Source organism: Caenorhabditis remanei, chromosome I (genome assembly GCF_010183535.1).
Source record: "Caenorhabditis remanei strain PX506 chromosome I, whole genome shotgun sequence".
NCBI lineage: Eukaryota > Metazoa > Nematoda > Chromadorea > Rhabditida > Rhabditidae > Caenorhabditis > Caenorhabditis remanei.
The window spans coordinates 13,099,195-13,378,350 of NC_071328.1; the positions used below are offsets into that span (position 1 = coordinate 13,099,195).

General features: G+C 38.3%; 49 protein-coding genes across 49 annotated transcripts; 26 read left to right on the plus strand and 23 right to left on the minus strand.

The window, feature by feature from the left end:
• Positions 1 to 10,203: 10,203 nt before the first annotated feature.
• Positions 10,204 to 19,486, plus strand: GCK72_002915 (uncharacterized protein; the record flags this gene model as incomplete). Its single annotated transcript, XM_053723688.1, has 11 exons — positions 10,204 to 10,469; positions 11,459 to 11,523; positions 11,587 to 11,705; positions 12,311 to 12,564; positions 15,342 to 15,446; positions 15,499 to 15,585; positions 15,736 to 15,912; positions 17,108 to 17,334; positions 18,302 to 18,547; positions 18,604 to 18,781; positions 19,315 to 19,486. 11 exons carry the CDS (start codon positions 10,204 to 10,206, stop codon positions 19,484 to 19,486), a joined length of 1,896 nt encoding a protein of 631 aa, XP_053592333.1.
• A 2,011-nt stretch (positions 19,487 to 21,497) lies between these two features.
• Positions 21,498 to 25,645, plus strand: GCK72_002916 (uncharacterized protein; the record flags this gene model as incomplete). The annotated part of the gene is made up of 9 exons (XM_053723689.1): positions 21,498 to 21,522; positions 21,944 to 22,022; positions 22,769 to 23,116; positions 23,596 to 23,715; positions 23,966 to 24,061; positions 24,109 to 24,186; positions 24,811 to 25,146; positions 25,436 to 25,543; positions 25,591 to 25,645. 9 exons carry the CDS (start codon positions 21,498 to 21,500, stop codon positions 25,643 to 25,645), a joined length of 1,245 nt encoding a protein of 414 aa, XP_053592334.1.
• Positions 25,646 to 25,813: 168 nt separating this feature from the next.
• Positions 25,814 to 26,386, minus strand: GCK72_002917 (uncharacterized protein; the record flags this gene model as incomplete). The annotated part of the gene is made up of 3 exons (XM_003090979.2): positions 25,814 to 25,906; positions 25,969 to 26,169; positions 26,240 to 26,386. The coding sequence occupies 3 exons, from the start codon at positions 26,384 to 26,386 to the stop codon at positions 25,814 to 25,816; spliced, it is 441 nt and encodes a 146-aa protein (XP_003091027.1).
• Positions 26,387 to 27,326: 940 nt separating this feature from the next.
• On the plus strand, positions 27,327 to 31,368 carry GCK72_002918 (uncharacterized protein; the record flags this gene model as incomplete). Its single annotated transcript, XM_053723690.1, has 17 exons — positions 27,327 to 27,637; positions 27,688 to 27,792; positions 27,845 to 28,130; positions 28,181 to 28,237; positions 28,308 to 28,382; positions 28,518 to 28,580; positions 28,833 to 28,898; positions 28,943 to 29,023; positions 29,110 to 29,178; positions 29,259 to 29,372; positions 29,426 to 29,506; positions 29,554 to 29,696; positions 29,755 to 29,837; positions 29,886 to 29,941; positions 30,216 to 30,369; positions 30,839 to 30,946; positions 30,995 to 31,368. 17 exons carry the CDS (start codon positions 27,327 to 27,329, stop codon positions 31,366 to 31,368), a joined length of 2,226 nt encoding a protein of 741 aa, XP_053592335.1.
• A 5,384-nt stretch (positions 31,369 to 36,752) lies between these two features.
• GCK72_002919 (uncharacterized protein) lies at positions 36,753 to 40,850 on the plus strand (the record flags this gene model as incomplete). The annotated part of the gene is made up of 7 exons (XM_003095012.2): positions 36,753 to 36,891; positions 37,401 to 37,533; positions 37,925 to 38,056; positions 38,335 to 38,457; positions 39,208 to 39,349; positions 39,397 to 39,530; positions 40,688 to 40,850. 7 exons carry the CDS (start codon positions 36,753 to 36,755, stop codon positions 40,848 to 40,850), a joined length of 966 nt encoding a protein of 321 aa, XP_003095060.2.
• Positions 40,851 to 43,435: 2,585 nt separating this feature from the next.
• Positions 43,436 to 47,812, plus strand: GCK72_002920 (uncharacterized protein; the record flags this gene model as incomplete). Its single annotated transcript, XM_053723691.1, has 6 exons — positions 43,436 to 43,557; positions 43,609 to 43,663; positions 45,511 to 45,690; positions 46,676 to 46,805; positions 47,678 to 47,750; positions 47,797 to 47,812. 6 exons carry the CDS (start codon positions 43,436 to 43,438, stop codon positions 47,810 to 47,812), a joined length of 576 nt encoding a protein of 191 aa, XP_053592336.1.
• On the minus strand, positions 45,101 to 46,840 carry GCK72_002921 (uncharacterized protein; the record flags this gene model as incomplete). Its single annotated transcript, XM_053723692.1, has 4 exons — positions 45,101 to 45,355; positions 45,400 to 45,893; positions 45,937 to 46,338; positions 46,390 to 46,840. The coding sequence occupies 4 exons, from the start codon at positions 46,838 to 46,840 to the stop codon at positions 45,101 to 45,103; spliced, it is 1,602 nt and encodes a 533-aa protein (XP_053592337.1).
• A 941-nt stretch (positions 47,813 to 48,753) lies between the features above and the next one.
• On the plus strand, positions 48,754 to 50,369 carry GCK72_002922 (uncharacterized protein; the record flags this gene model as incomplete). Its single annotated transcript, XM_053723693.1, has 4 exons — positions 48,754 to 48,921; positions 48,965 to 49,051; positions 49,128 to 49,261; positions 50,180 to 50,369. 4 exons carry the CDS (start codon positions 48,754 to 48,756, stop codon positions 50,367 to 50,369), a joined length of 579 nt encoding a protein of 192 aa, XP_053592338.1.
• Positions 50,370 to 51,733: 1,364 nt separating this feature from the next.
• Positions 51,734 to 57,165, minus strand: GCK72_002923 (uncharacterized protein; the record flags this gene model as incomplete). The annotated part of the gene is made up of 13 exons (XM_053723694.1): positions 51,734 to 52,030; positions 52,117 to 52,185; positions 52,233 to 52,310; positions 52,644 to 52,724; positions 52,767 to 52,886; positions 52,940 to 53,089; positions 53,137 to 53,217; positions 53,426 to 53,703; positions 54,300 to 54,709; positions 55,253 to 55,308; positions 55,361 to 56,206; positions 57,014 to 57,029; positions 57,092 to 57,165. The coding sequence occupies 13 exons, from the start codon at positions 57,163 to 57,165 to the stop codon at positions 51,734 to 51,736; spliced, it is 2,556 nt and encodes an 851-aa protein (XP_053592339.1).
• On the plus strand, positions 56,909 to 57,264 carry GCK72_002924 (uncharacterized protein; the record flags this gene model as incomplete). Its single annotated transcript, XM_053723695.1, has 2 exons — positions 56,909 to 57,037; positions 57,082 to 57,264. 2 exons carry the CDS (start codon positions 56,909 to 56,911, stop codon positions 57,262 to 57,264), a joined length of 312 nt encoding a protein of 103 aa, XP_053592340.1.
• Positions 57,265 to 57,414: 150 nt separating this feature from the next.
• On the minus strand, positions 57,415 to 57,972 carry GCK72_002925 (uncharacterized protein; the record flags this gene model as incomplete). Its single annotated transcript, XM_053723696.1, has 3 exons — positions 57,415 to 57,524; positions 57,591 to 57,771; positions 57,820 to 57,972. 3 exons carry the CDS (start codon positions 57,970 to 57,972, stop codon positions 57,415 to 57,417), a joined length of 444 nt encoding a protein of 147 aa, XP_053592341.1.
• Positions 57,973 to 59,554: 1,582 nt separating this feature from the next.
• On the minus strand, positions 59,555 to 59,992 carry GCK72_002926 (uncharacterized protein; the record flags this gene model as incomplete). Its single annotated transcript, XM_053723697.1, has 1 exon — positions 59,555 to 59,992. One exon carries the CDS (start codon positions 59,990 to 59,992, stop codon positions 59,555 to 59,557), a length of 438 nt encoding a protein of 145 aa, XP_053592342.1.
• A 2,665-nt stretch (positions 59,993 to 62,657) lies between these two features.
• On the plus strand, positions 62,658 to 63,434 carry GCK72_002927 (uncharacterized protein; the record flags this gene model as incomplete). The annotated part of the gene is made up of 1 exon (XM_053723698.1): positions 62,658 to 63,434. The coding sequence occupies one exon, from the start codon at positions 62,658 to 62,660 to the stop codon at positions 63,432 to 63,434; it is 777 nt and encodes a 258-aa protein (XP_053592343.1).
• Positions 63,435 to 73,785: 10,351 nt separating this feature from the next.
• Positions 73,786 to 74,330, plus strand: GCK72_002928 (uncharacterized protein; the record flags this gene model as incomplete). Its single annotated transcript, XM_053723699.1, has 3 exons — positions 73,786 to 73,933; positions 73,979 to 74,116; positions 74,164 to 74,330. 3 exons carry the CDS (start codon positions 73,786 to 73,788, stop codon positions 74,328 to 74,330), a joined length of 453 nt encoding a protein of 150 aa, XP_053592344.1.
• A 621-nt stretch (positions 74,331 to 74,951) lies between these two features.
• GCK72_002929 (uncharacterized protein) lies at positions 74,952 to 81,009 on the minus strand (the record flags this gene model as incomplete). Its single annotated transcript, XM_053723700.1, has 10 exons — positions 74,952 to 76,345; positions 76,393 to 76,488; positions 78,267 to 78,547; positions 78,600 to 78,706; positions 78,762 to 78,954; positions 79,584 to 79,672; positions 79,716 to 79,877; positions 80,016 to 80,169; positions 80,653 to 80,855; positions 80,908 to 81,009. The coding sequence occupies 10 exons, from the start codon at positions 81,007 to 81,009 to the stop codon at positions 74,952 to 74,954; spliced, it is 2,781 nt and encodes a 926-aa protein (XP_053592345.1).
• A 506-nt stretch (positions 81,010 to 81,515) lies between these two features.
• Positions 81,516 to 83,777, minus strand: GCK72_002930 (uncharacterized protein; the record flags this gene model as incomplete). The annotated part of the gene is made up of 8 exons (XM_003095011.2): positions 81,516 to 81,593; positions 81,727 to 81,777; positions 81,834 to 81,971; positions 82,182 to 82,343; positions 82,401 to 82,557; positions 82,601 to 82,871; positions 83,501 to 83,676; positions 83,728 to 83,777. 8 exons carry the CDS (start codon positions 83,775 to 83,777, stop codon positions 81,516 to 81,518), a joined length of 1,083 nt encoding a protein of 360 aa, XP_003095059.2.
• An 867-nt stretch (positions 83,778 to 84,644) lies between these two features.
• GCK72_002931 (uncharacterized protein) lies at positions 84,645 to 88,386 on the plus strand (the record flags this gene model as incomplete). Its single annotated transcript, XM_053723701.1, has 7 exons — positions 84,645 to 84,669; positions 84,717 to 84,837; positions 85,840 to 86,298; positions 87,618 to 87,780; positions 87,845 to 88,003; positions 88,049 to 88,186; positions 88,246 to 88,386. The coding sequence occupies 7 exons, from the start codon at positions 84,645 to 84,647 to the stop codon at positions 88,384 to 88,386; spliced, it is 1,206 nt and encodes a 401-aa protein (XP_053592346.1).
• A 497-nt stretch (positions 88,387 to 88,883) lies between these two features.
• GCK72_002932 (uncharacterized protein) lies at positions 88,884 to 95,139 on the plus strand (the record flags this gene model as incomplete). The annotated part of the gene is made up of 9 exons (XM_053723702.1): positions 88,884 to 88,989; positions 89,039 to 89,261; positions 89,693 to 89,774; positions 90,322 to 90,454; positions 93,662 to 93,721; positions 93,765 to 93,835; positions 93,885 to 93,977; positions 94,837 to 94,906; positions 94,952 to 95,139. The coding sequence occupies 9 exons, from the start codon at positions 88,884 to 88,886 to the stop codon at positions 95,137 to 95,139; spliced, it is 1,026 nt and encodes a 341-aa protein (XP_053592347.1).
• Positions 91,742 to 92,720, minus strand: GCK72_002933 (uncharacterized protein; the record flags this gene model as incomplete). Its single annotated transcript, XM_053723703.1, has 2 exons — positions 91,742 to 92,591; positions 92,641 to 92,720. 2 exons carry the CDS (start codon positions 92,718 to 92,720, stop codon positions 91,742 to 91,744), a joined length of 930 nt encoding a protein of 309 aa, XP_053592348.1.
• Positions 95,140 to 96,071: 932 nt separating the features above from the next.
• On the minus strand, positions 96,072 to 97,529 carry GCK72_002934 (uncharacterized protein; the record flags this gene model as incomplete). Its single annotated transcript, XM_003095005.2, has 3 exons — positions 96,072 to 96,360; positions 96,666 to 97,409; positions 97,456 to 97,529. The coding sequence occupies 3 exons, from the start codon at positions 97,527 to 97,529 to the stop codon at positions 96,072 to 96,074; spliced, it is 1,107 nt and encodes a 368-aa protein (XP_003095053.2).
• Positions 97,530 to 98,558: 1,029 nt separating this feature from the next.
• Positions 98,559 to 101,339, plus strand: GCK72_002935 (uncharacterized protein; the record flags this gene model as incomplete). Its single annotated transcript, XM_053723704.1, has 6 exons — positions 98,559 to 98,689; positions 98,737 to 98,862; positions 98,917 to 99,062; positions 99,422 to 99,489; positions 99,540 to 99,709; positions 100,679 to 101,339. The coding sequence occupies 6 exons, from the start codon at positions 98,559 to 98,561 to the stop codon at positions 101,337 to 101,339; spliced, it is 1,302 nt and encodes a 433-aa protein (XP_053592349.1).
• A 1,163-nt stretch (positions 101,340 to 102,502) lies between these two features.
• GCK72_002936 (uncharacterized protein) lies at positions 102,503 to 102,919 on the plus strand (the record flags this gene model as incomplete). The annotated part of the gene is made up of 3 exons (XM_003095009.2): positions 102,503 to 102,649; positions 102,695 to 102,807; positions 102,853 to 102,919. 3 exons carry the CDS (start codon positions 102,503 to 102,505, stop codon positions 102,917 to 102,919), a joined length of 327 nt encoding a protein of 108 aa, XP_003095057.2.
• Positions 102,920 to 103,139: 220 nt separating this feature from the next.
• GCK72_002937 (uncharacterized protein) lies at positions 103,140 to 103,437 on the plus strand (the record flags this gene model as incomplete). The annotated part of the gene is made up of 2 exons (XM_053723705.1): positions 103,140 to 103,321; positions 103,371 to 103,437. 2 exons carry the CDS (start codon positions 103,140 to 103,142, stop codon positions 103,435 to 103,437), a joined length of 249 nt encoding a protein of 82 aa, XP_053592350.1.
• A 2,366-nt stretch (positions 103,438 to 105,803) lies between these two features.
• On the plus strand, positions 105,804 to 107,742 carry GCK72_002938 (uncharacterized protein; the record flags this gene model as incomplete). The annotated part of the gene is made up of 4 exons (XM_003095007.2): positions 105,804 to 105,949; positions 105,996 to 106,120; positions 106,626 to 106,853; positions 107,321 to 107,742. The coding sequence occupies 4 exons, from the start codon at positions 105,804 to 105,806 to the stop codon at positions 107,740 to 107,742; spliced, it is 921 nt and encodes a 306-aa protein (XP_003095055.1).
• Positions 107,743 to 110,179: 2,437 nt separating this feature from the next.
• On the plus strand, positions 110,180 to 110,483 carry GCK72_002939 (uncharacterized protein; the record flags this gene model as incomplete). The annotated part of the gene is made up of 2 exons (XM_053723706.1): positions 110,180 to 110,217; positions 110,261 to 110,483. 2 exons carry the CDS (start codon positions 110,180 to 110,182, stop codon positions 110,481 to 110,483), a joined length of 261 nt encoding a protein of 86 aa, XP_053592351.1.
• A 5,938-nt stretch (positions 110,484 to 116,421) lies between these two features.
• Positions 116,422 to 117,299, plus strand: GCK72_002940 (uncharacterized protein; the record flags this gene model as incomplete). Its single annotated transcript, XM_003095029.2, has 2 exons — positions 116,422 to 116,569; positions 117,055 to 117,299. 2 exons carry the CDS (start codon positions 116,422 to 116,424, stop codon positions 117,297 to 117,299), a joined length of 393 nt encoding a protein of 130 aa, XP_003095077.2.
• A 154-nt stretch (positions 117,300 to 117,453) lies between these two features.
• On the minus strand, positions 117,454 to 128,880 carry GCK72_002941 (uncharacterized protein; the record flags this gene model as incomplete). The annotated part of the gene is made up of 12 exons (XM_053723707.1): positions 117,454 to 117,582; positions 118,166 to 118,781; positions 119,910 to 120,143; positions 121,035 to 121,163; positions 122,132 to 122,353; positions 122,404 to 122,541; positions 123,501 to 123,847; positions 124,043 to 124,303; positions 125,898 to 125,963; positions 127,735 to 127,899; positions 127,998 to 128,083; positions 128,685 to 128,880. 12 exons carry the CDS (start codon positions 128,878 to 128,880, stop codon positions 117,454 to 117,456), a joined length of 2,589 nt encoding a protein of 862 aa, XP_053592352.1.
• On the plus strand, positions 123,343 to 124,268 carry GCK72_002942 (uncharacterized protein; the record flags this gene model as incomplete). The annotated part of the gene is made up of 3 exons (XM_053723708.1): positions 123,343 to 123,429; positions 123,477 to 123,834; positions 124,051 to 124,268. The coding sequence occupies 3 exons, from the start codon at positions 123,343 to 123,345 to the stop codon at positions 124,266 to 124,268; spliced, it is 663 nt and encodes a 220-aa protein (XP_053592353.1).
• Positions 128,881 to 137,735: 8,855 nt separating the features above from the next.
• On the minus strand, positions 137,736 to 138,740 carry GCK72_002943 (uncharacterized protein; the record flags this gene model as incomplete). The annotated part of the gene is made up of 2 exons (XM_003095028.2): positions 137,736 to 138,609; positions 138,661 to 138,740. The coding sequence occupies 2 exons, from the start codon at positions 138,738 to 138,740 to the stop codon at positions 137,736 to 137,738; spliced, it is 954 nt and encodes a 317-aa protein (XP_003095076.2).
• Positions 138,741 to 139,137: 397 nt separating this feature from the next.
• GCK72_002944 (uncharacterized protein) lies at positions 139,138 to 141,535 on the minus strand (the record flags this gene model as incomplete). The annotated part of the gene is made up of 8 exons (XM_003095013.2): positions 139,138 to 139,331; positions 139,427 to 139,589; positions 139,650 to 139,726; positions 139,774 to 139,833; positions 140,020 to 140,155; positions 140,219 to 140,300; positions 141,178 to 141,379; positions 141,427 to 141,535. The coding sequence occupies 8 exons, from the start codon at positions 141,533 to 141,535 to the stop codon at positions 139,138 to 139,140; spliced, it is 1,023 nt and encodes a 340-aa protein (XP_003095061.2).
• An 823-nt stretch (positions 141,536 to 142,358) lies between these two features.
• GCK72_002945 (uncharacterized protein) lies at positions 142,359 to 152,714 on the minus strand (the record flags this gene model as incomplete). The annotated part of the gene is made up of 6 exons (XM_003095025.2): positions 142,359 to 142,547; positions 143,343 to 144,326; positions 146,558 to 146,883; positions 150,298 to 150,439; positions 151,677 to 151,972; positions 152,564 to 152,714. 6 exons carry the CDS (start codon positions 152,712 to 152,714, stop codon positions 142,359 to 142,361), a joined length of 2,088 nt encoding a protein of 695 aa, XP_003095073.2.
• A 12,596-nt stretch (positions 152,715 to 165,310) lies between these two features.
• GCK72_002946 (uncharacterized protein) lies at positions 165,311 to 171,520 on the minus strand (the record flags this gene model as incomplete). Its single annotated transcript, XM_003095008.2, has 8 exons — positions 165,311 to 165,421; positions 166,333 to 166,962; positions 167,906 to 168,058; positions 168,249 to 168,375; positions 168,972 to 169,119; positions 169,394 to 169,499; positions 169,933 to 170,087; positions 171,385 to 171,520. 8 exons carry the CDS (start codon positions 171,518 to 171,520, stop codon positions 165,311 to 165,313), a joined length of 1,566 nt encoding a protein of 521 aa, XP_003095056.2.
• Positions 171,521 to 176,975: 5,455 nt separating this feature from the next.
• On the minus strand, positions 176,976 to 178,017 carry GCK72_002947 (uncharacterized protein; the record flags this gene model as incomplete). The annotated part of the gene is made up of 2 exons (XM_053723709.1): positions 176,976 to 177,891; positions 177,938 to 178,017. 2 exons carry the CDS (start codon positions 178,015 to 178,017, stop codon positions 176,976 to 176,978), a joined length of 996 nt encoding a protein of 331 aa, XP_053592354.1.
• A 1,747-nt stretch (positions 178,018 to 179,764) lies between these two features.
• Positions 179,765 to 180,465, plus strand: GCK72_002948 (uncharacterized protein; the record flags this gene model as incomplete). The annotated part of the gene is made up of 3 exons (XM_003095003.2): positions 179,765 to 180,023; positions 180,072 to 180,185; positions 180,233 to 180,465. 3 exons carry the CDS (start codon positions 179,765 to 179,767, stop codon positions 180,463 to 180,465), a joined length of 606 nt encoding a protein of 201 aa, XP_003095051.2.
• Positions 180,466 to 180,729: 264 nt separating this feature from the next.
• On the plus strand, positions 180,730 to 180,999 carry GCK72_002949 (uncharacterized protein; the record flags this gene model as incomplete). The annotated part of the gene is made up of 1 exon (XM_053723710.1): positions 180,730 to 180,999. The coding sequence occupies one exon, from the start codon at positions 180,730 to 180,732 to the stop codon at positions 180,997 to 180,999; it is 270 nt and encodes an 89-aa protein (XP_053592355.1).
• Positions 181,000 to 185,681: 4,682 nt separating this feature from the next.
• GCK72_002950 (uncharacterized protein) lies at positions 185,682 to 185,957 on the minus strand (the record flags this gene model as incomplete). Its single annotated transcript, XM_053723711.1, has 1 exon — positions 185,682 to 185,957. One exon carries the CDS (start codon positions 185,955 to 185,957, stop codon positions 185,682 to 185,684), a length of 276 nt encoding a protein of 91 aa, XP_053592356.1.
• A 218-nt stretch (positions 185,958 to 186,175) lies between these two features.
• Positions 186,176 to 186,546, minus strand: GCK72_002951 (uncharacterized protein; the record flags this gene model as incomplete). The annotated part of the gene is made up of 3 exons (XM_053723712.1): positions 186,176 to 186,193; positions 186,257 to 186,453; positions 186,501 to 186,546. 3 exons carry the CDS (start codon positions 186,544 to 186,546, stop codon positions 186,176 to 186,178), a joined length of 261 nt encoding a protein of 86 aa, XP_053592357.1.
• Positions 186,547 to 186,548: 2 nt separating this feature from the next.
• GCK72_002952 (uncharacterized protein) lies at positions 186,549 to 186,921 on the minus strand (the record flags this gene model as incomplete). The annotated part of the gene is made up of 3 exons (XM_053723713.1): positions 186,549 to 186,614; positions 186,663 to 186,722; positions 186,781 to 186,921. 3 exons carry the CDS (start codon positions 186,919 to 186,921, stop codon positions 186,549 to 186,551), a joined length of 267 nt encoding a protein of 88 aa, XP_053592358.1.
• Positions 186,922 to 189,986: 3,065 nt separating this feature from the next.
• GCK72_002953 (uncharacterized protein) lies at positions 189,987 to 190,847 on the plus strand (the record flags this gene model as incomplete). The annotated part of the gene is made up of 1 exon (XM_053723714.1): positions 189,987 to 190,847. One exon carries the CDS (start codon positions 189,987 to 189,989, stop codon positions 190,845 to 190,847), a length of 861 nt encoding a protein of 286 aa, XP_053592359.1.
• A 1,045-nt stretch (positions 190,848 to 191,892) lies between these two features.
• Positions 191,893 to 194,054, plus strand: GCK72_002954 (uncharacterized protein; the record flags this gene model as incomplete). Its single annotated transcript, XM_003095010.2, has 8 exons — positions 191,893 to 192,001; positions 192,048 to 192,255; positions 192,938 to 193,019; positions 193,084 to 193,219; positions 193,405 to 193,464; positions 193,514 to 193,590; positions 193,642 to 193,804; positions 193,861 to 194,054. 8 exons carry the CDS (start codon positions 191,893 to 191,895, stop codon positions 194,052 to 194,054), a joined length of 1,029 nt encoding a protein of 342 aa, XP_003095058.2.
• Positions 194,055 to 196,584: 2,530 nt separating this feature from the next.
• GCK72_002955 (uncharacterized protein) lies at positions 196,585 to 197,658 on the minus strand (the record flags this gene model as incomplete). Its single annotated transcript, XM_003095021.2, has 3 exons — positions 196,585 to 197,061; positions 197,106 to 197,400; positions 197,447 to 197,658. 3 exons carry the CDS (start codon positions 197,656 to 197,658, stop codon positions 196,585 to 196,587), a joined length of 984 nt encoding a protein of 327 aa, XP_003095069.2.
• Positions 197,659 to 199,508: 1,850 nt separating this feature from the next.
• Positions 199,509 to 201,087, plus strand: GCK72_002956 (uncharacterized protein; the record flags this gene model as incomplete). The annotated part of the gene is made up of 3 exons (XM_003095020.2): positions 199,509 to 199,714; positions 200,248 to 200,542; positions 200,587 to 201,087. 3 exons carry the CDS (start codon positions 199,509 to 199,511, stop codon positions 201,085 to 201,087), a joined length of 1,002 nt encoding a protein of 333 aa, XP_003095068.2.
• Positions 201,088 to 203,579: 2,492 nt separating this feature from the next.
• On the plus strand, positions 203,580 to 204,694 carry GCK72_002957 (uncharacterized protein; the record flags this gene model as incomplete). The annotated part of the gene is made up of 3 exons (XM_003095004.2): positions 203,580 to 203,791; positions 203,837 to 204,131; positions 204,176 to 204,694. The coding sequence occupies 3 exons, from the start codon at positions 203,580 to 203,582 to the stop codon at positions 204,692 to 204,694; spliced, it is 1,026 nt and encodes a 341-aa protein (XP_003095052.2).
• Positions 204,695 to 205,032: 338 nt separating this feature from the next.
• On the minus strand, positions 205,033 to 208,840 carry GCK72_002958 (uncharacterized protein; the record flags this gene model as incomplete). The annotated part of the gene is made up of 7 exons (XM_003095030.2): positions 205,033 to 205,120; positions 205,953 to 206,093; positions 206,422 to 206,619; positions 207,006 to 207,144; positions 207,548 to 207,666; positions 207,725 to 207,929; positions 208,666 to 208,840. The coding sequence occupies 7 exons, from the start codon at positions 208,838 to 208,840 to the stop codon at positions 205,033 to 205,035; spliced, it is 1,065 nt and encodes a 354-aa protein (XP_003095078.2).
• Positions 208,841 to 209,084: 244 nt separating this feature from the next.
• Positions 209,085 to 209,336, minus strand: GCK72_002959 (uncharacterized protein; the record flags this gene model as incomplete). The annotated part of the gene is made up of 1 exon (XM_053723715.1): positions 209,085 to 209,336. The coding sequence occupies one exon, from the start codon at positions 209,334 to 209,336 to the stop codon at positions 209,085 to 209,087; it is 252 nt and encodes an 83-aa protein (XP_053592360.1).
• A 23,220-nt stretch (positions 209,337 to 232,556) lies between these two features.
• GCK72_002960 (uncharacterized protein) lies at positions 232,557 to 238,802 on the minus strand (the record flags this gene model as incomplete). Its single annotated transcript, XM_053723716.1, has 9 exons — positions 232,557 to 232,628; positions 234,479 to 234,573; positions 234,625 to 234,706; positions 235,625 to 235,842; positions 236,137 to 236,242; positions 237,105 to 237,307; positions 238,289 to 238,535; positions 238,592 to 238,660; positions 238,719 to 238,802. The coding sequence occupies 9 exons, from the start codon at positions 238,800 to 238,802 to the stop codon at positions 232,557 to 232,559; spliced, it is 1,176 nt and encodes a 391-aa protein (XP_053592361.1).
• A 10,882-nt stretch (positions 238,803 to 249,684) lies between these two features.
• On the plus strand, positions 249,685 to 254,772 carry GCK72_002961 (uncharacterized protein; the record flags this gene model as incomplete). Its single annotated transcript, XM_053723717.1, has 6 exons — positions 249,685 to 249,818; positions 250,469 to 250,604; positions 251,841 to 252,116; positions 252,163 to 252,295; positions 253,540 to 253,885; positions 254,583 to 254,772. The coding sequence occupies 6 exons, from the start codon at positions 249,685 to 249,687 to the stop codon at positions 254,770 to 254,772; spliced, it is 1,215 nt and encodes a 404-aa protein (XP_053592362.1).
• Positions 254,773 to 257,461: 2,689 nt separating this feature from the next.
• GCK72_002962 (uncharacterized protein) lies at positions 257,462 to 258,372 on the plus strand (the record flags this gene model as incomplete). Its single annotated transcript, XM_053723718.1, has 5 exons — positions 257,462 to 257,498; positions 257,546 to 257,666; positions 257,714 to 257,786; positions 257,842 to 257,977; positions 258,023 to 258,372. 5 exons carry the CDS (start codon positions 257,462 to 257,464, stop codon positions 258,370 to 258,372), a joined length of 717 nt encoding a protein of 238 aa, XP_053592363.1.
• A 181-nt stretch (positions 258,373 to 258,553) lies between these two features.
• Positions 258,554 to 258,959, minus strand: GCK72_002963 (uncharacterized protein; the record flags this gene model as incomplete). The annotated part of the gene is made up of 2 exons (XM_053723719.1): positions 258,554 to 258,610; positions 258,714 to 258,959. Coding segments are annotated over 2 exons (303 nt in total), but the record flags the coding sequence as incomplete, so codon positions are not given.
• Between the last annotated feature and the right edge of the window lie 20,197 nt (positions 258,960 to 279,156).

The following is a 279,156-nucleotide window of genomic DNA, read 5'->3' on the forward strand; positions in this document are numbered from 1 at the left end:
AGACGCAGAGGAGCGAGAGTGTCTGACTTCACTGCGTCTCTTCTTGTTTTCCTGGGCATTCCCTTTGAAGACGCGTATCTCGCGAAGTAAAAGAGTTATCAAAAAGCTGTCAACTACACAAATGTGTACATTTTTATGTAGATCATTTTTGTAGTTGACAATTTTTTTGTTGAGGCTTTCTCTAAAAAATTATGAACGAAGAAAAAGGCAAGAGTCATCTGTCCGTTATAGTTCTGACAGGCAAAACTAGAAAATAAAATTTTTTTGAAAAAATGTTTTTTTTTCCAGATTTTTAGCTAAAAACATCGTTTTAGAGCTAAAAACTCGATTATTGATGGTTCTAAATTTGATTCTTGCGATTTTCATCAAATGATGAGTCAGAATTTCTAATACATATTTACTTTAAAAATTCGAAAGAAAAATTTTGAAAAAATGTATTTTTTCACATTTTTAGCCTAGAAACATTATTTTAGAGTTACAACCTCGATTTTTGGGTTTCTAGATCTGATTTTTGTAATTTTCAGCAATTTTTTAGTCAGGAAGGAGATTTGTAGCATACTTGCCAAATGACGAGCCGGCCCGTCTTGTCAGGGATATGGGATTTTTGAGAAAAAATTTCAATTTTTTTCCATTTTTCAATTTTTCATGCGGAAAAATTGACAAAAAGACACTCATATTTTTCTATGACAAAAATCAGAGTTCATCTTAGTACACCTTTAATCAAATTTAGAAAAATTTTTTTTTAATTCTCTCCAAAAAGACGGGCCTGGCCGGGCCTGAAGTTTTGAAAAAAAAAGCCCGGCCCGGCCCTTGACAAGTACTAATTAAGAAAATCTGAAAATCTTGAGATTTCCACGGCCCTTGACAAGTATGATTTTTAGCCTTTGAGGTTTCTAACCCCGATTTTTATTTTATTTTTTATAGTTTCAGTACTTAAAATAACCTATTCTAGCCATCTCCCCGACCAATTCCATTTTTCAATCTCCAAACCTAATCCAATCTTCTCCCCAACTTCCAGTCTAACCTAATATCTTTTTCTATATATACTTTTTTCTATCTTTTTCTGTCCCCCTATATATAGCCATGTTTTTCTGGGGTCCTCCCCCCCTCTCTCCTCCTCCTTTTTCTCAGCTATACAACATCGATCCTGGGTTCTTTCCCCTCTTTTTTTTTCTGGTCTACTACTACTACTTGTTATGTGCTTCTTCTTTTTTCTCTTTTTTCCCTTTTTCTTCTTCTTCTTGCTGAGCAGCTTCTAATTTCATTTCCCCCCTCTCACCACCACCCTCACCTTCTCTTCTTTTTCCTTCCTTTTTTTTCATCATCTCATCTGATTCCGATGGAGAGAAATGAAATGTGCAGATGTTTTAGAGCTTCGCTATACTTTTTATTACTTTTTACGTGTTGAAATTTTGAGAAAATTGTGTGGAAAGGGATTAGCTCTTGTCTAGACTCGCATTTTTGTAGTTGATCACTTTTTTGTAGTTACTCAAGATTTCGAGATATCCGGCTTTAAAGTAAGGGACCACTGACGGAGGAGACGCAGACAGTTAGGCAGTCTGGCTTCTCTGCGTCTCACCCTCTCTCTCTCCTTTCCTCTCTGAGCGCTTATATCTCCAAATCTTAAAATGGTATCAAAACATTGTCAACTAGTAAAATGTGTAAAATTTTAAGTACATAATTTTTGTAGTTGACAACTTTTTTGTAGCTATGCAAGATTTTGAGATACACTTCTTGAAAGAGTAATGTTCAAAAACGAGAAAGAGACTATCAAAACATTGCCAACTAGTAAAATGTGTAAAATTTCATGTAGATTATTTATTTCACTTTTGGTCAGTGTAATTTGTCACTGTAACATAATGGTCAGTGTAGAAAAAATGGTCAGTGTAAAATCGACCAACTTTGAGAGCCTGTCATGACTTTCCATTTTATCCGTTTTTGTCAAATGTATATTTTTCGTGTAGATCACAAACAGGGCTACATTTTTATAGTTGACAACTTTTTGATAGCTCCGCCCACTTTTGAGATATGAGCCTTTAAAGTTGATTGCTCAGTTGCGGAGACGCAGAGAAGCGAGAGTGTATGATTTCTCTGCGCTCTCTCACCTTTTTTTATAGGTTTTTCTTTGAACACGCGTATCTCGCGAAGTAAAAAGGCTATCAAAAATTGACAACTAGTAAAATGTGTAAAATTTTATGTAGATCATTTTTGTAGTTTACAACTTTTTGATAGCTGCGCCCACTATTGAGATATCCGGCTTCAAAGTACAGTACCTCTGTGGCGAGGGAAAAAGAGACGCAGAGAAACGATACTATCTGCCTTCTCTGCGTCCTTTTCTCTCTCTCTACACAATTAAAAATTCCATATGGATCAAAAAAGCGAGAAAAGGAGAGAAAAACTTATAAATATTTCACTAGCAACTTTTTCCGATCCCATATGAAAAGGGGTTGCAAAAAAAAAGACAGATGCATTTTTTTTCATTCATAACCCTTTTTGATCTGAATTCCTAATTTGTTTTCTTCTTCTGAATCAAAAAAAGCTAAAGTTAGTATATATTTGTGTCCCGAAGCCCCCCTGTGTGACAATAAAACGGAGGAAACGCGCAATTATAGAAATCCTTTTCGACATGTGTTCTCTCAGGGAAAAAAACGGAAGGACTGGCTTTATTTGGACTTATTTTTTGCAAAGCTATATATTCCTATTTTAAGAAAAAAAAGAAGTTTTTAGCTAGTAGAGTTCAGAAACGCGTTGGAGGTGCCCCAGACTTGATAATTTCTATTTTAACAAGAAAAACGCGGCGTAGGCACCCCAGGCACTCAAAATATGACATATTAACTACTAATAGTAAACTTCCAGAGTCGATTTCTCGCAATTTCAACAAGAAAAAACGCGTCAAAAGCGCCCCAGACTCCAAAATTTCGTCATTAAGGCAGGAAAACGCGCCAAAGACGCCCCATCTAAAATAAAGCTAAAAACTATTTGAATAATCTACATAAAATTTCACACATTTTTCTAGTTAACCGTTTTTTGATAGCTACAGTAACTTTTGAGGTATACGTCTTGGAAGGTTGACGTTTGTCCGCGTCACCTTCATCTTCTAAGACGCATATCTCAAAAGTGGGCAGAGCTATCAAAAAGTTGTCAACTGCAAAAATATAGTCCTGTTTGTGATCTACAAAACAAATGTAAATTTGACAAAATCGGAAAAAATGGGAAGTCATGACGGGCTCTCAAAGTTGGTGGATTTTACACTGACCATTTTTTCTACACTGACCATTATGTTACAGTGAAAAATTACACTGACCAACTTACTTGGAAGATAGAGGATAAGAATATGTTAATGGTAATGGTTACGTTGTATTGTTGTAGTTTGTAGTTTCTACGTGCTCCCCAATAACTAATAACAAAACAGATAAGGGAATCCGGTTGTAGTCCATTATGAAATAGTGCAATAGTATGTATGTTGATGATGAGTGATAGGGGCTTGAAAAATAAACAAAGGTGTACCCCAAACAATGGAAAAGGTTAGAACTCATCATATTGGCACAATGCCAAATTAAAATGTCAGATTCTGAAGATTATAGAAAAAGAGTAATGTTTGAGACATCGTCACGATCCTAAATATTGTTTCGGTATTTTGAATTTATGTTAGTTATATAGACAAAATCTAGCTCTTCATTTTTGTAGTTGTCAATTTTTTGGTAACTCCGCCCAGTTTTGAGATACGCGCATTTAAAGCGGCAAGTAAGTTGGTCAGTGTAGTTTGTCACTGTAACATATTGGTCACTGTAGAAAAGATATTATCGGAATAAAAAAGTTCCGACATTTTTTACCGACGCGCAAGGTTCGCGCCACTGATCTCCGGGAACGCCCACTCATCATAAACATTTCTTCTGCAAGATCAGGGCACAGTTTCATTGATTTCGCGGGTTAAGCTTTGTTTAAAAATACAACTTTAAAAATAAAATTTGACCTATTTCCTTTAAAATTTGATCTTTTTTCTTCAAACTTCATGGTGGAAATGAAATTTTAAAGGAAATAGGTCAAATTTTATTTTTAAAGTTGTATTTTTAAACAAAGCTTAACCCGCGAAATCAATGAAACTGTGCCCTGATCTTGCAGAAGAAATGTTTATGATGAGTGGGCGTTCCCGGAGATCAGTGGCGCGAACCTTGCGCGTCGGTAAAAAATGTCGGAACTTTTTTATTCCGATAATAGTCAGTGTAAAATCGACTAACTTTGAGAGTCCGCCATGACATCTCATTTCATCCGATTCTATCAAATTTACATTTTTATTGTAGATCAAATCCAGGGCTACATTTTTGTAGTTGACAACTGTTTGGTAACTCCGCCCACTTTTGAAATACTCGTCTTTGAAGAGGAAGGAGACGCGGACAAACGTCTAACTTGCAAGACGTGTACCTTAAAAGTTACTTTAGCTATCAAAAAACGGTAAACTAGAAAAATGTGTAAAATTTTATGTAGATTATTTTGATAGTTTGTGGTGTTATTGTAGATCTCTTAGTTTTTGAGATATGAGCTTTTAAAGATGGTAATGCGGCAAGGAGACTTGAATACCCATATCTATATAACCAACCACACAATTTTTAGCTTAAAAATATTGCAATATTCATCAATCTTAACCATTACCATTACCATTATGTCTACAGTAACCCGTCATACGGCACCTTCTTACCTACAGTAACCCATCCCCTCTTTTCTGCAAACTGTTCCCCCCCTCTCCTCGTCACTTTCTTTTCTCACAATTTTCCCTCAATACCGCATGACCTCTTCTCCTATCGAAAAACCCCTAAAATTATCACCGAAAACTGCTCCGGCTGTGTCTCAGAGCATTCTGATAACAACGAGATAGCATGCAGAATCGAGAGAGTGCAGAGAAAAAGACGAATGGCGTGAGAAGGGGGAGGGAGAAGCCGGAACTGTCTTCCTCTCTCATTCTCTTCTGAAAATGATTAGATAAGGAGAGAGAGCGAGAGACGCAGAGAAGCAGACAAACAACTTCCTGGAATAGTTTTTTGGTAGATCAAAAAAAATCATTTTTCGCGCTTTTTTCCTTGAAACTTTTCTGACTAGAAAACTATATTTAAATAAAAAATCTAGCCTAGACTCTGACTAATTAATTCATTAATTCCTTGTTCCGTTTATCACAAGTCAGACTACAGTAGGAAGCATAAATCGACCAACTTTGCGACAACACTGTGGTGCCTGACACTATCAAATTTACATTGAAGTTGTAGATCAAAAATAGGGTTATATTTTTGTAGTTAACAACTTTTCGATAGCTAGTCTAGATTTTGAGATATCCGGTTTTGAAGTAGAGGACTAGGGAAAGGGAGACGCAGACAGTGAGACAGTCTCGCTTCTCTGCGTCTCTCCAACTCTCTATCTCTTTGTAATCTTTGAGCGCTTATATCTCAACACCCTGAAAAGCTATCAAAAAGTTGTCAACTACAAAAATTTGATCTACTAAATATAAATTTTAAATTCTAACAATTTCTGAGTCCACTGCAACACCTATCTACCCAACAAACTTAAAATCTTTAAGTCGAATGTTCATCAAGTTTCTCTCTATTTTTGATGAAAATTTTCCTGGAGAGAGCCCTAAATGAAAAAAAGAAGCAAAACACAAGTCAGCTTGACCTTTAAAACCCAATCTCCTCCTTCCCATCAAAAAACCACTGAAATTCAATCCTTTTTAAATGGCAAGGCACAGAAAAATCTGATCTTTGACTCTGTGATTAATGTTTTTCATGGATTAGGTGGAAGATTGGCTTCCCCCATTTTGTGAGATTATATTTTGTGACCAAGTAGAAAAAGAAATTAGAAAAAAGGGGAACTCGTGGGATAGGTAATCTCTTTAATTGGAGTTGTGTGAACTTTGAGTATGCGTAATACTATCACATGATGCCCCACACTTTTGAGTTTGTTGTAGATCAAATCTAGAGCTACATTTTTGTAGTTGACAACTTTTTGATAGCTCTTTTAGATCTTGAGATATAAGCGCTCAAATAAGACAGAGAGAGAGAGAGGGAGAGGGTGAGACGCAGAGAAACCAGACTGTCTCACTGTCTGCGTCTCCCCTCGCCAGGGGGGCCCTACTTCAAAGCCGGATATTTCAAAACCTAGAGTAGCTATCAAAGAGTTGTAAACTACAAAAATATAGCCCTGTTTGTGATCTACAACCCCAATGTAAATTTTATTATGTCAGGCACCACCGGACACCACTGTGTTGCCTCAAAGATGGTCGATTATCTGTGCTTCCCTCGCCACAGGGGTACTTTACTTTGAAGCCGGATAACTAAAAATCTAAAATAGCTATCAAAAAGTTATCAACAACTAAAATGTTGCCCTGTTTATGATCTACAAGACAAATGTAAATTTGACAAAATCGGATAAAATGGGAAGTCATGACCGGCTCTCAAAGTTGGTCGATTTTACACTGACTACCTTTTCTACAATGACAATTAGGTTACAGTGACCAACTACACTGACCACATTCAGTGTGCTCACTTTTCTTCTCTCTCTTTCTCTGACGCATACCTCAATAACCACCCAATCAACTTGTCACATCATTCCCCTTTTGTCTATTCCTCCCAATCGTTCACTAAAAAAATTTCAATTCCGATCTATAAATTTAAGAAAAAACGAGGAACGTACTGTGTGCTGTTCTCCTTCTTTTCCTGTTTACAAAAAATTTATCTTCTTTTTTTTGTTTTCTGATTTCCCACTCTCCATCTTGTGCCCCCTTCTTCTTTTTTACTTTATCATTTTAATCATTTCCCTCTCTCCTCTCTTAAACTCGTCATTTTTTGATGCATTCATCATTCTTTGAAAGTTTTTTTCCCTTAACAACTCTCTCTTTCCCCTCTACTTTCTCAATTCGAGGTAACCATAAAACTTCTGAAAATGACAGTTTTCGGGAGCAAGTGGAGTCTAGTACACATGGAGTCTTTCCATTTTTTGAAGAATTTAGTGACCTCACTTTTATTGCCTTTCAGCAGCGGGAGTTCCGGTTACAGATGTCTTTCACGTGAAATTGGTGTTCTTTTTTTCATAGTTTTAGGAGGGATTTTGAAATTTTTGGGGAGTTTTCCGTTTTTTTCTCACTTGAAGGGTTTTTTTTTCGGTTTTTCACCAATTCTACCGTTTTTTTTAGAGTTTTTTCGTTTCTGACGGTTGTCTGAAAATCGCTCTAAACGCCACAATTCCCGTTCTCCTGAAGCTTTGGTGGAAGAGTTTTTTAAAAGCCGAATTTTCGAGAAAGTTTTGAAAACTTTTGATATTTTAAAGTGTTTTTGATGGTTTTGACATTTTTCGAGCTTTCGACGTTTTGGCGAATTTAATGGACCTATTCTCGACCTATTCACAAGGTAGCAAAAAAAGCAAAAAAAACTATTTTTTACTACTAGCAAAAAATAGTTTTTTGCTTTTTTTGCTACCTTGTGAATAGGCCCATAACGTTTTAAAAACACTTTCACAATGCTCTATGTCTTATTTTCGAATCTGGCTCGTTTTGGAACCAAGACATTTCGAAACGGTGACTTCCAGGGTCCGGTTTCAAAAGTTCAAATGTTTCACCAAATGTTTTGGTTGCCAAATGTCTGGTTTCGAAACGCCCCTAAGCCGTTTTCCGATTTTCTTTCTATTAGCTCGTCACAGTTCTTACAACTGCGCTCCACCGAAATGTCCTCCTTGAAAAATGTCTATTTTTCTCTGACTCTCTCAATTTCGCAGGTGGAGCGCGGTTGTAAGAAGTGTGCCGTGCTAATAACAAAAAATAATAAAAACAAAATTTTCGCTTTTTCTAGTGAAAAGGATCATTATTTACTCCGTTTCCTTATTGTTTTATATCTCCCAATTCCCACAATCAACTACAGTATCCTCTCTCCAGAAAACTACATTTTCTCCTGTCTCTAGTCTGTTCTCATTTTTTTCTCAGTTTTAGTCAGTTGCTCTCTCTCTCTCTCATTCATTCATTTCCGTTTTTCGGTTGATAACCAGTCCGTTTTCTCTCCTTTTTGTTGTCCGTGTATTGCGCAATAGAAAAGATCGAAAAGAGGGAAAAGAGAGAGAGAAAAAACACGGTTAGCTATGCGTACAAAAGACCAATTTTCTTGGCACAGTTTCGCTTTACGTGTGGGAAATTTTAAGAATGATTCAGGAAATTAGTATTCGCGTCGGTTTTATCAGTGCCATTGGGTAAATTCTTTTCTGGTTAGACGTGTGGTGTAGTGGTTATATATTATAATGCTGCTGTTTTATGAAATTTTGGTTTGGGGTTCGATTCCTCGAGGGATCAAAAAGGCTCAAAACTTTTTTGTTTCTTTTTTAATGATAGTTTTTGAGATTCAAATGAGTAAAAATAGTTTTTGTTTTCAGTTTTTAAAACTCATTTCGTCAAAAAAACCATTTCATTTTAACCTGACATTTTCAGAAGTTTCTATACATCTTCCTATATTTTTCTAGAATTATTTTTCCTCGGACGCGGCCTCACCGCTTTGCTTTTTATAATTATGGTTCAAATTTCCTAAATTATATTCCAGAGATTTCTCCTCCCAACCATTTTTGTTTTCTCTAAAACTGATTCTACCCCTCCCTCACTTCTCAAAATATAATAAAATCCCCCTCCTCTCATTCTTATTTACATGCTTCTCCCAATAAATTTGTAGCTAACAAGATTATATTCCATCTCATTTTTCCTAATAATCTCCTCTAATTTTCAAAAACAAAAATATAAGGAAACAAACAACTCTCCCCCTCTCTTTATCCCATCGCCCCCGGAGTCTTCTTTATAAATTTTATCCCTTTCAGTTTCTTCTTAATCCTAAATCCACCTCTTCTTTTCGTGCTAGGCACCGATTGAGGCTTCTTCTTGTTTTTTTTTGGGAGATTTTCTGTAAACAATTATTGTTAGCAAATCTCAGATTTGAAAAAAAAACCGAGATATAGGCTGACAAAGTTGTCTCAGGTTTCAAAACTTGCTAAAATTTGATTAGCTTTGCAAGCTTGTAACTTTCTTATTTCTATTCATAATTGGAAAATTTTTTGTTTTCCTGATATATCAATTTTACCTGTACGTTTTCGTAGTTGACAACTTTCTGATAGCCCTTCACGTTCTTGAGATACGGAGGCTCAAAGTTAGTGTCCTGAAAGAAGGCGAGAGAGTGTGCGGAAAGAGGAGGGCGTCTCGCTTCTCTGCGTCTCCTCTCCTCGCTCTTTGGGCGCGTCCATTTTAAAGCCACATATCTCAAAGGGGTGGAGAGATAGAAAAAAGTTGTCAACTACGAAAATAGAGCTCTAGGTTTGATCTATTAGAAAAGTGTAAATTTGTAATATGGGGACAAAAACTGAGAACAGGGGAACGTTTCGAAGTTGATAAATTTTTTCATTTTTCTTGATGTGAATTTTATTGAAAACCCACCGAGAACCCCCTCTAGCCATGAAACATACTTGTTTCTCCATCCTTCTCCATAATTTTTGTCCTTTGTCCTCGCTGAAAACGGAAAAAGAGTCAAGATGCTCTCTAAGAAGATTATAGTTTTTTGATGATTGTGGAGTAAAGTTCCGTCTAGAAACGAGAGGGAAAATGAGACTTTGAACAACAGCTCACAGGGTAAAGGTTCATTGGAATTTCAAGAATTTTTCTTCTGCAAAAACACAAAAAAGTTACCATATAGTAAGAAATATACTTTTCAGTTAAAAATGACCAATTTTGAGAGGGTGCTACGGTATAACTGATTGCTCCACAGAGTAATTTTTTTAATGGATCTTATAGAACACATGTAGAGCTTCATTTTTGTAGTTGACAACTTTTTTGTACGGACACCACCTAGAGAGTTACATATCGACAAAGTATTTTCAGTGCAAAATAAAGTGATTTTTGAGCTGTCCCTTTAAATTGACCATAACTCTCTAGGGTGTGCCCGTACAAAAAAGTTGTCAACTACAAAAGGTTCTACCTTTGTTCTGTAGGATCCATAAAAATGTTTACTTTTTGGGACAATCACTGATACCGTAATACCCTCTCACAGTTAGTCATTTTCAACTGAAAAGGCCAAATTGTATTCTCTACGGTAGCTACCGTAACCCTTTTACTCTCTGTATTACTCTCGGTTTTCTTGTTTTCTCTCTCTCTCTCTCTATCTCCCATCCTTCTTATCATAAATCCGCTTCTATTTCCAGATGGATTCCCCACGAAGCCACGCCCCTTTGTGCCGAACAACAGGTGGAACAGCAGTCATCAGTAATCAACGAGGACTAGGCACACGTCTCAATCCATACTACCAGTCTACACCACATCAACCAATGGTTCAATCAATGTCACAACCTGTTAATTACCCCAATTATGGAGTGGGCGGAGTCTCGAGTAGTGGACAAGTACTCTTGCAAGGACCACCTCCCGGACTGGCACCCGTCGGACAGTCGCCTGATTTTGATTCGTGTTATAGGTGAGAGCCATGCACTTCCTTTTTTTCTTTAATTCCCGGAAATTAGTATTTCTAGTACACGCCTAATTTGAAAACGTGAAATTATGTAATGGCAAATTTTTATGCTTTCGAAATAACTGATATCCCGGAAGCGGTGAGAGACGACAACGTGCAGATCTCCTCATTTGATGTGCCTCCCCTTTTTCATAGGTCTTCCTGATTTATATCCATTTTTTTAGATAGCTTGTTATGAGATTATTTTTCTCTTTAGTGTTTTTTTTGCGGCCTGCGGACCACCATGGGAAATGTTTGGAGGTGTTTTAGTGTCTCATTGAAATTGAAGTGTGTCAAAACTATATTGAATGGAAAGAGCAAGTCAAGAGCTCCATTTTCATAGTTGACAACTTTTTGATAGCTCCGCCCACTTTTGAGATATGCGCCTTTAAATACAGGTGGCTCTTTGCCTAATGCCCGCGGCTGCCAACTTTGAAAGCGTATATCTCAAAAATGGGCGGAGCTATCAAGATGTTGTCAACTACAAAAATGTAGCTGTAGACATGATCTATTTATTGCAATTTATTTTAATTGAATTGGACCGTGCCATGCTTACTTATACTCATTCGAAGATTCAAACTTATAGGCTGTCAAGCGTTTGTGCAGGCTGCTTTATAAACAATGTTTGGAGTGTTGTAGCGGACTCAGAAATTGTCAAAATTCAAACTTTTTTATTTGATTGTGTAGACCAAAAATAGAGCGTCCTTTTTGTAGTTGACAACTTTTTGATAGCTCCGCCCACTTTTGAGATTTGCGCCTTTAAAGTTTGATGAGTTATACTTATCCTGAAAAGCGTGAAATGCGCAGAACCTCAATTTTCACGGGTTTCAAACGTTTTTCCTCATTTTTAGAAAAATTTTGGAAATTACATGAGAATTCCAGAAATAGTGTTTGTTTTGAGATTACTAGCATACTTTTTTTAAACTTTTTAAAACCCAATTTCCTTTGATTTCCAGCTCTTGCGACGACATCTCCCATCCGTCGCTCAGCCGTGAATCGTCCGATCCCAGTAAACTTGATGGTAAGTGTTCTAAAAATCCGAGATCTTTTCCGCATCATTTTATTTATTTCTTATAATTTCCAGATGACCAAAGAACCATAAGATATCCAGCACCGGAAGTTGTCGAATTCGCGACAAAATTGGGCTATTCCACCGAACAGCTCAGTCACGTTCTGAATCAGATTGGTGTCGACTCGAAGACGGTTAGTGTCTAGTTTGCACACGGTCATTTTTAGAGTTCATTTGAATTTAAATTCCCGCGAAATCGAGAGTCTAGTGAAGAGCGTTTGCACACGACGCAGTTTGTCAATTGAGTCGCCGCTCAGTCAAATCGCGTGCTTATAACGTGGACGAGCGATAGGGAGTTAAATTTTTTCGACTTTTTTTGGCTTTTATACGGTTAAACATCGCACAAAAAATTATCGAATTCATCAAAAATAGGAAACATACATAATTGGCCCGCAGGCCCGGCTTCAAAAATGACCCGTTTTTTTTCCAATTTGTTAACATTTGATGATTTTTCAGTTTCTTCAAATTCTGAGTAATAGTCGAAAATTTTACTTTTTCCAGAATAAAATTAATTTGAAAAATTTGAAAAAATTTTCAAAAAAAAGAATTTTGGCGCCTACCTGGACCTTACCAAGTATGGAAAAGCATCAAATACCTATACGCCCTTCGGCCCGGCTCACGACATGTGTCCGCATGGCCGACTGGTTTACAGTTTTGGGCGCGGGGCATACGACGCCGGTTCGATCCCCACTGTCATTTTTTTTTTCTTTTCGTCAAGTATTTACAAATCTAATTCCAGGACGACGTTCTCTCGGAACTTGTAAAAATGGGCCTCCCCAATGGGAAATCCAATCTGATGATGAGCTCCCAACCATCCTCCTCGTCCTCTACAAATCATCGTCCCGTAGCTCCTTCCTCATCTGCCCCTCCATCATCCACAACGTCTTCTTCAAATGTGACGTCAGCCTCCAACTACGCATCATTATACCCACAGTATACACCGGATCCAAGTTTAAGAGCTGTCATTGTGGATGGATCGAATGTTGCCATGTTGTGAGTTTACGCAGAAAAAATATTTATTTCAAGTTCTATTGTTTGAAACTATTTCTTCAATTTTGTTGGAAACTACTTCTTTTTAAAATGCTATCCAAGCTTACTGTAGGAGTTTCAATCAGGGTTGAGCAGCGGAATTCCGCCTTCCGCCTAATTTAGTCAGTGTAGTTTGTTACTGTAACTGATGGTCAGTGTAAAATCGACCAGATTTTTTGCCTTGAGAATATCAGGTTGAAAAATTTCTCGAAATTACTGATATTTTTTGAGTTTTTTTGCAGAAAAAATATCAGTTTTTACCAAGAAAATGTATTTGGTCAGTGTATTTTGGTCAGTGTAATCTCGTCACTGCAAAAACTTTTTCTCGAAATTATATCTTACTAGGACTAATTTGTACTATTATATTGACAATTAAACATTTAATTACCCTTAAAAGATTTTCACCAATTAACCAGACTTTATGAAAGACATACTTTTAGCTACCCGCCTTCAACTCCACTGCGTATCTCAAAATTTACGTGATAAATAAAACAATAGTTAATTACGAAAAAAATCATTATAACATTTTACATGTTTGTAGACTAAAAACTATTTTCAGCCGCAGGTTTTAGGCTACAGTTGGAAGTATAAATCGACCGACTTTCAGACAAAACTGTAGTACCCGGTGGTGCCTGACATCATCAAATTTACATTAGAGTTGTAGATCAAAAACAGGGCTATGTTTTTGCAGTTGAAAACTTTTTGATAGCTATCATTGGTTTTGAGATATCCGGCTTTAAAGTAGGGGACTACCGGGGGAGACGCAGACAGTGAGACAGTCTGGCTTCTCTGCGTCTCACCCCTCTTTCTCTCTCGCGCTTCAAGTTCACCAACTTTGACAGCGCGTATCTCAAAAGTAGGCGGAGCTATCAAAAAGTTGTCAACTACAAAAATGGAGCTCTAGGTTTGATCTGTTAAATGCTCAAAAAATTTACTTTGTGCGACTATGAGTGAGGCTGTTACAGGCTCTCGAAGTTGGACATTTTCAACTGAAAAAGGCCAATCTCTCCGTCTCTTCTCCTCACTGTAACAAATGTGTAGAGCTCTGTGATCAACCGTGACATCATGACACAATTTAAATGTTTCATGATTTATGCCAAGTTTTTCCGGAAACCTGTAGACAAAAATCTCTGTGTTCTATTATTTTTGATCTTTTTCTCTGATCTTAGAATGACCACACACCGCCCGTCCTCCTCCTCTTCCGGAAGCAATCTCTTGTTTTTTCTCTCTCTCTTTGCTCCGGCTCCGCTGCTTCCGCGCCAAAATAGTCTATTATTTTTGCCAACTTTCGCTCCCCTCTGCCGATCGTTTTCCGCTTTTCTAAATCTCTCATTTTCCCATAGTATTTCTGGTTATGACAAACAAAAAGTTTTCTCCGCGCGGAGCTCTCTCGCTCTCTCTGTGCTCTGCCGGAGAGAACCGTCTTTATTCGCGTTGCCCGGGGATTGTGCCGGGAGACGAGAAACATAATGTCAACAATGCATTTTTCTCTCCATCCTACGGCATCATCGTTCCACCACCTCCAGGCTCTTTTTCTCTGCTTTCTTGGCCTCATTTTTGACAAATTTCTTTCTTTTGGTTTTCAAGTAGGGTTACTGTAGGGATACTGTTTTTGTGTATGACTGAAAGTAGGCAGAAACGAGCTGTAAGCTTTTTTCAAAATTCTAATAGAAATTTATTTTGAAAAATGTTTAAATACTCTGGCATACTGTTTTTTGGTCAGTGTAGTTTGTCAGTGTAGTTTGTGTAATGTTGGAAACCCTCATATTTCAAAAATTTGCTGAAGTACTAATTTTAATATGCTTAATAAGAGTATATCAAAATTTTAAATTTTAAAATCCTGCTAATTTATTTTTTCCCCAAAATTTTTTTGATTTCAACTTATCTTTTTTCACTATTCAGTCTGAAAAAATCGTATTCAGACGGATCTTATGAAAACGGTTAGCTCGACACAGTTTTTACAACTGAGCTCCACCGAAATCCCCTTAAAAAATGTCTCTCTTTCTCTGAATCTCTCAATTTCACACACACAATTTTGTTCGGTTTCGGTAGAGCGCGATTGTAAGCCGCGTGTCGTGAGAGACCGAATTTTTAGAGTTCAACATGTTATAAACCTCGCTCTACCGAAAAATTGATCTGCATTCTTCAAAAGTATTTCGGTGGAGCGCATTTGTAAACACACCAATTTTTTTTGAGATTTTTATTTTTTTCGGTCAGTGTAGTTTGTCAGTGTAGTTTGTCAGTGTATTGGTCAGTGTATTAGGACGGCATGCGTCATACAACCGCGCTCTACTGAAACCAGAGAAAATTGTGTGCGAAATTGAGAGATTCTGAGAAAAAAGACATTTTTCAAGGGTATTTCGGTGAAGCGCGGTTGTAAGGACTGTGACAAGCAAATAGTCCGCCTGAACCCGATTTTTTCCCATTTTGAAAAATTTCTCTATGTCTTATAAAGTCAATGTTCATAATTAAAAAAAAAAAATTTGAAAAAATTTTCTGCTGCCAGCTCTTGCTCTCCGCGCCGTTCCGGTGTCAGATACCGGTCCAGCCGCTTTTTCTTGATATTTCTCATCTTTCAACTGCGCTCCACCGAACTTTCCTTGAAAAATGTCTCTTTTTCTCTGAATCTCTCAATTTCGCACACAATTTTCTTCGCTTTCGGTAGAGCGCGGTTGTAAGAAGCGTGTCGTGATAATATTCAAAAATTTGAATTTTTTCTTCCTAATCTCAACGTTTTCCAGACACGGCCGCAAAGAAGTATTCTCTTGTGCAGGTCTCCGCTCGTGTCTTCATTATTTTCTGGAACGAGGCCATCCTGAAGTTCTCATTTTTATTCCCCAATACAGGTAAGTCTTTGAAATTTAAAATTAATAAAAAAAACAAAATAAAATTTTGCAGAAGAGAACAACCACGATCGGATAGTCCAATCACAGATCAACATATTCTACAGGAAATCGAACGACATATCATTTATACTCCGTCTAGGTAAGCGCCCTCTGACCCCCTTTCACAGTGTGTCCGCATGGCCGACTGGTTTACGTTTTTGGCGGCTGGGCAGTGGGCCTCGGGTTCGACCCCCCACCACCTCTCACTCTTTTTTTTTCTTTTCTTTTTTTTTAAATTAAATGTTTCCAGAAACATAAACGGCCGTCGTGTAGTCTGCCACGACGACAGATACATTCTCCGAACTGCCGAGCTGAAAGACGGTGTGGTGGTGTCAAACGACGAGTATCGTGACTTGACGAAAGAGAATCCGGCGTGGCGGAAAATTGTCGAGGAGCGACTTCTTATGTTCACTTTTGTCGAGGATAAGTGAGTTGACGGGGACATTCTATAAGCCCAACATTTTTATTACAACTGCGCTCCACCGCAAACGAGAGAGTATCGGCGAGAGACGCAGAGTTTCACAGATTTTCGCATTTTTTCATAATAATTTCCAAAAATACTATGAAAAAATGCGAAAATTGGTCAAAAACTGGTCAAAATCTGTGTCTCTCGCCGGTAATCTTTCGTTTGCAGCAGAGCGCAGTTGTAATAAAAATGCTGGGCTAATAAAACTTTCGAAATCGCCTAGTTCCTAAATGATGTTCATCACCCCATGCTTTCTGAGGTGTTTCTTGTGTTTTTTCGCCCTCCACTCCTCTCTAAATATTGACAAAACAACCTGTTTTTGTGTGCTCGCGAATGTCTACGAACAAAAGAGCAAATGACGGATGAGAAGAGAATTTGAATGCACTTTTTCTCACTTTTGGAGAAGAAGAAAAAACTGTGATTTTTGGAGTTTTAGAGTTGCCTAATAGGGTGTCTTGTTGAGAGGGCGTGGCCTAATTTCGAAAATGTTTAGTTCGGGTTGTGTAGATAAAGTCAAACTCTATATTTTTGTAGTTGATAACTTTTTTATAGCTCCGCCCACTTTTGACATATAAGCCTTTAAAGCTGCAAAAAAATTGGTTAGTATAGTTTGTCACTGTAACGTAATGTCACTGTAATGTAACGTGACATTGTCAGTGTAAAATCGACCAACTTTGAGAGCCCGTCATGACATCCCCTTTTATCCGATTTTGTCAAATTTACATTTTCTTGTAGATCATAAATAGGGCTGCATTTTTGTAGTTGACAATTTTTCAATAGCTCCGCTCTCTTTTGAGACATGCGCCTTCAAAAGCTATCATCTTTAAAAGCGAATATCTCAAAAGTGGGCGGGGCAATCAGAAAATTCTAAACTACAAAAATGTAGCCCTTCTTTTTATCTACAAGAAAAATGTAAATTTGACAGAATCGGATAAAAGAGGATGTCGTGACCGGCTCTCAAAGTTGGTCGATTTTACACTGACAATCTTTTCTACAGTGACAAACTACACTGACCAACTTTTTTGCCGCTTTAAATGCACATATCTCAAAAGTGGGTGGAGCTATCAAAAAAATCAAAACTACAAAAATGTAGAGCTTGACTTGCTCTACCTAGTCATATATACAAATAAATAAACTAATGTAAACTTCATTACAGATTTATGCCCCCAGATGATCCATCAGGTCGTCATGGTCCACGAATCGAAAGTTTCCTCTCAAAAGTGCCAGTCGTCTCGTCGAACCCACTGATTTGTCCATACGCCCGGAAATGTACATACGGAAATAAATGTAAATTCTATCATCCGGAGAGAGCGAACGGACAACATATGAGTGTTACGGAGAGGTTGATGAAAGAGAATCAACAGAAAAAGTCGTTGGGAGCAGGTGAGACATTTTTGAATTTGATTGGAGACTAAAAGGGTTTTTTCCGAATTCAATTTTGCTAAACTTTATATGGTTGTGTAGATCAAAACAAGATCTTCATTTTTGTAGTTGACAACTTTCTGGTAGCTCCTCCCACTTTTAAGATATGCGCCTTTAAAGACGAGGAGCATTTAGAGCCCACGCGACTACAGTAGTCGTTCTTTAAAGGCGCATACCTAAAATGTCGGCGGAGCTATCGAAAAATTGTCAACTGCAAAAATGGAGCTCTAGGTTTGATCTGCACAACCAGAAGAAAAAGTTTGAATTCTAACAATTTCCGAGTCCGCCACAAAGCTGTCTACGTTGACTAGCTACAGAAAAGTTGAAAACTACACAAATGTAGCTGTGAACTTTGCCAGCACACACAAAGAAAGTTCTCGACGATCTAGCTCGGAGGATTCAACGATTTTCACAGAAAGGATAAAACAGTGAACTTTCACTTACAGTTGGCTGTTTTCGGTAGAAAATGACTAACTTTAAGTTTGACAGTGTATTTCGGTGTCGCATAATTGTCCGATAAACTCAAATTGGTATGGGCTGAATAGAGCAAAAATAGCACAGCATTTTTGTAGTTGACCATTCTTTTGTAGGGACACTACCATGAAAGTTACAGGTTGTCAAAATCATTTCTCCATGAAATCGACAAATTTCAGTTTTTTGGAGCTTTTCACTTTGACACCCTGTAACTTTCATGGTAGTGTCCCTACAAAAAATGATCAACTACAAAAATAATATGCTAGTATTGTTCTGTCTAACCCATACAAAATTGAGTTCATCGGATAATCAGGCAACACCGAAATACACTCTCAAAGTTTGTCATTTTCAACTGAAAACAGCCATAACCTTTTGAGCGGTACTGTACTCCCTAGAGATCACTAATCTACTAGAAAACTCTCAAAATTTGAAAACAATCATCTCCTAATTCCAGTCAAATCAATGCAATACGAGATGTTCAAGAACAAGCACGCCGCCTTATCCCGTACTCAATCCCTGAATGTAGTCAAACCACTGACGGAAAACATCTCTCAACTACCTCCAACCCCCGAGAGTCCAATTCAAATGTCACGTCAACACATGCAATTACAACAGGCTAACAGTGCTCCATGGCAACAACACAGTGCAGTGCAAAGACACGGATCGTCTCCATTGACACCAGTTAACCGACAGATGAACGGTTAGTTATCAATAGGGCGCGTTTGTCAAAATTTCAATCCTCTTTTTCTTTTCTAGTCTATCCCGAAATGTACAACTATCAAAATCACCAACAAGTGCTTCCACATCAACACGGAGTGATTGGAAGTCAACGACCACCTAAAATGACAACTACAGTATCTCAAACGCATCTTTTCGCACCCTCAACTGCAGTTTGGGGACATTCGGAACTTTCGGTTGGACCAGTTAATACCAAGTGAGTTATCCATTCTACTGTCTTCCACACTGCGAAAAAGAACTGCAAGAAACGTGAAGCCGATGTTTTTTGCACTGAAAATGCAGTATTTTTAGGTTTTCAGACGACGAAATTTATGAAAAATGGTCATATCCATCAGAATTGTCGAAAATTAAATTCTCTATCTTATAGGCCAGAAAACGTAAATTTTGGTAAGAAATTGACTTTTTTTAATACAAAAAAAGATTTTCAGAAAAAGTTATACTCATTTTTCTGAAAATCTATTTTTCTATATCAAAAAAGTCAATTTCTTAACAAAATTTACGTTTTTTGGCTCATAAGATAGAGAATTTAATTTTCTACAATTCTGATGGATGGGACCCTTTTTTTTCATTGCGAAGTCTGAAAAACTAAAAATACTGGATTTTCAGTGCAAAAAAAAATAAAAGAATTGAATTAACACGTGAAAGAATCGGCTTGTTGCAGTACTTTTTACGCTGTGTGGAAGACCAATCGCGCTCTATTGATAAATTTTATTTTCTAAATTTTTTCAGCGCCGAAACGAATGAAACGCACTCAGAAGCCCGTGCACGTGTACATTTCCACCTTTGCCATATTTTTCCCCATGATTACGTCGAATCGGTGATGGCCGCCAACCCGGAAGAAGTCAACGCCCCGGTACTCTGTGAGCTCATTATCCGAGCTCAAAAAGACTATCGCAAGTAATTTATTTATTCATTTTTCTATATTTATTTGTATTTTCCATATTTTCCAATCCCAACCCCCGTTCCATACTCGGTTCCTTCACAGAGAAAGTGTCCCAGTGTGAGTGATTGCCACGTAGAATCATTCTGATTCAAGTTTATTTTTTCTTTTCAAATGTCTATTTGATTCAATGTCGAATTCTTCTTTCTTTGAGAGAGCGTATTTTTATTTTGTAAAAAATAAGAATTTCTTGTAAATTTTAATAATAAAAAGATGAAATTTCATTTTTTTTTTCAACTTTTCAAGTCATGATAAAATTGCGAAATTTACAGAGATTTTTCAGAAATTTGAGGTGATTTTCAACATACTTGTCAAATGACGGGCAGGCCCGCCGGCCCGGCCCGGCCCGGCCCGTCTCGTCAGGGATGTGGGATTTTTGAGAAAAATTTTCAATTTTTTTTTCAATTTTCAATTTTTCATGCGGAAAAATTGACAAAAAGACACTCATATTATTGGCTCCGGGACGTTTCGACACCAGACATTTCGACACCATTGAAAATCGAGTAAAATTTGCCTCAAAAAGGCGATGGTTTTAGGGTTTGAAGGGTCCGGGGTTCGACCCCAGGTGCTTGAAAAAGTGGTTTATTTTTATTTTTGGCTTTTTGGTACCAATCTGACAACCAGGGTTCGACCCCCACGGGTACAAATGTTTTTTGTTTTTAACATGTTGGTACTAATCTGACGACCGGGGTTCGACCCTTGATGCTGGCAAATCTTTTTTGACTTTGATTTCTGACATTTTTCTTCATGTAAGCTAGATAGAAGTATAATTGCGCGGAAGATGGGAATAGCACTTGGTCAAACGACTTGTACATGTTCTTGAAAAACCATTCCCTATTTTGTATGTTTGAAAAAGTTTCTCCGTATTCCGGGAGTGGTTTTCTCGAACATTCGAATTATCATCATTTGAGTTGATGCACGCACAAGTTGTTTGAGCAACAGGTATTCCTACTTTCCTCGCAATTATACTTCTATCTAGCTTACATGAAGAAAAATGTCAGAAATCAAAGTCAAAAAAGATTTTCCAGCATCAAGGGTCGAACCCCGGACGTCAGATTAGTACCAAAATGTTAAAAACAAAAAACATTTGTACCCGTGGGGGTCGAACCCTGGTTGTCAGATTGGTACCAAAAAGCCAAAAATAAAAATAAACCACTTTTTCAAGCACCCGGGGTCGAACCCCGGACCCTTCAATCCTAAAACCATCGCCTTTTTGAGGCAAATTTTACTCGCTTTTCAATGGTGTCGAAATGTCGGGTGTCGAAATGTCTGGTGTCGAAATGTCTGGTGTCGAGTTGTCTGGTGTCGAAACGTCCCGGAGCCATATTATTCTATGAGAGAAGTCTGAGTTCATCTTAGTACACCTTTAGTCAAATTTGAAAAAAAAACTGAAAAAAAAATTGAAAAAAAAATTCCCTCCAAAAAGACGGGCCTGACGTTTTGAAAAAAAAGCCCGGCCCGGCCCTTGGCAAGTATGATTTTTAACAGACTTGCAACGGGACGGCCCAAAAGTTCAGTACTGAAAAATATCAATTTTTTCTGGAAATTTTCCGAAAAAATCTTATCAACGATTTTTTGTAGGTTTCAAAGGTTTTTGAGGAACATACTAGAGAAAAAATATGGAAAATTTTCAGAAAATACATTTTTGCAAAAAAATTGTAGTGAAAAAAGTTCAAAAATTCAAATCCGGGCCGACCCGAAATTTTGCAAGCCTTATTTTTAATTTCCAGCTATCATTTCTGTAATTTTTCGAGAACTTGATAATTTTATTTACTATTCGTAGCTCTAAACATAGGTAAAAGTAAAAAATATCTCGCTGAAAATCAACAAAAATTCTCAAATCTACCGTAATCTTGAAGACGCATGCTCATAAATTTCTCGCAGGTCTTGCAGCGATTACTGAAAATTGTTCAATTTTTTCTATTCAGTTTCAAAATACTTTTTTTCTGTTTCATTTCATGAAAAGGAGAGTATGCTTTCGGCGAGTCGATTAAATAGTGAGTTTATAATGAAAATTATGTGAAAATCAACAAAAATCTGCGTTAAAATCATTCAAAATGCTATGAAATTATCGTTTTAGGAGGTCTGCGAACAATGGGTGAAAATTTTCATGAAAAATGAATATTTGTCGGGTCAGAAAAGTTTTTTCCAAACAATTGCACAACAAATTGAGTATTTAATTTTATAACCGAAAAAAAACGCCTTTTTCAGATCCGGAAGACCCTCGAAGTCAGCGGATTTTCCTGATCAGACACCTCAACGATGCGACAAAATCTTGCTTAAAATTGAGTTATCAGTCATCTTTTCGGCCAACGTACACAATTTTTCCGTATCTGGACGAAACATCTCAGAATGCTGCGGATAAATTGGCGGAAGACGTTTATAGAAATAAAAAAGATTTTCTAGACAATATTACAGTGTTGGGTCTCGTCGCGCTCGTTTCAACGAATTCAGATCTGTATTTCAAGGTGCCTGTCGTCAATTTGGCCATCAAATGGTAGGAATTCGAAGAAAATGGAGAGAAAACGCAAGAAAAATGATAAAATATGGTTTTCTCGCGGAGATCGGCAGAGTTTTTTACTGCTTTTGACCTATTTTCGCTGTTTTTCATAATAATTTACCGAAAAAATTATGGAAAATAGCGAAAATAGGTCAAAAAAGTGAAAATTTGTGTCGGCGCAAGAACAAAATCTGCGTCTCTCTCGTTTGCGATGGAGCGCAGTACTGCAACGTTGTACAACGTTGTAATAAAAATGCTCGACTAATACATGATTTTTCAATAAAATTGAACTATCAATCTGGTAGCTGAGCTTCTCTGAACGCTTTGGGACAGTTTTTCGAAGTTTTGGACGCTTAATTTCGAATTTTTATGAAAAATTTCAATTTTCCACAATTATTTTTCTTTGGATTGAGATATTTTGTCAAATTTCCCTGAAAAAAAAGACGGAAACTGAGTTTTCAAGCGGAAATGCCGAAAATTCTCGTTTTAGAACTTTCTCGCGACGTTTCGAAACCGTTGTGCAGTAGAGCGCGATAGCCAAAATGATGCAAAAACGAAAATGTTGAAAATTCGAGCTTTTTTAGATTTTTTTTGCAAAAAAGTCAAATTTTCGACTGTTTTTTGAAATATCGATAAAAACTCAAGCGTATATAGGTTTTTAAAACTATTTTTGATAAAAATTTTCAAAAATTTTGTGAAAATTTTAATTTTTTTTTTCGCAATTCACAAATTTTAAATTTCAGGCTTCTCCTCAACCCGGTGCCCGATGAAACCCTCCATTCCGTCCTGTCGAGTATTAATATCCATTGTATCACATTTCCGAAACTCGCTCGAGTCCGTATCGCCATTTATTTATATCTGAAAACTCCTGAACTCTATATGTATTTTGATATCAATTTCGCGGCCCCTGGAGTCGTTTTCATTCGGAGAAAATCGGGAATTCCGAATGATTCGGAGGAATATAATGATCAGGAGAAAATGTGGATTTATAAAGCGATTAATTCGATTACCGATGGATATGTGAATCCGAGTTATCCACAGGGGACGAGACGAAACGATCCGGACGGTGTGAAGCCGAAATCTGGGAAATTGTACGGTTTTTTTTCAGGGAAAACCAGACTTGCCGGGTCGGACCGGCCCGCAATAGAAGTTTTTCGAAAATTTTGGATTTTTTTTTTGCAAAAAAGTCGAATTTTCGACTATTTTTAAAAACTCGATTTTACCTCTCAAAATTGCCCTGGAAGGGGCCGAGCTTTACAACAGATTTTACAAAAGCCAACGATTTTAGACTCCGCCTACTTTCAGATGTCAAGAAAGGTGCGTGTCTTAGATACGAATTTTCGAGAAATTGAAAAAATTAAGATGTGACGCTCCGCCCACTTTCAGACAATGTGTGAATTTTGGGGGCAATTCGTAGTTTAGGCTTTATTTTCTGATTCTGAGCTGAAAAAATTGGAATATTGCGTTTTTTAATATAAAATTTCTCGATTTTCAGGATTTTTCAGTCAAAGTTATAGTTTTGTGTGATTTTTGAGCCGAAAACTGACAATTAAAAGTGATATTTTTGCAGAAAATACACGGAACAATTTGCTGACGTGGCGAAAGAGTTGGAAAATCCGATTTTCAAGTGGGATTTTGAGAATAAAGGGACCGCGTATGTCCACAAAGAGCCGGTGGTTCAGGATCCGTTGTGAGTTTGTTAAAAACCAGTTTTCAACCGAATTTTGTTGTAAAAAGCTTGCCCGGAATCCAAAATGTGCACAATTGGGCGGAGTCTAAAATCGTTGCAAGTCTGAAATTCTCCAATTTTTGCGAAATTTTTATCGAAAATCCTAAGAAAACATATAAAATTCGACTTTGTTGCAACAAAAAATCGAAGAAAATTCAAATTTTCAAATTTTTGTCTGAAAATCTTCAATTTTTCAAAAAAGAAATTCCAGAACTGCTCCGCATCCGATGGAATTTGCTCCACCACGACGTGGATTCGTGGAGTACTACAGTCCCAAAAAAGAAGAAAAGAAAGTAGAAGAGAAACGGTTGATAATCTTTTTTTGGAATAAAATAATTAAAAATTTTATATCAGAATCGAGAAATCACCGCCGAAATCACCACAACAACAGCCTCTTGTACCCCCGGTGGTCCAAAATGAGTCAGTTCGAAAGTGAGTTTCTGAGAAAATGCGCCTGGACCGATTTTTGCAATTTTCACCCAAATTTTATCGATTTTGCTCATTTTTCTCTTGAAAAACCATTAAAAACAAGTTTTTCACTCCAAAATAAATTAAAAATCGACGAATTTCACCCAAAGAACCGATGTCGGGCGCGCCTTTGACGCGTTTTCAGAATTTGTCGGTTTGCAGTTTCTGGCGTGCCTGAGTCGCGTTTTGAACCGATTTGAAAAATAAACTTTGTGTCTGGCGTGTTTTTGTCGCTTTTCAGATCCAAAACATTACAATTTTCGAAAATTTGGCGTGCCTTAGACGCGTTTTTTACAGCAAATAATCAATCGAGAGTATTTTCAGACTGCCCTCCGTCCAGACGTCTTCTAGTGGATATCATTCATTATATTCAACGGAAACTAAGAGGAAATTGCAGTTTACACCTACAAAAAGTAAAGCAAAAACCTTAATAAATTAACTTTTTCTGACTTTTTTCTAGTTTCAGAGCAAGAATTCGCGTCCAGATGCTCCATTGGCACCCCATTGGTAAAATCAAGCATCCATTTGGAAAAGCAAAGGTTGAATAACCAAGCAATCGCGCTCCAATGTAAAGTTTTTAATTTTCAGGCCAGTCTCCAATCCAACGAAACCAATCGATAATAAACAGACACCTGTGAGAAGACTTGGACCGAGATATGGAGATAAAATAATACCGCTGACCATACGTCCAGGTGGCAGTCCTCCGAAAATTGAGAGGAAGGAAACGAGAATTTCCACGAAAATTGAGATCAAAGAACTGAAAATTTCCACAAAAATTGAGAGCAAGGAAGCCAAAATTTCCACCAAAATTGAGAGCAAGAAACCTGAAATTCCCATAAAAATTGAATTCAATGAACCCAAAATTCCCACAAATATGAAAATCAAGGAGCCGGAAATTCCTCAGAAACCTATGAAACATCAGAGGTTTGGACGAAAAAATCGGCGCACTAACGCTTTGGAACTTTTGGGATTTAGAACTGCTTTAGCATTAGAGCGCGCTTGCATTTTTTACTCAATTTAATATTTTTTAACCTTTTTCCATTTTTTATCAAAAAATTGCTAAAATCCCTACTTTCTTGCATTAAAACAAAGAAAAACGGTTCAAAATATTAAATCGAGTAAAAAATGCAAGCGAGCTCTAATGCCAAAACAGTTCCAAAGCGTTAGTGCGCCAAAAAATCTTGACCATTCTCGAATTAACCCAAATTTTCAGCGTTGACCGTAAGAAGCAGATTCCGCCATCTCCACAAGAACCAAGAATCAGTATGGAGGCATTGAATCAACGTAGAGATAAATTGATCGAGAAAAAAATCGGCCAAAAGTTGGTTTTTTGGCTTTTTTCACTGAAAAATTCTATAATTTTTCCAGATCGGGACCGAAATTCTACTTCGACTCAGTTCGTAACGTCCTCGACATGATTTGAATTCAAATTTTCTATCGTTTTAATTCTTTCATGTTACATTTTCCATCATTGTAGCTATTTTTCATGTTGAATTGACTAGAGTTAATTATTTTTGTTTTTTTTTGAATGGTTTGTTTGTTTTTTGTTATTGTCTTTATTGCTTCAAATTTCCAATATATTATCTGTTATTCACTTCTTGGCGACAGTTTCGATGAAAGTGGCCAATTTGACATCATTCTGCGACAAGCCTCCGCAGTCGTGAGTGGAAAGAGTGATATCGACCTGAAAATTGAGGAAATAATTTATTTTTTTCAACTTTTTCAGGAAAAAATTAAGTTTCGTACCTTATTATAAACGTTGAACCACTCTGGATGATGGTTCATCTGTTCCGCTTTCAGCCCGACGCGAGTCATGAATCCGAATGCCTCATTGAAATCTTTGAACTGAAATTCCTTTTGAATAGCGTCACGTCCTTCGACGAGTTTCCATCCGGCGGATTTCAAGCCCGAAAGTTGATCATTTCGCTCGGATTCCGTGAGAAGTGGCTGAAAAATTGATTTTCATTGAATAAATTTCATGGAAAACGTAAAAAAGTATAATAATATCTCTACTCACCATTTTCTTTCTTGCCGACACTGCGATTGTTGACGAGAATAAACGATGCGAGGTGGGCGGGAGAGAGGACGAAATTGGGGAGACGCAGAGAAACGAGACGGATGTCCGAAGACGTTGGAAGAAGGGAGAAATAAATAAATGGCGCATGAAACCAGCGCCAGTCAACTGTAATGATAGTGTCAATGAAATTGGATAGTTCAAGGACGCATTGTCGTGATTTTTGGTGGTTAATGATCGAGTTTTGAACAGTTGTTTTTGCAAAAAACGTTATTTTTGCAATGTTTTCAACATTAAACGGTGGAAATTTATGATTTTGGACAAAATTTTGGAGTTTGAACAGAAAAATTTTACTCAAAAGTGTGTAATCACCATCACGGCCAATTGCACAGGAAGTGTAATGAAGGGAACGTAGAGTTTTTGTGAAGAAGATCTATCGGAAATAAGGAAAATTGAGAAAATGAGCTTTCAGATCGTTTCGGGGCATTTCAGACAGAAAAAAACTCGCAGTGAATCGACAAAAAATGAAATATTACAGATATTCTGTGTTTTTAGCTTGAATGAAGTTGTTATTATTTTATTTCTTGACCAGTATTTAATTGGGAAACATTAATTCCAGTAGTTTCTCTAAATTTTACATTTTTTCAGGACATTTTCAGCGAAAAACCTTCTTTTGAACACATTTTCAGTGAAAAACCTCTTTTTGAGACATTTTCAGCGCAAAGCCTCATTTTAAAGACATTTTCAGCAAATTTTAATTCCAATTTGATAGTTTCTCAATGCTTCTTTGCTTTTAACATTCAGAAAATAGATTTTTTCTTGGATTTTCTCGCAAAAAGTTTTAAAAAGTGATTTACACGCCTCAAAAATGTGGCGGCGCCAGTTTTTGCTATAAGACCTGCACATCTAACTGTCGCGCAAATTTGAATTTTGAAGAAGTTTTCTTTAAAAATTTTCGCTTTTCTTCAATTTTTGGCTCAAAACCTGATAAAAAACAAACATTTTGGCTTTTAAAATTTGTTATATATATTTTGCATATCATTTTCTCTGAAAAATTTGAAATTTCTTCATTCCAGGGTATAAACCAAGCATGGATCGGCTGAAATGGCTATATCAATTTGTAAAGCATAAAATCGACAATAACGAGCGTTGTGATCCAAATATTTATATCGTTTTGAGTGGAGGATTTACGGGAAATTGTCAAACCGGAGACCTTCTCGTCGTTATAATCAACAAAATTCGAGAATCTGCTTATTTGACTAAAAGAGTCGATTATCCGAATTTAGTACTCGTTCAGTATGCGGAAAGTGTTCCCAGTTCTTCCAATCAAATCGTATTCTGGACAAATCCTGCTTACAGTGAATATGCTGAAAGTCAATGGAAAGATTTAATAAATTTGTTGTAAGTCAGCTGCAATCGCGCTCTATCGAATTCTTTTTTTCTTTTTTCAGCGACGGTCCATCTGTCTTAAATCCATTTCTTCAATGCGACGGATTTTTAACAAATCAGTATGGCCCAGAACGAATGAGAGTGGATTTCAATCCTACTGGACATGAGTTTGTTTTTTTTTGTTGCAAGAGTGCTCTACTGCAATTTCTCAATTTTAAGATCGAAGCACCGCCTATTCTACGACAGCATTGAACAAGTTCATTATAATCACTTTTCGACGTTTCAAAATCTTATTCTGTTATTATTCCAAGCCCAACATTGTGACGAATGCCTTTTGATTATTCTGAATTCTCTGAGAACTTCTAAAGAAATTGATAATTTCGTGTGGAAAGTGGGAAGAGGAGTGTGGAGTCCGAAGGAGAAGAGAGATATGGATAGGTGTATTGCATGGGTTGACGATAATTATGAATTGTATTGGCCAAGGTGTTGGAGATATAACCTGCAGGTTTCGTGTTAAAATTTGAATTTTTCAATTCAGTATAATCCATTTTTCAGGAAGAAGTGCAGCCACAAACCAGCCACATGACCCAGAATGATATTCGATTAGGACAAGTAGTTTTTTTAAAACTTGCTAATGCAATCGCGCTCTAACGATAATATCTATCAATACAATATTTTCCAGGTGCTGCTCCCATCGCCACCTCCTCCAACAGAATCGCCTCCATACTACAATGACAGAAGGGATTTTGTTGGAAATGTAGATATTTTAATTTAAGAAAGTGTGTCTAGTAATCGCGCTCTTTCGAAGAAGTGAACAAATTGTTATATTTCTCAATAGAGCGCGATTTCTTTGCACTTTTGGTATTTTCAGTTCTAAAACTGTTTTTTTCAGGCTCAATATCATCCACAAGCATCCGTTCCTTCCCACACCGACCCCAGAATTTCCTATAATAAAGTATATTTTTTGTTAACTTTTGGAAACAAATTTAGTTGTTTTATTAGCTCAACACAGTTCTTACAACTGCGGTCCAACGAAATCCCTGTTGAAAGTGCATTTTTTCTCTGCCTCTCTCATTTTCCAATGCTTTTTCTCAATTTCGGTAGAGCGTGGTTGTAAAGACTGAACTGAACTAATAATTGATTTATTTTTCCATAATGTGTACTTTACATTTCTTTTTGATTTTCTTAATTTCGATTCTACCTTCAGACTCAGCCAAAACCCTTACCATCCCCGCAAAGACCGGCTCCAACCAAGGGATTCCATCCTGAAAAAGTACATTTTTTCGATTATTTAAAAAAATGAAAAAAAAGTTTCAGGTTTCAACCCTTGCTCCACCGGTACTCCTTCAATCAGCACCGGAACCGTCCCTCAAACGTCTAACAGATGTTATTCAAATTGTATAATTTTCTCATTTCTTTACGCCTTATTGAACAAATTATCAATGGGGCGCGTTTGCAACAACGTAAATTTGTCGTTTTTGTAGGTAGTAGACCAAGCGAAGTCATCACCAACGACTTCATTCTTCAACGCCACGAAACCCATAATTAAAAATGTATATTTATTTTCATTTTTTGCGCTCTACTGACACGAGAGAAAGAAAGTTGTCAGTAGAGCATCATTGCTATATTTCAGAATACTCCAAAAACTCCATGTAGTCAGACATCGTCTACGTCAACTACAAATACTAAATTTGCTTCGAATTCCCAAAAAAATGAGAGAAAAAGCTCTGAAGAAGAAGAAATAGAGGTTTTCAGAATTTTCAGAACTCGACAGTTTCATAAGAAAACTGAAATTTTCAGAAAATCCGAGAGGGAATGAAAGATATCCAGAAAAAATGGCATCATAACGCGAGGGTTAAAACGTCGAAAAAATTTAAAAAGGTGCGACCCAAATTTCTAGTCAAAAATACCAAAAAATGGATTTTTAGCTGGAAGAACAAGAACGAGAAGTGATTCTGAAGCTGTTGAGAAAAGAAGGCGTGGAAATTGAAGAAATTGGATTCAAAACTGATAATCCAGTTGTGGATAGAGAGTTGGAGACGGCTGTGTTGAAAGTTTTGAATTCGAACCTGTATGTTTCTTTTTACAGATTCGTTTTTATGAAAAAAAAACCAACATTCTAATTTCAGTGCACTAGAATTCCAAACAATTCTCCGAAAAGCCGAAGCGAATGCTTATTCGTATTATATCGACCCGAAAAGTTCAGTGGACGGTAATTTTCGAATATAATTTTTTTTCCCAAATCTAAATTTTTTTCCAGTTGAGACTATGATCATGACTGCGATCACCGAGAAGTTGCGAGCGGTTTATAGTGATGTAAGAGTGATATTTTAGCAAACGCGCTCTACCGAACATTCTGGAGTTGTTCTGAAAAAATTTCCAGATTAATTTACAAAAAAAACAGCGAAAATAGGTCAAAACCTGTGAAAGTTCGAGTTGGTGCGAGAAAAAAAACTCTGCGTCTCTCGCCGATACTCTCTCGTTTGCGGTGGAGCGCAGTTGTAAGAGAGGTGGGCTGCTATTATATTTTTCTCTAAAAAAATCTCGGTAGAGCGCGCTTGCACCACTCCCAATGTCTCTTATATTCCAGTTTAAAAACAAGAATCTGTACAAAGAAACGTCTAGTCTGTATATCGATCTTTCTGATGACGAGGAATATGTGCCAGAAACCAATCAAAACGACGTCGAAATGAAATCCTCTCAGGATACAGAAGACGATGACAATGATGGATTTTCTACGACAGGTATTAGCACGCCACGCTTTTCACATCTGCGCTCTACCGAAACCGTAGAAAATTGTGAGCGAAATTGAGAGATGCAGAGAAAAATAGACATTTTTCAAAGGAATTTCGGTGGAGCGCAGTTGTAAGAACTGTGCCGAGATAATAAGAATTCCCGGCTTCAAAAATGAACCAATTTTTTATCGAAAATGTGAAAATTTTTGATGATTTTGCAGAATTTCTCCTAATTCTGGATCATAGTCAAAAATTCAAAATTTTTCAAAAACGTTGAAATTTTTGGAATTCCGGCGCTAATTACACTCTCGGCACAGTTCTTACAACCGCGCTCCATCGAAATGCCCGTGAAAAATGTCTCTTTTTCTCTGAATCTCTCAATTTCGCACACAATTTTCTTCGGTTTCGGTAGAGCGCGAATGTAAGAAGCGTGTCGTGCTAATACGTTTTTGATGAAAATCATTTAAAATAATTGCAGTAATCAGTGACGACACTTCGAGCGAATCTTCCACCCCAATTCGATCGGCATCACTTCAATCAGTGCTCTCCGATGAGCCAGATGAGCCAAGTCCACCCCCCGCTAAAGGTGCTCCCCACTCCTTCCGCTTCTCCAGCCCAAATTGCCAAATTCCAGACGAAATTATCACCGCCTACTACAGTATCACCGATGTTCTAGATACTAAAACATTGAAATTGCCTATGAATCGAAAGAAAACTGACACATTCTGCGCGTTTTGTATCACTTTTCACTCGAATTCCAATCATTTGTGTTTAGTTTTGAATGATGCCGAGGCGTTCGTTGTGAAGGAGGTTAATATGTCGTTTTTCAAGAAGGAAACAGCTGGAAAATTTGATATGAATATGTTGAATAAGTTGAAGAAGTTTATTGAAGAACAGATTGATTCATGGAAACAGAAACAGCCGAGTGGAGAGAGAATTGTGGAGGAGAAAACGGTAGGGAAGTGGTTGAAACCATACTTGCACAAGCGGGCCTTGTGCGGGCCTTGAGATAACTCCAGGGATGTGCCTATGGAGGCGCTTTGGGCGCTGAAAGATTTCAAAGTGGGCGAAAATGCGACGAGAGAGAGTGTGTAAAATCGAGAGAGCGTGTCTGCGTCTCTCCATTTCGCACACTCTTTCTCGTCGCATTTTCAAATTTCGGCTGAAAATCCGAGGCGCTCAACGCCACCCGGGCACATACCTGGATAACTCGCTTCAAAATGAAAATTAGGAGTCGATCAACCTGTCGAATTGTAGATCTCGGTGAGCTCTACTCAAATATATTTTCACTTTTTTGACCGTGCCGTGAACAGCCGGCCACTAAATGGATTGTACTGCGGCTCTCACTAAACTTACAGTGAAAATGAAAATATATTTGAGTAGAGCTCACCGAGATCTACAATTTGACAGGTTGATCGACTCATAATTTTCATTTTGAAGCGAGTTATCTCAAGGCCCGCTTGTGCAAGTATGGTTGAAACAGAATTTTCTGAAAACTTGCAAAAGCTTGGCCCAGATCCAAAAAATTTACAAATTTTTTAAATTTTTCTCAAAAAAATAGTCAAAAATCCCCGAAAATTCGACTTTTTTAGAAAAAAAATCAAATGTTTAATTTTTGTACTGAGACTCGGCCCGTTGCAACTCTGATTTTCAACATAACTGAATTCCGACTGAAATCTCAATTATATAGTCCAGAAATTGAGCTGATAACAAAACGATAGTATAAAAGTAGGCGGAGCCAATTGGACTCAAAAATGAATGTGGGCGGAGTCATGTTAACTGTAGACGAACAAAGGGGCGGAGCTTATTCGATTTCAAGCAGACTTGTCAAAAATCGGGCCGTTTAACTCATTTTTACCCACATTTTTTGAAGTTTTTTCGAACATTTCAGAGTAAAAGTGCCTTGGATTTTAAATTTTTAGTTGAAAACTTGACTTTTTTTTCCCAAAAAAATTCGAAAATAGGGCCGAAAATAATTTTGATATCGGCCCGGCCCGTTGCAAGTCTGATTTTCAGCATAACTGAAATTCGACTGAAATCTCATTGATATAATCTAGAAATCTTTCAAGTTCTCAGATTTTTGAGTAGAAAAACTCAGAATTTAGCGATTTTGGCATTTACAAGCATACAAATGCCCATTTCCCACAGTCACCATACATTTTCTTGCCAAAACTTCGATTTCTGTTTAAAAAAACCTAATTCTAGTCACTTTTGACTAATAAATGAACAAAAATCAGTTGAAAGTCAGATTTTTTAGTCATTTCGACAGGAAAAATGCCAAAAATCCGGTTAAAAATGTTGAAAACAGTCTGAAAATCAGAGTTCCATACCAGTTGGACCCCGTTGGCCTTCCAAAAGTGAATTTGGGCGGAGTCATGTTAACTGTAGACGAATAAAGGGGCGGAGCTTCTTATAAAATTTGTTGAAAATTTTCTAAAATTCAGAGTAAAAGTGCCTAAATTATCATACCTTTTAATTAAATTTTAAATTTTTAGTCGAAAACTTTTTTGAAAGAAATTAAAATTTTCATTAAAAACGGGCTGAAAATAAGTTTAATTCCATTGCGAGGGCCCATTGCGAGTCAGATTTTCAGCATAACTGAAATTCGACTGAAATCTCGATAATGTAATCTAGAAATCGAGTTGGTAACAAGACAAAACTATAGGGCAAAAGTAGGCGGAGCCAATTGGACCCAAAAATGAATGTGGGCGGAGTCCGATGTTAACTTTTGCCGAGTCTGAAAGGGGCGGAGCTAATTCGAGAAATTCCTGTTTTCAGCAAGCCACAACTCCGAAAAAGAAGTCACCTCCAAGTGCAAACCTCTCAAAAAGCAAGGGAAAACCCCGAAAACAGTCTCGAAAAAACTCAGATATCGATTGGGAACCACCTGTACAACCACCTTCGAAAATCACACCGACTATCCCGACAGTCTCCATCATCGACTCATCAATTGAACAACCGACTCAATTACTATCAGCAACTGGGAGACCTCTTCGAGCCACTCGTTTGGCTCCGAGACAAGTGTACAATATAGAGGAGGAAGTCAAAAAGAAGACACGAAAGAAGAAGAAGAAGAAGGAGGAACCGACGGAATTTGATAGAGATGTGGATGAGACGAAAGAGGAAAGACAGAAACAATCGATCAGGGCGGCGGTGAATTGTGGATTCAGAATGCCTCCGTCAGGTTTGTAATGATGACTGGCGCAACTTGGACGCGTTTTTAGTTTTTGAAAACTTGTTTCGAAAAACCGCGCCAAAGGTGCACCAGACTTCACTAAAACTCAGAAATCTCGAGTTTTACTAATGGCTGGCGCATCTTCGACGTGCGTAGCTATTACAGATTTTCAAACTGTCTGGCGCGCCTTGAACGCGTTTTTTAGTTTTGGAAAACTCGTTTCGAAAAACCGCGCCAAAGGTGCGCCAGACTTCACTAAAACTCAGAAATCGCGAGTTTTAATAATGGCTGGTGCAGCTAAGACGCGCGTAGCTTTTACAGTTTCTAAGATTTTCAAACTGTCTGGCGCACCTTAGACGCGTTTTTAGTTTTGGAGGACTCGTTTCGAAAAATCGCGCCAAAGGTGCGCCAGACTTCACTAAAACTCAGAAATCACGAGTTTTAATAATGGCTGGCGCGCCTAAGACGCGCGTAGCTTTTACAGATTTTCAGATTTTTAAACTGATTTTTTTTTCAGTCTGAAAGTTTCAGATTACTTTGCTCCTCCACTGCCAGCGGATAAATCTCAATGGACGCGTGAGGACTATCGAATCCATCAATTTGGAAATGTTCAAGCCTCCCTCCGAGACTTTAGACCAGACTATTTGGACAATCGGAGCGCTTTATTGCACAAAATCGAGAAACGTCTTGAAAGTAGTGATGAGGAGGAAGAGGAGGAGGAGACAGCACCTTCCAGTGTCACTGATTCACAGAATTCAGAATCTGATAATGAGTCGCAAAAGGAGATGGAGGATAGAGGTAATTAGGATGGAAAGCGGGCTATATTGGACTTTTTTGTTTTGTTTTCTGACTGAAAATTTGCTGAAAATCGCAAATATTTTGTACTCAAAAACTGGTTTCGGGGGGAGGGTTTATTCCTACTGGTTTCATACAAATTCAAGATTTTTGCCTACGAAAATCTCTTTTTTTTCAGACAGTTTTCTTGAATTTTTGGTCCAAAGTTTTCGAAAAAGTTTTTTCACACAACCCTGATTGTGATGGAAAGTGTGCTCTATTGGAATGAGAATTTTTGCCAAAAATTGGCTTTTCGACACGGAAAATTAGGTTTCAAACAGTTTTCAACATTAGAAATTGAATTTTGCGGTTATTTTGATGTATTTTGATGTAAAAATCTAATTTTGGCGTTAAAAATCATCCGTTTTAGCGAATTTTCAAGTTTAAAGGCACATATCTCAAAAGGGCTCCGCGACAATTCGCAACTGCGACATTTCGCAACTGCGACATTCCGCAACTAACGTAGGTTTCGCAACTGCGACACTTCGCAACTGCGACATTTCGCAACTAGTCATTTCGCAACTGCGACGTTTCGCAACTACGACATTTCGCAACCACGACGTTTCGCAACCATTAAACTAGCAATAGTTTAACCTAGTTTTGTCTAAAAGTGGGTCAGATAACTTTTTCTTCTATTTAATTATTTTCAAATATGTTCCCAAGCACTTTGGTACACTCAACATTTTTAGCTGACCCAAATATGCAAATGCCCAGTGGTTGCGAAACGTCGTGGTTGCGAAATGTCGTAGTTGCGAAACGTCGCAGTTGCGAAATGACTAGTTGCGAAATGTCGCAGTTGCGAAACCTACGTGAGTTGCGGAATGTCGCAGTTGCGAAATGTCGCAGTTGCGAATTGTCGCGGAGCCCTCAAAAGTGGGCGGAGCTAGAGTAAAACTGTCAACTACAAAAATGTAGCCCAGGTTTTGATCTACACGAATATATAACGGCATAAAAATTGAGCAGATTTCTGTGAAATTTTTGACAGAAAAATTGGAAAAACGAGTTTTCCGAGGGCCAAATTGCTTCCAGAGACTATCATTCAGAATTAGAGAAAATTCTGACTTCTTACAACTGCGCTCTACCGAAACCGAAGAAAATTGTGAGCGAAATTGAGAGACTCAGAGAAAAATAGACATTTTTCAAGGGGATTTCGGTGGAGCGCAGTTGTAAGAGCTATGCCAAGTTAATAAATACCGAAACGTTTTTTTCTGAAATTTCAGAGAACAACAATGTATCCGAACCAGAAGAACAACCATCCTGCTCAATGGATCAGCCGTCACAGTCTCACGGTACTTTTTCATCGATAAATACCTAAAAATCTGAAATTTCCAGCAATTCCCGATTACGACTACGACGACGACATCGATTGGTCACAACCGAGTACGAGCACTGCGCCACCACCAAAGAAACCGAGATACGATTCACTTCCGATGCTTAAAGACAGCAACTTCTGGGGATGATAATTTTTTCTAAAAATTTTCACATATTATTTACAGTATTCCTAATCATCTGTTTATATCATTATAATTATTATATTTAGCACGCCACAGTTCCTACAACTGCGCTCCACCGAAATGCCCTTGAAAATGTCTATTTTTCTCTGAGTCTCTCAATTTCGCACACAACTTTCTTCGGTTTCGATAGAGCGCGGTTGTGAGGAGCGAGCCATGCCAAGTATTCTCATAGTATTAACTCAAACCCTGTCAAAAAGAAGAATTATATATCATTATTATAATTTTTAGCATACTTGTCAAGGCACGGGCACTTGGCGCCAAAGTTCAAATTTCAAAATTTTCGAATTTTTTGAAAATTTTTCTTGCAAAAAGTCAAATTTCCGACTAGTGTTCAGAATTAGAGGAAATTGTGATAAATCATCAAAATTTTCACATTTTCGATAAAAATTTCAAAAAATTGGCAAATTTTTGAAGCCGTGCCTTGACAAGTATGATTTTAAGTATTAGTATTATCGTATTAATTCGAATTCATTTTCCCCTCATTTTACCCAGCATTTCCCTGTTAAAAAGAAGAATTTGACCCATTTGAACCCGTTATTTCTCTTTGCTATCTCTCCTCACAGAGAGACGCAGACAAATGAGAGATGTTTACAATGTGTGTTGAGTGAGAGAGACGCAGACGGAGGACGGACGGTTTGAATGCGGACAGAAATTCTCTCCGTTATGTGTCTTTTTTGTTTTTTTGCCTAACTTTTCGCTGAATATTCGCTTTTTTTTCGATTGTCGAATAGTGAAATTTGAATTTATTAAAAAGAATGAGAAATTTTTGTTATTTTTTCGCTTTTTTCAGGGGAAAAATGTGATTTCCTCGCTTTATTCTATTTTTCTATTGGTACTTCTCTGAAAATTTGTTCAATATTCATTCCAGAATGCTTGCCACACGACGAATTCTACCGAAAATCGTGGCGTCGACGACGGCGACGTCTTCTGGAAGTATTCAGAAGAGAGACTACTTCACTCGACACGTTCCTGAGCCGAAAATGCAAATTCATTTGCCGAAATCGCAAGGTTTTTGAACGAAAAATGTTTATTTATCCGAAAAATGATGAAAAAAAAAAATTTTTCGTTTAAAAATTGAGAAAAAGAGTAAAATTTGCTCCAATTTTGCAATTTTTCTATCTAAAATCCCATTTTTCATGATTTTTATCGGGTTTTCGCAAAATTTTTGTCATCTTTTCACCTTTTTCCAGAAATATTCTTGAAAACTGAAAAATGTTGTCTTTCCTCATTTTGCGACGAAAAAATGTGGAATTTTTGGATTTTTTGTCAAAAAATTAACTTTTCTTTGATGAATGATGGTTTTTTAATTAAAATAAAGGAAAAACTGAATTTATCCTTGAAAAATAGAAAAAAATAATGAAAATCACTCCAAATATGCAAGTTGCTACGAAAAATCTGAAATTTACGAGTCTTTTTCCGAAAGATTAAATTTTTCTTCGATTAGAAATGAAGTTTTTGGTAAAAATATGTTTTACCACAAAGATTTTGTCAAAATCAAGATATTCCCTATGTTTCAGACATGACAGTGGACTCCCTAGTACTCGGCGACAGTCATCACGATGAGAAGAAACCAGTGATTCTGATGGTTGGATGGGCGGGAGCAAATCCGAAGCATATTGATAAATATATCAAGATTTATAATGATGAGGGGTACATTTTTTGAATAATTTTGCGAAAAATATTTCTAAAAAATATATAATTTTGAAAGAAATTTTGCGAAAAATGCGATTTTTGATAGAAAAATTACACAATTTTTACATTTTTTTTCCATTTTTTCCAAAAAAAAAAGATTTTAAAAGAAAATGTAGTATTTTCAAACAAAAAATTCGAAAATTTCCACCTTTTTCATCGCAAAAAGAGGAAAGACGACATTTTCCAGTTTTAAAAAACAATTTTGCAAAAAACCGCTAAAAATTATGTAAAACTGAGATCTTGGATAGATAAATTGCGACAACTTTCACTTTTTTTAAATCAATTTTCGAAAAAAAAAAGGATTTTGACTTTAAAAGTTCAGTTTTTCTCGCTGAAATTTGAATTTCAGCTACCGCGTCGTCTCGCTTTGCCCTCCATGCTATCACTACAGTATACCGAATTCACGTGTCGGCTTCTACATGTCTCCATTATTCAGAGCAATCGATGCGAAACCTGGAGATTTCAGATCTTTTGCACAGTGGTAAGGGCTCGAACATTTTTTCAATTTTTCTAATTTTTTCCGCAGAAAAAGTCAAAATTTCGACTATAATTCAGTATTAGAAGAAATTTTCACATTTTTGAGAAAAAATTGGAAAAAAAATTGATATTAGCACGACACGATTCTTGCAACCGCGCTCTACCGAAACCGAAGAAAATTGTGTGCGAAATTGAGAGACTCAGAAAAAAAGAGACATTTTTCAAGTGCATTTCGGTGGAGCGCAGTTGTAAAAACTGTGAAAGAAACTATTCAATTTTCAGCCCAATCGTTGTGCACTCGTTTTCAATGAACGGTGTCCGTGGACTGATTTCATTTTGGAAATGGACTGAAGCTGAAGAGAAACCACAGTTGAGAGACAGAATTAAGGGAATCATTTTTGATAGGTAAGAGGCGTTTTTGAGGAGACAATGAAGAAAAAAAGAGAATAATTGGGTTGATCGGAAGGCGAAAAGTGGAATAAAATGACATTTTTAGAAGATGAATTTGGCCTTATTTTGTTGTAAAAAGTCCCTAAAAACTCAGACTTATCAAAAATCGGGCCGAGCCGAATTTTCTCCCGGACTCCAAAGTGGGTACCCATTTTTTACCATACTTGCAAATCGGGCCGAAACGGGCCGACACGGGCCGGCGCGTAACTCGCGTCAAACTCAATATTATGAGCTCAAAAATATACCTAGAAAGGCTTTTTGGCCATTTTCGCGTTTTTTGGAACTTTTTCCCGGCCCGCGGCACATTAACGAATAGCCATCCGGCCCGTAGTAGGCCACAAACATAGAACTCGTCGAGATCTACATTTTGGTATATTTTTGAGCTCATAATATTGAGTTTGACGCGAGTTACGCGCCGGCCCGTGTCGGCCCGTTTCGGCCCGATTTGCAAGTATGTTTTTTACTAGAATTTTTTGAAATTTTTCGAAAAAATAGAGTGAAAATGCTGAAATTATCATAAATATTCATATTTTGATTCAATTTTTAAGTTTTGGTTAAAAACTATACTTTTTCCGAAAAATGTTCAAAAAATGTCAAAAAAAATTCAAACTTTTTTCAAAAAAGTTTCAAAACGGCCCGGCCCGTGACAAGTCTGAAAAGAATAGCGAAAAATGTATGAAAATCTTCCAAAAAAAATGTTTGCAGTGCGCCATCCCGCCCGTACGGAAAACAAGACGCCACCGCAATGGTCATCTCCACGCCTCCAATCGATGCATTGGAACGATGGATCAGTGAACAGACGAGAATTTCACTCCTCACTTGGTATCTCAATTTGAGAGGCACTTTGGTAACAGAATCAGAAAATTTCCAAAAAAAAAAAAATTTATTTTTCAGCAAATTCCACTGCTCGCAATGATTCCATTCCTCCGTTCGTTCATGTCAATCTATTATTATCTTCAAACACATATCACTCTTCCAAGAGATCAATTATATTTATATTCAAAAGCCGACACCATGATTAAGGCGAAGTGAGTTCCGATCAGAGACTCCGCCCATTTTCAGCGGTTTTATAGACAAAAATCAGAGTCAAAATATCAGAAAAACGACCAAAGTTTTAGATCAGGCTCCGCCCATTTTCAGCAAATCTATAGGCAAAAATCGAGTCAAAATCTCGGAAAAAACGACCAAAAAAAGTTTAAGGAATGTGAAAAGGGGGCGGAGTCCAGTATCAGACTTTGAGACATTTGGGAACCAGAAATTTCGAAACCGAGACTAAAAAATTACTTAAGAATGAGATAATTGGCGCCAAAGTTGAAAATTAAATGTTTTTCGAATTTCTCGAATTTTTGAAATTTTTTCGCGAAAAAGTCAGATTTTCGAGTATGATTTAGCATCAGAAGAAATTCTGAAAAATCAGCAAAAATGTTCACGTTTTCAATGAAAAATAGAAAATGAAGTGAAACAAATTTCCGTACCCGTGTTTTTCTGGGAAAAATAATTAGTTAACGCACAGCAGTGCAAGGAGTAAGGTCGTCAAAACGCGATCCGTCGCACAACGGTTGGCATGGTGCCAAAAAGACTTGGCTGAATTCCAAATTCAAGTTTTACGTTTTTTTTTTCGTGTTAGCTCGGCACAATCATTACAACTGCGCTCTACAGAAATGCCCTTGAAAAATGTCTCTTTTTCTCAGAATCTCTCAATTTCGCACACAATTTTCTTAGGATTCGGAAGAGCGCGGTTGTAAGAACCGTGCCGAGCAATCGATAATAATTGATGAAAATCCCTTGAAAATCGAAAATTTTCAAATTTTCCTCCAAAATATTACGGTAGCACTCGTTTTAGCTATGATCACACAATGGTCGAGTTGACGGATTCTAGGCCAGCGACTGCGTTTTATACCCAATGGTAACAGAATGTGGTCAGTGTAAAATGGTCAGTGTAAAATGGTCACTGTAATCGGTTGGTCAGTGTGATAGCCGAATTGGCGGATCCTAGGCCAGGATTGTCTCTTTTATACAGATTCCCATAGATTCTTCTATGGGCGGAGCCAGTCCAAAAATTTTTCGAAATTTTCATTAATTCAAGACCGCCCGTATCCTGCCCCCGGCGACCAATCTGTCAGCTTGCACACTATCTTGTTACATGTTGCAAATAGTCTGAAAATGCCCTTTTTATCATTTCCAGACACGTCGAGAAGTTCATCAACAAACAAAAAGAAAAGGGCAATTCGGTGACATCCATTGATTTCGTCGACTCGGAACACGTGGCACACATTCGAACTCATCCCGAAGAGTACCGTACCGCCTGTCTTCAATTCGTGAGACACGTCGAGGCGACTTATAAATAAATTGGATTTCCAATGATTTTATGTTTTTTGAAACGGGTCTTTTCATTTTGTATTTTTAGGTCGAAATGATATTTTACCATACTTGTCAAGGCCCCGGTAATTGGCGCCAAAATTCAAATTTTTTGAATTTTTTGAAAAAAAAAGTTTGCGAAAAAGTCAAATTCTCGACTAGCATTCAGAATTAGAGGAAATTCTGAAAAATCATCAAAATGGTCACATTTTCGATGAAAAATTGAGAAAATTTTCAAATTTTTTATGAAAAATTCAAAAAAATGTTCACATTTTCGTTAAAATAGAACAAATCTCAAAAAAATTTTGAAAAAATTGAAAAAATGCTCACATTTTTGTTGAAAAACTGAAAGCATGTTCACATTTTTGAAAAAAAATGAAAAAATGATCACATTTTCGATGAAAATTTAAAAAATGTCAAAAAAAAAAATTGAAAAAATTAGTAAATTTTTTGAAGCCTGGCCTTGACAAGTATGTATTTTACATTACCATTTCGACCTGAGTTCTCTCTTCCCCCCCAGTTATGTTTTATGTATTTTCCCGGGTGCTGTGTCAATAAATTGTGTAGATTTACCCCCTGAAATATCCTTTTGAATTGAAAAATAAGCGTGAACTTTATTATATAACTACAACGTGGTCTCTAATCAATATCCCCCTCTCATCTAGAGAACATTTGATAAGAAGAACACGGCGTCCCAGAAGATGATCAATATGATAGCGAGACGCAGTTTTGGTACGTTTTCTGTCTTTATCATTCGGGGAGGTTTTATTGACTTTTTGGTTTTTTTAAATGGCTTATTTCGTTCCAAATTAATTGCAAACTTTTTTCAGAATTTGCCTTTCGAAATTGATTATGATATTCTAATTCAGCTCGCTGAGAGCTTTCAGAAAAGTATAATCATGCCCACATTCCGTTCCAGTTGGGTCCCACCACGAAAACTACAGTACCCCCGTGTAAAGGCGCATATCGTAACCTCGTGGATTATACTTTTCTAAAAGGTCTCAATCAGCTGGATACGAATTACAGTGGAAAATTAGTTTTTGGCGGAAGAAATAACCCCTTTCTAGCCAGAAATTGGTCAAATTCGGTCTCACCACTTATAACAAATTGATGATTTTGTAGTTTGATAATTTTCTCTTCTTTTCTACTTTGAAGTCTCTGTGATTGATATTTGATAATTTGAACAAGTTGTATGAGACGAACATTCCAGAAGAGCAGTCACACTTCACTCTCATTTTACTATCTTACTATCCATCGAGCACCTGTCAATCAGAAAAGAGTTGGAAAGCATCAATGAGCATTTTAGAATATTTCAATTCCAGATACTCATTCTTTCAATGTCTATCGGTTTCATTCTAGTGCCTTGTTACCGTAAATCCTCCGATTGACAATATTCTCTTTGAAGACGCATATCTCAAAAGTGGGCGGAGCTATCAAAAACTTGTCAACTACAAAAATGTACCAAATTTTATGTAGATCATTTTTGTAGTTTACATATATTCAATATAGTTCAAAGTGTTTGAGATATGAGCTTTTAAAGACAAGTATCTGAAATTTGAGAAGGAAGCTCGTTTTGTTAGAACCAATGTGTCTTAAAAACCATTATAAGAAATTTGTTAAGAATAAAAATAGTGTAAATAACATTGTATTACTAGTTTACGACTATTTTTTAAATTAGAAAACCAGGAGAGCGCAGAAAAGTCATACACCCTCGCTTCTCTGCGTCTCTCTCTCTCACTTTGAGTGGTTTGTCTTTGAAGACGAATATCTCAAAATCTAAAATAGCTACTGAAATGTTGTAAACTACAAAAATAATCTAGATGAAATTTTACATTTTTTGTTAGTTGACCACTTTTTTGTATCTATTCTAGTTTCTGAGATAAACGTCTTCAAAGACAAGAAGCGATAAAGTGAGACGCAGAGAAGTCATACATCCTCGTTTCTATGCGTCTCTTCCTCGTACTTGCAGTCTCTTGTCTTTGAAGGAGCATATCTGAAAACCTAGAATAGCTACTAAGAAGTTGTCAACTACAAAAATAAAGATCTTGACTTGATCTTCATTTTGCAATAAAATTTTCAATCGTCCGACAAAACCTGGCACCGTGACGCTGTCTCAAACTTCACCGACTTCTCTCCCTCGTACTTTAAGTCGGTTATCTTTAAGAGCTCATATCTCAAAATCTCGAATAGCTACCAAAAAGTTGTCAACTACAAAAATGTAGCCGTGACTTTGGTCTTTCCAGATTATTAACATTTTAAAACGTAGCCCCATACATGACACTGTCTCCCATCTGTCAATCAACCAATTTCACTTCCCCATACACTCCAAAGTCTCTCTCTCTCTCACAAATGTTCTTTGTTTTACCTCTCTGTTATCAGTATCACCGAATCGAAAACTGTACAGTTTTCCACCCATTTTCTGCTTAATGCTCTCCGACTGTCTACACTGATAACCTCACTTCGAGAGAGTTGGGGTGTCCAGTTTGATAGAATTTCAGTTCTCGCGACTTGTTTGTACAGTTCCTCATTCAGACCGCCCGTATTTTTAAATTCTTTTTATTTTTCAGCCAAATTCATGCAGAATCCGAAGCCTATCGTAACCCATGGAAGGAATGACACAATTGTGACGTTACTTGGATGGGCGGGAGCTGCCGACAAGAATGTGGCAAAGTATGCGGGTGTCTATCAGAAGAAGGGGTAATTAGAAGAGGTTAATTATCTCCTGGTAACTATAATTTGGTTTTGTAGGTATACGACAGTGCAATACACAGCGCTAGCTGCTGCGAAGGGATGGGGGACTAAGGTAAGGAGTGTCGTATCTGCTTAATTAAAAAAATGTAGAACTGAAAATTATAAATATTTTGTAAATTTGTAACTTTTTAGTAGCTCTGACGGGTCAATAGATGTGGAGCATTGAAGTTTTGGGAGAGTTTCACCAATATCTCAAAATCTAGAATAGCTATCAAAAAGTTGTCAACTGCAAAAATAAAAAGGAGAAAATTTCACACATTTTGTTAGTTGTAAACTTTCTGATACCTTCTCTAGATTCTGAGATACACGCCTTCAAAGAAAGGAAACAATAAAGAGAGACGCAGAGAAATCAGACAATCTGTTTTCTCTGCGTCTCTCGCAGTATTTCACCCTCGCCGCCGAAGTCTACTGTCTTTGAAGACAAATATCTCAGAAACTAGAATAGCTATCAAAAAGTTGTCAACTAACAAAATGTGTAAAATGTTCCCCTTTTCATTTTTGTAGTTGACAACTTTATGACAGTTATTCTAGATTTTGAGATCTTAGATATCCCCTAAACAATAAAAAAATATTGAAAAAAAGAGGTTTTTAAAGTTACACTGACCAGTTTTGTCAGTATAACATGTTTTTGTCAGTGTATCTTCAAAGGCGTATATCTTAAAAGTGGGCGGAGCTATCAAAAAGTTGTCAACTACAAAAATAAAGCCTTGGATTTGATCTTCATTTTGCATTAAAATGTTCAACAGTCCGATAAAAACTGGCCACGTGACGCGCTCTCAAAGTTAATCGATGTTCAGCATAGACCGTAGTTTTCTATACCAGTAAACCTCAACGGATTTAGAATTTTTGAAAAATCCGGAAACAAAAAAAACCCCCAGACAGACATACTATAGTCTAGAACAATCCAAAACTATTTCCAATTTCAACGAAACAAAATTCCCTTTCTACTTTTTCCTTATCATTCCCCTCTGACGTTCTTACAGGGAAGTTCATGAAGAGGCGGGTTGAACTTTTTCTAAAAATTTTACCCCTGGTACTTTCGACTCTGCTGATTCCAAAACTACAAAAAAAATCAGCGAAATGCTCACGTGGACCGAGTTATGAGCCGTCAAACTTTTTGGTTTTTTTCCTATGGTTAAGAATTTCCCGTGAACTTTTCACATACCGAAGAGTGTACGGAAACATATCCTCTACATTTTCATCGGTGGTTTGGTAAAGTGGTAGAAGGTTCGGCTAGTGGGTGGGAGGTTGTGAGTTCGGTTCTAGTCTATGCCAACGTTTTTTGGTTTTTTTTCTATATTTTGGTTTTTTTTTCAAGTCATAATATCTAGTTCCAGTCAACTTTTTTTGAATATTTTCAACATTTTTTACTTGTTTTAGTATGTTTTCAAACGTTTTTTAACAAAAATATCACATTTTATTTTTGAAGACATAATCACAATTCTGCCATCAGAAGATAGTGAGAATTTTTTCCAACATTTATTCTGGCTCAAACACATCTGTGTTGCTCAATTATCATCTCTTGAAAGCAGATATTTGTGGAACAGAACGGGCACTGAATCATTGAAAGCCTTTTGCATCCTGGTGATTCGCATTTTCCGTAGACTTTGCGATTGAAACAAAAGTCTGTTGGTTTATCAGCTCGAGGTGGACAACTATCAACATATCCACCAGCATACCACGCATATAAGCGCCACTCTTGAAATATAGGAGAACCCAACATCCAATATGTTTGGCTCAGCATCTGGAAATGAAATTATGAGTCGGAGTTCCACATTATCTGTTTACCAGTATGATGCTGTTTCGTTGATGGGGAAGAAACTCCGGGTGATTTCGTTGAGCATACTCCGTTAAGTTCTTCATGAACTTCTTGAAAGTTCGGAAGATCCCAATATCCAGAGGTTGGATTTGTCCAGTGGCACCAGGAGGAATAATTATGAGTTTGATCTTCTTCTGTGGGGGTCGGACAGAGTCGATGATGTCATTTCTCCTCCAACATGGCCAAGAGTCACCCATACAAAGAATATCATCCTCCACATCATCGGCAAATACTACACTGTCAAAAAAGTCAGCCATCAGGTCCTTTCCCATAATATGACCCTTTGCCGCTCTCAATACCAAATTGTCGGTGTCCACTGGTGGATTGTTTCTCGGAAACTCCCCAGTGGGTTCAGCAAAGACTACGTACAGCTTAGGATGTAGCAGTCCATCCAGTCGAATCATTGGCAACACGGTATAGCTATGCGAAATCCCAGTAGTTACCACTTCGACTGTCTGGACGCCTGTAAAAACTGAAGTAATGGAATCGACTTGAAAGATTAGTACCAGTGTTTGTCAGGGTCCTTTTGGTGTAGAGTTCCTTTTGGAAACCGCTTTGGTCCATATTGTAGACGCGAAGTGGGTCGTACTTTTGGAATTCTTCACGGGCGTGCTTCACGAATGCATTCATTTTTTCCGCCATTTTATCTTTCTCTGTGAATCGCTTTCTGGATGTAAAAGTTGTTATGCTGCGTGATGAAATTCTGTGAGCTCTTTTCCAGTTATTGAGCCATCCATGAGATCCATAGAAAGTGGTTTCAATTTGAAATTCTGATATTATCTCGGAAATCATAGAACGAAGAACCGAATCATGTAGAATATGACCAGAGTTGATGGCAGTCAATGTTCTTTCGTATAATTGATCAGAAATAAAAGCCAGAATTGATCTACGGTCCGGTTTTATTTCTCCTTAAAATCATATTCAATATACATATTTAGGAGGAAAAAGAAAAGAATTACCCGCTTTTTCATAAACAACAAGTTTCCCCAGATCCTTCTCATTTTTCAAAAACTTGAATTTTGAAAACATGCAACTCGGTTTTCTTCTTTTCGGGGATCCATTATTGTTAAAGCCAGGAAGTCGATAAAATCGGATTGCGTCCCATACTCGATCAATTGCCACTAGAATTTTACCAAACAATACCACTTTTGGTGCGCCAATTCCGTTGAATTCCTGCTCCTGTTGCTCCATATCCGATTCTACATCATAGTCATCATCCAATTCGTCATAATCAGTGCTCGTCAGACTTGTTTCGGTGGTAACCTCAAGTTCTTCTTCCTCATGTTGTTGAATCAACGTGACAATTCGGTCGGCAAACTTCTGGTCGCGTCTATCAAGTCTCGGAACTTTCTTACGATCATGAACCATGATGGAGGTAATATAGGCAAGAATAAGGGGAATGGAAGTCATATTTGAATGTCGTCTAGTGGATTTCATATGCCTTTTATACGAAACTATTGCGTATTTCCAACTCATCCGACAACTCATCCGCCTCAATTTGTCACGAGAGGTCAAAGTCAAAAAACGAAAAAAAAATATATATTTAGGAAAAATGTTGGAAAAAATTCTCACTATCTTCTGATGGCAGAATTGTGATTATGTCTTCAAAAATAAAATGTGATATTTTTGTTAAAAAACGTTTGAAAACATACTAAAACAAGTAAAAAATGTTGAAAATATTCAAAAAAAGTTGACTGGAACTAGATATTATGACTTGAAAAAAAAACCAAAATATAGAAAAAAAACCAAAAAACGTTGGCATAGACTAGAACCGAACTCACAACCTCCCACCCACTAGCCGAACCTTCTACCACTTTACCAACACAGGTAGTTGGCGTGCGGTCCGCATGCGGATTCAGTCTCATTTTCCGTCCGTATAGAGTCCGTGGCGGAAATATGGCCCGCTGCGGACTCTATATGGACGCAGTGTGGACTTCGGGAAAGAAGGGGGAAGTGGAGGGTGGAAGTTCGCGCGCGGACTCAGCGCGGACCGTATATGGATTGGCGAAATAGTCCGTATGGACTGGCCGCGGCGGCCGCTTGCAGCAGCTCTTCCGAAGCTCTCGGACTCCTCTCGGATAATGATAATTTTTTAATCATTTACGGAGCTTTTACGTTTCTTTCCCTATTTTTCGAAAGTGTCGCCTTTCTTTATGTTTTTTATATTGAAATTTCTTTTAATTAATTTTTTCCGTGAAAAATTCTCGCATTTAACTGTGAATGATCGAAAATTTAGTATGTTTTCAGTCAGTCCGATGATCCCAAAAAGAGAAACAGCGGCGATAGCTGAAATGGAACCAATTCTTCGATTTCCTCAGAGGTTTGTGATAGTATTCAACATTCTCTATTCAAAATAAATTTTTCAGTGAGGAAATTCGATAAAATTGGCCGGAACTCCTTCTCAAACACGACATCTGTATTTGTTCGGAGGAGGAACCCTTTTTCGAAAGTAAGTTAACTGAATAAATATTTTTTATTCCGCAATTAATTGATTTTTTTCAGAAATACAAAGGGAAAAAACGGAAATCAACGACTGAATATTGCTTCTACGACAATTGGATTTCGTTGGATTTAAAGGACACGACTGCCTGACAAACTTGTGATTTTTATGTCTAATTTGCTATGTTTTCTTCTTATTATCATTATTTTCAATGTTCCTTTTATCTTTCTTTAAATAAAATAGTAATTTTATCACTAATCTTCCTTGTTAAATGACGATCTCAACCGGGAAACAAAAGTAGGGAGGGGGCTGGCGGTGGGAGGAAGAGAAGCGACTTTTTCGGCGCGCGGACTCGACACGGACCGTATATGACGCACACATATCGTCCTTAGCTACTTCTTTTTGAGTCCGGCGCGGACGCGTATATGGTCCGTATTTCGTCGCTGGCCAACTACCTGTGAAACCACCGATGAAAATGTAGAGGATATGTTTCCGTACACTCTTCGGTATGTGAAAAGTTCACGGGAAATTCTTAACCATAGGAAAAAAACCAAAAAGTTTGACGGCTCATAACTCGGTCCACGTGAGCATTTCGCTGATTTTTTTTGTAGTTTTGGAATCAGCAGAGTCGAAAGTACCAGGGGTAAAATTTTTAGAAAAAGTTCAACCCGCCTCTTCATGAACTTCCCTTGTTAGTGATAACAATTATTACTTTCGTGTCTGCCAGTTCTTGGTATCATATCACACGGAGAATTATTTCCGCTGGCGTGCCTTCGACGCACTTCACTTATTTCAGGGAGGTCGAGAAGTGGAGAACCTTGCGAAAACTCTGGATACCGTACTCCTATCCCCATCGAATCGTATCATATTCCACGTGTTCTCAATGAATGGATTCTTAACACTGACGTCACTGGATTCAGAATATCCAGAGTTGAAGGCCATCGAGAAGTGTGATGGGATATTTTTGGATTCTTGTCCCGCGTGTTTCACGTTTTCATTTGAGAATATGTATAAACATTCTTTGGTTATGAATCATGTTTATGATGGATTGGTAGGTCAGGGAAATGTAGATCAAAAAGATCAAAATTTTGTAGATCAAAAACTCCAACTTCATCGTTGGAAACGTCTATCGAATCTACAAGAAATGGGAGACCACTCGATTCGGATCGCGCCTTCTTATGGTAATCTATTTGGCTCCGCCCCTTTTTACTGAGGGAGCGGAGCTTATCGGCTGAAAATCAAGAACTCTGATTTCAGGACGAATTGATGATAAGAGCTGGAATTGTGACATCTGAAGACGCGTCACCATTCCATTATCTACTGAATCACCCTCACTTGCCGAAGATTATCTTCTCGGTTTTCTCGGATGCTGATATTGTTTGTTCGGCGGAGTGAGTCTTGGAAGAGAGATTGAAGATTTTTTTAATTAGGAAAATTGAGTTCAACTTGAGTAGAAATTTTACTACTTCACGGTCTCCAACACGGCCAAATAAAACTGCAAAAAAATCAATTCTTTTATTTTCTGCACTGAAAATCCAGTATTTTCAGGTATTCAGACGTCGAAATTAATTGAAAAATGTCCCATCCATCCAAAATACAATTCTTTATCATATGAGCCGGAAAACTTGAATTTTGGTCAGATTTTAACTTTTTTGATACAGAAAAACCTATTTTTAGAAAAATGTGTATAACTCTTTTGGCAAAAAAACAATATTTTTGAACAAAAATTGAAGAAAAGGTTAAAAAAAAAGTAAGTAAAATAAATATTGGATTAAATGTCAGAAAACCCGTTTTTCCGTATCAAAAAAGTCAAAATCTGACCAAAATTCACGTTTTTTGGCTCATAAGATAGAAAATTGTATTTTCTAAAATTCTGATGAATGAGACCTCTTTTCATCAATTGTGACGACTCAAAACCTGAAAATACTGGATTTTCAGTGCAAAAAAAAGAATTGAATTAAAACGTGAAAAAATCGTTCTTTTTCGTAGTGTGGGAGACCGTGCACTTGAAAATTAAGTGTTTTCTTTAAATTCTTGATGAAACCCTGAAATGTTAAACGGGAGAGTCGGATGAGACTGAAACTATTATCACGCCTCGCTTCTCACAACCGCGCTCTACCAAAACCGAAGTAAATAGTGTGCGAAATTGAGAGATTCAGAGAAAAAGAGACAAGGGGATTTCGGTGGATGGCGGTTGTAAAAATCGCGTCGAGCTGGAAAAATGTAGAGCTAGGTTTGATCTACACCACAAAATTTGCTACAAACACTCTCAACGTTCCCTCCTTCCTCACTAAAATGAATTCTTTCAGAGAAATCTCGTCATTCAACGAGCTAGCCGCCCATCGATCTGACAAACGGAGAGATGTCATAACTACCCGTCTGAAAGATAGTGCACACGTGGAACACTTCAAAAAGCATCCAAAATTGTATTTGGAGAGAATGGACGAGTTCTTGCAGAGAGTGGAGAGACTCAGGAATGGAGGGAACTCGAAATTGTGAAAGAGAGAGATCAAATTTATTTAGAACTGTCTGTAAATACATTTTTTGAATTTACATGTTTAGTTTATTTCGAAAAAAAAACCATTGCAAGCTATGTAAAAACAACAAAATCTAAAAAAAGTAAAATCAAAATTAAACTTCACTAGAAGAAGGTGGAGCAGTTCTGAATGGCCTGTGTAGTCAGACAAGATCGCATTGAGAATAAGAAGTCAGACAAGATCGCATTGAACAAATTAATAGAAGAGTAGAAAGGCCTGAATGAGTAGAGGCTATCAGACAACGGGATACGTTTAGTGAAATGAGGGGAAGAAACTAGTCAGGAACAATGTGTATGTATGACAACCACTAGGAGTACAAATGTATTCCTGGCAATTATTCCTGGCCCACTTAAACAATAACGGCCCGCCCACAACTACTCTCATGCGAGATGAGAAAGATAAAAACGTATGAATGACCTCTAGTGGAAAAATCGGAATAAAATTTCCTCATCTCCCAATTTTGAATTTTGGCATTCTAGGCTGGTACGTGGTAGAATAATACACTGATTAGTTTGGAAAATCTCAATATTGGTAAAAGTTGAGGAAAAGTTCAGAATTAGGAAAAGATCAAAACATTTTCAAAATAGTTAAAGTTCGAAATTTTAGTGAATCAGTCAAATAAAATAATAAAAAAGATCACCTAGCTTTGCGAGGACAAAACAAAGAAGTGAAGATAAACAACGACAAATTTTGAGAAGAGCATTTTTGGGTTTGGGAGACGGATTTTTAAAACATTTCGAACCAATTCAAATGTATCAAAAGTGAAGTCAATATCAAAATGGTCAAATGCAACCTGTTGCTTAGTCGTATTCTTTAAATCCAGTACTGTTGTACCATCTTTTGGAAGGTATGTAGATCATTCACAGAGCTTTACTTGTAATTTGATCTTGAAGAATACGTGACGAGAGCACAGGGGTGCGAGGCGTAAGGTCCGCAACGAAAAGTTTTGAATTTACCGCTTCGATCGCGATGCGTGTGCGTCGCGTTTTTCATTGAAAGATACAACAAACACACGCTAAACTTGAACTTGGCACTCAGCCAAGTCTGTTTTTGGCACGGTGCCAACCGCTGTGAGACGGAGCGCGTTTATGTGACCTTGCGTTTTGAACCCCTGTGCGAGTCCTTTTCAAGTATAAATAAATAAATAACGTTTCTAGAGAGTCCGGCTAGAAATTAGCCAACATTTTTCTGGAATTTTTCACTTTAAACTCTATCAATTTTTATTCAAAAACACATAAATCTAATTAATTTTTAAATTTTAATCCCTGACCATGAATCTGATTTTCAATCATAAAAAGAACAAGTAATTGAGACAAGAAGTTAAAATTAGATCCACAAAAGTCTTCTCCACCACCAACGATTTGGTTCCACAACATCCTTGGGATCCAGTGCTTCTTCGTCATCAGTCCAGATGGTATATTCATAACTGTCGTAATCAGAATCCTCGATATCACGGAGTGTTTGGGGGTCGTATGGTTTGTTATGAATAACAACTGTGGGTTGGTTCGGCTCCTTCATCAATATCAAGCCATTTCTATTGTGATGAAAAACGGTATTCGGATGGTCAAGTGGAAGTTGGTCGAGAAGAGTCGGTGGAATCTGGGAATAGTTAGAATTGGGTATCTAAATATCAAAGATGTTAATGAGATGTCAAAAGTTCCTTTTTTATTCCTTTTTTATTCCTTTTTTATGTCAGAAACCCCTCTTACCTCGATTTCAGTTTCAGTTTCTTCCTCCTCAATGCCCTCGTGATCGTTACTCTTTCCAGTCCGTTTAAACTGAAAATTTTGAGATTTTGATCCATAAAATATAAATATTAACTTACCAAATTCCAGAAACAATTCGGCTTCCATTTGAAGACACCAGTTTCTCGCTTTACGATGGAAGAAAGTGAAGAATTCGTCTGGAAAATAGAAATAGTTAGTGAGGAAATCGGCGTTTCGACACCAGACATTTCGAAACCAAAAGTGAAAAAAATTACTTAAAAGTCGGAAAATTTTTTGTTCAATTTCACTGATTTTTTCACTTTTGGTGTGAGCCATGGTTTCAAAACGTCTCTTAGCCAGGAAAACGCGTTATCCCAATTTTTAAGCGAACTTTTCCCCGACCGAAAAACTCATAATTTCACTAAATTTGTTTATTAGCACGACACACTTCGGAGCGCAGTTGTAAGAACTGTGGCGAGCGAATAAATTTAAGCTAAAGTATTTCCCTGCCCCATTCCGATCCAACTCACTGTCTCAATATCCGAACCAGTTCTCTTTCGTGAAGAGCTCGAAGTAATTTGTTTTGTTGATGCAGATTCGGATATGATAGACTGAAAAGAAAATATGACTGAAAAATTTGAAATTAGACAGACCTCTGCAGTTTTGTCGAGAGTCTTTTGAGATACATCTCTTGCAGTTGAAAGCGCTTTTTGTTCAATTCTATTCACAGCGTCCTCAATCTCCTCCAAACTCATCATGTCTGCACTGCAGTCCTGCAATCAATCGATAATTGATAGACCTCAACATTTCAAAACAGAAAACAAACCAGTGTGAGTTCAGGATTTGTGCAATTGAGGTAATAGAAGTCGTTCTTCATTTTCGTCTCCTTTTTTCGGAAGTCGGCAAAATACTTATCTATATCCTCATCATTCTTTTCAATTTCCTCATCACTCTCGTCGGCAAAGTCTCTCAAAAACTGAAAAAAAGTGAATCGAACCCCCAAAAAATTAAATAGAAACATACGGATGCTGCAGGCCAGCAAGACGTGTTTTGGCATCTCTCGGCGTTCTTTTTATTATGGAAATTCAAATTTTTATGATCAATCTGAAATGTGTAGTCTGTAGTGAAAAATTCAATTTCAAGAAATATTTTCGATTTTCCAAATCAGATGAAAGTTTAAAAAAACGGTTTTCTATTTTTTTCTCTTGATTCATCTTGAAAATAGATTCTAAATCTTATTTTCAAAATTAAAAAGTTTGAAAAAGTTATCAGAATAAAAAAATTCAAAATACATTTTAAAAATATGACTTACAACATTGTCTCTCTGCCTCTGATTCTCTTTTCTAATAAGGTGGGGCGGGCAACCCAGTTGTGCTAAATCATGCGTACGTTTATCGCACTTTTCTTCGGTTTGATCCTCAAAATCCTCCAGTACATCATCCAATCCCTCATACTGAGCTGAATTTGGTGCATCTTGGTCGTCCAGAGAAGGTTGTGGCTGTGTTTTATTCGTCCCTTTCTCCTTCTTTTTAATGACCTTCTTCGTCTTTTGTTTTTTGGATTTTTGGATGATACAAACCCTCACTCCTTCTGAAAAGTATCAAAAGTTGAAAGTAAATCGTAACATAATTTTTCCTAAATTTTTTTTTTCGAGAAATTTTTCGAAGATTTTCGAAAAAGTACTGGGGTTTTTGGGAATTTCTGGAAGTTTCTAGAAGATTCTGGAAATTTCTGGAAAAATCTGGAAAGGATGCATTTGTTGTTAAAAAATCCTGATTTTTCGTGAAATGTTTCGTGAAAGAACAAATCAAGTGGCAGAACCAACTTATCCGAGGACCAACAGAAATGTGCTCCGGAATCCTAAACAGTATATTCTCAAGCAAAATCACTCTTTCCAGATTTTTTCCCAAATTTCCAGAATCTTCTAAAAACTTCCAGAAGATAAAAAAACCTTTTTCGAAAAGCTTGGAAAATTTCGAAAAAATCCTCAAAAACTCTTTCCAATTCAAAATTTTTCGAAACAAATATTTTTGAAAGCACACACTAGGTAAAGGACCCCCATTTAATACATTTTTGCAATATAATTTTATTCACTATTCCAATTTTATGCATTGTTTGCATTTTTATGTCGATAAAAAAAGAAAAAAATTCAAAAAGATTTCTAACATAAAGTCCCCGGAACTCACTGTCATCTGCGTGCGCTTCATAATTTGCTTCTTTTCCGACAGACTTTATTGGCCTCAACTTGGCAGCAGGATCCGCAACTTCTTCATCGATTGCCTTTCCTTTTTTCTTTCCTTTCTCCCCCGATTTCTTCGGAATCTTAACCGTCGTCGGTTTATTCTTTGGATCTCCCGAGATCTCAGAACTCTTCGATCCCTTTGAGTTCGTGGAGACCGTCGAGTTTTTTGAGACTGTTGAGTTCTTCGATTTCTTCGAGGAAGTCCGCTTTTTCCGATCAGGTTTTCCACCCTTCTTCTCTTTCGAATCATCTGGCTTCTTCTTATTGAAAAGCGGAATTTTTGCACGGCAGAAATAGCAAAAGACCAAAGCTATCACAAAGGCAAGAGCAACGACGCCTCCAATGACCAACCATCTGAAGAAAATGAATAAATAAAGAGTAAAAAAGGAAAGAAGAGCTACAGTAGTGGGCAATGAGATATACCTTCAATTCAGGTCTTTTCGGTTGAAAATGCTCCACTTTGAGAGGTTGTTACGGGATCACGATTGTCCCACAAAGCAAATTCTGTATGAATCATACAGAACAAAGGTAGAGGTTCATTTTTGTAATTGATAACTTTTTTGTACGGACACTCCCTAGAAAGTTATCACTATATTTTGCACTGGTTGATCGATTTGAGAGAGAAATTACTTTGTTGATACCTAAATTGCGAGAGACTGCCCCTACAGAAAAGGTGTCAACTATAAAATTAAACTACATTTTTTGATCCATTAAAAATTTACTTTATGGGACAATCAGTGATACCATGACACACTCTCAAAGTTGCGCATATTCAACTGAAAACATCAAAATTGTATTGCTCATTGCACGCTACTGTATTAGCTTTGAAAAAATGAAATGGAATGTTTGTCCCGGTTTCGAAATATCTCACAAAAAACAATTTCTCAATAAACTTACGTCGTCGATGAAGACGATGCTTCGGTTGTCGGTGCAGCGTTGCAATCTTTTGTGGCCTGTAAAATTAAGATATAAAAATTAAAAATTAAGCAGTTCTAAGAAACTCACGCATGGATCAGTATCTTTTTGCGGCAAAACTTCTGGCTTCACAGCGAAGATTGAATCGAAGTATGATTCGAGCTCTTCAAGAACCTTTCCAATCTTTGACTTCTCGTAACCGGCAAATCTCAAATCGATTGGTCCCAATGATTTCAGACTTGTAGCCAAGTTCTGATCGCTGATCTTTCCATCCAACGAATCGGCCAGATCCTTGAAGTCGATTTGGGATTCTTTGACACCGGCAGCCAGTTCGAATGGAATTTTGAAGTCGGAGATATTCTTGACGTCTTCCATCTTCGCAACCTCATCAGAAACCTTCTTCGCCGTCTCCAGATTCTCCTTGAGCGCACTGATTGACTCCTGATTCCACATCTTCTTCAACTGATCATTTTTCGTCGAATCCGTGATCCCATCAATTGCCGAATCGATCGTGGAACTTCCTTCGATCAACTTCATAAGATCATCCTTCATTTTCAACGAATCACTCATCTTTCCAATCACTGAAGAGGCGTCACCGAGATCTTTCGCAGCTGTTTTGGCATATGTGAAGTCTGGAGAAGAGCGCTTCAATCGAACCACTTTCGGAAGAGTTGCCGCGATTTTGTTCCATTCGGTCACAAGATTTTCAAGGGATTTGACTTGTTTTGCCGTCGATTCCACGAGTGGGCTCTGTGAGTTCAGGGAAGAAAGACTCTTGGCCACTGGATTCAATTCCGGAATCTTCGCAGAATCGGTTTTTTGGATGCACTTCATCGCTCCAATGAGACCAGTTTCCTGAATCCATGTTCCAGCTGCAGCAATTGAACCAACCTTGATATTATTCAGCCACAGTTCAGTTTTCAACGTTGTAATCGCCTGGACGTTAGTGTAGTGTTTGGGACAAAAATTCTCCCCCCCGATGAGTCATCATGAGATAAGATCTCCGAAAATGGAGGGATACACCGTGTCGGAGATAAGATCTATGGAGGGATACCCCGTAGCGGAGATTACAATCTCCGCGGTTATGATATGTTATGATAAGTTATGATAAGTCATTATGATTATTAATTATGATTATTAATTATGATTATTAATTATGATTTTTTTGAATGAAATTTCAAATTTTTTCACAATTTATTAAAATTTTGCACATTTTTAGATTTTGGCTAGAAATTTCAGAAAAAGAAAACTTTTTACACATAAGGAAAAAAGTTTTTGCATTTTTGAAATTTTCACTTCATAATGCTCATGACCTAGAAATCCAATTGTTAGGCCGAGTGCAATTGTAGGTATAATGCCCAGGTAAGTTCCTTCCAGTTGGGGATACTGTACATTATTGAAGAGACAGGAGAGACGACAGAGAAATGTACGAACGGACACCGACACAAGATTTTTAAATTATTCTTGTGTAGGTGGTCGAGATTAAAATCTAACTCTTCACGTTGAAAAAAAGACAAATCATTCAATGTCAAAAAAAAAACTGTTCGTGACCCGAGGAGAAAAGAATCAAATATTGTTCGTGACACGTGGAGAAAAAAAAAGTGTTGACCTTTTTGAGAGAAAAACAAAATGTTTGCAATGCTGGAAATCAGTTCTCTCTCTACTCTGTGTGGAATGGCAGATTGTCAATATTGCCCTGTTGGATCGTTCTGCAGTGAAGAAAGTGGCGTATACTTTTGTTACCAAAAGACTCTCGCATCTAAATTTGTAAGTATTTCAATCTAGGAAATACATTTTTAAACATTTTTCAGAAGCCGTTACCTATCTTCCTCATCCTTCTCGTCATCATTGTCATCGCGTCTACCCTTGTTGCTGTCGGATACTACGCCTATCATCGTTGGATGAAGAAGTATCGTCACACCGATGCATCGACTGATGAACAAATCGGAGACCAAGAAGACAAAAAAAGTGTCGAAATCGAATCTCTTATTTGAGCGTTTTATCGAATAAATTGTTTATTATTATAATGAGAATAAAAAAAAAACACTGAAAAAAAAGATACTAGAATAAGAAATCACAGAAATTAAATGCTTGGGATAATCACGGGGAAAAATTGGATAATCATGAGGGGGAAAAGAAAAAAATCATTCTTCGGCGTCATGCTTCTCCTTGATATGTGGCAACACGTGGTGGAAAAACTGAGTTCGTCGATGTGCATTGAGGTTGTCACGGCAGATCCGGCACAAATTCAACACTGAAATTAAATATTGTCGCTTAGAAATAGTCAGGGGCATCTCTGGAAAACTTGAATGCAACAGACCCAATTTCTCCCGCTCATCATCGCCTTCCACTGGAATTGTTTTTTCATTTCGAGACTGACGGCAGCAGTCATAACACATATAGGCGATAAACATTTGCTCGTTAAACATATACTTTGGTTCTAGAGCTGCATCGTCGGCAGTCGGCAGGGATACTGTCTTTGCCTTTTCACGAAGATAATCCTACAATACACTAGGTAAAAAAACAATAGGTTCGATAAAGGAACATACCTTACGCTTTAACGCTTCACTTTGCAATTCCATATAATCATCAGTTTTCTCAGCGGCACTCCTTTTCATGGAATCATCAACATCTTTCGGGACTTTGACTGAAGTTTGTCGTGCATAACGCTTTGCTGGAGGTCCAGAATTCGGCAAAACCATAGTAACAACAGGAAACAAATTTGAATAATGATACAATACACTGCTCTTGCCTCATTTTTATACTTCACGAATGGGCGTGTCTTTGAAATACGTCATTAGTATTACGAAATTTATTCGAAAAAGTCATCAATTAATACAAAAACATCAAAGAAATTGAAACGGTTAATCCGATCAAAGATGTAGGTCGCGATAAATCACTTGATGGGGACATGAAAAAGTGGAATATTCAAATTTAATGGTGACGTCACGAATCAAGTATTAGTGTCTAATATTGGGTTTCTAAGGGGGTCAAACGCAACAAGCTGATCAAACTCGGCATATACTATACAATAGAGTCCAGTAGAAGGGGTTTTGTCTTTGAAATCGATACGGATGCTCACGTTGGTCTGACGAATTAATTCGAACAAGGTATTGTCTTGGGCGACAGGACTCAATTCAAAACCATATATTGTATATCCACTGTCTTTAAACATTGGGGCGCTGATTGAATTACAGCTAATATTGTTTCTAGCGTGACCCAATGCTTCTTGCATTAAAATGTACGCTTCAATATATTTGCTATTGGCATAATCGAGATTCATTGGTCGTCCTGGTATAGTCTGACCACAATAGTCAATGTGAATATTCGTTAGGCCATAAGGTTTGAAATCAAATGGACTTGTTCCAAGAGTACCATTATACGAATCACTCGAGACCAGTCCAATAAACATCCGTCGGGGCATTTTGCTAGTGAAAAGGGTATTAGCTGGAGCGTCAAGACGATTTGGTTCAATGTAGAATGATCTGACTTGAGAAGAAATTACAGGATACTTGATCAGTTTGTTTTCAATAAGAGCCGCTTCCAATTCGTTCGAAAGACCATCAGTCAAATCGAGTTCGTTCACAAGCGCGTATACATCGGTTATATTCAACTTTAATGTTTGTGCACCACGGTTATAAGATTCAATAAGGAAGTCACTCTTGTTAGGATACGCGGTGAGTTTAACGTTGCAGCAGTTGAGTAGAACACGTGGTTGATTCATCATATCAATGGAAATATTTGCAGCCACTTGTACAGATTGGCCATCATTAACCAATTTTGCTCTATTCAAAAATCCGCTACCATCCTTGTCACCAATTGCAGGGTCATGATAAAACCCAGCTGCAGATAGTGTAGAATCTTTGATCTCTTGTCCATACATTAATACATTTTCCAAATACGCCTTGTATGCATAATTCGTAGAGTTGTGGTACACGAGTTGCGAGTTCACATGCAGAGTAAAGTTTTTCACGATAGAATGGGCAATATTGTTGATTGGGGCATAACGTACAGTATCCTTTTCGTCTGTCATAGACACTGCATTACCGGCAGCATCGGTAATGTTGAAAGTAAATACTAGATAGGTTCGTTTAAGATTGAGGTATGATCTTGAATTGTTGGTTAATACAAATTCCCAGGGACCGTCTGGCTGATAGGCATTTTTAAGATTAACAACGTTCCAACGAGAGTTTTGAATACAAGCTTGAGTACCGGGCATAGAAGTAAAATCCAACTCGTCAACGATAACATCGTGAGACTTGGGGTCCATACGGCTGAGCATTGTCAGAGAAAGTTAACACGGTTCGTGTCGGATACCAAATGAGGCTTCAGAACAGCTATACTCTCTCCTTTTATCCTTTTTCCGCGTCCACCCTGGCTGATGACAGGCTTCTTCTTCTTTTTGCCAACACCTCTCTTTTTACCACCACCTCGGTTCGCCAAATTTTTCAAAGTTTGATTCGCAACATTTTTCAAACTTGATTTAAAATCATTACCATTTGCCATCTCGGAAGCCAAAGACTTTCCTGCTGTTACCAACTGTTGACCAGCAAAAGATTTCAGAAATGCAGGGAAAACGGCTGATATTATTCCCCCAAGTCCAGAACCTCGTTGTCCTCCTCGCTGATACCGCATACCAAGATAGTGGCCGTTCCCAGGAACATTATGTCGAAGGAGAGCCTTGTAGTCAATTTTACTCAAATCTACCGGTACTGGAGTCATTATAAAAGAGTAAAAGTAGGAAGAACTGGTAACAGAGAGCTGTCTACTTGCCTATTTATACATGTTCTCCCACGAGATTCAAAACATTCTATCAAACGATCCATTTTCGAGAAAAACGTTTTTGGGCGTCTTCAGTGCTGACGAATTAAAAGGACTCGCAACTCCCAAGAAGAAGCGATTTGGTTTTATTGTAAACACAGACACTCGAAATAGACCAGGAAGACATTGGCAGAGTGTTTTCGTCGATGAATTCAAAACTTGTCATTTTTTCTGTTCTCTGGGAGAAAAGCCGAATCATCACATTAACGAGTATTTGGAAACGTTTCCTAGAGTGGTACGCAACAAACGAAAACAACAAAAACCTAGCCAAGTTACCTGTGGAGGATACTGCATTTTTATTCAAGCAATGATGTCCCGAAATTACAAATTTACCCTGTTGTGTGATATATTCGACCAGATGAAAAACGACGACGAATTTATTAAAAACTATCTAAAGGACACTTATGAAATTGTTGGATTGAATTGATCACTTTTTACTTTGAATAAAACATGTTTAAAGTCTTTTTAAAATGCAATACAATTATAGAACTACCCCAATTGAATTGAATGGGTTTGGCAAACTCTGAGAGCAGTTCCACTTTGATGCTGTCAATCGTGTTGGACATTATTGGTAGGTAGCGTGGTTGGGGTATAGTGTGGTGAATCATTTCTCCATATTTACCACTGCATGGAATCACTGCCAACAAGGAATTCTTTTGGTCTCCAACAATGATTGGATCCACAATGTCGCAATATAGATATAATGTACTCACATTACCAAACAAGTCTATTTTACTTGGGGCAGCACCAGACTCTAACACAAAACTGTTGTGAAAACCAAGAAAATAACCGCAAGCATCTTCAAATTCAACAAAGGCAATGTCGTCTCGCAAAAAGTCAATGTGAATTCTATCCTCGTTTCCTCTAAACTGTAGGTATCCATGAGAGTTGAGAGCCTTTTCAGTGTAAATTTTGGAACGACTCTTTACAAGTCTACCTTTCCATTCTTCAACAATCTGCTTGTTTTTATAATTTACCATGATTTGCAACACGGTCTCCATATATTCGGGGAAATTTTCAACGTTTGATATACTGAAATCGTGTGCCCGATTCCATCCTTCGATAGTATTTTTGGCATTCGTCGTCTTTCGATTTTCAGATTGCGACTTTGCTTGTTCATACTGATCCTTGGCCTCCTGCTCCAATCTTTTTGTAGTTTCAATTACTCGTCTCGCCTCATCGTCAGCCTTCTGCTTGTCTTCCTGTACCTTCTTTTCTGCAGCCAACTTTGCGTCCTCGTCAGCCTTCTGTTTCAGTTTGGCTTCCTGTTCTAGCCTTTTTGTAGTTTCAATCACTTGTCTTGCCTCATCATCTGCCTTTTTCTTGTCTTCTTGTGCTTTTTTAGCATCATCTGCCTTCTTCTTGTCTTCCTGGGCCTTTTGTTCCGCAACCAACTTTGCGTCCTCATCAGCCTTCTTTTTCAGTTTGGCTTCCTGTTCTAGCCTTTTTGTAGTTTCAATCACTTGTCTTGCCTCATCATCTGCTTTATTCTTTTCTTCCTGTGCTTTTTTAGCATCTTCAGACTTCTTCTTAGCATCATCTGCCTTCTTCTTAGCCTCATCTGCCTTCTTCTTGTCTTCCTGGGCCTTTTGTTCCGCAACCAACTTTGCGTCCTCATCAGCCTTCTTTTTCAGTTTGGCTTCTTGCTCTAGTTTTTTTGTAGTTTCAATTACCCGTTTTGCCTCAGCATCAGATTCTTCCTTTCTCTTTTCTGCTTCCTCCTTTTCCTTCAATTCTTGGGCCTCTTTAGCTGAATTGTATTGTGAAACCACAGCGTCCCCCTCTTTTACTTTTGCCTCATTGTCAGACTTTAGCTTTTCAAATTCCTTTCTAATATTGTCACTTTTCTTTTCTGTTTGGTCTTTTGCACGGTTATATTCATCCACAACTCGACCAGAGTGGTTAGCACTTACAACTGTATTGTGTTGGGAAACTGCCGCATCCGTCTCTTTTACTTTTGAATCATTTTCAGACTTTGCTGCATTGAATCCTGATATTATAGCTCCACCCTCAGCTTCGTGTTTTGCCTTTGCCTTGTTAAACTGATCCCTTATCGAGCTGTCTCCCATCGGAAATGTTAGAGGCTGTACTACCGCTGCTCTTTTAGCTCTACTAATTTCATGTTCCAATTGCGCATCTGCTGCACTTCTTTTTAAACGACCACTGTGTTCATCGTTCAATGTTTTCACCACCTGATCCACATCTACATACTGGTTAGCGGGAAAAGTCACATGAATAGGAGGCCTGTTTGCTTGCGGTTTAAAATGAATCCAATAGTCTAGAGGGCGACCGACATTGAGAAAGGAATAGGGATAGATTATATCTGTCACTGCTACAGAGTACTTGTCCTTTTCCAAATGTAACACTTCAGGTAGACGGGTAACATAGCGGGAGGATGTATTTTCAAATTGAGTACTTTTTACAGACGAAGGGAGCGTGATGTAAAAATCTTCCATCTTGAAAAAAATGAAAATGTAAACTGTACTGACGTCTCTTTTTATAGGTTTCAGTGGGGTCAAGAAGAAAAAAGTATAAATAGCAATCAGTCTTTGGCTTCTTTTCAACAATGTCCGACTTTTTCATTGCTCTCATACTTTGGATCCACTTTTCATCGTCACTACAATTGGTCATTTTCACAAAGACAGAACCTGCCTACCGTTTCAATGAAAGCAACCTGCCTGTCGAAACTAATTTTTATGGAAATTTTTACGGCTATGATCAATCTGGAAAACCATTAATGAGAACATTTTACAAATTTGAAGAGACTATAGTGGATGACTCCCAAAGGCTGTATGTTGCCAATGACGACTGCTATTTTGAAGTTGTGGCACCTGAAGATATGCTAATGCATTGTCAATTTCGGCTGTATCGTGTAAAAGAAAAGACAGTGTCAATTGTTCATCAACCGATTGAAAAATTCACTTTTGACCATGTCCAGCGTTTGATTTATGTTTTACGAGGCGGAGATGTTATCCGACTCTCACACAATTCTTCAAAGGCAATGTGGAAAGTGAATAATGTACGAGATTTTAATGTTGTGGATGGAATCTTGACTGTACTCCATGAAAACGGAATTATTGCAACAGAAAACGCCACATTGGCCAGTGTGGACCCTCGAAATTTCAAGCGACTACCAATTTTTGCAGCTCCAGATTACATTTACAAACCAGAGAAAATTGAAGTTACAATTGGCACCGATTCAGAAACTGATCAGTTTTTTATATACATCATTATTGTTATTGCAGTTTCCATTATTGTCTTTGTCTGTGAAACATTGTCCTGGCAAATCAAAAAACGTAGAAAATTGTATCGCACAGAGGCCACGAGTCGATTAATAGTATAAATACGTTTCTGTAATTTTCATTTCCCTTCATAAACATGTCAAAATCTTCAGTTCCTGGCTTTACGTTTCGTTTTCCTTCCCAAACTACAATTATTGGGGCTACACAATCAGGGAAAACTACCCTGTTGCGGAAGATTATTGAAAATACAGACACAACATTTAACGTTCCAATCGACAACATTTTTTGGTTTTACGGGATGGATACTCCTGGAATTCCTCGTCATTTACCAAATTTGCATGCAATTGAAGGGATGCCTGATGTTGAATTGCTGAAAAAACATAAACTCCAGAACAATATCGTAGTTTGCGACGACTTGATGAATTTTTTCGCCAGGGATAGAAAGTCTTTGCACTTGCTAAATGATTTGTTTTGCGTCTATGCTCATCATCTGAATTGTGCAATCTTCAATCTGGTTCAGTCTGCTTTTACTCTCCCTCCGACGACCAGGAGTAACAGCACATATCTCATTTTGATGAGGAATTTATCAGATGCTGCCCAAGTTAAAAATCTACTAGTTCAGCAATTTGGAGACAAATGGAGAGGTGCATTTCAAGCGTACCAAGATATAATGTCGAAACCATACCAAGCAATGTTAATCAATAATGATCCCCTTGCCCACAATTGTATGCGTATTTTATCAGACTTTTCTTCAGAATACCCCGTGGCGCATGTTCCTATATAAGCACATATTTTTTTCGTATTCTTCTAGTTATGGCCGCTCAACTTATTGTTCATTCTGATTTTTTGAATAAAGTCTTGAAACATAACAAAAGTGCTATTCGTCAGGCTAATTCAAAACAAATTAACATTGTGGTAGAGATTGTGTACAATTTACTGCACTCTAAGAATATTCCTCTGAGTACCCGGGAAGTGTCTGTATTACGTCCTGTTCATACCCAATTGACTACACTTTCACGTACCAACAGCGTAGAAGAGGCTCGCAAAATACTATTTAAGCTGACGAAGGAGCAGCTTTCTTCATTCATTATTCCTGCTTTGGTTGCTACAAAGTTGCGACAATGAAACTAGTCAAAAAGTATCATGTGATTCCGTACGAAGAGGGGTCTGCTACCGAGGCTGCCACACGTTTTTTGGAAAAGATTTTAAATGATCCCGAATTGGATGACCATGACAAGTGCCGATTTTATCAAGATTTACTCTACCGTATTCGACGACACCGGGATTTGCCAATTATAAATGATGAAATTACCTCAATATTGCGAGAAAATCTTTCACAACAATTGAAAACAAAGAGGAGAGACGTCGCTCTTTCCTCTGGCCAACCAGATGAGGACGACGATAAAGACGGAAACAATGACCCTTACAGACTATTTCCTGGTGAATTTGATATTCCAAATGTAGATACACTGAAAAGGGAACTTAAAAGTGAGGACCCTGACAAAATTGATATACCCAATGATGAACATTTGTATGGAAGTGTAAAACCTAAAGCGGAAATGTATTTGGATCCAAACTCTGCTGCAAATTTTCAATACAACACGTACAATAATCCACACAATACGTTTCATCCAAAAGCTCAAGGACCAGTGTTTCGAATAGCAAGAAAATATCGCAGCGCACCCCCATACTCTGTTCCAACAAGAATGGAACGTGTTGCAAATCTCAAAAATCGAGTCAGAGACGAAGGAGGGAGAAGCAATGTAGATAGGGAACTCTTTCCAAAATTGAAAATGTTCAAGCCTGACGTGAGAAATGTAAAGAAGGAACCTATTGTGAAAAGGGAGGAAAACGACTCTAAGAGGGACATTAAACCAATTGTGAAAAAGGAAGAAACGGATGTTAAACCTAACCCCTTGGCAACTGCAGGGAGACGCACCATAAAAAAGGAAGAGCCGGATACCAAACCAAGCGTCAAGCCTAAAGTAACTACACTGAAACGTTCAATCAAAATGGAAGAAGACTCTAGTGTTTCTCCTTTACACAAGAGAGAAAAGTCTGTCAAAACTGAGGAAATTGACAAAAAATTGAACAAAAAGAAGAAACGCGGAAAGAAGGAAAAACTAGCAAAGGCAGAGAAAAAGAAGAAGAGAAAAGCTATCAAAAGGGATCAGCAGAAGGTATTTTCACAAGAAGAGCTTCCAAATCCTGAAAAGTTGCCGCCTCGAATGTTAACAAAGCGAAAATGGTCCAATTCTGACGACGACTTTGACGTGGTACCTAGAAAACGGAGGACAATTCGCGGCTCTGGTGTCTCGGCACCCGCTGGTTCACGCATTTACTGTAGGCTTTGGAAACTATAAAAACTAGTCATTTTCTGTATTTGGTCATTTTTCTATGGAAGCTGCTATTAAAGATGCTTACACTAATGAATCTAACCCTTGTGCATATTCATCTGTCACCAATATACATAAATTTTTAAAACCACGATTCAAAAATCTAAAGTACGAAGATGTGGAGCGAGTTTTGGAAGACTTGGAGTCGTTTACCCTTCATCGACCTACACGAAAGCGCTTTCCTCGATTAAAAACAAGGGCAGCCGGACTCTATAGTGATCTTCAAATTGATTTGGCCGACATGTCAAAGTATAAAGCAAAGAATGATGGAACCACTTTTCTTCTCACTGCTATCGACATTTATTCTAGAAGACTTTTTGTGAGACCCTTATTGTCAAAAAAGGGAAAGGATGTGGCGGTGGCACTGTCTCAAGTGTTTGAGGATATGGGTACTACACCAGTCAACATTTTTAGTGACGATGGTAAAGAATTTTACAACTCTGAAGTCAAATCACTACTCGAGAAGCATTACATTACTTTAATCAGTCCTAAAAGTGACTTGAAATGTGCTGTCGTGGAGAGAGCTAATCGAACTCTAAAAACAAGACTGGCAAAGTATATGACTGAAAAATACAACCACCGTTATATAAATGTTTTACAAAATGTAGTGTCGGGAATTAACAATACCGTCAATAGAGGGATCGGAAAGAAACCCAATGACGTGAAACACGGAGATTTTCCGATAAACTTGCCAACATCTAGGTCAGCCAAGATCAAATTCAAATTGGGAGACCATGTGCGAATTTCCGCGAAAAAAGGACACTTTGACAAGGGCTATGAACAAGGATGGACAACAGAAGTTTATGTTGTGAAAAAAGTTATTCCCGGGCATCCAGCTGTTACATATAACTTGGTAGATACGAATGGCGAAGCAATTGAAGGCATATTTTACACTAGAGAGTTGACGAAATGTACCTACAGAGATGATGCAGTATACAGAATCAAGGAAATTCTCGAAACTCGCAGATGGAGAGGAAAACGTCAGCACAAGGTTCGATGGGATGGTTATGGTCCTGAATTTGATTCTTGGATAGACGCAGACAGTTTTATAAAGTTGTAATTTATTTGAATAAAACTATATTTTAAAATAAATTTATTAATACTCGTAATTGTGTTAATACTCGTAATCGTGAATGAGATTTGTATTTTCATCATCAAAGCCAAATGGTTCGTAGCGTCCCTCCGAAGTGAAGAATCCCTTATCCGTGACAGGTCTCAGACGCTTTCTTTGGTGAATGGTGGTAATGTCGTCCAAAATTCCTGGACCCCTCTTGAATCGGAGCTGCGAGGCGATTAATGGCTGCACAGAACGATTAGCAATGTACTCTCTCATCTGAAAACAGTTTTGTTTGGATAAAATTAATATATTAAATAGTTCTTACCATTGTTTCCAGTGCTTCAAAATTTACTTTCTTGGCCGTTTCCGAGTTTAGCGTCACCCCTTTTGCCTTGACGAAATAGTCTTCTTCTCCTGTGGCAGTTCTTCTAACCAGTGTTCCATATACTTTTGATGCTACCGTGACCACTTTTACCAATTCACAACCCGATGCAATCTCGTTGGTCATCATTCCGAGACTCTCTCCTTTCAAATCTCCGAGTAAATCTGTTCCTCTGTCCTGACGGAATATAACAGAATCCGTGTCTGAAAAAAAGATCATTTCTCGCGTTTTGTAAAGCACGCATTACCACAATAAATGAGACGGTCAGATCCAATTTTTTCGAGAGCAGTGTAGAGGCGAATTCGTGCAGCTGATGTGGTGAGTGCCCCGTAAACGACATTAGTCAGTTGTCCAGTTTTCACGGCGCTATTGGTAGCTTTTCTAGCAACGAGGACATGATCTTCATCCCATTCATCAAATCGCTTTGGCTCATATCCCGGTTCGTTGAAAAAGTTGCCAATAGCAATGTGATCCTTGGTCTTGATGATTTTGACTTCCACCTTTCCGGGTCTTTGCGCAAATTTGCCTGTAAAAGTACACATTTTGATAGTTTTTCTGATACATACTAAAATTACCCCAAGTACTGTTGAGAAAGAGCTTGGCAAGACTTCGAAGTGCTGGATTCAGTGCAATCTTACAGCCATCAATTTTTACTCCATCATTCAAATAAATGTTTTCAATGTGGGCTTCCTTTTCCTCGTCAGTCATGTCAGGGCGCGGCCATCCAGAGGCTTCGTGCTTTTGCTTGAGAAGAGGCTTCATGAAACTGGCAAAGAATCCACCACGGAACCACTTTTCGTCTGGCCAATGCCACACTTCGTGGTAACGGAGAATTTTGTATCCCTTATCCAAAGCCAATTGAAGTTCGTCGCTAACACCATACTCCAGTCAGGCAGCGGTCAGAAACAGATTCATGGCAACACTTTGCAGTGTTTTTGGTTTCCACACAAGTCCGGCACAGTGGGAACACGAGTTTTCCCTCATCACGGTACGGAAGCACGGGAGTAGCCAAATCTTTGGGTGCTAGAGCACAACAAAACACGAGTCCTAAACGTTTTAGAGTTACAAACCTTGCTAACATTTAAAATTACAAACCTCGATACGGCAATACAATGGATGAGACTGATTCAAAATCTTTTGTGATTCGGATCGGCTGGCCTTCTGGATACATGGCTCCCATGATATTGACCCAAGGGTATACAGAACAATAGTCATAGTACTCGAGTGTACTTGCGTCGTCAGCTTCGGCAATGGATTGGAACGGCTGTGTTCTTCCACCATACATGGCATTACGGGGAATGAGATTGTGAGCGTGGCGACACTAAACATGTAAAAATTGAAAACGTATAAATGTAGTAAAAGACTCACATTTTTGAAAAACTTGTTCATTTCTCTATTCTTTTTCAGCTCTGACTTGATTTCGCACTCCCAGATTGATGACACTGTGAATCCTTCCTGCTCGAGTAGAGCTTTTCTTGCCATTGTTCCATCATACAGTTCTTCCATTGTAACATCAATCCTTTTTGGACACTTTGCCTCACGAGCTGGATAACAGAATTTGCACCCGTGCCACATGCATCCATACACCTAAATTTGCAAGTAGAAAAAACATTTACATTTTCTCGTTACCTCGAAAATTTCCCGTGTTTCCGTATTATATGCGTCCACATAATACTCGTGTCCCTGTACTGTGATTTTTTCCTCTCCTCCTCTCAGAGCATGCACGAGTTTCAAATCAGGGTCTAGGTGTTCTAACCATCGAATGTATTTGAGCGCAATTTCAGAATTGTTACGCCCAACAAATCCATTTTCTGGTATGTACCCCACTACGCCCTTTTTGATGTGCTCGTGCTTGAGAACAAAGAGAATGAAACTTGCCAACGTACAAGACTGTATGAAAGGGGACCACCCATTGAACATTTCTTGACATAGCTGAATAAAGAGTTGGTACATTTTTGAAAAAAAGTAAAAGAATTACCTTCATGTATCGACAGACAGAAGCGGTTAGGATTTCTACATCATTGATGCAGTACTCTCGAACTTGTTTATTAAAGTCAAATTCCTGACCATAATTTTCCTCGTACCATGTCTCCAATTTCTTCTTTTCCTTTTCCGACTTGAATTTTGGGTCGTAAAACTCTATTGGAGGCAGAGTGGGCAGCACCTTGTTGTAGTTTTCCGGCGTGTTGAATAGGTACGGAAAATGACCCTTGTCTGCGATCGCAAGTCCAAAAGCTTTGGGCATGTCGGCGAGTCTCATTGGCATGAATCGGAGAGAATCTCGAAACGTCAGCACGTTTCCCGGGGCTACCTTGACAGTCGCGTTGAGAATGGTTGATCCATTGGAGATGAAGTCTGGGGTTGACGAAAATCGTTTTGTCATTGCCTTGAGCAAAAAGATGTGGTCATATCTATAAAAAGCTTGTTTTTTTAAAAGAATACGTGTTTTAGTACATACCCTCCTCCATTGTGTGCGACAATGTAGGCGTTCTTCAAACGCACATCACTTGATAAGACGTCAATGAACGCATCCACTACAGATTCTGTGTTTTCAAAGGAAATGTATTGGACGGGTCCACAGTGCTGACAAGAATCTCCGAAACATGTCTCGCATACAAGACGATACGCCACAGCATTAACTTTGTGGGGAAGTAAGATGTCATCTAGAAAAAAAAAAAGGTACTAACAATTAGAATACACCAATTTACCTTCAAGATCCTGTCCTGATTTGGCCACGATGCATTCGAAATCGTAAATCACCATTGTCCATTTTTTCTGCTTCTCTAGAGCCTTTTTTCTTTCTGATTCTGTCGGCAGAGAATGAGTACACTCGTGTTTCGTTGTACGAAACTGTGAGCAAACTGGACAATAGTGGGTTGCATGACATTCGTGTTCTTTTTTTGAATATTCGTTGCGTTGATGAATTTTTTGACACGTGATGCATCTATAAGACCCTACATGGTAGTGAACACGAGTATTTGCAACTTACTTTTGGTATTTCTTACAGTGAGGAAGAGAACTTTTTGAACTTGGCAGCTTGTGAGCATCAAAACATTTTTCGTCAAGAAAGTAAATGTTGCAATCGTCACAATAAAACGATTTAGGGCCTCGAGAAGCCTGACAGTTGTAGTTACCGCAACGCTGACACTTTGATTTGCATTTTTTCCAGTGTTTCGCGTTGACTAGCGATGAACATTTGTGACAGAACCTAGGGAAAAACCGTTTTTATTCAAATTACGTAATTTAAACACTTACCTCAGGCCCCAGTCATCAATGGTGGGCTTGAAAAATTCATAATGGTTGTCGGCAAAAAACAATCCTATGAAACCCTCTCCGTCAGTGCTGATGTTTTTGTCGTCCTTGGGAACGCTTGTATCCCCTTCGTTAGACCACAAACGAATGCGGTATTCCGATAAATGTGCGGCAAGCTTGTCAAAATCATCAAGAGAGTGTTCCTCACAATCGGGGTCCATTCCTGCATCTGTCAACAGTTTCTTGGCTGCTTCGAGTTGTCTTTTTGCTCTGCCTTCAGCACTTTTCTAAATACATTTTTCAATGTATTGATTTCTCATGTAAACAACTTACGTCCATCCGGGTGAGACTAATGTAGCGACGGTGCAACTTTTCTTTTTCGATTGGGTCTTTTTCATTTTTGTAATCACTCCACACGATACCAACTGCCAACGCCTTGGGAAGACAATGTCCTTTTCCGGCAATGAGCCCCCATTTGATACCAAACTTTGTCTTTAAAAAGTGTTTTACAATAGATTGTGTCGATAATTCAACTTACCAAAACTTTTGAACCCAGCGACTCTTTTGGCATACTTTTTCCGCGCCCCGTCATCGCCTTCTTATCTCGTTCGAAAATCTTCATCGAGATGGTCATTGCATCATCCAGCTTAATGTTTTTGTTTGATTGCATGTGGTTTGCAATCGTATTGCAGAGGAAATGACCATCGGCAACCGCATAAGTCTGGTGCATAATCCAGAACCCATCATTGGCTCGATAGCCTGGATTGCGCAAGCTAAAAATGAAAACATGCCTTCTCTGTTAAATAAAAAATTACTTACTTTAGCCAGTATTTTGTACTGGTGAGGTTTCCTCCTGCTTTTTGAATTGTTTTCCGAATGAAAATATCAAAGACTTTGGCCATGTGTTCGTTGAGGGATACACCTTGAGGGAGATCATCCAGATTTTTGAACTGTAGACGCTGCGGAGGCATCTTTATCACATCCAAATTCAGTCTCTTAAAGTTGAAATCCTCTGCCACTTGTGCATACCTCCTGAGGTATGACAACTCTTCATCAGACGGGAACTTTGTGCTCTTGACGCTTCTCCGTGGTGGAGGAGCAGGACTAGTGATGTTCGAAGGACCAGCTCCATCTAAACACGAGAAAATTATTAAAAAACAACTAGTGAAAAATAACTTACACTGATCAAGACTGTAGTCTTGTGGGGGACAAAATTCATAGTTGATTGGTGACGAAGGGAATGGCAGCTCTTCATCAAGACAGTCAAAATCAAATAGCCAGTCTTGCGGACTATCAAAAGTAAATTCGGGAGAAAAGGAAGAGCTATTTGGAACGGGTTCCATTGCTGGTTTCTTGACGGACAAATGAAGATTTCGCAGATTAGCGTCCTTTTAAATGCCCTAATTGTCCTTGAGGTGGGAGGAGGGAGGTGTCAATCATTGACATGTGCGTAGCGTTTTTTTTGCGCACTAATGAGGGCGCCTGTAATGATATCTATAGATCTGATCTGAGATAGGTAACAAATTTATTCAAATAATTCAAACAAGTGGAATGATGCTGGCCGCTTCGATCTTTCGTTGTTCTCCAAGCACTTTGCGGTTGTACTTGATGTACGTTGGGGTTGGTCCTACAATGTGTAGACCCTCAGCCGATCGCACTCTGCTGCTTCCCACATAGAACATTCCATCCATCATTGAGTGGTGCGTGTCGATGAACACGTTCCTAAGCGTCATACCCTGCACCTTGTGGAACGTCGTTGCATAGGACGGACGGAATGGCCAATACATGGCCCCTCGTCCGTTCGACCGAATCTGTCGAATTTTGTATTCGACACCGTTCTCCATTCTGAATATTTTATTTTTTTATTTTTTTAAAACTGAACAAGAACTTGCCTGACGGAAATGGAGGTCACAGTTCCAGACGGAGGGGAAATGGCGAAAACGACTCCTATCGTGCCATTCAATACTCTGGAATCTGATCCGTTGAACTTGTTTTCCTTGTCATCACAGCTGGTGGTGAGGATAGCGGCATTGTGGCTCTCAGTGATGAGAATGCGCATGTCAATGCACACGACTGCTGGAGGAGCTTTCAGGTTCGTTGAAGACGAAGGTTGCGATGTGGTGTGTTGGACAAGCTCTCGAATCTCCCTTTTGCTTAGTCCTTTTCCGAATCTTTCCATGGTAATCTGAAAAATAAACGACATCACACTCATGTAAATACTGTATGAGATAACATCTGTGAACACAAAAACTTACGGCATAGTTCATCCAATCAACCACGAAGTTTGGATGGGCAACAAACATTGTGTCGTAGTGGTCAACCGAACCAATGAGGTTGTTGATTATCTCTGCTACCTTCTTATAATCGTTCTTGGTAGCAAGACGATTAACCACGGCCTTTTGATTCAAAAACAGTCCATCTTGTTTGGAGAAGACACCTTCTCTCCAGCGGAGAACAAGATCTCCATACGATGGGTCCTCACTGGTCCTCATGTTTTTTGTGAGATGGAGGGTCACCACATCCTTCCAGAAGTAGGCTAAAAAATGTTTGTAAAAAGTGTACTTTGAACAAATGTAAACTAACAATCGTAGATGAACTTTAGTTCCTCTTTTTGGTCAGAAGTGTTTAGCGGCGACAGTTGTAAGAAGTCGCCAAATAGCAGGGTTATCATCCCCCCAAATGGACGGTTTGGGTTCTTCGCTTTTCTTAAGATCTCATCAATTCGATTGATGAGATGCATATCTAACAATGTCACTTCATCGATGATTAGAATGGAAAACCCATCAAGTTCTCCATCTTTCAGCCAACCACAAATTTCTGTTCCGATTGGTATCTTGAGGGCAGAGTGGAGGGTTCTTCCTCCTATGGCTAGGGCAGCCTTGGCCATCAACGATGTTATCAAAGAAATACTCTCATATTTCTTCTTGATCTCCGCAATTATGCGGGATTTCCCTACGCCTCCTGCGCCCGTAATGAACGCAATTACCTAACAATGATCATAGTAAATACACGGGGGGTTTAAAAAAGAGCACTAACCTCCAGGTTTAAAATAACAGCATTCTCGATCCAGTTCATAATATAATCCTGTTGCGAATTCATTTCGACAAATTGGCAAGTAGTCCGATTCTTCAAAGGAAGCGAAGTCGAATAACCTTTTGGCACAATGAAGATTTACGATAAAATCTCTTCGAGATACTTGAGGCATTTTTTCACCGCCCATGAATTTTTTTTGAATCTGAGATTTGTTACACCTAGGACTCCGCCCACTTTTTTATGTCAGCAATTTTTTTCTGGAAAATTATGATGAAAAGCTTCATTCTTGCTTTTTTCCTCGATACAAACCGGTGACTGTTTTTATTGCTCTCATGGATTTCCTGAACCCAAGTCCTACTGTTTTCCCGACGGTTCAGCCTTTGCAAATTCCGCTTCCTCCTGACCAGTATTCCCCTCCATCAAGCCAATTTGTTTCTGAACATGACGGAGAATCGATTCCAGACTCGCAAAAAGATTCAGGTAAGAACGATTCGCCAGTTGCTTTAAACTTATTGTCTTTTGCAGGGTCGATGGTAAAGAAGCTCTTCAAGAGTAGGAAGCAACTCTTGGAAACGCCTGTCAAGAAAGTTCCCATCTCGAGAACCCGGGCAACAAAACCAAAGAATATCACGAAGGAACAATTTGGAGAAATTAGCTTTAACGGTACTTGCTTTCTGTATGCAAAGTTTTTATTCATCTTGATATTTTAGATGCCCCACTCAGAGTTCTTGACAAGTCAAAAGGGAAGCTGGATGTAGCTGTGATGAAGTGTTGTGCTGGAAAGCTGGTCTGGACGTTTGAAGAAGGTCGAATGATTCTTAAAATGTGTAATCGATGTGTGGACCTCAATAGAGGATATGCAAGAATTTTGGATTGAATAAGTTTTTTTTTTGCAATAAAGATTTTCATGGTCACGAACAGTCTTTTTTTTTTTTTGACATTGAATGATTTGTCTTTTTTTTCAACGTGAAGAGTTAGATTTTAATCTCGACCACCTACACGAGAATAATTTAAAAATCTTGTGTCGGTGTCCGTTCGTACATTTCTCTGTCGTCTCTCCTGTCTCTTCAATAATGTACAGTATCCCCAACTGGGAGGAACTTACCTGGGCATTATACCTACAATTACACTCGGTCTAACAATTGGATTTCTAGGCCATGAGCATTATGAAGTGAAAATTTCAAAAATGCAAAAACTTTTTTCCTGAGGCGTAAAAAGTTTTCTTTTTCTGAAATTTCTAGCCAAAATCTAAAAATGTGGAAAATTTAAATAAATTGAGAAAAAATTTGAAATTTCATTCAAAAAAATCATAATTAATAATCATAATTAATAATCATAATTAATAATCATAATGACTTATCATAACTTATCATAACCGCGGAGATTGTAATCTCCGCTACGGGGTATCCCTCAATTTTCGGAGATGTTATCTCCGACACGGTGTATCCCTTCATTTTCGGAGATCTTATCTCATGATGACTCATCGGGGGGGAGAATTTTAGTCCCGAACACTACTGACGTTCTTTTTCAGATTTTCGAGAGTGCCAGTGACAGAGGTGATAACGGCTGCGTCGTTGAAAGTCGCAGTCAGTGCATTTTTATTTTGGATATTTCCCATGATACTCGTTGAGAATGTCGTAACTGGATCCACCGATATTTTGAGGTTCAAAAATGTTTGAATAGTAGATTTGAGTTCCTCGAATTCTGCCGTAGGGTACGTAATATCTCCGGGCTGTTGTGTTCCATCAAATATGTAGTCGGCTTGTTTCAGATTCATAATACAACTGGAAAAATCTACCGTAGTCTTGTTGAGTTTAGAGATGACGTCCGATTTTCCCGACAGCAGTTGTTTGATGCCGGATGGATGGAATCCAGTGTCTTGTTGAGCCGTTTTATAAGCTGCATTCAGAGGATCGAGTTCCAGCTTCAGATTCTTGAGTGTAGCCAGTTTTGATGAGATGTTATTCAAATCATTTCCAGAGCTGAGCAAGTCCATCAACCACTTGTTTTCACCATCCTTCATCGCCATTTCTACGTCATCGAGACCATGTGGAAATCCAGCAATAAGTTTAGAATTCGGATTTGACAAGAATCTCAAAGAATTCAAAAAGTCCAACTTTGTGTTGATTGCATTGAGACCATTGGCATCAAGAGCTTTCATCAGGTTGTTTTGATTTCCCGTCGTGGTGGTCAAACCTTGTCCCAATTTAACAATATTTTCGGACTGAAGTTTATATTCGGTGGCGATTTTTTGAAGAGGGCCGATTGCAGCAAACTTATTTCCAACATTTTTCACGACTTCCTCAGTGACAGCATCGATCAGCGAAGCACCAGTTCCAAATGCAGCCAACATTGCGAACATCTTCTTCTTGTTGGCGGCCACGTTTGCAATTTTGATAGTAATATCATCCTGATCTTCAGTCGAGATAGTCTTAACAAGGCCATTGATTTGAGTAATCATCTCTTCAGCAATGACAGGAATATTTTTGATATTGCCGACTAGTTTGTTCAATTTGTTCAGCGCTTCGAATTCTTTTTTAGAAGAGGCGGCGAGAGCTTTCTCCAAATCAGAAACATGCTTTTGGAATGAAGCGATCGTATTCATCTTATCAGTGACAGAACTTGGAATTCCACATCCATTATCTCCGGTGCATTCTTTTGAGATGTTACTCTGAATCGTGCCAAGATCCGTAATCAGTTTTTTGAAATCAGATTTCGAGAGAGAATCCAAAGTGACACTTGGTCCCAGATAGAACAGTTCATCAATTAGTTGTATTTTGTCTAACGTCCCATTTGATAAGCTCTGTCCAAGATAGAGTCCATTCACGAATCGAGCCAGAGTCGAACTTTTTTCAGAGAACTGTTCCAGAGTGAAAGACGGAGAACGTTTGGCTGAAGTTTTTTTAATCTTAGTAGAATGAAAGAAATATTTTATTTACCTGCAACATGGGGAAGACCGAAAAATCCGACGACACCAAGACAGGCAAATAAAGCAAAGACCAGGAAAACAGAAGTTAGGGAGCAGTATGAGCCATCTGGAAAAAAACAATCTTAATTACCGTAAATACTGTATTATAACGGCATGCCGTTCTATTTTTCAACGGGTTCCAAGAAAAATTTTGTGGTTTCAGAAACTATTCATATAAGAAATCGGAGATCTGGCTCCTTCATCCGACCATAGAGTTGATATTTTGACAAAAATCTTCTTTTTTTTCAGAAACTCATTAAAATTAAACGGAAAAAACTTTTTTGGGGTTCTATTTGCTGATCTAGAAGTTACTAATCACCCTGTTTCTGATATATTACAGGTGCCGTTATAATACAGTATTTATGGTTAGTTAATAGTCAACAGAAAACAGGAATTCGTCAGAGAGCGAATTCAATCTTTTGATTGAATATCTTTAAAAAAATCAAGCTTCCTAGTCCCTCCCTTTCAATTTTTTGAAAACCAATGAAGCATTTATTTTTAGGTTGAAAATCATAAAGAAAACAACAAACAAGACAGTTGTACATACTTGTCAAGGCCCGGAATAAGACGGCGCCTGAATTTTTTGAATATTTTTGTGAGAAAGTCGAATTTTTTACTATATTTCAGAATTAGAAGAAATTCTGATAAACTATCAAAAATTTTTTTCATTTTCGACGAAAAATTGAAAAATTAAAAAAAAAAGTCTTCCAGGACCTTGCCGGACAGGGCCGGGCCTTGACAAGTATGCAATTTTATTTCAAAAATTTAGCAATCCGGCTCGTATTCCACAGAATTCCACACGTGACATGTTTCTCTTCGACGCATCGAAATTCTCGGTTGAGTCGTGTCTGTTGCTCATGCGAGTCCCCCTAAAAGGCAATTTCGAAACGAAAACTCGAAGAATGGAATTGAAAACATTTCGGAACGGCCAATAAATAACTGAAAACAAGTAAAACAAAATACTCGAAAAGCTCAAATAACATTAAAAATTTCTGTGTCAATTCACGAAAAACAGGACGCGTGTATGTAATTTAGAGTGTCGCGACACATGCCGTTGCGAATTGCAGCAAGATCAAGTCGCTTCGACATAGTGCGAGGCGTAACGCCACGGAAACGCGCTCCGTCGCACAACAGTCAGCACGGTGCCAAAATAGAACGAATATAAACCGCGACGTTAACGTAACGCGACTGCGAAGAATCAAATCGGTTTTTTGCTGACCAGAGTTGTACGGAATGTCATTTTTCATTTTCCGGAATCCGGAATCAGGAACCGGAATGAGATTTTACATTTTCCGGAATCCGGAATCCGGAACGGGAATTGAATTTTCAAAATCCGGAATCCGGAATCTGGAACCGGAATGTCGAAAAAACCAGGAATTCCGGAATTTCGGAATCCGGAATTCGGAATGATTCGATAAATTTGCTAGACCAAGTCTTTTTTCGAGTGTTTTTAATGAAAAATAAAGTTTAAAACTACTTTTTAGAATCAAAACCGGAAAAAAGTACTATAGTTGTCTTTTGAACTCAAAAAATTATAAATTTCAACTTCTGGATTTCAGAAAAATTAAACTCAAAAAACCGGAATACGGAATCCGGAACCGGAATGAAAATTTCCATTTTCCGGAATCCGGAACCGGAGTGCCGAAAAAACCCGGAATTCCGGAATTTCGGAATCCGGAATCCGGATTCCGGACAACTTTGTTGCTGACCTTACGCCTCGCATTCCTGTGATTCATTACAAGTCAAAACATCGGAATTCTCAGCATAGCTACAGTAAGATTCTGACTTTGACAAGTGAGGGAGAATTATTCGCCCAGTGCCCAGCGTACCCCCACTGAAACAAACCTTTTTTATTTCCGGTTCCTGGCTCATCCTCGTCATCTGGATCTGTATCTGAATCTACATCAATTGCCACTTGTTTATTCTCATCAGATTTCCCAGCATCCTGCCGAACAGGCTCGACGGATGGGTTCTTGGCCTTCTTGTCAGGATTCTGGTCAGTTGGATTCACTTCTTTTGTTCTTTTGACTCGAACAGCTTGATGTTTCGGAATTCCTTTCGCCGGTTTCACAACTTTCCCCTCTTCATCATCGTCAACGGAGTCAACTTTGACTTCCTCGCTGACACTGAAAATTAAACTGAAAATTGGAAATTAATTTGCAAAAAAAAGTGTCTTACAGAGTATTCTGTTCCTGTCCATCAAACTCTTTCTTGTCAGTTTCCACAGCGTACAAGCTTCCAGTGATTTCCCAATTCTTGGAGATTTTCAACACGCCTGCCTTATTCTGAAAAAGAAATGGATGATATATAAAACTAATGGAATTTTATATAGACTCTTACATGAGTTTCCTCGTAGGCGGGTGCCGAAAAAACGGTGATCACATGCCGACTGGCGAACGTACCATGTCCATCACAAAGAGAATGAGAGCGGATGGAAAAATCGAATTGGAATTTCTTAAGCCACTCGATAGCAGCATCTTCGGTGAATTGAGTGCCGGTTCCACGGTCTCGATTGAAGTAGAAACCCAGTTTTCTAAAAAGTTGAATCAATTGAAGAAGGTTCGAAAATCCTAATAATTTGTTAGAGTCCTGCTTTCACCAGCTTGCCATTATCAAACATTGAAAAATTTAAGGAGGACTGAAGTCGTATTTTGTTAATTCACATTCCGATAATTCAGTTGATTCTAAGAAACATTCTTCAATAGAGCATAAGCTAAAAATTGCTCTAAATGCAACAATTCCCGTTCTCCTGAATCAAAATGAGCTTTGGTGGAAGAGTTTTTCCACGTGGTCGTGTAGTCCTCTCGGACATGATTTTCGCTCAATTCCTCGTTTCCCCGCTTTTCTAACAAATTTTCATAGTTTTTCAATTAATTTCGTGAAATTTATTTTAAAAAACGACAAAAATCTGTTGGAAAAGCGCGGAAACTAGAAATTGAGCAAAAATCTTGTCCGAGAGGACTACACGGTTGGGTGGAAAAACTCTTCCACCTAGGCTCCCTTCAGAGCCAGGGAAACTGGTGGTTAGAGCGACTTTTAGCATATGCTCCAATAATGAAAGTTTCCTGAAATTGTCTGAAATCGGAATCTGAAATTTATCAATTATGAGTTCAGTCCTCCTTCAGAGAAGCATCTATGTATAGCATCCATGGTAAAACTTACTTGACCAGCTCGATGATATGTTTCGGATCTCCCCAGACCAAATCATTAGCAATGGTACCGTCTTTCATTTTACGAATTGGTCGCGCAATCTGAAATATTAAATATTCAAGGAATTCATTCAGGAAAACCTACGTTGGCAATCTGCTCCACAAATTTCAGATTCTTTGGGAGTCCTCCATGACAGCAGAAAGCTCTTCTACCAATAATTGCAGCTAGTGGAAGACGGTCACAGACGAATAGAGCGGCGTCATAAATTTTCGACCAGTCCTCTCCCCAATCCCTCTTCAGCTCATCCTGAAATATAAGATTTTTTTAGAAACCAAACAAAATTGGGGAATTCGGGATTCGAACTAGAGCAGCTTATGGTGAGAAATGAAAATCGGATTTCGAATTCCATCTGACCTAAAGGATATTTGAAATTCAGAAACGAACCAAGAATCCATACGCCGCGTTGATGTTTTCAAGTTCATGATTTCCACGGTTAATGAATACTTTATCTGGCCAGATCAATTTCAGCAACAAGATGAGCAAGAAGAGGCGAAGGCTTTGAGTTCCACGATCGAGGATGTCTCCGTTGATCAAAACTCTGTGATAATAGAAAGTTGGATCACTAATCACGGGGTCTGGGAGTGAGTACTAAAACCAACCGCGCTCCGCTGAAAGCGCGAAATTCAAAATAATATTTTTATTTGAAAATTTAATTTAAAAAAAAATTTAAGCTCAGACGAAAAACTGCCCAAAAATGCGTGAAAACTGACATAAATCAGCTCAAAAAGTGGTCGATTAGGCTACGTATCAAAATTCCACAGCGAAACAGCGAATTGAAAAAAATTAAAATTTGAATTTGCCCCCCAGTCTGGTGGAGCGCATTTCATATAAGTACTCACCCTTAGACCCTGTGAATAATAGAACAATATGGTGTCTACAATGGCGCTTTATCGAAGATCAAAATGATGAAAAGAAGACAAAATGTGTTGGAAATGAGATTCACTACTAAACTGGTTTTGAGCCAGAAGTTTAGAGCAAAAACTTCGAAAAATGATTTCATTTCAGAAAATCCTGCACTCACTTTCCCTTCTTCCACTTTATCAGCTTAAAATCAAACATCTCCTTCTCGAACATCGCTTTGAATGTGTCAAATTGTCCATGAGTGTCACCCCAAATTTTGCAAGGCAAACCAACATGTTGCAGAGTCGGCCCTCGCTCAAATTTGATACCCGCGGAATAGAGGATGTTGACGATCGGAATGACACCCAAATTATTGGAACTGTCCTAAAATATTGATTTCGTGCTTTAAAAACAACGTTTCTCTTTTTCCACTCACCCAGTTCTGATTAGAACCACTCGTAATCTTCTGGAGCCAGCAAACTGCCTGACTTTTGCTCACTAATTCGTATTCCCGAACCACTTGTTTCGGGCACACCATGACGACGCTAATCGAAATTAATTTGTCAAGAAATGCCCCTCCGTTTTTGTTTATTCAAAATAGCCACGCGTTGCGACGTGGCTTCGTGTTTTTGTTTTAGATTCCGCGTGTACAGTACCCTCCTTCTTTTAAATATTTCCACGTCATTTGTTTCACAGATATGTTTGATTTAGTATATTTTGCCTCGCTCTTTCGAGGAGGCTCCAAAAATTGAATATAATACTCAGTGTTTGTTCCTTTGCACGGAAATCTTTAGTAAAAGGCGAAAGATTTTCACGGTCAAATGCAGAGGAACCAGAGTTGTCGCTGTTGAGAGAAGGAAGGAGGTCATTCCGGGCGGCGGCCGACATCTCACGGGTTCCGCCGCCCGCTATGTTTTGTGTGCGGTGGGCGGAGTTCGGGAGGAAAATGGGAGAAGCGGATTTTTAGATTTATCAAAATTGAAGCTTTTTTCTGAAAAAAAGAAAAAAAAATAAGCGAAAAAGGTTTTATTTGCTCCGAAGTATTCAGTTCGATTTCTGACTGGTCTTCCTGGTAAAACTTTTCACCAAAAGCCCTCTTGTGTAGTTGTCACGGACGCCTCTCTGAAAAAAAAATTAGAAATCAATTAATTTGATCAAAAATGTATTAAAATGTCTATTTACAAATAACTAACACGCTCTACCGAAATTGTGCAGAAAATAATTTCAGCAGAGCGCGTTTGTCATACCCACATACCAAGACACTCTGCTGATGGAATGCGCCATTGGCAGTGAATTCTGGACTCGGCTGAAAAATTTTAATTAAACTTTTTAAAAATTTGTAGTCCTAAAATCTCTCCTCACATTCTGTATCATATCCCTCTGGAAATCCGCGAAATGATAAGTGATGATGCAAGCGTGACTCGCCTCTTGGAGACTTCCAAGACGGTTATTATGCGCCACAAGAAGAACATTTTTGACGTATTCCAGATCTTCATGATTCTGAAATTAGTATTTTTAGAGATACAAAAAAGAAAAAAGAAAAATGAGTCGGGGGAATCGAACCCGCGATGGGGCGCGTAGGAGTCTACTACGCTACCGCCTGCGCCATGCCTGAGGAAGTGCCGGCGAAAAGAGGAGGCTGTATAGGTGCGCGCGGTTTTGATGGGATTTCCTTGAATCGGACAGCGGGAGCACCGCCTCAAAACCCACCTTAACCAATTCCTCATAACAATGTCTTTCAATGGATCCAAGAAGTTTCCGTTGATTCGGTCCACGTCCAACAATCAACGTGAGCTTCACAATTTCATCTGCCAATTCTGGAGTCATGATGGGTGGTGGGTGGTAGGTTTCAGTGAGCATCCAGGTGATAGCCTGGAATCGGAATAGGGGGTACTGTAGCTCAGGATCTAGGATCTATAGCTGACTGACCACTTCAATAGCCTCCAAATGTCTTGCTCTCAACTGAAAATGTGTCATTTCAGCGGTCAAATTCTTGCGAAAATAGGGAGAAGCGACGAATAACGCCTCCTTATTACACGGGAATCCCTGGCCAGTTGTGGTGATCAAATGGAAATTATGGAACTTTCTGAGAACATTTTTCAAAGGGGACATGTTTTAATGGTACATACTGATTCATCAACAAGTTATATCTGAAATTCAGTTCAACTGGCATTGGATTTCCAATCGATAAATTCAAATTCTCCATACTCAAAAAGTCTTTCACATCGAACACAATAAGGGTTTGGATGTCAAGATCGAAATTCTCCAACAGTTTCACTCCGATCACAGACTGTAGGAATTCCTGAACGGGTCCACGTTCTGGGGTACTGTAGCTCGAGTTGAAAATGTGCCGACTGGGGAAACCAGGTGGATGCACATATCGGATGGGACTCATGATTTCTGAAAGGCGTTTGAAAACTGAGACATTTCGCAACCATGACATTTTGACACTACAAAATTGGTGTCATCCCGAATAAGAAGTTCCCAATAAGACTGATAAGTTTCAAGAAAATTGTCACATTCAAACCTTTAATTTTTGCATTTTCCTAGAAGATCAAATCCAGAACTCCATTTTTGCAGTTGACAACTTTTTCATAGCTCCGCCCACTTTCGAGATATGCGCCATTAAAGATTGGAGGGCGAGAGAGTGTGTGTTAAACGAGGAGGGCGTCTCGCTTCTCTGCGTCTCTCCCCTCTCTTCTCACTGTCGCTTCCAAGTTATCATCTTTAAAGGCGCATATCTCAAAAGTGGGCGGAGCAATCAAAAATTTGTCAACTACAAAAATGAAGCCTTTTTTGTGATCTACAAGAAAAATGTAAATTTGTCAGAATCGGATGAAACGGGATGACGGGCTCTCAAAGTTGTTCGATTTTGCACTGACCACCTTTTTTTTACAGTGACCATTAGGTTACAGTGACGAACTACACAGACCACACTACACGGAATTCTCATAAAGGGTAGCATTAAGAATATACTAAAAACTGAGGCTTTTTCTGTTCAGTTTTACGTCTCGGAACCCCCAAAAAACCTTTATCCCCAATGTCCACCACTCGAATTTTGAACTCAATCGATCGAACCGGAGGGCACTTTTCTCTGAGTCCAGCTGTCTGAAGAACAAGTTGAAAAACCGACTGATCCCTTCGATCTGGGTCAATAATATTTCGAATGAAGCCAGGAAGTCCCGACTCGGAAATCTCGATTTGCCTGGAATTTTGTATACTGAAATAGACTAGAAAAATGGAAAATGACACCTACCAATTGATCAACGAGTACTGATGAACAGTGACAAATTTATGGGGCATCATGTGTTTGACTTCAGCGATTGGAATACGAAAAGAGTGTACAAATGATACGGTATCAAGTGGATCCGGCGATGAAGTTTCTGGAAAACATAGGGTGATTTGTGTCGAGTGACGTCATTTTTGGGGCATGATACCACGATGGCCAATTTGTCGGATCCTAGGTCAAAACTACCCTTTTTTACACCGATTTCAAAAATATAAGAATTTCGGTCACTGTAGCAATTTGGTCAGTGTAATATTGTCAGTGTAGTTTGTCACTGTAATTGGTTAGTCAGTGTGATGGCCGAATTGTCGGATCCTAGGCCAGCACATTTTTGAATAGAGATTTTTTTTTTCGAACCCAAAGTAAGAGGGAGAGAAGCTATAGTGTCTAACTTCTCTGCGTCTCTCTTCCTTTCTTGCTGTCTTTGAAGACGTTTATCTCCGAAACTAGAATAAGTATGAAAAACTGATCAACTAGTAAAATGTGTAAAATTTATACTGATTATTTTTGTAGTTGACAATTTTTTGATAGCTCTTTACGCTTTCGAGATATGAGTGTTTAAAGTTGAACCATGACAGAGAGTGAGAGAGACGTAGAGAAGCCAGACACTCTCGTTTCTCTGCGTCTCTCTCCCTCTCAATTCACTCACTCATAACTTGAGACATTTTTTGTGATGAATAGCGGTGGAAAATAGGAATGATTATTTACAATCAGTTTTTAGAAATTTTTGGAATTTTCAGAATTGTGAAAAAATTTAAACACGTGGCAATATCAATCGATAAATCTCTTCCACGTCATTATTTTTCTTTTTCGAAATATTTTTTCCCTTATAATTTTAAACATTTCCAATTTTTTAAACCGATTTTTCGCCAAACCGCAATTTCAAAATGAAGGCGATTCATATGGAACAAAGTGAGTGTTATCCAATAATTTTTCAATTTTTGAATAAAAATTTCTAGAATACCAAGAAGCAGATAATATAGTCACGTTCAATCATGTACTCGATTTCAAGATGGGACCAAGAGAAATGAGAGCGAAAGGAGTGTTCTCGACGGTTTTTGAGAGCACCATGTTGGATTGGTGGGTTTGAGAGGAGGCTGGGAGGGGATAGTGAAATTTTTTTAAAGCAAAAAATATATGGTTCGGAAGATAGAAATATGGAGATTCTGTAACAGTTTTAAAATTGGAAATCAGTTGGGAAGGAGCTGAGTTATGTCGCTTTTAGTTATATATCTAGTTCGCGCTAGTTTGTTCAAAAATTTATTTTTACTTGATAACTTTGGCAGATTTTAAATTAATTTTTAATAGATAAACTGTACTGATTTTTTATATAATTTTATAGAACAAGTCAAGATCTTTACTTTTGTAGTTGACCACTTTTTGATAGCTCCGCCCACTTTTGAGATATGCGCCTTTAAAGATGGAAGCGCGACAAGGAGGGGGAGCGAGTGAGAGAGTGCAGAGAAACGAGAGTGTCTAGTTTCTCTGCGTCTCTCTTTCTCTCTCGCCTCTAGCTATGAACATGTACAACTATGTACTTGAAGTTTTGTAGTCTTTTGAAAATGTAACGCTGGAGAGGATGCAAAGAAGTGAGACACTCTAGCTTCTCTGCGTCTTCCCTAACTTTTTTATCAGTCGTCACTTTTCAAAAACGCGTATCTTAAAATCTAGTAATGCTATCAAAAAGTTGTCAACTACAAAAATAATCAGTATAAAATTTTCTATATTTTATTAATTGACCACTTTTTGATAGGTCCGCCCACTTTTGTGATATTGAAAGACAAGTGACTGGTACCCAGGGCCCCTGTGGCATCTTTGAAAACGCATATCTCAATAGTGGGCGGAGCTATCAAAAAGTGGTAAATTACAAAATTAAAGATCAGGTTACGGTCTTTGATTTTAAGTAAACAACTTTTTTGTAGCTCCGCCCACTTTTGGGATATGCGTCTTTAAAGATAGGAACCTTGTTTCGAAGTAAGAGGCTTTGAAGATGCATATCTCAAAAGTGGGCGGTGCCATCAAAAAGTTGTTCACTACAAAATTAAAGACCTAGACATTTTCTATAACAGTGTTTGTTTCCAGGGACCTGAGTCTCCGCAAAGAACTCTTCTCCCGTCGGGAACCATCGTCTCGTGATTCCGTGTGGGCAATCACTCTTGAAGGAAACGGATTCCGTGATCATTACCCACCGATTCGTCGTGTTGATTTCAAGTTGAATGTGATAGATTTCGATGGAAGCGTTCAGGAGACACTGAAATATTTCATCGACGGACAAATGATGACACAACAGAATTTGAATAATCAGAGAAGACGAGGAGCCATCAATAAGATGTACTCAACTCAGAACAACAATTCCTTGTTTTTCGACAGAAAATTGGCAATGTTGATGGATGAGATGAAGAAGAAAGAGTTGAGTTTGCAGCTGGAGACTCGGTTGGAATTCAGGAAGACGGATTTGATGGATGAGAAGTTTTTAGTGGGAGACGGAGCGCCTGGAGTGCCGGAGAAGTTGGACTACTTCTTTGATGCGATTACTAATAGGTAGGTGGGCACCAGAGTTGCATGGAATCCGGATTCCGGATTCCGAAATTCCGGAATTCCGAGTTTTTTCGGCATTCCGGTTCCGGATTCCGGTTTTCCGAGTTTCCTTTTTCCGGAATGCAGAAGTTGAAATTTATAACTTTTTTGAGTTTAAAAGACAACTATATCACTTCTTTTTCGGTTTTGATTCTCAAATATAGTTTTAAACTTTATTTATCATTAAAAAACACTCGAAAAAAAGACTTGCAAATTTATCGAATCATTCCGAATTCCGGATTTCGAAATTCCGGAATTCCGGGTCTTTTCGGCATTCCGATTCCGGATTTCGAGAATTTGATTCCGGTACCGGATTCCGGATTCCGGAAAATGAAAAATGGCATTCCGTACAACTCTGGTGGGTACGGACTTCCAACTTTCGATAAATTTTGTCGACGAGTTTATCGAAAGTTGGCGGTCGGAACTTACACTGACAAAAAGTTACACTGACAAAAAGTTACACTGACAAAAGTTTTCGTGACCAAAAATGATTTTTTTTTTTCAAAATCTTGCTGATTCATTCATCAAAAACAGTCAATGCATGCTTGAGTTTTATCGATCGAGGTAGTCAAAAATCGACAGTTTTGCAAAAAATCGAAAAAAAAATTCAAGTTTTTATTCTAACCCAGGCAAGTCTGCTATTTTAGAAATGTTTCATAGTTAAGTCAATAAATATGCATCAAAAACTAAAAATTTCGTAAATTTTGACGTTTTGGGACAGTTGGTTTCGCAGAAGTTTCCTTCGATTTTATGCGAATTATTGTTTTTTTCGGAACCAATGTTTTCACCGACAAATTTCTCAGAAATTACCGTTCCGCGCGTCTCTGGGTACAGTAACCCTGCAACTGTGTGGTACGGTACTTACAGTAGTTCGTGGAGCTGTAGGTCGCCATCAATCAGAGTCAAAATCCTTTTCGAGCAGACAAAACTGCAATTTTCGGTTACCGTAGTCATAGCGACCTGAAATGCAAACGTTCAAGCTACAGTACTCTTAGCTAAGATAATAGTGCTTACTGTAGTGTCATGGTATTAGCTCAGGGCACTTCTTACAACTGCGCTCCACCGAAATGCCCTTGAAAAATGTCTCTTTTTCTCTGAGTCTATCAATTTCTCACACAATTTACTCCGGTTTCGGTAGAGCGCGGTTGTAAGAAGCGTGCCGTGGTAATAACTACAGTCACAAATACCCCCGGTTACCGTAACAGCCAGCCTTACAGTAATCAATTTTAAGCTACCATAACTACTATGATTCTACAGTACCCCACCGTAACCCTTTTCTCCAGATCCCGACATGACATAAAATTGAAAACATCGGATGGAGGCCGTTTTCTGATGACAAACAAAGAAATCCTCTGCCTTGCTTCTTCATATTTCCGGCAAAATCTCAAAGAACAAACCATCGAGTATACGGTAGCCAGAGCGGATACGTTGGAGAGTATTGATATTGTAAGTGAAAATGCGCTCTATCGATAAAAGTTGTCAATGGAGCCTTAGTTTTCTACTATTATAGTGTTTGACCTACCTGGTAACTGGACGATACAAAAAACCGAGAGAAATGACACCGCGACTCGCATTCGAAATCATTAGCTTGGCTAGACAATGGAAAGTTTTCGAAGTGAAAATTCTGCAGAATTCACTCGAAAGGCACTGCTATGAGGAGTTGATAAAGGTATGGGTGGCCTAGGAAAAGTTAGGCCACCACATGATTTTTCAGAACCGCGAAGACTTTCTCTACGTTTGCAACCTTCTAATCATTGCGGATGACTCTCAATTCTCAAATATTGTGAACTGCTGTTTGGCCACTATCATCTCCTATCATTTCCATCAATTTATGAAGACTTTTGTCAACGGGGTGTGTAGGGGGGGGGGGGGGGGCGGAGCTTCTTTCCTAAAAATATTATACTTTTTCAGAACCACCCACTCAAAGAGCGCCTAACTCAACGTCGTGAATTCCAGCGGCCCTCTTTGGCAATGCAAGTCAAACGGTCGTTTGCTGCATCGATTGAAACGAAAAGCTTTATTAAATTTCTGCCCGCGTTGGGAGAGGATTAGGCTCCGCCCACCTGGAAGATAGAAAATAAATGATTTTTACTTGGATACTGTAGATTTGATAAACATGGTGACAGGGGGGGACTGGGAAGAGGTGTAAATACGGGTTATTGGAGTGATACCGACCAGAACTGCATGGAATCCCGATTTCAGACTTCCAAATCTCGACAAATTTTGTCAGCGAGTTTATCGAAAGTTGGCGGTCGGAACTTACACTGACAAAAGTTACACTGACAAAAGTTACACTGACAAAAGTTACACTGACAATGATTTTTTTTCAAAATCTTGCTGATTGAAAAATTGGTGGAAATACTAACTAAGACATGATGAACACTTAATTGCAGAAATCAGTAAGTAGAAAGCTAAAAAACACATTCTTGATACAAAAGTCCAAAATAAACCATTTTAATCCCAATGATTTCCGCGTGATTTCATTTTTTCCAATCCACAAATCCTGAGTTTTCTAAATCACTTCATATTATTTTTTTGGTGAAAATTCGATGAACTTAATTGTAATCATCTGTCTAATTGCACTTGTTGAATCTCGGAAATTGACGACCGAAGAGAATGAGAAACGTCTCGAAGTATGTGGATTGACTGGGAAACGTAAGTCTGTCTGTGTGTCTGTGCATGTCCGGATGTCTCCACTTTTCAGCAAAAGTGTTCAATGGGAGGCCGACGAAAAGCAGCGAAGCGCCATGGTCCGTCATGGTTATGACCAAAAAAGGAGATGAGGAAGGTGGATTTTGTACGGGAACGATTCTATCGCCAAGACATATTTTATCAGCGACACATTGTGCTGCAACTGGAGATGAGAACGAATGGACGCATACAGATGTGAAGTTTCCGTCGCCGAAGGAGAAATGTGGAGAGCATGAGTGAGTTGGGGAGCATAATTAAGAAGTTGACATTCAGGAGGCGCCAAAGTACTTAAAAAACATGTTCTGGTTTAGAATTTTATATGGTTGTGTAGATCAAAAATAGGGCTACATTTTTGTAGTTGACAGTTTTTTGATAGCTCCGCCCACTTTTGAGATATGCGGGTTTAAAGATAGACGGGTAGGTAGGCGAGAGAGAGGAAGCCGAGGAGGAGACGCAGAGAAGTCGACCGCTCTCGTTTCTCTGCGTTTCTCCACCTCTAGCTTCCAATCTTTAAAGCCGCATATCTCAAAAGTGGGCGGAGCTATCAAAAAGTTTCCAACTACAAAAATCTAGCCCTTGTTTTGATCTACACGTTGAACACAAATTCAAAATAGCTCAACTAGTCGAAACACTGTTAAAACTTTTCCAAAAAATTGGATTTTTCCAGCAACCTCATCGTAACAGAAGTGGCAGCCAGCAGAGTTCATGTGAGTAGCAGAAATTTGACTCTATTGGGAAGAGCCAAATATGTGAGTTTTTCTGGTGTGATGATCCTATTCCAAACTGTCCCGAAATAGAACTGGATATGAATATACCATTTGGATGTTTTCAATGAGAAATAACTAAGTTTGACAGTGTATTTCGGTGTCACTTGATTGTCCGATAAACTCAGTATTGCATGGGTTTGATAGAGCAAAAAAAGTTCATCAGTTTTGTAGTTGACCATTTTTTTGTAGGGACGCTATCTTGAAACTTACAGGTTGTCAAAGTGAAAAGCTCCAAAATTAGTCGGTTTCAGGGAGAAATGACTTTGGCAACCTGTAACTTTCCAGATAGTGTCCCTATAAAAAAATTGTCAACTACAAAAACTATGTACTATTTTTGCTCTGTTCAGCCCATACAAAATTGAGTTTATCGGACAATCAGGTGACACTGAAATTCACTGTCAAAATTGGTCCCACTGAAAGCAGCTATTTTGAGCGGTACTGTAGGGTTGTCGGTTCAGATTTCTACCAGTTCTGTTTCAAGACACCACCGTTTTCCTCCAAATTCAGCCTAATCTTATGAATCTTTCAGCTGCACATGTTCCAATTCTGTCGTGTAGTCAATAAAGGCGAGTATGAAGTACAGTATGCAGACGATATTATGATTATTGAGTTGGCAGATGATATTGAGTATTCGGAGAATGTTCAGCCCGCCTGTACTGCAAGTAAGTCAACAAGAAATTATCCGATAAGTCGAAGTTAGTGAAAATACAAGAGAATGCACATTTTCGAGTTTAGAAAAGTCCGTTTTTTTGTTTGATTTTGAAATAGAGATTAGGGCTGTACGGAAGTAAAGACGGAAGTGGAATGTATTTCGACAATATGAAACTGACGGCAATAAAACAAACTTAATTAACTGTATTGAAGGTATTGTAAAAGGCAGGATGCGCCATATAATCTTTTATTTCCTGGTATAGCAAGGAGAAGGGCTTGCCGTCCTTCTCCCGCCCCAGTGTAGTATAAACTGAAATATTAAGAAGAAAAAAGGGACTCTCGGCCGGCCGCGTGGCTGTTTACCAGAGTTGTACGGAATGCCATTTTTCAGTTTCCGGAATCCGGAATCCGGAACCGGAATCAAATTTTTTAAATCCGGAATCCGGAATCCGGAACCGGAATGATATTTTACATTTTTCGGAATACGGAATCCCGAACCGGAATCAAATTTTCGGAATCCGGAATTCGGAATGATTCGATAAATTTGCAAGGCCAAGTCATTTTTTCGAGTGTTTTCGATGATATATAAAGTTTTAAACTACTTTTTAGGATCAAAACCGAAAAAGAATTACTATAGCTGTCTTTTAAACTCAAAACAATTTCCAAATTTCAACTTCTGAATTCCAGAAAAAGGAGACTCAAAAAACCGGAATCCGGAATCGGAATAAAAATGTTCATTTTCCGGAATCCGGAATCCGGAACCGGAATCATATTTTAAAAATCCGGAATCCGGAACCGGAACCGGAATGTCAAAAAAACCCGAAATTCCGGAATCCGGATTCCGGACAACTCTGTTGTTTACGCCCCGCTGAGCCGAGAGCAATACGTCATCTCAGTCGAGAGAGAACCCGAGGAAAAGAGAGAACAGACAGGTCAGAGACTGGCCTGTGACAGTATAACTACCTGTCGATCATAATAAACCCCTTATGTGTTACCAGTGGACTTGGAAAAGCAGCTGAATTTGACAAACGGAAGTCGGAAGCAGAGACTTTTTTAGGTGCACTGCTACGAGATAAGTAAAATGTTGGGATATTTTATGGTCGAATAGTAATTATACCTTCAATACAACTAATCAACTTTGTCTTATTACCGTCAGAATCATACTGTGAAAACACATTTCCCTTCCGTCTTTACTTCTCCACATTTCTGCTCGCAGTGCATGCTACTGATTTTCTAAGAAAGCTAACAAATTGAATTAAAAATGTTTATTATAGAGTTCTCATTTTAATTTGTAATACTTATTCAAATGGAGTCACAGATATTTCAATACCTCCTGAACCAATGTTAATAGTAGCCTTCTTTGATCCATCATTAGATTGGATAACCATTCCGTTTAAATCCCTCCAATCCATTCCCAAAATATGTTCTCCATCATCTGTTCGCCTCAGCCTTTGGATCCTCAGATATTTTAGATTCGGAAATCCTCCAGTCATCCATTTTCTGAGTATCTCATCCAAATCCTTGTTTCCCAGTCGAGACTCCTCGAGTGTAATGCTACTGCAAGTGCACGACAAAAGAGATTCCAGAGTAAACCAGTTGCAACCAAAGATACTAATTTCTTTTGTTGGCCATGAAGTGAAAACTGGTGTGAAACCAGAATTCATATTATCGAAAAAGATCTGAAGATCCTCAACCAGTCCCAAATTACTGGATATCTGGTTCCACAAGTTTTGATATTTTGATCCATCAAATAGGATACAAAGCGTCTTGAATTCCAGTTGTAGATCAAAAAACATTAAAATTGTTTGTTGAAATGAATCACTATCACAACAACTAAAAGTAGTTGTAATCTTGCATCGAAACATTTTTAATAGATGTGAAATAAAAGACAGAAATCCTTCTTGCTGATTCTTCCAAAATGTGTTGATTCCCGTAATACAACATGAAATATAAAATTGTTGAGTATTTGAAATGTCGCTACTCCAGGTATCAGGATAAATGAAAATGTCAAATTTATCATTATAATTTTTAGTGTGAACTCTGATTCCTTGGTTGAACATGTCTAGACTGACTATAACTTTTTGAGAGTACAAACGATCATTATTGATTTGAATCGCGGTTTTCTTGGAGCAGAGGGAGAGCATGATCCTGGAAATAGAGGACATCTAGTTCGCTTAGGTTAATAAGGTTTACTTACTTTTCTCCGATACTCAATGCTTTGAACACAGCGAACAGGGCCAATCGAGGAAGACGTAGGAGGGGAAATTGGGAAGTCATTGGGGGCAGAGATAGAAGATGTATGAGGAGAACGGGAGGAATGAGACTGAGGATTGGAAGTGTGTAAATATAATGTGGGATTGGAGGAGTGCCGGCGTTTCGTGGCGAGACCACAACAAGCCTATGGGAAAATAAGGGATCGACTTTGTGCGCAATGGTTGCTGGGGTCGGTCGATCCGTTAATAGTCAGGATTAGATCGTCTTGATGTGAAATCTGTGTACTGGAGGGAGAGTAATGAGATTTGTAAATAGAATGTGGGTATGGAAGGGTGTCTGCGTTTTGTGGCGAGTCCTTAGATGTCTATTGGGAAATTGGGTCGATTGATCCGTCATTTTCCCCATAGACATCTGAGGTCTCGCCACGAAACGCAGGTACTCCTCCAACCCAAGTTACACGGAAGTCGGAAGTGAAGACTTTTCAGGTGCACTGCAGAGTTGTCCGGAATCCGGATTCCGGAATTCCGGGTTTTTTTTCGGCATTCCGGTATTTTGAGTTTCCTTTTTCCGGAATCCAGAAGTTGAAATTTAAAATTTTTTTGAGTTTAAAAGACAACTATATTACTTCTTTTCCGGTTTTAATCCTAAAAAGTAGTTTTAACCTTTATTTATCATTAAAAACAATCGAAAAAAAAGACATGGTCTTGCAAATTTATCGAATCATTCCGAATTACAGGTTCCGAAATTCTGGAATTCCGGGTTTTTTCGGCATTTCGATTCCGGATTCCGGATTCCGGAAACTGAAAAATGGCATTCCGTACAACTCTGGTGCACTGCTACCGGATAAGTAATCAGATTTGAAAATTTGGAAATCCCAGCCGATTTCCTTTCTTGACCCATAACTCCATCTTGACTGGGAATTATATACTCGGAATTATACCGATTCATTCATCAAAAACAGCAAACTCTGGTTTTTTTCTAATTTACATATTTGTCCGTTTCAGGAGACACAATTGACAATGAAATCGGAACACAATTGGACTTCTTCGGATATGGAGACAACCGTAAGACTACGATTCTTTCCATTGTTATATATTCTTATTCCAGCACCTGCCGACATGCCAAAAAGTCCACCCAGAACGAGAAACGAGATACTTTTGCTGCATCACAAAACCTATGTAAAATATAATTTTGTTTTGCAACATTCGTGCTCTAACGCATTTTTAGGTGTCGCATATGGTCAAAGATGGCTATCAATTCAGTATGGACTCGAGAATCTTTGCGACGAAAAGTGTGAAAATGAATACGATCGCGTGTCCGGTAGGTTATTTTGTAGATTGAATCTACGGCTTCATTTTTGTAGTTGACAACTTTTTGATAGCTCCGACCACTTTTGAGATATGCTATGTGTAATTTGGTCAGTGTAGTTTGTCATTGTAACATAATTGTCATTGTAGAAAGGTGGTCAGTGTAAAATCGACCAACTTTGAGAATGACATCCCCTTTGATCCTATTTTGGGAAATTTACATTTTTCTTGTAGATCAAACACAGGGTTTCATTTTTGTAGTTGATCACTTTTTACTAGCTCCGCCCACTTTTGACCTACGCGCTTTTAAATATGAGAGTTTTGAATCTCCATGACAAGTCCTTTTGGTTTACTTGGCGGGTTGGAAAATTTGGGTTGGAAAATGAGGGCTTCCACCTGAAGTGTATTGGATAGTAATGCCAAATTTAAAATCAGTGCAAAATTTACCGTATATACCTCATTTTTAAGTCAAACAACGTCAAACGAGCGTTTACAGTACCACGTTGAAAACTCCTAAAAATTTCGAGAATTTTCTGAAAATCAGGCAACTTTGATGGGGTGTCCTGAACACCGGTATTGTACAAAATTGAATATTTTTGTTCGATTATGTAGATATATCCTAGGACTTCATTTTTGTAGTTGACAATTTTTTGATAGCTCCGCCCACTTTTCAGTTACACTTCTTTGAAAAAGGTAGCAGGGAGCACGCGCTCAAAACCTTAAGATTTTTAAAGGCGCATATCTCAAAAGTGGGCGGAGCTATCAAAAAGTTGTCAACTACAAAAACGTAGTTCTAGATTTGATCTACACATGTATTATTAATTTAAAAATATCTAACCTAGAATTGACCCATTATTTGACTCAATTGACAGGGCGACTCTGGTGGTGGTGCAATCAGAAAAATTGATGGAAGGAATACGGTGGTTGGAGTGGCTATGCGAGGTAATTATTATTATTTTAATTAGTATTTTAATAAGTAATTTTCAGGTAGTTGTGAAAAAATGGTACGAGGAAGAGATGGATTCGAAATTCACGCATCTGTTGGTTATAATCATGATAATATTTGTGAATCGACTGGAATTTGTAATCCTCCGAGACCGGATTCCAGTCAATTTATGAGTTGGATGCTCGTGTTCATTGTGGTTTTTATTGGTGTGTTGTGGCAAGAAAAATGAAGATTTTGAAGGGAATAATAAAGTTTAATATTGAAAAAGTGTTTTCTAGAAAGAGCCTGTTACACTTTTTGCTGCAAATCTATTTTGCTAAATTTTCAAGTAGATCAAAAATCGGGCTACATTTTTGTAGTCGACAGTTTTTTTGCTCTTCACGTTTTCGAGATAAGAGCGTGCAAAGCTGAATCACAGAGAGAGAGTAAGAGAGACGCAGAGAAGGCAGACATAATACAGGTTTATTGATTAATCAAACAGTATATCTGCAGTAAGTGTAATAAATGAGGAAATAAATCAAATCAAAATGAATCAGGAGGAATTGAGTGATTGACAACAGTTGGGGAAGTTAGTTGTAGGAACTCACGATTTGATACAAGCGCGAAAAGATAATTGCAATAGAATACAAGCACAAGTGAACGGGAGAACTTTTGATATCAATACAGAATATGGTGGTATTTCTTGGTACAAAATCAGTGTCGGGCATCGATTCAGTTCATTTGAATCATACTTGTCAACCGGGCCAAAACGGGCCGACACAGGCCGGCTCGTAACTCGCTTCAAACTCAATATTATGAGCTCAAAAATATACCAAAATGTAGATCTCGACGAGTTCTATCTCCGTGACGTACTACGGAGCGGATGGCTATTCATTAATGTGCCGCGGGCCGGGAAAAAGTGCCAAAAAACGCGAAAATTGTCAAAAAAGCCATTCTAGCCCGGCCCGCGGCATATTAACGAATAAACATCCGGCCCGTAGTAGGTCACGGACATAGAACTCGCTGAGATCTACATTTTGGTATATTTTTGAGCTTATAATATTGAGTTTGACGCGAGTTACGAGCCGCCGTGTCGGCCCGTTTCGGCCCGGCTGACAAGTATGATTTGAATGAATTTTGGTTCAAAAATTTTGAAATTTCAACCGTCTTGCATTATGGAAATCACCAAACAATAATTGATAACATTTGAAGATAATATGGTTTATGCTCTTTAACAGGTTCTCCCTCATTTTCCGGCTCTTCAACCCTGTTCTCTCTCGCATCGAAATCAATATTATCCTCCATCTCATTAACATCTTCATACTTCTGAATCCATCTCACTGGAACTGGCGAGCAGTCACTGTTTCTTTTATACTTGTGCCATTGCAGTGTTGCAGTCCTACCGTCACTCAGTTGAATGTCATAGCCACCGAATATCCAGTTTGAATATGTTCCTCCCCAAAGTTGTGTTCTGAAAATGCATATACATACTCATGGAACCGATTTCCAAGTTTTCACCGGCCCGGCCCGGTCAACCCGGTTGGCCCGGGTTTTCGAAAAACGTGTTTTTTTCAGGAGTGATTTTTGAAAAAGTGGTTTTTGGGGCATTTTCTGCAAAAATTCGACTAAATTGATGATTTTTATTAGGTCTACAGTGAATTTAGTGATAAAAAAGCACTTGAAAGTTTTTTTGGGGTGCAAAAATTTAAAAAAAAAATTCCACCCGTTCCGACCGGGCCGGGCCGGCCCGTCAAATGACAAGTATGCAAAACTTACTCAAAATATCTCTTTGTGTTTCTTGGATCTCGTTTGACAACTGGAATTCCTTTTAGAATAGTTCGTAAGTTGATTGTCTCTTTCACTCTAAAAAACGCCAGCTTCAATCTCGAATTCGTGCGTCCTGATGTCCAACTTTTTAAAAACATGTTCAAATATTCATTGGTCAATACACTTTTTCGAATGTCCATTTCCACAGTATTGAGCATAGTTAGTAGATCTCCATCACTCAAACAGATAGTGTTTAAACACTTGTATAATTGAATGGGAGATGAGTCTGAGATGGTTTCGCGGACGTAGGTCTTATCACGTATAGCATATAATTCTAAGACTTCGATTGGTTTTTTGTTAGACTGCAATAAATAATCGATTTGCTTTGTTTTGTCGCAATTATAGTATAATTTCAAAATAGACTCTTGCTCCAGATTGTTGATATATTTGAATATCAAATTCATATCTTTTTCTCCCAATTTTGCATCAATGTGAATTGTCTTAACAGATGCGTTGAATATATTCAATAGATGCTTTAACACGTCCAAAAATCCTTCGATTACGTTTTCAGTCGAAAAGCGGAAATGACGGAAGCCATCGTTGAGAGCAAAACAGTGTTCATTATACGGTTGGAGCTGGAAGACAAGTCTAACATAAAGTTTTGGATCAAAAAATATTGTTGCTGATGTGGATTTTTGAGTGAGCGACTTCGTGAGATATTTGGTGCGTTTTGAGATTAATGAGAAATCAAATCTGAAAAAAATGGTAAAATGATTATTTAGAGAATAAATCAACATACATCTCATCGGGATTCCAGTAGCTCAGAATATTTTTGAATGCTAATAAGGGTAGTTTCAGGAGCCGGAATGTCATCGATTTTGAAGGAGAGAAGAGCGGAGAACTATCGATTACTCAAATGGGTACTCAATGAAGGTAAGGTCAGTAAACAGCGATTACTGTGTGATTCTCACCTGTAGTGTAAATAGGTAACCGCGACGCGACCGCGACGCAACCGCATCTCATCGGTCCTTTCTGAACAAACTGGCCCTCGTCGACTGCGTAAACACATACCAGAAAATTGCCTCCTACTGTTGCATACTTGCTATTAGGACAGATCCGGGCATCCACGTACTGGCACGTACCTCTCTTCAAACAGCGATGATCTAAAAATTTACGCGGAAATTGAGGATAGTAGTAGTAACCAGAGTTGCATGGAATTCTCACTTCCGACTTCCTAGCACTTTTTCCATTCCTACTTCCGACTTCCGAGTTCCGGATAAGAAATTTGACTTCCGACTTCCGGATAAGTAATTTTATTTCCGACTTCCGACATTCCCTAACTGTGAAAAAAAACTTCCGAAATTTCCGTCGTTTTCCGGAACTGTTTTCCGTCGGAACATTTCCGAATTTTATTTTCGGAACTTTCGGAAATTTCCGAAATTTTCATTATCTGTTCGCCGGCACATTGACACATTCTGGTGACATATTGTCCTCAGTAAGTGAACGAATGACAGGAAGACGAGAATGATCACCGAAAAATTGCCAAAAATGCCAAAATTTGTGTTTTTCTGTGTTTATAGACAGAAAAATAGTGAAAAACCGCAAAAAATCGATCGAAAATGAGTTTTAAAGCGAAAAATGGGAATTTGGATTTCTAGGCCACTGATGATTTTTTCACTGTTTTCATCAATTTTTGCAGTCTCTAAGAGGAATAACAGTAAAAAAATATGAAAAATGGCAAAAAAGGTCAAAAATGAGTTTTATTGCGAAAAATGGGAATTCAAAACCATTTTCGACGTGACCTTTCTAGTCTTGTGCCCGGAAAACGTGTCCCATGAAACGACTTGAGAAAAAAACTCTCAGTTCATTATTCCAACCAAATCACTTCAAATTGAAGAAATAATGGTCTCAATTGGAGTGTCCCTGGTACTCTTCTCTTTGATTCCATTGATTTTATGTACGAACGAAGGATTTCTGAAGATAAGCGATACGGAGAATGAAAAGAGACAACTAGAGTGTGGACACCTCTCAAAGTGAGTGATGGCCGTGCATTTTCTAGGCCATTCATCCGATTTTCCAGATTCGTCGAAGGCACCAGTACCGTTCTCCAAAAACCCGTTGGATCCTGGATATCACCTTATCATTTTATCACTAGCATCACCTCTGTATCGAACAACAAGAATTATAACGACTTGGAGTGTGAAACGTGAGAATTCTCAATGGAGCGCGTTTGCAATTTTAAAAATAAAAAATATTTCAGCCGCGGACACATGGTCACTAGCTTCTACGAGCCAAAAGCAAAATTTGCTGCAAAAGTTGTAGGAAAGTGCAATAAAGAGGGCGTGGTTTTGGTGGATACTCATGCGGAATACGATAAGCCACATAAGAAATTCTTCTGTCTGAAAGGTGAGTTGAGGCCTGAACGGACTACTGTAAGTACCGTACCACACAGTTTGAGGGTTACTGTACCCAGAGATGTGCGGAACGGAAATCGATATTTCCGACCAGGGTTGCGCGGAATTCCGACTTCCGACTTCCGGGCTGTTTTTCACTTCCGACTTCCAGCTTACGACTTCTGTTTTGAAAATTTTACTTCCGACTTCCGTTTTCGGATGTTTACTTCCGACTTCCGTTTTGAAAATTTAACTTCCGATTTCCGACTTCCGACTTCCGTTTTAGAAAAAACCACTTCCGCGCAACTCTGTTTCCGACATTGTTCGGACCTCTTTTTTCATTAAAAATTTCCGATTTTTTTTGAATTTCAGAAAAAACTCCAAAAACCGGAGATCTCGTCGATGTTGTTAATGATAAAGGAGTCGAAGAACCGGGAACAGTAAGTGTGCTCCATTGAGACGTTTCAGTAGGGCGATGTTGCATTTGCAGGTCGTCGATTGCCCAGACCCGAAGAAGAAGTCAGTATTTTGCGTGGCTACGAAGAAGGCAAACAAACATGGGCACGTTTTCTCTGGAGATAAAGAAAATTATTCACTGATCGGGGTGACACTTGGACATATTGAAAGTAAGATTCAGAACATTTTTGAGAGAAACTCAAGGTTTTAGAAAACAAGATGATTCTGGAGGTGTTCTCCTTGGCAGAGCATCACGATGAGATTTGTCAAACAACGGGAGTTTGTAATACGTGAGTGAATAGGGGAAAAAATCCGCTCTGAACCTTGGAAAATTGGTGGAAATAGTAATGAAAAAATGCGGAATAATCTAAAATCAAGATTTACGGTACCATGGAGTAAGATATAGAAGTTGCATCGATTTCAGTTGAAATCGGCCAGCTTTGAAAGGGTGTTACGGTATCACTGATTGTCCCACAAAATAAAATTATTTATGGATCCTACAGAACAAAGGTAGAGCTCCATTTTTGTAGTTGATAACTTTTTTATACGGACGCTCCCTTGAGAGTTATAGACATTTTAAGACGACAGCTCAAAAACTCGCACCATTTTGCCCTGAAATGAGAAAATGACTTTGTCGATACGTATCTCTCTAAGGAGTGTCCGTACTAAAAAATTTTCAACTACAAAAATGAAGCTCTACCTCTGTTCAGTAGGATCCCATTGACAACTTTTTTGTACGGACGCTCTCTAGAGAGTTACACATTGACAAAGTAATTTCTCCCTTAAATCATCCCATTTTAGTGCAAAATAGAGTGATTTTTGAGATGTCGTCTTAAAATGACCATAACTCTCTATGGCGTGTCCGTAAAAAAAGTTGTCAACTACTGTCGAAAAATTAAAGTTTCGACAAGGATTTTCAAAAAAAATTCGCACGCAAGCGCATAAAGTTGCGGGCGGAGCTTAAACTGCAAGCTTAATTAAGCGGCGCGCGAATTTTTTTTTGAAAATCCTTGTCGAAACTTTATTTTTTCGACAGTACAAAAATGATGTGAGGCAATCCGTACCACCCTCTCAAAGTTGGTCATTTTCAACTGAAACAGGTCAAATTGTATATCTCACTGCATGGTACTGTAAAAAATTTTACAACCCAAATCTTCATTTCCTTTTTTCCAGAAAACCCTCCAAACGACTTCCCGTCCCACCACCAACACTACCACCGGTTGTCAAGAAAACAACAGTTCCCATGACTAACACTACGGTAGCGACGGAAATCACAACTTCTTCTGAAGACTCTTCATCAACCAACACTCCTTCAACGAAGCCAGCAGAGAAAACGACAACGTCAGAAGATGTTGCAGAAGTTACAACGACAGTTATAGCAAAAAAAGAGGAACCAACGACTAAAACTGAAAACAAAACCGATGCTGCCACTACAGAGAGCGCAGGAGAATCCACAGAAGATCCGATTCAAGATCCAACTACTCAGAAACCAAAAGATCCATCTACTAAGCCACCAGTTGTTCCATCCACATCGTCTGAAGCTCCAACTTCTGAGCCTGAGCCCGTTGCCACTATTCCAGACACCCCTCAATCTACAGCTTCCTCCCCGGGATCCCAACCAACTTCACCACCTGCTAGCTCGGTGACAACTGCTTCAGCTCCTGTAGCCACTGACTCCAAACAACATCCTCATGCTGAAGCACTCACGGACTTTTCGGATATCGATTGTGAAAAGGAGAACTTGTGTTTCGATGAGGACATTTTTGCATCTGCAAGTGCTAATGGAGGGATTCTTTTGATTATTTGTGTTTCTGTGGTTTTTATGGGATTTTAAATGAAAAACAATGAATGTTTCTTTAGATGATGGAAAATAATAAAACTTTTGAGATGAAAAAGATCGAGATAGAACTGTACCGTGGTCTTTTTCAGATGAAAATAACCAGGGGTGTTACGGTATCACTTGATTGTCCTCCACAAAGTAAATTATGTATAAACCACACAGAACAAAGGTAGACGTTCATTTTTGTAGTTGACAACTTTTTTGTAGGGGGACTCCCTAAAGAGTTATGGTCATTTGAAGACGACAGCTCAAAAATCACTATTTTGCACTAAAATGGGACGATTTTAGGGATAAATTACTTTGTCGATGTGTAACTTGCTAGGGAGCGTCCGTACAAAAAAAGTTGTCAACTTCAAAAATGATTTTTAAAAAAATCAAAAATCTACCTTTTTTCTGTATGGTTTATACATAATTTATTTTGTGGGACAACCAGTGATACCGTAACACCTCCTGGTTATTTTCAACTGAAAAAGGTCAAATTGTATATCTTACTGCACGGTACTGTACGAATTAGAGCCTTTGGTTAAACTTTATTTGTAAACCAACATACCTAGGCAATAGACGGTTTTAATTCAAAATTAAAAGTGAAGAAAACATTGAAAAATTAGGCGTTTTCTTGCCAATTTTGACTCATTTTTCAATAATTCTTTAATAATTGGCAATTACTAATAGGTAAGTGAGCACACACAGGGTTGAGCGGAATGCGGTTGTTGAAATGGCGGAATAAGAAGTAATTTTTTAGAAGACGAAAAAATGATTTAATTTGTTTTAATTTTCGTTTTTTTTGTTGGTAAAAACGGATAGTTTTTCTGCAAAAAACATCAAAAAATATCTGAAAATTCGAATAGGCAAACAAATTTTTCGAGCTGATATTCTCTAGGCGGAAGGCGGAATCCCGCCCAACCCTGCTCCGGTTTCGAAATTTTCAGGTTGCCTCGGTTTCCAAACGTCTCGTTTCGAAACGTGCCTGAGCCGACAAACGCGCTCTAACAACAGATAAATTTTGTAGTTTTATGTTTTTCGAAGTTTTCTCATGTTTTCCTCTCCAAAATCCAATTTTCTCAACTTCTGAATCACTCCCAAAACATCACCGGGACGCAATCAGGAAGTCAAAAAAACTATATAAAACGCCACAAAACTCCCAACACAACATAAACATGAAGTTTGTTCTTGTTGCTATTCTGGTTCTTCTCTCCGTCGTTTCAGTGGATGGACAAGCGAGTCTCTCTTTCGGAAACGCCACTCCAAATGCTCCAGGTGTCAGTCTGACAGCCGTCAATAGGAATGGACAGTTGGTTGTAACAGTGAGTTTGAGCATAGGGTTACTGTAGTTACAGTATCTATTCCAGGTGCTCTGGGCATTCCAAGCGTCTCAATGTGAAATTCTTCAAAGAACTGATGAGACTATCAACTCGAGAGCACGAATTGTCAGTGTCACCAGCACTTGTATTCACAGAAATATGTGAGTTCTTTTGTGTAATTTTCGGGGGAAAAGTCCTAATTCCAGCTGTCAAGGTCGTGGGCCCATCACAACTGGTATCACTTGCGAGGAGTTCATGAGCAAACTCAATTGATTTTCAGTTTTTGGATGAATGAAGCATTTAAAGTTTCAAAACTGGTTTATTTGATTTTTTTGAATATGTGATTTTGGCCTTGAATCCCTTTGCTCCAAAATCTCTGAAACTTACATTTTTGAAATCAGCGTAGGCCGTGGTTATACTCATTTGAAAGGTGTCGACGCGCTGATTTCAAAAATTTAAGTTTCAGCGATTTTGGAGCAAAGGGATTTGAGTTATGACAGGTTTTGTGAAAACTTGGTTTTCGAAAAGTTTCGCTACAGTAACCCATGAAACCATATTCCAGGTGACGTGGTCATTCCAACCATCCCGATGTGAACTTCTCTCTCGAGTTGACGAAACAATTCATGAAAGAGTCAAGTTCGTCAGTAAGACATCCGTTTGTACCCATCAAGACTTGTAAGTCTCTTCTCTGCGTCTCTCCATTCCCCACACTATTTCTTTCCAGATGCTCCCAAAGTACCTCCGTCATCACTGGAATCACTTGTGATGAATTTATGAAAGTGCTCAATTGATTTTTGAAATAAAATTGTATTCTCTGTCTATAAAATATCACGTGATGCGTAGTGCTCTTGACCGTTTAGGGGATTATTTTGGTCATTAATATTGGGTCAACACTGATAAGAAATGTAGTGATGATGAACAAGTGACCAAACATTTATAGACAAGGAATCGTCTGGAAATTTCTCAATAATTCATAGAAACTGGGAGAGAAGAAGCAATCATCAGAATTCAAAAATCGTGGAATTTCAGTGATGACGTCATTGGGTCTTGGCAAGTCGTACTGTCATGATTTTTATAATATATAAAAATGTAGATTGAAAGAAGCGCTTTATCTTTGCAGTTGACAACTTTTATATAGCTTTGCCAACTTTCGAAATATGCGCCTTTAAAGTTGGAAATTCGCAATATTGGAGAACAGTCATTTTTAATCAAATCATCAAAATAACCGGAAACTTCTATTTCTGACGTTATAAAATATCCAAAACCTATATTTCCATGTCAAAAACCACATTTTTAGCAAAAATTTGGAAAAATGGAATTTGTCAAGTTGCACCTCTATGAGAATGGGTACCAGGGTTCGATGCCGCTTAAGATCAATTTTTTGAATTTTTCTGTTTTTAAATTATTTTATCTTGTAGATCAAGAGAAGGGCTGTATTTTTGTAGTTGACAACTTTCTGATAGCTTCGCCCACTTTTGAGATGTGCGCCTTTAAAGATAGTTCGCGAGATATGAACCCTGAAACTCTCGCCATGTTTATCCCTGCTTATCTCAAAAGTGGGCGGAGCTATTAAAAAGTGGTCAACTACAAATACATATGTCTAATTGTGATCTACATAAATAATGAAAACTTGCAGGCTTGGAAAATTCCGGAATTGAATGTTTGAACTTTTTTACTACAATTTTTTAACAACAATTTTTTGTCTGAGAATTGTTCACATTTTTCTCAAGTATACGTATCCCTCAAAAAAACTTCGAAATCTATAAAAAATCAGTGTTTTGACAATTAGTTTAAAATTGAGCGTTTGAATCTTACATACTTTAACCCCTCGATTCAAAATATGTACATTTGAAATCAATTGACAGGTCATTTGAGATAAGAAGAGCAGAAAGAGAGTGTTTGATAGTCGTCTTGTGTCAAAGTATGTTTAGGAAAATAAATAAAGAAGAGGAAGTTAGAGTTTCGAAATTCTACTGGAAATGGGTTGATAGAAAAAAAACCCAACTCTATTGTTGAAAATTGAAGAAATTTGAAACTCTGTAACAATGACGAAACCAGTCGTGAAAATATGAAACTTGACTTTTTTTTTTGACCGAACTTAGTTCTTTATTTTTGTAGTTGACAACTTTTTGATAGCTCCGCCACGCTTTAAGTTACGCACCTTTTTCAGCACCGTCCCATCATAACAGTCTTTTTGGCTACTTTTATTCGAAAGTCCATATCTCTGGCACAAGCAAAAATTCAATAAAGTCGTCAATTAGTAAAATGTATAAAATGTTATGTTTTTCATTTTTGTAGTTGACAAGTTTTTGATATTATTTTCGGTTGTCGAGATACAAGATGTGAAAGACCAGCAACAGAGAAAAGAACGTCAAGGAGAAAAACTAACTAGCTAATTACCGTTAAGAATAGAAAAGATGTCGAAAAGTTGTCAACTAACAAAATGTGCAAAATGTTATGCTGATCATTTTTGTAGTTTAAAACTTTTTAACAACTCTTCCAGGTTTCGAGATATGCGTCTTAAAAATTGAAGACCTGGCGGGACTCTCGTTCTCGCTAGCGATCATCTTTAAAGGCGCATACCTAAAAAGTGTGAAAACCTATCAAAAGTTGTCAACTACAAAATGAAGACCTAGGTTTGATTTACGCCAAAAATTACAATTTAGAAATTGGGAACAGTCCGCTAGCTGGAAAAAATCCAGAGAGAATTTTTGTGCAGAGCGACGAGACTGTCTAGGTTCTCTGCGTCTCTCGTATTTTTCACTTGTCATATCTTGAAACCTCACAGAGGTATCATTTGACCTACACAATAAATATAGACTCCAAGGCATAAGGTCTCTTCTCAATATTTCCAGAAACTCATAACATTCGATCTTCGTCTTCCGACCTAACATCAAACAGCTATCCGTTTTTTCCCTTCAGAGAAAAACAATCAATTATTGGAAAACTTGTGTCTTCGTGTTGTCCTTCACCTCCATTCCCCATCAAATGTCATCTGTCGTTTATCTCTTCTCGTTTCCCGCCATTCCAACTGCTATCTATCTAACTAAAAGTCACCTGATAACCCAACCTTATGTCCATCATCTCCTCGCCCCGCCCACTTCTCCGTTTTCCTTTCTTCTCGGGTCACTCGACCTCATTCGATTCTTGACACAAGATGAGAACCGTCGTGCTCTTGTTGGCACTTTGTGCTATTTCTATTCTGGCTTCTTCGGTTTTCGGAAAAGTGAAGAAGTACTCGAACCGAAACAGATACAACTTGAAGGGATGTTATAAGCAGACTGGAAATGTCTACGAGCATAAGTGAGTTAAAATTAATAAGTTTGTTATTATAGAAGATTTTCTTTAGGCGCAACGACAGACCATACGAATTGGAAGAATTCGACTCGGAAGACCTTCCAAAGACTTGGGATTGGAGAGATGCTAACGGAATCAACTACGCCTCCGCCGACAGAAACCAACACATTCCACAATGTAGGTTTCAGACGATAAGTATATTTTGCCTCGCTCTTTCGAGGAGGCTCCAAAAATTGAATATAATACTCAGTGTTTGCTCCTTTGCACGGAAATCTTTAGTAAAAGGCGAAAGATTTTCACGGTCAAATGCAGAGGAACCAGAGTTGTCGCTAGAGGGAGAAGGAGGGAGGTCATTCAGGGCGGCGGCCGACAGCTCACGGGTTCCGCCGCCCGCTATGTTTTGTGTGCGGTGGGCGGAGTCTGGAGAGGGAAGAGGGGAAAAAGACGCGGCAAACTTAGAAGGGGTGTATCATGGTTCAAAATTTAAGTTGGAAATTCAAAATTATATGGTTAGAAAGCCTAGAGTCCGCTTTTTCCAAAAATGTGATTTTTAGTTGAAAAAAAAAAACAGAAATTATTTAAAGATTTCACAAAAACTAGCATAACTCGTGACTCAATCAATCTTTTTGAAATCAAAATACATCTTCTGGAAGGGCTCCATTAATAAAAACATGTTTTCCAGACTGCGGATCGTGCTGGGCGTTCGGAGCGACCAGCGCCCTCGCCGATCGTATCAACATCAAGAGAAAGAACGCGTGGCCACAAGCGTATCTTTCAGTTCAAGAAGTTATCGATTGCTCGGGAGCAGGAACATGTGTGATGGGTGGAGAGCCAGGAGGTGTCTACAAGTATGCTCATGAACACGGAATCCCACACGAGACATGCAACAACTATCAGGCCAGAGATGGAAGTGAGTGAGAAATGTGGGGTAGACGGAGAGGATACCTGGAAATCATAAAAAAATATCTGAAACTACCTTTTAAAACCCGAGAAAAAAGGATAATTTTCCGCTAAATTTAAAAAATTTACAAGTTTCAGTGGTGGCCAAATGGGTAAGTAGACAAGTGTCCTATCAGAAAAGTGACCAGGGTTCGACCCCACCTAGGGTCAAAACCTTTTTTGCTTTTTGTGAAATCCATTCTTCGTGGTTTACAGTCATGTTAACACTCGAATAACTCAATTTTAACCCGAAAAAAAGAAACTTCCGCTAAATTAAAAAAATTTACAAGTTTCAGTTGTGGCCGAGTGGTTAAGTAGACAGGTGTCCTATCAGAAAAGTGACCAGGGTTCGACCCCACCTAAGGCCAAAACTTTTTTGCTTTTTGAGAAATACACTTAAATCATGTTGACACTCAATTTCCACTTCAATTCTTCCAGAATGCGATCCATACAATCGTTGCGGATCGTGCTGGCCAGGAGAGTGTTTCTCCATCAAAAACTACACATTGTACAAGGTGTCCGAGTACGGAACAGTCCGTGGATACGAGAAGATGAAGGCGGAAATCTACCATAAGGGACCAATTGCATGCGGAATCGCTGCGACAAAAGCATTCGAGACGTATGCTGGAGGAATCTACAAAGAGGTCACTGATGAGGATATCGATCATATTATCTCAGTACATGGATGGGGTGTAGATCATGAGTCAGGAGTCGAGTACTGGATTGGACGGAACTCGTGGGGAGAGCCATGGGGAGAGCACGGATGGTTCAAAATTGTTACTTCGCAATATAAGAATTCGGGAAGCAAGTACAACTTGAAGATTGAGGAGGACTGTGTTTGGGCTGACCCAATCGTTTAAATTTCTCGTGGAGATTGCTTTAAATATTTGTGAATATTTGTAAACTTATTGTATTTTGAGAGTTTTTCAATGCTAAAAGAAATAAATCAAGTTTTTGAAAATATCATTCTTATATATAAAAGACAAGCGGTGTTTGTCTGTTTGTCTGAGGCACTGTCCGCAGCGGTTTTGGAAAGAGAAGAGAAACTGAGCCAGTGGGCAAAACCGAACTGGCGTGCTTTGGACAGCGACAGCCGCATTCGAAAGTCAATGACTACGTGAATGAAGAGACACCAGCCGGCTCAACCGCCGATGGCGGGGGAGACAGGCTGGTTTTTTATGAAACTGTGGCCTAGGGAAGGATCCAGGGTCGAGATGTATATCACTAGATACAGTAAAAAAGTATATTAAGTTTTGGTTTTTTCAGTTGAAAACGCCAAATTTTGAGAGTGTGTCATGGTAATACTTATTGTCCCATCAAGTAGATTTTTAATTGATCATACAAATCAAATGTAGAGATCCATTTTTGTAGTTGACAACTTTTTTGTACGGACACTCCCTTGCAAGTTACATATCGACAGCGCCCAAGAGTGCCGAAATTCTCCATTTTGAAACGAAATTGACAGTATTGCTGCGAGAAATGCGCGCGCGTCCGGAGGTCAAACGCGGCACACAATGACATACGGAGTGAGTCTAGAAACTCAAGAGACTTTAAAGAAATGTTTAGAAGAACACACGGTGCCAACCGTACAGTTATCTTCATATTTTAACGATTTTTAGGATATGTGTCAATGCTAAAATATTCTTAGCATTTTCTAGAGTATCGAAATCTGCAATAAGAAAATATGCCTTTAAAGAATCAATTTTCCTATTGATTTTCACAGTTTCTTTAACCGTACTCTACTGACTGAAAATGAAAATAATTGCGTATGAGACAATTTCATTGGAGCACAGATCCAATAATTGCGCTACTATTTATTGACAACTTTTTTAAATCAATTTCTTGAAATTCCACCGATACAGATAAATAATTAAAGGAGGACTGAAGTCATATTTTTTTATTTCAGATTCTGATACTTCAGAAAATTCTGAAAAACTTTCATCATTGGAGCATATGCTTAAAATCGCTCTAAATGCCTTAAATTCACGTTTTTCCGGCTCAAAAGGAGCCTAGATGGAAGAGTTTTCCCACGCGATGTTTTGCCCCCGTGTAGTCCTCTCGGACAATATTATTTCTTTTTATTTCCCGATTTTTCGTTTTCTTGCTTTTTTCAACTCATTTTCGTGCTTATATCAATTTACATCGTAAAAAAAGAAGAAAAAACAATTTTGTAAGAATTTTCTGAAGTATCAGAATCTGAAATAAAAAAATATGACCTCTGTCCTCCTTTAACTGTAAAATAGGCAGAGGTTGAATTACAATGTCGCCGCATGGTTATTTAGATGTAAAAAATGTGCAAAGTTCTTGAAGTGAGAGGTTTGAAAAAAATTTTATAGGATTCGTAATAGGTTATTTTATGCATTTTGCAATGTTAACACACGTGTCGGGGTTTCTTCCGTCATTTCAATAACTCCTTGAGCTATTATTGATATCCCAGCTATCTCGTTGATACAGTCTTCCTGCTACTCCAGACCATCGGCTGGATGCGACGATTCAGGATGTTTGCGATCTGAAAAAATAACAATTTTCAGTTTTAAACCAAGAATAAATAAAATTGCTTACTCGGGTGGCCATTTCAATTAGTGTCATGCACGTGCCACAACTCAATGGATATGACATTTTCTCTCTGAAATAGAACAATTGTCATCCAGATCGAGCTAATAGATTCCAAACTCTGAATATTTCAGCTGCAGTATCTTCGTATAACTTACCTATTACACCACCGGAAAAAGATACTGCACACATTAATATTCAACGGTTCTGTGCAAATGATGAAATCTCAGATGTGGTAAGCAACAAAACCATCTGAAGCCACTGTTGTTTCACATTTAAAATCAATTCAATTCAAATTCACTTACTTCCGTAATCAATTCCAATATGGTCGTCGAGAGTAGAAGGAAACAATTAGAATTCAATAAAAATATAAAAATACGCCTATTCAGTAAGGCATAGAGAGAGTTCGGCTCAATAGGCAAAGAATGGTCCCAAAATTTTGGGTGACACAACTTTCAGAATTGAATGGTCTGTGAAAGGCCATTCGACCTCTTCTGGTCGTTGGTCCCTTTCTTATTCTATCGCCCGAGTCTCCGTCACTTTTGTGGCTCTTCCGTCTTGCGGGTGGTCACATGAGTGAGAGGGACGAGGGAGGAAAAGGCACGCGGAGCCACACCCACGAGTATTCTATTCTTATTCCGGAGTAAGACTTAACATCTGGCCGGAGAGAGGTCGGTCCATCTGGACCTCTCTCCGCTTACTCAATAAACATGGATCGATCCTTAATCATGTTTTCTATATCTTATGGGAAAGATACGGGCAAAATATCTAACCTATAACAGGTCCCTCAAATTTTCGAATTTTTTGGCTGATTTTTGGCTGAAGGTGTGAGGCTGAAGACGTCGACGGTAAGGAACTCTTTCTGGATTTCGCCGGAAAACTGCTTCTCAATGCTGTTCTCGATGGTTCCTCCAGCCAAATTCAAGATCGTCTTCTTCTGGCAGCTTTCGTGGTCTTCGTAGCGGATCACGTCGAAGAGTGGCTTGGGAGATCCTTCGAGGCGGCCATCAGCGTCTCCTTGAGGACGATTCAAGGACGAAAAGCGTGATCCCTTTTATACTACTCAAATAAAAATGTCATTTTAATATAAACATTTGCATATATACGAAAAGCAATATAAACATAACTAAGAAAAATTATGATGTGTCATCGATACAAAACATCCTCCTTCTGTATTGACGTCGTTGACACATCTTCGGAACCAAAAAAGTAAAAATAGTTTTTGCTTTTCTCACAGCCAGTACAAAATTTGGCTCTGTTCCAAAATCGGAGGCCCATAAAAAAATCAGAGGCCCATGGCAGAATCGGAGGCCCATGGCAGAATCGGAGGCCCGTAAAAAAATCGGAGGCCCATGGCAGAATCGGAGGCCCATAAAAAAATAAGAGGCCCGTAGCAGAATCGGAGGCCCATGGCAGAATCGGAGGCCCATAGTAGATAGAGAATGTCATCGTTTATAAATGATGAAAAACTCCCTTATAAGCATCTAAAGTAGTGCAGAAGTCTGAAAACCATGTTGTAACTACATGATGCGCAAAGCTGATTTTTATTTTTTTTCATTCATTGCTAATTATAACAGATCTTTTTTAACACATTTATTTACCCGAAGAAAGTGACATATTTATGTGAATAATTGTTAAAAGAAAAAAATGGGAAGCAACTACAGTGCGTCCAATAATTTTAAGACACCCCCCTACATCGAAGGTACCGAGAAAATTGGATGTGTTCTGGAAAAACTGTGAATGTAGTTCGATTCAGAATGGTTGAAAACCCCTACAAACAAATTTCTAGAAAAAATACCTAATTCTGAGCACGTGACCTCAAAAAAAAACACTTTTTTGGCCGTCCAAAAATGATGAGACACCCTCGATTTTTTCGATTTTTCACGCATATCACCAGTAAGAAAGAGCTTTAAAACATTATTGATTATTCAAAAACACAAAAAAAACCAATGCACAGTTCAATAATTGGTCTCTACTCCATTGTTCTGAACATTTTCAGTCAACCTATATGCACATCCTAAGAAGATATCAATCATCAAAGTGATTGCTCGCAGTTGTTGTCCTTTTTCAGTGCTAAAAGGAAAACTTTTTGAGCTGTTTACATAGACTGCCTGTAACATCTTAGGATGTGTCCGTATAAAAAAGTTGTCAACTACAAAAATAAAGCTCTATTTGTGATCTATACAATCCATAACGAATCAATATTGTGAGACTATCAGAAAGGCTGTGTCACAGTCACAAAGTTGACCATTTTCCACTAAAAACTGCAATTGTCGTTGGAAGCATGAGTTATCTATTTCTATCACTTAGGACAGAAACAGACTTTGAGAACTAAGAACACACTAAACTCACAACGAATACCTTTTATTGAGTTTCGCAAAAACGAGAACTTAGAACTGATTTAATCATTCAAGAAGAGTTCATATTTGACCTTTTGACGTGGCTTGGGTCATCCGGATTCCACGTTCCTTCTCTCCTTTGATTTCTTCTCTTCCAATGGGTTTCGTGGCTGAAGAACCTAGGCGAAGCCACTTCCCCCTCCTCTCGGCGATCGGGCGTCCTTTTCCGAAGACTCTCTCCAATCCAAATTGTGGTATCCTGTCCGAGTGTTTCATCCTTCTTCAGCTGACATCCAGTTGAATTATTCGGCAACGCCATCCGCAGATACTGTCGAAGACCATCCAGCGACTTCTGATTCCACTTCTCCAAGATGAGTGGTATTTTGTGCTTTCCAACTGGCATCAGCGGATCCACCACCTCCACGTTGACTGACTTCTCCATCCATATTTTCCACTTTTCGGTCACTTTGGCGACGTCCCCAAATTCACATTGTAGATTTCTCGGCATCATCCAGACTTTCTCCACTTCCTTCGCAACTGATTTTACGAACTCAAATATCTTGCTGTTCTCATCCTCCTTATCAGTGTACTCAACAAGCACCACTGCCTCCTTCACTTCTCCCCAATCGAACTTCTGAGTCCACCCCGTTATCGTCTTATTACGATACTCGAGAACACCTGGCCCCCTCGCCTCCAATCTAGGTCCGATGACCGCAACACTCGCCCGAATCTTCACCTTCTTTCTTTCCTTCTCCCCTTCCGACTTGAACACCTCTCCCACGTCACCCGTGCTTGCACTTCTCCCCCTCTCTCCACGCACGGCAACGCTCTTGCACTGTATCTCCGATACCTCCGTCGGAACCTTCCGAAGTTTCTCTCCTGGTCTCTCCAGTTTCTTCTCACCTCCAATGAACTGTACTTCTGCCGAGTTCTCTTCGGCATTCACCAAACCATATGGATCTTTCCATTTCAGCTCAACGCCAATGCTCTCAAAAGCATTAGTTCCTATCAGTATCCTCTCCACCCAATTGTCAACCAACTGGAAAACTACTCTCACTTTCCGCCCTCTGACCACCATGGGAATTTTGATCTGCCCCCTGACTCTCATCTTAGAGTTTGACGCATTCAAAATTGTGAATGTCGGCTTTCCGAACACTTCAACTTTCTTTTCCCAGCCACGACACCCCGCCTTCAACCTCTCATAAGCAGTAGTCGATATCACAGATACGACTGCCCCACTATCAATGACAACCCGTCTCCGTTGTCCCAACATCTCCACCATTTCCACGGTTTCCACCCCAGCATTCTTGACAGTCCCCTCCTGGATCTGCACTTTATCGACTCTTTTCGATACACATTGCCAGGAACCATGTCCAATTCCTCCACAAGTGAAGCATTTCATTTTCGCTCCACTATCTCTTCTCTCCCCTACAGTTTTCCGGTCACCATCGTTACTACCTTCAGGCGAACGACGACCATCACTGTTTCCCTGATCTCTCAATCTCCCCATTCTCTCTTTCTGCTTCCGCAGTTTCTCATTCTCCCTCTGGAGTACAATATCCTTCAACTGGTCATACTGCTCCGCCAGTGGCAACTCCAACCGTTTAGCTACCAGCACCGACTGCAGCATGTCATCATCCTCCGTAGCTCTCATCAACTTTGTCGTTCTCATCTGCGACAACGTCGCTTTCCCGACCTCCGGATAGGCTTTCTTCGACCACTTCTCAACCTCCACGAGATACTCCCACAACTTCTGCCCAGGAGCCCTATGGAGTCTATCAAACTCCTGCAAAGCCTCCGCCTTTGCATCTCCTTGTCTCTTCTTGAGTTTCGCTTCAAACTCAACGAACAACTCAGCGATAGACCTCTCATGTCTATCTCTCAACGACTTGAACAACGACTTCGCTGCTCCCTTCAGGTATCTCTCCTCCAAGATAGCCACAAGCTCATCATCCTCATCTGTCACCTGCTGGTACTTCAGCAAGAACGCTCTCTTGAACTCCTTAAAGTCCCCAGTACCATCAAACGTTTTTGGCTCTGGCAACGCCGACGCCTTCATCATTCTCCCCATAGATGCCACCATTCCCATCATAACCTCGTTCTCCGCGCTATACCTGGAACTTCTGCCACTCTTCCAATCTTCACCCCAACTTCTTTCACTATCCGAGAATTCTCCACGCCTGCCATGCATCGAGAATTCGTCATCCGAATCCCTTGGGGACCACTTTCTGGCCACCTCCAACCTCGAGGGCACCGGAACTTCCTTAGTATCACGGGCCTGTCCAGCCTTCTTAGGCTCACTTTCCTGCTTTCTGAGCAGTCCTCTCAACTCGCTACTTGCCTCACGCTCCTCCTTTAATGTCTTTTTGTACTTCGAGACAGCCTCCTCAGCCAATCTCTTCTCCTCTTTCAGCTTGTTCAATTCTCTAAACAACGTCTCTCTCTCCTCATTCCAAGCACCTTGTAACAATGCCAACTCATCCCGGGCCTTTTTGGCATTCTCCACGATGCCACGTGACACCATTTCTACACCTTTCTCACAGAGTTCACGCAACTCTTCTACCGTTTCCACTCCATTTTCCCTCATTACTCCAATAACCTCTAGCGGCCATCTCTCTCCGCCAAGCTCTTCAAATCGTTCTCGCAACTCCTGACAGTACTTTTTCACCGGCTCTACAAGCACTTCTGACTGTCTCTCATTGCCTTTGCACGCCGCCTTGAGTGCCTCATACATATCACTCTCCATACGACCCGAAGACTCCAAAAAGTCAGTGAATCCCTTCACCAACTTGCATCTCTCCTTCAGTCTCACCTCGTTCATTTGGACAGCCCATGACTTCCCGGAAGAAGTAACACTCGAGCTTCTCTTTTTAGTTCTCTCCGTACTGAACGACATCACCGTTTCTCACCACCGTCTCACCAATATCACACCAAAGTATCTCACCACGGTCTCACCGTTTCTATTTGTCCGACTCTTCGATCTTCGATCTCCGAGACAGGAACAGCACGTTCGCTGATGTTTAGTCAACGAGAGGTTTTTTTCTCTCAAAACGAATTCGAATTGAGAAATAGTTCTAATAGCGAAGGAGCTCGGATCAGGTCTTATCACCTTCACCAGCGTCTGACTTCTACTACTACAACTAATTTGGTTCGGCCCCCAAGTTATCTATTTCTATCACTTAGGACAGAAACAGACTTTGAGAACTAAGAACACACTAAACTCACAACAAATACCTTTTATTGAGTTTCGCAAAAACGAGAACTTAGAACTGATTTAATCATTCAAGAAGAGTTCATATTTGACCTTTTGACGTGGCTTGGGTCATCCGGATTCCACGTTCCTTCTCTCCTTTGATTTCTTCTCTTCCAATGGGTTTCGTGGCTGAAGAACCTAGGCGAAGCCACTCATGAAAAATATGGATGACTGAAAATGTTCAGAACAATGGAGTAGAGACCAATTATTGAACTGTGCATTGGTTTTTTTTGTGTTTTTGAATAATCAATAATGTTTTAAAGCTCTTTCTTACTGGTGATATGCGTGAAAAATCGAAAAAATCGAGGGTGTCTCATCATTTTTGGACGGCCAAAAAAGTGTTTTTTTTTGAGGTCACGTGCTCAGAATTAGGTATTTTTTCTAGAAATTTGTTTGTAGGGGTTTTCAACCATTCTGAATCGAACTACATTCACAGTTTTTCCAGAACACATCCAATTTTCTCGGTACCTTCGATGTAGGGGGGTGTCTTAAAATTATTGGACGCACTGTAGTTGCTTCCCATTTTTTTCTTTTAACAATTATTCACATAAATATGTCACTTTCTTCGGGTAAATAAATGTGTTAAAAAAGGTCTGTTATAATTAGCAATGAATGAAAAAAAATAAAAATCAGCTTTGCGCATCATGTAGTTACAACATGGTTTTCAGACTTCTGCACTACTTTAGATGCTTATAAGGGAGTTTTTCATCATTTATAAACGATGACATTCTCTATCTACTATGGGCCTCCGATTCTGCCATGGGCCTCCGATTCTGCTACGGGCCTCTTATTTTTTTATGGGCCTCCGATTCTGCCATGGGCCTCCGATTTTTTTACGGGCCTCCGATTCTGCCATGGGCCTCCGATTTTTTTATGGGCATCTGATTTTGGAACAGAGCCCAAAATTTCACGAACTTTTTTTGAGTGTTGGATGCTCCCTCGAAATGTTAGCACTTTTAATAAACAATTGACAAATTTGAAAAAAAAATTGAAAAAATGGTACTTTTGACAGGTTCTCAACTGAGTCACCGCTCAGCCAAACAATAGGGAGTGAAATTTTTTGAATGAAGTTCACTTTTCTTCCATTCTTCTCGATTTTTATCGCTAATTAAAAAAAAACAATTTTTGGAGCGCAGATGCTTCAAATGGACTTTTAATGACCCTGTGTTTTCATAAATTATGTTTCTCTTTTTCATTCCGACTGATTGCTTCCAGATCTTGACAACTTTCAAACATTGTGAGAATCTCATTTCACCACGGAATCAATTTACTTGAAAATTCAATACTTTTGCATGTTATACCAAAACAATACGAGTTTGCATTATTTATTACGAGAAATTAAAAGAAGCTTATTTTATTTCTTCTTTCCACCGGCAGAACCAGCCAATCCTCCGATGGATCCGAGAAGACCAGAGACTCCAGAGAAGATTCCTCCAATATCTGGATCAGCAGCCTCGATGACAGACAAACACATGAGAGCGATGAAGACGAGAAGAAGGAAATTGAAATTCATTGTTTTCGGGAATTGTGAAGATTCATGGGGTGGGGTGGGGGTTTTATATTGGCTCCGGGTTCTCACCGTGAATGAGATTTTAGTTTCAGAACCAATTTAGAGTGGGAAATAGAGATGAAATGGGTTCTGGAGTCATATTGATCGTGAGAACAGTCTTATGATTTTACTTCTAACTTTTGAAACGTTCTAAATTGCTACCAGGTATTAAGGATAGCTTGATTAGGCATATCCCAAATTGTTGTTCTGTGCTCTTCACTTGTCTCGCTTAAGCCCTGGTAAAGGTCAAGAATAGCTTCCAATGTCAGGGGCGAAAACGATTTCTAGAGAGAAGTGACGAGCACAAAACAATAATTTGGGATATGGCTAATCAAGTTATCCTTAATACCTGGTAGCAATTTGGACCCCCTCTGAGGTTCCTTTGTTAAAAGAAGAATCATAAGACTGTTCTCACGATAAATGCGCTTATGACTCCATAACCCATTTCATCTCTATTTCCCACTCTAAATTGGTTCAGAAACTAAAATCCCATTCACCGTGAGAGCACCGAGCCAGTATAAAACCCCCACCCCACTCCATGAATCTTCACAATTCCCGAATAAAATGAATTTCAATTTCCTTCTTCTCGTCTTCGTCGCTCTCATGTGTTTGTCTGTCATCGAGGCTGCTGATCCAGATATTGGAGGAATCTTCTCTGGAGTCTCTGGTCTTCTCGGATCTATCGGAGGATTGGCTGGTTCAGCCGGTGGAAAGAAGAAATAAATTGAGTTTCTTCTAATTTCTCGTAATAAATTATTCTGCATTCAAACAAGTGTTCAAGTATTAAAATAACTATTTATCCACCGTAAACATTGAATCAACGGAATGAAAGAAAAAAAAATCAGGGGCTTTTTAAAAAATGTAAATAATTTATGATCTACACAGTTGTCGAAGACGTGGAAGAGGTGGACGATGAGGATGATGACTTCAGAAGTTCTTGCCATCCTCTCACGATTAGCCGGTGCTCATTTGCTTCCACAGCTTTCTCTTTTCCATTTGGTGAGACCTGGAATCGGGTAAATTTAGATTTATGAGAACATTTTTTATCGAATTGCTCAAATTCTTTCAGAGATTAAGTAGATCAATAAGTGGAGGTATCTTTTATAGATAGAAAACTTCTTGTTTTGAGATTTTGAGTTACGAGCTTTCAAACATGGCAGCTTGAATGCGGAGGGTGAAGGAGACGCAGAAAAAACAGGAGATCTAGCTTCTCTGCGTCTCCGTTCCTACTCTGCCTTCGGGGTGCCATCTTTCAACGTTCATAACTCAAAAACAAACATAGCTATCAAGAAGTTGTTAACTACAAAAATAAAGAACATAAAATTTTTCACATTTTGTTAGTTGGCAACTTTTTGGCAGCGTTTGTAGTATTGCAGTTAGAACGGTAATTAGGTAGTTATTTTTCTACTAGACTTTCTTCTATAGTCTTGTAAGCTTTGTATCTCAGCAAACTCAAACAATATCAAAAAGTAGTCAACTACAAAAATGATTAGCGTAAAATTTTACATATCTTGTTCGTTGACAACTTTTTGATATCTAATATAGATTCAGAGATATGGACGTTCAAAGTTTATACAGCTGTAACTCACCTCCTTCCTCTCCTTCTCTATAGAGTTAGACGTGAAGTTCTGTGAATTCTCCTCCGAACTTTTCGGTTCAATCTTCAAAAACTCCTGGAGCTCCCGGATGATTGGATCCTTAGGTTCCACATATTCCGGTAGTTCTTCACGAATTTTCAAATGGTTCTTTGTGGATAATTGCCGTTTCAGAAGTTCTGTCAGAGAGTCTTCTCGAGCCAACTTTGGTCTCTCCACTTTTGCCGTTGTTGTAGCCGATGAGAACTCAATTTCAGTGCTTAAATCAATAACTGGAACAAGTCCTGGACTCAGAAGTTCTTCTTCTTTCTCCTCTTCTTCTTCTTTGACCACCTCTACTTTAACCTCCTCCACCGTCTTCAATGGTCTCACGTATCTCGGCACTTCCTCGACGAATTCTTCTATAATTGGAGGTGCCACCACTGCATTCGAAGTGATATTTTTTCTGATTGGAGTCGCATAAATCGCATTGATCTTCTTCGTCTTATCCACTAAACTTCGCGCATTCCTTGACCATCTTTTCTCGGGTGTCCGTGGTCTTCCCGGTCTTTCGTAGCTTTTTGATCTACGCATTGAGAATTCCTCGCCGTGTTTTCGATAGGAGCGGAGTCTGGAAAATAAATAATTTTTGGAAAGTAGAATCAGTTATTTTTAACATTTTTAGTCCAGTCACATCGTTTGGAAAAATCATACACTATTAATTTTTATATCAAAATGTAGATCAAATCTAACTCTAAATGTTCGTAGTTGACAACTTTTTCATAACTCTTCGAGATATGCGCCTTTAAATTTGTGAAGACGAGAGGGAGGGATGGGTAAGAGACGCAGAGAAACTAGAGTGTCTGACTTCTCTGCGCCCTCTCACTCTTTCCGTGGTTCAACTTTAAACGCTCATATTTCGAAAACGTGAAGAACTATCAAACAGTTGTCAACTACAAAAACGTAGCGCGATTTTTGTTCTACATAAGAAATGTAATTTCTAATAACATTTTTTCCTAAATTTTATAAGAAATCGGCAGATTTGTTTTTGAGAAAATTAATTTTTTGTAACTGAAATTTATTAATTCTTGTCGAGCACTTTCCGGAAAAAATGAAATAATGCCAAAAATTTTTATGTTTTCCTTCCCATAAATAATTCTTTCACTTGGTTAAACTTCGAACTCAACGACAACAAAAACCGGAAGTATTCCATTTTTTGAGAGGAACAACAAGGGGAGTCTAGGTAAGTTGGCATGGTGCCAAGATTTTTAAAAATTGGCTAGTAAACGAGATGTTAAGCGTATGATAATCAGATTCTGGAAATCCCAAATTGTCAGTGCTGACCGGTACTTTTTATTTTGTGTTTCTAGCCCTCGGAAAGTTCTTCCACAAGTCCGTTTTGATTAAAGTTTTTCTTAAATTTCAATTTGAAGTGCATCAAATTTTTATATGGCTAGAGAGAGCAAGTCTAGCTCTCTATTTTTGTTGTTGGAACTTTTTTGATAGCTCTGCACGCTTTTGAGATATGCGCCTTTAAAGATGGCCCGGTGAGAGAGGAGACGCAGAGAAGCGAGAGCGTCTACTTTCTCTGCGTCTCTCCCTCTCCTCTCTTGCCGCCCGCGGTGGTAGCTACCATCTTTGAAGATGCGTATCTCAAAATCTTGAAAAGCTACCAAAAAGATTTCAACTACATAAATAAAGTTCTAAACAAGATTTATCAGTTCCAGTAAACTTTTCTGAAATCTGACATCATCCCTACCTGGAATAATCCCTCTCTGGAATCGGTGGTGGCGCATAGACGTCACTCTCGTCCTCTTCAAAATCACTCTCATTCCCATCTTCAATCCTTCTACGAATCCCTCGATACTCCAACCAAGAAGATCTTGCCACATCATTCCTTGTCGACATTTCGGAAATGAGAGAATCCTCAGACTCTGCCAATGGAGATGAGATCATTTCCAGCTCATCGATGACTCGTTCCATTAAAATCTCTCTGAAATTGAATTCACGGTGTTATTCTGTTTTCTACAGTACCCCCATTCTCTTGCTACAGTAGTACACCATGCGACGACCAACCACCAATTCTATTCAACCGATAGAGACATGCTTTATTCAAAAATGCATTGTTGAAAATATTGAAAGAGCCTGAGTAGAAAGAGAAAAACATATAGAGAGAAATTAGTTGAGAAAAGACACAATCACGGGTATTTGATGACATAGAAACAGGTGTTCAATGGAGCGTACTTGCTAACATACATGATATTTGGAGAAGAAATGTTGAGGAGGTTACGGTAGCTGCCACGTGGCGGGATTTCAAAAATTTTTTACTGAATCTGATAGATCTCAATTAGAACTATATTTTTGTAGTTGAAAATGTTTTGATAGCTTTTCAGGATCTTGAGATACGCGTCTTCAAATATGGTAGCTAAAAGCGCGCGCGGCAAGAGAGGAGAGAGAGAGAGAGACGCAGAGAAATCAGACGCTCTCGTTTCTCTGCGTCTCCTCCATCTTTAAAGGCGCATATCTCAAAAGCGTGCAGTGCTATCAAAAAAGTTCCAACTAAAAAATAGAGATTTAGACTTGCTCTGTCTAGCCATATAAGAATTAAAAAATTTGGACAACACCTCACACTTGTACACTGTCTCTACCGTATCTGCTACCGTAACCCATCATCTCTTCATCCAATAAGAACAATCTAAACATGCACAAACTATATCAAGTAATTCACAACTGATCGACAATGCGATTCATGGCATCTCTAGTCTGATACAATGCAAATATCTCTTGACTCTTCGCACTTGCCGGTCGACCAGGCAACTCATTCGGGTCTGGACTGGCCAGCATGAGAGTGCTGCCGATCGGAGAGTGAGCTGGAATTACGAACTCTTGAGATCCGCCGATTGAGGTGGCAAGTGATCGACGAGACGCTGGAGACATACTGCGGTGACGGAGGGATCGGTGGCTGGTGGAGGCGTCGTCGCGGGTCGAGGACTTGGAGCGACGGTGGTGGTATCTGGAGTCATGAGAGCTATTAATAATACTTGCAAACCGGGCTGAAAAATATACCAAAGTGTAGATCCTACAACGGGCTCAAAAAACGCGAAAATGGCAAAAAAAAACGTGTTTAGCTATTTTTGAAATACAGTGACAAAATTACACCGCACGTTTTCCTATTTGTCAGTGTAACTATGTCACTGTAATTTGGGTAAATGTGCCGATATCGGCGAGTTCTATGTCTCTCATTTGATAAGGGTTGGAATAACTAATTTTTCCTGGATCTGAGTCATTTTTCAGTAGAAATCAATCAGAGGTTTGGCTTGAATTTCATCGCTTTTTGAACAATTTTAGCTAAAACCTATCAAATTTTTCAGATTTTTAGAGACATTTTCATCCAAAACACCTCAAAAACTATGGAATTTGTGCTACTTTAAGCTGAAATAACTTTAAAATCCCAATTTTTAAGCGTTTTTGAATGATTTTGATTAAAACTGACTAAATTTTTTAGGTTTTTAGAGACATTTTCAGCCAAAATATCTCAAAAATTATAGAATTTGTGCAATTTTCAACTGAAAAGGACTGAAAAAGGCATTCTAGATCGGCCCGCGGCACATTAACCCAAATTATAATGACCAAGTTACACTGACAAATAAGATTGTGCGGTGTAACTTGGTCACTGTAATTTTGTCACTGTATTTCAATCATGGCTAAAAACTTGTTTTGCACTTTTTCCCGGCTCGCGGCACACTATCGACTCGTCGCGATCTACATTTTGGTATATTTTTCAGCTCATAATATTGATTTTTAAGCGAGTTACGCGGCTATCCAAAAATCAGCGTTAAATTTCACACGCTTCACTTTTGATAGCGTTTCAACCTGTCGAGATATGAGCTTTTAAGAATAGCTGAGAGTGGAGAGAGAGCGTAGAGAAGTCAGACACTCTCATTTCTCTGCGCCCTCTCTGTTCCTCATACTCTCTCTTACCTTTCCCTATTCTGATTCTGTTCATTCTCAGCCCTTAGACGATACTCATCCCTTGGCTCCTCCCTCCTCTCTTCCTGTCTTCTCTCTTCGTTTCTCGTCTCCGGATATCCATTACTTCTTCTAGAATACTGTCCAGGAGACACGGAATTTGTTAGATTCCTGTGACGGTCTGGGACAATATACAGAGGACTGAGAGGTGCTGGGTACGGTGGCGGTTGGGATCTGAAATTGGAGATTTTAAGAAATTAAAAATGGAAAAAGGGGGGAAGGACCTCAAATCATCCCTAGATCCCGTCATGATGATGGGGTGGGTAACCGGTTGGAACGATGGTTTCGGTCGATAGTCATGATGGATGTATTGCGGAGGATCTTGAATTTCATCGTAGAAATCACTCGTGTTGTCACGGAACCTTAAAGAAATTGTTAGATTTTTTGGCTTATTTGGACTTTTAGAACGATTTTCAGATCTTAAAATAGTAGACTAAACCTTGATCTTTATTTTTGCAGTTGACATATTTTTGATAGCTATTCTAGGTTTCGAGATATGCGTCTTTAAAAAATGGAGAGACGCAGAGAAGCGAGACAGTCTGACTTCTCTGCACTCTCCCCACTCTCTCATCTTTAATGGCGTGTATCTCAAAAGTGAGCTGAGCTATCAAAAAACTGTAAACTACAAAAATGTGTGGAATTTCAAGCAAATAATTTTTGTAGTTGCCAGTTTTTTTTGTTAAATCATTCCAGGAAGAATTATTTCACAAAACAATCACTTCGTTCTATAGTATTTTAAAGCCACATATCTTTCCAGGATCCAGCAAATTTTGCACATTTTTGTAGTTGGCAACTATTTCATAGCTCCGCCCATTTTTGAGATACAATCGGTCAAAGAAAGTGGGTTTTTAAGTAGCGAGAGAAGGTCGAGAGAGTGTGCAAAATGACGAGAGACTCTCGCTTCTCCCCACACCTCATGTTTTTTTGTTTTAAAAATTTATTTAATTTTTAAAAATCTAAATTTTTTGAGCTAAAAACCAACAAACTACCTCAAAAATTGACTAAGTTAGAGATTTTCGAAGTTTATCGACATTTTTTCAAATGTTTCGAAACAAATTGTCTTGTAATTCGGTCAGTATTTAAGTTTTTGGGATGAAACTTATATTTTCAAAATCAACGTTTCAAATTAATTCTAATAAGTATAAATACACCCTATTTCGGTTATGAAGAGAGACGCAGAGAAGCCAGACGCTCTTGCTTCTTTGCGTATCTCTTCCAGGTTACCATCTTTAAAGGCCCATATCTCAAAAGTGGGTGGAGTTATCAAAAATTTGTCAACTACAAAATGAAGATCTAGGTTGGATCTACACAACCAACTTACCTCCGATCGCTCTCCTCTATCAACCGTTCCTTCCACTGCACCTCTTTCCTCAAATCCCTCCGATCCTCATCACTCATCAATGTCTGCACTTTCCTATCATTCCACTGCTCGTACTGTGGTCCGTGTGCCCTTACAAGCAAAGGCGCTCCACCGAACGGAGATGGAGTCAGCGAGATCAGTGAGCTCTCTGAATCTAGAGGAGCTCTGAACACTTCGACGGTTGTTGTCGTTGTCACGGCGTCATTGAGAAGAGCATTCTTCTTGGATAGTTGGATTCCTCCTGATGATGGGGTGAGAGACACTTGGGAACGGGATATCGGAGTTTGCCAAGCGGGTTCTTGGTGTTTCTGGAAATGCTTCAATTTTTTGTCAAAGTCTATCTAAGAGCTTTATTTTTGAAATTTAAAATGTTACCCTAATACCAAAACAATACAAATTTAGAAGAAAAATCATAGGACTGTTCTCACGATCTTATGACTCCATAACCCATTTCATCTCTATTTCCCACTCTAAATTCGTTCTGAAACTAAAATCCAATTCACCGTGAGAGCACGGAGCCAGTATAAAGCCCCCACCCCACCCCATGAATCTTCACAATTCCCGAAAACAATGAATTTCAATTTCCTTCTTCTCGTCTTCGTCGCTCTCATGTGTTTGTCTGTCATCGAGGCTGCTGATCCAGATATTGGAGGAATCTTCTCTGGAGTCTCTGGTCTTCTCGGATCTATCGGAGGATTGGCTGGTTCAGCCGGTGGAAAGAAGAAATAAATTGAGTTTCTTCTAATTTCTCCTAATAAATTATTCTGCATTTAAACAAGTGTTCAGTTATTGCAAAAGAAGTGTTTATCCATCGTAAACATTGTGTGAGAAGTAAAAATAATTTTTTGTGATTTTGATAGAGGAGAGCACAAGAAAATTTCTACAAAAACCTATTACTTGTTGAAAAATATGAAAATTGCTTTTCTCGTAGAACTATCCGTACAGCCAAAGCTTAAAAGTTCAGAAAATGGCAAAACCCGCTACTTTTACGAGAAAAAACAATGTTTTGTTATTTTTTTGGGCAGCACTTCTTGTGATCCCCTTTATCAAAATTACCTAAATGTTCTTTTTGACTTCTCAAGCAATAATTATTTGAAAAAGTTAAGTTATCACTAAAAAACGGGAAAATTGAGGCGTCTCGGGTGCGAATTGTCCCGGCGCCTAAATTTGAGGGCAAAAAACCTTATGACACCGCCCACAACGCTTTTGTAATCTCCGTGCTCTCACGGTAAATAAGATTTTATTTCCAGATCGAATTTAGAGGGAGAATGGGGGGAATGGGTTCTGGAGTCATAAGCGTATTGGCTAAAAGTCCCGAAGGCCAAATTTATAGTGTAAATAGCACTAAAATGGAATTTACTAGGGAAGGCCTCGGGGTGACCGTGGAGTTATGGAACGTGACATATATCATTGGAAAGCTGGGAAAACGATGATTCCAAATATATACTTAGTTTTTGCCCTCGAGGCCTGGTCTTTGAGAAACACAAGGTCCAAGTTCGGAAAAATGGCAAATTATTGCCTTTTTAACACGGGAGAATTGCAAAAAATTGCAAACATTTTTTCGCGTGTTAGAAAGGCAATAACTAGTAATTTTCACCCTGTTTTTCTCGAATACAAGATCTCGAGGGCAAAAACTGAATATATATTTGGAATCAGCGTTTTCCCAGCTTTCCAACGATATAGCTCACGTCCCATAACTCCACGGTCACCCCGAGGCCTTCCCTAGTTAGGCATTTACGTGAAATTAAAACGGTGAAAACCACCAACTTTGAGGGCAAAAACCTTATAACCCTGCCCACACAACGTTTTCGTAATTTTCGCGGTTTCAGCCATCTAATGCTATAGGCCACGTTAGATACCTCCAACTTAAGTCTAGATCAGCCCCGTGAACTCCACTCGGACAATATCATTCTCAATAGAGCACACTCCGCAGACCTTACCGTTTCCTCAATAAGACTATGTTCATAATAATATCTAGTAGTCGACAGCATTTCAATGAAACAAAGTGTTGAATCCCAAAAACCACCTCTCGATGTTTGTCTCTTTTTTCAGTTCGGTGTCATATTTATACACTCCCTTTCCTCTACCTTCTACGTATCGAATTCCCTCCTTTTTTGTTTACTTTTTCTCCTTTTTGGCACCTCCTTCCCCTCAGTGTAACTCTCTGGCTACCTTTAGTCACAAGGGTTTCGGATACATGGGGGTATCTTCTGGCAGAGGGGGAAACAACACAGAAATCTCAAAAACCAAGGGAATCAATTGCAAATATTGACATTGATGCTGCGAGGAAGACTGAGAAATGTCTCGCACTATTTCACATTTTTCCGCGCGAAACAACACAAAATATGGATGACTCACCGGACGGAAGACGTTTAGAACAAGCTTTGTTGGTTGAATGAACTCGTCTGGCGGTGAATCACGACCCTGGAATTGAGAGAATATATAGAGAAGAAGAGCATTTCAGATATTTTGGGAGTGCCGTTGTTTTTTGAGATCTCACTTCCCCGCTTCTTGTCTTTGAAGGCGTTTATCTCGGAAACTAGAATAGGTATAGAAAACTGGTCAACTAACAAAATGTGTAAAATTTTCTTCTTGTTATTTTTGTAGTTGACAACTTTTTAGCAGCTGTTCTAGTTTTTGAGATATGCCTCTTCAAAGACAAGCGACTCAAAGTACGAAGGAGAGACGCAGAGAAGCAAGGGTGTATGCCTTTCTGCGTCTCTATTTCTCGCTTATTGTCTTTGAAGATGTTTATCTCAGAAGCTAGAATAGATATAAAAAAGTGGTAAACTAACAAAATGTGTAAAATTTTCTCCTTTTTATTTTTGAAATTGACAACTTTTTGATAGCTCTTCACGTTTTTGAGATATGCGCGTTTAAAGTTGAACTACGGAAAGAGTAAGAGAGACGCTGAGAAGTCAGACACTCTAGCTTCTCTGCGTCTCCCTCCCTCCAGCTACTATGTTCAAAGGCACATATCTCAGATTCTGGAATAGATATCAAAAAGTTTCCAGCAGAAAAAATTCCTATGAGATTATGCATATTTTGTATAATAGTTGACAATTTTTTGATAGCTCTACTGATTACTGTTGTATTAATTATTAAAAAAAAATTTTTTTTGTTCCGCTTCGGCCGGTTTTGTTTTAGGCAGGCAGTTTTGATAAGGGGCAAAACTTATTAAATGAAAACTGCACGTGGCTTAAATTTCGAACAGAGAAGATTTTCAAAATATTCTCCAATAACGAAATTTTTACTTTTGGTGTAGTCGCTTTTGTTATTTTTGAAATTCAGCTAAGCAAAAAATATGAATTTGAAAAATATATATATTGACAAAGTTTGATGCTTTTGTCATTTGTTGAAATCGGAAACAACACTTTTTAACCAGACTTGTCAAAAATCGGGCCGGCCCGCGCCGGGCCGAGATTTTTCTTGACCGGGCCGGGCCGGGCCGGGCCGAAATTTCTCTTGGCCCGGCCCGGCCCGGTCGGCCCGGATTCAAAAATGGGTACCCGTTTTTACCAATTTTTTTTTGAAATTTTTCGAAAAAATAGAGTAAAAATGCTTAAATTATCATACATATTCACATTTTGATTCAATTTTAAATGTTTATTCGAAAACTATACTTTTTTCAAAAAATTTCCAAAAATTTCCAAAAAAGTTCAAAAACACAAAATGTTTCAAAACGGGCCGAGCGGGCCGGGCCGGGCCGAGATTTTTCCTGATTTTGGCCCGGCCCGGCCCGTGACAAGTCTGTTTTTAACCAAAAAAAATCGGGATCCAAAGCAGAGCCAAATAATTTCCGATATTTTTCGAAAATTCGAAAATAAATTATCAAGAAAACTTCTGTAAAAATGAACTTTTCGGAGGCAAAGCATTTCAAGGACAGAACCCCAGTAACATGTTTTTGAGTACACACATTAAAAAAACATTTCAGGAAAGTTAATTAAGTTTTGAAAATTTCAGTAGAAATTTCTAAAATTTTTCAAAAGCTTTTTCAAAAACCTGTTAAAATAAGAAGTCGTGGCTTAGAACCCGTCAATTAGGCCATCAGATTACAGTGACAAACTACACTGACCATCTTACACTGACCAAAATGTATTAATTTTTTGAAAAAAAATTAATTGGAAAACTCAATTTCATATTATTTTCCGAATTCAGGAACCAAAATATTTTCCATTAAAAAAAACCAACTAACTTTAAACGAATAAATCGGCGAAGGCGGTGGCGACGGAGGTTTCGGAGGAATCTGATGGTGATGATGTCCTCCATTTTCTCGTTTCGACGACCCTTCTCTTCCAATTGATATTAATGTTTCACGAGATGTACTGGGTACCATTTGGATTGGGAGTGGAGAACTTCTCTGGAAGAGATTTCATTGAGCCGCTACGCAGCAAGAGGATACAAAGCAATTAGAGAAATTTCAATAGAGCGCGTTTGCAATTTTTGTCAAAAACTTACATGAAGAGAAGTGTTGGATCTCATCAGATCTAGACCTTCTTCTAGTCGGCGGGTGGGAGATTCTGAGTATGGAGACATCCAAGAACCTGAAATTTGAGAATATTTTTAAGCTAGCCACATTCCCAAATTGTGATTTTTGTGTAGATCAAATCTAGTTCTTCAATTTTGTGGTTGACAACTTTTTGATAGCTCCGCCCACTTTTGAGATATGTGTTTTTAAAGATGATAGCTCAGTTTCAGAGACGCAGAAAAGCGAGAGTGTCTGACTTCTCTGCGTCTCCATTTTTCATTTCCAAACTTTAATGGCGCATATCTCGAAAATGTGAAGAGCAATCAAAAAGTTGTCAACAACAGAAATGGAGCTCTAAGTTTGATCTACAAGAGAAATGTAAATTTGACAAAAACGGAGAAAATGGGATGTCATGACGGGCTCTCAAAGTTGGTCGGTTTTACACTGACCACCTTTTTACAGTGACCATCATGTTACAGTGACAAACTACACTGACCAAATTACACACTGCCGCTTTAAAAGCGCATATCTCGAAACCTGGAAAAGTTATCGAAAAGTTGTCAACTAGAAAAATATAGCCCGATTCTTGATCTACACAGACAATTTATAATTCTGAATATCGGTTATCAACGCGCGGTAAATTCCTGACAATTATCTTAACATAACTAAAAACTCACTCTGACTCGTACTCGGACTACCGGCCGATTGAATTGCACTATGTACGACTAGACCATTATGTTGTCCACCACTCGTGGTTACTGTAGTCTTCATATTGATAACCATTTGTCCGTGTCCACCGGAGGATGGCTGAGGGTTACTGTAGCTTTCGTAGGTGCCACGTGACGGATGATGATATCCATTCGAACCGCGCATTGCGGTGCGATTTTGAAAGACGTGAAAAGAATGTTTCTGGAAGAAACGGAAGGGTTACGGTATAGTTTAGTGAGAGAGAGGGAGACGCAGACAACGAGACACTCTCGCTTCTCTGCGTCTCTCTAGTCAAGTTTTTAAAGACGCATATCTCAAAAGTGGGCAGAGTTATCAAAAAAGTTCCAACTACAAAAGTGTAGAGCTAGATTGGAAGTATATAAAAATTGAAAATTGAAAGTTCTCAATTAGGAGGAGCACTAGAAATTTTGAAATCGGAAAAATGAGAAATGAGTTTATATTTTTCTTAATAGTTTGTGAATTGTTCTTTAAAATTTTACAAAAAAACCGAAAAAGTTTGAAATTTTGATTTATCAATTAAAAAAGAATAGACGCAGAGAAACCAGACACTCTAGCTTCTCTGCGACACTCCTCATCTTTTGTTTCAAAAAATAGAGCTTATCTTCATCAAAAATGAAAAAAAAAGGAAAATGTTTTTAAAAATGTATACAATTTTAAAAGGAAAGTGATAGATATAACCAAGAGTTATAACCATACAATTCAATATTACAAGAGGACAGTGAGACGCAGAGAAGTCAGACAGTCTAGCTTCTCTGCGTCTCTCCCTCTCTCTCTGAACTGCAAAGGTGCATATCTCAGCAACCGAAAGAGCTATCAAAATGTTGTTAACTACAAAAATGTAGCTCTAAGTTTGATCTACAAGAAAAACGTAAATTTGACAAAAACAAATGAAATGGGATGTCATGACGGGCTCCCAAAGTTGATCGATTTTACACTGACCACCATGTTACAGTAACAAACTACACTGACCAAATTTCATTGCCGCCTTAAAGGCGCATATCTCAAAACCAAGAAATGATATCAAAAAGTTGTCAACTAGAAAAATGTACTTCTTGAAATTATCTATTATTTAATTAAAAATTCGAAAAAATCCGACAAGTCTCTGCCACGTGGCACCGTTTTAAAGTGAGCTATTTTGATTAAGTAGTACAAAAGTAAATCAAAACAAAAATAAAGTAGTAAGAGAGTGTTGAGGGGTGATAACATTTCCAAACAATTCAACAGCCACTCACATTTTTCGTTTTCCATAAAAAGAGAGAGAGAAAAAGAGAAAGAGAGAGACAGTGTTGATGTGCTTTTCGGTTGTTTGTTCAATGTGTATACGCGCATGTGTTTGAAAGGCAACATGAAGAAGAAAAAGGTGGAGGAGGGGAGTGAAATACGAAAACGAAAAGGAGAAAAAGATTAGGAAAACTATACGGGACGGCGGAATTTGGAAAAGGTGGGAAGGATTTGGGTGTGAATTTCGAAAAAGGGGGGGGGCTTATCAGTGTAAACTTATTATTGGGAAATCGGATTAGGTGATTGAGTTTACTCTTTTTCATACATTTTATAGTTTTTTTATAAACACTTTTAATTTGAGAGCAAAATTTTTTTGAAGGAATTATCTTGATTTAAGTTAACGTTTTAAGAAACATTTCGAAGGCCCGGCTTCCAAAGAAGATGGATTAAAAAAAAACATTTTTTCACTTTTTTATCGAAAAAGCATTTCCAAAATTTTTTGAAAAATCCGAAAAAATTTGAATTTTGATTTTTGTCGCCAATTCTACGGGTACGGTTTTAACCCTATTGTCTTGAAATTACATTTTTCATATAGATGAAAAACCGGGCTACATTTTTGTAGTTGACAACTTCTTTATAGTTCTTCACGCTTTCGAGAGATGAGCGTTTAAAGTTGAACTACGGAAAGAGTAAAAGAGACGCAGAGAAGTCAGACACTCTAGCTTCTCCGCGTCTCTCTCCCTCTCGCCATCACGTCTTTATACGCACATATCTCAAAACCCTGAAAAGCTATCAAAAAGGTGTCAACTACAAAAATGGAGAGCTAGATTTCTACAGGAACAATGCCAAATAAAGTTTTGAAAAAAAAACTAAAATTTCAAAATAAAATATTTCCTAGTGATATCAAAAGAATGTGTCATCAGAAAAATATGTTGATTTCCTCGTTTTTTCCATTTCCTCTAGTGCAAAATTGAATTTTATTTCTGATTGTGAGTCATCAGGAGAGGACTTTAAATGGACATTTTTGAAGAGGAATTCGTAGTAAAAAATGATTAAAAGTGGGCGTGGCTAGTTAGGCTCCGCCCATATCTGACAACTTTTCAATCTAAGATTCTTAATAGAAAACTTGATAGTTTTCCTTTGTGTGAAAAAATCAAGATTTTAGTAAAAATTTCAAAATTACTCTGTTTCCGTTCTCTCTAAACGTATACGATTTTTACGAATTTTGTCGGAATTACATTTTTTGTGTAGATCAAAACTGGCTCTTCATTTTTGTAGTTGACAACTTTTCGATAGCTCCGCCCACTTTCGAGATATACGCTTTTAAATATGGTAGTTATACGGTGAGAGAGAGAGAGAGAAGTAGGGGAGAGACGCAGAGAAACGAGACGCACTCGTCTTTTCGCACGCTCTCTCGCCCTCCCATCTTTAAAGGCGCATACCTCAAAAGTGGGCGGAGCTATCAAAAAGTTGTCAACTACAAAAATGGAGAGCGAGATTTGATCTATTTGAATTTATTTTGAATTTATTTATTGAAAGAAGGGCACTTGCCACTTATACTTCAAAGCTAAACATACACAGAAGGATAAGTAGGACATTAGTAATTGAGGGGAGATAAAGTTAAATATTTAGACAAATCAACATGTTTCAAGTTAGTTTTAAAAGACCGGGAGGAGGGTTTAACCGGGAAAGAAGAAACGGGGAGAGAATTCCAACAATTTAATGTGCGGTTGATTAGGAACTGGGAACTGGATTTGTTACAATTTTTAATTATACAACGTAAATAAAATGGGTGTCTTCTTAGAGATTTAACAGACGGAATAAAAGTAAATAAGGCATTTGCACAATAGATCTCTCTGCTGATAATTGATTTATATATGAATACTAAATCGAATACTAATCTTCTGAGCTCCAGAGAGTCTAGTCCACATATATCCAGAGCATTGAAATAGGATGTATATTTTATTCCAAACTTTTTGAAAATGCGATGAACAAACGACTTTTGAATAGCCTCAATCTTCCTGATGTGATGTTTGAGGCAAGGTGAGAATATAGTACTTCCATACTCGAGGGTAGGTCTAATATATATAGTATAACATCTGATAAACACTTCTATAGTCGAATTCCTGAGAATGTTGAAAAGCATATTCACTCGGAATTGAGATCTCCTAAGAATGATATTGACATGCTGTGCAAATGATATGTCGTCCGAAAAGAATATTCCCAAATCTCTAATATGCTTGACCAACGGGAGTTTCAAACCCGAGATCTGAAAATCGGGGGAAGTTCTGAGTTTCCGGTTGCGAGAAGAGAATCTGAACTCTATGACTTCACATTTGTTAGGCGCAACTGTCATTTGCCACTTAGAGCACCATTCTGATATAGTGTTTAAATCATCTCGTAATAGGTTGGCATGAGGTGAGAAGAGTTTTAAATCATCCGCGAACATTAATAAATTAGAATCCACGTTGTCACTGATATCGTTGTTGTATAAAAGGAAGAGAAGAGGCCCAAGGACGGAGCCTTGAGGAACTCCACTAATTACATCCATAGGTTTGGAGTAAGTCCCATTTAGAGAAATCACCTGAGTACGATTGGTTAGAAACATAGATAACCAGCGCAGAAGGTTGCCGTGAACACCATATCCTTCCAGTTTGGTCAATAATTTGTTGTGCGGAACTTTGTCAAACGCTTTGCTGAAATCAATGTAGATGGCATAGTTGGCTTTGTGATTTTCCAGATCATGTAACAGAGTGCCTTGATAATGTATAAGTTGAGACTCGCAACTGCGGTTAGCACGGAAACCGTATTGACTCCCATTCAATAAACTGTTGACATTCAGGTGTTGGACTAACACTCTTCTCAGAATAGTTTCCATAGTTTTACATACACTGGACGTAAGGGCAATTGGCCTGTAGTTATTGCAGTCAGATCTGAGGCCTTTTTTATGCAGCGGTACAACAATGGCTTTTTTCCAGATATGAGGTATGTTGCCCGTTGCCAGTGATTTGTTGTAAATTAATGTAAGTGGGAGCGCAATGGCGGTGGCAACTTTCTTCAAAAATATAGCAGGGATCTGGTCCGGAGTTCGATTATGTCTGGGTTTGAGCTTTGCCAAGAAAAGTTTAAAGTATTTGACGTTCGCACAAAAATGAAGCCGTGACAAAGTTTCGAATGTTAACTAAAAATTTACCAATTTTGGCTGAAAATATGAAAAAATCATGAAAAGTATGAATTTGGAAAAAATTGGACGAAGGCTGGCCTTCCAAACTCGACTAGAGATAGATGTAGAACAAGAAAAAACACATGGCGGACATCTGAAGTGGATAATGGCTTATCCCCTGTCACTCGGTCAGCTTATCATCTCACAAACAGATATATATCAATGTCTTAAAGGGGATCGGAGTGAGTGCTCCTTTGGAGAGCCCAACCAACCAAGAAGATGACACAAAAAAATGAAGTGCTTCTTCTTCTCTTTGGAGAAAAAGAGAAAGAATTAAGGAGAGGAAACAAATTGAATGGAGAAGAGATCATTAGAGATGAAGAGACGCAGATATTTCACAGGTAGACCCCCGCCGCATGACGAGAGGGGGAGACACTGAGCAAACAGTGCAAAACGGAAAGAAATTTTGATGGAAGAAGGTTCTGGATGAGAGAATTAGAAAGACAAAGAGAAGTTACATACCCGAAGAGAGAGAAATTTGAAACCGAGAGAGAATACATATTTTGGGATATATATTTATACATATATCGGGAGAATGTAGGGGAGAGGACTGAAGATATGTTCCTTTTTGATACTGGCACTGTCAAATTCCAAGTTATTTTCAGATAATTCAATTTTCTATTGGTAGAAAGCGTCTTTTAAGATAACTAGCTGGAGGAGAAGCCAGAGAGTCTAATCTTTTGCTGAAAAAACGGTCCACGGTCTCCCATACTGCGAAAAAGAACTGCAAGAGATGTGAAGTTTTTTTTTCACGTTTTAATTTAATTCTTTTATTTTTCCACTGAGAATGCAGTATTTCTAGGTTTTTTGACGTCGCAATGGATAAAAAAGGTCTCATTTACTAGGGAAGGATCCCGAGTCGAGATGGAGTTACAGATCGAGATATATTCACTAGAGCCGAAATTTTGCGCTGATTTCAAATCTGTATTCTGGTTTTGCTAAACGATTCTGTGAAAAAAGTTATTTCCGTTTTTGTGGCTTTTCAGTGCAAAAATGAGCATTTTCAAGACTCCCAAAATTAACGTTTTTCTCTTCTTTTTTTTCATTTTTTTTGTGTTGTACGTATGAGTACGGATGTAAAGATGATTTAAATATAATTTGATTTCAGAATTTATTTTCAGAAAAAAAATTGTGGAGTTTCTTGAATTTTCAAAAATCATGCATGTACGAAAAATTTGCTTGAGAATTTTCTAAAGTTCCAACACAAACAATACAATCTTCACAATTGGAAATACACGTACAGCACAAAAAATTTGAAAAAAAAGAGAAAAACGTTAATTTTGGGAGTCTTGAAAATGCTCGTCTTTGCACTGAGAAGCCACAAAAACGCAAATAACTTTTTTTCACAGAATCGTTTAGCAAAACCAGAATACAGATTTGAAATCAGCGCAAAATTTCGGCTCTAGTGATATATATCTCGATCTGTAACTCCATCTCGACTCGGGACCCTTCCCTAGTTAGCAGAATTGTGAAAAGTTAAGTTTTCTATCGAATGAGCCAGAAAACATGAATTTTGGTCAGAAAATGACATTTTTGATACAGAAAAAGCTGATTCTCAAAAATTAAGTATAGCTTTTTTCAGAAAAAAATTTTCAAACTAAAATTGCCGGAAAAATACTCGAGGATGCTCTGAAACTGTTAGATTTTTTGAAAAAAGAATTTTCTGGCTGAAATATGCGCCTAGCTGAAAATCGGTTTTTCTGTATCAAAAAAGTCAATTTCTTACCAAAATTTACGTTTTTTGGCTCACAAGATAGAGAATTTAATTTTACACAATTCTGATGGATAGGACACTTTTTTTATCCATTGTGCCGTCTGAAAACCTTTAAAAAATACTGTATTTTCGGTGCAAAAAATCAAGGTTGGGAAATTCCGGGCCGGGCCGTACGAATACGGGGTGATAGGGTCCTGATAAAATAAGACGACAAATACACAGTTTCTTTTTCTTACAATAAATTTACTTTATTGCAAGAAAACAAGAATAAAAGCGATAACTTACAAAACAAAAGTAAAAACACCAACGCTAAAACTAGAACTAACTCTGAAAGCCAACCGACTTCAGAAACTACATGTTGCCACGTGGAGTACACGTGTCCACGTGAACTGACGCGCTGAGGTTACGGTAGGCGCGTGAGCTTTTGGCGGAGTGTCGTTGCGTATTTATTGTGAGGACTCGGAGAACTACAGGGTTATGAGGGTACCTTGCCACCGGCAACTAATTTGTGAAAAAGTGGTGCACATTTTTTGAATCCGGGCCGGGCCGGAAGAATTTTTTGTCAGCCCGGCACGGCCCGGAATTTCCCAACCCTGCAAAAAATAAACGAATTGAATTAAAATGTGAAAAAATTGGCTTCACGTTTTTTGCAGTTCTTTTTCGCAGTACGTGCTTTGTGATACAATCAGTGCTATTATGACACACTCTAAAATTTCCATATTTTTAACGGAAAACGGGCAAATTGGGAAAAAAGTTCCAAAAAGCACGTCCGGGAAGACCTGAAATTTTGCAAGTATAATTTTAACGTCTATAACCAGAAACCTGTCAGAAAGTTATTTCTCTTTCTCGTCATTCTTTCAGTCATCAGTGTATTAGTGAGACGAGTAACGCTAAGAGTTTTTTAAAAAAACTTATTGAACGGATGATCATGTTCCTACTCAAATCATTCAGTTCAGCTTTCAAGTTTCGAGGAGTGAAATGCGTCAATTAACAGGAATTATGATAACTAAACTGTTTGAAGTTAAGCGGGGGTTGGCTTCACAGTTTCATTTAAAGTCAGATGGAATCGAAAAGTCACACTTTTTCAAAACAAAAATCCTCAAAACAAAACCTTCTGCTTACTTTCGCCCCACACCTTCTCTCTCTTCGTGACGTAATCAAGTTGGACGGGAATGGAGGAATAAGAGAGAAGTAAAAAGAGGAAAAAAGAGTGGAGAATGAGAAAAGAAAAGAGAGAAAAAGCCGACGGATAAAGCACATTTGTTGCGAAAAAGGAGAGAGCTTAGAGGGCTTAGAGAGAGAGAGAGTTGTCATGGGAACAAAAAAGTAAAAAAGAAAAAGTAGAAGAAGAAGAGGGGTATTATTACTTTTTGTGTGAGAAAAAGAGAGAAGAGATGAAAGTGCTGATACTCTTTTAGAAGAAAGAGCCAAAAGAGGGGGAAATGGACTATAATAGACGAGATGACTGGGAAAAAGAAAGAGTGAGTTGAGTCTATTTGAGTGGGTGAATATGGAAAACAAGTTGGTTTTTTGTCCTTTGTTGTTTGGTGGGTGGTCGAAGAAAACAACCAGAGTCTGGGTTAGATTATGACTGGAATTTTTTAAAGAAATTTTGTTGTGGCATAGGATTTCGTCTTGTCAATGAAACTGGCGGCAATAAGACAAAGTCAATTAGTTGTATTGAATGTATAACTACTCTTTGATCATAAAAAACCCTTATCTGGCACCAGTCGACCTGAAAGAGTCTTCCGACTTCCGTTTGTCAAATTGAGATACTTTTTCTGGTACACTGATATCAGATAACGGAATTTTTATGCTTGCACGGTAGTTACAGTACCGTCCAAAAGGTTGTAAACTTTTGCCGTTTTCAGTTGAAATTGTCCAACTTTGAGAGTGTGGCATGGTAATACTGATTGTTCCATTAAGTAAATTTTTAATGAATTATACAGAATAAATGTAGTGCTTTATTTTTTTAGTTGACAACTTTTTTGTTCAAACATTCCCTAGAGAGTTATGGTCATTTTAAGACGACCGCTCAAAAATTGCACTATTTTATATTGGAATTGGTGAATATGATGGAGAAATCACTTTGTCGATATGTAACTTGCTAGAGAGTGTCCGTGCAAAACAAGTTGCCAACTGCAAAAATTAAGTTCTATTTTTGATCTGTTTGATCTCATAAAAAGTTATTTTGTGGGACAGTTAGTTTTCCTATGACAGACTCTCCAATTTGGCCGTTTTCTACTGAAAAGGCAAAACTTAATATACTTTTGAGCAGTGCGGTATCTACAGTAGCTAACATAGATGAGGACATATTTATACATTCATGTGTAACTCTTGAACCGTGTCCGTTTTGCATAAAATTACATTTTCCAACAAAAAAAAATTTCCCAATTTTTCTGAATTTCTCAAATATACATATTTTTTTTCAAACGAGCTTAATCTTCAATAACTAATTATAAAATAAAGCTCTACCTTTATTCTGTATAATTCATTTAAAATCTACTTGATGGAACAATCAGTATTACCATACCGCACTCTCCAAGTCGGCCAATTTCCACTGAAAACAGCCAAAGTTTACAACCTTTTGGAAGGTACTGTATACCTTCAATACAATTCATTAACCTTCTCTTATTGCCGTAAATTCTATACTGTCAATAATCTGTTAGTCCGTACATTTGCTTCTTACTCTTCATAATTGTCTTTGCTATCACATCCTAAAGGATCAATGTAACATGCGTTGGTGTACTTCTATTGTTCCAAGACCATCTAACTTCCGTGGAAAACCGTTAACAAAATAATTTATAGTAAGTGAGCAGCACAATATAACAATATAAAAAGTTATGATTGAGAAACCAAAAGTTTGAGATTGCATTGATAAAGTTGAACCTCGGCCGTCTTCGACCCATCATCAGTTTGAATAGTGTGTTGGTCTTCCCATTCATTCGGAACCATTCCGAGAATATGATCTCCATCCCATTTGAATTTGGTACTACCGATTCGCAGATATTCAAGATTGGGTAACCCTCCAGCCATCCAATATGTGAGTATCTCATTCAACTCCTTGTTTTTCAGATTAGTATTCGCAATTTGAATATGAGAACATGTGCAGGTGAAGAGAGTGTCCAGAGTGAGCCAGGATGCGTTTGACTTGATGGTAATTCTCTGTCTTGGCCATGCAGGGAAGATTGGTATAAAAGAGGAGGGAATACTCAGAAGATCTAAGATTTCTAATTCTTCAACCAATCCCAAGTTACTGAAGAAGATACGATTCAACCAATTATGATCGACTGATTCATGCAGACCAACAGTGATCTTCTCGAATTCCAGTTTTTGATCGAACAATTCGGAAAGTATCGGTTGAAATAAACCGTTCCTCCAACATTCCTTTCCTGTTGATATCTTGCATTGGAATATTTTCATAAGATGTCGTGTGACACACAAGAATCCTTCCACTAGATCCTTCCAGAATGTATTGACTTTTGTAGGCTCATCGGTAGTCACTGGTACAGTACACCCTTTGATTTGCCACTGTTGGATTTCTCTATCATTGTCGATATCTCTATCGAGATAAATGCCAATTTGGAAATAATTCTCAGAGTACACTCTGATTACTTGGTGGGCCATGTCCAGATACACTATAACTTTCTGAGAGTACAAACGATCATTATAGATTAGAGTGAAGATTTTCTTGGAGCAGAGGGAGAGTTTGATTCTGGAAATAAGTAAGGAAATTAGTCAGGTTAGGTTAGATAAGTGCACTCACTTCTCTCCGATGCTCAATGATTTGAATACCTCGCAAAGAACCAATCGAGGAAGACGGCGGAGGGGAAATGGGGAAGACATTGGGGGCAGAAATAGAAGACGATGGAATGAGTATGAGGAGAACGAGAATAATGAGATGAGAGATCTGGGATTGGAGGACTGTTTGCGTTTCGTGGCGAGACCTCAGATGTCTATGGGAAAAATAACAAATCGATCGGCTCGAGTACTACCATTACGCGCACACTCGCTCCCTCATTTTTCCGAGAGAGAGAGAGGGGGAGAGAGTATCACACAAAAAGGCACATATCTCAAAAGTAGGCGGAGCTATCAAAGAGTTGTCAACAGCAAAAATGTAGGCCTTGATTTGATCTACATACTGAATGAAAATTTTTATAAACTTTATCTTTTTAACACCACGGCAAGCTCCCAAACTTCACCAATCCAAATAATAAAATGAAACTTTTCAACACGAAAACCTTCATTGAAGTACAAACCAAAAAATAATCAGAGTCACAGCAATCAGATCGAATAATTCAAATCTTTGATGACTCGAGTTCTCATCCGAGTCCAAATTGCAGACACCAGTCAGCTCACAAATCTCTTCCGAATAGAAACCAACAGCTGCGTAGAGTTCCCAAGCATTCTCCTCACGATTCAAAAATGCACACGTGCCTGGAAAGAGAAAGTACGCTCTATTGATAACCAGAGGGTGCAGACGACGAGAGTGTCTAGTTGTCTGCGTCTCCCCTATCTCCTCGCCTACTCACTTTGCATCGTAACTCCAATTACAGTATTTCTTCCGTTTATCACTCGAATAGCTCCGCCCCCTGAGTCTCCCGGACACGCGACAGATTTCATGGATTGACTTCTGGCTTTAAATAATCTTGGATCCATTCGATTCAGTGTTCCCTCGACGTTGATTGGCAGAATCTGAAAATCAAAACAAAATCTTTTTTCGAAAACCAGTAATTTTCTGATATTTCAACTCACTCTAATCTCATGTGTCAAAAGTGGTCGGTGTATGGCTTTTTTCGAGTTTTCCGGAGTTTTTTCCACACCCGGCGGAGCTGAAAAAGTGCAAAAATTTCAGAATTTCTTTCAGAAAGTCACTTACGATCATCTCCGTACCCAAAGAGACGTGCTATAGTCTCTGGTGGATTATCCTCGATGTCATCTGAAAATTACATAAAGACAAAAAAGAAAAAAACACCACTTAGCCACCTCAGGGATCGAACCCCGGATGTCAGATTGGCGGGCGGCGCTCTTCCCGACTACACCACTCGATCGCGGCGGCGCGTGGAAAACGAGGGGAGTGATAAAACCGATAAAATTCCACCCTTTCCACAGCCCAAAACCTCACCTGCAATACAAGCCGGCTGAACATTCGTTGTATATTCCACGTCTTCTGCCAATTCAATAATCATGAAGTCATCTGGATACTGTATTTGAAATGCTTCTTTATCTGTGATTCGACGACAGAATTTCAGAAGGAAAATCTGAAAAAAAAGAAATATTGAATTGAAAGGTGTTCTGAAAGAGAAAAGAAGAAAGAAATTTACAAATTTAGCTCTTCCGATTTCAGTATAGTTTCGATTCATAACGTAGACTTTGCTGGCTTTCACTTCGGTCACAATGTAGTTTCTGAAAGGTGAAAAATTGAATAAATTTGAGACACTGTAACATTGTTATGACAAGACGAACAATTTCAAATTTATATTGATCGTGTATATCAAATCAAGAGCTACATTCTTGTAGTTGACAACTTTTTTGTAGCTCCGCCCACTTTTGAGATACAAGCGTTTGAAGATAGACGGGTAGGTGGCGAGAGAGAGGGAGGGCGCAGAGAAGCGAGAGTGTCACACTTAAAGGCGCGTATCTCAAAAGTGGGCGGAGCTAGAAAAAAGTGGTCAACTATAAAAATGTAGCCCGATTCTTTATCTAGATAATGAATGTAACTTCAAAATAGTTGAAAAAAGCTGGCAACGAGACAAGCTGTCAAAGTCAGCCTATTTTATAATTTTTTGTAAAAAAAACTTGTAAATCGATTGCTTTCAAACGTTAATATCTCAAAAGAGTGCGGAGTTAGAAAAAAGTGGTCAACTACAAAAATGAAGCTCTAGACTTTATCTACATAATAAAATTAAAATTTTCAATTTTTTACAACACCGCTGTTCAGGACACCTCTTCAAAGTTGGCCAATTTTCAGAAAATTCTCGAAATTTTTGTGATTTTTCAAGCTCTACTGTAAACGCTCGTTTGACGTTTCCTGATTTAAAATTGGATATATATGCTAAATTTTACGCTGATTTCAAATTTAGCATTATTATCCATCAAATTTCAGATAGGAGCCCTGAAATTCCAGCTCAAATTTATAGCCAAGTGAACCTTACAATTCAAAACGCTCATCTTTAAAGGCGCATATCTCAAAAGTGGGCGGAGCTATCGAAAAGTTGTCAACTACAAAAATGAAGATCTAGGTTTGATCGTTACAATGAACACAATGTATTTAAAAACTAACTCATCCTCCGTGCACAGCTCCCTATCAAATTCAAAGTTAATTTTGCTTTTCATCCATTCGGTCTCACTCATATTAGCAATACAATGAGTGGCCGAAAGTACGTGTCTAGGAGATATCAGAGTCGCAGAACACCCAGAATCTCCGATGATTAATGCCCATGGTGCTTGATCTACCGTAGTCTTCGCGCCACGAAATATTTTATCTGAAATTTAGAAAAAATCTGAAATTCTTTAAAAATTGAACTCCTACTTTTAGTTGTCAATCCACACTCTTTCAATCGTTGCTCATTTTCTTCGATTGTCAATTTCTTGCTTTCAAAAAGTGCAATTAGATGGACAATCACGACTATCCATTTCATTGTTTTCATGGGGAATGAATTGATTTTCTGATTTTTTTGGATTTCATATGAAATGGGATCATTTTTTCACGCGTTTTTTAAAATTAATATAAAAAGTTTCATTTTCGTATGGGTATAGAGAAGAATTGGTGGGGGATGCTTTAAAATCTCAAGCAGGCATATAGGGAGCACTACTGTAGATATATCATTTAGAATACTTGGGGGGGGGGGGGGTTATTTCGGATGGAACAAGAAAAAATTGGGAGAAAAGGAAAGGGAAAACAAGAAAAAATGGGGTAAAACTCAACAACGAAAAAAATATGGGAAAATTGGATTGGAGACAAAAAGGAGAAAAGGACAGAATGAAGGAAGAAAACCCGGATAAACATGGAAATTTCTGGATTAGTTAAGAGAATGAAAGCTCGCTCTAATGACAATTGCTTACAGTGACCAAAATTGGTCACTGTAAAGTTACAATGACCAACATTTGGTCAGTGTAACTTTTGTCAGTGGAGCGCGTTTACCAAATCTCAAAACTAATTTTTAAAAACAATGACGTAATTGATGATTAGACTCTTTTTGGGATATCTCAGATGGGTGACGACTATTTTGGTGGGGGACAAGCAGGCAATAAGGGACTTTTAGGATAGAAATCTGTTAAAAAATAAATACATTTTGATTAAGTTTTTCAGAGGTCAACTCTAATGAAGGGGAGGAAGCAATAAAATGGAACAAGAGCATGCAATATATATATTCTGGTTTAAATTACCGGGGTCTTAGAAAACGAGAGGACCGAGAGAATTAGAGAGGGAGAGGGTACAGATATAGAGATAAAGGAAAATGTTTAGAACAATTGAGTTTTGACTTTTTTCGCCGGATTCGGTGCAAAAATGGGCGTGGCTACAGTAAGAGGACGGATGGAACGAGTGGAAGCGTTGACTTGTGGTTGGAGACGTGGAGCCGACGTGGTCCACGAGTTGGGTAGACGGAGGGTTGTCTCGTCTTCTACTTTGATGTAGTCGCTCAGTTGGAACTGTAAAAATTGAGTATAAGAGAGGTTGGAGAGGGGGGAAATGCGCTCTATTGTAAGAAGTTTTCCAAATTTTTTAAAAATTTAAAAAAAAAATTTTCATCGAAAATGGAAACATTTTTGATGATTTTTCAGAATTGCTTCTAATTCTGAATGATAGTCGAAAATTTGACTCTTTCGAGAAAAAAAATTCAAAATGTTGAATTTGGCGCCAATTATCCGGGCCTTGACTTCAGAAGTACGGTTTTCAGATTTTCAAATTTTTTGACATTTTCAGTTTTTCCTCTGAAATTTGACTTTTTCGCGAAATAACTTCAAAAAATTCGAAAAAATTGAATTTTGGCGCCAATTTTTCATACATTTTTGAATTTTGCCGCCAGAATTGTGGGCGGGGCTTAAAGACAAGCGGCGGGGATAAAATTCTCCTGATTTTTGACGAATCAATTAAAAAAACCTTTTATTAAAAAAAAATTTTCGAAATTTTTCTCAAAGTTCACTACCGCTTATTAAAACTTCTTGCTGAAACTTCATTTTTTACGGTACCGTGGGCCGTAAAGGCCGTGGCCGTGAAATTGCAAAAGTTAGGCCACCACGAATTTCCAGTAACCTAACTTTTGCTACTAGCACGGCACGCCACTTACAACCGCGCTCCACCGAAATGCCTTTGAAAAACGCCTCTTTTCTCTGATTCTCTCAATATCGCACACTATTTTCATTGGTACAGCGCGGTTGTGAGAAGCGGGCCTTGGCAATCGCAGATCATGAAAGTGCGCTCTACCGCACTTCTGAAAAACTCACCACTTCATATTTAATCGGTCGCTCATTCATCGCCATGTACTGCATCTTCTGATTCTGATTATGTTGTTGTTGTTGTGTCATCTTAAAGAATTGCGCCTGTCCATTGGTGACAGTAGACGCTGGAACCGCTTTATAAGTGACTCGTGGTCCCCCACCATTCACTGTGACAATCTTCCGTTTCACCGCTTGTCCCGACATCTTCATTGGCACCAGTGGTGGCATATTGACGCATTTCGTGTCATCATTGGCGTCACATTGATCCTCAAACGCTCCAAGTGTACGTGAAGTACGGTACATTGGAGACGTCGCAGATGACGATGATGTCGACGACGAGACCGATGAAGCGGACGACGACGACGTCGATGAAGACTTTCTGCCGCCTCCGATCTTCGCCATCGCCATCGCCAACGTGTCGTCGTGGGGCTGACGACGATACATCTGAGGATGTGCTTGTTGCTGAGGATAATGTGGTTGTAACGTTGGCGGTGGATGATTCGAATTATCGAGAGCTATATGATGATGTGTGAGGGTTCCTTGAAATTTCTGATTCGTATGGTTCTGTTGCATAGCTGCCCCCGGATTCCGCATCCGATTCGACGCATTCTGATTGACGACAACAGATGTTGGAACATTGGCTGCAACTGGCACAGCCACCACTTGTTGCGCCGAATTCGGTGAACTCGGTGAGGTTCCCACCGTCGGTTGGCACGCCTCATCGATGCATTCCAGTGCATTTTGAGCGTCTTGATGAGCCAATGGATTCAATTGAGGGGCTACCAAAAGACATGCGGAGAGCATGATTACGGCTAGACACGTGCCCGCTTGGGTACTTCGTTTCGCACTTTGGTACAGTTGAGCTTGCAACTTTTTGAGTTGTGACAATACTGACTGATTCTCGCTGGTTAGTCGCTCGATTTGTTGTTTCAGTGCTTGATTCTCTTTCGTCGATTCGGATACTCGGTCTTCGAGTTGCTCGATGTAGTCCTGAAAATAAAGATTTTTTGAAAAATTTGTCAGGTTTGGTGGAAAAACTGAGATTTTTTGAGTTTTTTTAAAATAAAATTTTTCCCAGGTGGCTTTCATTTCAAGGTGTTTGGAGACGGTTTTATACTATTTTATACAAAAAAATAACAATCTGGCGCGCCTTTGGCGCGTTTAGAAGATTTAGAAGATGGTTGAGATTCCGCGTTAAAATTTGCCTGGCGCGCCTTTGACGCGTTTATGAGAAAATTTCCCTAATTCTGTGAAAAAAAGGAGAGTTTGGGGGGTTTTTTTAAACTCATTCCACGGTGTTTGAGACATTTTTATATCATTTTATACAAAAAATTTACAATTTTTCCGTTTTTTTAAAGTAAAAATCCCATAATGACCTCTCAATTTCAGGGAACTTGTCTGGCGCGCCTTTGACGCGTTTCAGCGAGATTCCGCGTCAAAAGTTGAGTAATTTTAAGAAAAAAAGAAAAGATTTTTGAGTTTTTAAAGCGATTTTCAGGCGGAGCGAAATGTTTTAGTGTATTTTGAAATATCTTTTTTTAACATTTTAATCCAGAAATTCAGCTGAAACTTTTTGTTTGTTCTGGGTTCGGCTGGCGCGCCTTTGACGCGTTTTAAGCAATTTCGCTAGAGCACTTTTTCACAAGTTTGAACTCCCTTATCTAACTATTCATATCCATTACCACAACAACGCGTCAAAGGCACCCCAGCCATGACCTCCACAATACGTCATTCCCTTCATAATGGCATCATCTTTATTCGATCTTATCTCCATCCCCAGTATACTCCATAACTCCCAAACGACACCAATTTCCCGTCATCATCATCTCCCAATTCATCCAAAAAAATGCGTAGAAAAGGGGGGTCAATCCTGAAGAGAATCTCAAGGTCTGCTTCTCACGCTCATCCATTCCTTCCCCCTTCTTCCGTAGTTTTGTCCATGGCCTAAATTCGGGAGAGAAGGCGTCAGATGAGTGGACGGAGGAGGGTCAGCTGACGAGACACGATTTGTACAGAAAAACATGTGTTTTATGGAATTGTGTGAATTGAAATTGGGTACAAAACAACAATCGACCCTCAATTTCTTTGTGAATTGCAAAAAAAAAGAAAAGTTTTTTGATCGATACGAACTACGAGAGATGACGGAGAAGATTGGCACGTAGATGAAGTTTTAGGAGGGAATTAAGAGCATACTATTAACACTGAGATTGACACTTTCTGGAAGAGTACTGACAGGAGAGTGACAGATTGGGGAATTATTGCACTTTGGAACAGAAAAATAGAAAAAAAATTTCGAGCTGAAAATTTCTGAATTTCCAGACCAAGAACCACCGATGTTGCTACGGTAACCTAGAGATTGGATAGAAAATATGAAAAAGGAAATTTCTGTGAAATGGGTTTCAAATGATGGAAAATTTGATAGAAATGCCAAAATTTAGTACATTTTTCGATGTTTTAGCCAATGTTTTAGCCAATGGGTCTACTACAGTTTTTTTTTTCAGAAAAAGGGGAATTTCAGTTTTTCAAAGGCTTCGGGACGTTTTCAAACCAAACTTTTCGTAGCCATGACATTTCGAAACTACACGTGAAGAAAATCATGATAAAAGGACGCGTTCTACGTAAAGCCCTTGAAAAACTAAAAATTTCACTTTTTCCAACAAAAAAAAACTTTAGAAAAACCCAAAAAATTGGCAAAATCGGTGAAAAATTTACAAAAAACTTTGATATTTTCCATTTCAGACCTAAATTTCGGCTTTTCTATCAATTTTCCCTCATTTGGAACCCTTTCCACAAGAAAATCCTTTTTTTCATCTTCTCCGTCCAATCTCTAGGTTACTGTAGCAACATAGGTGATTTTCAGTCTAGAAATTCAGAAATTTTCAGCTCGAAATATTTTTTAACGAATTTCTAGATTTTTGAATCATATGTGTGAAGTATTTAAATGTCCCATAGTGCAATTCCTTTGGTAGAGCCAAAATTTTGGTTTTTCTCTAATTTGTAAGTTTTCTATCTACAAATTATCGAAATTTCGTGCTTTTTCAGATCGGAAACTTGTCAAAATTTCCCCCCATCTTTTTCTAAACCAGTTTGTACTCTTTCTATCATCATATTTGCCACTACTAACTGTATTATGTCACTAACAAACAGACCGCCGGCTCCCTCAGTACCACCTGGCACTGGGTCAACATCTCTCTCTCTCAAAAAAAGGTCATTTTGCTCACCTGCTTCCTCTTGCGACTCGTCTGTGCACTACGCTTGTTGCGAATCTTTCGTCGGATACGTTTCAAATCTCTCTCTTCGGCTTTTGTCAGAGGATAGAAGTCTGGTAGGCAGATGCCCTCTTTCTTGCATAATCTCTTCTCTTCTTCTGTTAGTGTCAACTGGGGATACTTTCTGCCTGTCGATGATTTGACGAATCCTCCTGTGTTTCCTGATGTGGATGTGGTGGTGGTGGTGGATGGTTGGAATGAAGATGATGACGAGGTAGATGAGGACGAGGAGGCATTCAGAGAAATGGTCGCTGGGTTTAGAACTCGTTGACCGGCTTCTGCAAAAAAGTAAAATATTTGGGGTGAAATGAGTCAGGTTTTCAGATGGAAATTATAGAACAGATGATATTAGCTGGTCACAGTTCTTACAACTGCGCTCCACCGAAATTCTCTTAGATAATTTCTGAGAAATGGGTTTTAAATGAGGGAAAAAATGATAGAAAAGTGAAAATTACGGTTCAGATGCATACATTTTTCGGCGTTTTTGCCAGTTTTTTTCCAAAAAACGGGAATTTCCAGTTTTTTCGGGACGTTTTGAAACGAGACTTTGGAATGCGAATATTTGGAAACCAGACGTATTAGCTCAACACAGTTCTTACAAGTGCGCTCCACCGAAATTCCCTTGAAAAATGTCTCATTTTCTCTGAGTCTCTCAATTTCGCAAACAATTTTCTTCGGTTTCGGTAGAGCGCGGTTGTGAGAAGTGTGTAGTGCTCATAGAAAGGGATTTATGCATATTCTTGAATAAAAGTGAATAGAGCGGTGGAAAGTGTGCTCTATTGAGAATTGTGAGTGTGCAAACGCGCCCTAGTGGAAATTTAAATGTTTTTTGGTAAAAAATGACAAATTTTGAGCAAAAAGTTAGCAAAAAAAATGAGACTTGAACTCGCGAAAATCAATTTTTAGCCCAAAAATTCAATTTTTTCGCCAAAAATGATTTTAGCCCTTGAAATACTCGTTTTCGATTCTGAAAATTTGCGGCTGAAAAAATTTTTCGGGTGTTTTTTAATCTAATGAATGTCCATATTCCTCAACACATTTTAAAACATATTCCCAAAATTTCCGATTTTTGACGCCCCCGTTTTTCCCAAATCCCAAAAATCCGCTCTCCTTATCTGATCTCCTAAATCTTTTCAATTTTCTCCAATTTTTCATGACGATGTACAAGTTGGTACCAGGAGGCCGCTATCATCATTTACATCATTTCTCTTCAGGCGCCGGCGCAGTCTTCTTCAGGCGCAGTGTCCCTCTATGAAACATGTTACGTGCGAAGACACGACTGAGTAGGTTGGATTGAGAGAGAGATAAGGATCGATTAGACATCACAATTCATCATGTTTGGGTAATAAACATAAAACTGTCAGTTGGAAGGAAAGATATAAATGAACCAGTTGTGTCTGGGACATGTCTAAATCACTTTAAAGGTGTGAGACAGAGCTGTGCGGAAGTAAAATTTTTGAAAAGGGAAGAAGGAAGAAGGAAGAAGGAAGTAACTTTTTCAAAAGGGAAGAAGGAAGACGGAAGAAGGAAGTAACTTTTTCAAAAGGGAAGAAGGAAGAAGGAAGAAAAAAGTGAAAAAAGCCCGGAAGAAGGAAGAAGGAAGGAAGAAGGAAGGAAGAAGGAAGTTGAGTTCCGAACCGGAAAATCGGAAGTTAATTTTGAAAATGACAAATTTGAGGAAACTTTTTTCTAGTCATCTCTGAAAACGAATTTTGATGTTGTTTCATACAAAATTCCGTCAAAAACCACCAAAATTCCGCAAAAATTCCGTCAAAAATTACAAAATTTTAGTAAACTTTTTACACGGAAGAAGGAACAAGGAAGAAGGAAATAAAATTTTTGAAAAGGGAAGAAGGAAGACGGAAGAAGGAAGTAAATTTTTCAAAAAGGAAGAAGGAAGAAGGAATAAAAACGTGAAAAAAGCCCGGAAGAAGGAAGAAGGAAGTCGAAGGAAGGAATTCCGCACAGCTCTGGTGTGAGAGACACAGAGAAACGAGAGAGTCTGGCTTCTCTGCGCTCTCTCATCTTAAACATTTCTAAAACTAGAAAAGTTATCAACAAGTGGTAAACTAGAAAATGGAGATCTAGGATTGATCTACACGAAAATACAGTTCGGACTCTTTCATGCAAGATTTTCACTGGAGTATGTCTGTGGAATATTCCACTATCCGGATGTCTCAAGCCATGACTACCTTGAAACCGATATTTTTAAAAAGTCGTGGCCTAGAATCCGCCAGCTAGGCCATCTCACTGACCAACCGATTACAGTGACAAACTACAATGACCAAATCACTACAATAGCCGAAATTCTTATATTCAAATTAATTCGGTATAAGAAGTAGTCATGGCCTAGGATCCGTCAACTCGGCCATCGTGAGATCGCACCACGAAAATGACGACACAGCTAAAACGAGTGCTACCGTAATATTTTAGGAGAAAATTTGAATTTTCGGATTTTCAAGCGATTTTTTATGTTTTTCCGAGAAAAATGCTATTAAAATCGAAAAATTCAAGAAAATTCAACTTTTTCTCCAACATATACGGTAGCACTCGTTTCAGCTGTGTCGTCATTTTCGTGGTGCTACACCACGATGGCCGGGTTGAAGGATCCTAGGCCACGACTATCTTTATTCAGCAAAATTTAAATTTTATTCAAGTTTTCCTCGTAAATCGTCACCGAAACTCCGTAAATCGACCGAAATTACTGGAAAATCACAAAACCGTAAAATTGCAGATTTTGTCGAAAAAACGAGAACTTTGGTCCTAAAATCTGACGGTTCTGATTGTTTTGAACTGGAATTTCTCAGTTTCTGCAAAATTCGGGGCAGTACTCAAACACAGGATTACAGTAATCCTCGGACCGAAAATTTAGCTTTTTCAGCCGTAGCTACCAGATACTTCTGGCTTTGAGCTTAATTGAAGTCTAATTATGCCCTAATTAGCCTAATTAACTAGCACATGATCCCCTCCCTTCCAGCTATTTTTAATCCCGTTCCCCCTTTTTACAAGTTCATTCTATTGAAAATCGGAAAATTCAATAAAATTTCCCCAGTGTAAGATGGTCAGCGTAGTTTTTCACTGTAATCAATTGGTCAGTGTGATGGCCGAATTGATGGATCCTAGGCCACGGCTATCTAGTCCTAGAAGTCCTAGACCATGGCAAGGGGTATTTCTGGCTTTGAGCCTTAATTGTCAATTAAGTTAATTGATGCTTAATTAACTATTCCGTAATTACTCAGGTTTAATGTCAGGTTTAATGGGCCCCCTCTTTTTTCCCCCTCAAAAATTCGTTTCCTTTTTAGCTATTTTTAATCCCCCTTTTTTCAAGTTCATTCTACTCCCCCCTCTCTTTCTCAATGTTTCCCATTTCATTCCTGTCAAAATCAAATCGATTCTCTCTCTCTGTCCTTTTTCTCCGTGTTTTCCAATCAATCCTCCTGTCGTTCCAACTGTGCAAACACCCCCTCATATATAGAAAAGAGAAAAGCGGACCGCCCGTTCCACACACACAATTCACGCCTTTTGATTGTGTGCTTGCTATGGAAAAGGTTTGTACAAATAAGGGGAAAGACCGTCCGAAATGCTTTTCAAATGTTTTTTTGTTGCTTCGGACATTCTATTAATGTCTCCGATTTCTACTTCAGGATTGATTTTTTTTTCTCAATAAAAGCGAAATTGAAAAAGAAACTCACTGAATCGGACAATACCATTCGAGTTTTGATGGGGGAAGCCTGCTTGATTCAGTCGTTTTTGTTGTTGATGGTGTTGGATATTGTTCGATGCCGTTGAGTGGGAGGAGGTGTTGGTGTTTGTGTAGGCGACAAGGGGTCCGCTCTGCAAAAAAAAACAGAATTTCAAGATTTTTGCAAAAAAAAATTTGGATACGTCACGACGTCTGGGAGCATTCGAATTCAAAAATTCTTGGTTTTTTGCTATCAAACCACATTAAAAATATACATTGAGCACCAAAACCGATGATTTTTCAGTTAAAAAATTGTGTTTATCCTTCAGAAGACGTCACGACTTCAGAAGTTATCAGATTCCAAAATTTTTCAGTATTCCAGATAGATCAGTTTCAGGTCTTTATCTTTACAGTTAATATATATTCATTAAGGATTCATTCCAGAATTTTGTGTTCAAAGGAGCGTTGGTTACCAGGAATTTCTAATTTTCATCTTCTAGAAGGCGTCACGACTTCAGAAGCTATCAGATTTTTTAATTATTCAGTATTCCAGATAGATAAAATTCAGGTCGTTCCCTTTACAGTTGACATTCTTTCGTTACAAACTTGTTCCAGAAATTTGGGTTCAAGCCATCAAAAATGTCAACTTTTCATCAAAAAAATGAAAACTTTCTAGAAGGCGTAATGACGTGAGAAGCAGATTTAAAAAATTTTCAATATTCCAGATATGGCCAGTCTCAGGTCTTCATTTTTACAGTTCACATTGCTTTATTACGAATTAATGCCAGAAAATTGTGTTCAAGCCAACAAAAATGTCAACTTTTCATCAGAAATTTACCATTTCCTAGAAGACGTCACGACTTCAGAAAGCTGCAAAATGTTCAGTTCTCCAGATAGATCAAACCTAGAGCTTCATTTTTGTAGTTATCAACTTTTTGGTACAGAAACGCCCTGCGGAGTTACGGGTCTCTAAACCGCGATTTCAGGTGGATTGGGTTTAAATGAGGACTGAAAATAACGCCATTTTTAGCCTAATTAACGTCAAGACACAACTTAATTGTCGCCCCCCTTCCCGAATGACCAAAAATCCCTCTTGTTCCCTCCAAAACTATTCGTTCTTTCTCTCAGAGATGCATTGTTTATACATCCCAAAAATAAACATTGAGAAATGTTTCTGACCTTTTTGTGAGGGGGGCAGCAGTGAAACTCAATACGAATGGAAATGGAAGCGAATAAAAAAAACAGCAGAGGCTCTTCGATTTCTTCTCGAAAAGAGCTCTTATTTCTATGAGACAGGCTGTCTCGAAACAGCTAAAATCATGCATATAAACTTTTTTAGACCTAGACAATGTTTTTGAACTAATACAGTGTCTGCAATTTCAGACTCACCCGACAAATATCGTAGTCCTCATCTTTCGGACGGAATATTTCATTTTCAGCTTGTTGGAGGATACTCTGATACATATCCATATTATCTTCACCCCCAGAAGAATGATATGATGATGGGGAAGTGCTGGCAGGGGAAATCGGAAGGGATCCCGAGTCTGCAGGGGATAGACTGTAACAGTGATGATGATGATCGTCAGACGAGAGATTGTCATCCATCAAATCGAAATTCGCATCTTCCATTGTTTTGAGCTCGTTGAAGAGGTTATCGGTGAATTCTTCGGGATCCGTGCTGCTGACTGAAAAAGACCAGGAGGGTTAGAGATAGTTTCAGCAGTTGGCATCAGAGATGAGCAGAAACTTTTCTCTAGGACAGTAGCTCAATTGATGAAGCACAAATTTGTCTATCGATTGGAAAAAAGAGAACCGAAAAATATTAAAAGATTCACAGTCATTTAAGCTGACTAGGAAAGGTCATTGAGTCAGTTATGAGTCGTGACTTATATCATCGGAAAGCTGAAACTACGCTGATTTCAAATATATACACAGTTTTTGCCCTCGAGGTCTAGTATTCGAGAAAAACGAGGTCAAACTTCGGAAAAATTAATAATTCTCTATTTTTCCGAACTTTGACTTCGTTTTTCTCGAATACTAGACCTCGAGGGCAAAAACTGCGTATATATTTGAAATCAGCGTAATTTCAGCTTTCCAATGATATAGGTCACGCCTCATATCTCCAAACTGACTCCACGGCCTTCCCTAGTATGACTGTGAATCTTTTAGATTTCAATATATTTCGGTCCTGTTTTTCCAATTAATAGAAAAATTCGTGGTTCATCAATTGAACACCGTCCTAAAGAAAAGGTATTCCGCTCAAGGATTAAACTCACAATTATTCTCCAAAAACGCTGCATCATCAATCCCTTCCAACATGACATCATTATCCCACAAATCACTCAGTGGTTGATTATTCAAAAGTAGCGTGTTCAGTGTACTCTGTACACTCATTTGTCCGTCGAGCCCATCAAAGTCTAGATCCATTTTGAAGAGACGACGTGGCGTCGGCAACGAAAAGTGTGTGTGTACCCTCTGTAAGAATTAGAGGGTACTAGGGTGATAGGGAGCCAAAAAGAACTTGGCGCGGCGAATATAGTCTTCTTAATAAGGGAATAGAAGACAGAAGAAGTTCAATACGCCGATTTCACAACGTTTCGGCCAACTAGGCCTTATTCCACGTCGACAAACTACCCCACCGACCGCTTGTCTTGTGTGGTCTGTCGTCTCTTTTCTTTTTATGTTATTTCGTTGTTCACTCTAGTTGTCTATGTAAATGCTCTCAGAAGAAGGAGAAAGGGAAGAGACGGCAGAGAAAAACTGTTGAAAAGAGGGGGGAATTGAATAGAAGATTGAAGAGAAGTGAATGTTGAGATGAATGGGACGGATGGGGAAGAAGGAGAAGAAGGACCTTAATAAGATAGAATATCGATGGAGAGTGAAGATGTCATTATTAATTTATGCATTCTCATTGAAATTCGTTATCCTTTTGAGTCCTTTTTGACTTTTTTGAGCACGAAAAATAGAAATTTCAGCATGATTCCGAAGCGCGTCAACGGTACGCCAGACGGTCAAAAAACGCCTTTTTTGACGGAAAAACGTGATTTTTGAGTCAAAATTGTTCCTATATCCAACATTTTTCTAGTGCAATATACGTAAAAACACAAAATGTTAGAATTTTTCGAAAATTTGGCTTAAAATACAGTAGTGATTTCAATGCTCAAACTGCTCATAACAAGATTTGAGGCGCAATTTAAGGTTTTAAGCTTCACGAAAAATTAAAGTGGTCATAGTAAAAAATTCATAGTAAAAAAAAGTAAATTTTATAAGAAAATTAGTGAATCGATCGATTCAAATAGTGGAAATGCAGATAGTTTTGTTCCAGATAAGATAGTGAGCTCTGAAACGCGTCAACGGTGCGCCAGACGGTTAAAAAAAACGATTTTGGACTGAAAAACGTGATTTTTGAGTGGAAATTGTTCGAAAATCTTATTTTTCAACTCAAAACCTTTTTTTAAAGCCAATCTAGCTTATAGGGAATTTCGACCTAAATTCAGAACGACCAAATTCCTCAAAATTTGGATCACAGATAGCAGCAAATTTCAGAAAAAAACTCAAAATAACGTCAAAATAACATATATCCAACCTAGACATGCGATAGAATACAGAAAAAACCTCTACGACTGCACCCAAAAATAAGTATTTACGTAATCGTCCTTTTATAATCATTGTCTCTCTCCTTCATCGGATTGTTATCTCAAAATGGATAGTGGTCATTTAGTCAGTGGGAAAAGAATTAGGTGTTGTTGTCAAAGAGAGAGAGAGAAAGGATATCGTAAAAACATCAAAGAATTTGGGAAATTTGATTTGCAATAGAGCGAATTTAGCACCAACTGTAAACATTTTGATTTAAAAAGTCGAAAGAAAAACAAAATCTACATAATCCTGAATGATTTTTGATATGTTATGGTGACGGAGGTCACAAAATGTCAAAAGTGTCTCCGTAAAGACCACAAAAAGAGCATCGAGATGGGGCCGGCACCGCGGCTTACTGTTTGCTAAACGATAAACTAGTAAGGGAGGTCGAGAGTGTCGAGAGTTTACCTATCGGATCTCATAGGGTCATTTGATTTGAACGGAGGAGGGGGAATGGTGGGATAGATGGGGGTAGATAGGGGAGGAGAGGCGGAGCAAAAAAAGGGAGTAGGAGTCATGGGGATTCAGAATCCGTTCGGACTTTTCGAGAGCTTTGCAACTCTGCTCAAATTAGTCCTACCCGAAATTTTGGAACGAATTCAGATTCGTCAGCTTCTAGCCAACCACAACGCAAAAATGTTCAAGTTTATGTCAAAGCGGTCATGGGTCATAAACTCAGGTGTCAAGTTCTACACTGACCAATTTTGGTCAGTGAATTTTTTACACTGACAATGCTTGGTCAGTGTAAAAAGATGATGGAGTGGAATACATGGCTAGAGCTGAGGCTTGCAATGAATCCGCTGATCCACAAGCGGATTCAGAATCCTCACGTCTCCGGCCGCCCAGACAGTGCCATGAACACCTAAAGTGTCGCAACCGGTGTCAAGTTCTATTCTACACTGACAAATTTTGGCCACTGTAAAAAGTTCGAGAGCTTACGGCTACCGGATTCAGAATCCTCACGTCTCCAACTGTCATTGCCATGAACACCTGAAGTGTCGGGCAGACGCCACGCAAAAAAGTTCAAGTTTATGCCAATCGGGTCATAACCTCGAAGTGTGAACTTCTACACTGACCAAAATTGTTCAGTGTAAAAATATGATTGAACTTTACAAGCATATTCAGTATTCTCCAGCTGCCCAGCCACATCACACAGTGCCAGCTAGACAGTCACCACGTGCAAAAAGTACAAGTTTATGTAAACGCAGCCGGTCATCACAACACCTCAGCTGTTCTCAACTACACCGACCAATTTTGGTCAGTGCTGTTGTAACCATATCTTGTCTTCTCGATCATGATGTATCGGGGGAGGCGTAATGACCTAGATATATCAGGATGAGAGTAGGGGGGTGGAAGACGAAAAAAAAGTTGGTGGAGTGTGAGAACTTATGTTCTTCACATGTGATTTTCAAATAGATAGAGGAGATGCACTGATAATCTTTAATTGAAGTGTAGACGACAACACCCGCGTACTATTCGACGGAATGGTTCTAGAAGTTTCGTAGATAAGAAATGAGAATAATTTTTAGGCCAAAGTTGCTGAAATTTTAAGAAATTTCAGAACTTAGAGTGAAGGTACCGTATCTCAAAATCCTAAGGAGATATCGAAAAAATGATGATTTATCCCTGATCTACCTAATTTTCAGCATTCTGACTACTCTAAACACCTAAAAATCTCCTCGTTTTCAGCTTCAGAGTAAAAGACCTGCCATACTACTGCCTATCACTTATTAATTACGTACACACACACTTTCCAATACCCGGATGATTTCGATAAGAGAACACAAAGAGGGTGCCTGAAACTCTTTCAAATAGTACAAACACAGGCGTTGTGCGTCTCCTCTTATCAATTCAGCTTTTATCATTTTGTTTCAATTTTTTCCCCATTCTTCAACACGTCAACATCATTGTGTTTCAGGTGGGTGGACGACGGGAAGACAGAAGCTTATTGCAGCAAAAACAACTAGCGGATAGAGGAATGAACGTTGGGGAGCGGAAGTGTAAATTGAATAATGAAAATTGGAAGAAGATGAAGAGATGACTTCATCTGAAGAGAACCGGATAGAGATGGACATTTCAACGAAATAGAAGAGAAATTTCGAAGGGAAGAGGAAGAAGCTTCTAGAATGAGGAAGTGTTTAGATGCTAAATTTTAGAAGGAAGTGATCAAAGAAGAGGATGTTCCAGCCAGCCAGCAGGAATTAGGTTTCTTTAAAAAAGAAGCCTGGCATCGTCAGACGGATACCCCGGGATCGTAGCTATTCTCATTTGAGAAAATTGCAAACCGGCGCGTAACTTGCTTAAAACGCAATGTTATGAGCTGAAAAATATACCAAAATGTAAAATTCGTTGAGATCTACATTTTGGTACATTTTTCAGCTCATAACATTGCGTTTTAAGCAAGTTACGCGCCGGTCCGTGTCGGCCCGATTTGCAAGTATGGAAATAACAAACAACCCGAAATTCTGTGCACCACATGACAGGTGTTCTCCAGAAGACCAGCTGGCTGGAACCATTCCTACTGTAGGAAATTCCCACAAAAAAGGGTCAAAAAAGGCCAAAAAACTTTGAAGGTCGGTCGCACCCCAAAAATCCTGTGAATCGGCCTCTCTCCTTCTTCCCTCTCCGTGGTCAAATCGTCATAGAGAATTCCGAAAGAGACAAACACAGAGAGAGAGAGAGAGTCAACCTTCTCCTCCTTTAACTAAAGGAAGTGTCCGCCCCCTTTTCTCGGTCAACGCGAGAGGGTCTTTCTTCTTCTCTTCCCTTCGGGATCATCTCACACACACACACACTAGGTCAACCATGCGGGTAGAGAGAGTGTGGGTATTTGAGAGACGGAGAGAGAGGTGAAGAGAGATGGTATTTACAATGGACCACAACGTAACTATCGGTAGTAAAGTACCTAGGAGACCTTGAGCCGAGAAAAAGGACCAATGGAATGGGCGGAAAAAAGTGTCTCAAGGACTCTGTTTCTCGGATTCGGATTCCAAGGGCAGAGTGACACTTTGGAAATGGGGAAGGAAGGACGAATCCGGATTCTGAAGGAATCAAAGTTCCATTCTGAACGAGAAGCCGTTCTTTGAGGGTGTCATTTTGAGGTTGAGTACTATGACAATTTTTGGTCTAAATTTCTATGATTTTAGCGGGAAATCTCGGACATTAGTGCAAAATGGTGGAAAAACGGTTGAAAATGGTCAGAATCGAATTTTTTCGAAAAAAAGGTTAAGGTTCCGAGGGTCGCGGGTTCGATCCCCGCGTTGGCTCTAAGATTTTTTGCAAAACTGTTTTTGGGAAAAAGTAGAATTTTGGTTTTTTTAAAGGGGTTTCAGGCGATTTTTAGCGATTTTTCACGCAAAAATTTCGAAAAAATGTCAAAAATGACCAAAAATCGACTTTTTGACAAATCCCTCCGAAATCCGAGGGTTCCAGGTTCGATCCCTGCGCTGGCCGAAACATTTTGCAGTGTTTTTAGTGGTTTTTGGGTGGTTTCAACCGATTTTTTCACTTTTTAGAGGATAAAATGACCAAAAAAGTGTAGATTTTATTCTTCTTAGATAACCTTCCAAAAACTGTTCTAATTTCCATGATATCAAATTAAGTTCGCCGCCTCCAATTACTTCTCAGCGGGGAGGGAGGAGATAGATGACGTCCGTCAGAAAGATAAAAACTCAGATCGAATCGGAAAAGGTTATTGCGCTACTCGCAATTCTTTTTGATTCAATACGGCATGCCGCAGTGTTCCTTTTTATCCGAACCGTTAATCCCCCATCCCCCCAACATATCGCTCAAATATATATAACTATAAATTGCTATGAGAAATGAGCCATAAAAAGGGCATCTTCGAGGACAAATTTGGGAAAAAAAAACACAAATTTTCGAAAAAAAAAGAATCCCTCGAAATTCGTTTTCGTCTAATTCGTCTACTAACCATACAAAACCAGAATATGACAGTGTTCGTTCGTCAATCACGTCGACGGGGGGTACTTCTCACTGCGCAGTTGTTGGTCAACTACTAGCCGGACAGAGAGCGGAAAAAAAGTGCGTAAATTATATATAGATACATTCATAAAATGACTCATTCACAGAGATGAATATGTCGGTTTATTGAAAAAGAAGGAGGACACAGCGATGAATGTGATATTTATACAGGTACATGGTATGAATATGGTTATGAATTTTTAGCAAAAAAGCAAAAATTCTTCTAAATCTGCAATCGCGCTCTACCGTACTGTGAGAGAAATTCCAGAATTTTAGTAGCAGAAAACGCGCTCTATCAAACTACAGAATTCAATATTTCCTGGTTTTTAGCAAGTTTAATTACATAATGATTACATAATTAAGCATGCTGAAACCCGGAAATATTGAATTCCATAGTTTGCGTTTTCTGTTACTAAAAGTCTGGAACTTCTCTTACAGTACGGTAGAGCGCGATTGCATATTTTGAAGAATTAGAGCGAGGTTGCAAGATCTATTTTCTCCGGTTTTCAACGACGAAGGCGTAGCAATTGCGCCCTATCGAACTGACACTCAAATTTGACATTTTTGATTTGGTATGATCTCCAAAACTAGTCAAACTGAACGCAAAATGAAGAAAAATTGGAATTTTTGAAAAAAAAAACGCCTAAAACAGCCTAAAAATGACCTTAAATAACCTAAAATAGCTTAAAATAGCCTACAAGGTTGATATTCAAAAAAGCAACATCTGTGCCGATTTACGGCGCGTAAATCGACATCAGAGGATTACGGTAGAATTCAGACTTCCAGAAAAATCTATCGAAAAGTAAAGAAAAACCACTCGTTTATTTTCTTTTTCTGGGAAGAAGAGGCAATAAAAACGAAAACGGAGCGGCGAGAGAAGAAAAATAAATATTTTTATTATGGATGGAGGGGGGGGGGGCGAGGTGATAAAAATCATAGCAATATGGGAAACTCAAAACTACAGTAACCCTTGGGAAACTTGAATATGGATGGATGGATGGAGATCTTCTCATCATATCCAGAACAAATTGTCGAGAAGAAACGGAGAAAAAAGTGAAAAAACGAAGAAGAAAAGAACGGAGAGAAGTGACACTAGTTCTGAAGAGAAGCTATTTGCAAATGGGAACGACGAGAAGAGGAGAAGCTGAGAGAGAAGGGGGAATGCAATTATGCAAAACCAGAGGAGAGAGAGAGTGACAAGGAGAAAAAAAAACAGCTTCAAGTCGAAAACAAGCAATTTTCAGATATGTATTTTGATCAGGGCTCTGCGAAAGATTTTCGGTGTTTTGATATTAGCCAAGCATTTTTCTTACAACTGCGCTCCGCCGCAAACGAGAGAGTATTGACGAGCGGCGCAGAGTTTTTTTTTCTGGCGAGAAACAGATTTTCAATTTTTGACCCATTTTCGCTATTTTTCATGATAATTTACAAAAAAAAACTTTTGAAAAATGCGAAAATATGTCAAAAACTGTAAAAATCTGTGCCGGCGCGAGAAAAAACTCTGCGTCTCTCGTCATTACTCTCTCGTTTGCGTTGGAGCGCAGATGTAAGAGGGGGTGGACTGCTAATAGTTTTCGAAAAAAAATTTTGGACGAAAACTTTTCGAATTTTTTTCGATTTTTCCTGATTTTTTTCTAACTTTGTACTCAAAAACAGGTTTTCGGGGATTAAAGTACTTAGTTTTCATACAAATTCAAGATTTTTGACTCCGAAAAATTCATTTTTCAGATAGTTTTTTCGAAAACGTTTCTTGTACAGCCTTGATTTTGGTGTCCTGGATGGTATCGTCCATCCAAATTTTTAGGGATTCAGGTAGATCAAATCTAGTGCTTCATTTTTCGTCTAGTTCAAAATATACTCTGGTTAAGTTTTGAGGCAAGAGAGCGCAGAGAAGTCAGACACTCTAGCTTCTCTGCGTCTCACTTGTATCCAGGCCGCCAACTATCAAAGAACGCTTCTTACAACCGCGCTCTACAGAATCCGAAAAAAGTTGTGTGCGAAATTGAGAGACGCAGAGAAAATAGACATTTTCAAGGCGTTTACAGTGGAGCGCAGTGACGAAAACTGTGACGAGCTAATACAAAAGTAAAGATCAAGTTTTGATCTACCTATAGCTCGGAGCAAGATGTGCTCTCGGAGTTTGGCTTCAGTTCTTCTTAAATTTCAGCTCTTCTCGAATTCTGCTGAGCAAAAATCTCCGAGAGCCAAAAAAAACATCTCTTCTGCCTGCCCAAAAATAAAAATCGAAGGAAAACATGGCTCCGCTCTAATGAGCACGTGCTCCTCTTCATTGGCTCCCTCCGTTTTCTTCTATTTCTGACATTGAAAAAATATAGATTTCTCGAATGAAGGCGAAACGGAGAGGAGGGATTTCAGAGCAATCCCTGATTAAGATCTATATAGATATAAAGATGTGAATGTCGAGTGACGTCAAAGATGCGGCTGGGGTGACTTTGGCGCTTTTCGGTTGAATCGAAATCGGGTAAAAAAAGAAGTCGTGGCCTAGGATTAGTCGACTAGGCCATCACACTGACCAACCGATCACAGTGACAAACTATACTGACCATTTTACACTGACTAAATTACTACACTGACCAAAACTCCGATATTCTTGAAATCGAGTATAAAAATCGTTTATGGCCTAGGATCCGTCAATTCGGCCACCACGAAAATAACGTCACTCGACACAGCTGAAACGAGTGCTACCGTAATATTTTGGTGGAAATGTTTGGTTTAATTGAATTTTTCGATTTTCAAGCGATTTTTTTCTCTTTTTTCTGGAAAAAATGTGATAAAAATCAGTGGAAAATCGAAAAATTCAACTTTTTCTCTAAAATATTACGGTAGCACTCGTTTCAGCTGTGTCGTCATTTTCGTGGTGCTACACCACGATGGCCGAGTTGACGGATCCTAGGCCACGACTATCTTTATTCAGCAAAATTTGAATTTTATTCAAATTTTCCTCGTAAATCATCCCCGAAACTCTGTAAATTGACAGGAATTACTGTAAATAATGGTCGAACCACAAAATTGCAGATTTCTGTCGAAAAAACGAGAATTCTGGTACTCAAATACTCAAATCTGACGGTTTTGATTGTTTTGAAGTGGAATTTCTCAGTTTTCGACAAAATTCGGAATCGGGGAGATTTCCAGAGCTCAAAACACAGAATTACAGTAATTCCCAAACGGTTTTCGACCAAAAATTTCGCTTTTTCAGCCGTTTTACTCAAATTTAAATTATTTGAGTGTTTTGAAGTGGAATTTCTCAGTTTTCGACAAAATTCGAACTCGACGAGATTTGGGATTACAGTAATCCCTTTTCAGCCTCGTTTTGAGACGCTGGCAGCAAGTTTTACGAGAGAGAAAAAGAAAAAAAAGTTATTTCAACAAATGGATTCGTTCGCAGCGTCGGGATTTTCCCGTTCTGCTGTCGCCTCCATCTGTGTTTTTTTTCTCTCTCTCTAAATCCGTTCACTTGATCCTTATTATCGTCGCCTGTTCAAACCGGGCTTCTCCTCTTCTTTTCTTTCTCAAAACCGTATCAATTATAATCTCGTCGTCCACAGAAGACATTTCTTCTGCCTTCTTGCTTTCTGGTCATTCTTTCACATCTCCTCCGTATACATATATGTATAGGAAGTGAAAATTAGAAGAAAGTGTTTCTCTCTCAGGGAGAGAAGGTACAACACAACTTCCTTGTCCTCCTCACCCGTAAAAGGGAGAAATCACACGGAATCTTTTGCGTAAAGCCAGCAAGACATCTTGTTATGTGTGGAGATGAAATGACGGAAGGTTCGAGAAGAAAGTGAATAATAACAAGTCGATTAGATGATGGAAGGAGGAACCGGTTTTCAAAAATTTACTTGGTTTGCAAATGGATTACATAGTATGAGTAGATAGAGATGGAAAGTTGGGGGGAGGGGGATTATAGATTTTTGGCCGGTGGGGAACGAAAGGGATGAATGAAAATGTCTAGTTTGGGCTGAAAGAGCATTGGTTAAACAGCATTGGTTCGCTCTACCGAAACCGAAGAAAATAGTGTGCGAAATTGAGAGACTCAGAGAAAAAGAGACATTTTTCTAGAGCATTTCGGTAGAGCGCAGTTGTGAGAACTATGTCGAACTAAAACAGCTCTACCCACATGTGGGACGTTTTCAGACCGATTTTTGGTGCATTTTTGGGTCGATCAAAGAGTTTCTGGAATTTTCAGACTCAAAAACACTAAACACTTTCGAGTTTTATCGTTTTTACAGGGGTTTCTAGCAGTTTTTCGCACAAAGTTTATGAAAATGAACTTTTAAATGCAATTTATGATTTCAGTGGAGCGCAAAAAAAGTCAAAAACAAAAAATTTTTGACGTTTTTATCAAAAATGGTCATAAATCCTATGTACATTCAACTTTTAATCGAAATTTGAAAAAATTGTTTAAAAAAAAAAAAAAATTCTCGGAAATTTTTTTTCCGCGACTGTAGCAAAAGAAAAAGTCGAACTTCAACATTTTTACTAACGGTTTTTTTTTGAGAAATTTTGATTTTCGACGGAAAAACGCCTGAAATCTCTATAAATATATCGAAAAACCCCAAAAAATTACACATTTCAATTTGAAAAAAAAGGGAAAAATCAGTTTTTCTTTCAAAAAATGAAATTCTGAAGAATTGTGTTCGCTTCATTTTTTCTGCAAATGTTCTAGAGAAAATTGAACAAAAACTAATGGAAATTCGGCAAAAAAATTGCATTTACTGAAATTTGAAAATACAGATTTTTTGGAATTATAATGCAGAAATCGTCGAAAATAATGATTTTTGGTTAAAATAGTGAATTTTTGATGAAAATCGATAAAAATCACAGATTTTCCGTAATTTTTATGCAGAAAATGTCAAAAACTACGAGAAGTTTCTGCTCGAAACAGCAGAAAAATCAGCGAAAATAATTTTTCCACTAATTTCGCTCCGATTTTTACCAAATTTTCATCAAAAATACCCTCTCAAACCCCAAAAATGTCACTCGATTCAATTTCAGATAGGTCTCCTCCTTCATCTCCGTACTAAAAAATGAATGTCAAGAGGAGGCGTGTTGTGGGCGGAAATGAATGCAGAAGGTCCCAGAAAGAGGCTTAAAACGGGAAAGCAAGAGGATCTGAGAGAGAGAGAGCCAGAGAGAGTGGCGCCGGAGCCCTGAAAATGGCGAAAAAAAACGGCTCTTTTTCCATAAACAGACATGAAAAGAGAGAGAGGAATGGAGAGACGGAAAAGAAGTCTAAATATCTCTCCGAGAGCCGAGAAAATAGAGAAGAGAGCAATGGGAATGACGTGATCAGTTAGATTTAGATGAACACAACAACATCAGCTTCTTCTTTTTCTTTGTCTGTTTTCTTGTTTGTAATTACTCACCTTCTCTAGTTGGGATCCGAGAAGAGAGCGGGGTGATCACCAGAATGTAGATCTTCTGTGGGTTTCTGAAAAAACATGAATTTGTGTCAAAAAGTTACAAAAGGGTGATTTTAGTGCTGAAAACTTTAAAAAAAATTGAGAAAATTAAAGTTTTTTTTAAACAAAAATTTGTGATTCACCGGAAAACCTTGTTTTGTGTCTAAAATTTCTGAGTTTTCCGCAGTTTTTGATATAGCGGATATTACCTATTTTCCGCATTTTTTGAGTGGAAAACCCTAATTTTTCGGTGTAAATATCTGAAAACGAGGTTGAAAAAATGAATTTCTCATTAAAATTCTCATTAGAGCGCGTTTTCATTGTAACTACAAAAAAGTTATGGGCCTATTCACGTCCGGAAAAAAACGTCGTTTTCCCTCGATTCATTTACCGGAGAGAAGTTTTTTTTTCGTTTTTCCGATAAATGAATCGTAGGAAAAAACGCTTTTTCCAGACGTGAATAGGCCCATTAGAGTTGAGTTGCTCCGCCCACAATGAAAACGCGCTCTAATGAGAATTTTAATGAGAAACTCATTTTTTCAACCTGATTTTCAGATTTTTACACCGAAAAATAGGTAATATCCGCAAAAACATATCAAAAACTTCGAAAAACTCAGAAATTTTAGACACGAAACAAGGTTTTTTTTCGGTGAATTACATATTTTTGTCTACAAATATATAAATTTCAGAGAATTCGGATGAATTCCTTCGAAAATTCTGAGAGAGAAACGTGAAAATTGAAAGAAACACGGCACTTTGAAATCGAATCGAAAACATAAAATCGAAAAATACACAAAAAAAAATTTTCACAAATTTTCTTAATTTCTTAATAGTTTTCTAGGTAAAAAGCCGCAAATTCCTGTATTTTTTCACACAAAAATTCGAAAAAAAACCAAGTGAAGCCTAAGAAGGTGATTTCTTTCAAAATTTTCAATTTTCAATTGTTTATAAGCTCAAACTAGAATTTCAGGTTAAAACTCGTAACGTTCCGTGTTTTCTGATGTAAAAAATAGGTAAAATCTCAAAATTTAGGCGTGACATGTGATTTCGTACGATAAAATATAACTTTTAGGCGGAAATTCCGTATTTTTCACACAAAAATTCCAGAAAACCACTTAATTTAAGCCTATTTAAAACTAAAAATGAGATAAGAAAATTCGAAAATTTACAACAAAAAAAGCTTTTCGCGAAAAGCTTTTTTTGTTGTAAATTTTCAATTTTCAATTTTAGACCTAAAATTATAATCTAAACCTTTTTTCTTCTCTAAATTTCTCAAAAAATAGTCGAAATTCTGGCCTAAAATCCGGAACATTCTTCCGTAGTGCCACGTATCTAGGGCACACGTCATTCGACCTTTTTGGAAAAAGAGAAATAATAAATGTTTCTGGAGAAGCGATAGATAGGAGAGAAGTGTTTGCAACATTCGATTTTTCGAGAAACACTTTTTTTAATGAAAAAAAATGGACGGGACGAGAGAGCATTAGAAGCATCGATAAGATAGGAGGCGAGAGAGTGTGCGAAACGAAGAGACGCAGAGAACTCTTCTCGTTTCGCCACTAAAAGTCCGATCAAATCAATCTTTTCGGAGGGAAGAGAGCAGATGTGTCGGGGTCTAACTGGCCACATGTCAACCATCAATTGACCCTGTGTGAGCAGCAACTGTCTGCTCACTCATTTGAGGAGCACAAAAAGAAGTAGAAGTAAATAATAATAAATCGAATAGATATGAGTCATCAGAAATTGAAAAAATTGAAAAAAAAGAACAACAGGAAGAAATGACGAGTGCAATATAATCTTTATGCTCACTATTGTAAATTCTAAATACATTTTTAAGGGAAAAATCGAAAATCGGGTTTAAAAATTCAAAAAATCACTGGAATTTTTCAGACTACAAAAGAAGAAAATAGTAGGTAAATGGGAAGAAATGGAAAAAAAAATACTGAAAAAAAGTTCATAGAACATGAATTAATTGAGAAATAATTAAATCTTTTGAACAATTGATGCGCCGGTCATCTCAGCTGGTTGAGGGAGTCCCATAATGGCGAGAACTGTCGGCGCGACGTCGCAGAGAGCCGGGTGACGATCGGCTGGCTGAAAATTAAAGAGATTTTTGATGTTTCTAGTATTTTTCCAATGTTTCGAATGATTTCATTGTCATTTTGAAAAACTTTTATGATTTTCAGCTGTTTCTAATTAAATTTTCATCATTTTTAGCGTTTTTTTTTTTTGATTTTTGAAAATGATCCACTTTTTAGTGCAATTTATTGAAAAAAAAACGCTATAAATGATGAAAAACCGGTTTTTTTCAGTCTTTTCCATCATTCTTAGTGTTTTTTTTTAATAAATTGCATTTAAAAGTTCATTTTCATAAAATTTGTGCGAAAAACTGCTAGAAAATCATGTAAAAATGATAAAGCTCAAAAATGTTTAGTGTTTTTGAGTCTGTTCAACCGAAAAATGCACCAAAATCGGTCTGAAAACGTCTCACAAGTGGGTGGAGCTGTTTTATTAGTTCGGCACAGTTCCTACAACTGCGCTCCACACGTAGAGTCCCGGACTACTTATGCAGACGCGCTCTACTGACAAGCATGGTACACATTGTCGTAGCGGTGAACTTTCGAACTTTCTGTGCATACCGTGGTGAACATTAGAATTTATTCAACGTTGAAAAATGGATTCTAATGTTCACCACGGTATGCCCAGAAAGTTCTAAATTTCACCGCTACGACAATGTGTACCATGCTCGTCAATAGAGCGCGTCTGCATAAGTAGTCCGGGACTCTACGTGCTCCACCGAAATTTCCTTGAAAACTGTCTCTTTTTCTCTGAATCTCTCAATATCGCACACAATTTCTTTCAGTTTCGGTAGAGCGCAGTTGTAAGACCCATGTCGTGTTGATATATATATATGAAACTGATGAAAAAGAATCTGAAAATTGCGGAAACACTTTTTCGACCCAAAAATGGACCAAAATCGGTCCGAAAACGCATGAAACACTGACATCAACAAACTTGAATCCGGGATGGCTGAGTGTCAACGGAACACGATAGCACGTGTGTGCCGTATGCTTTCCACCGTCCGGTGCCTTCATCTTCTCCGCATTTCCGTGATCCGCAGTGACCATGAGTGAGTATCCGTGCTTCTGTGTCGCCTCGTAGATCCGTCCGATCGCCACGTCAGTCGCCTCACACGCTTTGACAGCCGCCTCGTAGACTCCCGTGTGTCCGACCATATCAGGTGGAGCAAAGTTGCACATAATGAACGGATGAGTGCCCGCCTCGATCTGTTCGACCATTTTGTCAGCGACACCGGCAGCCGACATCTCCGGTTGAAGATCATAAGTGGCCACTTTTGGACTTGGCACCAGAGATCTCTCCTCTCCTTCGAATTGTTTCTCTAATCCACCGTTGAAGAAGAACGTGACGTGAGCGTACTTCTCAGTCTCAGCACAATGGAATTGAGAGACTTTTTGCTCGGCGAGCCACTCGGCCAACACATTCTTGTTGGATGCTGGTGGGAAGAGTGATTTGAATGGGAACTCCGCCTTGTATTGAGTCATTCCGTACACTTGGACATTCGATGGATGCGCCAGTTTCGAGTTGCAATCCTTGTATCGTTCCATTCCCATTACCTGAAATTATAGATTTGAAGAGGTGATTTTTCACAGAAAATGCTCGTAAAATACATAGTTGTCAAGGCCCGGCTTCAAAAAATGACCCTTTTTTTTCGAAATTTTTCATTTTTTCATCGAAAATGTGACCATTTTTGACTATTTTTCAGAATTTCTTCTAATTCTGAATGATAATCGAAAATTTGACTTTTTCGCGAAAAAATTTGAAAATTTGACTTTCGCGCCAATTTGCCCGGGCCCTGATTTCGCTGACAAGGCCTTGACAACTATGGCAAAATATGGTTTTCACTGTAAATTTATGGCTTGAAACTCGAAAAGAGACTTCTCAAACTCTTAAACTTCAAAAAAGGGTATTTTCGGAGTTTCAAAGACAACAATTTGGATTTTTCTCGAATTTAGCAGTAGAGCGCACTTGTCAAGAATGATATTTTGAGCTTTCCGAAGTTTGGCTTCAAAATATTGGAGCTCCTTGTGGACATCCGGACAAACAGAGGCTTTTAAAGAAATAAAAATTTGCGCATAGCTTCCGCGTCAAAGTGACAAATGCGCTCTACTGATAATCGAAAAAATTGTGTTAATTCCGGGTGCAGTGGGAGAGATAACACAACTTTCAACTGAATTACCATTAGAGCACACTTGTCAAAGATTTTCCGACAAAAATTTGAATTTTTAGTATTTTCGAGTGATTTTGTCAGCAAAAATAACTTAAAAATTCAATTTTTTCGAATTTTTTTTGGCAAAAAAGTCAAATTTTCGACTATGATTCATAATTAGAAGAAATTCTGAAAAATCATCAAAAAAATGTGCACATTTTCGATGAAAACTTGAGAAAAATGGCATAATTCGTGCCTTCCCGTTGACAATTCTGAAGCGATTCTGATTTGTGAATTTACGGTCGAAAAATCAGTAAATCGACACAGATTTCCAATCAAAACTTCGTTACCTCCGAAATCTCACGCATACGATCGGCACGGTAATCGAAAAAGACGAGAGTGTCGTCGTTCTGAACACGTCCCTTCTCTCCTTGAAGAATGATTGGCTTCAGGAATTCGTCAGTCTCATCAGCGGCATAACGCTTGCGAACAACTTCGACGACCTGGAAATTTGGAATTTTTTTCGGGTTTTGAGCAGGAATATCAACTCGGCACAGTTCTTACACCTGCGCTTCACCGAAATCTCCTTGAAAAATGTCCATTTTCTTCTGCGTCTCTCAATTTCGCACACTATTTTTTTCGGTTTCGGTAGAGCGCGTTTGTAAGAAAACTCATCGGTTGAGAAATACTCACTCCAGTCTCATCAGAAGTCTCTCCGACACCTCCGATCATTGCCTCATACGCAACATTGATACGCTCCCATCTCTTGTCACGATCCATTGCGTAGTAGCGGCCGACGACTGTGGCCAGTTTTCCGTATCTGAAAATGAATGGGTTTTGTTTGAAATTTGCGCTGAGATGGGCGACGGAACTCATTTTATTTCAAAATTTAAGACTATTTGACATGAATCGATTCCGGAAGCCAGGGGAAATGAGGGTTTTTGCTAAAAATTTGTTGAAAATCGATTTTTCAAGCTGAAAATGTCAGAAAATACATATTTTTCATCAAAAATTGCTTTAAAAGGCGAGAAACTGGCGTGCCTCTGGCGCGTTTCGAGTAGAAAATTCGATTTTCAGATTTTTGCCCTGGCGTGTCTTCAGCGCGTTTCCAACGCAGACATGAAGATCTGGCGTGCCTTTGACGCGTTTTTAATCAAATATTTAAGCTAAAAACGCGGCTTCAGTGTCTGGCGTGCCTTTTTCGCGTTTTTTAGTCATATTTCTCGATTTTAGTGGGCACTTTGAGGTCTCATAACTCGTTTCAGACTGATTTTCAGACATGGTTCCAAGAGAATTTTCTCTTTTCCCTGGCATTCTGAATCGATTCATATCAAACAAATCTTGAATTTTTGAGTGGTGGTGTCCCCAAAAACTTTTAAATCAGAATTTTTATCGATTCTTGATTTGTCAACGTACCCAACAGTCTTCTCCAAATACTCGAGAGTCTGCTCGAGGAATCCAACTCCACTGTTTGGAGAAGTGTCACGTCCATCTCCATAGAAATGGAGGTAGAGCTCCGGGACGCCGAGCTCTTTGATAGCTTTGATCAAGGCGAACATGTGGTCTGAAAATTTTAAAATTTTATGAGAAATGAGATCACAAAAGAAGTCTTTGGAGATTCCAAACGACCTATAAACTTGGTTTTAGGTACTTTTGACAACGGGGAGTCCGTTTTTGAAATCAAAACCTGCTAAATATTCCTGCGAGCCGAGTTATGAGCTCTCAATCTTTTCATACTGTCGGTTATGATTTCTCACACAGAATTCCGAATAGGTGAACTATAACCAAATTTATAGGTCGTTTGAAAGCCAGAGACTTCATTTGTCAGAATTTCTTACCAATATGCGAATGAACTCCTCCATCGGAAACGAGTCCAGCCAGATGGAGACGTCCGTTTCCGTTCTTTGCACGGTTGCACGCGTCGACCAAGTTCTCATTGTTAACCTAAAACAAAATAAACAAAATAATGATTTTTCAGATTAAAAACTGTGAAAAATCCAGTTTTTCTAAGATTATATAGGAATTTCTGCGTTTTTCAATGTCAAGACCTGGATAATTAGCGCCAAAATTTAAAATTTTTCGAAGTTTTTTGAATTTTTTAACGCGAAAAAGTCAAATTTTCGACTATGATTCAGAATTAGAAGAAATTCTGAAAAATCGTCAAAAATGGTCACATTTTCGGTGAAATAATGGATTTTTTTGAAGCCGGGCCAAGCCTTGACAAGTATGGAATAAAATTGATTTTTATATTAAAAAACGGAAGAAATCAAGTTTTTCGAAGATTTTATCGGATTTCCCGCATTTTTCGACCTATTTTTGCGGGTTTCGACTCGGAATTTTCAAAAATTGCAAATTTTTAGCTGAAAAACGCCCGTACCAATTGATTATTTTTGACGGCAAGATTGATGCGAACAATATCCTGATAGATGACACGTCCAGCTCCGATATTCAAATGTCCGACTTCCGAATTTCCCATCAATCCCTCGGGAAGACCGACGTGCAGTCCGTGAGCCTCGATTTGAGCCCAGTTGCCTAGAAAAATACAAAAAAAAATACGATTTTAAATCATTTTTACACAATTTTTGTCCGTTTTTTTTGTTGCGAATTTGTGAAATTGCGGTACTCAGTTTGCTAGAAAATCACATTTTTGATAGAATTAAACAGTTATTTCTCATGAACTTTGTGCAAAAAACTGCAAAAAAAACCTGTGAAAATGTTAAAAACTCGAAAATTTAAAGAATAACTTTTGAAAAGGATCATTTTCAGTGATTTTTGAGTCATTCTGTGATGTTTTTCCGTGTTTTATCAAGGAAATTTGGTTGAAAATCTGAATCTGAAAAGATTTCTCTTAATTTTTCAATCATTTTTCAATCATTTTTGTCCTTTTTTTTTGCGAAATGTGAAATTGCGGTTCTCAGTAAGCTAGAAAATCACGTTTTTGACATAAAAAATACAGTGATTCGGTGTTTTTGCCGACTTTTACATATTGAATATCCAATAAATTGCATTAAACAGTTATTTTTCAAGAACATTGTGCGAAAAACTGCTAGAAAATCATGTAGAAATGATAAAAATTCGAACATTTAGAAAAAAAACATTCGAAAAGAATTATTTTCAGTGGTTTTTGACTCATTTTGTGACGTTTTTCCGGGTTTTATCAAGGAAAATTAGTGAAAAATCCGAATGTTTTGATTTTTAAATCGAAGCATTGAAAATTCAATTTCTCACTGATTTTCATCGATAAAACACGGAAAAATGTCACAAAATGAGTCAAAAACCACTGAAAATGATTCACTTGACGTATTTCGAATGGTTTTTTTCCAAATTTTGTCAAAAACCACTTTAAAATACCGTAAATACTGTATTATAACGGCACCTGTAATAGAACGGCGCCTGTATTATAACGGCACCCCATCAATACTCAGAATTCATGAATATGAATATCCCGGTGTTTTTTATTGTTTCTGATTAGAAGCAGCGTGATTGATAACGTCTTGATCAGCGAAAAGAATGCCCAAAAAAGGTTTTTCGTTTAAGTTTAGTGAGTTTTTAAAACCTCAAAATTTCTCTGGGAGGCAGTTGAAAAATATAACGGCATGTCGTTATAATACAGTATTTACGGTATATATAACTAATGAAAAACATTTTTTCGAACCGAAAATGCACCAAATCCGGTCTGGAAACGCTCCACAAGTGAGACAATCATTTTTCAATATTTTTTCTCTTTTTTTTTTTGAATTTGTGCAATTTTCGGTGTTTTTGCGGAATTTTATTCAATTTTCCAGTCGTAATCAATTGAATTTGCTCTTTCGCTCCATCGTAAACTTACCGGAACACAATTTGTCCATAACTGGAGTTTGAGCATTAAGAATGGCATTTCCGTACGGATCATCAGAGATTCCCCATCCGTCGATAACAATCAAGCAGACCTTATTGGCCACCTTTCCGTTATTTGCCATCGCCATTCCTGAATTTATGAAAAATAAATTTTCGGTGAAAAAATTGAAGAGAAGCAATGAAAATGGGCGAGATGTTAGTGAAGGAAAAAGAAAATGAAATCACGAAAATGTTTTGACTGATAAGGCAACAGTCTGATCATTGATCAGTTTGGGAGAAAATAACAAATTTTTGCAAATTTTTTTTTAATGGTTAAAATTGAGAAAATCAGGGTTTTTTAAGGGAAAATGACCAAACATCTGGGATTTTCGGCGTTTTTCCATGAAAATTGATTAAAATTTAGAGATTTTCGGCGTTTTTCTATGAAAATTGATCAAAAATCAGGCATTTTCGATGTTTTTTTCGATGAAAAATTATCAAAAATCGGAGATTTGCAGATTTTTTAGTAGAAAATATGAAAATATGTGAAATTTTCAGTGTTTTTTGATGGAAAATCGTCTAAAATCGGGGATTTCAGTGTTTTTTTGAGGAAAAAAACGAAAATCGGAGGTTTTCAGTATTTTTTAGTAAAAAATATGAAAATCTCTTAACTTTTCAGCGGTTTTTGATGGAAAATGGTTAAAAAATTAGGGACTTCCGCTGTTTTTGCTGAAACTGTCAAAAATGGAAAATTTTAGGTGTTTTTTAAATGAAAAATGACTGAAATTGGAGTTTTTCTACATTTTTTAGAGATATTTCTGCGATTTTCTAGCACAAACCACTCCTCTATATTATTATCGGTTCTATGAAACCACTCATTATGAAAATCCGCTCACCACGTCGTCCGAAATATCGTCGATAGATTTGAGCGCCCAGTGCCACAAACATGTCTGCGTCTCTCACTATTTCTCTTCGAAACTTATCAAAATGCGAAAAAGAATCAGAAATACAACGGGCGAAATTTCTGAGAAGTTTTGCACGTAAACAACTCTTCTCTCACGTTTTCTCTCGAACTCTCTTGTTTTTCAACGCTATTTTTGTGAAGGGATTTCTGGAGAGAAAAAGACGGAGAAAAGGCGAAAAGAGCCGCCCGAAAATGGATAGAGACACAGATAGATGAAGAAAAATGATGCAAAAATAAGAACATTGTTCATTTATTTCATCAAAGAATGATCAAAGAACAAGAAGAAAAAGAACAAATACCGAAGTTTTTCGATAGAAAAATAAATTGCTAATTTTTTTTTAAAAGTTCAAATCTTTATTTCAGATTTTTTCAAACAAATCAAAGGAATAACGAGTAACGACAAGTTCCATCGAAACTGAACAATTTTTCGGTTTTATTGACCTTGAAAAACTTTTTTCTCGCGCCGCCCGACCCTACAAACATCGGTAAACAGGGGAAAGGGCAGCCGAAAAGAATTCACGGCCTGGCAATCGCGACTCGCGGTCGAACTTTTTGAACGTTGAGTACTCAGTGTACGCAGCGAAATTGTCTGTAAATTTGCGTGATATTGTCATTGGTGTTTGCAGAGTTGCGTACCGTATCCCGATCAAAAATAATTTTTTATCAGCCAAATGCGATTTTCTATCAAAAGTTTCTCAAAAATACGATAAGTGGCTTTTGATTTCTTTTTTCTACGTTATTGATATTGACTTTTTACATCTTCTGGTAAACGTTTAGAAAGATGGTGTTTCGCGTTTTTGAGATATATTAGAAAATGTCATTGTTTCAGCCAAATTCGATGTTCTATTAAAAATTTCTCAAAAAAACGATCGGTGGCTTTTGATTTCTTTTTTCTACAATAATGAGGATGACTTGTTCCATCTTCTGGTAAAAGTTCAGAATGATGATGTTACTTGTTGTTGAGCTACGTAAGAAAATGTCATTTTATCAGTCAATTTGCGATTTTCTGTCAAAAGTTTCTCAAAAATACGATCGGTAGCCTCCGATTTTTTTTTCTCAAAAGAATGAGAATGACTTGTTTCAACTTCTGTTAAACGTTCAGAAAGATGATGTTACTCGTTTTCGAGATACATGAAAAAATATCAATTTCTAAGCCAACGGTAGCTTATGTTCAAAAGTTTCTCAAAAATACGATCGGTGGGTTTCAATTTTTTTTTCTTAAAAGATTGAGAATTACCTGTTACAGTTTCCCTTAAACGTTCAGAAAGTTGATGTTACTCGTTTTTGAGATACATAAAAATTTGTCATTTTTTCACTCATTTTCAAGAAAGTTTTAGTCGTCTCTTTAAGGAGGGAAAAGAGTAAAAGCAGGTTTATATTCCGGTATCACCACTATATATTCATCGATCATTTTGAAATGTTTCCAACTAACGAGATTTTCATCTGGGCTTCTACAAATCAAAATACTAGCCCTCTATAGCTAATTTCCTTATGTCGATTTTGTCGGCGGTGGAATGAATTGTTTGAAGTTCTACAGCAAAAAATTCATCTAAATAAAGGTATTCTTTATTATTTACAAAAAAAAACGAAGAAATTATAGCAAAATGCCTGAAAATCGAAGATACTTAGTCACGTAATGTATTAAATAATTGAAATGGCCGAGTTGGAGTTTTCTAGGCCATAGGTCTGTGCCGCCGCGCCGTGAATTCAACACAAAAAATGAAAATGCAGCAAGCGCGCCCCACGGATAAGACAAAACGGCGCCAGGTTCAAATTGTTTTTTTTTTCAGTTTTTGACAGTTTTTCTCCTTTTTTTCTGGTTTTTTCGTCTAAAACGTTTGTTTTTTCTTGAATAAACAAATTAATAAAGATTTTTTATTAAAACGTTCTATTCACGGTTTTTATTCGCGTTTGCTTTTAAAAGCGCTTTTCAGATTATTTCGAGTTTTATGGTACAGAAAAGTAGACTATTTAAAAAATATTTTTGTTCAAAAAGACAGAAATCTCTCACAATTTTTCACATAAATAGATAAAAAGGAATTTGACAGCGGCGCGAAAGCGTGCGCGTCAAATTGCACATGGGGGAGTAGAAGGGACACGCCCCCTTCTCCGCGCCCCGAAAATATATTTTATTGAAAGCATAATATTGCGAGAAAACAACAATTGAGTTCCATTTGAAGAGCATTCCTGGTCTCTCGAGGCGTCGTTGCTCCCGAATATCACTTCAGAAGTTATTCGAAACTCACAAGTCACAAACTTTTTTCAAGGAATTGGACTCTACAGTAAATTTTCGAAAATCTGTTGCTGAAATTACGATTTTATATGAGATGAGTGCGCAACCGGAAACTCTTTACATCGAGAACATAATCAAACAGTTCGCGACTGAAAGGAGCGTTTTGCCCAAATGCCTGCTAGCCTGTGTCATACAGTCAGTGACATCCCGAACGTGGTTTCGCTAGTTTCAGAAATTCAGAATATCTTAAACCTGCTAGCCTGTGTCATACAGTCATGGACCTCCCGAACGTGGTTTCGCTAGTTTCAGAAATTCAGAATATCTTAAACCTGCTAGCCTGTGTCATACAGTCATGGACTTCCCGAACGTGGTTTCGCTAGTTTCAGAAACTCAGAATATCTTAAACCTGCTAGCCTGTGTCATACAGTCATGGACTTCCCGAACGTGGTTTCGCTAGTTTCAGAAATTCAGAATATCTTAAACCTGCTAGCCTGTGTCATACAGTCATGGACTTCCCGAACGTGGTTTCGCTAGTTTCAGAAACTCAGAATATCTTAAACCTGCTAGCCTGTGTCATACAGTCATGGACTTCCCGAACGTGGTTTCGCTAGTTTCAGAAATTCAGAATATCTTAAACCTGCTAGCCGGTGTCATACAGTCATGGACTTCCCGAACGTGGTTTCGCTAGTTTCAGAAATTCAGAATATCTTAAACCTGCTAGCCTGTGTCATACAGTCATGGACTTCCCGAACGTGGTTTCGCTAGTTTCAGAAACTCAGAATATCTTAAACCTGCTAGCCGGTGTCATACAGTCATGGACCTCCCGAACGTGGTTTCGCTAGTTTCAGAAACTCAGAATATCTTAAACCTGCTAGCCTGTGTCATACAGTCATGGACTTCCCGAACGTGGTTTCGCTAGTTTCAGAAACTCAGAATATCTTAAACCTGCTAGCCTGTGTCATACAGTCATGGACTTCCCGAACGTGGTTTCGCTAGTTTCAGAAACTCAGAATATCTTAAACCTGCTAGCCTGTGTCATACAGTCATGGACTTCCCGAACGTGGTTTCGCTAGTTTCAGAAACTCAGAATATCTTAAACCTGCTAGCCTGTGTCATACAGTCATGGACTTCCCGAACGTGGTTTCGCTAGTTTCAGAAACTCAGAATATCTTAAACCTGCTAGCCGGTGTCATACAGTCATGGACCTCCCGAACGTGGTTTCGCTAGTTTCAGAAACTCAGAATATCTTAAACCTGCTAGCCTGTGTCATACAGTCATGGACTTCCCGAACGTGGTTTCGCTAGTTTCAGAAACTCAGAATATCTTAAACCTGCTAGCCTGTGTCATACAGTCATGGACCTCCCGAACATGGTTTCGCTGGTATTAGAAAATCGGTCTCTAAATTTGACTAGTGACCCTAATTTGTCAAACTCCCAATTACACTGTGCAAAAAGACTTGGTACTACGCTAGGTCCCTGACCTCACTAGCCACACATGCTCTATAAAGTTCTAAATTGATGACCCTTTTGCTCCCGTACTAAAGAAATACGAAGGTACTCAGAAACTCGAATCCCTAATGCCTGCTAGACCGTCTTGCCGTTTTCCCACTCACGTTAAACACCGATCCGATGAGTGATACTGTGTCCATATTTCAGGACAATCTGCGGCAGGAGAGTTCTGAAGACGTCATTCCAAGAAAGTTGAAAATCTGAAACTGAAGTGTTTTTCGATCGATCACGTGATGTCTTTTTTGTATTTTTGGGCTGCCACGTGTTTTTTTTGTTATCGTTTCATTTTTTATTGATTTTTAAAAAGTTGACCCTAAAGACGTGGTACATGTGCGTGGAATTTTTCTACTCTGCATGGTTTCATATTGAGCAGAATTTTGTTTCCCTGGCTTGAGCCCCAAGTTGCACCCAGCATATTCCAAAAAAAAACTAACCAGACAAGATACAGGAGATGAAGGATGAGAAGGAGAAGAGACGTCGTCCACGTGGAGTTGTAAAATCGAAACTGATTGGAATTCTTATCTCTCGATAAAATCTAGTGAATCTTTTCGGGCGGGTCACGGGAAAATTTCACTTTTTTTCTCGAATTTTTTTAAATGAGCAAAATAGATTTTTTCACGCTTTAATACAATACGTTCCTTTTGTAGCATTGAAAATCCAGTATTTTTAGGTTTCAAGGCGGCGCGATGGATGAAAAAGGTCCCATTCATCAGAATTGTAGAAAATACGCAGTTTCCCTAGTCAAAAGTTTTCAATAAAATTACGAACCTCAAGTTTCAATCGATTCTGAAAATGTTTTGTGAATTTCAAGACACATTTGACAAAATTTATTTTACTCAAAAGCTCAAAGGAACTTGGTCAGCATAATAATAGATAGTCGTACGACGAGCGGATTAGAATCATTCGAAAATTTGAAAATAAACATCGCATCCTTGATCAGTTTGTTCGATTGATATAGTTCCCACAGTTCCGTCGTTTCGTCGGATATCATATCCTTCAACTTCTTCTTCGCCCTCTCCTTCAATTGGATCCATTAGCACTACTTGATATTGCAAACCTTTCAATACAATTTCCTTATTCACAACTTGACCATTGACAAATACGAAACGTGCCAATTCCATTCTCGGGTTGGACCCTCTAATCCAATGTTTGAAGAATTGATTGACCATTTTGTCGGTTACAGTTGGAGATTGAACTGTGATATCCTTACTGTTCATCAATAAAAGGTCATCCAATCCAATTCTCAAAGACATAAAGACTTCGACTCCAAGAACCAATAAATCCCAATTTTGAATCAGAATGTTACTGTAGAGATTGGGATCATTGAAATTTGAATTGAATGGAGTCAAATTTCTAGCCGATGGAAAATGTCTCAATGCCATTTGTGCACACTCCAAACTACACACATCGTGGAAAAAGATCGTAAGAATCTTGAATTTTCCAAATGTATCTTTCAGAGAAATCCAATCAAATTTACATGTTTCGTCCGCAAAAGAAAGATAGTTAATTTCTTCAATAGAGAATATATATTGAAAATGTTCTATCCATTTTTGAATGCTAAGACCTGGATTTTGGTATTCCACAAAGCTTCGCTCAGTGATCATTCCGGTTACACGAGACGGCATATAAACCGGAATCGGTCCGGGACTGTCCTCCTGCGGATAAAAACTCCATACCATGGATGACGGACTTCCTTCCTTTGAGTCCAATCGAACTGTGATAATATTGTTCACCGCCAGATCAATTCGTTCCATATGTAAATTAAGAGATCTGACAATTTCCTTAGTTTTGTTAGACGCAAGTGAAAATCCAACACTGAAAAATATCTTCAAATAATATAAATTTTGACAAAAAAGCTTACATTTCAGTATACTCCATGCATTGAATCACAAGTTTGGATGCCTTATCGGGAAGACGGAGAAAAGGGAAAGCAGTTGACATGACACTGAAAAAGGGAAGAATGACAAGGGTGAGCCGGCGAATAATCAATAGAGAAGCAGTGAAACTGGTTGGACAGATGGTGTGGGGGATGAGGGAAGAATGAGATGTTTTCTAGAAGTGACCTGGTAACAGTGGACTGTGGTGAATGCGTGGGAAACACAAACAAGGTCAATGGATAAGAGAAAGAGAAGACAACCTCCAGTCAAGAGAGTGGAATTATTGACTGACTGGGAATAACTAAGGTTAGCATATAACTACAGTAGTAAAATGTGAAGATGCGCGTGTATCTTGCACAGGGTCAGTGACGCAATGCGTCTAGCAGAGCTGTGCGGAAGTAAAATTTTCAAAAAAGGGAGTCGGAAGAAGGAAGAAGGAATAACATTTTCAAAAAGGAAGACGGAAGAAGGAAGAAGGAAGTAAAATTTTGAAAAAGGAAGAAGGAAGTGAAAAAAGCCCGGAAGAAGGAAGAAGGAAGTTGGGTCCAAACCCGGAAGTAGGAAGTTAATTTTGAAAATGACAAATTTGAGGAAAATTTTTTGTTGTCATCTCTGAAAGCAAATTTTGACGTTGTTTTGCATACAAAATTCCATTCAAAACGACCAAAAATCCGCTGAAATTTCGTCGAAAATTAAATAATTTTTGTGATTTTTTTACACTGAAGTCGGAAGTGGCGAACAATTTCAACGGAAGAAGGAAGAAGGAAGAAGGAATAAAATTTCAAAAAAGGAAGAAGGAAGTGAAAAAATGCCCGGAAGAAGGAAGAAGGAAGAAGGAATTCCGCACAGCTCTGGCGTCTAGCCTTCTCGGAAGAGCGCGCACCACATTCCGTCTCACAGACCTCCGTTGATGGTGCGCGCTTTTCCCAGGAGTCAAACGCAGAGGACGCAGATGCGTACACCCTTGACGTAAGCCGTAGACGATCTCCCATCTCATACTTCCTCTCAGACTGCCTACTGTATGGCTGGTCTCCTTATTCCCTCTGATTCTTATTGAATACTAGTCCCCCATCTCTATTGATTATTCTTCTCTTTTCCACTGTCATGTTTACCGAATACCCTCTCCGTCTTCCAGAAAAGGCCTTGTGATTCAATGCATGAAGTATATCGAAATGTAAGTTCTTCAAATCAGAATTTATATGATTTAAAAACTTTTTTTTCAGTGTCGGATTTTCACTTGCGTCTAACAAAACGAAGGAAATCGCCAGATCTCTCAACTTGAATATTGAACGAATCGATCTGACGGTGAATTGTGTAGTTTGGAGTGTGCACAAATGACATTAAGACATTTCCCTGACCCCAGTCGCTACAGTAACATTCTGATTTAAAATTGGGGTTTATTGATTCTTGGAGACGAAGTTTTTACGGCAGACAAATCAGGAGTACGAAGCATCGCTTTTCCAATAATGGGACATGAAATCGACCACGCAAAATCGGTAGCTGTTCAACTTCAAATCATTTTTTGCGTATATGGCAGCTGTGAAGTTTACGAACCTGGAGCTCATCTACATTGTTACCCCAAACATGGAACGATGCTCTTGGCGAGTTTTTGTACTACATAAACGAATTTGATTTGAAAAATTGGACTAAAAACAACAAGTACTTTGAATACGAATCACTCTTTTTTGATCGATTCAAGGAAGATGTTTACTATGCGACCATTCCAAGAACAAATATGATCTGGCGATGTTTCAAATTGACCCTGCCACGACATAAATCAAAGGAGTGCAACGAAAAAATGAAGCAAATCCATGAATCGCTCATCCTTCAAACCGGAATTCTTGATGCCGGCCGATTTGTTCACTTTAATGAAGTCGCTGCGGAGAGGTCTTGTTGTTGGAAGCAAGCAGATTGTCAATAGAGTATCGGAGGATGACGCGACTGGAGGGCATGTATGTTTTCTTCCGGAACTCCGCTTTGAAATGGACAATTTTTGTGGATCAAATTCAGTCCTTCGAAAACTGCACCTTCTGTCCAACCACTGTATCTATCATCAAGACACTTCCATCTGTAAGATTTCATCACATATAAACCTTGTAGTCAATTTCTGTTGTTCAGATCCCATTCGTATTGGCGTGGATCATCCTGAATACCAATTACGAAAACGAACTTTTGATGCTTTGAAAATGGCCTACCAACATCTCATTCAAATGTGGAAAGATACACCCACAAGTATGTTTTTTTCTTTTTAGTTTTCCAACTCCCATTTCTATTTTCAGAGGCTCCATTCAAATGCAAATGTCTGAAACGCGACGGATTCCATGAAAAGCTCACTCCTTTCATGACAATGATCAGTCATCGGGACAATCTTTTTGAAAGTTGGACTCTGGACCGTCGAAGTGTTGTGTTCGCCCACCAAGATCTTTCAATCTACAAATACCACCACCCATCAACGACATCACTTACTCTCAACAAAGTTAATTATTTATTTAATTTAATAAATTTGGTTTGATAAAAACGCTTCGTGTTATTTTTTCAGGTAAAAAAACAGTTTTGAAAAAGTGGAACAAATGGAAAAGAATTTGAAAAGAAATTTGAAATAAGGAAATTTGGAAAAATAGGAAAGAATTTGAATTTGAGTTTTTTCCACAAAAAGAAGACTTTTTTGACTGAGGCCCAAAAAGTCTTCTTTTTCTGGAAAATAGCCCGGTTTTTTGGCACAGGGTGGAGGGGGGGGGTCTTCCGAGGAACAGCTGTTGGAACTCTAATCGATAAAATGGTCAATCAATTCTTCAAACATTGGATTAGAGGGTCCAACCCGAGAATGGAATTGGCACGTTTCGTATTTGTCAATGGTCAAGTTGTAAGAAAGGAAATTGTATTGAAAGGTTTGCAATATCAAGTAGTGCTAATGGATCCAATTGAAGGAGAGGGCGAAGAAGAAGTTGAAGGATATGATATCCGACGAAACGACGGAACTGTGGGAACTATATCAATCGAACAAACTGATCAAGGATGCGATGTTTATTTTCAAATTTTCGAATGATTCTAATCCGCTCGTCGTACGACTATCTATTATTATGCTGACCAAGTTCCTTTGAGCTTTTGAGTAAAATAAATTTTGTCAAATGTGTCTTGAAATTCACAAAACATTTTCAGAATCGATTGAAACTTGAGGTTCGTAATTTTATTGAAAACTTTTGACTAGGGAAACTGCGTATTTTCTACAGTTCTGATGAATGGGACCTTTTTCATCCATCGCGCCGCCTTGAAACCTAAAAATACTGGATTTTCAATGCTACAAAAGGAACGTATTGTATTAAAGCGTGAAAAAATCTATTTTGCTCATTTAAAAAAATTCGAGAAAAAAAGTGAAATTTTCCCGTGACCCGCCCGAAAAGATTCACTAGATTTTATCGAGAGATAAGAATTCCAATCAGTTTCGATTTTACAACTCCACGTGGACGACGTCTCTTCTCCTTCTCATCCTTCATCTCCTGTATCTTGTCTGGTTAGTTTTTTTTGGAATATGCTGGGTGCAACTTGGGGCTCAAGCCAGGGAAACAAAATTCTGCTCAATATGAAACCATGCAGAGTAGAAAAATTCCACGCACATGTACCACGTCTTTAGGGTCAACTTTTTAAAAATCAATAAAAAATGAAACGATAACAAAAAAAACACGTGGCAGCCCAAAAATACAAAAAAGACATCACGTGATCGATCGAAAAACACTTCAGTTTCAGATTTTCAACTTTCTTGGAATGACGTCTTCAGAACTCTCCTGCCGCAGATTGTCCTGAAATATGGACACAGTATCACTCATCGGATCGGTGTTTAACGTGAGTGGGAAAACGGCAAGACGGTCTAGCAGGCATTAGGGATTCGAGTTTCTGAGTACCTTCGTATTTCTTTAGTACGGGAGCAAAAGGGTCATCAATTTAGAACTTTATAGAGCATGTGTGGCTAGTGAGGTCAGGGACCTAGCGTAGTACCAAGTCTTTTTGCACAGTGTAATTGGGAGTTTGACAAATTAGGGTCACTAGTCAAATTTAGAGACCGATTTTCTAATACCAGCGAAACCATGTTCGGGAGGTCCATGACTGTATGACACAGGCTAGCAGGTTTAAGATATTCTGAATTTCTGAAACTAGCGAAACCACGTTCGGGAGGTCCATGACTGTATGACACAGGCTAGCACGTTTAGGATATTCTGAATTTCTGAAACTAGCGAAACCACGTTCGGGAGGTCCATGACTGTATGACACAGGCTAGCAGGTTTAGGATATTCTGAATTTCTGAAACTAGCGAAACCACGTTCGGGAGGTCCATGACTGTATGACACAGGCTAGCACGTTTAGGATATTCTGAATTTCTGAAACTAGCGAAACCACGTTTGGGAGGTCAGTGACTGTATGACACAGGCTAGCAGGTTTAAGATATTCTGAATTTCTGAAACTAGCGAAACCACGTTCGGGAGGTCAGTGACTGTATGACACAGGCTAGCAGGTTTAAGATATTCTGAATTTCTGAAACTAGCGAAACCACGTTCGGGAGGTCCATGACTGTATGACACAGGCTAGCACGTTTAGGATATTCTGATTTCTGAAACTAGCGAAACCACGTTTGGGAGGTCAGTGACTGTATGACACAGGCTAGCAGGTTTAAGATATTCTGAATTTCTGAAACTAGCGAAACCACGTTTGGGAGGTCAGTGACTGTATGACACAGGCTAGCAGGTTTAAGATATTCTGAATTTCTGAAACTAGCGAAACCACGTTTGGGAGGTCAGTGACTGTATGACACAGGCTAGCAGGTTTAAGATATTCTGAATTTCTGAAACTAGCGAAACCACGTTCGGGAAGTCCATGACTGTATGACACAGGCTAGCAGGTTTAAGATATTCTGAATTTCTGAAACTAGCGAAACCACGTTCGGGAGGTCCATGACTGTATGACACAGGCTAGCACGTTTAGGATATTCTGATTTCTGAAACTAGCGAAACCACGTTTGGGAGGTCAGTGACTGTATGACACAGGCTAGCAGGTTTAAGATATTCTGAATTTCTGAAACTAGCGAAACCACGTTCGGGAGGTCAGTGACTGTATGACACAGGCTAGCAGGTTTAAGATATTCTGAATTTCTGAAACTAGCGAAACCACGTTCGGGAGGTCCATGACTGTATGACACAGGCTAGCACGTTTAGGATATTCTGATTTCTGAAACTAGCGAAACCACGTTTGGGAGGTCAGTGACTGTATGACACAGGCTAGCAGGTTTAAGATATTCTGAATTTCTGAAACTAGCGAAACCACGTTTGGGAGGTCAGTGACTGTATGACACAGGCTAGCAGGTTTAAGATATTCTGAATTTCTGAAACTAGCGAAACCACGTTTGGGAGGTCAGTGACTGTATGACACAGGCTAGCAGGTTTAAGATATTCTGAATTTCTGAAACTAGCGAAACCACGTTCGGGAGGTCCATGACTGTATGACACAGGCTAGCACGTTTAGGATATTCTGATTTCTGAAACTAGCGAAACCACGTTTGGGAGGTCAGTGACTGTATGACACAGGCTAGCAGGTTTAAGATATTCTGAATTTCTGAAACTAGCGAAACCACGTTTGGGAGGTCCATGACTGTATGACACAGGCTAGCAGGTTTAAGATATTCTGAATTTCTGAAACTAGCGAAACCACGTTTGGGAGGTCAGTGACTGTATGACACAGGCTAGCAGGTTTAAGATATTCTGAATTTCTGAAACTAGCGAAACCACGTTTGGGAGGTCCATGACTGTATGACACAGGCTAGCACGTTTAGGATATTCTGATTTCTGAAACTAGCGAAACCACGTTTGGGAGGTCAGTGACTGTATGACACAGGCTAGCAGGTTTAAGATATTCTGAATTTCTGAAACTAGCGAAACCACGTTCGGGAAGTCCATGACTGTATGACACAGGCTAGCAGGTTTAAGATATTCTGAATTTCTGAAACTAGCGAAACCACGTTTGGGAGGTCAGTGACTGTATGACACAGGCTAGCAGGTTTAAGATATTCTGAATTTCTGAAACTAGCGAAACCACGTTCGGGAAGTCCATGACTGTATGACACAGGCTAGCAGGTTTAAGATATTCTGAATTTCTGAAACTAGCGAAACCACGTTCGGGAGGTCCATGACTGTATGACACAGGCTAGCAGGTTTAAGATATTCTGAATTTCTGAAACTAGCGAAACCACGTTCGGGAAGTCCATGACTGTATGACACAGGCTAGCAGGTTTAAGATATTCTGATTTCTGAAACTAGCGAAACCACGTTCGGGAGGTCCATGACTGTATGACACAGGCTAGCAGGTTTAAGATATTCTGATTTCTGAAACTAGCGAAACCACGTTTGGGAGGTCCATGACTGTATGACACAGGCTAGCAGGTTTAAGATATTCTGAATTTCTGAAACTAGCAAAACCACGTTCGGGAGGTCCATGACTGTATGACACAGGCTAGCAGGTTTAAGATATTCTGATTTCTGAAACTAGCGAAACCACGTTCGGGAGGTCCATGACTGTATGACACAGGCTAGCAGGTTTAAGATATTCTGAATTTCTGAAACTAGCGAAACCACGTTCGGGAGGTCCATGACTGTATGACACAGGCTAGCAGGTTTAAGATATTCTGAATTTCTGAAACTAGCGAAACCACGTTCGGGAGGTCCATGCCAATTTCCTACAGCACAGATGGATATTTGAATGGACCTTTCACACCCTAATTACTCTCATCCTCTTCTATCCAATCCTCATTGTGTGTGTGTGTGCACTCTGTATGCAGATCAGGGACGAGCTGCAATGCCGTTGCCGAATTGCCGAATTGCCGAAATTGCCGACTTTTTAAAATGCATTGCCGTTGCCGAGTTGCCGACTTTTGTTTCGGCAATGTTTTTTGCAGTTTTTTTTCTAAATTTGTTCAATTTTTAAGCTGAGTTCGGCAAAAGTAATACAAAAATCGAAAGTTCTTGCTTGAAAAAGAAAAAAGCGGAAGCGAAAAGAAAGTTACTTCAGAATATCTTTACGAAACCCGATGCTGAAAAAACACTTGTGGTTCCTACAATGTTCCAACTAACGATTTGGCCCGATAATCATGAAGAAGCAATAAAATTTTGTATTCTAATCGATTTGGCTCGCATTTTTTCTCGACTTATGAAAATTCTTATTATTACATGTTGCCGAAAGTTGCCGAAAGTTGCCGAAAATTGCCGAAAATTGCCGACTTTTGAAATCGGCAATTGCCGGATTGCCGGGTTGCCGAAATTTTGCGTTGCCGCTCGTCCCTGATGCAGATCCATTGTTCAGAATGATGCCCCTGTAGTAAGGGGAGGAAGCAATAAAATGGAACAAGAGGATGCAATATTATATTCTGGTTTAAATTACCGGGGTCTTAAAAAACGAGAGGACCGAGAGAATTAGAGAGAGAGAGGGTACAAATATAGAGATAAAGGAAAATGTTTAGAACAATTGAGTTTTGACTTTTTTCGCCGGATTCGGTACAAAAATGGGCGTGGCTACAGTAAGAGGACGGAAGTTTCCCTAGTAAAAATTAAAAAGCATTCCGAACCTCAAGTTTCAATCAATTCTGAAAATGTTTTGAGAATTTCAAGACACATTTGACAACATTTATTTCACTCAAAAACTCAATGTAACTTGGTCAGCATAAACATAGATAATCGTACGACGAGCGGATTAGAATTGCTCGAAAATTTGAAAATAAACATCGCATCCTTGATCAGTTTGTTCAATTGAAATAGTTCCCACAGTTCCGTCGTTTCGTCGGATATCATATCCTTCAACTTCTTCTTCGCCCTCTCCTTCAATTGGATCCATTAGCACTACTTGATATTGCAAACCTTTCAATACAATTTCCTTTCTTACAACTTGACCATTGACAAATACGAAACGTGCCAATTCCATTCTCGGGTTGGACCCTCTAATCCAATGTTTGAAGAATTGATTGACCATTTTATCGATTAGAGTTCCAACAGCTGTTCCTCGGAAGACCCCCTCCTCCACCCTGTGCCAAAAAACCGGGCTATTTTCCAGAAAAAGAAGACTTTTTGGGCCTCAGTCAAAAAAGTCTTCTTTTTGTGGAAAAAACTCAAATTCAAATTCTTTCCTATTTTTCCAAATTTCCTTATTTCAAATTTCTTTTCAAATTCTTTTCCATTTGTTCCACTTTTTCAAAACTGTTTTTTTACCTGAAAAAATAACACGAATCGTTTTTATCAAACCAAATTTATTAAATTAAATAAATAATTAACTTTGTTGAGAGTAAGTGATGTCGTTGATGGGTGGTGGTATTTGTAGATTGAAAGATCTTGGTGGGCGAACACAACACTTCGACGGTCCAGAGTCCAACTTTCAAAAAGATTGTCCCGATGACTGATCATTGTCATGAAAGGAGTGAGCTTTTCATGGAATCCGTCGCGTTTCAGACATTTGCATTTGAATGGAGCCTCTGAAAATAGAAATGGGAGTTGGAAAACTAAAGAGAAAAAAACATACTTGTGGGTGTATCTTTCCACATTTGAATGAGATGTTGGTAGGCCATTTTCAAAGCATCAAAAGTTCGTTTTCGTAACTGGTATTCAGGATGATCCACGCCAGTACGAATGGGATCTGAAAAACAGAAATTGACTACAAGGTTTATATGTGATGGAATCTTACAGATGGAAGTGTCTTGATGATAGATACAGTGGTTGGACAGAAGGTGCAGTTATCGAAGGACTGAATTTGATCCACAAAAATTGTCCATTTCAAAGCGGAGTTCCGGAAGAAAACATACATGCCCTCCAGTCGCGTCATCCTCCGATACTCTATTGACAATCTGCTTGCTTCCAACAACAAGACCTCTCCGCAGCGATTTCATTAAAGTGAACAAATCGGCCGGCATCAAGAATTCCGGTTTGAAGGATGAGCGATTCATGGATTTGCTTCATTTTTTCGTTGCACTCCTTTGATTTATGTCGTGGCAGGGTCAATTTGAAACATCGCCAGATCATATTTGTTCCTGGAATGGTCGCATAGTAAACATCTTCCTTGAATCGATCAAAAAAGAGTGATTCGTATTCAAAGTACTTGTTGTTTTTAGTCCAATTTTTCAAATCAAATTCATTTATGTAGTACAAAAACTCGCCAAGAGCATCGTTCCATGTTTGGGGTAACAATGTAGATGAGCTCCAGGTTCGTAAACTTCACAGCTGCCATATACGCAAAAAATGATTTGAAGTTGAACAGCTACCGATTTTGCGTGGTCGATTTCATGTCCCATTATTGGAAAAGCGATGCTTCGTACTCCTGATTTGTCTGCCGTAAAAACTTCGTCTCCAAGAATCAATAAACCCCAATTTTGAATCAGAATGTTACTGTAGCGACTGGGGTCAGGGAAATGTCTTAATGTCATTTGTGCACACTCTAAACTACACAATTCACCGTCAGATCGATTCGTTCAATGTTTAAGTTGAGAGATCTGGCGATTTCCTTTGTTTTGTTAGACGCAAGTGAAAATCCGACACTGAAAAACAAGTTTTTAAATCATATAAATTCTGATTTGAAGAACTTACATTTCGATATACTTCATGCATTGAATCACAAGGCCTTTTCTGGAAGACGGAGAGGGTATTCGGTAAACATGACAGTGGAAAAGAGAAGAATAATCAATAGAGATGGGGGACTAGTATTCAATAAGAATCAGAGGAAATAAGGAGACCAGCCATACAGTAGGCAGTCTGAGAGGAAGTATGAGATGGGAGATCGTATACGGCTTACGTCAAGGGTGTACGCATCTGCGTCCTCTGCGTTTGACTCCTGGGAAGAGCGCGCACCATCAACGGAGGTCTGTGAGACGGAATGTGGTGCGCGCTCTTCCGAGAAGGCTAGACGCCAGAGCTGTGCGGAATTCCTTCTTCCTTCTTCCTTCTTCCGGGCATTTTTTCACTTCCTTCTTCTTTTTTTGAAATTTTATTCCTTCTTCCTTCTTCCTTCTTCCGTTGAAATTGTTCGCCACTTCCGACTTCAGTGTAAAAAAATCACAAAAATTATTTAATTTTCGACGAAATTTCAGCGGATTTTTGGTCGTTTTTAATGGAATTTTGTATGCAAAACAACGCCAAAATTTGCTTTCAGAGATGACAACAAAAAATTTTCCTCAAATTTGTCATTTTCAAAATTAACTTCCCGACTTCCGGGTTCGGACCCAACTTCCTTCTTCCTTCTTCCGGGCTTTTTTCACTTCCTTCTTCCTTTTTCAAAATTTTACTTCCTTCTTCCTTCTTCCGTCTTCCTTTTTGAAAATGTTATTCCTTCTTCCTTCTTCCGACTCCCTTTTTTGAAAATTTTACTTCCGCACAGCTCTGCTAGACGCATTGCGTCACTGACCCTGCGCAAGATATACGCGCATCTTCACATTTTACTACTGTAGATATATGCTAGCCTTAGTTATTCCCAGTCAGTCAATAATTCCACTCTCTTGACTGGAGGTTGTCTTCTCTTTCTCTTATCCATTGACCTTGTTTGTGTTTCCCACGCATTCGCCACAGTCCACTGTTACCAGGTCACTTCTAGAAAACATCTCAATCTTCCCTCATCCCCCACACCATCTGTCCAACCAGTTTCACTGCTTCTCTATTGATTATTCGCCGGCTCACCCTTGTCATTCTTCCCTTTTTCAGTGTCATGTCAACTGCTTTCACTGTTCTCCGTCTTCCAGAGAAGGCATCCAAACTTGTGATTCAATGCATGGAGTATACTGAAATGTAAGCTTTTTAATCAGAATTTATATTACAGTGCGTCCAATAATCTTAAGACACCCCCTTAAAATAAAGATTCCGAGAGAATGGGATATTATCTGAAAAAACTGTAAATGCAGTTCGATTCAGAATCTTTGAAAACCCCTACAAACAGATTTTCAGAAAAAAATACCTATTTCTGAGCACGTGACCTCAAAAAAACACTTTTTTGGTCGTCCAAAAATGATAAGACACCCTCGATTTTATCGATTTTTCACGCATATCACTAGTATGAACGAGCTCCAAAACATTATTGATTATTCAAAAACACAAAAAAACCATGCACAATTCAATAACTGGTCTCTACTCCATTATTCTGAACAACTTCAGTCATCTTATTTTTCAAGCTTCCAAAGACAATTGCAGTTTTTTAATGAAAATGGTCAACTTTGTGACTGTGACACGGCCTTCTTGATAGTTTCACAATATTAATTGTTAGTGGACTATACAGATCACAAATAGAGCTTCATTTTTGTAGTTGACAACATTTTTGTACGGGCACATCCTAAGAAGTTATCAATCGTCAAAGTAATTGCTCGCAATTGTTGCCCTTTTTCAGTGCTAAAAGGGGAGATTTTTGAGCTGTCTACATAGACTGTCTGTAACTTCTTAGGATGTGCCCGTACAAAAATGTTGTCAACTACAAAAATGAAGCTCTATTTGTGATCTGTATAGTCCACTAACAATTAATATTGTGAAACTATCAAGAAGGCCGTGTCACAGTCACAAAGTTGACCATTTTCATTAAAAAACTGCAATTGTCTTTGGAAGCTTGAAAAATAGGATGATTGAAGTTGTTCGGAACAATAAAGTAGAGACTAGTTATTGAATTGTGCATGGTTTTTTTGTGTTTTTGAATAATCAATAATGTTTTGGAGCTCGTTCATACTAGTGATATGCGTGAAAAATCGATAAAATCGAGGGTGTCTTATCATTTTTGGACGACCAAAAAAGTGTTTTTTTGAGGTCACGTGCTCAGAAATAAGTATTTTTTTCTGAAAATCTGTTTGTAGGGGTTTTCAAAGATTCTGAATCGAACTGCATTCACAGTTTTTTCAGATAATATCCCATTCTCTCGGAATCTTTATTTTAAGGGGGTGTCTTAAGATTATTGGACGCACTGTATTTGAAGATATTTTTCAGTGTTGGATTTTCACTTGCGTCTAACAAAACTAAGGAAATTGTCAGATCTCTTAATTTAAATATGGAACGAATTGATCTGGCGGTGAACAATATTATCACAGTTCGATTGGACTCAAAGGAAGGAAGTCCGTCATCCATGGTATGGAGTTTTTATCCGCAGGAGGACAGTCCCGGACCGATTCCGGTTTATATGCCGTCTCGTGTAACCGGAATGATCACTGAGCGAAGCTTTGTGGAATACCAAAATCCAGGTCTTAGCATTCAAAAATGGATAGAACATTTTCAATACATATTCTCTATTGAAGAAATTAACTATCTTTCTTTTGCGGACGAAACATGTAAATTTGATTGGATTTCTCTGAAAGATGCATTTGGAAAATTCAAGATTCTTACGATCTTTTTCCACGATTTGTGTAGTTTGGAGTGTGCACAAATGGCATTGAGATATTTTCCATCGGCTAGAAATGTGACTCCTTTCAATTCAAATTTCAATGATCCCAGTCGCTACAGTAACATTCTGATTCAAAATTGGGATTTATTGGTTCTTGGAGTCGAAGTCTTTATGTCTTTGAGAATTGGATTGGATGACCTTTTATTGATGAACAGTAAGGATATCACAATTGAATCTCCAACTCTAACCGACAAAATGGTCAATCAATTCTTCAAACATTGGATTAGAGGGTCCAACCCGAGAATGGAATTGGCACGTTTCGTATTTGTCAATGGTCAAGTTGTGAATAAGGAAATTGTATTGAAAGGTTTGCAATATCAAGTAGTGACAATGGATCCAATTGAAGGAGAGGGCGAAGAAGAAGTTGAAGGATATGATATCCGACGAAACGACGGAACTGTGGGAACTATTTCAATTGAACAAACTGATCAAGGATGCGATGTTTATTTTCAAATTTTCGAGCAATTCTAATCCGCTCGTCGTACGATTATCTATGTTTATGCTGACCAAGTTACATTGAGTTTTTGAGTGAAATAAATGTTGTCAAATGTGTCTTGAAATTCTCAAAACATTTTCAGAATTGATTGAAACTTGAGGTTCGGAATGTTTTTTAAATTTTGACTAGGGAAACTTCCATCCTCTTACTGTGGCCACGCCCATTTTTGTACCGAATCCGGCGAAAAAAGTCAAAACTCAATTGTTCTAAACATTTTCCTTTATCTCTATATCTGTACCCTCTCTCTCTCTAATTCTCTCGGTCCTCTCGTTTTTTAAGACCCCGGTAATTTAAACCAGAATATAATATTGCATCCTCTTGTTCCATTTTATTGCTTCCTCCCCTTCATTAGAGTTGACCTCTGAAAAAAACTTAATCAAAATGTATTTATTTTTTAACAGATTTCTATCTTAAAAGTCCTTTATTGCCTGCTTGTCCCCTACCAAAATAGTCGTCGCCCATCTGAGATATCCCAAAAAGAATCTAATCATTATATACGTCATTGTTTCTAAAAATTAGTTTAGAGATTTGGTAAACGCGCTCCATTAACAAAGTTACACTGACAAAATGTTGGTCATTGTAACTTTACAGTGACCAATTTTGGTCATTGTACTAACAATTTCAATAGAGCGAGCTTTCTCTTTTCTTCTTTACTAATCCAAAATTTTTAAAATTTATCCGGGTTTTCTTCCGTCATTCTGTCCTTTTTCTCTCTCCAATTTTCCCATATATTTTTTTTCGTTGTTGAATTTTACCCCATTTTTCCTTGTTTTCCCTTTCCTTTTCTCCCAATTTTTTCTTGTTCCATCCGAAATAACCCCAAGTATTCTAAATGATATATCTACAGTAGTCATCCCTATATTCCTCCTTGAGATTTTAAAACATCCCCCACCAATTCTTCTCTATACCCATACGAAAATGAAACTTTTTATATTAATTTTTAAAAACGCGTGAAAAAATGATCCCATTTCATATGAAATCCAAAAAAATCAGAAAATCAATTCATTCCCCATGAAAACAATGAAATGGATAGTCGTGATTGTTCATCTAATTGCACTTTTTGAAAGCAAGAAATTGACAATCGAAGAAAATGAGCAACGACTGAAAGAGTGTGGATTGACAACTACAAGTAGGAGTTCAATTTTTAAAGAATTTCAGATTTTATAAAATTTCAGACAAAATATTTCGTGGCGCGAAGACTACGGTAGATCAAGCACCATGGGCTTTATTTGTGGGGTCGTCCGTTTCTAGTTGTTCTGGAACTCTGATATCTCCTAGACACGTACTTTCGGCCACTCATTGTATTGCTAATCATAGTGACATCGAATGGACGAAAAGTCGGATTAACTTTGAATTTGATAGGGAACTGTGCACGGAGAATGAGTGAGTTTATTGGAAAGATGAAGACAAGAGCTTCATTTTTGTAGTTGACCACTTTTTTGTAGCTCCGCCCACTTTTGACCTACGCGCTTTTAAACATGAGCGTTTTGAATCTTCGTGGCTAGTTCTTATGAGGTTTACTTGGCTAAAATTTTGGGCTGGAATTTGAAGGCTTCCATCTGAAATTTATTGGATTATAATGTTAGATTTGAAATCAACGTGAATTTCAGCATATATAACTCATTTTTAAGTTGAACAACGTCTAACGAGCGTTAGAACTTGAAAAATCACAAAAATTTCGAGAATTTTCTGAAAATCAGTCAACTTTGAAGAGGTGTCCTGAACACCGGTGTTGTAAAAAATTGAATGTTTTTATTTGATTATGTAGATATAATCTAGGGCTACATTTTTGTAGTTGACCACTTTTTTCTAGCTCCGCCCACTTTTGAGATACGCGCTTTTAAGTGTGACACTCTCGCTTCTCTGCGCCCTCCCTCTCTCTCGCCACCTACCCCTCTATCTTCAAACGCTCATATCTCAAAAGTGGGTGGAGATATAAAAAAGTTTTCAACTAGAAAAATGTAGCTCTTGATTTGATCTACACGATGAATATAAATTCAAAATAACTTGACAAGCCGTAACACTGTTACAAACTCTCAAAATCATTCAATTTTTCATTTTCCAGAAACTACATTGTGACCGAAGTGAAAGCCAGCAAAGTCTACGTCATGAATCGAAATTATACTGAAATCGGAAGAGCTAAATTTGTAATTTTCTTTCTTCTTTTCTCTTTCAGAACACCTTTCAATTCAAGATTTCTTTTTTTTTCAGATTTTCCTTCTGAAATTCTGTCGTCGAATCACAGATAAAGAAGCATTTCAAATACAGTATCCGGATGACTTCATGATTATTGAATTGGCTGAAGACGTGGAATATACAACGAATGTTCAGCCGGCTTGTATTGCAGGTGAGATTTTGGACTGAGGAAAGGGTGAAATTTTATCGGTTTTATCACTTTCCTCGCTTTCTGCGCGCCGCCGCGCTCGAGTGGTGTAATCGGGAAGAGCGCCGCCCGCTAATCTGGCATCCGGGGTTCGATCCCCGAGGTGGCTAATAAGTGTTTTTTCTTTTTTGTCTTTATGTAACTTTCAGATGACATCGAGGACAATCCACCAGAGACGATAGCTCGTTTCTTTGGATACGGGGATGATCGTAAGTGTCTTTACCAACCTGAAATTCTGAAATTTTTGCACTTTTTCAGCTCCACCGGGTGTGGTTAAAACTCCGGAGAACTCGAAAAAAGGAACAGACAGACCCCTTTTGACACAGGAGATTCGAGTGAGTTGAAATATCAGAAATTTCAGTTTTTTGAATAAAAAAGATTTTCAGATTCTTCCAGTGAACGTGGAGGGAACACTGAATAGAATGGATCCAAGATTGTTTAAAGCCAGAAGTCAATCCATGAAATCTATAACTTGTCCGGGAGACTCTGGGGGCGGAGCTATTCGAGTGATAAACGGAAGGAATACTGTAATTGGAGTTACTAGCCAAAGTGAGTTGAGGAAACGCAGACACTCTCTTATCAATAGAGCGCACTTTCTCTTCCAGGCACGTGTGTATCGTTGAATCGAGAGGAGAATGGTCATGAAATCTACGGAGCTGTTGGATTCTATTCGGAAGAGATTTGTGAGCTAACTGGTGTCTGCAATTTGGATTCGGATGAGAACTCGAGTCATTCAAGATTTGAAATATTTGATCTGATTACTCTAACTCTGATTACTTTTTGGTTTGTACTTCAATGAAGGGTTCCGGATGAAAATACTGATTATTTTTGGTTTTAGAGCTTCTCGTGGTATTAAAATAAAATTAAGTTTATGAAAATTTACATTCAGTATGTAGATGAAACCGAAATCAACATTTTTGTAGTTAAAAACTTATTGATAGCTCCGCCCACTTTTGAGATATACGCTTCCCAAGATGAGCGTCTCGAAGCACACGCGTGAGAGCGACGCAGACAGCGAGAATGTCTCGTTGTCTGCGTCTCTGCGCGGGCGCCGCACAAACTTCAAACGCTTATATCTCCCGAGTGCTCATAGCTATCTAAAAGTTGTCAACGACAAAAATGATCAGCACGATGTCGCGTTGTCTTTTATAGCAATATTGGAGACGAGACGCAGACAGCGAGAGTGTCTCGTTGTCTGCGCCTCCTGTTCTCACTCTCAATATTCAAACGCTTATATCTCCCGAGCGCTGATAGCTATCAAAACATTTTTAACTACAAAAATGCTCAACATAAAATTTTACACATTTCTTAGGTCTCAAAATTTTAATAGCTCTTCTAGAATTCACCTCGTAATATTAACCAGATGCATTCCTTGAATCACTGCATAAGTTGTCAAGTAGACCGTCCACTTTTATGATACACACGTTTTAGGATAGGAAGCCTACTCTTTAAAGGCTTGTTACTCGTACTAATGAATAAATTAGGTAAACTTTGACTTGGATTTTCATTTTTGATTCCAATCCGCTACTTTAAATAATTTTCATATGTGTTATCTGCTGATTATCTATTTCTATGCTGATCAAGTTACTTTTAGCTTTTGAGTGAAATAAATGCTGTCAAATGTGTCTTGAGATTCACAATTATTCCGTCCGCAAACACACTTATAAGTGTCTTCTGATATTGCACGCGTAAAACTGATAAGCTCTTTCTCAAAATTCTTATAATTGTGTGCCACTTTATAGCCTGGTTCAAAAAAACGCAAAAAATTGATAGTAGAAAGTTTTATAACTCTTACAAATGGTATGAAAGTCCAATAATTACTTGAAATTAAAAAAAATTGATTGTTAGGAAGTCGTTTGAAGATTCAAACGTTATGCACCAAAACGACTGAGATCAGAGAATTGCAGGCCCGACGAATCTGTAATTGAAAATTTAAAACAGGTCATAACAATGTGAGGCGTAAGATCATGAAAACGCGCTCCATTGTACAACGGTTGGCAGGAAATTTGGCTGAGTGTCAAGTTCATACTTTACGTTTGTTTGTCGCATCTTTCAATATAAACCGCGACGCGACTCGGAAAAAGTTCAAATCTTTACGTTGCTGACCTTACGCCTCACACAGCGCGCGGTGGCAGTTCACAGAAATTAAAATTCATTCTTCAAGCAAAACAACTTTTTTTGATTATTGGAAGCTTTTCAAAAAGTTATAATCTTTTGTTTTTTACAACTGCGCTCCACCGGAATTCTCTTGAATAATATCTCTTTTTCTCTGAGTCTCTCAATTTCGCACAATATTTTCTTCGGTTTCGGTAGAGCGCGGTTGTAAGAAGCGTGGTGTGCAAATAGAAATGTTGTATAAAGCTCACCTTATTCAAGTCCTCGTTTCGGATTGAAATCAATGTAGTCCTCATTGACAACATTATTTCTTCAAGCTCCTTGTTCCATTTCTGGAGAAGATTTTGATCTCCACGAGCAAAGATTTCCTTTGATCGCCGTTTCAGCAACGGTTGAGGAGAATACCGGAGGACTGAAATCATATTCATCTAGTTTTCGATTTCGATACTTCAAAAAATTCTAAGAAACTTTTATTATTGACGCATATGCTAAAAATCGCCCACAATTCCCGTTCTCCTGACTCGAAATGAACTTTGATGGAAGAGTTTTCCGCGCGGCCGTGTAGTCCTCTCGGACAAGATTTCTATTCAATTCCTCTTACTGTTTTCTCACTTTTTTCAACAAATTTTTGTATTTTTTTTTTGCGATATTAATTGGAAAAAGGGCGGAAACGAGAAATTGAGAAAAACTTGTCCGAGAGGAATACACGGCCACGCTGAAAAACTTTTCCACCAAAGCTCCTTTTGAGTAAGGAGAACGGGAATTGTGGCGTTTAGATGCGATTTTTTAAAAATTTCCTTAAAAACTCACTTTCAACCGGATTCCATTTTCACAACAACCACCGAACCATTAAACAAAAAATAATTCTTAAAAAATCATGAGCATTTTTTCGACATTCAACCAGAAGAACATCACATAATAAATAAATCAAGATGACGGGTGGAAGGAGTGATAAGAGAGTGTACGACGAGACGCAGACAGTTGGAGAGAGAAATGTCTTTGTTCTCTTTCCAAGTTTACAACATATAATCAGACCGTCGTTGTGAGAGCCTCCCTTTGTTTCTGCTATCAGCACAAAAAATGTTGAAATCGAACTGTTTGGAACATGTCTTAAAATAGATGTAGGAACAATCGTTATCAACTTTTATTTTCATGTATTAATTATGATATTTAACAAAACTTTTCACTTGAAACAATTAGAAATTGAAGTCAATTTAATTAAACCAATAGTGTGGAATCATCACATTCTCCACTCCCTTCTCCCATTGTTCCATTCCATTGCTCATTTCCCATGACACCTCATTATTGATTGAATTCAGATCCATGAATTGTGGATAATTCAGGGTTTGGGACCATGGAACCATATTCGAGGTGACTACGGGATACACTGGCTGTTTCATCTGATTCTCTTTATTTTCTGGACGAGACAAAGTAATCGATTCGATTGGTGGCAGTGGTTGGATCCATTGTGGGACTGGTCTAGCGGAAGGGTACTGTAGTTGTACTGTACGAGGTACTGTAGGAGGTACTGTAAGAAGTGTCACTGGTCTTGCTGCATGTGGTGGAGAATAAAGGGGCGGAGCTTCTGCTGGACGCTTGATTCCACGTTTCTTGTTGTTGTGTCCCCCATCTTGTCTGAATCCAGATGCATGTTGATTGAGCTCGACTTTCAGGGAAGCGATGGAATTGTTCTGGAAGCAATTTGTTAATTTTGAACTGAAAAGAGAATACCAACCTGATAAGTAGTGACAGCCATGAACTCAGTGATTCCCAATCGGAATTCCTCTTTCTCCGTATTGCCCTTCTTCTGAATACTGATAACTGGGAGATATCTATGCATACTCTGCAACAACACACTGTTTTCTTTCTTGGCCTCTGGATTATTCGTGATTTTGATGTAATCGAATGACAGAGGATCCTTCATCCAATCCCTTCCACATTTCCATTCATCCTTGTGTTGTTTCATATCAATTGACAACTTCTTGTCTCCTTCCGTCCATTTATCCCATCCTCTCGACAAGAATTTGTATCTGAATAATTTATCAATAATTTCACTTTCAGAAAATTACAACTCACTTCCAATCGTCCATTCTCTCGAAATGCAGAAATACACTGTACTCTGTCTCTTCATCCAATCCTTTGAGAATATACTTCAGTTGAGGGAACAATAGACGACCGCTTTTTCTCGTCACTACCATTTCAGTATGCGGATAAAACTTCTCCCATTGCTCCTGATTGCTCAGTGACACACTGATTCCGGATACTGTAGATGTGGCCGTGGTGGTCATCTGGAAAGAAATTGGAGTGATTTGGAGAGAGATGAAAGGTGGAAAGAAAAGAGAGCGGGGGATCAGGGACTAAAGAGCCCAGAAAAAGGAAAAAAAAGAACTAAAGTGATGCCTTCAGAGATCAAAATGGAGCGATACTAATGTTTGAAACTTATGAAATAGATCAAAGGAACAAAGGAGTAAGTCTAGAAACTCAAGTGATCTTGGAGATTTCGAATAAAAACACGCTCGCAATGGAAAATAGGAAGAGAAGACAACGTGGAATTATTGACTGACGGGGAATAAGTAAGGCTAGCATATATCTACAGTAGTAAAATGTGAAGATGTGCGTATATCGCGTATAGCGTAGGTTCCGTGACACACTGCTTCCGGGCTTCTGGGAAGAGCGCGCACCACATTCCGTCTCACAGGCCTTCGATAATGGTGCGCGTTCTTCCCAGAAGGCGATACGCAGAGGACGCAGATGCATACACTCTTGACGTAAGACCTCGACGATCTCCCACCTCATTCTGCTCTCCAGACTGCCTACTGTATGGCTGGTCCCTCCTTCTCTCTGATTCTTATTGAATACTAGTCCCCCATCTCTATTGATTGTTTGCCACCTAACCTCTTTTCCACTGTCATGTCAACTGCTCTCCCTGCTCTCCGTCTTCCAGAGAAGGCATCCAAACTTGTGATTCAATGAATGGAGTATATCGAAATGAAAGCTTTTCAAATCAGAATTAATCAGACTTTAGAATCTTTTTTCAGTGTTGGATTCTTTCAACAAATGGAAGAACATCGGAGGAACATGAAATGCTGGATTGGCCGCTATATAAGAAGTTGTCAAAAAAGGACCCGCCGGAAATCTCCGAAGAAGAGCGTATTCGAACTCGCACTTTTCACAAGATGCAGTTTTTGACGCTCTTGTCTGTCATCCATGGTATGGAGTTTTTATCCGGAGGAGGACAACACTGGCTCCGAACCAATTTTATATACCGGCTCGTGTGACAGCGATGCGTGACTTGATGACTCAACGAAACTTTGTTGAATATCAGAATCCAGGTCTCAGCATTCAAAAATGGGTAGACTATGTGCAGTATATATTCTCTTGTTCGGAAATTGACTACCTCTTATTTGCGAATAAAACATGTTAATTTGATTGGATTTTTGATAATTTGATTGGGATGACTAAATGGGAATGACTAAGAGTAAGGGTTCGCACGTATACAGCAAATGTGAAAATATGCATGTACCCTCAGTGGCGTTTTTTTCAGTTTATCGATTGAGGGAAGATCTTGATTACCGCTGTACTGGGATTTCTTCAGATCAGTTTGTATTGGCCAAATACTCTACAATTGCGTCTTTTCGTCTATTTATTGATGATGAAGCCCGTTATCTAGACAGATAATCTGGTGAATATGTTGATTAGTTATTTAGAAATAGTTCGTGATTACAGAGTTTTAACTGCAATTAATTATTATATTTCAGGAATGATAGAATTGAAATAGAGAAGAAATACGCAAACACAATTATTGAAAACTACACAAGTACACCAGAATAGGCTGGATATGCATGCAATTTGAAAACGATAAGAGATTATTATGGTGAATGTTTCGAATAATCTTCTCTCACGACACAATCTTTTTTTCTTTCTACCAACTCTTCAAAATTACTTGCGTTTTTAGACCCACTACTTTGTGTCGATATTCTTCAGATTTGATCTACGTGCGCATTTCTCGCCGCCGTTTTGTCGTCATCGCTTTCAAAATGGCGAGTCTCAATCATTCTCGATTTTTTTGTCCGTTTTTCATCTTTTCTTCAAAAACCTTTCTTCCATCTCTCCTCAAATCACTCTTATTTCTTTCCAGATGACCACCACATCTACAGTATCCGGAATCAGTGTGTCACTGAGCAATCAGGAGCAATGGGAGAAGTTTTATCCGCATACTGAAATGGTAGTGACGAGAAAAAGCGGTCGTCTATTGTTCCCTCATCTGAAGTATATTCTCAAAGGATTGGATGAAGAGACAGAGTACAGTGTATTCCTGCATTTCGAGAGAATCGATAATTGGAAGTGAGTTGCATTTTCTGAAAGTACGAGTGAAATTATCACGGTGCTCCAAACAGCGAATCCAGTTTAGACTATCGATTACTGACGCGTTTTGAATGCAGCCCGCGATGCATCCCGCGTCAATAATTACTGTGATCTTTATAACATTTTTTATCTAAAATTTACGTGGGAACGTTTTTTGACACATGAAGCACGTTTTGAGCTTTTTTGGCTCAAACGAAGCTTTTACCGAAAATCCAAAGCGACCATCTGATAGGAAATGCTGTTTGCTTCGTTTTAAGCTAGCATTTGTTAATTTTTGGTTGTCTGAAAATGACAGAAAAACGGTGTTTTTGGAGCAAAAGTCTAACTATTCCTGGCTTTTCAGTCCTGAGCAATCAAATTTCATCAAGGCGCACAATAAAAAGCAGGTCTCGGTCCGCAGATTCGCGATTTTTATATGAAAACACTGATTTTCGTTGAAATTATAAAAAGAGCTCGATGAAATCATAGTTTTTAATTGTGCTCAAATGATATATTATTGATTCATTATTCAGGTACAAATTCACATTCGCTGGATGGGATAAATGGACGGATGGTGACGAGAAGTTGCCAATTGATATGAAACAACACAAGGAAGAATGGAAATGTGGAAGGGATTGGATGAAAGATCCAGTGTCATTCGATTACATCAAAATCACGAATAATACAGAGGACAAGAAAGAGAACGAGATCTTGTTGCAGAGTATGCATAGATATCTCCCAGTTATCAGTATCCAGAAGAAGGGCGGTACGGAGAAAGAGGAATTCCGATTGGGAATCACTGAGTTCATGGCTGTCACTGTTTATCAGGTTGGTATTCTCTTTTCAGTTAAAAAATATTTCTTGGTTTCCAGAACAAAAACATGCCTTCCTTAAAAGTAGAACTCAACCCACGTGCTTCTGGATTCAGACAAACTGGCGGACATCACAAGCCAAAAATAGGCGACAAACGTCTATCAGATGCTCCGCCCCTTTCTCCTCCCCCAGCAAAACCAGTGACACCTTCTACAGTACCTCCTACAGTACCTCTTACAGTACCTCCTACAGTACCTCCTACAGTACCTCCTACAGTACCTCCTACAGTACCTCCTACAGTACAACTGATCCAACCAGCCATTCCATTGCCTCCTATTCCAGTCGCTCCATCTCTTCCAGATAGTGAAGAGAATCAGATGGAACAGCCATTGAAAATCGATATCCCACCGAATATGGTTGCATTTCAATACTTGGCAAACCTACAGTATCAACAAATGATGAATTCGATGCTAATCAACAATATGGTTACATGTTGGTTGAATAATAAACAGATTCCGAAGAGAGAAGAAATCGATAAGTGTGATGAGAAGACACCGTAACCAGGGTTCAACTATGAATGGAAGTTTGACTTCAATTTTTGATTATTTCAAGTGAAAAGTTATGTTAAATGTCTCTAATAATTATCAATAAAAATTGATTCTAAATATTCAGACATTCATGTTCAAGAATCAAATTTGAAAGTGTATAATAAGCAATTATAGTTACAAAGCTGTAATACTTTTTTTTTGGAAATAACTAGGCTTGCCTTGCTCAGCTCCATGTCGATTCTCAGACTACGGCTCCGGCACAGCCTCTCAACACATCGTTCTTCTTATCCTCAAGTACTGGAATTTCCGCTTGTAGTGGCATAGCTCGAGATTTATCTCCAATGTCTTCATGGCTAGATTTCGGCTGCTAAACAGTTTCTGGCTTAGACTCCAGCCGATCACAAACTATTACTAAATAACTACTCAACATATCCGCCAGATTATCTGTCTAGATAACGGGCGTTATCATCAATCAATAGACGAAAAGACGCAATTGTAGAGTATTTGGCCGATACAAACTGACCTGAAGAACTCCTTAACAACGCTAATCTAGATCTTCCCTCAATCGATAAACTGAAAAAAACGCCACTGAGGGTACATGCATATCTTCACATTTGCTGTATACGTGCGAACCCTTACTTTTAGTCATTCCCATTTAGTCATCCCAATTCAAATTATCAAAAATCCAATCAAATTAACATGTTTTATTCGCAAATAAGAGGTAGTCAATTTCCGAACAAGAGAATATATACTGCACATGGTCTATCCATTTTTGAATGCTAAGACCTGGATTCTGATATTCCACAAAGTTTCGCTGAGTCATCAAGTCATGCATCGCTGTCACACGAGCCGGTATATAAAATAGGTTTGGGGCCAGTCCTGATAAAAACTCCATATCATGGATGACAGACCAGAGCGTCAAAAACTGCATCTTGTGAAAAGTGGGAGTTCGAATGGTATCAGCTGATCAACACACATCTCGCCACGGATTATACGCTCTTCTTCGGAAATTTCCGGCGGGTTCTTCCTTGACAACTTCTTATATAGCGCCCAATCCTCATTCTTAAAGTAAATTCTCTATGATAAGCATCCAACTTCAGCTATGGTAAATCCCGGAGGACCCGACCCACCAGCATCCGCCAAATAACCTATCATGACGAAACGCCCAAAAGTATCTAATTACTACGAACTCATTCTTAAAGTAAATTCTCTATGATAATGCTTTTCACGTTCCTCCGATGTTCTTCCATCTGTTGAAAGAATCCAACACTGAAAAAAGATTCTAAAGTTTGATTAATTCTGATTTGAAAAACTTACATTTTGATATACTCCATGCATTGAATCACAAGTTCTGATGCCTTTTCTGGAAGATGGAGAACAGTGTGAGCAGTTGACATGACAGTGGAAAAGCGGTTGGGTGGCGAATAATCAATAGAGAAGGGGGACTAGTATTCAATTAGAATCAGAGAGAAGGACGGGCCAGCCATACAGTAGGCAGTCTGGAAGGCATAATGAGATGGGAGATCGTTTACGGCTTACCTCAAGGATGTACGCATCTGCGTCCTCTGCGTATTGGCTCCTGGGAAGAGCGCGCACCATCATCGAAGACTTGGGAGACGAAATGTGGTGCGCGCTCTTCCCAGACCCCACTGAACCTGCGCAAGATATACGCGCATCTTCACATTTTACTACTGTAGATATAAACCCTTACTTATGCCCCGTCAGTCAATAATTCCACGTTGTCTTCTCTTCCTATTTTCCATTGCGAGTGTGTTTTTATTCGAAATCTCCTAGATCACTTGAGTTTATAGACTCGCTTCCTTGTACTGATGTAATTTTGCTTTGATCTACATGATAACTTTCACAGCATTAGTGTAGGGGTCCTTTTCTGTATGATTTCTCCTGTTTCAATGAGATTTTAGCCTGTTTTCTTTTGGCTAGATAGAGTTTTTATCCTATTGACTAGTAGCACTGACTCCCGTTTATCTTTGCACCAAATTTTCGAATCCTTTCAATTTTTTGAGTAGCTCATTGCCAAAATTGCTAGATAATAAGGTCTGAGTTTTGAAACCACGATTCTAACATTCTGTCAGAAGTTCTTACGTATCCCAGTTATTCTATTCTTTTTCTTCCGCCGTCTTTCTTCAAAACCAAAAATTGCGCTTTACTAGACGGGTAGATTGAACAGTTCTTACTAAACACAATCTTCCCAGAGAAATCACTAACATTGCTGCTCTATGGAGTCAATAAAAGACGCAATTGTAGAGTCCTTGTTAATAACAAAGTTTCCCACGGAAATCAATAACAATGAGGTCCCAAGTAAACTATAAAGACACAGTAGACATATGCGCCTTCTCAGTCAGTCAGTCGACTCTCATGGTGTGACGGGAAACTGTCTTCTTTTTAAACAAATCAAACCTAATCAGGAGTTTTTACTTATCACCCTTTCTCTATTCCTTTTCACTTTCCATCTCTCCTCAAAGCACTTTCCTATTTCTTTCCAGATGACCACCACAGCCACATCTACAGTATCTGGAATAAGTGTGTCACTGAGCAATCAGGAGCAATGGGAGAAGTTTTATCCGCATACTGAAATGGTAGTGACGAGAAAAAGCGGTCGTCTATTGTTCCCTCATCTGAAGTATATTCTCAAAGGATTGGATGAAGAGACAGAGTACAGTGTATTTGTGCATTTCGAGAGAATCGATGATTGGAAGTGAGTTGCATTTTATGAAAGTGAAATTATTGATTAATTATTCAGATACAAATTCTTGTCGAGAGGATGGGATAAATGGACGGAAGGAGACAAGAAGTTGCCAATTGATATGAAACAACACAAGGATGAATGGAAATGTGGAAGGGATTGGATGAAGGATCCAGCGTCATTCGATTACATCAAAATCACGAATAATCCAAATCTCGGGGACGAAAACAGTGTGTTGTTGCAGAGTATGCATATATATCTCCCAGTTATCAGTATTCAGAAGAAGGGCGGTACGGAGAAAGAGGAATTCCGATTGGGAATCACTGAGTTCATGGCTGTCACTACTTATCAGGTTGGTATTCTCTTTTCAGTTCAAAATTAACAAATTGCTTCCAGAACAATGCCATCGCTTCCCTGAAAGTAGAGCTCAATCAACGTGCATCTGGATTCAGACAAACTGGGGGACACAACAACAAGAAACGTGGAATCAAGCGTCCAGCAGAAGCTCCGCCCCTTTCTTCTCCACCACTTGCAGCAAGACCAGTGACACTTCTTACAGTACCTCCTACAGTACCTCGTACAGTACCTCGTACAGTCCAACTACAGTACCCCTCCGTTAGACCAGTCCCACAATGGATCCAACCACTGCCACCAATCGAATCGATTACTTTGTCTCGTCCAGAAAATGAAGAGAATCAGATGAAACAGCCAGTGTATCCCCTAGTCCCCTCGAATATGGTTTCCCTGAATTATCCACAATTCATGGATCTGAATTCAATCAATAATGTGGTGTCATGGGAAATGAACAATGGAATGGAGCAAATGCCAGGTGATCTGAACTCGGTGAGCACTGGAATGAGACAATGGAAGAATGAAGTGGAGTATGTGATGATTCCACACTATTGGTTTAATTAATTTTACTTTAATTTCTAATTATTAAAAGTTTGTTAAATGTTATTAATAAAAATTGGTTCTTACACTTGGAAGCTCTATATTAAGGGATTCAGGCCGACAATTAAATCTTAAAATGCAATTAGCAATTAAAATTACAACTGTGTAATCACGAACTAATTGCAAATATCTATACTGAACACCAGTGCACAGAGGCTTCAAATATTTATATGTATTACAATTACAGTCTATGACAGAAAGCAATTAAAAATAAATTATGGTCCACAGATGATCTTGAGAATTGGCACAACCTGATAGAATTGATAAAGCATTTAAATAAGAAGAAGAAGGTGATTATTTTATTAGATATCAGTTGGTTGACTACTGTGACGTTTGAAGACGTCCGTTGTGAGAATCGGATCGGTTTTTGATAGGCATGGGAACAGGGTTCTGCAAGTATATTGAGAGATTGATTTAAGTAACAAAAATAGTATAAAATTAAATTTTCTAATTAATTTTTTCCATAAAATCAAAACAATTTTGGTCAGTGTAGGTGGTCAGTGTAGTTTGTCACTGTAATCTGTTGGTCAGTGCGTTCAAAAAACTGTTGGTAAATTCTGCTGAAGAATAAAAACCATTGAGGTTTTGTTACTTAATTTTGAAAATTTCAGCAGAAATTACCAAAATGTTTCGAACGGTTCCAAAAATTTGTTTAAAAAAAAGAAGACGTGGTCTAGAATCCGTCAACTCGGCCATCACACTGACCAACCGATTACAGTGACAAACTACACTGACCAAAAATTTTTAATTTTATGAAAAAATTTATTGAAAAATCACGATTTTTGTGAAAACAGAAATTTCCAAAATTTGTTTGAACGATTTTTCGACACGACAATCAATGTTTCTATTTATCAGGTCCTGGGATTCTGAATGTCGGAAATTTCGGAAATTCTTGTAGATCAAACATTTTTTGAGATTCTGATACCCGTTATCACCGGCTCCAGAACGTTTGAAAACCGAAACATTTGGAAACTATGCAATTTCAGAACCAAGGTTGCCAAACGTTCCGGTTTCGAAACGTTCCTTCCCCCAGTATTGCAAAATAGCGGGTGGGACAGAATTATAATTTTTTTGCAAAAATTAATATTCTGAAAATTTTCCATACTCTTTTTCAAGGATATTGCTTAAAAACCTTTGAAACCTACAAAAAATCCTTCTTAAAAAATTTTTTCAAAAAAAAAAATGTCTTGAATTTTTTTCAGAACCGTTGCAATGTTCTTACCTTTTCAAAATATTCCTGAACTCTCTCATTCTCATAAAACAGAGAGGTTGAAGCAGTGAATGGAATGAAATGAATAGATAACATGTGTATTTTGTGTAGATGTATCCACTGCGAGCGTGTACTGGCGTTCCTTTGCTTCGACTGGAAATTTTGGATCGTTTAAAAAAAACTTTTTGGGATTTTAAAAACTGAAAGAAGAAGAGTGGTAAGTGGGCTCTACTGAACAATCTCTACACGCAGTCTGTGTCTCTAGATGTCGCTTAGTCTCTCTTTAGCGATATTGGAGACGAGACGCAGACAGCGAGAGTGTCTCGTTGTCTGCGCCTCCTCTTCTCACTCTCAATATTCAAGCGCTTATATCTCCCGAGCGTTGACAGCTATCAAAAAGTTGTCAACTACAAAAATGATCAGCATAAAATTTTACACATTTAATAAGTCTCAAAATTTTAATAGCTCTACTAGAACTCACCTCGTAATATTAACCAGATGCATTCCTTGAATCACTGCATAAGTTGTCAAGTAGACCGAATAGACCAAAATGACACTTCCGATCATCAAAACATATTTCTTCCGACGGGCTATCGATTTTCCATGAGAGTGATCTTCCTTGAGCAGATCAGTCTCTGCTTGGTATTTCACATCGGCTCGGACTAGTTTTGTGATTATTCTGAAAATATCTCCCTAAGGAAAAATTTTACAAAAAAGTTGTATACTACAGAAATGTTCTACATAAAATTCTACACATTTTATTAGTTGACATCTTTTTGATAGCTCCGCCCACTTTTGAGATATGCGCCTGCAGGGGCGAGAGAGCGCTTCTCTGCGTCTCACCCCTCTCCCGCCGTATCGCTACCATCTTTAAAGGCGCATATCTCGAAAGTGGGCGGAGCTATCAAAAAACTTTCAACTGCAAAAATGTAGCTCATGACTTGCTTAATACGATCAATATAAATTTAAACAAAATCTCTTGGAGCTCGGCACTGTTACAAGCTTTTAAAGTTGGTGAATTTTTGGAAAATTTTGAAAAAGAAAATTTTCCGAAAAACAACTTACCTAAAAAGAATAAAGTAGCAACTTGCAGTTATTGCGAGACAAATCAAACAGAATGCGATGAGGATCATATGGAAGACGAAATAATGGAAAAGGGATGTTTCCTGGTGTTTGATGCAGAAGGACGCGTTGATTAGGCTTTCTGAAAAAAATTCGGTAACAAAAGCGGAGGAAAATGAGTCCTATTGATAACATGGTGTCTCCGTTTATCGTGCACTCATCACCAATAATGGAGCAAAAACACTCAAAGCTACACACGTTAAAAAAACAGGTAACACTAATTTCAGTTGAAACGACTGTAACTCTTCAGGGGGTTTTTCTACAAAAAAATTGTCAACTACAAAAATGATCTTCTTAAAATTCTCTACAATTTACTAGTTGAAACCTTTTTTCTAGCTATTTTAGTTCGCGAGATATAGCCTTTTGAAGTTGGAGGAAAGTGAGAGGAGACGCAGACCACTAGACACTCTCGTTGTCTGTGTCTCTAAATAGAGCGTTTTTTCTCTCATTCTCCACTAAATCGTTCCTTTTTCCAAAAATCGTACCATTCTCACAGTCCGTATCAATCATAACACTCCTCTGTCTCGTACTCGTCAACATATTGAGGACAGTCAACAAGACGGCGAGCAGCCAACTCAAAACAATCGCCCAAAGGACTCGACATCTGAAATTTAGTCACTTGTCTGAAGTTCAATTTCTCTGAAATTTCTCTCAATTCATACCTCGTCACAATGGAGGAATATCTCAACGGATGACAAATGAATATGAATTCATTCATTGTGATCAGAAGCACGTTCATTATCGTCGTCAAATTCGTGAATCTCAGCAGTACTCCACTATATTGATCTACACGAACCGTCCACATTGCACCGTCCGTCGCCATGTTGAATGTGAGGAGTTTTAAAGCGAAAAGGACGGAGCACACGCCTGGAAAATTGGATTTTCAGGGAAAACATTATAGTCATTATTATAACTTTAAAAAAACTTTTTTTTCAAAATTTTCCGAAAATTGACCAACTTTGGAAGCCTATAACAATGCTGAGATTTAGAAAATTTGTTCTGAAATTATACTGACTATATCAAGCAAGTCTTGAGCTACACTTTTGCAGTTGAAAGTTTTTTGATAGCTCCGCCCACTTTGCGGATATGCGCTTTCAAAGATGGGCGTCTGAAGGCAACATTCGAGGGAGAGGGAGTGGAGGCGCAGACAGCGAGAGTGTCTTGTTGTTTGCGCCTCTGCATCTCGTTTGCCTCACTTCAAACGTTTATATTTCCTGAGCGCAGATAGCTATCAAAAAGTTGTCAACTACAAAAATGATCAGCATAAAATTTTACACATTTTATAGGTTTTCAAATTTTGATAGCTATTCACGTTTTTGAGATACAAGCGGTCAAAGACAAGGAGACGCAGAGAAGCCAGACGCTCTCGCCGACTGGGCATTTCGAAACCGAGACATTTCGTTCATTGGAGTCTTTGTCCATATTTCTTTTGACCTGGATTCTTGTCTGTCTGTGTGTCCTCATGTACGGATGTCCACAGGGACGTTTTGAAACCATTACGTTTTGACACTAAACGTGAAAAAATCACTGATGCTTTTTTAAGTGACTTTTTTCAGATTCAGTTTCAAAATGTCCCGCACCACCCCCACCACCAATCACCAACCTTTAATCGTGTCAATTATGGTAAAATTGAGGATAATTATGTAGAAGACGTGAGACGACGTGGTGCGTCGACGGACAATGATGCATACGAAAATGACAATGTTGACGAGGATTGCGAGGATACCGAACGCTATGTAGGCCATGCCGAAACGACCGCCAACGGTCGCCCATTCCATGTCTGAAAATTTATTGTATTCTAACAACTGTAACTCTTCAGGGAACAACCCTACAAAAAAGCTATCAACTGCAAAAATGATCTCCTTAAAATTTTCTACATTTTATTGGTTGACAGTTTTTTGATAGCTCCGCCCACTTTTGAGATACGCGCTTCCAAAGATGTGCGGCAACATTTGACGGAGAGGGAGAGGGAAAGGAGATGCAGACTGCGAGACGCCCTCGTTTCTCTGCGTCTCTCCCTTCTTAAAACGCCTGAATCTCAAAATCGTGAATTGCTATCAAAAAGTTGTTAACTGCAAAAATGTAGAGCTCGTTTTGATCTACAAATTGAATGTAATTTTGAAACCTGCCTTCTTCCAACGGTGCTCCAATAACTGGTTTCTTTGCTCCGCCCATTTGACTCTTTATCCATTCCCTCATATCTGCCATTGACATTTCTGTAGTGGTTAACATCTTGGTGTCATTGAGAAGATGATCCGATAGACTGGAATTCATCTCTGAAAATCACAAAATTGGATTGGAAACTCGGAAAGAAAAAAGAAAAAAAGAGTAATCAAAGGAAAAAGGTCAACTTTGAAGAGCTATAACAATGCCCCTTTTGAAAAAAAATTATTCAAATTTATATGGATTTTATAGAAAACCTCTCCAGCTACATTTTTGTAGTTGACAACTTTTTGATAGCTCGGCCCACTTTTGAGATACACGTGGTCAAAGGTAGGTACCTAAGAGTGCGAGAGAGCATGCAAAACGAGGAGGGCGTCTCGCTTCTCTGCGTCTCTCTCCCTCTCGCGATTTATTGCTACCAACTTTAAAGACGCATATCTCAAAAGTGGGCGGAGCTGGAAAAAATCTTTTAACTGCAAAAATGTAGCTCGAGACTTGCTTAATACGATCGTATAAGTTTTACACAAATCGAATAAATCTCAACGTTGTTACAGGCTTCCAAAATTGGTCAATTTTTGAAAATTTGATAAAATACATTTTTTGTAACGCCTATATCTCAAAATCTAGAATAGCTATTAAAAAGTTTTTAACTACAAAAATATTTTCTTTTTAAATTTTCTACAATTTACTAGTTGAAACTTTATTTCTAGCTATTCTAGCTCGTGAGATATAGTCATTCAAAGTTGAAGGCTAGAGAGAAGAGACGCAGACTGCGAGACACCATCGTTTCTCTGCATCTCTCCCCAAGTTATCTTCTTTAAACGCCTTTATCTCAAATTTTAGAATAGCTATTAAAAAGTTGTCAACAACAAAAATGTAGAGCTGGTTTTGATGTACAAAATGAAAATAAATTTGAAAAACTTAAGAAACGTTAAAGTTAGAAAACTTTTAAGCGAAAACCCGTTAGGAAATTTGATTTTTCAAAGTAAAGTGTTAGGAGAAAACAAAGCGAAAAAGATGATAGCACCCTTCAATTAAGTCGAAGAAAAGGCGCCAAAAATGAGATGGGTAATTTAAAAGAGGGGAATGAAAACTCTAATGAAAAGAGAGAGAGAGATATTTAAAATGAGAGACGCAGAGAGAAAATGATTCATGAATGATGACGTGGCGGTGGCAAAAAGATATAGCATGGAGGGGGACTAATGGATTATGAATATTATCAGATGAAGAAGGGGGCGTGGCCTATGTTGATGAGATGAGGAAGTTGGAATAAGAAGAAGAAGATGAAGAGAGTGTTTATGAGGTGGAGGAGGGGCACTTGAGAAGAAAAAAACTTGAGATGTCTAGTATTTCCCAATGAAAAAAATGAACATTCAGAATAATAGAAGCAAAAATTTCTGTGTGAAAATGTGTCGAAAAATCCAGATGTCTGGATTTCAGTGATTCTGATTTTAAGATTTTGGGAACAACTTTTTCCATGGAAGTCTTCGATTAAATGCGAGTCGCGTTACTTCTCAGAGTCATAACTTCTTAGGAACCGTTTGTACAAAAAAGTTGTCAACTATAAAAATGATCTACGTAAAATTTTGCACATTTTTGTAGTTGACAACTTTTTGATAGCTCCGCCCACTTTTGAGATATAAACTATCAAAGATAGAAGGTTGGAAGTGACGGAATGGTTGCAAAACTTCCTTTGTCTTTTTTCTCACTAAAAATGTGTTCTCCGAAGAAAAAAAATTCCAAAACATGTCGAGAGATTTTCCCATTTGATAAAACACAAAATGCTCCATTAAAAAAAGAAAAAAACACAAAAAAATAATTTTGTTGCTCAAGAATCGAAACATTTTTTGAAACGCTTTTTGACTTTTCCAACTTTGCTTAGCCATAACTTTTTAGGATCAATTTCCAAAAAAAAGTTGTCAACTACAAAAACAATTTACATAAAATTTTACACATTTTTGTAGTTGACAGTTTTTTGATAGCTCCGCCCACTTTTGAGATACAACGCGGTCAAAGATAAGAAGGTGAGACGTAGAGAAGCCAAAAGCTCTTGCCTCTTCAAAGACGCGTATCTCAAAACCTTGAATTACTATCAAAAAGTTGTCAACTACAAAAATGTGCACAATTTTACGTAGATCAGTTCTGTAGTTGATTACTTTTTTGTACAAGCGGAACTCAAGGAGTTGTAGTCCGAAGAAGTGACGCGACTTTATTTTGAAGACCGTCAAGAAAAATAATTTTTTGAGCAAAAAGTATTTCTCAAGGTCCTAAGCTTTCTACATTTCCGAAATCCAGACATCTGGATTTTGCGACACACAGACAGAGATTTTGCCTCTATTATTTCAATTTTTTACATTTTCCTGGGAATTACTACAAGTGGCTCCTGGAGAGCTATAGTTACAGAAAATGAAAATACTCGGAAATGCGAAAATGGACCGTTTTCAGCGATTACTTGTTATTTTGTAACAAAAATTAGAGTAGATCTCTGTTGCCTATCAGACCGGAAACCAAAATTTTCGAGAGGCGGTTCAGGAAGTCCAAACTCAAATTTTGTCACATTTTCACTTCTATTTTTTACGAAAAAAGTTAATAACAACCTTTTTTTCGAAAACTGACGTAGATGTCCCTCCCACAGATGTTTGATGACAAAGAGTAGTCATCACATGTCTGTCTGTCTGTTCTAGAGTCTGTCCTAGAGTCTGTCCTAGAGTCTGTGTGTCCGGATGTCCCAATGCAGGTGTCTGTCTGTATATCCGCACATTCAGATTTCCAGATGTCCGTATGTCCTATTGTCCGTAATTCCGGATGTCCCCTTTTTTAAAGTCAAGGTTTTGTCTGTTCGAGTTTCCAAATGTCCGGATGTCCCATGTTCTAGAAATGTCTTTCAATTAAAATTAAAAAAAGTGGGCGGGGCCAAATTTACATCTACCTAAGTCCATAAATGTGTCTGTTTATCCGGATGTCTGTCTGTGTATCCGTTTGTCCGGATTTCCAGCAGAATGCTTTATTTACCATTTTATGTCAAACTCTCGGTAAGAACTCTATCTTTCACCAGTTCATCATTTTGTACAATTGTCTGTCTGTGTGTCTGTTTATCCAGATGTCCATAATCTTCATCCTAAATTCTGTCTTTCTGTCTGTCTGTCTGTCTGTCTGTCTGTCTGTCTTTCTGTCTGTCTGTCTGTCTGTCTGTCTGTCTGTCTGTCTGTCTGTCTGTCTGTCTGTCCCGATGTCCCTACAGTAACTTTTTCGGCAAATTCCAAGATGTAAAACCCTTAGAAACAGTATTTTTGGTTTTGATCTACCTGATTCTTCAAAAAAAACAAGTCCCCCCACCCCTATTATAAATTCACGACACTGCGCCGCATGGCTTTAAAGGCGCATCTAATTTGTTCAAAATGGTCCCGAAGCGAAAAACATTATTTGCATTTATTTTTAGACCTGCAAAGCTCGAAAATACGGTATTTGATCTATTTCAACTACGAGACCATTCCGCGAAATTTCTAATAAATTAGATGCGCCTTTAAAGCGATGCGGCGCAGTGTTGTGAATATATAATAACTACTCGAAAGTACACATCCCCCCTTCTTTTTGGTTTCTAATTTTAGTATTACCTCTGTTTCTTTTTTCCCCCCCACTTCTCTGTCTTCCTCATGTCAAGTCACATTTCCTAAATTTTTCTTCTTTTTTTTTCAAAAGATAAATGAAGTGGTACTCACCACGTCATCTGATTTTCAGTCTGCGCATCTCTATGTATAATTCGAAACGGAAATCACAATAAATCATGTGTCTTCTTCACCTATAGGAGAGGAAGGGACAGCTGTAATTTTTGAATGAAAGAAGGAAATCTAGCAAAAGAAATATGAAAAAAAGAAAAAAAAGAAGAAACCAGGAAGTCCAAAGTGCCAAAGAACCAGGAAAAAGGATGAGGAAAAGTTGCCGGAAACAAAAAAAGTCTATGGTGTCAGAAATCTCAAAAGTACGTAGATCAAAACATTTAGTCACTGATCTCATATGTTTAATCTGGAAATGTTAGTCCCAGATTAGTCATTTTATTGTTATTCTTGAGAGTGTGTAATCTCATTGTTGTTGTCTGAAAAATTATAATCTCTAAGATCGAAATTTAACCCTGTTCCCTGTTGGAAATACGCTCTAGGCAGATTTCAGACTCAAGTAAAAGTTACTCAACTTATACTAGTTATAACTTCTCAGGATCGATTTACGCAAAAAAGTTGTCAACTGCAAAAATAATCTACATAAAATTTTACACTTTTTCTTAGTTAACAACTTTTTGATAGCTCCTCCCACTTTTGAGATACATGCGGTCAAAGAAAGGAAGGCGAGACGGGAGACGCAGAGAAGACAGACGCTTTCGCTTCTCTGCGTCTCTCATTCGCCGACTGATAACCTATTTTTCTAAATGCGCGTATCTCAGAAGCTAAAATAGCTATCAAAAAGTTGCCAACTACAAAAATGTAGAACCGGTTTTGATCTACAAGAAAAATAAAAATTTGCTCATGTTGAACAAATTTGACACAGCCACATGATATCGAAGTGGGCACTAAAATTGAGAAATTAAAAACAAAACTTTTTAAAAAAAATAATAGCATTTTCTTAACAAGCCAATAATGACAACCATTCTCATTTTGGTTGAGAACTGAACAAAATTGTCATTTTTCGCTCAAAAATCTAATCTCAGCATTCGAAAAAAAATACTCCACCTTTAAAGCCGCGTATCTCAAAAATGGGCGGAGCTATCAAAGAGTTGTCAACTATGAAACTAGACTACTTAACTTTCTACCCATTTTGTTAGTTGACAACGTTTTGCTAGCTCCGCACACTTTTGAGATATGCGCCTTCAAAGGCAGAAGAGAGTGTGTAAGAGGGCGGCAGACAACGAGACAATCTACAGTGCTCCACATAATGATACGCCACCCTTGAAAATTTTGAAAATCTCAAAAATGAGAAATGATGAAATCTCGTCCATAACCGTAATGAAAACTCTTCATAAGTAACATTTATTAGTTTCATAACAAAAACAAACTTGATATAACAAATTGAGAAAAATCAAAGATTTCACAAAATGATACGCCACTTTTCATTTTTTGCATTATTTCTTGATTTTTCATTGAATTTTTCAGATTGAAACTGTGTTTTCTGCTAGTTTATTGGTTTTCACTCTGATGGGTCGGAGAAAATTGCCGGCCGATAATGAAAAATGCCAAATGGGCACTCAAACTGCACAAAACTCCTCATTCGGTCAAATTTCAAACGAAACAACCTGTTCGGGAGGTACACTCTGTCCATAGGTTGTGATTCCAGTAGATTATGGGGGCGAAGAGTATTTTGGAAGAACATCCACGCTTTCGGACCGACACAAACGCAGAACCATGCAGTTTGCTCCGAATTTAAGATCCACATGCTCCGAAAATGAATGCCGAAATTAACTTTCCCGTGTCTACAGACACTGTTTATCGGGTTTTATTGAAAAACTAAATTGGGAAACTTAGAGAAATGTGAAACGCATCGCCTACAATAGAGATTTATCGTGATAACCTCCTAAATTTGCCAAGAACCTATTAAAAAGATGCTCAAGTTGAGTTGGTGGTACTCGCTTTTGGAACTCGGGAAAATAGAACTGTTAGAAAATAGAACTGTGAGAAAATGGAACTGTCTAATATAGAACTGCTACAATTTGGAACTCGGTAAAATGGAACTCGATGAAATGGAACTGCTACAAAATGGAACTGAACAAAATGGAACTCTACCACTGGTTTTGAAAATGCTTATTGGGCTTATCAAATATAATTTTAATCAGTTTTTTGTTGATTATTAAATAGACAAAGACAATCTCTTCATGATGTAAGTGTTTTTAAACCTTAAAAGTCGACTTTTCCCCACAAAAATTGGTTCTAATTCTTCTAAAAAGTCATGAATGCAAACGCGCTCCATTCGAACAAGAGTTCCATTTTGTAGCAGTTCCATTTTACCCAGTTCCATTTCATCGAGTTCCATTTTACCGAGTTCCAAATTGTAGCAGTTCTATATTAGACAGTTCCATTTTCTCACAGTTCTATTTTGTAACAGTTCTATTTCCCCGAGTTCCAAAAGCGAGTACCACCGTTGAGTTAGGGTTACGGTAATTCCTCATTGACCTGTAAACCGGCTTATTATTTTTGTAATCATTTTGGTAATCACGGCATTTTATTGTGTTCTCATAATTAAATGTGTTCTTGTCGCCAAAGATAATATAAGAGCCGGTTTACAGGTCAATAAGGAGTTACCGTAACCATCACTCAACTTGAGTATCTTTTTCGTAGGTTCTTGGCAAATTTAGTAGGTTATCACTAAAAATCTCTATAATTATCCGGTGGTTACGGATTCAGCGGCCTTTTTGACGAACAGAACGAGATTTTATACTCGAAAACACCAATTTATTCTTATCCAAGAATAAACAGTAAAAGAACAAGAGAATAATCGTAAATCAGCACAGAAAACAAACAAAAACGGGGAGAAATTACCTTAAAAAGTAAGAACTAAAAACAACCGTTAATCTTGCGTGAGGAGATGGGTGGTACGCGACCTTGCCACGTGGCGGGATAGCGGAGCGTCGTTGCGAGTGTGTGCGTGTACCGTAAGAATGGGGTATTGGATTCGGCGAGAATGCCCACCGGCAACTCTATTGTAGGCGATGCGTTTCACATTTCTCTAAGTTTCCCAATTTAGTTTTTCAATAAAACCCGATAAACAGTGTCTGTAGACACGGGAAAGTTAATTTCGGCATTTATTTTAAGAGCATGTGGATCTTAAATTTGGAGCAAACTACATGGTTCTGCGTTTGTGTCGGTCCAAAAGCGTGGATGTCATTCCAAAATAATCTTCGCCCCATATTCTACTAAAATCACAACATATGGACAGAGTGTACCTCCCGAACAGGTTGTTTCTTTTGAAATTTGACTGGCTGATGATTTATGCGCAGTTTGAGTGTCCATCTGGCATTTTTCGTTATCGGTCAGCAATTTTCTGGGACCAATCAGTGTGAAAACCAATAAACTAGCAGAAAACACAGTTTCAATCTGAAGAATTCAAAGAAAAATCAAGAAATAATGCAAAAAATGAAAAGTGTTTTGTAGATTGGAAAACACGAAAAAATTGAAATCTTTGATTTTTCTCAATTTGTTGTATCAAGTTTGTTTTTGTTATGAAACTAATAAATGTTACTTATGAAGAGTTTTCATTACGGTTATGGACGAGATTTCATCATTTCTCATTTTTGAGATTTTCGAAATTTTCAAGGGTGGCGTATCATTATGTGGAGCACTGTAGTTTCTCTGCGCTCTCTCAGGGTGTTATCAACTCTGACTACTGTAACCTGAATAAGCAATAGTTTCAACAAAAAATCATTGGAGGCCTAGAAAACTCCAAATTTCGGAATCTAGGCCACCGAGATGCTGATCCTAAAATTTGGATCAAGGTACAGTAACCTGATCCTAAAATTTTGGACATTTTGTAGAGAAACATCCGGAAAGATCAAAAAACTTGGAAAAGTAAAAAAAAAGAAAAAAGGGAATGGGAAAGATGTCGGAATGAAGAATGAGGTTAACTCATGAAATGGATGGAATACATGTACTACGTGACACGCATCATAATATTTCTTTCTTCTTCTCATTTCGAAATGTTTCGTCAATTATTACAGAGTTAACTGACTAAATAGAGAGAATGGAGAAGAAGATGGAACAATAATTAATTGGAGAAGAAGAGAATTTCAAGAAGAAGAAAAGAGGGAGAGGCGTTTCGAAAAATGGAATGAATGACGGAAATTGAATTGAAGGAGGAGGGAAGAGATGAACTCAAATGATAAGTGTGACGGCTTTTATTTTAGTTTTTTTGTCTGATGGCGTGACGTTTATTTAAAAGGAATTGACAATAGTATAGTAGGCAGCCTTGTAGGTTAAAAAAATGGAACTTTCAGAAGGAAAAAAAAATCAAAAAATTAGAAAAATTGACCCTATTCGACCGTCTGTAACTTTGAAGTTTTCAGTCCAATCTGTACAAAATTATATTAATTATGTAGATCAAAACCAGGGCTACATTTTTGTAGTTGACAACTTTTTGAAAGCTCCGCCCACTTTTGAGATACGCACCATTAAAGATAGGTACCTCGAGAAGAGAGAGAGCAAGAGATCTCGCTTCTCTGCGTCTCTCCTCCTCCTCCTCTCCCTCTCTCGTCCCGTATAGCTACCATCTTCAAAGGCGTATATCTCAAAACCTAGAGTAGCTGTCACAAAGTTATCAACTACAAAAATGTAGCCCGGGTTTTGATCTAGAATAAAAACGTAAATTTAAAAAAATTGGGTAAAATCTAAGAAAGTTATATAAGGTCACATTTGGAAAAAATAAAAGTCAGTGTAACTTTTTATTAAAGCCTCAGTAGTGCGCGTTTGCCTAAAATCTTCGGTGCCTAGGTTTTTAGTTATGGGTTTTTGAAAATAGGCTGCCAGAGTCAATGATAAAAAATATTAAAAAAGTATTTCAATGTTTTATTAATACTGACTACTTGCCATCTGTAACTTAAATAATAAATAAAACTTTAAAAAATAAGAAAATTCACGTATTTTGTGTTTCTGTTGAATGTTGTTATTTTGATATTTGACACTTTTTTCGTTATTTAGGTTTCTCAGATTTCAGACGAATATTCTTGCAGGATACAGGTGCAAAAAGTTAATATGACGATAGAATTAAGTGAGATTGTGAGAGAGCGCAGAGAAGCTAGACTGTCTTGTTGTCTGCCGCCCTCTTTCTCACTCTCTTCTATATTGTCATCTTTAAAGGCGTATATCTCAAAAGTGGGCGGAGCTATAGAAACGTTGTCAACTAACAAAATATGTAAAATTTTAAGTAGATTATTTTTGTAATTGACAACTTTTTTGTGTAGATTGATCCAAAAAAGTTATAGCTTAGCAAAGGAGAATACCAGTCAAGAAGTGCTTTCAAAAAATGTTCCGATTTTTGAGCAACAAAATGCTTTGTTTGTGTTTTTTTCTTCTTTTAATGGAACATTTTGTGTCTTATCAAATGGAAAAATCTTGTGGAATAAATTCTCGACATGTTTTGGAACTTTTTTTCTTTGAAAAACATATTTTTAGTGACAAAATGACAAACGTCTTGTGTCCCGGAACCCAATTTAAAAAAGCTTAAAACGGAGACGTTCCGAAACCGAAACATTTGCAAACCAGACTTTCAATATCCTCAAAAACTATTTTTGTTCGGTTTCGAAACGTCCCGGTTTCCAGCTGTCCGGTTTTTAAAGCGTTTCCCGTCCCTGTCGGATTTGAGACCTTGAAAATGTTTGAAACGGTGGAATTCTGTCAGTTGTAAGTCAAAATTGATGAAACCTATACCATTGGATTCATCGTGACGAGAGCTTTCAGAAAAGTATAATCATGGCTAGATTTTCAAAAACTTAAAATTCGGGTCTGCGCCTTTAAAACCGGGTTACTGTAGTTTTCGTGGTGAGACCCAAATTTTTTGAAAGCGGGTCGTGTTTATACTTTTCTGAAAGCTCTCGTCACGATAAATCGAATGGTATAGGTTTCAGTGATTTTGACTCATAACTGGCAAAATTACACCGTTTCAAACATTTTCAAGGCGTCCCGGAACCAAAAAAAAAGTGTCCCAAAAAAGTAAACGAGGAAGGGTCCCCACTGTTTCCAAAAAAACGTTGCCAACTTTTTTTTTCGCGAATTTTTTGTCGTCCGCCCATTCCCTGCACATGCTACATTTATGTTGGTCAACACCCATTTTTATTTCAATCCAATTAGATGGAAACAACCTCATGATGACAGAAGAAGGAGAAGATGATGATGCTCTCTCTCATCAACTAATGGGAGAGAAAGGGGACTTATGGGTTGGGAATGCAAATGAATGGGATGAGGACAACAAAAAGAATGTGACATTGGTTTATTGTGGGAGCAAGAGGGGAGGGAATGAGGATAAGTAGAAGATGAACGAGAGGTCAAAAGTTTGGGGTGCGTCACGGTTAAGTAGATCAAATCTGGAGCTACATTTTTGTAGTTGACAACTTATTGATAGCTATTCAAGCTTTTGAGATATGCGCCTTTGAAGATGGCAGTTTGAAATCGGCGAGAAAAGGAAAGGGGGAGAGACGCAGAGAAACTAGGGCGTCTCGTTGTCTGCGTCTCCTCTCTCGTGCTTCCAACTTTGAATGGCTATATCTCTCGAACTTGAATAGCTAGAAATAAAATTTCAACTAGGATATTGTAGAGAAATATGGTAGTTATCAGCGCGCGCTGAAAGAGATGAGAGGAGAGACGCAGGGAAGCTACAGTGTCTGATTTCTCTGCGTCTCCCTCTCTCTAATTAAAAATTTAGAATGACAGAAATGTTTTAATTTGACTTGAAATTGGTAATGTTTAGTTAAAATAAAGAAAAATAACACAATTCCAAAAATATTGAAATTTTAGTGATTTTTCGATATTTTTTTTCGAAAAATAGTGATTTTTTAATAAATTTTGTTTTAAAAAAAGGTTTCTGGAAGAATCTGTTTTTGAGATACTTACCTACCATACTACAGTAACCTACAGTAATCCAGATAATTCCAGTTTCCAAAAATCTCAAAAAAGTTTTTTTTCCAAATGTGATTTCCGAGTTGTCGCATTGTGCCAAACTCGGAAATGTTCTTTGTTTTTATGATGTTCTCTTTCAAAATTTCAAAATTTCCCTTTTTTTTGTTTTGTAGTAAATCTCATCAAAATCTTTTTTCTGGAACTGAGTTACCCCCTCAAATTACATGCTCTTGTGAAGACAACAACCTTTGACCATGTGTAACTTTTTCAGGTTTAACTCCACATCTCAAATTTTAATACCGTCTGGTAGATCTTGTCTAGCTCTACATTTTTGTAGTTGACAACTTTTTGATAGCTCCGCCCACTTTTGAGATATACGCGTTTGAAGATGGTAGCTTTAAGGCACGAGAGGGAGAAGGGGGGAGAGACACCGAGAAGCAAAACGCTGTCATCACGGCCTCCAGTGGAGGCCCTCTCAATGCACTGCGCGCAGTACTTTGAGAGGGCCTCTGCAGGAGGCCGTGTGTTATCTTTATCTCAAATTGAAATAAATTTTTTAAAAGATAGTTGTGGCCTAGAATCCGATAACTCGGCCATGGCACTGACCAATTTTTCAGACTGACTACACTGACCATCTTACACTGACCAAATTACTACAATGACCGAAATCCTACATTTTTGAAATCAGGTAGAAAAAGTAATCGTCGCCTAGAATCCTACAATTCGGCCATCGGTGAGATCGCACCACGAAAATGACGACACAGCTAGATGCGAGTGCTACCGTAATATTCTGTGGGGATTTTAGTTTTAAAATACTTTTAGATTGCCAACAATTGTTTATTTGTCTGAAAACCGAAAAATTGAATAAAATTCGGTATTTTTCAAAAAATTCCAGCTCAAACAAACTACTGCTCTGCTAGTCAACCACCCTGAAGACCCTCCCGTCCATAATCCCTCCTTCGTCTTCTAAGCCTAAGCCTAAACCAATTGCCACGTTTCAAAAGAAAAGGGAAGGAAAAGAAAAACGAAAAATGCGTGGGGAGGAACAACAACTAAACATCATTGAGCATAGGGTAGATAGATGGAAGAGAGAAAAGAAAAACAAAAATAGAAAAAGTCATTCTTCTCTCTCAAGAAGACGTCCCCTTCTCTCTGCTCTTAATTTCATTATTATGTCCTTTTCTGCAGAAGGATAAGGGCATTTATAGAGAGGGAAGTTGTGACGTAAAATAATTTGAACATTCTTTTTCAGAAAAAAGATAATAGAAGGGTTGTAAGAACTTAAGAACTGCTCAACAATCAAACTTTTGACTTTTTGGTGTAAAAAATAGGTAAAGTTAGACGTCCCGTCACAAAAAATCCACTTGTCCAAACCTATTGGCTTTTAGTTTATTGTGTAGATCAAACCTAGGGCTACATTTTTGTAGTTGACAACTTTTTGATAGCTCTTCCCACTTTTGAGATATGCGCTTTTAAAGATGGTAGCTATATGGCGCGAGAAGGAGAGGAGGGGGGAGAGACGCAGAGAAAGCAGACGCCCTCCAGTCTTTAAAGACGCATATCTCAAAAGTGGGCGGAGCTATCAAAAAATTGCCAACTAACAAAATGTGTAAAATTTTATGTAGATTATTTTTGTAATTGACAACTTTTTTGTAGGTATGACTTTTGAAGAGATACATCTAATTAAGTGGGGCTTATTTGAGAATGAACAGACAAGTGGAGACAAGTTGTTTATTTCTAGATACAGCGAATAAAAATTGTCAACTACAAAAGCGAAGATTTAGGTTTGATCTTTAAGAAAAACGTAAATTTGTCAAAACAAGCCAAATGTAGCACAGTCTTCACAAAATATACACAAAATGAGCCGTTTTGAACTAAAAGTGGGAAATCGAATATTGGAGATTTATGGGAGATTCAAGGGGGCAAAATTGGGGGTTTTAAAAAAGATAGTTCTGAATGAAAAACTATGAAAGTTAGCGTTTATATGTAACAGAAATAGTCTTAGCAGTTTTTGGGACGTATCGAAACCATACGCTCAGAAACAAAGCCGTTTTGAAACCGAGACATTTGGCAACCGTGACGTTTCCATACAAATACCTCTCGACACTAATCGTCAAAAAAATTTATTGATGAGGCATTTTTGGCAGTGATTTTTTTCACGTTTACTGTCGAAATGTAATGGTTTCAAAACGTTCCAAAGACGTTCATATGGACATCTGGAACTGTGGACATCGGTACATGTGGACACACAGACAGACAAGAATCCAAGGCAGAGGGCATCCGAACATTTGGATATACATATGGAATTTTCAGTTAGTCTCGGTTTCGAAATGTCCCGGTTGCTAAAAATTGGTTTAGAAACGTCCCAAAATTCTTATGGCACAATACTCACTTTAAAGGGGGACTGCGGTATTCCAAAAATCGAGATTTTTTGATATGAATCGACTCAGAATTTTGTAGAAAAGGGAAAAGTCTCTTGGAGCCAGGTCCGAAAATTCGTCTAAAACGAGTTATGAGGCCTCAAAGTGTCAAAAAAAGGACTTCTCGCCGTGAAGATTTGCCTTATATTTCAAAAATTTTTCATGTTAACGGCGAGAGAATTTTACTTTGAAATATAAGGCAAATATTCACGGCGAGAGGCCCTTTTTTGACACTTTGAGGCCTCATAACTCGTTTAAGACTAATTTTCGGATCTGGCTCCAAGAGACTTTTCTCTTTTTTACAAAATTCTGAGTCGATTCATATCAAAAAATCTCGATTTTTGGAATACTGCAGTCCCTCTTTAAAGAATTGCCAGAAATCATGTTTGGGAGGGGCCGGGCCGATTTGAAAATGTTCACTGGCTTGGTTTTCAGTACAATAATGGAATTTTTGGAAAATGTCGAATTTTGGACCATGCTTTCAACTTTCGATCAAAAGTCGAATGCACTTAAATTATGCACATTTTTGGAATCCATGCCGGGTCCGGCCGAGATTTCGCAAGTACGCAAAAAAGTGATCAAACACATTTTTTCTCAAAAACGCAATACCAAAAAGGTCACAATGCCATTCAACCACCAACAATAATGATGGTGTCTCCACAAGAAGGAACGAAATGAATGAGAGAATAATCCGGCGATTAGTCGAAACGAAGAGAAAACACTCAAGAAGACACTACTAGTAGTAATTGTTATGATCGTTTGGAAAAAATTGGAGAGAAAAAGAGAGAGACAAAACCCGTTTTCAGATGGTTTTCTTGGGTATTTTAGTGTTCCAGACTACTTTTGCAGCTGGAAATAAAAATCAGGAATAAAAGTTCTGGGAACATGTCTAAAAATATGTTATTTATTGAGTGACAATGAACAACGTGTACGGAAGTAAATAAAATAGTTCGAAAATCTGAGACAATTTTTAAGCTTTTAGGTTGGAACTCATATTTTTGGAATCAACGTTTCAGGGCAATCCTAATTAGTATACATATGCCTTATTTCGGTTACGAAAGGAGACGCAGAGAAGCCAAACACTCTCGTTTCTCAGCGTCTCTCTCATAGGTTACCATCTTTAAAGGCGCATATCTCAAAAGTGGGCGGAGCTATCAAAAGAATGAATAAAACCTTTGAATTTTGGGCATGTCTGTATAGATCAAAACTAGCCTTCCATTTTTGTAGTTGACAGCTCAAAGTTGTGCTAGAACTCTGAAAATCAAAATTTTGGGAAGAGTTATCACGGTATTAAAATTATTAAATTTTTCTAAAGTTTTGATATTTGTATAGATCAAATGAAGGGCTACATTTTTGTAGTTGACAACTTTTTGATAGCTCCGCCCATTTTCGGGATATGCTCATTTAAAGTGATTGAGCTTCTCCCCCGTTCCTTGCTAACTTTAAAGGTGCATATTTCGAAAGTGGGCGGAGCTATCAAAACGTTGTCAACTACTTTTGATATACAAGAAAATTACAACATTTTACAAGTTTGAAACATGAGTGGTCTTGTAACAGGCCCTCGGAAGCTCAGTACTGAAAAGAAAAATTTTTAAAAAGAAAATTGAAAATTTTCCGATTTTTTGGAAAAAAATTAACTAGGGTTTCGAAGGTTTTTGAGGAAAATACTTTTGAAAAAAAATAGAAAATTTTCAGAAAACTTTCGCAGAAAATCGAAAAATCGGGAAATAACCTCCGTGGCCGAACTTTTCAATCGGTGACCTAGATAACGCAAAAACTCGGCCACCACCAAATTTTTCGTTTTTTGATGGTTTTCAGGATAGTTTTTTTATATAATTTTTTGTATTTCTTGTCTAGAAATCGTAAAAATATCATTTTCAAGTCGGAAAATTGAAAATCGTATAAAAAAGTCTACTTTAAAAAAACAATTTAATTTGGAAAATTTCATAAAACCGGAAATAGAGTCAAAACAACATACATATCAAACAACAAATTTTTCAGAAAGAATTAAAGCGGACTAGTTTGGGTTTCTAGGCCACCATGTTGGAAAGTTAGGCCATGGGTGGTTGTAGTGGTTTAGAGAGGTTTGGAAGCATTTTTTGACGTTTATAAGGATCTGGATGGTTAGAACTCAAGAAATTAGGTTTATGGGCATATTTTTGAGAAATTTGGGTTTCTAGGCCACCAGGTGGAAAGTTAGGCCACCAGGTGGAAACTTAGGCCATGGGTGGTTTTTGGTGGTTTTTTCGTTTTTTAGCAAAAAGAAAAGGTTGAATTCTGAAAAAACAACTTTTTTTGTTGCAGATCTGTCATCAAAAGTAAAAAAACGTGAACAAATTGATATGAGAAGGGAGGGGAAGAAACCTGACACTTTTCCTTTTGATTCCTTACTCCCACGGACATGTGTGCGTAGGGTACATAAGTTATAATTTATTAATTTTTTGATATATCAGTCTTAGATTATGTAAATATCTCTAGAAAAAGGTGTCTTTCTCAAAAATAGGAGAAAATGAAGGCTATTTTTGGGGTTTTTTGTTATTGTTGATTCGAAATGGATCATCATCACGTGGGTTTTTATGGGGAGGAGACAACAACGGACTTTTTCATTTTGAATTCAAATTAGGCGGTTTTGATGCAAAACAAACCTTTGAAATAACTGAAACTTTTGGAGCAAGCGGGGAAGAAGGTCACTGTGATAACTTAGGCTATATATCTTTACTGAAAAATCGCACAAAAAAGTTGTCAACTACAAAAATGATCTACATGAAATTTCACATACCGTAAATACTGTATTATAACGGCATGCCGTTATATTTTTCAACTGCCTCCGAGAGAAATTTTGTGGTTTCGGAAACTCATTAAAATTGAACAAAAAACCTTTTTGGACTTTCTATTTGCTGATCTAGAAGTGACCAAACACGTTGCTTCTAATTAGAACCGAGAAAAAACCCCCTAATAAACATTTTAAGGGATTCTGAGTAGAGATGGGGTGCCGTTATAATACAGGTGCCGTTCTATTACAGGTGCCGTTATAATACAGTATTTACGGTATTTTGTTAAGTGACAACTTTTTGATAGCTCTGCATGCTGTTGAGATACAAGCGGTCAGAGTTAGGCATCCAGACGGCATCCGAGAGAGTGTGCGAAAAGAGGAGGGTGTCTCGCTTCTCTGCGTCTCTCCCTCTCTACCCTCTCTTGCGCCGAATAGTTACCATCTTTGAAGGTGCATATCTCAAAAGTGGCGGGAGCTATCAAACAATTTTCAACTGCAAAACTGAAGCCCTAGTTTTGATCTACAAGAAAAATATAATTTTGAAAACTTCGGATGAAAAATGAAAAAGTTATGGATCTTTGAAATCAACCTATTTTCGACCAATTTTCGTTAGAAATTATACTTATAAATTAAAAATCGAAAAAATCTGAAAGCGGACTTGTCAAGTGGATAACATCCGTCTGAAAATCTGAAAATGAGGTTCATTTAACTAGGTGCATATACTCAAAACGGAAAACAATTACCGGCGCAAAGAGACGAGTCCATCTGAAAATGTGTTCCGAAAGGTAATTGGTACTTCTCGTAAACACAAAATAATTCCCTTCCGGAACATTTCAAGCTTTTCCGATTGATCTCATAAAATACACGTCTTTTAGTAGAAAAAATGTTCTCTTTTTCTATTTTTAGTGACAATTTAGGGACATTTTCAAAAAGGGAGAGACGTTTGACACCTCTTCGAACAGCAAATGACATGTTAGTACGTAACTTTTACATTTTAAACTTTAAAAAAATGGAAAAGAGAGACGCAGAGAAGACAGACACTCTGGCTTCTCTGCGTCTCTTCCATTCGCACTTTGAGTACCTTGACTTTGAAGACGCATATCTCAAAATCTAGAATAGCTATCAAAAATTGTTAACTACAAAAATGATCTACACAAAATGTTACACATTTTTGTAGTTGAAAACTTTTTGATAGCTATGCAGGCTGTTGAGATATGTGCCTTTAAAGATGAATATGTTAAAAGCACGCTGTAAAGGTTACTATCTTTTAATAAATATCTCAAAAGTGGACAGAGCTATCAAAAAATGGTCTACTGGAAAAACGAAGGTCTAGTTTTGATCTACATAATGAATACAAATTTGTAAGAAACTACGTGAGTTGAAGTACGTTGACAAATGTTGGAAACTGGGTATTTTTAATGAAAAATATTAAAATTTAGAAACTTGTAACTGTGTGTTAAAGCATTCGTTATAAATGAAACTATCAGAATTTATAGGCATTTATTTGAAAAATGACATATCAAAAATTTGAGGAAAATTCACAGTGTTGCAGTGTTTTATTGCAAGTTAATAAAAGTGATCTTTCGAAAATTTTGGAAGTTTGTTTTTTTTTAATTTTTTTTAACTAAATATGATCAATTTTAGTCAAACTACGGTATTTTCATCATTTTAAATCTTCAATGGCAGAGAGAGAAAAAGAGAGACGCAGAGAAGTCTGACACTCTCGTTTCTCTGCGTCTCTCCCTCCTCTCTCCTGCTGCCCGCGAAGATAGCTACCATCTTCAAGCGCCTATATCTCAAAAGCTAGAATAGCTATCAAATAGTTGTCAACTACAAAAATGAGGAGCTATGTTTGATCTACACAGTGATATAAAAATTGAAAATCATCTAACATCGCTGGACCCCAAGACGGGCTCTCAAATTTGACCATTTTATCTATTAAAATATCTTTTATCGAGAAAAATGCTGCTACTACTATAACAACAAAGCAAAAAGAAGTGATGTAAGGCTCTTCTCAATGGGAGGAAAATAGGACTAAAGTATCAATGATACGATTAGAAGGCACTCGAATAGAGCGGGTAGGCAAAACAATACAAAAACAAGAAAAGAGGCGACATTTAACAAGATTTCGATAGCTGTATTTTTACAGATTATTCAAATAAAGATGAGGAGGGGTGTCATGTGGGAAGGAGGACATTTTCGGGGTACGATGAAATGACGAATAGAAAAATTTACAAATTAGTTAAGCTGATTTCGAAAAGGATGACTATATTCACATAGTGACTAGAGAGAGGGTGAGACGCAGAGAAACGAGGGCGGCTGACTTCTCTGCGTCTCTTCCTCTCTCGCCATTCTTTAAAGGAGCATATCTCAAAAGTGGGCGGAGCTATCAAAAGGTTGTCAACTAACAAAATGTGTGAAATTTCATGTAGATTATTTTTTTAGCTAACAACTGTTTTGTACAATGGTTCCAAAAGAAGTTATAGGTCCGAGAAGAAGAGCAACTCGCTTAAAACGCAATGTTATATTTTTTTAAATATTGATAGGCAAGATGAAATTTAAGATGGTCTAAAAACCCAAATAGAAAAAATTCGGCCAGAGGGATTTTTGGACTGAAAATTTGCGTCTAGGGGTATTTTCCGGCAGTTTTTGAAAAGCGGAATTAAAAAAGTGGCAAAAAGCGAAGGGCGGAATGAAAAGTCAGTTTAATAAGACGATTTTGGCTTTTTTTTGTTGCAAAAAGTCACAAAAAATGATTATATTTGGCTTTTTTTTTCGATAAAAACGGGTAATTTTTCTACAAAAAACCTCAAAAAATGTCAGTAAATTCGAGTAGGCGAACACATTTTTCCAAGCAGATATCCTCGGAAGGCGGAATTCCACTCAACTCTGGCCACAGTTTTAGTAAAAAGTCGAGACGATTACGGCCATTTCAAGCAAAAAATCAGCCAAAAATGTTTAAAAATTAGTAAGTTATGGATTTTTGAAAATTTTCGAAAATCGAACTTCACAAAAACTACCGTATCTCACCGAATTTCGTGCCAAGACCAATGAAAACTGTATTTTTGAAATTGTCGTGACAAGAGCTTTCACATAAATATGATCATACCCATGTTTGAAAAAAATCTGATAATTTCAGAATTTTGGGTCCCAGAAGTCAAGATTTTTGAAAAAATTAAAGTATGGCATGATTACACTCATTCGACGCGTCTTGCCATGCTGATTTCAAAAATATAGGTTTAGTGTGTCTCACCACGAAAATCACTGAGTTACGGTAGATTTTCTGAAGAAAAAAAATCTCAACATGTTTAACCCTTAAAAACCGTTTGTCACCGTTGCCGTTGGTTAATGCAGACTCACTATGAATCTGCATTTTGTCGTAAGAAAAAATATCGGCACTTTATTTTATTTTGATAATACTTGGCGCCAAAAATCAAAAATAAAAACTCAAATTTTCGACTACTACTCAGAAACAAAAGCAAGTCTGAAAAACTATCGAAAATTTTCACATTTTCGATGAAAAATTGAGAGAAATTGATAGTTTTGAAGCTGAAAATCTGAAAATCGCTAAAATCCAAAGGTCTCAAACTATCTGCTATTTTATGAGCCCTAAGAACACCGAGTTGATTGACAGGGCGCCCTTGAAAAAACTTTTTTCCATAAAAACGTTTCTGCAAACTTCTTTCATTCTCCTCCTCCCAAGAGATCTAACACACCATCAGAATATTCGAAAAAAAAAGTGAGAAGAGTTTTTTTGGAAAAAGAAGAGTCGAGAAGAGTTGGAGGGGGGCCATTTACATCCGATTTATGATGGGAACATGAAAAAGAGAAATAGTGTGTGAGATGGAGAGATTCAGACACGGAAGCAATTTTTTAATGTAACTTTTTATTTGTCTCCGACTTGATTTACATGGAGATCAAAAACAATGTGCAAGTGCGCTCTGTCGAACATTCTTGAGTGTTCGCTAGAGCGTACTTACATACGTTCAACAAGTTCCAAAAGGACTTGGAAGTAGCGACAGCGACAACAAACCAGTTTCCGCATGGACTATTTTGGGCTCCAAGGAAAAAAAAAGAATTTTTACCTTTTGACACTTTGACACTTTGAGCCTCTATACCTATACCATGTAAAGGTTGAATCTGCCCAAATTTAAAACCAATCGATATCTAAGATTTTGATTTACATTTTTGTAGTTGACAACTTTTTGATAGCTCCTCCACTTTTGAGATATGAGCCTTTAAAATAATCTGGCTTCTCTGCGTCCCTCCCTTGCCTTGCTATCTTTAAAGGCGCATATCTCAAAAGTGGGCGGGGTTACCAAAAAGTTGTCAACTACAAAAATGTAGAACTAGATTTGATCTATACAAATTATAAACACATCTTTAAAATTAAAAAAATTTTAATACCATAACAACTCTTCGAAAATGACAAAATGTTTATTTTTCAATTTTTGAGTTTTTAGTCCAACTTTGAGCACCGATATCTCTAAACCTAGAAAAGGTATCGAAAAATTGTCAACTACAAAAATGTAGAGCTAGTTTTGATCTACACATGCCCAAAATTCAAAGGTTTCATTAAGTACTCCTACCGAAACGTCTATTCGAAAATTGACGATTTTCTTTCTACAAAAACTTTTTTTTGCGAAAACTTTCAAACGATTTAAATGAAAAACCACTGCTTATAAATACGACTCTCAGTCTATAATTACACAAGGGGTAATTATTACTAATTAGATTCTTCATGTTGTCAGTAACAACTTGTTACCTGGCACCTAATTCGTCGCTATTTTTGGTATGGGTAAACATCATAATTTATTTTTTAAAAATCACTGAAATTTTTAGAATCGAAAATCAAAAAAATCGCTTGCAACATCGATTTATCTTCAATATCAAAAAACAAAAAAAGTTATGATGTCGGCCAAAACCGAACTCGAAACACTCCACGGGCAGAGCGGCACCACACCCACCTGCGCCACAGGTAAAGCGCGATGGATCCATTGTGGGTCCATATGCGTCCATATCGAATATGGATCCACATAGGATCCATAATGCGTCCACATTTAAAACGCGGATCGCGCGCGGATGGAATATGGATAGGGAGGATGTCGGTCGTCCTCGAATTTCCGTGGATCGCGCGTGGATCCATATAGGATCCATATTCAATCCACGCCTGATCTGACTTTCCAACGATAATCCGATATTCCGCTTTGCGTGTTGTTTATAATAAATCGAGGCGAATTATTTTTTAGGAGTTTGCCGAAATTTTCTCCGTTTTCCAGAGTTTTCACCAATTTTTTGACAGTTTTTGCTGAAAATAAATTATGGTTCACTGAATAAAAAATAATTAAGCTATTGCCGAAACAAATTTCTGTTATTTTTCACCAAAACTCGGTAATGTCATTGAGAATTTTTTTTGGAAATTTATGGTTATTTTCATGAGAAAAATTAAAGGTTTCCACTATTTTTCTTTTCGGAACGATATGATAAAATACATTTGCAGGTGGAATAAAAGGTAAATTGGTAAGTCTCTGTCGTTCCGAAAAGAAAAAAAACGGGACTTTTACTCTGTAGAAGTATTCTTCTTTCCGGGTATTACTTGAACTCATTTTGTGTAAACTTGATTTTAAAAACCTACAGACTATTTTGGCATTTGAAAAACAAAAATTGAATAGTATACTGAAATTACATAAAAGTGAAACCATAATTTGTTTTTGATGAAAAGCGAGTGGAAACGGAAAAAAGTTTGTAGACGAACAGAGTTGGACGAGAACGGAAAACGGAACTTGAAAAAAACAATAGATAGAACACAATACACACCTTAAGAAACTTATAGTTGCAAAAGAATAAGTCTCTAGTATGCGAAACAGCCACAATATGTGGTGGTATGAACCCAATCGAATCAAAGAAACCACGGGTCGCGCGTGGGTGCTAAATGGATGCCGCCCGCGCGTGGATCCATATGGATCCATAATGGATCCATCTGACATACCCACAGCATCCACGCGCGATCCGCGTTTCATCCATAATGGATCCATCGCGCTTTACCTGTGGCCACGCATGCAACATTCAAAATAGCCAACGAGGGTAGTGATAAGCGCGCTGTTCGGCTGATGGCGCAACGAATTTCTGGAATCCAATTTTCGAAATTTAATTCCGTTTTTGCACAATAAAAAAAGTACAAATATAGAAAACGAAAGGTGTCTCCAGGGAATTCTTCTAGAAGACGTTACTAGTACTACTTCACCCCAAAAGAGAGAGAAATTGAATGAAAAGTGCAACACCTCTCCCCCTCGGTCCCAAATAAGGTAAACACATGCTTTGAGAGCCACTGCTCGGTGAGCACAACGAAAACAATTAGACCGCCCGTCCGTTGTTGTCTCCGCCTCTTTTTGGTGCCAAAAATTGGGGAGAAAACGGGCGAAAAAGATGTCGGAATTCTGCGGGGTAGTCATGGATTTTCGGATTTTTATGGGATTTGACATTTTTCGGAAATTCGAAATTCTGAATTTTCATCAAAACTTCCCTTTTCATAGGGGTGCGAAACGTAAGGTCGTGAAAACGCGCTCCGTCGCACAGCGGTTGGCACCGTGCCAAAAGAGACTTGGCTGAGTGCCAAATTTAAATTTAACGCCTTTTTGTCGTATTTTTCAAAATAAACCGCGACGCGCACGCAACGCGACTCAGATAAATTTCAAACCTTTTCAACAGTGCAAGGCGTAAGGTCAGCAACGAAAGTATTGCATTTTTTTTCTAAGCCGCGTTGCGTGCGCGTCGCGGTTTATTTTGAAAAATACGACAAAAAGGCGTTAAATTTAAATTTGGCACCGTGCCCACCGCTGTGCGACGGAGCGCATACGGGAAAAAACTGAAAAAAATCGTCGAAACTATGTTGCAAATGCGCTCTGTCGATAAATCTGGTTTTTCTGAAAGTTTTCTCCGAATTTAGCTATAGAGCGCATTTGCATCAAAGTGGTTCTCAAAAAATCTCATGAAAGTGCGCTCTATTGATAAATTTCCTTAATTTTTGTGAATTTTCAGTATTTCTAATCAAACTTTGGATAAAATCATACTTGTCACGGCCCGGTCACTCTGGTCGGCCCGGCCCGGCCCGGCCCGGCCCTGGCCCGGCCCGGTCGGCCCGGGTGAAGCGACTTTTTTCGAAAAACATGTTTTTTTCAGCGTTAATTTTTGAAAAAGTGGTTTTTGGGGCATTTTCTTCAAAAATTCGACTAAATTGATGATTTTTATTAGTTCTACAGTGAATTTAGTGATAAAAAACACTTGAAAATTATTTTTGGGGTGCAAAAAATTTTTAAAATTTTCCACCCGGGCCGGCAAAATTTTTCCTCGGCCCGGCCCTGGCCCGGCCCGGGCCGGGCCGGCCCGTCAAATGACAAGTATGGATAAAATCTCAATTTTCCGCTGAAAAAATTCATTATGTTCCGCCGAAAAAAAATTAAAAAGCGAAAAGAAAAAGGATAAAACAAAATAATATACAATTAGTATAAGACACTTTGAGTGTTAAAAGAGAAAATTATTATTATCCCAAAAATTATTCTTTTCGATTCTGAAGATACGAGACGTCGAAGGCGTAAATTTTGAAGTGGCGGCAGAGTTGACGAACCTGAAAAAATAAATAATTAATTGGGGAAGAAACACTCGAATATTTTATGAAGGGGGGGGGGACCAGTTGGGTACTCTTATGGACATGCGATATGTTCTCTGTCTCAGTAAATGCGCTCCACTGATAAAATTGATGATTTTGGGTAAAACACGTGCAAAAAATCACAAAGTTTATCAATAGAGCGAACTTTAATGAAATTTTTTGAAAAAAAAATTTTGGCGGAAAATTGAGATTTTCAGATGAAAAACATCATTTCAGCCAACATACAGAAAAAAACGGAAAAAAAATGGATTTAAAAAACACAATTTTCGAGCTGGTGGCCTAGAAATCCAAATTTGGAGAAAACTAGTCCCCCAAATCAAAAATGACGGTTTTAGACCTAAAATGAATTTTTTTGCGGTTTTCAAACGGGAGAATTTAACATAATAGCGCGTTTTACTTTTCGAAAAATAGATTTTTTGAGAAAACTGGGTTAGAAAACGTGCTCTACTGATAAAATTGATAAGATTCATACTTGTCAAGGGCCGGGCTTTTTTTTTCAAAACTCAGGCCCGGCCCGGCCCCTCAGGCCCGTCTTTTGGAGGGAATTTTTTTTTTCAAATTTTTTTCAAATTTTTTTTCGAATTTGAGTAAAGGTGGACTAATAGTAAGTTCAACTTTGATTTTTTCATAGAATAATGTACGTGTGTCTGAATTCATTTTCATATCGAAAGAAAATTTTCAAAGAATTTTTTCAAGTTTTATAATGTAATTACTTTCGCCATTTTTCTATTGTTTTCTTCCACGGCTACAGAAATGCCCAAACTGTTTCGCCGCTCGATCTCAGCGGAGTTTCGACCGAATTTTTATATTCTTTCGATATAGAAATGAACTCACGAAAACAGTCAGATTATTCTGGGAAAAAATCAAATTTGACCATAGTACACCTTCAAGTTTTTTATTGCCGGAGGCGTCTCGCTGAAAAATTCAGTCAATCTTTCGAAAAATATACTAAATCATCATGAAAAAAGTATAAAAACGAGTAAATTGGAAAATTTTTCCCCTTGAAAAATTGAATTTTTAGGGAAGTTTATCAATAGAGCGCACTTCATGAGATTTTTGGAAAGTCACTCTGTTGCAAATAAGCTCTATAGCTAAATTTTGTTAAAAACTCAGCAAACTCCAGGTATGTGCCCGGGTGGCGTTGAGCGCCTCGCATTTTCAGCCGGAATTTGAAAATGCGACGAGAAAGAGTGTGCGAAATGGAGAGACGCAGACACACTCTCTCGATTTTACACACTCTCTCTCGTCGCATTTTCGCCCACTTTGAAATCTTTCAGCGCCCAAAGCGCCTCCATAGGCACATCCCTGGCAAACTCGTTTTATCGACGGAGCGCAATTGCAACATAGAGTTTTTCAGTTTTTCTTTTCGAAACACACCGCAGTGCGAGGCGTAACGCTCAAGTCTTCGAAAACGCGCTCTATTCACAAAAAATCAGGGAAGTTTATCAATAGAGAGCACTTCATGAGATTTTTTGAAAACCACTTTGATGCAAATGCGCTCTATAGCTAAATTTTTGAAAACCACTGAAGACCCGATTTATCGACAGAGCACATTTGCATCATAGCTCTGGAAAAACTGACACTTTTTTTCGGCGGAAAATTGAGATTTTAAGGTGAAAAACCATATTTTAGATAAAGTTTGATTAGAAATACCGAAAAATGGACAAAAAAACAAATTTTTGAGCTGGTGGCCTAGAAATCCAAATTTTGAGCAAACTAGTCCCCCAAATCAAAAATGACGGTTTTAGACCTAATTTATGCTGAAAACGGGGTTTTCGTGGTTTTTTTCTGAAAATTAGAAAACTGACCACACAGATTCCATAATGTAGATGAAGTGAAGTGATGACTAGTGTTGAAAGACGAAGAATTAGTAGCTCATGGGCGGGAGAGTAGAATGAGAGAACTGTGAAAGAAAATTAGAGATGGATTGAATTTCAATGAAAAAGAGACTCACCGATAGTAGATAAATAGATTCCGAGTGTCAAATTGTATATATCACATACTGTACTTGCCATTTGAGCGATGATTAGGCGACACTGCAAAAATAAATAAAATTCGATTTGAGAGAAAAGAGATTTGCGAGTTTCGAGATGCTAAAATTCGCTCTAAATGCCACAAATCCAGTTCTCCTGACTCTAAAAGATTTTTGGTGGAAGAGTTTTTCCGCGCGGAAAAAAACTCGTGTAGTACTCTCGGACAAGATACAGCAAATTTTCTCAGTTTCTCTTATTTTCTCTCGATATGAGATGGATAGTGAATGTTCGGATGAGTCGGAGGATATGGAGGATGAGCAAAAAGAGAGTGAAGACGATGAGATGCGCACATAATTATTTCGAAATTTTCGAATTCATCCTTTTTGACAAATTCATGATAGCTATTTTTGATTTTCGTCGTTTCCGTTTTCCATTTATGTTAATTTTCACGAATAAACACGTAATGAAACAACGAAAAGAGTTGAGTAAAAATCTTGTCCGAGAGGACTACACGGCCGCGCGGAAAAACTCTTCCATCAAAGCTCTTTTTGAGTCAGAAGAAAACGGGAATTGTGGCGTTTAGAGTGATTTTTAGAATATGTGAAGAAAATTTCTTAGAATTGTCAAAAAGTAAAAATTTGAGAAATCCATCGGAACTTCCAAAAGCCGATTTTCAGAGGAAAATTGAGAATGATCAGATAGTCAGAACCTCATTTGCTTCGTTCAGAAACGCGTCAGCGGCGCGCCTGACTGTAAAACTGAGAGTTTATTAAAATCGAGTTTAGAACAAGTTTCATACACATCGGATAACACAAAATATTGACGCTTCCTAATAATACAGCGTCTAAGGTGCGCCAGATTCCTACCTATTTTTAAACCGAATTCCAGGGACATTTGGCAGAAAGGACCGAAGAGAGTTTTCGCGGGAATAATATTTTCCAGATCATTTTTCCCTATTTCTCTAAAATCCGGAATACTCACCGTAATATTACTAAAAACAGTTCCCATACAGAAGAAGAAGAATCTGGGATCCGCGTCGATGACGTTAGTTGGTGATGCGACCGCCCAATAGATGGATGATCCGAAGAGAATTAGTACAGGCCATGCGGGTCGGACACCGGCAAGAAGTGACGGTTGTTTCAGTTTCTCCGCTTTATGAACATTATAGGCCGAGGCGATTAGAGACATCAGGCAACACACTGAAAATTTGAGATTATGCATTTGCGTTCTATTAGCACGACACAGTTCTTACAACTGCGCTCCACCGAAATGCTCTTGAAAAATGTCTCTTTTTCTCTGCGTCTCTCAATTTCGCACACAATTTTCTTCGGTTTCGGTAGAGCGCGGTTGTGAGGAGCGTGCCGTGATAATAGAAATGTATTGCTTCTTACGACCGCGCTCTACCGAAACCGATGAAAATAGTGTGCGGTATTGAGAGGCGCAGAGAAAAAGAGATTGCGGTAGAGCGCAGTTGCAAGTGCGCTCTAACGTACAGTAGAATCCGATTTCGAAGGTAAATGCGAAATTAACACCGAAAAGATCGAAATGGAACCATTGATAGCCGACAAAGTACGTCCACATGTACACAATTACGAGACCCTGCAATTAAATCGAGTTAATTAGTGTAATTAAGTAATTAAAGAGGGGGAAAACGGTAATCGTTTTAAAAGCAATGATAATACTTAGAAACCTCTGAAATGGGAATTTTGAGCTGAAAATTGGATTTTAAAGATAAAATTTGAGGTTTTGAGCTGAAAATGGTCAACAGTTCGAAAAAATGCTCGAAATTCCTGAGTGATCATTGCTGGCCGAACTTTTCCAGTTGGGTTTTCTAGGCCAGCGCTCGGAAAACTCTTCCACGTCAGTTTTGGGTGAATTCTAACTTTTTAAATGAAAAAAACGTTGCTGCCCTAGAAACCCAACAGAAAAAAGTTCGGCCAGCATTTTATGAGTTTTTAGGGTTTTTTAGTATTGTTATAGCAATTTCCATATTGTTAAACACTTTTTTCTTATTTAATTACCCCTAATTCGCCTACTAGTGCGATTAAAATGAGTTAATTAGTGTTAATTACCTCAATTAAGTAATTATGGACACTGCTATGATAATCACCCTGAAAAAATGCGAATTTTCAGTCGAAAAAATGAAAAATGCTAGAAATTCTTCAGTGGTCATTGCTGGCCGAACTTTTCCAGTTGGGTTTTCTAGGCCAGCGCTCGCAAAACTCTTCCACGTCAGTTTTGCTTAAATTTTCAACGTTTTTTTTATTAAAAACTGAAAAAATTCACGCTAACAACTTTTGCGAGTGCTGGTCTAGAAACCCAACAGAAAAAAGTTCGGCCAGCACTGTTCACTCAGAAATTTCGCATTTTTAGAATTTCCTAAGTATTGCTATAGCAATTTCCATATTTTATTCTTTAATTACCCCCTAATTACCCCCAATTAACCTCACTAATTACTCACAAATTGGCTGACATCATAAGCCCATGAAAGGAACATGATTCCAGTGTTATATTTCTCCCAATGTGTCGTAAAGAATACAATTTGAGTACTAATCAGTACACAGAGCAATTCAACCGAAGAGATACTGTATCGGCCACGTCCGAATATCGAGAAAATTGTGATGGTGAATGGGACGGTGGACCACGAGTCGAGACCATGGTCGACTGAAAGAAATTGGGAATTTTAGAGATTTTTAGTCAATTTTTGAATGAAAGCTTTGATAGTTTAGTTATTTTTGCTGAAATTATGTTTAAAATTGTGGAAATTGGTCAAAAATCATATTTTTGCCTCAAAAGTTTCAAAAAAAAATTTTTTTTTTTGAGATTTTTTTGAAATGTTTGCATTTTTTTTAAATAAATAAAAAATTGAGAATTTTAGCTATTTCAAGGTTTTTCTCGTGAAATTCTGTAATTTTCAAGTTCGATTCGCCGATTTTTCTGTAAAAAATTGTGAAAATTGGTCAAAAATTATATTTTTCGCCTCAAAATTTCGAAATTTTGACATTTTCAGGATTTCTTGTATGAAAATTTTAAAGAAAATTGTCAGTTTTTGACCTGAAAACAGTGAAAAAAACGAAAAAATTCTGTTCGAAACGCGTTCCAGGCGCGCCAGACACTCAAATCTTTATTTTTAGTATGAAACGCGCCAAAAGTACGCCAGACAAGCGATTTTTCTATCATTTTTGTTCTGATTGATGGGAAAACCATGGAATATATTCTAAAAACTTTAAAATTGTTTGAAAATCGCCTAAAATCGTTAAAAACGCCGTAAAATATAGCTGAAGCAATGATTTCTAAAAACGCGTCAAAGGCGCACCCGACTAGCAAAACTGAATCTTCAGAAGAACCCAAAGGTTCCACTGAATCTTCAGAAGAACCCAAAGGTTCCACTGAATGCTATAAATGACAAAAATTTTGTTCAAAACGCGTTCCAGGCGCGCCAGACACTCAAAATCGGCAAAGGCGCCTAAGGTACGCCAGACAACACGGTTTTGTGCTGAATTGGTCACTTTCTTAGTGTTTTTCATCGTTATTTTCAAAAATTGATCGATTTAAAAGATTTTTTAATTGTTTTTTGAGGAATTTAAGCTCTTTTTGAGCTAATTAGAGCATTTTTCCCTGAAAAAGTCCAATTTTCGCCCTTACAAAGCTCGCCGGTCGGCCCGCTAGCCCCAATTCGTCTCGATTGTTTTCCGTCTGTTCCATCCAATGTATGACCTAAAAATGTGCACAAAGCGGCGGCGAACCAGAACCAATCCGGTATTGGATTCACTGATCCATCAGAATTTCGATCGATTCGATAATCCAAGAATCCTTCGATGAAAAAACCCGCCATTACGAATCCCCAACCGACGAGAGTTAGCACGTTCGGCACCCATGTTCGTGGGTAAAACTGGAAAACAAATGTTTGAAAAAAATAAATTTTTTTGAAATTTTTTTAGTACAAACCTCTACTAACCCATTCCAAAACGGGTGGGAAACGTAGACTGATAAGGGTGAGTTGTCGACGCAGTTGTACTAAATTTTTAATTTAAAAATTATTTATTTTTCGCAAAAAAAAAAACAGCAAAAAAACCTTATAAGAATCGAATCCTTTTAAATGTTCGGGTTGTAGATATTCGTATTCTAATGGGTGTTTCTCTTGTTTTATGTAGCCCATTTCGACGTCTTGAACTGAAATTGGCAACATTTTGACTATGAATTCGGCATGATAACGATGGGCGGAAAAGATTATAGCGAGCAAATAAAAATTGGCGTTGTCCGAGAGGACTACACGACATGGAATGATGCAAGTGCGCTCTGTTGAGCAAGAGAAAATTGGAGGGAAACGAGAATTTTTGAAGTTTGCTGGGGATTTTTAGGAGACATCTACAGCTAAATTACGAGGATTTGCTGAAAAAATTAAACAATTAAAAAGCAGAAAAAAAACTAAAAGTACTTATAATCAATTTTTGCAAAAATTCGCAAATAAAATCATCTCGCAGTCAGGTTTCCGATAAATTGATAAGAGCGAAACAAGTTTTTCGTTGTTTTAAACTTTTCTAATGGCAGCAGAGAACGTTTTCGCTTTTTTCAGGTTGAAAAATCCAGAAAATTGCAAGAATTCAGGCAGTTTCTAAAAAATTATGTAAAAAATGAAAGATCGCTGCGAGACCCGACAATAAATTTGTGCATGCTCCTTTAATCTTACGGTTTTACGGTATACACATTATTTTTCAGTTTTTTGCGATTTTAGGCAAGTTTTTGTGAACAATTTCACAAAAAAAATTTCTGCTTTTTTCTTAATTTTTTCTGTGGCAAAATGAGCACAGAATTCACAAATTAAAACAATTTTCTCTTTGCAAGCAAGGTACTGTAATTGTTAAAGGAACATGATTAGCAAAATTCTATCGGGTCTCGCAACGAATTCTTTTTTTTTAAACTGATTTTTCACAAAAATATTATTTTTTTCCGTTTTTTATCGTTTTTCGAGAACTTTCTTCACAAAAAATTTAAAGAAATGATGCAAAAACAACAAAAAAGTTTCCCCATCGAAAGTTCAAAAGAAAAATGACGAATTTCCGAATGTCGTATCTCAAAAATCAATTAAAATTTGTCTCGTCTCTCTTGAAAATCAGGTTATAACAAACAAAATGGGGACGATTCCCGAAACAACATCATAAATGATTTCTTCACATGATACGAAACAAAAAACACAATTTTTCCTTCTTTCTCTCTGCACTTGTGTCACATTTTTATGATAAGAGCGCGGCAACAAAAGTGTTGGGAATAAAAAAGAGAAAAAAAAACGTTGATATCACAATCAGACCATCATAACGGAAACAAATGTCGATGAAATTTCGACTCCGGATGCCCGGATTCTTGATTTCAGGAGGTGCGACGACAGACACGTTGATGATTAGGCGTACCATGTGAATGACACTCTGAAACTACGGTGTACTTTGCAAAGACGGTCTTATGAATGACAGAAACAAAAAAAATGTGATTTGATCGTGCGAATTGCGAGGGTGGTGCAAAGTGACAGAAAGGGCGAAGGGCAGAGTACACGTGGAGAGGGAAGAGAGATAGAGAAGTGACAGCTGTCAGATGAATTACTCCACACTAGATTAGACACCAATATACATTGAGAAAAGAGAGAGATAGAGAGAGAAAGGGAGTAATTGGGTGAGGAATGGGCTATTGGTAGTGGGCAGTCATAGTGTGCTCCAACGGGGTTAAAAAAAAACAGAGAAAATCGCTCAATAGCGGCTGTTATCAGGGTTGGGGAACTCCGGTCGGCCCGGATTCAAAAAATGTGCACAATTGCTTTTAAATTTTCATAAAAGAATAGTCAAAATTCTCGTACGGTGCAGTTTTTATCGATGTTCCAAAACAGTCTTTTTTCCCAACCTGGTTGTCACCGGTTTTCTCCCAAATTCTCTCATCTACCATTTGCTCCGAAGAGCTGGTGTGATCAGTGCACTCATCAGAATTACTCGAAAATCGCTGACATTTTGATAGTTATCGATAAAAAGCATACTTACAAACCGGTCCGGCGCGTAACCCGCCTAAAACGCGATGTTATGAGCTGAAAAATATACCAAAATGTAGATCTCGGCGAGTTCTACATCTCGGATATCATACGGGCCATATGGCTACCCGTTAATGTGCCACGGGTCGGGAGAAGATGGTTGTACCCGGCTCGCGGTACATTACCGAGTAGTCATAGAAGGTCACGGACATAGAAATCGACGAGATCTACATTTTGGTATATTTTTAAACTCATAATATTGAGTTTCGAGCGAGTTACACGCCGGCACGAGTCGGCCCCGTTTGCAATTATGGAGTTACTTGAAAATCGCTGGTATTCTGATGGCTATCGATAGAAAGTAATAGCTCTGGACAACTCTTACAACCGCGCTCGACCGAAATGCCCTTTAAAAATGTCCCTCTTTCTCTAAATCTCTCAATTTCGCACACAATTTTCTTCGGTTTCAGTAGAGCGCGGTTATAAGAAGCGTGTCCTGATAGTAGATAGTGAGAGCAATTAAGACAAATTTATTTAAAGAACCATAAAAAGTTGTGAAACCTTCGAAATCTTGAATCAATGAAAATTTGAACGATGGTGAATTCGATGGCTTTGACGAATTTATAAGTTTCCGTCGGGATGGTAATATGATTTCGCATAATTTCCCTCGATTCATGACGACTCGACGTGAACGAGATGTGGACGAATCGGAAATATCTGAAATTAAAAAATACGGTATGACTGAGAGTACACTGACACAGTTACAGTGACCAAACTACACTGACCAATTTGAAATTTTGAGAGCTTTTGGGCTGAAAATTCGGGTTTTCCATGGTTTTGAGGGGGATTATCATAGGAATTTCCATATTTTCCCCTTTTAGTTAAGAGAACATACATTTTTTAGGGACGAGATCAAAAAACGAGAGGGAGTGCGTTGTCTGGAAAAATACGTCTCTCTCTCTTTCTCTCAAATACAAATTGCATCTCAAAAGAACCAGAGTAATACAATACTCCCCTCCAAAAATACACTCCAGTTTCTTAATTAAATTCTTTCTGTTTTTTTTCACTAATCTTAACTTGATTGGCATGGTGACCTATTTGACAAATTGGACGTCAAAAAATGTCAAGTGGCGGAGCTCTGCGGAGCAACCAACCCCAAAATCCCCCTTCCTTTTTTTGCTCACTGATTCCTCATGACTCCCCTAAAGGATTTCAGCGGCGAAGCAATCCAATCCTCAGAAAAATCTCTTAAATTTCAGTTTCCTCTTCTCAGAAATCTGACTCAAATCCTGCCAAAACCCACACATTTTGTACTAATTGGCGTCAAATTTACTCGATAATTGGTTATACGGTAGGGATACAGAAATTGGAGATCCTCCCCCCTCTTCCTACGCATATTATTCATCATCGTCATTCAAAGCTTCAGCAAATCTGGCGCACCTGTGACGCGATTTGACGATTTGAAGTTCAACAGTTTGCGCTCCCTTTTTCCATGCCTACCGCATTAAACTTTATTGTTGCACTCGTGGCTCAGGTGGGTGAGCTGCCGGCCGTCGCGCGCGCCCACGAGAGTTCGACCCCCGGCCTGCTACATCTTTTTTGTATTTTTTTGTAAGTATAATTTTCCAAAAAGTAGAAGAAAAACGGAATGAAAGAAATCCTTTGGTCCCACCCTATTCGTCATTCTTCGCTTTTTGTCCTATTCCCATTCCTTTCCAACATTTCTGTGTCCTCTTTTTCCCAGAGGATCGATTAAGGAGTGCTTATATTTCTTGTTTCAAAACTTCATCAATCATTCGGACACACGTTGGGAACAGAGCATTCGGGAAATAAGAAGAGAGTTCAATAAAATTATACTGGAAATTTTATTTTTTTTTTAAATTTTTAAAAATCAATTTTTTTTGTTTTCACCCAAAAAAAACTTATTTTGAAGGCATCAGATAAAGCAAAATCGTTTCAAGTTTATATTCGTTGTGTAGATCAAAAATAGAGCTTCATTTTTGTAGTTGACAACTTTTTTGTAGCTCCGCCCACTTTCGAGATATGCGCCTTTAAAGTCCAGCTCATGAGTGCGCTCTTCCTCCAAAGCTCCCATCTTCAAAGACGCATATCTCAAAAGTGGGCGGGGCTACAAAAAAGTTGTCAACTGAAAAAATGAAGCTCTAGTTGTTGTCTACACAGCCAATATAATTTTGAGGCATTCTTCCAAGTACTATTTATAGAAATTGAATTTGTACTCCAATTGAGTAGGCGTTCACGTCAAACCACCCCGCCGAGACTCATTGTAGTTTTTTTTTTTCATTTTTTGACTCCAAATTCTCCTACTGTTAATCTCTCTCATTATTCACACCCCTTTCCTCCCCTTGACTCTTCTCGAAGAGTTGCTCATAATGGGGGCGGAGCCTATCCGCCCCTATTCGGTGCCTTGGAATTGATCAAAAAGGTCAAAAATCTCTTTGATTATAGTGTTTTTGAAGATCAGTTGATCAGTTCTTTTCGGGTAATGAATGGGTTTGGACGGTGCTGGTTTTAAGACTTGCAAGTAACTTTTTTTAAAGGAAAATTTGTTTTTGACGAAAATACTGAAACATCAATAAGAGGGTGCTTATTAGATATTGTGAAAATTTATTTACTTGTTCGCCAGAAATGTTTCTAAAAACGCCTACGTGACCGTTGTGTGAAACAGTAAAGTGTTTTAAATTTTTTCGAATTTTTTAAAGATTTTTTTGCAAAAACGTCGAATTTTCGAAAATTAGGATTTTTGACTATTTTTGATAAAGATTTCAAAAATTGCCGAAAATTTTTGTGAATGGTGGAAGAGTTCTTTCCGCGCGGCTGTGTAGTCCTCTCGGACAAGATTTTAGGTGAATTCCTCGTTTTCTTACTTTTTCCAAGGAAAAGATACGAAAAATTGGAAAATTTTCAATCTGTGCGAAAATATTTTTTTCTGGGCTCTTCAGCCCTTCCTACCGATTCTTTTTAACGATAATTTTTTGAATACGATTTTGGTTTTATTTTGCTGTATAAACCGCTATAAATCATAGTTGTCAAGGCCCGGGAAAATTGGCGCGAAAGTCAAATTTTCGAATTTTTTCAAATTTTTTGAATTTTTTCGCTAAAAAGTCAAACTTTCGACTATCATTCAGAATTAGAAGAAATTCTGAAAAATAGCCAGTTAAAATTTTTCTACCGGCCCGGGCCTTGACACAGGGTCTCAGGATGAGTAGTGAAAATAAACGCGCTCCGCTGAAATCAGCTGAATTTTTAGCGCGAAATTCAAAATAAATTTTTTATTTAAAAATTTCATTTATTTTTTTAATAGAATTGATCTTGAAAAGATGCGAGGCAGTCGAAAAAACTGGCCAAAAATGCGAGAAAACTGACATAAATCGGCTCAAAAACTGGTCGATTAAGCTGCGTATCAAAATGCCACAGTGAAACAGCGAATTGCAAAAATTAAAATTTGAATTTGCCGCAAATGTCTAGTGGAGCGCATACGATTTCACTACTCACCCCTAGACCCTGTGCCTTGACAACTATTGTCGCAACAAAAAAGTTCCGACATTTTTTCCCCCTCGGTGTTTGCGGACTCAAGCCAAAATTTGATAATTTTGGCTTGAGTCCGCAAACACCGACGAGGAAAAAATGTCGGAACTTTTTTATTTCGATAATAAATATGCTATAAATTGTTAAATTCGTGTTAAATTTTGTTTTTTTTTAGTAAAACTGAACTGCAAAAAGCTCGAAAAATATCAGTAAATTTGAGTAAGCAAACACATTTTTCAAGCCGATACCCTCTAGGCGGAATACGGAATTCCGCTCAACCCATTTTCCATCGGTAATTTTTCGTCATACTGTACGCAACTACAGTTTCACGGAATCTAGACAGTTGATACTCTTCAACACATAAGAGTTAACAAAACGAACACTCCTTCTCTAAGATTAAGTCAAATTCTCTCAACTTCTTGCCGAAATAAACATGGACACTTTCTCATCTTCTATTCATCTAATTGTCGTGTTTTCTCCTCTTGCCTTCTTCAAATACTTCTCTTTTTCCATCTTTTCCTCATTTCCCCCATCAGATTCATGTCGCGGAATCTGCTCCCAATAAATCCAATTTGTTGCCTACAAAGAGCCCTCTCGTAGTGCTAATCCAATTATGAAGAGAAAAAAGAGAGAAAGGGATTCTGATTCATATACATACAATTTGCGTCTTTTTCTTATGCTATTTTCAACATTTTAGTCGCTCCTTGTTGAAATTAAAGGAGAAAAAAAAGTTTTGGTTCAAGTGAGTCACGAACTCCCGACCGAACGCGCATGGGTCCAAAACGCAACCCGCTGAGCTACACGGCCTCACACGTGTCTGCCCGCCCGGGGCTGTGATAAATGTGGGCGCGTCTCACAATTTCGATCACCATTTTTAATTTTTCGAAACTTCTTACGGGCGGTCCTCATATAAATTAAACGTCATCCCATCATAATACACACAATTTTTATAATTATCTCCCCCATCCTATTCTATTTTCTTCTCGTCCATTATGTATGTCACTTTCTCTTTTTTTTTCTGCTCTTCCTCCTATTGTGACGTGTTAGGGGCGGAGGAGGAGTATGGAAAGTGAAAGAAAAATGGATAACCGAATAAATGTTGTGTGCTCTCTTAAAATTCGGTTCCTGTTTTTCAGAAACTTCTCACAACTCGTAGATTCCGTCTACCTCCTTCTCAACATTTTCCAATTTCCTTCTATTTTCACATTCCTGTTTTCTCATTATAACAGTCAAATTCAGCTCGTCGAGACCTTTACAAAAAAGTATAATCATGCCCACATTTGGAGCGAGTTGGGTCCTACCACGAAAACTACAGTATCCAAAGTTTTAAAGGCGCATACCGTAATCTCGTGGCGAGACCCAATTGGAACCCAATGTGGGCATGATTATACTTTTCTGGAAGGTCTTGAAGAGGTGAACACGAATTTGACAGTTTTAATGTCACGAATATTGATATTTGGTTAAAAAACGCCTTTAGAATGTGAAAAAGAATTTTGTTTAAAAATGTCTATTTTTAGGAGTCAAAGTTATATATTTCCAGTAGATTAAATCTAGAATTTCTTTTTTTTTAAGTTGACATCTCTTAGATAGCTCCGCCCACATTTGAGATATGCGCTTTTAAAGTCTACCTCTTCCTCCAAAGCTTCCATCTTTAAAGGCATATATCTCAAAAGTGGGAGGAGCTATCCAAAAATGACCAACTAGAAAAATGAAGACCGTAACCTTATCTTTAATTTTATTGTTGAATATTTTTTGATAGCTCCGCCCCCTTTTGAGATATGCGCCTTTAAAGATGGAAGCTTTGGTGCAGGAGCTCATTCCCAAAGAACACTTGACCTACCTCTACCCTTCTTCCGGAAAATATACCAAAATAAGTTTTTCTTGAAAAAATAGAAAAAGAAAGTTGTTGAGAGCACTACGACGTCAGTTAGGTACACCCAGTGCACATACTTCCTGTCCCCCCTCCCAACTAAATTTATGGAATTTTAGTTTTCTTCTCCATTTCTCTCTGTCTCTCCATCTTCTGCCTTCTGATGTTTTCGAGTTATCCACCGAAGAAAAAAGGTTTCAGACTTCTTTTAAATACGATTACTCTCCTCCGTTTCCTTATTTTTCGACGTTTTTTTTGAGAAAAGAGAGAACGAAAATAATTCGAAAAACGAACGGCTAGACACTCTTTGATCTGGAAATTTTAGTTTTTTAAAAAGTTTTTGAGAGTGTGGGTTTTGTTTCAACAACTTGTGGTAGGAAACACAACTTGTTCGAAAAGCTTGTGTTTTTCTCAACAAGTTGTGTTTTTGGATTCACAAGTTGTGTTTTTTTAACCCCACAACTTGTGTTTTTTTGGACCCACAACTTTTTTTTTCAACAAGTTGTGCTTTTGGACCTACCAGTTGTGTATTCGGATCCACAACTTGTGTTTTTTTTCACAACTTGTGTTTTTTTCAACAAGTTGTGCTTTTCAACCCCACAAGTTGTGTTTTTCCACAACTTGTGTTTTTTTTCATCCACAAGTCGTGTTTTTTGGACCCACAAATTGTGTTTTTACACCCACAAGTTGTGTTTTTGGATCCACAAGCTGTGCATTTTTCAACAAGTTCTGTTTTTTTTCAACAAGTTGTGTTTACGAATCCACAAGTTGTGTTTTTTGGACCCACAAGTTGTGTTTTTGGACCCACAATTTTTGTTTTTCAACAACTTGTTTTTTTGGATTCACAACTTGTGTATTTAGACCCACAACTTGTGTTTTTTCAACAAGTTGTGTTTTCTCATCAACAACTTTTTTGAACAAGTTGTGTATTCGGACCCACAAGTTGTGTTTTTAGACCCACATGTTGTGTTTTTTGAACAAGTTGTGCTTTTGGACCCACAAGTTGTGTATTCGGATCCACAACTTGTGTTTTTTGGACCCACAACTTGTGTATTCGGACCCACAACTTGTGTTTTTTCAACAACTTGTTTTTTTCCACAACTTGTGTTTTTTGGACCCACAACTTGTGTATTTAGACCCACAACTTGTGTATTCGGACCCACAACTTGTGTTTTTTCAACAACTTGTTTTTTTCCACAACTTGTGTTTTTTGGACCCACAACTTGTGTATTTAGACCCACAACTTGTGTATTCGGACCCACAACTTGTGTTTTTTCAACAACTTGTTTTTTTCCACAACTTGTGGTTTTTCAACAAGTTGTGTTTACGGATCCACAAGTTGTGTATTTAGAACAACAAGTTGTGTTTTTTCGACCAACAACTTGTGTTTTTTAGTGTTAACTGAAAATTGCATACTTGCAACGGGCCGGGCCGGGCCGGGCCGGGCCGATTTGAGAATTTTCACCGGCCCGGCCCGGCCCGGCCCGGCCTGGCCCGGCCCGGCCCGGTCGGCCCGGGTCACAGTACAAAAATTTGAAAATTTGAATTTTTTTGAAATTTTTTTGATTTTTTCGCAAAAAAGTCGAATTTTCGACTATGTTTTTACATATCGATAAAACTCAAGTGTACATATGATTTTTGACTATTTTTGATGAAAATTTCAAAAAATTTCGAAAAATTTTGTGAAAAAATTGTGCTCATTTTTTGACTCCGGGCCGACCGGGCCGGGCCGGGCCGACGGGCCGAGCCGGGCCGGGCCGATATTTTGCAAGTCTGGAAAATTGTGAATTTCAAAAAGTTGGATTTCGTCCGAGAGGACTCCTATTTTTCCTGGTTTCGGTTACGGTAAAAATGCAACAAAAAACTAATAATTCTGCACTTTCTCATTGTTCCATTATTATTTTCCTCCATTTGTTCTATTTTTGGTTTGTCACCAATTTTTTTTCCAATAATTTTTTGTTTCATTTATTTTCTCCATGCCGTCTGTTCGAAACACTTGAAATGGTGTCTCCCGTGACAACTCTCTCTCTCCATGGATCCCATTTATCCCATTTTCTGTCATTTGCAGAAAAAAATTTCGAAAAAATGAAGAGACACGCGTTTTCTATTCGCTACTCATCTCTTTTTTTTCTTTCTCTTTTTCTGCCGGTCATTACTCCCAAAGGAGTAATTTTGGGGTGTCCGGAACGAGGAGAACAACTCGTATGACACCCAAAATCAGAGTGAATCATTTTTACGCCTTTTTTCGGGTTGCAAAAAAATACAAAAATGAAATGTCGGCTACAAAAACCGAACCACAGACTTGCTGCGCGCCGGCAGCGCCTTGCACCACTCAGCCACGACAACACCATTCAACAAGGGTCAGAGGGCGGTGATAAGGTTGACCTTTCTCGTCGCTTTGCCACCTCGCCACCTCTAAATCCCGTCGAAGAGTACGTGAGATTCCCATTTTTACATATACCGTGGGAATCCGAATCTGAATCTGAATCTGAAACTGCAAAGGGGACAACTAATTCTAATACTCACTACACCAGTAGCAGTAATAAGAAAACACAAAGTAAATAAGAATATGTTGCATATTTGATGCTTTTACACATACATATCTCATTTATCTCCCCCTCTGTTACGTATTCTTCTTGCACCTTTTTTATTTGTTCTAGACACGTTTTTTTCTTACAATCAATTGAAGGTTTTTGAGTTGTGAAGGTGAAACGAAAATTGTTACGAAACATTTATTTTTTTTAAGAAAAATTTTTTGCTTTTCAAAAAAATTCAAACTTTGAAAGATCGCTGTGACTTTAATTTTTGAACATTGTTTTAAATTTGTATGTCAACTTATAGATCAAACCTAGATCTTCATTTTTGTCGTTGACAACTTTTCTCTACAAACTTTCCTCGCTGAGATATGAACTCTCAAGTATTTTATTTTTCAATTGTCCCTATCTTTTCAGAATGACACTGTACAAAAAAGTTATCAACTACAAAAATGATCTACATAAAATTTTACACTTTTTGTTAGTCGATAACTTTTTTCTATCTCTTTACGCTCTTGAGATATAGGTGTTTGAAGTTTCAGATAGAGAGAGAGAGAGTCGGCCACTCTCGCTTCTCTGCGTCTCTCCTCCTCTCCTCCCCCTCGCGCCATGTAGCTACAGTCTTTAAAGTCGAATATCTCAAAAGCGTGAAGAGCTATAAGGAAGTTGTCAACTGCAAAAATGTAGCCCTGATTTTGATCTACAGACTGGTACTAAAAAATAAGTGAGTAAGTTTGATGAGGCTCCGTGGTGAGCTGTCAAAGTTGGTAAATGTTTTTATTTTTCAAGGAAGTCTTAAGACTGTCAACATTCTTGTACTCAAGCCCCATTGTTTTCATTAGTCCATCGCCCCTTTCCCCAGAGTCATAAGTCTCTCGAGACTCCCCCCCCTTTTCCGCCTCATTCCAGCATATGCATGCACTCCTCATCAATCTATGCACCTTTTTCGATTTCCTCACTCATTTTTCTTCTTCTTTTTCTTCTTAATTTCCTCCTCCTTCTCCTTCTTGTTCCCTTCCATATTATATTGAACATTATTCACAGCAACGTCTCCGAGTCTTGGGAATTCTTTTCTCAACGAAAAATGGTCAACTGTTCGCGTTCTCAACCTCCGGATGTATCCGCCAACAGTTCGGTTCTCTCGATTGTCTTCATCTATTTGGCACTGTTCATGTTCGCTTTCATCGGAAATGTCACCATGTTTTTGATTCTTTGTCGGTTAGTTTGGGCATATTTAAAATTTTTGATGAGTAGTTGAATACGCGCTCTACTGATAATTGCCTTTTGGGGTGTCTGGAACGATTATTCCACCAAAATGAGAGTTTTTACGCTTTTTTTCGGGTTGCAAAAAAAATTGAAAACGAAGTGGCGGCTACTAAAACCGAACCATAAACTAGTTGCGCGCCGCAAGCGCCTTGCACCGCTCGGCCACGGATGTACATTTCCACGATAATCAAAGGGCGGAGATAAGGTTCACATTTTCCGTTGCTTCGCCACTTCTTGACTTGCAAGTGCGCTCTACCGGAACTTTTAGAGTGAACGACGGTAGAGCGATATTACCAAGTTATACCAGAGTAATAGGTCACAATTCACATTTTCCCTGCAAAAAATATTCAAACCTGTAATTTAATATGTAATCATAATTATATCCTTTGAGATTCTGAGAAACGTTCATTTCCTGTTGATTGTCTATAATTAAAAAGATTTTGAGCACTGACACAAAAAATACGTAACATGCTCGTTCAGAACTGTGCGAAAAACTGTTTTCGAACATTTTTGACCGAAAAAAACCGAAAAATTCAACAAAAAAAAATCAAGAAAACTGTCCGAAGAAAGAGTTTTTCGGAAGCAAGATATATATTTTTCAGAAACCAACTGGTTAAAGTGAGACGAGTCCACTCACTTCTACTCCATATGAACATTGCTCATTTGATGGTCACTCTCGTTGTCATGCCAAAAGAGATTCTACACAATTATATGGTCGCTTGGTTTGCTGGCGATATTGTGAGTAGATGTTATAGACGTGTAGATCAAAAATCTGGCTAGATTTTTGTAGTTGACAACTTTTTGATAGCTACTCCAGATTTTGAGATATGCAGCTACGCAGTTGGAAAAATCTCAAAATACACTAAAAATGACCTAATTTGATTGATTCCCACGGTCTCAATTACAATGCCACTATTATGAATTTTATATGAATTTGTAGATCAAATCTAGCTCTACATTTTTGTAGTTGACAACTTTTTGATAGCTCCGCCCACTTTTGAGATACGCAACTTTAAACACAGTAGCCTATCGCCCTCCACTTTGCGCACGCTCTCTTGCTTGCTTTACTTTGTCTACTTGTATCTCAAAAGTGCGCGGGGCTATCAAAAAGTTGTCAACTAACAAAATGTGCAAAATTTCAAGCTGATCATTTTTGTAATAGACAACTTTTTTGTGAAACTTGATTCTAGAGAGATATACTTGAAAAACTGTAGGTTCTTCATTTTTCTTTACATAATTGTGTTTTCATCCAATTTTTGTACATTTTCTTGTAGTTTTAGAATATTATTTAGAAATTATTGTTTGTGTCAATGGCATTCAAACTTTGTCAAATTCAATTGTACTTTTCTCTGGCAAATATCTGGAATTGGGGATTGTCAGATACAATTTTTTGGCATTTTCAGATTTTCAGTCTCTTGAAAAATAATATCAAAACAAAAAACTCTTCTTGATCTTTACAAAATTTTGAAAAAAAATTGTAGCTGTACTCAATTTTAGTCTGCAGGGACTCCAGAGATTATAACTTTTTTATGGAATGAGGGATCTTGATTTTCAAAAAATTAACCTCAAATTTAAAACTGTGTCCTGGTGCTAAAATGAATGACAGCGGTCCAAAATTATATTTTTCTTGTAGATCAAATCAAGGGCAACATTTTTGTAGTTCCCAATTTTTGATAACTCCGCCCACTTTTGAGATATTCGTCTTTCAAAATTGGAGGGCGAGAGAGCGTGCGAAACGAGGAGGGCGTCTCGTTTCTCTGCGTCTCTCCCCTTCCAATGACCGGAAGGATACCATCTTTGAAGGCGCGTATCTCAAAAGTGGGCGGAGCTATCAAAAAGTTGTCAACAACAAAAATCTAGAGATATGTTTGATCTACACAATGAATATAACTTTATATAGATTGGACTAAACGTGACAAAGTTAACCAACTTTTCTCATTTTTGAAACTATTTTTGGATATTCGACGTTTTCAGATGTGCCGCGTTTGCAAGTTCTTCGATGTCTTCGGTATCAGTCTCTCCATGAACGTTCTCATCTGTCTGACTCTCGACCGTTTCTACTCAATCTTCTTTCCTCTCTACGCAATGAGAGCTCGTAAAAGTGTCCAATTGATGGTTCTCATCGCCTGGACAGTCTCTTTAGTCACCTCGGCCCCTCAACTTTATCTCTTCAAAACTGCGCCTCATCCATGTTTCGAATGGTATACTCAATGTGTCTCGAAGAATTTCATTGGGGAAATGTCGAATGAAGTGAGTCAAGGGAAGAGAGATATCGATTGATAATGGACCTTTTCAGGCTGTCTTCTACTTTTCGATCCTCAATATAATCCAAGTTTATATTGCTCCACTCATTGTTACACTCGTTTGCTACTCTCTAATTCTTTGGAAAATATCGAGAAAGACAAAGAAAGGAGACAAGGAGAAGGAATGTGAGTGACTTTGAAAGTTTGTAATGGCTTCTAAAATTGAACACTTTTAATAGTATTTATATTGCTTGTGTAGATCAAACCTAGTTCTTTATTTTTGTAGTTGACAACTTTCTCATAGCTCTACGCGTTTTTGAGATACGCCCCTTTAAAGACAGCAACCCAACAACACTGGGAGAGACAAAGATATCTCTCGCCTGCTTCACTTTGTGAGCTTCTATCACAACAGTGGGTGCAGCTATCAAAAAGTTGACTACTAGTAAAATGTGCAAAATTTTATGCTGATTATTTTTGTAGTTGACAACTTTTTTGTAAAACTTGATCCTGGAGAGATATGGGTTTATAAAAAAAGCCAGGCTAATTTCATTCGGGAGCCTCAGAAATTTGTCAAATTTTTAGTTTTTCGAAGTTTTGAATAGCCCGTTGCAACCCAAACTAGCCAATTTTATAGCATTATGTATATCACATTGTTAATCTCATTTGAACTTTTGGAGCACTTTGTTTTTTGTTTCACTTTGCGGCGGCATATCTCCTAGGTTGACTCCACCCAATTAAGCCGGTAACTATCAAATTAATCTACTTGAAATTCTACGAAATTTACTAGTTGACACCTTTTCGATAGCTCAGCCCACTTTTGAGATATCCGCCTTTAAAGATGAGAGAGGTGGGAGACGCAGAGAAGCAGACACTCTAACTTCTGCGCTTCTATCTCTCTCCCTCTCTTTTTATCGAAATTGGTCATGTTTATAATCACTCAAAGCGTCTTGAATCGCTGATTTCAGAAATATAAGTTTCAGAGAAGAAAACTGAAAACTCAGTGAGATAGCCTAAGTTTTGTGGAAAAATTGATCGAAATTTTTTTTACAAATGTCTCCATATCTCTGTCAGTTTTGGGTTATGTGCTATGAAAAGTATATTTTTTAAATCAGCGTGTAAAAACGGTTGGAATGACTGTAAATACAATGTAAGAGATGGAGACGCAGAGAAACGAGAGCGTCTCGTTTCTCTGCGTCTGTAACCTTCTCCCACTCCCTATGATCGGTACGCTACCATCTTTAAAGACGCATATCTCAAAAGTGGGCGGAGCTATCAAAAAGTTGTCAACTACAAAAATGTAGAGCTAGACAAGATCTATCTAGCAAACTTAAATTAGAAATACTCGGATTTATTTTGAGATCGAGACGGAATCTCAAAAAGAGGCAATTTTTTAAATTTTCCCAATTTTCATACACTTCGATTTGTTTCAGCGGAGAAATCTTCATCGGAACTGCTGCTCCGTCGTAACGGTCAGAACAATTTGGAACGTGCGAGAAGTCGTACTCTCAAGATGACATTTGTGATTGTCCTTGCCTTTATCTTCTGCTGGACACCCTACTCCATCCTAATGTTCCTTCATTTCATGGGACGAACCGATTGGATTCCACAGAATATTCGAAAGTTTATTTATGCATTTGCAGTTTTGAATTCGGCCATCTCTCCGTATCTTTATGGATATTTCTCGTTTGATATCAAAAAGGAACTCCAACTTCTTTTCGCTTGTTCCAGAGCTACCGCAGCTGATCGGCATCTTTCTTGTTCTGCTAATATCAGCAGGTAATTATAAAGTTAATTGGTCAATTATCTTTCTCAGAGTTGTCGGGGATGATGCAAGTGCGCTCTAATGGTGAAATCGGGTAGTGGTGGCCTAAGGATCCGTCAACTCGGCCATCACACTGACCAACTTTTTACACTGACAATTTTACACTGACCAAATCACTACACTGACCAAAAGTCCTAATTGGTTATAAAAAAAAGTTGTGGCCTAGGATCCGACAATTCGGTCATCACAGCTGAAACAAGTGCTACCGTAATATTTTGGGAAGAAAAATTTGGAAATTCGGAAATTTTGTCAATTTTTTGGACATTTTTTGGGAATTACGGGATTTTTACCAACTTTTTATACTGACCAAATTACCACACTGACCAAAATTCCGAAATTCGTCCTAAAATATTACGGTAGCGCTTGTTTCCAGCTGTTGACGTCACGATGGGCGAGTTGTCGGATCCTAGGCCACGACTTTTTTAAATAAGGAATTTTGGTCAGTGTAAGATGGTCAGTGTAGTTTGTCATTGTATTCGGTTGGTCAGTGTGATGGCCGAGTTGTCGGATTCTAGGCCAGATATACAGATTTCAAAAAGTTGCATTAGAGCGCACTTTCCCTACTATTCTGCACACATCTTTACTCTATCCGCCTGCTCTCATTTCTCCTATCTCTCTATAATTTCAGAAATGTGCATTCCTCTTCTTCAGAAATCCGACAAGTGAGAGAATGCGGAAACGGAGTGCATCGGCATGCAACTTTGACGGAACCGTCTCCTCGACCGCCACCACCTCCACAAACAACACGTTGTCGCCCCGGCCACCCCGTGGACACAGTTTAAGACATAAGGGCGATATGAGGAGGCATCAGTCGGAGAGTCAACGGTTGATGCTTAATTGATTTATTTATTTGTGACTATTTATTGGGAATACTTATTTAATGTCTGATTTTAATTTATTAAAATATACAGGGTGGCGCAGAATTACCCGCACAAGCTATATGTGCTATATCTAAAAAAGTAAAAGTCAGAAAATCATGGGAATCAACACAAAGTTTTTTTCATGATCATAACAACAATTATCAGCTAATCTTGTTCCATACGACCTCCTCTCTTTTCGATGACAGCACGAAGACGTCTGGGGTAGGCATCGATGGTTGCACGCAGGTAATCTGGGAACTCGGATTTCACGCTTAATTCTTGTATCTCATGATGAAGTGAAGCTTTTCCAAAAAAACTTTCTTTTTACACCTATGTAACAAAGGGAGATGTATACGATAATGAAGTTATCTACAAGCTCCCGTTTGATCTACATGCCGAAACGGGGACTCTACTTCACAGGAAGAGCAATTTGGACTCGGTGGTGCCATTTACCTAAAACAAAACCGATTGATCTGAATTTTGGCAGAATGATAAAAAACTTAAAAATGAACAAAAATTTAATTAATACGCAAACCGGAATTGCGACAATCGCCTTGTCAAACGTTTTTGTGGGTAATTCTGCGCCACCCTGTATATATAAGTATTAAAGGAGGACTGAAGTCATATTTTTTTATTTCAGATTCGGATACTTCAGAAAATTCTGAGCAACTTTCATCATTGGAGTATATGCTAAAAATCGCTCTAAATACCCTAAATTTACGTTTTCCCGGCTCAAAAGGAGCCTAGGTGGAAGAGTTTTCCCATGCGAATTTTTGCCCCCGTGTAGTCCTCTCGGACAAAATTATTTATTTTTATTTCTCGATTTTTCGTTTTCTTGCTTTTTTCAACAAAATTTCGTGTTTTTTTCAATTTATATCGTAAAAAAGAAGAAAAAACACGAAAATTTGTTGAAAAAAGCAAGAAAACGAAAAATCGAGAAATAAAAATAAATAATTTTGTCCGAGAGGACTACACGGGGGCAAAAATTCGCATGGGAAAACTCTTCCACCTAGGCTCCTTTTGAGCCGGGAAAACGTAAATTTAGGGTATTTAGAGCGATTTTTAGCATATACTCCAATGATGAAAGTTGTTCAGAATTTTCTGAAGTATCGGAATCTGAAATAAAAAAATATGACTTCAGTCCTCCTTTAATAAAGAGATTTTTCAAAACAAAAAATTTCAAGAAACGCTGAAAATGGCCAACATTGACCTGTTCCCACGGTTTCAAATACAAATCCCACATTTATGAATGTTATATCAATTTTTAAATTAACTCTTGCTCTACATTTTTGTAGTTGACAACTTTTTGATAGCTCCGCCCACTTTTGAGATACGCGCTTTCAAAGACGGAACCTAGGAGAATGGGAGACACAGAGAAGCGAGAGTGCCTGCCTTCTCTGCTTCTCCTCTCTCTAGCTGATTTTATTTTGAACACTTATATCGGTTAGATAGGCCAAGACCACCTTTACAAGTTTGTAGTTGACAACTTTTTGATAGCTCCGCCCACTATCGAGATATGCGCCTTTAAAATCTAGCTTTTCAGAGCCCTTTTCCTCCAAAACTCCCATCTTTAAAGGCGCGTATCTGAAAAGTGGGCGGAGCTATCAAAAAGTTGTCAACTAGAAAAATGAAGCTTAAGAGTTGATATATTCTATCAATATGCATACTGTAATTATACTATTAATTGGGACTCCGTAAAACAAGTTCAAAGTTAGGGAACTTCACATGCAAAAATAGTTTTTGAAAATGCAGTTCAAGATAATTTCCTGAGCGTATTATGTGGACATCCGGATAGACAGACAGAAGCGTTTTGAGGTATGAACAGCTGGAAGCGCAGACATCCGTACTTGTGGACACACAGACCAGTCGAAGGATATCTGGACAGACACGCAGACAGATCAATGATCAAAAATTCTGAAAATCAATCAATTTTTGACCCCCTAAGGCACGCAATTTTCGAAATGTGCAACATTTCGATCTGAAAAGCGACAAAGACACGCCAGACCCTAATTTTTTTTGTCAAATATGTTCTAAACGCGTCTCAAACACGCCAGAAACTCTAAATCCACAAATTGCGTCAAAGGCGCGCCTGACACCGAAATTTTGGCTAAAATTGTCTGAATTTCTACTTTTCTGAGTCTTTTTTTCGCTGAAATTCAAAAAAAAGCTTAAAAATGCGTCTCAGGCACGTCAGATACTCAAAATGTGTCGTTTCTGAAAACGCGTCAAAGGCGCGCCTGACGGTTCCAAGTTTTGGGTGGAATTTGCCGGTTTTCAGTGTTTTTTACTCCTGATTTACAATTTTTGTTGTTTTTAAGCAAAAAAAGGAACATTTGTGTGAAAATTGTGAAAAATCCGTCCGGATCAGCTCAGCCATCACGTGATCTACCTTCCCCAATCCATCATCCCCCCGTTCCACCCACTAAATGACGTCACAAAATCACACCCAGCCAAAAAAAAGGTCAAAAATATCTCGCCAGATCCCATTATCCTCTGTGTGACCTGTGACAACTCTCTCTTTTCGAAAGAGAGATAGAGAGAAAGAGCTTCGTTTCCTATATTACACAACTGTTCGATTCCGGCGAGAGAGTACTGAAAAGAGAGAGAGACGCAGAGAGTGAGAGCACTTCTTCGATCGAAAAATCGAGAAAGAGTCCCCAGATCAAAACGATGCGAAACAAGGAAATGATCCACTTGATTCTTATAGGTGAGTTTTTTTTGAAATTCAGAAATTTCCCAACTAAAGACCTCCAGGACTCCTCCCCTTGGCTCTTGCTCAAGTCACCGTAATCGGTAATTTGGCTGTCGTCGCTAGTCCAGAATCCCACGTCGGCACACCCAATAAGACACTTTACGCTACTATTCCCAATTTGTGGTGAGTTTTTGAGCGCCAAAGGTACCCCAGCCATTCCATATTTCCAGGTGTGCCGCCCAGAAACTTGGAGAACATGTCGACGTGGAATACGGGGAGTTCACGAGGCTTTCCGATGGAAAAGTGAGCTTTTCTTAGTTTCTTCCACTGGATTTCCATCGAATCCCTCCCATTTCAGGTGTTTCCAGGCACTGTAAATCAGGGAAAAGTGTATCTGGAAATCGGCAAGGTGTCTGTCAGGGTTGCTGGAAGATATCGATGTGAAGTTCGGACGCTGGACAAAGAAATTCATAGTGGCAACCTGATCATCTATTGTAAGTCTTTTTCTGTAAAGTTACCCTCGAATTGTTTGACTTCAGTGCCGCCAGTGCTTGACTTTCCAACTGCTGTACGAGTTTCCGAGGTTCTGAATGCCAGACCGCCTCATGTCATTGGAGCGGAGAGAAAGGGGCTTCATGGAGAAAGAATGGTGCTGGAATGCCCAATTCTGGCGAACCCCGAACCAATGGTGAGATGGGACAAGAACGGGGAGCCTCTTGGAAACTCGGAGAACATCGAGTACGATGGAAACAACTTGATTCTCACCCAGCTCACGGAAGAACACGCTGGAAAGTATCGATGCACTGGAGACAACTCATTCCCATTGTTTGTAGATGGACCTTCTATTCCACATCAGTTGTATTTTGACCAAGACATGAAAGTTGTTTAGAATAAACCATTCATTTAATTTTTGAAAACAAAAATTTGAACGAAAGTTCATTGCAACAGAAAGATGGTAACAAAAGACGAGCAATCCTGTTGACGATCGTTGAGTTGACGGTGAAGTCGAGCTCGTTGGTTGACTGCAAAATTGAACGTCTTGAAGTTGGGGCAGCTTGTCGGTAGATGATCTACTTCTTTGCGGCTCTCCTCTTGCGCTTCAGACGACGCATACGCTTCTTACGCCACTGAAAGAAAATAAATTAGGTTGGATGTCGGGAAAAAAGTAGGGATGAATCGGATAAAATCCAATAATCCACGTCTGAAAATTATAAAGAATAAAAATCTTACCTTCTCTCTCATTTTGTTGAGCTGCTTCGAGACGGGGGGACCGTGAACGAAGCCTGAAAATAATCGATAAATAAAAAGAAAAAAGAACGGCACGGAAAGAACGATTGCGAAATCAAAACATAGAACAGAATTTCCGAAAGAAAAGTTATTGTTTTCTACCAAAAAAACTGCGACGACAAATGATTGAAGAAAAAGAAAAGCTGCGATTTTAGGTAAATGAAAATATCGACAAGTTGAACGGCAAGTGGAAATACACACGCAACGAGTGAGTGTGACCGTAGTACGACGGCGGGTCTCGCAGCGAAAATGCGACCCGCGCGTGGTTCAAATGGGAATTTTAGAAATAAATAAGTTTGATTCAGCTTTAATTGATCAATCCCAGCATAAATTTAGTGGAATTTTCGGAAAATATCAAACAGTATCTGTAAATTGTTGTAACCAACAAAAAATTCATTAAAAAAAACAGCGCCGAAACCCTATTTTTAACAGATTTCCGTGTCTGGTCTCGGAGGAATATGAATATCACTCGATTTCATACTTGTCACGGGCCGGGCCGGGCCCGCTAAAAAAATCTTCCGGCCCGGCCCGGCCCGTCAAAATATTGAAAAAAAAATTTTTCGTCGTTTTCCCATTGTTTTTTCGTTTACTACTTCATGGCAAACATATTATTGATTAGAAATTATAAAAAGACAACAAGTGAAAACGGAAATTGTCAGAATAAGTTATTTTGTCACTATAAACTTTGAGCCTCTCAAAGTCTCTGTGATAATCAGCCGATGATCAGAATCAGGATCAAGAACTTGCTGGAGGCTTCTGAAAGTAGTCTTATCGAATCCCCCGACCTCGATTTAGTATAAACCGAAGAAAATATTTAATTTCCAAGACTTTTCATTCTATTTTTCAAAAATAATTTTTTGCTGCGGGCCCGGCCCGGCCCGGGCCGGGCTCAAACGGGCCGGCCCGGGCCGGCCCGTGATTTGACAAGTATGCTCGATTTAGATCGAGAAAAGCTCTAAAACAGCTTCAATATGTTCTTTCTCTTGCTCACGAGCATAATTAAAACCAGCGAAGCTTCACAGCTTGAGTTCCAAGCGATTCGACGCATCCAGCCGTATGTTCCGATGATTCCTTCGAATAAAAAGTAATTTTCTGATAATTTCCTTTCAATTCCTCCGAATAATTTAACATAAAACGCATTTCAAAAACAAAACAAATTTATATAGATTCTTAAAGGAGCCCGTAGAACACCTTGAATCGACAATTTAAAAATATAATGTTTTAGGCAGTAAAATATTTAAACATTGCAACTGGAAAATGCTAACAAGTGACAAGAGATTCTGTTGACGATCGTTGAGAAGTCGGATGAGGACAAACGCATTGGTTGACAGCAAAATTGGTCGGCATGGAGGGAAGACGGATCGTAGATCGTCTACTTCTTTGCAGCTCTCCTCTTGCGCTTCAGGCGACGCATACGCTTCTTCTGCCACTGAAAATTGACAAAATTTGTAAGGGAACGATAGATTGTGGTCAAAAACTGCCATAAACCCGAGAAAATTCGGTGAGAAATCTCTGGCATGACATTTCTCGAGCTCTGAGGCTGAAAAAATAAAAATTTACCTTATCTCTCATTTTGTTGAGTTGCTTCGAGACGGGTGTCCGTGAACGAAGCCTGGAAAAAGTCAATAAGTAAAAAGAGAAAAAGAACAGCACGGGCGGTTACGAAATAACAGTAAAAAACTAATATTTCCCCTAAAAATGGAAATTTTGAAGAAAAATCTGAGAAAAAAAACGGGTATTTATGTCAAAAATCAACGATGAGCGGCTCTTGAAGATTCCGGGAGAAAATAGTAGTGTACGTGTTAAAACGAGTGCGACCGTAGTTTGGGTCTCGCCACGAAATCGAAAAAGAGCGGGTGTTTGAAAATTAGTTTTGAGAGATGGAGAGTTTTTGAAGATTTTTTGAAGATTTTCAGCTGGAAAATAGCGGGGATCATCGAGAAAAACTGCAGAAAAAATTTTGACTATTCATTTGGAATTTTTCAACAACAAAAATGTGACTATTATTTGTAAAAATATAGGAAAATAATCGAAAATTGAATATTAAGAACATCAGAAAAATGCAAGTGCCCGAATTCTTGAAATTTACAGCTTTCTTCACTCGAAATTAAGCCGAAAACTCTGAAATTCACGACAAACAATAAAAATAAATCTCGTGGTGCAAATGCGCTCCATCTGCACGTGCGAGAGAGTGTGAGACACAGAGTTCAGCTTTACCGGAAGCGGCGGGAAACTCCAGTTTTTCAAATTCAATTCAAGCAAATTAAGTGAATTTTCAGGTAAACATCGAAAAAACATCGAAAAATCGCTAATCGGCGGCAAAAATTAAGGAAAATATGGATATGTAAGTATTATTTGTTTAAAATTTCAGAATTTTCAATTAGAAAAGGACTCAAAAAGCGAATAAATAATTCCCAAAAGGTGTCCCCCTCTCCATCTGCCAGCTCAATTTGTTACCTAAGCTGTCTTGATTGCCTTTTAGCCCTTTCTCAGTGTATTAAATGACATTTGCCTCCTGGTGTGGTCAATATGCCCTCCTCCTTCTCTTCCTTCCCCCTAATTACCCGTCTATTCACGACATCCCAACAACCCAATCCGTCCCTTCTCCACTGTCAATTCATTCGAATTCTTTTTCTTCTTCACAGATGACCTCCACCGGACAGTCCATCCTTTTATTCCGTAATACGTTAGCCTCGTGGCGTCACAACAATAACCATCCCCGTTAGGTCATTTGCCATCGTGATTTCCATTGAAAATTGCTTTTAAATAGAGATTTTTGCTTTGAAAATTCTCGATTTCCATCTTAAATCCTAAAATCGCCTAAAGTTAGTGTCTGGCGCGCCTTTCTGCGCGTTTCCTTCAAAAATCCATTTTTCCGCTGATCTGTGCCAATTTTTTTGCAATTTTCATACAATTGTACTATTTTTGTTTGAAAACAACAAAAAGTTGTAATTTTTAACTGAAAATCGGCTAATTTTACTCAGAAACTTGCAAATCAGGCGCGCCTTTGACGCGATTTCAGAAACTGCCGATTTCGAGTATCTGGCGTGCCTGAGACGAGTTTTAAACCGATTTGAAAAATAAATTTTGTATCTGGCGTGCCTTTGTCGCTTTTCAGATAAAAAATTTCAAATTTTGAAAAGTTGGCGTGCCTTGGACGCGTTTTTTTTCGTACTTGAATTTGCCGGACCGATTTTTTCAATTTTCACTCAAATTTCATCGATTTCACTCATTTTTCTCTAGAAAACCAAGAAAAAACATTTTGAAGTAGCCTAATTCGAATTTCAGCAAAAAAAAACTGTCTGAAAGACAATTCTAGCCTAAATTTCAATGTCAGGTGCGCATTTGACGCGTTTTTAAAATCTGTCGCTGGGGCGCCTCCGACGCATTTGAAGTCGATTTTGAAGAGTTTTTCAACTCAAAAAGTAGATTTTTCCCTATTTTTCTATGAAATCGACAAATTTTTTTATCTAATTTGTGAAAAATAGAGATTTTGGCTTTGAAAAATGTTGATTTTCGCCCAAAATCGCCTTAAATTCGGTATCAGGCGCGCCTTTGACGCGTTTTTAAAATCTGTCGCAGGGGCGCCTCCGACGCATTTGAAGCCGAATTTTTGACTTAAAAGTCGATTTTTCCCTATTTTTCCTTCGAATCAACCAATTTTCCATGAAATTTGTGAGTAATTCGGTATTTATAAATTCAAATCGTAGCCTCTGCGGTGTCCCCCGCTGCGTTCTCTCATTTCCTTCCGACGTTTTTCAATTAATCTTGCGTAATATATTTATATTTCTGTCTCTTCTCACTCTCCTTCCTTCACCTGACTTTCCCAAAGAGAACGCACTTTTTGTGTCCGAGAAAACCTCATTTTGGAAGATGTTATCGCATTGGAATTGGTGGAAAATTGTGTGATTTTTTGAGAATTTTAATGAAAAAAAAAATTTGAGCAATCACGGGACAGTTTGCTGATCTTTTCTCATTTTCAGTGATCTTATCGTCTCAAAAACTGTCATTTTCCATCCAAACATCGGAAAATAGTCATTTTTTGGATGTTTTTCTGTATTTAATTTGGCAGATTTGATGGTTTTTTCCACAATGATTTGGAAAAACTGGTTAAAAATTAGCAATAGAGCGCGTTTGCATTCCTAGAAATCTGAAATATAAAATCTGAAACAAACTAGTAAATTGACGTTAAAAATCGACTCATTTCACCCAGAAACTCGCTAAAAAGCAATGTCAGGCGCACCGTTGACGCGTTTTCAGAAACGACACATTTTGAGTATCAGGCGTGCCTGAGACGCATTTTTTTTCGAATTTCAGCAAAGTCAGGAAACCAGGAATTAAGACAATTTCAGCATAAGTTTCGGTGTCAGGCGCGCCTTCAACGCGTTTTTGAATTCTGTCACTGACGCTTTTCAAGCCAAATTTTCAAATCAAAAAGTCGATTTTTCCCCATTTTTTCCTCGATTCGATCAATTTTCCATCAAATTTGGGAGGAGTAATTCGTGTAAATTCGGTATTTATAAATTCAAATCGTTGTTTCAGGCGCGCCTTTGACGCGTTTTCAGAAACGACACATTTTGAGTGTCTGGCGTGACATCAGTCGCCTTGTGAATCTTTTTTTTTCAAATTTCAGCTGAAAAACTGTTAGAAAACTATAGTAATACAGACAATATTAGCCAGAATATCAGTCTCAGGCGCGTCTTTGACGCGTTTCCAAATCTGTGCCGATTTTTGATGATTTTGAAGAGTTTTTCATCTCAAATAGTAGATTTTTCCCTATTTTTCCTTAATTCGACCGATTTTTCACGAAATTTGTGAAAAATGGAGATTTTAGCTTTGAAAATTCTTGATTTTCACCCAAAATCGTACAAAATCGTTTGTCAGGCGCGCCTTTGACGCGTTTTAAAAATCTGTCAACTGGGGCGCCTCTGACGCTTTTCAAGCCAAATTTTCAACTCAAAAAGTCGGTTTTTCCCTCGAATCATCAAATTTGTGAGGAAAAAAGTGAATTTCAGTGTCAGGCGCGCCTTTGACGTGTTTTCAGAATCTGTCGATTTCGAGTATCTGGCGTGCCTGAGACGCGTTTTAAACCGATTTGAAAAATAAAATTTGTGTCAGGCGTGCCGCTTTTCAGTTCTAAAAATTTCAAATTTCGGAAAATTGGCGTGCCTTAAGGCGCGTTTTTCTCGTACAAAACTGGACTTCAATTTTCACTCAAATTTCATCGATTTTACTCATTTTTCTCTTGAAATCTCAGAAAAAACTATTTTTCCTTGAAAAATAAGTTTAAAATCGACGAATTGTTCCCAGAAACTCGCTAAAATCCAATGTCAGGCGCGCCTTTGACGCGTTTTCAGAATCTGTCGATTTCGAGTATCTGGCGTGCCTGAGACGCGTTTTAAACCGATTTGAAAAATAAAATTTGTGTCAGGCGTGCCGCTTTTCAGTTCTAAAAATTTCAAATTTCGGAAAATTGGCGTGCCTTAAGGCGCGTTTTTCTCGTACAAAACTGGACTTCAATTTTCACTCAAATTTCATCGATTTTACTCATTTTTCTCTTGAAATCTCAGAAAAAACTATTTTTCCTTGAAAAATAAGTTTAAAATCGACGAATTGTTCCCAGAAACTCGCTAAAATCCAATGTCAGGCGCGCCTTTGACGCGTTTTCAGAATCTGTCGATTTCGAGTATCTGGCGCGTCATTGACGCATTTTAAGCTTTTTTTTCGAATTTCAACGAAAAAAAACCTTCAGAAAGACAATTTTAGCCTGGATTTCAGTGTCAAGCGCGTCTTTGACGTGGTTTTTGAACCAAAACCTGCCGAAAAAATGGGCGGAGTCTGATTGGCAACCCTCCGAATGTCTTCCTTGCCGCACCTAACGCCTGGTGTGTACTACCAATTGATATATAGTTGTTCTTCTTCTTCATCTTCTTCTCAGAGTATATCTTCCGTTAGCTTCTTCTCTTCTCTTCGATTCAATTCATTCACCACGATCAGAATGTCTGTTTCTCTCTCTCTCTCAGTTCAAATGATGATCGAATTGAAATCGGAAAAAGAAACCGATCGAAGAGAGAAGGTATCCTCTCATAGTACATATTAAACTTCTTTTTGTTGCATCCTCTCCCTTTGTATACACTTTTTTGATTAAAAGTTTGGCCGTTTTTTTTTTGGCGAATGACGAATTGGGAAGAATCATTACATCGGCATAGTTTATGTGTAGTTTTATTGGGAGATTCCGGATTTATTTGTCAGGTTTTATAGGATTTTAGTTTGTTTTTGGGTATTTTTGAGATTCTAAAGTCAGGCGCTCCTTTCGGCGCGTTTCTGGACCGATTTTTTGCAATTTTTACTCAAATGTTCCCCTTTTCGCTTGAAAACTACAAAAATTGTGAATTCAGAGTAAGAAAATACTGAAAACCGCCTTATTTTACCCAAAACCTGCAAATCAGGCGGGCCTTTGACGCGTTTTTAGAATCTGTCGATTTGGAGTTTCTGGCGTGGCCTGAGACCCGTTTTGAATCGATTTGAAAAATAAAATTTGTGTCTGGCGTGCCTTTGTCGCTTTTCAGATCTAAAAATTCCGAATTTCGAAAGTTTGGCGTGCCTTAGACGCGTTTTTTTTCGTGCTCCCAGAAAAAAAAGTTTTTCACTTCAAAATAAATTAAAAATTGACGAATTTTACCCAGAAACTCGCTAAAAACTAATTTCGGGCGCGCCTTTGACGCGTTTTCAGAATCGGAGTATCTGGCGTGCCTGGGACGCATTTCGAATCCTTTTTTTTTTTCGAATTTCAACCAGAAAAAACAGTCAGAAAACTAGGAATTCAGACAATTTTAGCCTGAATTTCGGTGTCAGGCGCGCCTTTGACGCTTTTCAAGTCAAATTTTCTACTCAAAATGTCGGTTTTCCCCCATTTTTCTCTGGAATCGACCAATTTTCCATCAAATTTGCTCAGAAACTGGGTAAAAACCAATGTCTGGCGCGCCTTTGACGCGTTTTCCGAAACAACACACTTTGAGTATCTGGCGTGCCTGAGACGCTTTTTTCGAATTTCTGCAGTTGTCTAAAAGACAATTTTAACCTGAATTTTGGTGTCAGGCGCGCCTTTGACGCGTTTTTAAAAGTATGGTTTAAAGTGCCTCCCCGAATATGCATACAATTTGAACAGTTCTCATTCAGTTTCAATTAAAAAAGGAGATCCTCCTCCTCCTCGATCCCTCATTATAATAACTACTCGTGTTCTCCGTTTTCCATCCCGAGAGGACAGATGTTACCGGCCGCTTTTGATGTATAATGTTTACATCTGCACACGGGACGACGAAGACGGAACAACACACGCCATCTCCACCCATTTTCTTCCATTTTCTTCGCGTTTTCCATCTTTTTCTTGTTATGAATTCGTTCAATTCGGATAGTGTACAAAGATTCATGAAAATAGCTGAAATTTGGGTATTCAGTGGTTTTTGGACTGAAATTTCAAATTTTAATGTCAAAAACCGACGGATCTAAAGACGTGGCCTAGAAAACACTGGCTGGTGAAACTCGGCCATCATTATTTGGGTTTCATAGCAGTGAGAAGAACTGCAAAATCGGATTTGGCCTAGAACACTCCTATTTAGAATACTAGGCCACCAGCTGGAACACTTTTTACCGGGAAATTGTGGGTTTCTGAGCGGAAGATTTGTTCATAGGTTTTTCGACTGAAATTTTGAATTTTCGCGTCCAAAAACTCACTATTTCATGAAGGCTGAAAACGTGGCCTAGAAAACGCAGACTTGTGAAACTAGACATCCGGTTTTTACTCTTTTTTTTTAGAAGTTTTTAGAAGTGAGATTCAATTTTTAGCTTTTTTGACGTTTCTGTGAGTTTCAGACATCGAAATCTCACTTTTTGGTTTGAAATCCTTCTAAAAACAAGTCTAAACCGGTTGCCGAGTTTCACAAGTCAGCGTTTTCTAGGCCACGTCTTCAGCCTTCATGAAAAGTGAAAACAAAAAAACCCACAATTTCCCGGTAAAAAGTGATCCAGCTGCTGGCATTGTACTCCGAATAGGAGTTTTCTAGGCAAAATCTGATTTTTGAGTTTTTTCTCACACCACTTTGACGCTATCAGCACTACACGCTTCTTACAACCGCGCTCTACCAAAACCAAAGAAAATTGCGTGCTAAATTGAGAGACTCAGAGAAAAAGAGGCAGTTTTCAAGGGCATTCCGGTAGAGCGTAGTTGTAAGAACAGTGCGGAGCTAATAAGATAGCAAATGCGCTCCACCGTACACAGAGTCTCAATGGACCGCAAATGCATAAGAGTGCCTGCGGCCTAGTTTTTGCAGAATTTGGATTTGTAGGCCACGTCTGTTTTTGCTCGATTTTCGGGGGGTTTTTTTTCGGTAAAACCTATGAGATCGCTCCGCCCGTCTCCTCCATCGTGCCGGTGAGGAGGACCACTAAATTACAGCCTTAGACACATAGAGACACAGGTGACCACCACTCTTTTATATTCTCGATGGACTTCTTCTTGTGACCTTCTCCTCCTTCTCCTTCCCCTTCCCCACCTTCCAAAGACAGCTGTTTTATTCCTACTCGCGCAAGAATATATACAACCAGAGACCCGGAGACACACACACACAATTGACCGAGAACAGCTGCCAGAAATAAGGAGAATCCAATAGAATAGAGGGAGAGGACAGTGGTATTCTACCTTACCTCTAACCTCCGGATTACTTTGTTCAAAAACGCGCCGAAGGTACGCCAGACATTCAAAATTTCAAGAGAATTACTCATAACTTTAAAAATAAGACAAAAAGGCGTCAAAGGTACGCCAGTTTTTTTTTTTGAATTTCACAAACTGCAAATGCGCTCCATTGCTAATTCTGATAGTATTTGAGTTTTTTCCGCCTCTTAAATACAGTAACCGCTTAGTCGGAACCTTCTAGAACTCCAATGTGGCCTAGAAAAGCAGTTTCTGCAGAAACTAGGCCGCAGACGTCCGCCACTTGACAAATCGATGTCATTCACAGATTCTAGCTGGAATAATACTCAAAAGAGAGAGTCGAATTTCGGGCGCACCGGTAGCACAGTGGTAGTGCTGCGGAGGCTTAATCTGTAGACGGTGGTTCGATTCCACCCTGGTGTCACCGATTTTTGACAAACTCTTTCTTACAACCTTTCGTGCGAAAACATCAACCCTATGGTCCGATGAAGGAGCAAGATCTCCAAATTTCTTATATGAATACTCAAAACCCATTCGAAAACTTTGTTAGTTAGATTTTTCGGCCTGGAAAACGAGTCTGGCCGAACTTTTTCTATTTTGGTTTCTAGGCCACGAGCCAAAAGTTCAGGGAAGAACTTCCGACTCGCACGGCCTAGAAATCCTAACTCAGTTAGGCTAACTGAACAAAGTTCGGCCATCATTTTTGCTCATTTTCCCCCGATTCCGAGGGATTTTTAAGTTTTGGTGGGTGCGACCTAAAAACTTTAAATGTAGATGCGCCCTATTGCAAATTTTGACAATATTTGCGTTTTCCTCAACAAGCTCAATTTGGGAAATTTTTAATCGTTGGTGGGCGTGGCCTATTTTCGGAAATGATTTTCCCACTTTTCGCACATTTTGCCCCCATTTTCACTAATCCTCCAACACAGCAATATATAAAAGGACATTTCTTTTCTAAAAGTTTCAAGTGTGCCCCATCCCCTTGTTTATATTAGACCCCTTCTCCTCTCGGACCAAGAAACCCATTAGTAGCCCCCCATCTCTCGGCTCCACTCATCCCTTCCCATCTTCATTGCTCCTCGTTTTCTTTTCAATTTGTTGCAACTTCTTCAACACTTTCGAAAATGAATGAAAAAAATCCCAAAAATCGGAAAAATTTTGAGCAAAAATTGCTGAAAATCGGTCAAAAAGGCGCAAATTTCAGTGGCTGGCGTACCTTGGACGCTTTTTGACCTCAAAAATTTGAACTTTTTGAGTATGAGATTTGCCCTGGCGCACCTTTGACGCGAATTTTCGGTTCAAAATCTGAAAATTTAGTTCTACCTATCTGGTGCTCCTTTGACGCTCACCAATCATACTTTTATTTCGAAACGCGTCAAAAGCGCCCCAGTTGCAACTGCAGTGGGCTGAAAATTGTCGATTTTCTCGAAACGCGCCGAAGGTGCGCCAGCTTTCACCTATTTTCACCGAAGTTAGGCTCCGCCCCTTTTTGTTTGAGACAGTCCTTTGAACCATTCTCTTGTCTCCATTACCAAAACGTGGCTTATTCTCGTTTTGCAATTATGCCGCACATATTCCAACCAGTCAGGTTTTGGGTTGGAATATGTGCGGCATAATTGCAAAATGAGAATAAGCCCCGCCCACTTTTTTTGGTAACGGAGACAAGAGAATGGTTCAAAGGACTGTCTATCAGCGCGGCACGTTTCTTACAACCGCGCTTTACCGAAACCAAAGAAATTTATGTGCGAAATTGAGAGACTATGAGAAAAAGAGGCATCTTTCACGGGCATTTCGGTGGAGCGCAGTTGTAAGAACTGTGTCGAGCTAATACACGTTAATTCAAAGTGAACCTATGCAAACGCGCTTTGTTGAGACTACATTTTTGGATATATTATTTGAAGCCTAAAATGGAATTTTTCAATATTTTCTGTTCTTTCAAAAATTTGGTCTTTCTCGGTTATATTTCTCTTTAAAACGATTTCTTGTCAAAATTCTTCAGTTTGAACAAAAAATTTAGGTAAGCGATTTTTCTCAAAAGAGCGCGTTTGCATAGGTTAACTTTGAATTATCGTGTGTCTAAAACAAAAAAGGGGCGGAGCCTAATTTCGAAGAAAATCGGTGAAAACCCGGAACACATTGTCAAAAGTCAAAAATCGAAAAAAAAAACTCGAAATTGACAAAGAGCGCATTTACATCGCTCTTTTCTGGGCCCATTTTTTGTCATGTCGTGTCTCGGGTGTACCTGAAATAGATGGGGGCCCCTCTAGGAGGTCTGGGGGCGGAGCCAGAGAGACAGATGTGTGTTGACAGGTGAACGGGGGACGACGTTTCCCGTTTCCTTTTACCCGTTTCCCGTTTCGAATTCTTCTCCTTTTTTCCCTTTTTTTTTCATATTTTTTGTTGACGTCTATGTATTGGAACGGAGAGAAAAAGTGAATTCAATTCCCCTTTTTTCGCTTTTTTTTTCGCTTTTTTAGGCCAAATAAAGTTTGGGAAATTTCCATCACTTTGTGTACTTAGCTGTACCATTGTCTTTTCCACACAAAATATGGAAAGTTCTCTGTTTATTTTATAGTTAAAGTTCACTTTGTGCTCTTTTTTGTGCTCTTTGGAGCACAAAATAGCCAAATTATGGAGAGAGAGAGAGAGCTCTAAGCTCTTGAGCTCAAATTTCCCGTCTTTTTTGTCAACTGAGCAACTTGAAACCGGATTCACCAAAATGGAAACATCTCCAGTTTGTTGTGTGCTCTTTGACAACTTTTTGGAGAATTTAGAGTGGGCGGAGCCTATTTTAGGATAGAAATTGATTTCGTCTTATTATCTCCGCACAGTTGTTACAATTGCGCTCCACCGAAGTCCCCTTGAAAAATGTCTCTTTTTCTCTGAGTCTCTCAATTTTGCACACTATTTTCTTCTGTTTCGGTAGAGCGCGGTTGTGAGAAGCGTGACGTGACAATTTTTTAGATTTCTAGCGAAAACTAGCATAACACAAGTCCAAAAAACGCTGAAAAGTATGATGGCCTAGTTTTCCTTTTTTTTGGGAATTCTAGGCTACCAGAATCAGAAATTTCAAAAAATTTTCGATTTTAGCTTCAATTTTGAGCGAAAACTGACAAATGACCTCCCCCATTTTTTTTGGTCAGAGTGCAACTATGCTCTACTGAGAATTCGGCTTTCAATTGTCTGAAAAAGACTGACATCCAGATTTCTTACAGTGGAGCGCACTTCCAACATTCTCAGTTTTTTAAAAATTATTCTCAAAACGGTAGCAAATTCGCTCCATTGACAATTCCGGCTCGGTTTTGTCCGAGAGGAGTACACGGAGCTTATAGAAAGTAAATTTAATTTCACAGTCAAAAATTGTGATTTTCGACGAATTTCAGTGTTTTTTTTTTCTATAAAAACACGATTTATCCCCATCACCTATGAAAATTCGCTCTACTGCTAATTTTGGGAAGTAGTGATTTTTTATTGGAATTTTTCGCAAAAATCGGAATTTTGTGGTTTTTTAGGTGATTGTCTCTAAAATCCGCAGACTTGTCAAAAATCGGGCCGGCCCGGGCCGGGCCGGGTTAAGATTTTGATTGACCGGGCCGGGCCGAAATTTCTCTTGGCCCGGCCCGGCCCGGTCGGCCCGGATTCAAAAATGGGTACCCATTTTTACCAATTTTTTTTTGAAATTTTTCGAAAAAATAGAGTAAAAATGCTTAAATTATCCTCCATATTCACATTTTAATTAAATTTCAAATGTTTATTCGAAAACTATACTTTTTTCAAAAAATTTCAAAAAATTTCCAAAAAAAAATTCAAAAACTCAAAATTTTTTGAAAAAATGTTTCAAAACGGGCCGAGATTTTTCCTGATTTTGGCCCGGCCCGGCCCGTGACAAGTCTGTAAAATCCGGAATTTTTTTCCGAAAAAAACTCAATAAAAATGTACAAAATTAGAAAAATTTCAGGTAAAATCGAAAAATCACTATTTTGTTATTTAATTTTTGAATATATCAGTAGAAATTTAAGAAATTGAACGTTTAGACCGAAAATTTTTTGCACAGCCCTGATTCCAACCTAATCCTTTCCTATTATTATCGAGATCTGTACGAAAGGAAGTCCTGGCCTAAGATCCGACAACTTCGCGACCGCGATATTTCGCCACGAAAATGGACACAGTCCTTCGGCGAGCGAGTGCTACCGTAATATTTTGCGGCAAAAAATTTATTTATTTTTTACCTAATTTTCAACGATTTTTACCGATTTTCCACGATTTTTACCGATTTTCAACGATTTTTTTTTCGTTTTTTCTCGTTTATTTGGAAATACTCATGCTTCGGTGTCATATTTTATTATTTTTATAGCTATTTTAACGTTTTTTTGCTTTCAGGGTGCTGAACTCTTCAACGTCGTCGCCATCGTCATTCATCTCCCGTTTCTATCGCTTGATTTTTATTTTTTGCGGTTAGTTTTATTTTAGAGCGGATATTTTCTTCTCCGCCGAACGTTTTCGTTGCAGATTGAGTCAACGTCGTCAGTCAACGCCGCGAAGACGCATAATTCAAGCAGATATGGCGTTCGAAAAGGGGAAAAGGACAAGAACAGACTTTATTCACAACAAAAACCAGAGGGAAAATGGAATTCATCCAAAACATCGTTGTCCCATCTCCAGTTTTTGTCATCTTCGTCCATCAGACGTTCGGTTTTTCTGCGGTTAGTTTTATTGGGGAGCAGGTGATTTCTTCTCCGCCAAACGTTCTTGTTACAGCTTTCGTCGAGTCAACGTCGCGAGGTATCAACGTTCGAAAGATGTGAATCATCGTGAAAACTCATTTAATTTAAATTTATTTTTACCTTATCTTTAAAAATATGAATAAATTTATTGTGACACTGCACGTTTTGATTAAAGTGGAACATGTTGTTTTGGGGAAAGTTCTGCCGGTATTTGAACGGTGAGGTGCACCTCTGCTTGCGTAGATCTTTTAACGCTAGAGATGAGTCTGAAAAAAACTAGAAAAAGATCAACAAGAATGCACAAGATGACTCATTTATTCGAATTTGTTCTAATCGTCTCTTTTGGAAAGGTGTGGATCGAGTTTTGAGGACATCTTATACAACCAACACGTTCATACTTTCAGAGTTGCTTAAATCAGATGCATCGAAATACCACTTTAATCAAAACGTGCAGTGTCACAATAAATTTATTCATATTTTTAAAGATAAGGTAAAAATAAATTTAAATTAAATGAGTTTTCACGATGATTCACATCTTTCGAACGTTGATACCTCGCGACGTTGACTCGACGAAAGCTGTAACAAGAACGTTTGGCGGAGAAGAAATCACCTGCTCCCCAATAAAACTAACCGCAGAAAAACCGAACGTCTGATGGACGAAGATGACAAAAACTGGAGATGGGACAACGATGTTTTGGATGAATTCCATTTTCCCTCTGGTTTTTGTTGTGAATAAAGTCTGTTCTTGTCCTTTTCCCCTTTTCGAACGCCATATCTGCTTGAATTATGCGTCTTCGCGGCGTTGACTGACGACGTTGACTCAATCTGCAACGAAAACGTTCGGCGGAGAAGAAAATATCCGCTCTAAAATAAAACTAACCGCAAAAAATAAAAATCAAGCGATAGAAACGGGAGATGAATGACGATGGCGACGACGTTGAAGAGTTCAGCACCCTGAAAGCAAAAAAAACGTTAAAATAGCTATAAAAATAATAAAATATGACACCGAAGCATGAGTATTTCCAAATAAACGAGAAAAAACGAAAAAAAATAGTTGAAAATCGGTAAAAATCGTGGAAAATCGGTAAAAATCGTTGAAAATTAGGTAAAAAATAAATAAATTTTTTGCCGCAAAATATTACGGTAGCACTCGCTCGCCGAAGGACTGTGTCCATTTTCGTGGCGAAATATCGCGGTCGCGAAGTTGTCGGATCTTAGGCCAGGACTTCCTTTCGTACAGATCTCGATAATAGCAGCCCACGCTTTCTTACAACTGCGCCCCATTGCAAACGAGAGAGTATCGGCGAGAGACGCAGAGTTTGTTTCTGGCGCGAAACATATTTTAACAGTTTTTGATCTATTTTGCACAGTTTTCTCTCGGAAATTGGCAAATTTTCAATTAAAACTTGTGAAAATAGATCAAAAACTGTTAAACTCTGTTTCGCGCCAGAAAAAATCTCTGCGGCTCTCGCCGATACTCTCTCGTTTGCAATGGGGCGCAGTTGTAAGAAAGCGTGGGCTGCTAATAAACAAGACACGAAGTTGCTTCTCAATAATAATAATAATCGACCAGCTATTTGTTTACACGACGACATAACAGAGAGAGTCTTCTTATTTAGAAATGAATAAAATGTCTTCTCTCTCTGCGTCTCTCTCTCTCTCTCTCTCTTCACAGCAATAACCTTGAATTTCTTATTGTTGTGTCCGGTGTGCCCACCACCAGGGCTGTGCGGCAACAGCTTTTTTCGGCAATTCGGCAACTCGGCAACTAGCCATTTGACGCTTCGGCAACTTTCGGCAACAATTGCATTTTTTACAGTAGTCTAATAAAAACTATGTTTACTTAAAATTAACAACAAAAATGAACAAGAAAATTCGTGAAAACACAAAAAAAGGCAAAAAATCAATCGTTTTCCATGAATTTGATGTTTTTCGTCTAAAACAAAATTTTTTTGGGTTTTCAACTGAGGTCGATTTTCGGTGTTCGTTTAAAATATAATAATAAAATTGTTGCCGGATTGCCGAAAAAAAGTTGCCGAAATTCGGCAACCTCAAATTGTTGCCGAAACATGAGTTGCCGAATTCGGCAACGGCAACTCGGCAACTAAAACTTCGGCAATTTCGGCAATTTCGGCAATCGGCAACTTGTTGCCGCACAGCCCTGCCCACCACCTCCTTTTCTCGTCTATTTCTCTCTTTCGTCCCGAATTTTGATTCGAACCGGAAATGTATATATAAGTTTTCTCCTCAGACTACCTGATCCCTTTTGGAAAGGGGAAATTTTTGATTTTTAAGCCGATTTTAGAAGGTTTTTGAGGTCTTTATAACCTTCCCACGGTGACTATTTGCAATTCAATACGCTTTCTTTGTGATGAAAAGAGAAGGATTGAATGAAAGAAAAAGTAAAAGACACTTGAATCTCATATTTGGAGATTTTTCCTTTAGATGCTTCGAAATTATTCATTTGCGCTCCATTGTGACTCCGTGTACGGTGGAGCGCATTTGCAATCTTATTAGCTCCGCACAGTTCTTACAACTGCGATCCACCGAAATGCCCTTGAAAAATGTCTCTTTTTTTCTGAGTCTCTCAATTTCGCACACATTTCTCTTCGATTTCGGTAGAGCGCGGTTGTAAGAAGCGTTCCGTGCTAATAGGTGTTGGAGCATTGGCGCTCTGTCGATACCTCATTTTTGGTGCGATAGAGCGCGTTTGCAAGCTCATCTGATAGCTGATTCGTTCACGCTCCATTGAGAAGAGCACATGCGCTCTGTTGATACCAGAGCTGTGCGGAATTCCTTCCTTCTTCCTTCCTTCTTCCTTCTTCCGGGCTTTTTTCACTTTTTTCTTCCTTCTTCCTTCTTCCCTTTTGAAAATGTTTTTTTTCCTTCTTCCTTGTTCCTTCTTCCGTTGAAAAGTTTACTAAAATTTTGTAATTTTCGACGGAATTTTGGCGGAATTTTGGGGGTTTTTGACGGAATTTTGTATGAAACAACATCAAAATTCGTTTTCAGAGATGACTAGAAAAAAGTTTCCTCAAATTGGTCATTTTCAAAATTAACTTCCGATTTCCCGGTTCGGAACCCAACTTCTTTCTTCCTTCCTTCTTCCTTCCTTCTTCCTTCTTCCGGGCTTTTTTCACTTTTTTCTTCCTTCTTCCTTGTTCCCTTTTGAAAAAGTTATTTCCTTCTTCCTTCTTCCTTCTTCCTTTTTGAAAATTTCACTTCCTTCTTCCTTCTTCCTTCTTCCTTTTCAAAAAATTTTACTTCCGCACAGCTCTGGTTGATACCTAATTCTTGAGCACAGTTACTGCATTTTAGGAATAGATTCCATCAACATGCAACTATGCTCTATTGAGAATTCGGATGCCTGAAAACGACAGAAATCCGGATATCTAACAGTGGAGCGCACTTGCAACATTCACAGCTTGTAGTTATCCTCAAAATGGTAGCAAATCCGCTCCATTGTGAATTTCAGTATTCGGTTTTGATGTTGGTGTAGCAATCACACTCTATTATCATTAGAGCGCGTTTTCTTGTCCGCTGGATGATCTTTGAACGCCTCTCTTTTCCAATTAGTCTTGGAATTGCTTTTCTTCGAATTATTATGAGAATTGTTATTTCTGTCTAGATATCCGTTTTCTCCCGACAGCATACTGAGGAGAAACATAGAAAACAATCAGAAGATTGTGAGGATGTACGCGTCTAAGGTGCGCCAGCCATATGAAACTTTCGAAACTCAAAAACTTCAAATAATTTTGGTTTCAATGTGGTCAAAACGGCCGAAATTCGTAATTTCGTAAGGCTGACGCACCTTTGACGCGTTTTCATCCCAAATTTGACGCTTTGAGCAAACTGGCGTGTCGTTGGCGCTTTTTGTTTTTAAAGTGAATTTTATGTGTCTGGCGTGCCTTCGACGCGTTTTTATTCTGGAATTTGGGAATTTCGGTTGTCTGGCGTGCCTGAAACGTTCTGCATTCACTCTATCAGAAAATACCATTTCACGGCGCGTTAAAGGCGCGCCAGACACATGAAACTTGCGAATCTTTTATTCAAAAATTCGGAAATTTTTGATGTCAGGCGTGCCTGAGACGCGTTCTGAAGTTCTAGATTCATTTTATCAGAGAGTAGCGGTTCAGAATGCGCCAAAAGCACGACAGTTATCCCGATGTCTTCTGAAAACGCGTCTCAGGCACGCCAGACACATGAAATTCACTGTTCCTTGAAACGCGCCAACGACACGCCAGATAAAACACCAATTTTCGTTTGAAAACTTGAAAACGCGTCCAAGGTGCGCCAGCCATACGAAATCACGAATTTCAAAGGGAAAACGAGGTCAATAGAACCGAATTGCTGAGAAAACGCGCCAAAGGCACGCCAGATGGTCGAAACGGAAGATTTTCCTTCAAAAATTATTCATGAGGCTTCAGAATCTGCGATTCCATTTGGAACACGCGTCAAAGGCACGCCAGCCTGACTCTCTGGGCCGCCCATCTAGAAGATATTGAGCCAAAAAAAAAAACTTTTTTTGACGTCTTCTCAGTCGTCTTATCTTCATTTTTCTCTTCTGACCACTCCGTCTTCTTGCCCGCCACTTTTTTAGTTTCCTTGTCAAATTTGTCGCATCTTTTTTCCTTTCTCTCTGTGAAGAAGAAGACGTTCTCGTCTGTCCCAACGACTACTACGGGGGGACTTCTCTCAGTCATTTTTCGACGTCTTCTTGAGAAGACCGCCCGTTTTCTTTTTTTCTTGCTACTAGCGGTTGTAGTAATAGAAAATGAGTTCAGTGATGTGTAAGGAGAGAGTGAAGAAATAGACATTTTTAATCCGTTTCTGACTCTTTTTTTGCTCTTTTTGAGTGCAAAAATGTGCTATTTTGACGAATTTTGATAGATTTAAGACGAAAATTGAGCTGAGAAGGGCAAATGCACCATTTTAGACAATTTTTAGTCGATTTTTTGATTTTTACCTGTCAAGAATTGTGATTTTTGAGGAATTTTGTAGTTTTCAGAGTCAAAAACACCGGTTTTCTCAAGATTTTGAATTTGCCGTGTATGCAATCGCGCTCTACTGACAATATATAATTTTTTTGTATTGTTTTTGTTCAAAAAGTTGAAAACCCGTCCATTTTTACTCATTTTTTTGAAATTCACCAGTTGAAAATAGTGATTTTTGACGATTTTTTGAAGTTTTCATTATCCGAAAACCCGTTTTCCGCAGTTTTTGAATTCCCGATGAATGTAAATGCGCTCTATTGATAAAATGCTGATTTTCGGTACCTTTCGTTCAAAAAACTGATCTAAATGTCTGAAAAACGCGTCTTACAGTGAAATTCAAGTCAAATTTTGAAGATAAAGGCGAATTTTTGAAGTTTTCTATTTTTATTTATGCAATTGCGCTCTACTGCTAAAATGGATATTTTAAATTCTAATTTTTCACTTTTCAAGACTATTTTCCAATCGAAAAACCCTGTTATTTCCCCCCGATTTCGAATTTCCGATGTATGCAACTGCGCTCTTCTGATAAATTTCATTAAAATAGCGATTTTTGAGTTTTTAGTTCAAAAATCAAAATTTTCTATCTGAAATATCTTCCTATAGAGGAAATTACACTGATTTTGACAAAAAAACGTGTAAAATTCGAAGAAACGTAATGCCTGGCGCACTTTTGACGCGCTTTTAGAGAAAAACAAAAAATTGAAGAATTTTCGATAAAAAGTTGGATAAAACGCGTCAGAGGTACACCAGACAATCACAAATAGACTAAACTTCTGATCTGTTCCATATTTACGCGCCTGAGGCGCTCCAGCTACCTATACTGAAAAACGCGTCAAAGGTGCGCCTGACACCGAAATTTATGCTAAAAATGTCTGAATTTCTGGTAATCTGACAGTTTTTTTGCTGAAATCCGAAAAAAGCTTCAAAAAACGTCTCAGGCACGCCAGACACTCAAAATGTGTCATTTCTGGGAAACGCGGCCGAGGCGCGCCTGACACGTGTGCTTTTTGTGAATTTGAGTTGATTCCAGGACATTTTTTCGCATTTTTTGCAATTTTTCCGAAAAAAGTGTCATCCATTCCCATTGCCTCCTGGTAAACCGGATTCATTTCACATTTTGTAATATAACTGCAATTCAATTGAAATGAGATACCGTAATGTGCACCACCGCCATATTTCTAGTTTACCTCCGAATGCACATTCACCTCTCTTGATGACCCCCCATCCCGGTTGTGTTCACAATGTGCGCACACCGCCTCCCATTGTCTATTCCCCCTCCGTCGTCCCGGTATCGGATTGCCTCCTTCTCTCTGTACTTGTTTGCATGCTCACGAGCACCCCTCAAACAGTGCTCACAGGGCTCACACCGAGGTGCCATTTTACCCCTTGATTTGACCCCTTTTTGGTGTCTGGCGTGCCTTGGACGCGTTTTCTGAATGGAAAATCACCGTTTTTGAAAGAAAATCGGTCGTTTTGAGCACTTTGAAATCAAAATTTGAGGTGTCTGACGTGCCTTTGGCGCGTTACCTCTACACTTTGAGTCTTTTGACATCGTTTTGACTTTGAGATTCGCAAGTTTTATGTGGCTGGCGTGCCTTTGACGCGCTGTGAAATGGTATTTTCTGATAGAATGAATGCAGAACGTCTCACAAGCACGACAGACAACCAAAAATCGTAAATTTCAGACTAACACGCGTCGAAGGCACGCCAAACACATAAAATCCACTTTGAAAACGAAATGCGCCAACGACACGCCAGCTTGCTGAAAAAATTAAATTTGGGTTGAAAACGCGTACAAAGGGGCGCCAGCCATACGAAATTTAGAACTTCGGCCGTTTTGACCACTTTGAAATCAAAATTTGAGGTGTCTGGCGTGCCATTTCCGTTTTTTCCCCGATTCGGGTCTTTTGACATCGTTTTGACTTTGAGATTCGCAAGTTTTATGTGGCTGGTGCACC